The 288,358-nt window shown below is 39.4% G+C and overlaps 2 protein-coding genes and 1 long non-coding RNA gene across 3 annotated transcripts in view; 1 reads left to right on the top strand and 2 right to left on the bottom strand.

Annotated features, from left to right (window-relative positions):
* The window catches only part of LOC127659385 (LON peptidase N-terminal domain and RING finger protein 1-like), a 29,038-nt gene extending 28,495 nt beyond the window's left edge, over positions 1-543 (top strand). The window contains exon 12 of the mRNA XM_052149175.1: positions 1-543. This exon is cut by the window's left edge and continues 2,277 nt beyond it. The gene's annotated coding sequence lies outside the window, so the exon portion shown is untranslated.
* A 1,513-nt stretch (positions 544-2,056) lies between these two features.
* Positions 2,057-5,010, bottom strand: LOC127660040 (uncharacterized). Its single transcript, XR_007972600.1, has 2 exons — positions 4,120-5,010; positions 2,057-2,490 (listed from the first exon to the last, which is right to left on the bottom strand). It is a non-coding gene; the product is annotated as an uncharacterized LOC127660040 (long non-coding RNA).
* A 49,686-nt stretch (positions 5,011-54,696) lies between these two features.
* Positions 54,697-197,415, bottom strand: LOC127659765 (glutamate receptor 1-like). The gene is made up of 16 exons (XM_052149719.1): positions 197,168-197,415; positions 196,872-197,006; positions 164,595-164,834; positions 150,569-150,753; positions 126,336-126,389; positions 118,717-118,875; positions 118,216-118,383; positions 116,792-116,896; positions 116,438-116,548; positions 108,973-109,179; positions 107,760-108,193; positions 77,575-77,773; positions 73,077-73,324; positions 66,227-66,341; positions 62,708-62,842; positions 54,697-58,316 (listed from the first exon to the last, which is right to left on the bottom strand). The coding sequence occupies exons 1-16, from the start codon at positions 197,247-197,249 to the stop codon at positions 58,149-58,151; spliced, it is 2,745 nt and encodes a 914-aa protein (XP_052005679.1). The 5' UTR covers positions 197,250-197,415; the 3' UTR covers positions 54,697-58,148.
* Positions 197,416-288,358: the final 90,943 nt, after the last annotated feature.

The following is a 288,358-nucleotide window of genomic DNA, read 5'->3' as shown; positions in this document are numbered from 1 at the left end:
ATATTTTTCAGCCTTTTGGAAATGTGTATATAAAGGTGGCAAATCTTGTGGTTTTGCTTTAAGATAGCATAACTGTAGTCTTGGAGAGAGAATTTATTCTTAATAATAATCTCATTACAGAGAAAGGTGCTATTGTAGCCCTCAAACAAGTTGTCCAGTCTAAGAAAGAGAGTCTATAAAGAGAGACTTTTGTTAGGTTAATCTATAGATTAGTTGAATCACTAACCCATATTATATAATAATTTTGTTCTGAAAATGCTTAACATTTTTGGAGAATCAAATGTTTTCCGGCCAATGGTAAATAATGGTAAAATGCTTGCACATTTATTAAAAAAAAAAAACAATCATGCATTTTATTTATTTTTCCTTTTTTATTTTGGTCACTAATTCCTCTTAATGCCATGTCTCTATATGTTTGAAATTAAGGCAGCCTTATCTCTAGTGTCTTATCATTTTATATGCCCTGGTGTATACTAGGGGCCTGTATCAGTGGTATATATAATTATTATTATTTATTTATTTTTTTTTTGAGAGAGATATTTGTCCCTGATGACTCTTTATGACATTATAAAATGTTACATTAAAAATAGTTAATTCAAAATGTCTTTTCTTTTCTGTCACCTGAAGATAACAATGCAACCTTTATAATGCGTTTATATTACCAAGCAACCACTAGATGGCGTCATACAATAACTAAATATTTAATAAATGGCCACCAGAATGTCAAACGCTTCAAAGAGTTTAGCATGTATCAAGTACACGTTTAGTTTTCAATAGCATATAATGCACAGTGGAGTCCAAAGGTCAGAGACCATATAAACATTTTGGGATCCTATTTAACCTGGGCATAAAACAAGTTAAAATATAAAACAAACACGATACAGGACGTAAAATAAAAATGGAAATATTTCAGATTATTATTATGCATTACTTTAGGTCACTAATCAAACAAGCAAATTTTTGTCATTGGCCAAAATGTACAAGAAGTCATATTTCCTTTCATCCATCCTATCTCTTCCATGACAAATACTAAGAAATTCTGAAAATCATCTTAATTTTTTGGGATCAACTTTTCACTCAAATTGTTATGCTGATAATATTGTTCGTAACGGTATGCAGGCTGTATTCTGGATGCATTTATAGAATGGTGGCATTGGAGCTTTTTTCTTGTTTTTTAATCCACTGCTTCAAAGCAAACACTCTACATATGCATGAATTATTGACTCTAAAGGTTAAAAATGGCTGCAGCCTGCTAGGTTGTTATTACATTATCATCACTGCTTATGCATTATTAATAATGTATTATACACTTAATGTTGTGCTTAGACAAGTTCATTTGAGGATTCTTTTCATAACTATGATTTCAGCAGTAACTTATTTATCCCATCAACAAGCGAGTCGCACAAGTCTTAGATAAATGCTCTGAAAATGTCATACCCAGCAAACAGGGGACGTCCCCCGGACGTTGTGAACGTCTACTTAGGTCCGCATTTGGTCCGGTTCATAACGTTCGCTGGGGGACGTTCCGAGGACGTCCGCATTTGGTCCGGTTTATAACGTTCGCGGGGGGACGTTCCGTGGACGTCCGCATTTGGTCCGGTTTATAACGTTCGCGGGGGGACTTTCCGTGGACGTCCGCATTTGGTCCGGTTTATAACGTTCGCGGGGGGACGTTTCGTGGACGTCCGCATTTGGTCCGGTTTATAACGTTCGCTGGAGGGCATTCCAAGGACGCCCAATTACCTAGTAATGTTTTTTTTTTTTTTTGACATTACTATGGTTTTAATGCATTAAACCATAGTAATGTAAGGAAAAACATGTCTATTTGTGGAAATGGTTTTACCAATAAAAAAAAAAAGTTATATGTAACAAATCATGTTTCTTAAGAATGGTTTAGAAACTACTCAATATTCTGTAAAACATGGCCTTAATATTGATCCTTTACTGATTGTATTACAATGATCCAACTAAACCTGATTTCACTATTTAAAATGAATAAAAAGATATGATACAATGCAATTGTTTTCATTAAATAATTTCCACCACCATTACTATATGACTTAATTAGGGTCAATTTAATGTGTTGCATAATCTAAATCACAATGCACACAAAATCAGGCAATAGTGCACCACCATTGTGCAGTTATAGATTAACTGATTAAAACAATGACAATAAAAATTAAGAACAATGTTAATGTGTTTTTTTTAATTCAGAATCTTTGCAAATTTCCATCAATGAAGTACTATAAAATAAATAATTGTTGCATATCCACACAAACACATTCAATTAAGAAAAAACAAACTTGAATGTACAACTATAGCCCAAATAGAAAACGTTTATTATTGCTAAGGGTTCAAAATGTAAGCAAAGCGAATGAAAACAGAAATGCAGAATGACAGGTCCTGAATCAGATGCAAGCAATGACTTCCAAACAGCAAGTGCAGGAGAGGCGACCAAAAAGGATGGGAACAAGTCCAATGCTGAAATTGCTGGAAAAGAAAAATGAAAAAGATACAGGTAAGACATGCATCCTCATGTAAACTTCGGCAATTTCACATTCTACACACCCATCATTTCAATTGACAAACTGTTGGTCAGGCTGCAAAGTAAGGTATTTTTTGTCCCAAAATAAAAATAATATGAATAACAGTTCATGCATAATGGATGGGTGGAAATACATGATTCTCATTTAAAAAAAAAATCTGAATAATATGAGAGCCCAAATATATATATATATAAAAAACAGGAATACAAGCTTGATAAAAAATAAATAAATGTGACTGTTCATTTGAAACATTTTGTAAAAGGTATAAACTACAAAAAGAATATTGTCACTACAGACAAAAATTGTTCTCATGTACTTCAAAAAAAATTTCAACACTTTTCTGTGATGTCAAACACCAAAAATACTGCTGTAAAAGTGTCCTTAAAGAACAGTTGACCAAATAATGAATTATTGCTCATTGTAGGTGAAAAAGACGTACAGTAAAATTTATTAAAAATGCATTCAAGTATATTTGTATTGTACTAAAAACATACTCAAGTACATTTTAATAGTACGTCTTTTTCACCTGGCCACATTGGTCTGACCTGCATTGTGTGAATACAAATAATATCTCAGATCTGTATAGGTCCAAAGTGAACAGATTTTACAATGAAACAATCTATATTTATGTATGATTTAGCACCATATCAGCAGCAATGGGTATATATATACCCATTATACTGGGACGATACGCCTATCTCCCTATTTGATACTATTACGATGGCGATACAATATGTATTGCGTTTTTTTTTTAAGAATTGCGATTCTACAAGACTGTATAAGTAACATTTACAAAAACAATTCATCACAACTTTCTGACTTATTTCAGAAGCATCATACAGTACTACATTCTCTTGAATAAATAATTCAATAACAAAAACATTTTTTAACAGTCACTTGTCACCACGTAGTAACGAAACAATGTAATTGATAATTTTTATTTTTTTTTACATTATTTTAAGCGCCAAGTTTCTATCAAGAGCTGATTTCTATGATAATTTGAACTATTGGATCATCACAGTGAAGTGCACTTTGGGTGAGAGCACAAAATCTGCAGGAATGAGTAAAATTTTGCTCAATACGCGCAATCCCTCGCCAGAATTCAAGCCCTGTACCACCAACAACATTAATCCGGAGCAAATTAAATGAGTGAGTAAAGGGTTGGTGTGTCAACTTCATGGTCGGAGAGATTAAAGAGCGAGAACACGCAGCTGGTATCGTTTGTATCTTTTCTGCCAGAGAGTTTCAGATATTTCAGTATCAATATGTATCGAAAAATCAATATTACTGCCAACACTAGATTGCACTTAGTTTTATTATTTCAGATGCCTTTTTAAAACACTACCATTGAAAAATGTAAGGTATATAAAATTCAACCTGCCAAAGCGGTGTTAATGTCAAGCCCTGGTGTTAAAACAAATGCTAAGATTTTTAATAAATTCATGTTTCAGTATTGAACACCCCATTTCCATTTGTTTTACACAGATACATAATACCCTTGCAGCCCTAATATGTTATTAAAATAGTAAGAAAGCAAACGTTTCAGGTAGTGGTGTCATTTGAATTTGCTTACCTAAAGCATCCTCCTCCAGGAAGTAAACTATGACACCAGGGACTGGAACACAGAAACAAATTAGATTAATAGGCATTAATTGTTAGGTTAAGTGTAAATGCTCTCTTGTACCACAATCCTCCATTATTATTACAATAGTCATCTGTGGGTTTACAAAAAGGTTGAGTCTGGAATAAAAAGCAACAAACTTCCCTTTAATAGGGAAAGAAGAAGAAGAAGAAAAAAAAAAAAAACACTAGCACTGATGAATTGTCACAATTAAAATTCAGCCAAACCAAAAGCTATGTCCTGACCTATAGCTTTGACTAAGAGAGGGGATAAAATACATTTGAATACACAAATTTGAATGCACCTCGCGAGAGATACTTATAACTGACATAACGGAATTAACGTTTGTTGGTGAAAGACAGTGGTGGATATAGACGAGCTCCTATTGATTTTCGTATTTTTTCATAAATTGCGTGTATTTTGTAGTTAATTGTTAGATAAGTTAGTTGATTCATTTAGATTTCATCATAGGTTAAGTTATAGTTATCATATATAGTATTTATATTAGTTATAGTGTACAGTTTGATAATTAGATAGGTAGTTTTCGTAGCTTAATTGACGTTAGTTAAGTTGTGTGTATATATATGCTGTTCATACGTGTTTGTGAATAGGATTAGTTAGTTTATACGAGGTTTATAGCTATAAGTTACTTATTTGTTTGATTTTTCATATCGTATTCGCGTTCATATCATAGGTAACGTTACATTAGTTATCATATTTTAGTGGATTTTAGCTTTCATAGTACGTCGCAGGTCCATTACACCACTTTCTTCGCGAAACCAGTGGAAATAAAGTTAAATTTGAGGTAAGTAACTTACGTGTATTAATATATATTAACCGTACATACATATAAGATCAAATAAATGAAGCCTAGGTGAGCAGGATAACAGAAAACTTCTGCATTGTAACATTGAATCTTTTTGATTGATGTGGTTACAGTTCAATCTGCTTCAACACTCCAACCACAGTCCAGTTCTACAAGCCAGCAGATTCAAGGTACGAAGAAAGACTTTATACACATATATACAGATGACCTGGATAGATATGTACAGGCATTGTGATTCTAACAGTCATACTTTCTTTAATATGAATCAGCTCTGTTTAATCTGTCTTTTTGACATTTGCTATAATATATATATATATATAATATTTTGAAGGGCATAGGCCTTTTTTGTTGCATTGATTACAATAGTGTTATTTGAAGCATTTATTACATAAATGTTAAAATTGATAGATTTTAATTATACTGTAATGCTGAATGGCTATAATTACTAAAATTGAGAAAAAAATCAGAGAGAGAGAGAGAGACAATGTTTTCACAATGTTTTCACAGATATCTCTCAGCTATTTGATGGCTTGGAGAGAAGAATACTGCTGAAACTTGACCAAATCCATGCCGATATTAAAACAGCTATTGGACTGCAGTCTGTGAACCAGCAAAGCACCTCTGCCTTGGACCTATTCGAGGTGCTAGAGGAGCCTTGCAAGTCAGTGGAGGAATTGGAAGAGCTGTGCGAAAAGCTGAAAGCTGTTGAGTTTCACAAGAAGATTGTATGTGCTGAAACAAATGCTGTTTTATGTTATGCTGCAATTTCTTGGCACTGTTCTTTGATAACTGATTGTTGTTGTTTGTATGTAGATTCGATATCTTTGTCTTCAGAGTGCAGGCAGTTTGGGGATGGCATTAGAAGAATGCTAAAAAAATCGGAGAGAATTCCCTTTGGGCTGAATACAGCTACAAAGGGAGAAAAGGAAAACGGGCATTTCAGCAACTGCTGATCAATGATGCGATCATACGTAAGTTCAAAACATTACTCAAGAGATCCTGTCTCCAAGATTGCAAAAAGCGCAAGTTGAATGTGATAGATTCATTCTCTTTGATTGAAATATTCATTCAAACTTAGCATATAAATATATAAGTGGAAAATGATCTGTTATGAGAACATGATGGATTTTTAGTACTATCGAGAATAATACTTTCTACATGTGTCTGTGATCTAGTTATACTTACTGTGAACTATAACTTGAAGGTGCCTGCAGTAAGGTGTATCCACACCACAAGACCCAGAGTGTGGAAGACATGATAGCCGTGACCCTTAAGCATGCTCCACATCGTGAGAAAGCAAAGAAAAATGTTCAGGTAAGAGGATTTTGTCCAAAAACTCACAATATAAGTAGGCTTACTTTTAAAAGAGTATTAACACTGGAGAGTACGTAGATGTGAATTTGAGAACTTGTACAATAAATATTCATACTTGTACGTGAACATTTACACTCACAGCTCCAATGTGAAAACCTGTCAAATTAAAATCTGAAGTTGAATGTTGAAATTTGCACTCGCAGACAAAAGACAAAAAAAATATATATATTCTGAATTTGAAGCTGCAGACAAGTAGTCACAAATGTGAAAAATGCCATTCACAGAAATACAATGACAGTCACAAACTTGTAATATATATATTTGCCTTTAATCGCAGTACAACCTCAATTAGGCACTTCTCAAATCTGTCACTACAATTTCAAATTTCGTTGCAAAACTAACTTGTGCACTTGCAACTCAGTGGCGGTGAGAGAGAAAGGGAGACGCTCTGAGATGCTAACATGGCTTAATGCATTAGACTGATATATAAAGAAATAAATGATATTATCAAACTCAGTAAACACCATACTAATAATGCATTCTACAGAAAAGCAGATGAGCACAGAATATGACGAAAGAAAGCAAATTTGTGTTCAGTGCAAATAAACCTGCTGCCTTTGTTTTATTAATAATGTATAACGAATTGTGTGGTTTTTTTTAATAACTGTTGGTCTATTAAGCGTTTTCAATGGGAGGGAGATGCTTAACGTACAATTAAACACATTGCTTTGAACACCCTGCCACCCCTTCTCTCTCACCGCCCCTGAGTTGCAAGTGTAAATGTTCACGTAATATGATTATTTTTTGTACAAGTTCTCAAATTCACATCTACGTGCTCTAGGGTGTTGATACTTTTTTACCTTCATAGAGTAGTGAGTAATGAATGCGAGAGTGGTGATTAGGTAAAGTGAAAGGCATCTATATATAATACTTACGAGCCATAATGGCCATGGTTGGTTATGATGTTTTTGGTATCTCTTCAACCAATGGAGGACAGCATTCCCACCTGTGGAAACAAAAGTCTAAATTAGTGAGAAGTAAAAGACTGATAAATGATAGAGAGGTATGGGCAACATATTCATAGACAGTATATTCTGATTTACAGGATAACAAAAGCAGATATCCATAAATCCCTCTGTAATTATTTCTCCATCTAATATGTGAACACAGTGAAAAACAAGGTTAAGCGTCAGTAATTAGCCAGCATAAGCCGCAAAATTAAATTAAAATTGGATATTTGTGATAAATAAACTGTATTATTAAATAATATATAAAATATATTGTTTCTGTTTTATAAATTTTTACCAGTGCTAATTGGCTTTATGCACAGCTGCACTAATTCCTGAACTTCAGCCAGCTCCTTTGTTTCCTGTCTGCCATTATTGGACAAACTGATTAATCCAGGTGTGTCTGATTATTGTTGTTGTGACTACTGAGGTCAGGCACACCTGGATTAATCAGTTTGTCCAATAATGGCAGACAGGAAACAAAGGAGCTAGCTGAAGTTCAGGAAGTAGTGCAGCTGTGCATAAAGCCAATTTAAACAAAATTAATTAATTTAAATGGATGAATAAACAAACATGTTGCACAATTGTTATTTTATTTATTTGTCTTTATTTATTATATTTGCAATGAACGATTAGTTTACCTTTACATCATTAAAAATGGGTGTCTCAACTGTACCACATATGGGTACAGTTGAGACAAAGTTGAGACAAAAAGCACCTTATTTTTATGAGCTAATTGTGGAAAATATAAACTACTCATGGGTATTATTGATTGATAATATCTTAGTCTACAAGCTAATGAAATGTCATGTGGCATGTCATGTGGAAATTCACTTCTTTTCAGTATCTATTTTTGTGTGAAATATCAAAACGAAAAAAGTGTCTCAACTATACTCACTCTACCCTACAATAGCCAATCAGAAAATAGCACTATTGTATCTGGGTAAGATTCAAGATAAATCATGATCGCCTGTTTTAATGTTATAAAAACAACTTGTTTGACACAAAAAATGACAACTTGACTGATGTTAGACAATGTTTCCCAGATAATTAGCATCAGTTTTTCATGAGTGTCTGTAACTTAGACAACAGTTTTACAGCCTGTTCACTGACAACACCTGCTTAGAACAAGTAGTAGTAGGCCTAGTTATATTTTCGTTATCACACGATGACTGACATATTGTCACATTATAAACATCTCTCTCTCCAAATAGGCTTAAAATAATAACTTTTAAAATCATGTCATATTTTATAATTATATCCTGGCCATGGATGCATTAATCATTGCATCTGTCTTTCAAAGATGTCAGGTAAAAAGCAGGGGGGGTTTTGGTGAATTAAATTCAGCAATTTTGGTGAATAATAAGCAAATATCACCGATTCAGCCTATATAATTATGTAACAGACTAACATGACATCAACACCAGTTTACTTTTATAATGTACTTCCTAAATGATACTTGAATAACGCACTTACCAATTAGCAATGACGGTGCAGCCTGCAGTCTTCCACTCTTGTCAGCGGGATTATGGGGTGGCGCAGCAGCTCGCAGGGGGAGGGGGTCGAAGTACTTTTATTGTACTTGACCGACCGGACGAGTAACTTAATTTTAGTGACAAAAAAACAATAACCAGGGAAGCACCGAAACGTAAGAATGATTGTGATTTTATTACATTCAATGTAACGTTAAACAGCGGTTGATAATGGGTGTATTTCTGGTAACAATGTCGCGTTGAGGCTTAGATACATTCGTGGAGAAATAAAAACAAATGAGTGAAACAGCACACAAAACTCACAGAAGAAATGCACTGAGGTAAAAAATCAAACGTTAGTGGTGTTATGTTAAACAATCATATGTTATAAATAAAACAACAAAGGGAGCTTTTTTGCTAAATATTAATATCACGATTGAAAATGTTACATTGAATTTATAGTTCATTAATCAAGTAGCGTAGTTAATATGTATTATTAAGCTATTTACATTTTAGACACAAACAATATCAACTGTTTATGTTCTATTTTGCCGACGAAAATAGTTCCAACAGCAGCGCAGTTACTGAACGATTCAGCGTTTTGAAGGAATCTTTTGTATGAATGACTCAATTATGACTCACTAATTAAGACGGTCACATGCCGCCACCTATTGGCGGTTTAGTTTCATGTTCAAGCATTGCATTTTTTATTTGTATATTCAAACATTTATTTAAAACATCAATCTCATAACATTATTTATTGCAGTTGTAATTTTGCAGTGCGAATTATTTAATGTAATGGGTAACAGCCCTCTTATTATTATAACTGAATTTATTGATCAAATGTAACAATTTGACATGAAAGATGATACATACATTTAATAACGTAAAGTTGTCTTAATAAAAATAAATAACACACTGGGGTAAATATCACAAATATGAAGATTTAAGCGTGTCAAATCTGAAAATATTGCTTCAGAATAAATATATTTACACCACCAAATCCCCCACTCCGTACAGTAGGCTGCAGTAGGCTACAATATTTATTTTTATTGGTAGCCTACAATCCGTGCCGCGAGATGTTTTAAAAGGTGGTGGGGACAATATCAACCCTGGCAAAAGTTTATTTTACTAAAAACATACTCAAGTACATTTTTAATACATTTAGTATATGTCTACGTCTTTTTCACCTGCATGGGTGCTCCAAAAGTGTTTGAGCAAGATGATTCGGTGAATTGCCATGTGTCTAATCAAATATAATGTTTGCATATTTAAGCATGTCTTGCTACTTGACAAATATAGACCTGTTGTCATTGTTAATATGATATATGAAAAAATAAGTTAAAATTGTATGATCTTTAAGCATTTTTGAAGATGACTTATTTTTGTGTGTGTAGCCTATCATAGCCTAAAAAAGCGCGTATAGGCTTTATACTAAAAAGGTGTGTATCGGCAAGTAAAAGGTCATTTATGTGTATAAAGAGCACGCAGAATGAATGCATGAATTTGTACTCAGTACCAGGAGACTTCCCGAATTCATACATCTCTATGATGCTGTGCTTGTGTCGTGTGTGTATGCAAACAGACAGTGGGTACGATGCGGTAACACTTTATTTTACAGTGTCCTTGTTACATGTAGCCTACTTACAATAGCATAATTATGCATAATTACATGCAACTAACCCTCAACCAAACCCTAATCCTACCCTAACTCTATAGTAAGTAGCCTACATGTATAATATTACTTAAATATATAATTACGCTGTCAATGACACCGTAAAACAAAGTATAACCGCACAATGTGTTCTTGAATAAAATCACTTCTAGCCTAGGGCACAATGATCCTCTGTAGCCCATTTAAAAATATTTAAATTATAGAAAACTAGCTGTATTTAAGATAAAACCTAAAGGTTTACATTTTGTTACTTTGTTTTAGGTTCCAAGGGTGGAATCAGATGTGGAGGAGTAACGCTTCAACATGGAAACTTGGCAACTCCACGCAAACACACACACACGTTTTTGTTTATGAAAATAAAAGTATTTTTGTGTCCTGATATTCGGAATTTGTGTGTTTTTCCTTGTTGTGTGTTTGTTCCTTGGTTGTTCAATTTTGTGTTATCAGACTAATGCTACACTATAAAAGGGTGTTAAGATGTTAAAAGGACTTCTAGTGAAGTTCCGTAAAGGTCCCCGAAAGTTTTCTAAACGTCCCGTGAATGTCCCTCGGGACGTCGCGCGAACGTCCCCGCGAAGTCCTGCGAACGTCCCGCTGACGTCCCCGCAACGTCCTGCGAACGTCCCGCTAACGTCCCCCACGACGTCCTGCGAACGTTTAAAGAACCCTACACGAAGACGTTCAGGGAACGTTCGCAGTGGACGTTCAGGGGACGTTCTGGGGACGTTTTTTTGTTAGCTGGGTAGTGACTTTAAGCATAAAAAGCTTAATTGAGACATTTACATTTTTAAAATGCAGCATTCCTGCACAATGTCAAAAAGAGACTGCATCTGAGCACGTCGTTGTGATGCAGCTCAAACTGAACATCAAAGCCCTTTACAAACACAGGCAGAAGAGCAGCACAGTAAGCTAAATTGATCCATCACCTGGCTTCAGCTCCTCTGTCTATGACTTTCTGAGTGAGGATGACAGCCATTTTGTAGTTAATAAGTCATAACAAAGAACCTGCTGCTATAACGAAAATGTGTGTGTGTTTGGCGGTAACACGGATAGGACATCAGAGTGTGCTGATGAAATTCGCATGATGTGATGAGCAGACAATTGGAGCGGTGTGTCAAAATGGTAGCAATTAGTTTGGGATAAAATCAATGTAATTTCCACACTGCCAGTCAAAGATGGAAGGTTTTGAAGAGATGATGGAGGGGCACTCTGCGGCCAGCGGGGAGTATGCCAGTCCCTGCCTGTCAAACAAACGCCCCCTTGTTGCCATAGAAACCAATCCCTGATAGGTAAGAGGCAAAATAATACTTTTAACGGTAGCCTACTCTTGGTCATTTTTGTAGTATTCGTCTGGCCATGTGATATCAAAATATTGGCACCTATGAGGTGGCCTGCTCCATTTAAATAAAATATTTTATTGAGGTGGGGAGAGTACAATTCATAAGTAGTAATGTAAAAAACTACTCGAGTAAGAAAGGATCCAATTTAAAGAATGATCAAGTAGTGAGTAACTAGTTACTTCCACATAAAATATAATGGATGATTATGCCCCAATATTCCATTGCATAATACATATTCAACATGTATTGCAGAATAATAATAACCATAGGCCTACTACTAATACTAATATTAATTATTATTACTATTGGAAATTGTTATCATACTGTTTCAAACCATAGGCTATTACATTCTTTAATCTAATACAATCAAGGAAACAGAACGTTATATTGTCACTATTTACTGTCACCTCATGTTTTTTTCCTCCATATTTGAAAAGGGAATGGTGACTGAGAATGTCAGGCTCTAACATTGTTTAATAATTTTTTTTTGGATTCCACAAAGTCACATGGGGTTGGAACAACATGAGGGTGGGAAATTATGACAGACACATTCATTTATGGTTGAACAATCACTTTAAGGACACATGTCAGATTTGGACGAAGCCGTACATTATAAGAGAAGTTTGGAAATCAGTTTCTTCTAATTATTATGGTGAAAAACGTCCCACAGTCCCAATTATGTTATATGCTGAATAAAACGAAACAAGGTCATGCTTTATTTAAGGCGGTTTTACATGGGACGCTGTCACTGCGCGTTCCCTATTAATTTTCAATATGAGAAACGGGACAGGCGGCAGTCGAAGTGGCGCCGCTTTCCAAGCTCATTCCTGACAATCCTCCCGCTTTGATGAGCACGACTGAATGCGGTGCATACAGCACAAGATAAAAGTATCCTACTTTATCTATCCGCGGCCGCCGCTTGTCACTGACCAATCAGAGCTGAATTTATTCACAACCAATCAAACGACATTTAACTTTAATATTGTTACACAATAACACAAAATGGAGAAGAATAAGTCGTTTGGATGGCTGCGTCGTCTGGAGGTCGCATTTGTCGGCCGCATACGTCATCGAGGCTGACTCGTTTCAGAAAAGCGACCTGCTTTCAGGGGAATTCGGAGGATGCATCCTCCGTGGGTACTCACAATCCACAATTCTTTGCTTCAACGAAAATGTAAAAAATTTAAAAATGACGCCAATTTGCCCGTAAATATGATGTTCAAACGCAAGGACTCTTAATTCCCAAGAGTATATAATAGCCTATGTATAATTATATTAATATATAATTCTAAAAGTACAACCGTAAAATCTATTTTCTTTTCACTTTACATCATTATAACTCGCCTAAAATGTACCTAATACATTCCCTTCTAAAGGGACTTTGTTTCCTTCTCACTCAGAGCGCTCGCGCTTGTTAAAGACAGTTAACATGCTGTCATAGCAACCAAGTTATGTTCCGTTTCCGTTTGTTTAAACGAGGCTTGTTTAAAGGAGGACACTCGGTAGGCCTATACTGCAGTCTTCAAAGGACGCGTCCTACCTCCAGCCTTCGAAACGTATCGGTTACCTAACGTAACCTCGGTTCTCTCTAGATGAGGGAACGAGTATTGCGTAAGCTAGCTTACGCTACGGGAAAGATTCATCTTTTCTGAGATATTGAAGCCAAAAAATTATCCTTAATTTTTGTATCCATTGTCAACGCAGTGCGGCAGCTGCAGACCTTGAGCGAGCTAGCTACGAGCTCATAGGTTGCTCTGCGGCAACTGCTGCAGCCTATAGACGAGCTTGGGCGAACTCGCATCCAATGAGAGAGCGTCCGCGCTCACTGCATCAAAGCCCGCCAAAATGGGCGTGACTAGAGTGCATATAAGCGTAGTTCGTAGGCTGGAACCCTGGTTTTCATTGACTGAAGCGAAAAGTCGCTGCGTGGCGTGAGCACGGCCGGTTACGCAATACTCGTTCCTCATCTAGAGAGAACCGAGGTTACGTTAGGTAACCGATACGTTCTCTTACGAGAGGTTCTCTCAGTATTGCGTAAGCTAGCTTACGCTACGGGAACCCATTGTCAACGCCGTCGCGCCAAGCATCCACTGTATGAGCCCCAGGGAATTAAGGGGGACCCGGGAGCCCTTATGAGTGGGGAAATAATATTTGGCCAGCAAGAATGCGGGTCATTGATTGTGTAATACATAAGCACATAGTAGGACGGGAGCGACAGAGCGGCGGTGCCGGTCTGTGTGGAATGTGTCCCATCAGTGCAGCTCACCAGGGAGCTGTAGCCTATTAAACCGCTAGTAGTTTTGCCTGCAGAGCGGGCACTTCCATATTGTAAAATCTGACAAAGGTGGAGGGGAAGTCCATCCCGCTGCCAGACATATGTCGTGAATGGAAATTCCGCTGGACCATGCCCACGAGGATGCCATGCCTCTAGTGGAGTGAGCCCTAATACCCAACGGGCATGGCAGGTCTTTTGACGCGTATGCAGCAGCAATAGCGTCCACTATCCATCTAGATAGTGTCTGTTTCGAGGCGCGAGACCTTTGGTGCGCCCTCGAACGAAACGAAAAGCTGCTCGAGCGTCTGAAGCAGCGGAGCGCGCAGTATACAATCTCAGTGCTCTGACCGGGCAAAGGAGATTGGCGTCGCGTCGCTATCCGGTGCTGGCAGCGCCGATAGGAAATGACCTGTGCTCTGAAAGGAGTACCGATCACCTTGGGAACATAGCCGTGTCTAGGCTTTAAAATGACCTTGGAGTCACTTGGTCCAAACTCAAGACACGCAGCGCTGACAGACAGCGCGTGAAGGTCTCCCACACGCTTGACTGATGACAGGGCAGTCAGAAAAGCGGTTTTGAGTGAAAGGTATTTCAAATCCACGGATTGAAGTGGTTCGAAGGGGGCTTTCATAGTTTCGAGAACTATAGAAAGATCCCAGATAGGAACCGATGGGAGTGCGGGGGTTCATCCTTCTAGCTCCCTGAGGAAGCGGATGACCAGCTCGTTTTTACCCCATGACTGGCCGTGCAGGGGTTCAGCGAACGCCGCAACGGCCGCCACATACACTTTGAGCGTGGACGGGATCTGCCCTTATCCAGCAGCTCTTGTAGAAATACTGAGCAGCGACGACACCCCACATGTCCGTGGGTCCAGGTCTCTGTCGGTGCACCATTTTGAGAACACAGACCATTTTGACGCATAGAGTCTTCTCGTGGAAGGGGCTCTAGCGTGTATGATGGTGTTTATTACTCCTTCTGGCAGAGCGACGGGTAGTCGCTGATCACCCACGCATGCAGCCCAGCTCTGGGTGGGGATGCCAGATTGTGCCGCGAGCTTGAGAGAGGAGATCTGCTCTCACTGGGATGGGCCACGGCGCTGTCAGTGACAGCTGCGTAAGCTCCGGGAACCATGTCTGATTCTCCCAACGCGGGCTATGAGGAGCACCGAGTGACGCGTTTCCTGATCCTCTGCATTACCTGTGGCAATAGCGAGACGGGAGGGAAGGCGTAAGCGGGCATCTGGGCCAGTCCTGGGCCAGCGGCGTCCTCGCTTCGAGAAAAATATTGGGCAGTGAGAGTTCTCTTTGGACGCTAAAGAGGTCTATCTCTGCTCTGCCGAATAGGTGCCATAACGTCTGGAATGTTTGAGCGTGCAGGGACCATTCCCCTGGGGAATATTGTCTCTGGACAGTCTGTCCGGGCCGTCGTTCAGGTGGCCTGGCACGTCGCGTCGCCCTCAGCGAGCGCAGGTGGCACTGGGACCAACTCAGTATGCGTTTTGTCAGATGGAAGAGGTTCCTGGATCTGACACCGCCCTGACGGTTTAGGTAGGATACCACAGATCTGTTGTCCGAACGGACCAGGACGTGGTGACCCTGAATGACCGGGAGAAAGCGCCGCAGCGCACTCGACCGCTATCATTTCCAGACAATTTATGTGAAGGAGCTTTTCCTGAACTGACCATAGGCCGAAAACCGGAGAGCCCTCGCGAGACCGCGCTCCAACCCGTGTTGGACGCGTCTGTCGAGATGACTTTTCGGCGAGATACAGCTCCCATTGTCACTCCCTGCTGATACCATTCGGCCACTGTCCAGGGCTGCAGAGCTGATATGCAGGTCTGAGTCACCTTGATGGGCTGGCGGCCTGTGGCCCAAGCCCGGCGAGACGCCGGGTGTTTAGCCAATGCTGAAGCGGCGCATGTGCAGTAAACCCAGCTGAAGTACTGCTGCGGCTGAGGCCATGTAACCTAGCACTCTCTGGAATTTCTTCAGAGGCGTGAGGCTGTTCATCTGAAAAGATCGCGACTAGTCGCTGAACACGGCGTCTGCGCTGTGTAGATAAGCGAGCCGTCATTGCCACGGAGTCTAGTTCTATTCCCAGGAAGGAAATGGTCTGACTGGGCTGTAGTGAGCTCTTGGTCCAATTGACTGCAAGACCCAAACTGTTCAGATGGCTGAGGAGAACTGCTCTGTGAGACAGAAGCTCCATATGTGACTGAGCCATAATCAGCCAGTCGTCCAAATAGTTCAGAATTCGCAAACCCTAACTCCGCGAGGAGTGCGGCGCCGCATCCATGCACTTCGTGAAAGTACGGGGTGCTAAGGACAGGCCGAACGGAAGGACGGTGTATTGATAAACCTGGCCGTCGGCGAATCTCAAGAATGGCCTGTGACGGGGATTTATCTGAATCTGAAAGTATGCATCTTTCAGATCGAGAGAAATAAACCAGTCCCCTGGCGCACATGCACGAGGAGTTTCCTGATTGTAAGCATTTTGAGCGGTCTTTTGCAAGCACCTTGTTCAAAACCCTGAGATCTAATATGGGTCTGAGGCCGCCGTCTTTCTTGGGAACAAGAAAATAACGGCTGTAAAGCCCGACTCAGCTCAGAGAGGGTGGCACTTTTCTATGGCCCTTTTGCACAGAAGGCTTGCTATTTCTGAACGAAGCATGCAGGCTGCTTCCGTGTTCACAGTGGTTTCGAGCAGCTCTGAAGCGAGGGGCGGCGATCGAACTGTAGCAAATAGCCCTGTTGTATTGTGCTTAACACCCACTTGGATATCCCTGGAATAGCTTCCACGCTTTGAAGCGTAACGCTAGAGGGTGAATGGCCAATTCGCTCTGATTGTCGCACACAGAGCTGAACAAAATGTGTGAGCGCGTTTAGTGTGTTCATGCATGATTGCTCGCAGACAGCATGAACAGGCTGTTTTGTGAGTGACTTCCGATTGGAATGAATGGGGAAAGAGTCACATCTGTTACGTGATCGCTAAGCATAGTCATGGGCACGGGACTTACACACAGAGGAATGGTTGCTGGCCGTGTAACAGAGCGGGCAGAGAATGGGCGCTGCGACGCATTTGTGGGCGCATTTATTGACTCTAGCGCTCGAGCGGTTCAGTAACCGCTTTATGTGAGCGTGCTCTGATGGGGACACGAGACGTGCAGTGCTTGTGTGCAGAAGTGAACACTGGATTGTGGGCACATTTTCTACACATAGGGCTGGTCGTGTGACAGAGCGGGCAAAGAATGGGCGCACGACGCATTTGTGGGCGCCTTCATTGACTCTGACGCTTCGAGCGGTTCAGTAACCGCTTTATGAGAGCGTGCTCTGATAGGGGCACGGGATGTGTTATGCTTGTGTGTAGGGGCGAACACTGGGTTGTGGGCACTTTTTCTACACATAAGACATGTTTGCTCTTTACAAGATTTATTTGGGTCGCCGTGAAACGGCGCTTGAGTGCAGAGCAAGCGGGCAGTGTCACCGGCTTGTTGGCTGCTAAATTCACCACTGTAGTAGCCTGAGAGAAGGGGACTGACAGGGGTAAAGCTTTGACAGTGGTCCGGCCGCGGCGGACTGAGCCGTCGTTTGTTCAACACAGTTAGGAAGACTTCGGCTGCTCGGGTTTCAGCATTACCTTAGATCGAGGCCCGCGGGGTGACGGTCTGCGGCGGCTGTCTGAGCCTGATCGAGGGCGGCCGCCCTGTCGACGCTGAGAAGTCTGAGATTGTTGAACTGGGCGCTGTGAAGAGGCTCGTGCAGGAGGCTGATCACGTGAGCGGCCTGCAGAGGAGCTAGCGCGACGCGGCAGGAAGAGGTTCATGGCTTGGGTGGCTTTCTGGACTTCTGAGAAGCGGTCAACAATGCCACTCACCGCGGAGCCGAAGAGACCGGTTGGAGAGAGCGGTGCGTTGAGGAACGTGGAGCGCTCTGCTTCTCCCATGTCGGCTAGTGTTAGCCATAAGTGTCTCTCGGTCACAGTCAGCGAGGCCATGCACTTCCCTAGAGCTTGGGCTGCAGCTTTGGTAGCCGAAGGGCGAGGTCTGTCGGCCAGTAGATCAGTAACAGCCTCTGGGTGCCTGCCTTTCTCATCCCACTCCCGAAGAAGGTCTGCTTGTAGGATCTGTAAAACGGCCATTGAGTGCAGAGCAGATGCGGCTTGGCCGGCGGCGGAATAGGCGCGGCCAACATAGGCGAAGTCGCTCTGCAGGCCTTAGACGGGAGCACAGGCTTGGAACGCCATCTCGCGGAGGGCGGACAAAGGTGTGCTGCTACCGAGTCCTCGACCGGGGGATGGAGGAGTAGCCTCTCTCAGTGGCGCCGTCCACCGACGCGAGAGAGGTGGAGACGTGTGAACGGGTCCTGGCTGAAAAAGGAGCGTTCCACGACTTTGCAAGCTCCGTATGTAATTCCGGCAGGAAGGGAGCGGCCCGGCCGCGGGTGTAGAGCGGCGATGGCTTTGAAGAAAGCAGCCGTCGAGTCTGTTGGGTGCCTGCTCAGGGGCGGTGACCACTCGAGCCCGAGGCGGTCGACGGCCTGTGTGAGGAGGCGTGTTAACTCCCCTTCGACTCGGCGCGGGTCCTGCTGGATTCCTGGGCTGAGGAGGAGGCTTGGGAGCCTGTCCACTCCTCGCTGTCCGAAGCCATGATGGAACAGCGGCCCTTATCCTCCGCCAGTCATCCGAGATGGCAGCAGTGCGGCCGCCGGCGGCAACTCGCTGGCCCCGAGGGGCGGGAGGGTGAAAGCGATGCTCGAGGGAGAGGCTCCGGCGAGGCAGTCGCTTCAACCACAGTTTCCGGCAGCCTTTGTGAGCGGCGCTTCTTCCTGCGCGGCTGAGGGTAAGGCGGCGTGGCGGTTTCTGCTTTGATCGGCCGAGTCGAGCCCGCAGGGTCGACATCGGTAGCTCCTCGCAGAAATCGCGATCCGCCCTCAGTGAGGGCGAGCTCTGCGTGCCCCAGTCCCAGGCAGAGAGCGCAGATGATGTGGCGGTCTCCTGTGCTGAGAAGGGCGCGACATGAGGCGCAAGTGGAGCGAGGCATCTTGAAAAAGACGCTCAGTACTCTTTTGTGAATAGTTCGTGAGAACTAGCTTGCTGAATAAAAGGATACGTCGTCGGATGGCGTAGCTTCGCAGGATGGCTGAAGGTGGCTGAGGCGGCGGCTTCTTCTAGCGCTGTCCACGCTTGCTAGATGCCCCTCAAACGGCGACGCGGCTTCCAGGTCAGCGATCGCGGAGAGCTTCGCTGAAGAGATGAAAATCAGGGTTCCAGCCTCACTACGCTATAGCACGCCCATTTTGGCGGGCTTTGATGCAGTGAGCGCGCGGACGCCTCTCATTGGATGCGAGTTCGCCCAAGCTCGTCTATAGGCTGCAGCAGTTGCCGCAGAGCAACCTATGAGCTCGCTAGCTAGCTCGCTCAAGGTCTGCAGCTGCCGCACTGCGTTGACAATGGATACAAAAATTAAGGATAATTTTTTGGCTTCAATATCTCAGAAAAGATGAAGCTTTCCCGTAGCGTAAGCTAGCTTACGCAATACGAGAGAACCTCTCGTAAGAGAACGAGACACAGCTGTTGATGAATTATCTGAGCTATATAACGTTATAACTATACAACGTTCTTTGAGCGAGTATAGAGTCATAAATAGGAAAACAACCTAATGGAAAGCTGCGTGTGGACGAGTCGGTGTTTCTTTAGTCATTAAAGAAAATGCAGGACTCACCAAACGTGGTGGCAAGACGCCATCAATATTTACAATTACATTGTTTAGCCTTGATTTTATAATTTTACATGAATATAAAAATAGCATATTACAATATTTGCAAAACGTTTTATGAAAAAGTTGTAACATTTTATTTAAGTGCAATCACGTATATGAAAACTAATACAATATTTACAGTAATCGCATTATAGATGCAGTTGGCCTATCTGAGCTGAAGCAGCAGAGAGCATTATTGCACTTCTACTGGCGCATTTCGCACCGCTTCTCGTGTGAATGGAAAACACCTGTACAATCGAGATGCGGCAAGGTCGCAAGCAAAGTCTGCCGCCCACCGCTTCCTACTGTCACCATTTTAAAAGTCCTGTCGCTTTTTAAAGTCCTGTATGGATACTTAGGTCAGTGTAGTTACAGTATTTTCAGTGTCGAAAGAATTTAGATAATAAGTTCTGTACACTAAGGGAAAACTGCAACTTATCTCTTTATTTGGAAGCGTGTTTGGAAGTTTAAAGGTGCTGTATGTAAGATTCAGAAACACTTGCGTGGCAGGGCGGGGCCAGGTCGTGATTATACACACCCGGTCCCTTATCAGGCTAATCAAGCCTCCTAGAGGGATAAAGGCTGACTGTGGAAGATGGTGCGGGAGAGAGAGAGAGATCGTTTACGGGCATGTCCGTCGTTTGAGTTTGTGTCTTTTGTTTAAGTTGATCATTAAAATATTATTTATATTATCAAGCCGGTTCTCGCCCCCTCCTTTCTCTTAAATCCCTTTACACCTTGTTATTAATGACACCTGTGGCCGTTAAGTGAACTGCAGCCAGCTACCTATTGCACGTGCAGAGGCACGAGTGAGCTAGCATCCAAAACAATGAGGTAACGTACAAAGAGACTGAATGTGATTCACTAGCATCATGCTGACTGATGAAGTAGCATAATTAAAATTACACAATTATGATTGTTTTACTACAAACTTTGAGACTAAACTAAAATGACTTATCAGCTAAAATAGCATACTGATAAACACATACAGCTACATACTACCAAACAATACCAGACAGTTTACTGTTGCACTGCACTGTTATGTTGCACTGTTGTATGTTTTGTATGTCGTATGTTGTACTGCGATCAAGAAACCAGCGTATTTGCTGAACTTTAACCTGTATACCTGACTTTTAGTATAAAGAGAAGATCATTGTAAAAGTGAAGTAAAAGTACCGGTACATATTTTTCATTAGACATTTACTAGATAGAGTGAAAAGTTCCCACTTTTACTGTAAATAGAGTCATAAAAGTAAATTTTTCTAAAAATTACTCAAGTAAATGTAATGGAGTAAATGTAGCACATTACTACCCACCTCTGCATGGGAGTCATCACCTCAACATATTTTTCTTTTTTTGTGTACATTTTTTTTTTAATGAGGTAGAAGCGACTGAGTGCACCTTTAGTAAAAAATTATTTCATCAAATTGTGCCCAAAACTCTTGTTTGTTTACAGTCTCTGAGCCACAGTGTCAAATGCAAATACTTCAGAGAGATAAATGGAGAATGTGTGAAGAGAAGTTACCAAATATGTCTATTTTTCTCCCTCTCTTGGTTCTCTTTGTAGGGATTATAGAGCTTCTAAAGGGAGGCAGAGCTGGGACTGATAAAGCAGCCTTGTTTCACACCGACCTAATCCCCCTTTGTCAACACAGATAAACTTTCAAATGGCGTGTGCAAAAGAGTAGAGGTAAACATTATCAGAGCCAGGTACTTCAGTCTCAAGGTGCGTGCAGTAATAAGACAAACGCAAACAGCAAGCCTCCGCGGAGAGGGAGATTACTGTGAGAGGCAGCTGGTTTTGTCCCCTTGCTGAGGCGGCAAGAGAAGACACTATAATCCCTAACCTTTCAAGCCTCCTGTGCCGTGAAGAGCTGATACAATTGAAAAAATAAATAAAAAGTTACTGAAGAAACTTATGTTCTTCCTAACATTAATTCAAATGTCAGGTTATTGCAGCTGTTAAATTGGGCTGTAATAGTCCGGAACAGCATTCTGGCACCTTCGATTTAAAAAAAATGGGAGCTTGTTTGTCAATCCATTCCATTTCTTGAATGCTCCAGTCTAGATTTGTATGATCCATTTCACACATTCCGTGTCCATTGAGCGAGTGTGCTTGCTCTAAACACCTTTCAAGTGCATTATATTTGCTGTGTTCGAATATGCTTCCCAACTATATAGTATGCCAAAAACTGTATGGCAATGGAGTAGTATGTCCGAATCCTCAGTATTCATAAAACAGTATGCAAGAAATACCCAGATGACCTACTATTTCTGGTGAGATTCTTAAGTGTGCATCAGCACTACAATTTACTATCCAATAATCCCACAGGAGCTGATAAGATGTCACATTCAAATGCTGGATTTGAAAGAAATGACAGTTTTCAACTGTAAGTGCTGTTTATAGCAAGAAAGTTGTTCCTTGTTCTTAATGCTGTTTGTTTAACAAAAACAATTTAAATAATTTTTGCGGGTGTTGTTATTATGTCATATTTTTGGGTCACGGAACAATGCACATGTTCATAGTGAACATTCTGGTTTTCAAACAGGGACTTCGTTTACTTGGTAACAAAAGTAACAAAAGTTGGTTAGAAATTGCAAAAAAAAAAAAAGAAGAAAAAAAAAACTGCTAAAAATGTAAAGTAAGTTCTAAATGGTTTAGTATTATTTGTTTGCAGATGCCACTTGTTTTCCTATTTTTATCTAACACAAATTAATGTATACAGGTGAAACTCGAAAAATTAGAATATCGTGCAAAAGTTCATTAATTTCAGTAATTCAACTTAAAAGGTGAAACTAATATATTATATAGACTCATTACAAGCAAAGTATGATATTTCAAGCCTTTATTTGATATAATTTTGATGATTATGGCTTACAGCTTATGACAAACCCCAAATTCAGAATCTCAGAAAATTAGAATATTACATGAAATCAATAAAAAAAAGGATTTTAAATACAGAAATGTCGGCCCTCTGAAAAGTATAATCATGCATATGTACTCAGTACTTGGTTTGGGCCCTTTTGCATTAATTACTGCCTCAATGCGGCGTGGCATGGATGCTATCAGCCTGTGGCACTGCTGAGGTGTTATGGAAGACCAAGATGCTTCAATAGCGGCCTTCAGCTCTTCTGCATTGTTTGGTCTCATGTCTCTCATCTTTCTCTTAGCAATGCCCCATAGATTCTCTATGGGGTTCAGGTCAGGCGAGTTTGCTGGCCAATCAAGCACAGTAATACCATGGTCATTGAACCAGGTTTTGGTACTTTTGGCAGTGTGGGCAGGTGCCAAGTCCTGCTGGAAAATGAAGTCAGCATCTCCATAAAGCTTCTGCTGAAGGAAGCATGAAGTGCTCTAAAATGTCCCGGTAGACGGCTGCGTTGACTCTGGACTTAATAAAGCACAGTGGACCAACACCAGCCGATGACATGGCTCCCCAAACCAACACAGACTGTGGAAACTTCACACTGGACTTCAAGCATCTTGGATTGTGTGCCTCTCCATTCTTCCTCCAGACTCTGGGACCTTGGTTTCCAAATGAGATGCAAAATTTGCTCTCATCAGAAAAGAGGACTTTGGACCACTGAGCAACAGACAGTTCTTTTTTTCTTTAGCCCAGGTAAGACGTTTAACATTTGAAGCCCATGTCCAGGACCCGTCTGTGTGTGGTGGCTCTTGATGCAGTAACTCCAGCCTCAGTCCACTCCTTGTGAAGCTCCCCACACATTTGAATGGCCTTTTCCTGACAATCCTCTCCAGGCTACGGTCATCCCTGCTGCTTGTGCACCTTTTTCTTCCACACTTTTCCCTTCCACTTAACTTTCTATTAATGTGCTTTGATACAGCACTTTGAGAACATCCAACTTCTTTTGCAATTACCTTTTGAGGCTTTCCCTCCTTGTGGAGGGTGTCAATGATGGTTTTCTGCACAACTGTCAGGTCAGCAGTCTTCCCCATGATTGTGAACTCAACTGAACCAGACTGTGAGACCATTTAAAGGCTCAGGAACCCTTTGCAGGTGTTTAGCTGATTAGAGTGTGACACTTTGAGCCTACAATACTGAACCTTTTCACAATATTCTAATTTTCTGAGATTCTGAATTTGGGGTTTTCATAAGCTGGAAGCCATAATCATCAAAATTATATCAAATAAAGGCTTGAAATATCTTACTTTGCTTGTAATGAGTCTATATAATATATTAGTTTCACCTTTTAAGTTGAATTACTGAAATTAATGAACTTTTGCACGATATTCTAATTTTTCGAGTTTCACCTGTACATTTCAAGTGTGTAAGTGCATGTAATCAGTGGCGGTTCTAGCTTGTATGGCGTCCTACACCCCCCCCCCCCCCCAAAAGTACCATTCTGCACGAACTAATTTGGAACAACACAAATTATCAAAACATTTACTACTATATACATATTCAAATATATAAAAAAATAAGACTCATAAATATCAAAAAGTAGTAGCAAAGACAAATGGAAACAAATAGTAGTATATAGATAAAAATAAAAAAGAGAATCAAATTATTACACTGTTGCCCTATTGCTGACAAAAAACACACAAATAAAACTAAATTGCACAAATCCTATATCACACAAAGACACAAATAGAATAACACACTTATAAAGAAGAGAACCCGATTTTTCCTAAACTGGGCACCTGATGGCTTAGACCTTTTCTTATCCATTTATGTTGATTTGGCTCTCGAGCATCAATAATAACCACTGTCAACCAATCAAGACTAAACCAATTCACCTTGAGGGTGTGCAGACTGTCTGGTTTTATATTATTCTTGTCGATTTCACACAAACCAGAAAAAAATGCAACAATATGTCTGTGAATCTATATTTTGACAGTATTATGAATGAATTGTGTTTTATTTTGTAACGTTTTGTAGTGTGACTTATTTCCATTAGTACTGTACAAAGTTAGAGGTGCGCTATTTGATAGATTCCCCGGCTCCACCTACCTCAGGCTTCCAGTGGTTAGACTTGAACTACCCTCACCCCCCTCCCCATCTCGTACTTCTGAGTGGGAGAACTTCCCAGGTAGTAGCCTGCCTAGATCACAAAAAAAATATTGAATCAGGGTGCCCACTCCGACAAGGTTAATTGACCCACAGTCCCACATGGTGACATGATATCATTGACCTGACTTGCAAATGAGTGATAGAAAACTGATTGCACAAATGTCACCATTCCAAATAGTTTTTGTGCGGGTGCCCCGTGCCGCCCCCGACATTGCCGGCAAGATGCCGCCCTGGTCGCTTGCCCATGTCTTCTATACCTAAATCCCCTAGTGCATGTAATTTCAATCTAGCTATCAAAATGTTCAGGAAGGCCTTGACTGTGTCACTCTAGTTTGCACAAAATCACAAGTTCAGAGTCAAAGAAAAATATTTTGGAGAGTCCTTGACCAGCCTCTTCATGAGAGTAAAAGGTGACCTAGTAAGAGCAAGTAAAATGTGTCATCATTTAAATGAACTCTTGCACGACATGAAATAGAACAAGAAAAATAGCAAAGTAATGCTTCCCCCAGACAAGACATGACACCTGATCTTGATGAATAAAGCTCTTGCACTGTCATGGTGTCTGCTTGCACAAGTACTAAGTGTGAGGAACCAGAAAAACAATAATAATATATTTTAAAAAAGAATAATGGAGATACCTTTTCCTGGTTTATGTAGGGCCAATCAGGAGGAATATTTATTTAGGCAGGTATTTAAGTGAACGTGGCTGGATTACTTCATGTGCAGCTTTTATTCTCTACAAACCTGCAAAGATCAACAGTTTCTAATCTTTTTTTATAGCCTGTGCATTGAGTTTCAGAAAAGAGACCTGAAATCAGCCGGTAACAGAAGAAATAGTCTGGCTGTCATATAAGACTCTCAATGAAAGGCCAACTGCTGAGTTATGAGTTCATGTCATTATTACATATTATTTGGGGTTATTCTTTGTTTCCTCATTTAGGGTTACTGTAATATAATGCTAAATGAACCATAGGATTGTACTGGATTATTGGAAATAAGTGATGGAAAGTAGGCTAGTGTTATTGCATTATTCTCAATTAAACTCAACAGAAAATTACATTCAAGAATCAGGACATGCTATTGTTTAAATTCTTAGGTGGAACAGTGAAATGTATGTTATTTTGTATCTCTCACTCTCCTCCCTTAGCAATTTTTTTCCAACTTTAGAGGTGTTTTTGTACTGTGTTATCAATCGATGGCATATATAAGCACTATAACACTACAAATGGATTTAGATACACACTTTATCAGATCAGCGATTTAACTAATAACAGTGACTTGAAGATACTTGGACTTTTTGTTCTACAACATAAATTACACAAAGTCATGACCCAAACTTGAATTTTTAAGTCGCTGTGTTTTTTAAACTTGTTCTTATCAAGTTGCTAGATAAGGACAACAATGGTTTTCCATTTTGTCAGAGACAAACTCACATGCTTGTGGTAGTTGTGGTCTATATTTAGCAACTTGTTAGTAGCATACATTTTTTTACAAACATGGTGGCTTCAAATTTCACGTATATGGTATGAATTTGTGTAATTTATGTAGTAGAGCAAAATGTCCAAGTAATGTTTACCAGAGTTCTTATTTTGCTCATAAATAATAATAATAAAATATTATAAAAACCCAGAGGGAATACAGAATGAATTAGCCTTCCGTTTCACCTACAAATTGGCGTTACGGCTGAATAGCTTTGTTAATGAAATCCTTTATAATCCCTTAACAAAGGGAACATACATGTAAAGCATTAACCATGTAACAAGTATACTTCTTTGTTCTACACTTTGGACACACATGTAGAACAGTGTATGAGCAAACTGTTTCTAATGTTGGTAGTGGAAAAAATCCAGACTGCTGTGACACACTTGGCAGTGGATCAGCAGAGAGGCTGATGAACACTTGCATTTGGCCGAGAGCCAGAGTGGTCTTTTTGCTCCGACTGATGAAAACATGGTTGTCTATTCTCATCAATGTCCCAGTAAGCTTCCAATATTCTTTTGACTAAGCATCGTCATAGAGACAGACACACCAGCAGCCAGTGGATTTAATTGTGAGGGGACACAGTCACTTATCAGATTGCTCTCATCAGTCAAACTCGTTTGCTTTGTTTGTGCCAGAATTTGAAAAGCTATCTAAAATTAAGTAAACATACAAAACAAAAAAGAAAGAAAAAAAGGGCAGCATGTAAAATGTATGAGATCTGAATAGACAAAGAAATCCAATCATGCTCTCTGATATCACAAGAGAGATACAGAATTTGTTTGTATTATCGTGATCTGATTAGGAAAACTAGTAGTTAATAGACATAAAAATTATACCAACTGATCTCAGTTCAGAAGACTCTATGCTGTCTGTAAAGGGTTTAACTTTCGATGCACAAAGTCATGTGACAAAACAACATGGTGCTGACCACAGCAGAGTTAGTCTTTGGGAGAAACACCAACAAACTTACATCTGGCAAGAAACCTGATTAAGTTTTTACATTAACACCTATTTGAGTCAGAAGATTAGAGTCTCTAGTTTAATATATTATGCCATTTGAATTTCTTTTGCGATATATTGCGAAACGTAGTGCTGATTAACACAATTATACTAATGTGCACTTTAGCACATTTCTTCCTTAGAAATCACATTGAGAATCAATGGGTTCATCCAAAAACTAAAAGAAGTTGCTTTCAGAGACTGTATACATAGTTAGGATGAAAATCAGGTGCATTTCAAACTGTTCTGAATTCATTGCTGGCAGACAACACACTGGAGGTTAAGTCATTCCCTTAATAGGGAGCAAGGGAGCATGCTAAATCAGCTAAGTGCATTCAATCCAACTTCCCATTTAAAGTTCAGTTTCAGACTGTAGATGATGTTTGGACCACTCAACATGTTTTGCAGACATGGGACAATGGTAATCAGTACATAGAGTTAGAATTTGTATTGTAACATTTTATTTTAACATGGTTGGCAGTGACTGGAAGATACTGGCCATTACTTTGAATCAGAAATAATTATGCAAAATATTCTGATGTAATGTCTGTAACGTCTCAAAAACATCAATGTATGGCTGATATACAGCACCGGGCGCTCCGCTCCCTCCACCACCTGCGAGAGTACGGCTCCCAGCCCTTTGTCTGAAGCATCCGTCTGCAACAAGAAAGGGAGAGAGAAGTCAGGTGCATGTAAAAGCGGCCCCCCACAAAGTGCAGCTTTAACCTGCATGAACACCTGTTGGCACTGGTCCGACCACTGGACCGGGTCTGGAGTCCCCTTTTTAGTGAGGTCAGTCAGCGGGCAGGTGATGTCCGAATAATTAGGCACAAACCTCCTATAATAACCAGCCAGCCCCAGGAACTGCCTCACCCCCTTTTTGGTCTTGGGTCTCGGGCAGGTCGCAATCACCGCAGTCTTGTCAATTTTGGGACGCACCTGGCCGTGGCCCAAGTAGAACCCCAGATACCGTACCTCCACACACCCAATCGCACACTTCTTGGGGTTTGCCGTGAGCCCCGCCCCCGCCGCAGCGACCTCAGAACCACCCTCAGATATTGCATGTGCCGCTGCCAATCGTTACTATAAATGATGATATCATCTAAATAGGCAGCGGCATAAGCCGAATGCGGCCGGAGGATACGGTCCATGAGACGCTGAAACGTGGCCCGGGCCCCAAACAAACCGAACGGAAGTGTCACAAATTGGTGTAATCCGAACGCCGTGGAGAAGTTTTCTCACAGGACATTGGTGTCAAGGGGATCTGCCAATAACCCTTTGTCAAATCCAAGGTCGAATAAAACCAAGCAGTACCTAACCGATTGAGCAACTCATCCGGGGGCATCGGGTATGCGCCAAATTTAGACACCGCGTTGACTTTTCTATAATCCACACAGAACCGTACAGACCCGTCACACTTGGGAACAAGAACAACCGGGCTGGACCAATCACTGTGGGATTCCTCTATTATCCCCATATCAAGCATCGCATCCAATTCTTCCCGAACTATTTTCTTTTTGTGTTCGGGCAGGCGATAGGGGTGGCTACGTACCACCACCCCCGGCTCAGTCTCGATGTGGTGTTGGATGACGTTCGTACGACCCGGTAGAGGGGGAAACACATTTGCAAACTCCTTTTGCAACTCGACAACCTCTGCGAGTTGATACGGTGAGAGGTGGTCTCCACAAGTGACCGGGGTGTTATGATTGTGGTTTGTATTCACCTCCAGCCCGAGCTCCGCCCTCTCCGGAACTACCGTAGCCAACGTCACAGGGACCGCTTCCCTCCACAATTCCAGGAGGTTGAGGTGATATATTTGACGCGTGCCCCCTCTATCGATTCGCTTAACCTCATAATCGAGATCCCCCATCAATCAGATGTGACCTCAAAGGGTCCTTGCCACTTGGCGAGTAATTTAGAACTCAATGTTGGGAGCAATACAAGTACCTTATCTCCCGGTGCAAATTCCCGCAGTCGAGTTCCCCTGTTATACAGCCGGCTCTGTCGCTCTTGAGCTTTAAGCAAATTCTCCTGTGTTAATTGCCCCAGTGTGTGGAGTTTTGCTCGAAGATCAAGAACGTACTGAATTTCATTCTTGCTATTTGAAGATCCCTCCTCCCAAGCTTCACGGATGACGTCAACACTCCGTGCGGGCGCCGCCCATACAGCAGCTCGAACGGGGAAAACCCTGTGGAGGCTTGTGGGACCTCTCGTACTGCGAATAACAGGGGGTCGAGACACTTATGCCAATTTCTAGCATCTTCATGCATGAACTTACGAATCATATTCTTAAGGGTTTTGTTAAATCGCTCTACCAGGCCATCTATCTGTGGATGGTAAACGCTGGTACGAATAGATTTGACACCCAATAGTCCATAAAGCTTGTGTAGTGTACGTGACATAAAGGTTGTGCCCTGATCTGAGGATTTCTTTCAGAATCCCCACCTGGGAGATTATTTTGAAGAGTGTGTCCACAACACTATGTGCAGAGATGTTGCTCAGAGGCACTGCTTCCGGATATCACGTTGCATAATCCACTAGGACTAATGCAAAGCGATGTCCGCGTGCTGACCGCTCTAATGGCCCGATTAGGTCCATGCCAATCCTCTCAAAGGGGACCTCGATTAGCAGAAGAGAGCGCAATGGCACTTTTGGGGTGGCCGGCAGATTCACCCGTTGACATTCACAGCATGCCGCACACCACCTGTGGACATCGCCGCCGGCCACCTTAGGATGAATTAAAATGACTGCAAAATAGTGAAAATTAAAACTTTTAAATATATACTTTTTTTCTTATATAGAAATGTAAAAATCGAAAACATCCATTGACATCCATTTTATGTCCACAACACACAGCTGTATCTTCTCCATAGCTATGTTACAGTCATGAAGCATGACATTTCAGTCAAACTGTGAGGAGAGACCTGTATGATCTACTGCTCCTCTGCATTACTCCACTGAGGTTTAGCTTCTCAAAACACACTGTGAAGAGGATTCTGTGCACACTACTGGGAGGTGGCAACCAACCATGTGAGGCTTTACTGTGTGAACAGATCCATAAATAATGCATACACTGACATCTGAGGAAATGTGTCTCTCATCTTGCATGAACAAATGAACAAAATCTCTTTTAATACAGAAGGACATAATTGTGTGCAAGATTTTTTGCAGAGACACATGAATACATTCTGAGCTTAAATGCAAATGTAAGTGCATGTTTTGTAAGTGTACATGAGTGTTATGTGTATGCATATTTCAGCAAGCTTAGAGATAATTTTTTCAGCCTGCTTTTCTCAACTGCAAAGCAATTGAATGATGTGTCTTCCAGACACTGTACATCCCATGCTGTGCATGCCTGAATTTAAACCCCATTGGCTGCTTACATGTGCTGAAATGTTTATCTACTGCTGTGGACTCCTGTCTCTAGTGGCAAATCTGCACAGGCAGCCTATAGCCCTGCAGCAATAACAGATTGAAGATGTAATTTAGTAACAAAGGGGACTTATATATTTGTAAATCACACAGAGTGACAGCTGCCTTCACTGAGTTTGGCTTGTGCTCTCAAATTATTAACATAAATTTCCCCTTAATGCAACGTTTGGCTTCGCTTCACTCAGTGAATTAATCATTGATCGCTAAAGTTAGTGAACACTCCAAGAAACTAAACAAAGCTTTATCTTGCTCTTTAGTGGAGCTATAAAACTGCAAAAGCCTTGTCCCTTGTTGGTGCTCTATATTCGTGACAAACTTTATGAGTATATCTGGTGGGGAAAACAGCTCCAAGCTATGTTTGACAGATGTGTCTGCTCTGTGTTGTGGCTCAAGCACTGCAGCCAAAGCAGGTTAAGAGGTGTTTTATCAAACCACATAGGTGCACAAACAGTAATATTGACATTGGGCAATTTTTTGCCAAAACACCTCTTTGGCTCCTAGACCAGAGTCTTTTTGGAAATCATTTGACCATTTGGGTCCTTTACCTGTTGCTATACAGTGCAAATTAATTTTCTTAAAACATTATCCACATTTTATAATGTTATTATGAAAACATGAAAATGTTCTTCCTAGAAACTTAAATTGCAAACTTGTTTGTCAGTTTCACTCTCAGAAAATTTAAAGAAATAGTTGAAAAGACATGTGAACAATATTGAACTAAGAACTCTGAACCAGGCTTATTATTGTTAATGAAAACTAAACTAACACAATTTTCATTAACTAAATTAAAATAAGATACAAATATTAGATAAAAAGGAAAACTAAACTTAAACAAAAACCTTGCCTTGACAACTAACTAAAATAATAAAAAAAAATACACAAAAACTATATTTAGTTTTTGCATATTTAATTGTTGTTAATTATTTTTCACACAAAATTATTTGAATATTAAACTAATATGAGTTATATGAATATAATGTTCATTTATCAGAGTAATATGAACTTATCTGCAGTTTGAACAGTCAGATCTAGCACAAGAACAATCGTTGTGTTTTCAAAACGCACAAGCTGTGCTTAACGGGGTATACTGTCATGATGGCGGTTGGCAGAAAGCAAATGAATGCTTTGAAATGGGAGTACCTTGAATACGACACAATGACTCTAAAAAGCAAATGCATCATTGTGTTACACAATACTATCTCTGGCACCACAATAAAAATAAAATACAAAAATAAGATAAAATAAAAAAAAATATTTTGGTATGTTTAACAGTACCACCAGAACTAAAGTGTGCAATAAATTAAGTTTTATTCCATTTGCTCTCAGTCAGCTGAAGTACTTCATACATTAGTCAATCCCTATAGATAAAATTACTAAAACTACAACTGAAATAGAAATAAATAATAACTAAATAGAAATCTTTTTACTGAATAATAAAATATAAAATAAGAAAAAAATAAGAAAACTAAAACTGAAATTCAAATGAAAATTTAAATAATATAAAAATAAAAACGAAATAAAAAAAATAAATACTAAAATAACACTGCTGTGCCATCACATGTGTCAGAGTAGTATTGCCAAATTTTCATGGCAAGGTGTAAAATGCTAGAATAATTGGGATACGTGCTATAAAAGCATGTTGTTGTTGTTGTTTTTTACTTACATTTTTGTGTTCAATTTACGTAAATACATTATCACTGCATTCTTATGTATTGTTATGTCCCAGGACGTATTTTTGTTTTATTTTTTATTACATCTGTGAATGTTCTATTTTGTTCTTTCTAACCGCTAGAGGCAGTGCTTCACAGTGGATATTATCTCTCTTCACATATGCACAAGTTGAGTCTAAAATCAACAAAGTCATTGGTGACCCAGGATGAAACGGGGTCCTCCCCTATTTAACCCCGTGACGTCCTGCTGACTGTCTCTATAATCTTCTCACGAATGCACACGTGCAAGTATTGCAGGTCATAAAAAAATTATAATAATAAAATAAATAAAACATTTCATACTAGAACTTAGGAATCCATCCTTCACAGCTTCGCAACAAAACATTTTGTTGGAGTCTCACGGTGATCATGTCCTCCAGAGGCTGCGGTGGATCTGAATTCAATCTGAATTCCATCTCATTCATGGTTTGATATAGATGATTACCGGTGAATTCAAGTGAGACTATTACGAAGGAAATTACGGAAGCTATCTACGGAAAACAACAGCTCTTCTGGTGATGCTGTTTACATATTTACTCTCTGTTCGTGCTTGTTCTCCCGGCATTGTAATGTACTTAACAGTGAGAGTATGTTCACTCTGTGGAACTGCCATACAGTGGTCGCTAATAGCTAACTTGCAAACTGCAGATCAATCAGATGTAGGCAATGCTGCTATGAGTGTTTGCGCACCATATAGCGGTCCATCTGCTGAGCCATACTCAATTAGTGGTTTGGGTAAGTAGCATATTAAAGTTGGCTAGAGCACTTTAAGATTGAATTATTTCAGTTATAATCACTGCTGTTTGGTTAGCATTACACAGTCTGCCATATACAGTATATATATATATATATATATATATATATATATATATATATATATATATATATATAAGAAGAAAATAATAATAATAATAATAATAATAATAATATATATATATATATATATATATATATATATATATATACACATACAGATCTGGAAACAATTAATAGACCACTGCAAAATTATCAGTTCCTCTGGATTTACTATTTATAGGTATGTGTTTGAGTAAAATGAAAAAATTTGTTTTATTCTATAAACTACTGACAACATTTCTCCCAAATATTGTCATTTAGAGCATTTATTTGTCGAAAATGAAAACTGGTTAAAATAACCAAAAATACGTAATGTTTTCAGACCTTGTATAATACACTTGTATATATATATATATATATATATATATATATATATATATATATATATATATATATATATATATATTTTAAACTAAACAATACTAATGTTTTAACTTAGGAAGAGTTCAGAAATCAGTATTAGGTGGAATAACCCTGATTTTAAATCACATCTTTCATGTGTCTTGGCATGCTCATTACCAGTCTTTCACATTGCTGTTGGGTGACTTTATGCCATTCCTGGCACAAAAATTTAATCAGCTTGGGTTTCCTTGATGGCCATCTTCCTCTTGATCACATTCCAGAGGTTTTCAATGGGATTCAGGTCTGGAGATTGGGCTGGTCATGACATGATCTTGATCCGGTGGTCTTCCATCCAGACCTTGATTGACCTGGCTGTGTGGCATGGAGCATTGTCTTGCTGGAAAAAACAATCTTCAGAGTTGGGGAACATTATAAGAGCAGAAGGAAGCAAGTTTTCTTCCAGGATAACATTGTACGTGGCTTGATTCATGCGTCCTTCACAAATGTGAATCTGCCCTATTCCAGCCTTGGTGAAGCACCCCCAGACCATCACCGATCCTCCACCAAATTTCACAGTGGGTGAGAGACACTGTGACTTGAAGGCCTCTCCAGGTCTCCATCTAACCATTAGTTGACCTGGTGGAGGATCGGTGTTGATCTGGGGGTGCTTGTTTCAGATGGCTTGGTTTCAGACACCTAAAGCTGACCCGCTTATTGCCTCCTTTGTTTTTTTTTCCGGAAGAGACCTTGGGACCTAATGCTAGTTGCCTGTGGCCTCAATGTCATATTATTGATGATCTCCTCATTCAGGCTTATTCAGGCGCATTGGAAATTCGCTCTCCAATCTCATAATGTCAATGTCTCAGTCCCTTCAGCTCTTGGATGGTGATCCTTCAGCCCAAAGCCTAAGCGATGCTTCACTACAGGCATTTGCTTTTATATCAAGAGAGCTGGGCAGACTCATGCAAACACTCACTCAGGCACACATTGAAGTTTGGCTGGCTCAATCACTGCTGTCTGAAGCCTGTAGGAGAACACTTCTGGACCTTTTGGTAGTTCCGGGTCAGCTCTTTGGTCCAGCGGCACAGCAGACACTGGAACACAGTGTCCAAGTAAACCAGACCAGACAACAGTTTTCTGACCTCAGGAGAGTTCCATCTCGCTTTCAGTATCGGCAGCCCCCAGTGGGGTGTGACATGGCTCACTCTCAGTCATTATCGCACACAGACACTGCTCACAGGAACCAATCACATTAATTAGAGCAATCTGTTCAGCGTCCCGGGCTCAGGGACAACAACCATTTCAGGCACCAATGGGTAGAATGGCTGTCCAGCAGCTCCCCAGGGGTGCTAAAGGCCAGGGCCGCAGAACATGAAAGTCTGGAAAAGGCCGGCAGACGTTTTTCACATCAACAGCTCAGTTACTGGCGGGAAACCACCTCAGACGCTAGAGTTATAGCAATGCTCTCTCGTGGGTACAAGCTTCAGTTCCAGCAATGGCACCCTGCTTTCAATGGGTTCAAGATGATTACAGCTACAGACCCCAATATTTCACTTGCTCTAGCACAAGATATAACGGTGCTCTTGGAAAAGAGTGCCATCGAACCAGTAAAAGTGGTCAGCATGGCTCAGTGGGTTCTATTCTGTGTATTTCCTTATTTAAGAAAAAGACGGTGGTGTACAATGCTTACTCTATATTTGAGGCATCATTCTCGCACAGCCAATGTTCTCCAGGCAGTCAGATGGCAGATGTGGTTCACCACAGATGTATAGCTGCAGCTTTGTCTCCAATCCAGGACAGTTGGTACAAGTGCTCCCGTAACTGGATGACTGGCTCCTCTGTGCTCCATATCAGGAGCAAGCAATGCAGGTAACAACCATGCTACTTTCCCATGTTACCCAATTGGGCTTCATGGTAAATACCAGCAGGTGCCGTCTAACTGCAAGTCAGTCTGTTGAGTTTATAGGTATCAGTCTGGACTCTCAGCTGATGAAAGCCTCACCATCGTTGCAGTGGGTGGACAGTATCCTGCTCTTCCTCCAATTATTTGAGAGACAGATCAGGCTCCCATTCAGGTTGTTCCTCATACTCTTGGGTGTGTTGTCGGCAGTAGCTGCTGTAGTTCCCCTGGGGCTCTTTCATTGCCCCTTTCCAGGTCTGGGTGAACAGTCTCCAGCTGAACCCAAAGGCTCACAGGAACAAGATGATAAAGTTTACAGAGAGGTGCCTCCTGACCCTAAGGCCATTGAGGAGGTCATACCTGACCAAAGAGATTACTCTGGGCATGATTTCCTCTCGCCGGCAGGTAGTTTAGACCGTTGCGTCACTTGCAGGCTAGGGGGTGGTCTGGCAGTACAGAACAGTCATTGGACAACAAGCATCTGAAAGTATAAATACTCTATAGCTACGAACAGTGCTAATAGCTCTGAACCACTTTTGGCCAGTCTTGAAAGGCAGGCATGTCCTTATCAGGTCAGACAACAAATCAGTGTTCTATCACATCAACCATCAGGGGGGCAACAGGTCCAGCCAATCCCTACGGGTGTCAGAGAAACTTCTGACATGGGCCTTCACTCGGTTTGCGAGCATCAGATCTATTCACCTCCCAGGTGTGTCGAATGTGGTGGAAGATTTTTTTGTCATGCCACAAACCCCCCTCTGGGGACTGGAGACTCAACCTGGAGGTGATAGAGATGGTTTGGCAAGGTGAAGGTTGTATCAGCATCCTTAACCCACTGCCCCCTCTGGTTCTCCCTGATGGAGGAATCCAGCCCTCTGGGTCAGGATGCGTTAGCACATGCCTTTCCCAAAGTGTGTCGGCCCACCGGTAAAATGCCTGGTATGCCAGATTAACAGTCCAGCCCTGTTTTAGGAGTAAGCATGGCCTCCTCGTAACCTTATTGTTATGAATCATCCACTGCTTATGCTTCACGCTAGTGACCGATCTGAAATGTTTGCCAACTGAACAATTACCACTTGATCACTCTGTCTTGAACCAATACGCAAACATCATTGCATTTGGTATTCTTTCTTTCTTTCTTTCTTTCTAATTTATTTATTTAAGTTTTAAGTATGGGTTTTTAAAAACCTTTAGTCAGTAGGAAAGTATACTGTATAGAGAGGGGGAAATGGTTTTGGTAAATACCACAGGCCTAATTTAAATCTGCATCCCCAGGAGCACTGCAGCTCCAATGTGTCTACAGCATGTGCACTAACCAATGTGTTAGCTCTGATAAAGTTTTTCTCTTTATAGGTTTGAATGATTTTTTTTTTTATTTTAGTAAAAAGTGTGTTGGTGTGTGTCTCTAGATTTATGACTCTACAAGGTGTGTTGACTGCATGATCACCAGGATCAGTTTTATCTCTGAGGCTATATGAAGCTTTTGAGGTGTTAAGGTTTAAACCTGACAGCTAGACATGCAGACATATGGCCTTGCTTGAGCTCAACCATTTTTAATCACCATAAGCACAAGTGACAGATTACTTTTATACCCTATTATACATTTTAATTTTATACTTGTAATCAATGCAAAGGCTACCTAATTATGCCATTAAAGCAATATAGATATACTGTATTTAGATAACTAGATATGCGTATAAATAAATAGTCATAATTTTTTCTGTTCATGTCATGGAAAAAATAGAAAACAAAACAAACAATCAGAAAAAACAAAATGGCAGGATCCAGAAATGTCAATTTTCCCAATTTCAAAAGAAAACTAGCAGGTTTATTAGAGCTGGTGGCCTGTGATTGCCTTTTAATGAGATAATGACTGGGAAAGAGAGATAAGGAAAGTTCAGACTAAGAGGGCCTTGGTGGGATTAGAATAATCATCAAAAATGCCATGTCTTTAAAAAATCCACAATAGGACATGACAGCCCTGCACACTTCCCCTCTTTGCAGCCAGCTTATTTGCATTCCAGTGCAATGGTCCAGTGAATGCTTGTGAATATAAAATGTGTTCACTCTTTAAAGACCCACCAGGCCATAGATTGAGGTGGCAAAAAGGAAAATTGTTCCTGCAAGGAGAGCAGGCGAGAGAGAAAAGAAACTCAATTTAAATGTCACAACTGCTTGACAAGTTTATCAGATTAGCCATGATCCTTATTTAATACACCTTTGTGATGTGTTGATTTAATGGCTCCCTTTTGTAGAATGCTTCCTTAAATTACAAAAAACTGGCATGTTAAATGACCTCTAGATTTCAACATGCTTTTTACACAATACAGAAAAAGAATTCATAATTTTAAGTCATCATAATGATTTTAACATAGTACTGTAACAGTACACTTTATCGGTTTCATGGAATAAGTCAGTCTTGCATGTTTCCAATTTAAGTAATTTTTCATGTTAGCCTACTGTTTGCTGAGGGCAATAACACCTTTGGTGGACGTCTGCCAGCTCAAAAATCAAGTCTGAATATACCATAATAAAAGGGGGGTGTCTGCTAACTGCCATTCTGTGGGTGGGCTGACAAAAATCTAGTATTTGTACACAGCCCTGTCTCTGTAAATGGGACAAAAACAAAGTGGAACAGACCGATCCACACAACACAACTCCAGCCAATCAGCAATAGGGGTGGTTCTTGCGTGTGTACAGGATGGGGGACAGGGGGGCAGAGCGAGAGGAGAAGAGCAATGTTAAATCTGGCTTATGCAAAGTTTCTAAACTCCAAGGAGGACAAATGGCTGAGAAACAGCCCAAGAGAAAAAGGTCAGAATAATATAAACTAAAAAAGAAGGATAATGATAAGTCGAGGGCTAGCAGACACGTCAACATCGGCGAGGCTTTCCAGTGGTGGAGAGACCTCGGAGAGGTATAAGGCTTGAAGACGGATGCAGAAGTTGCTCTTAGGTAACATGAATTTTGCTATTTTTCACAGAACCCATATATGCTATTGTTGTGATGTTATTTAATCTGTTGAGATTTAGTAGCAGTAGAGTTGTGAGTGTCTGGAGCTGGTGAGCGTTCAACCATCGTGGGTGCATGAATTTGGGGGCGGAGGTTCCAAAGAAGCACTGAAGGGAGGGGTGTATTTGCTTTGGCAGTTGAGTTTGTCACTGCCTCGTGCTGCCTCCCGCAAGATGCCACCCTGGGCGGCTGCCCATGTCGCCCATGCCTAAATCCGCCACAGGCTAGACAGAGATATGATTCATACAGTGGTCAGTTTTCTGTAAAATGCTTATGGTATCACTAATTATACATATAAAGTTTTATTTTACATCAAGGCTATTTAACACATCCAGAAATTATTTTTGTTAATATTATTATTAATTATATTGTGGAGTTAGCTGGGATAGGCTCCAGCCCCCCGCGACCCTGTACACAGGATAAGCGGTTGACGATGGATGGATGGATGGATATTGTGGAGTTCATTTCTGTGCAAGTTTTTGGCTCAAGCATCCACCACTAACTCTGCAAAATCTGCACAACGGACAACACGAAACAAATAATGTAGTTTGCGATTGTATGTAATTGGAACTATATCAGATTGGAGGGGAATTTAAATGAAGGAATGTCAAGATATGAAAGGTGGCAAAAATTACAGAACGCTCCTACGTTAGCTTTGTTGATTATAAACAGAAACAATATAGTTTTATTGCATCGCTCACTTTTGGAGACATGGTATAATGCAATTTGTATGTCAAATTAACAGATTTAGACAGGTTTATACATCTGTAACATCTTAAGTTCAGTAACTTTGTGACAAAGCACTTCCTCATTGCGCATGTGTAAACTTCTGACACTAAAGAAAGCTGCACGAGAGAGAGAGGGAGAGAGAGAGCAAATTGACTTATGCACCTTTTGGAATTACTGTTTGATACAAAAACAAGTTTATTGATTTGATTTGTTCAAGTGTATCTTTTGGTTTACTAATTCGCAGCTGCAGTGTAAAGTGAATAAAAGTACACAGGAATTTCCAGCATAATGAACATGGAACTTGCAGGAATGATTAAAGTTGTGCGCAATACCTGCAATTCTGCACCAAATTTCAGGCCCTGCAAACCGTATTACATAAAAATATGAATGTTACTCTGGTCCCCCTCCTTTATGATTTAATTATATAAAAAATCTTTAGCCTACTTTGCAATCTGCTAAATGAATGCAATGAAAAGATGTGTTAGTTGCATTTTCTTTTCTCTGGTATTTCATAAACGTTATCCAGACTCCAGTGGATTAATTACAGTCTTCTGAAGTGAACTGCAAGGTGAGTGCAAGAAATAGATCAAAATGTACAACATTTGTACTAAAAATCTTATCTTATCTTATCTTATCTAAATCTAATCTTATACTAAAAAACAAGGGTGGAGTTCAAACTGCCTCTGGTGTGACAAGTACATAAGCCTCTTCTATTTATAGATTTTATATGTAGATACCTTATTAGCAGCTGTTCCTATGGACCGCAATACTGCTTCCACACAGAAGTATTTTATGCAGCGGTCAGAGCAAGGATCTCTTTCTGAGGCATCTCCTCCATTTATTTGCATTCAGATCATTACAAACAGCTCTCCTTGTTGACCATTCCAAGATGGCGCCACAGTTGACTTATCCAGACCAGCCAGTCTTGTAGTATGTATGAATATCTATTATATATAGCGCTTCTATAATTTTCATATTTCGCACATCAGTTCTCGTGTGAACTTGCCAATGTGCTTCACGGAAGAGGCTGCGTGACATCGTCCCTTGTGAAGTTTTAGTAATTTTTTTTTTATAAAGATTTATCTATTCCTTACACACACCTAGCGTTTAGATTCAGAAGACAATAATTAATCCACTGGAGTCGTAAGCATTACTTTTATGATGGCTATATGTGCTTTTTGGAGTTTCAAAAATTTGGCACCCTTTCACATGCATTTTATAGACCTACAGAGCTGAAATGTACTTCTAAAAGTATTTGTTTGTGTTCTGCTGAAGAAAGACAGTCATTCACATCTAAGATGGCATGTGGGTGAGTAAATGATGAGAGAATTTTCATTTTGGGGTGAACTATTTCTTTAATCCAAGTACAGCATGCTTCTGTTTTTATGTGAATGCTAGCTTTAGGAGGTCTGGAAATACCTGCATTTGTGTAACTTGAGTCTGAAAGACTATAAATTCATCTTTCATGGGTCTAATCTCCTGAAGAGAAGTCCAGTATTGAAATAGTAGTTGTAGTGCACAAATGGCGACCGCCTGTGTTCATGCACATGGTCAAATGGAGTATACTTTGAAACGCTACAGCATTCGACTGTACCCATACACTGGCGTAAACGTAAAAAACTAAGTAGACTTTGGACTCTAGCAGAAGTGCTTTAAACAAACTCAAGCCCTCATAAAAAACAATCTGCATTCAAGTGAGAGGCATTTCAAGCTGTTCTTTTCTTGTGATGTCCCTGGTCGGGTTTGTAACAGGCCAGAGGTCAGGTTGGGCTGTCCGGCTTGGCTCTTCCTCACTGCCCTCTCGACAGTGACAAGCAAGACTTTAGTGTGACTCCTTAATCCCTTCATCCATCATCCCGTCTCACTCCATGCATGCCGCCATACATCTCTCCGCTCTCTGCATTGCTCATTTAACTTCACCATCCATCTTACCCCTGGTGACTTTCTACATCTATACACAACATGAGCACTGGCCAAGAAACCCTGTCCTATTCAGCCATAGTGGATGTGCTCAGAAAGAGAGACAGAGGGGTGAGCATTCATTTTAACTTTTGATTTTCAGCAGGCTGTTTATCCATTCATGTCCCTGGCAGAGAGGAGATTTGGATGAGATCAAAGGATGTGCATTAACATGGCTGGGATGAAACAGTGAAGAGTGTCTTTGTAGGACAGAACTGAAATCATGAGCGCATTAACGTAACTCGTACGCATCGCCCGTGGCAGTGCAGGAGAGTGGAAGCAGGGGATCTATCTCTGTCATTGAGCTGATGAGCCTGCGTGATTAACCGGTCACTCCTCTTCTCACAGACCTTAGAATAGTGGGAGCTGTTGATGAGCCAACAGAAAAAAATGCTCTTTGCTCTCTCCCCCTCTTTTACTTTCACAGGTTTATGCAAGCATGTGCGCTCTCTCTCTCTCTCTCTCTCGTGTGCACGCTTTTTCGGTTTAACACTCCCACTCCTCTGCCCTGAAACAAATTCACTGAAACACACTCACTTCTTACAGAAAGCCCTTGTCAAAAAATGTTTTGCTATTGAAATTTCTATATTTTGGCACCAATCCCAAATTATCCTAATGGGATCAAACAAGAATCCTCTAATCAATGAAATTTTTGTAATGTTACTTTTAATTATTTTAATCAGATTACATTTACTGACTTTCAGTTAAAATAAGTACTTGGTGATTTCAGACTGAACTACAGTCAGGTCCATAAATATTGGGACATCAACACAATTCTAATCTTTTTGGCTCTATACACCACCACAATGGATTTGAAATGAAACGAACAAGATGTGCTTTAACTGCAGACTTTCAGCTTTAATTTGAGGGTATTTACATCCAAATCAGGTGAATGGTGTAGGAATTACAACAGTTTGTATATGTGCCTCCCTCTTTTTAAGGGACCAAATGTAATGGGACAATTGGCTGCTCAGCTGTTCCATGGCCAGGTGTGTGTTATTCCCTCATTATCCCATTTACAAGGAGCAGATAAAATGTCCAGAGTTCATTTCAAGTGTGCTATTTGCATTTGGAATCTGTTGCTGTCAACCTCAATATGAGATCCAAAGAGCTGTCACTATCAGTGAAGCAAGCCATCATTAGGCTGAAAAATCAAAACAAACCCATCAGAGAGATAGCAAAAACATTAGGTGTGGCCAAATCAACTGTTTGGAACATTCTTAAAAAGAAAGAATGCGCCGGTGAGCTCAGCAACACCAAAAGACCCGGAAGACCATGGAAAACAACTGTGGTGGATGACCCTGGTGAAGAAAACACCCTTCACAACAGTTGGCCAGATCAAGAACACTCTCCAGGAGGTAGGTGTATGTGTGTCAAAGTCAACAATAAAGAGAAGACTTCACCAGAGTGAATATAGAGGGTTCACCACAAGATGTAAACCATTGGTGAGCCTCAAAAACAGGAAGGCCAGATTAGAGTTTGCCAAACAACATCTAAAAAAGCCTTCACAGTTCTGGAACAACATCCTATGGACAGATGAGACGAAGATCAGAGTGATGGGAAGAGTAGAGTATGGAAAAGGAAAAGAACTGCTCATGATCCAAAGCATACCACCTCATCAGTGAAGCATGGTGGTGGTAGTGTCATGGCGTGGGCATGTATAGCTGCCAATGGAACTGGTTCCCTTGTATTTATTGATGATGTGACTGCTGACAAAAGCAGCAGGATGAATTCTGAAGTGTTTCGGGCAATATTAACTGCTCATATTCAGCCAAATGCTTCAGAACTCATTGGACGGCGCTTCACAGTACAGATGGACAATGACCTGAAGCATACTGCGAAAGCAACCAAAGAGTTTTTTAAGGGAAAGAAGTGGAATGTTATGCAATGGCCAAGTCAATCACCTGACTTGAATCCGATTGAGCATGCATTTCACTTGCTGAAGACAAAACTGAAGGGATAATGCCCCAAGAACAAGCAGGAACTGAAGACAGTTGCAGTAGAGGCCTGGCAGAGCATCACCAGGGATGAAACCCAGCGTCTGGTGATGTCTATTCATTCCAGACTTCAGGCTGTAATTGACTACAAAGGATTTGCAACCAAGTATTAAAAAGTGAAAGTTTGATTTATGATTGTTAATCTGTCCCATTACTTTTGGTCCCTTAAAAAGTGGGAGGCACATATACAAACTGTTGTAATTCCTACACCGTTCACCTGATTTGGATGTAAATACCCTCAAATTAAAGCTGAAAGTCTGCAGATAAAGCACATCTTGTTTGTTTCTTTTCAAATCCATTGTGGTAGTGTATAGAGCCAAAATGATTAGAATTGTGTCAATGTCCCAATATTTATGGACCTGACTGTATAATAGTGGGGCCACACTTACATTACCTTAGTATTGCAGAGGCTATGAGCTCTACAATATAAAAGGGAGGTGACTTACCATGTTTCATGTATGTTTGCTTCTTCAAAGCACATACAGTACATCTGTCCAGGTGCCCTGAGCTGTTCCATCTTAATCACAACGATGGGAGGGCAGTGTCAGATAAAATATCATCCCTCCTTACGGTTCATGATTGATATCAGCCTGGAAGCTATGATGTGGAGGCATAGGATGGCATTTCACTTAAGATATCCTTTGCTTTTATTTTTCATTGTATATCATTATGGGTAACATCTGCATGCCAAGTGAGTGTTTTCTTGAAAATCTGATACCGGATGATCTGAGACCCTCAGATAAAAGCAGCCATGACGAAGTGGGCTATGACACATGTGCAGCTGAAAGGAAGAAAGAATGATGGGGAATAATGCAATTCACAGGGAGGAGTGTACAAAAGAATGGCAAAAAGTGTGGGATTGAGGCATACAGTGGTAGGTGTTATGGATTCTCTCATGCTGTCTCACACACCCACACTATGTCTTCATTATGTATGCTGTTCAGGCCCACACAATCAAACACATTAAATGCTATAGTGTGAGCAGTCAAACAGCACAGGCTATTGGGAGGCATACTGCTCATTTAGATTGCCTTTAAAAGTTTTTCTTTCATACTTTGCAGGGGTTAAGCCTAAATGCGTTTATGGTCTTTTCGATAAGATGTCAATTTTTGTGATGTGAAAAAAGGCAGGTTATTATTGCAGGGTGCAGGGGACTCTGTTAAAGAGTCAATTCAGGGCAGTCACAGAAGGGGTATGCTGTTGCAAGTTTTATTCTAACGATAACTACCAATATGTCATGCAGAGGTGGGTAGATTAGCCAAAAACTTTACTCAAGTAAAAGTACAATTACATAAAACAGAATTACTCAAGTAGAAGTAAAAGTAATCATGTTAAAACTTACTCGAGTAAGAGTAAGAAAGTATCCATTTAAAAGAATACTCAAGTAGTGAGTATCTAGTTACTTTCATATATAACAATGTATGTTTACTCTCCTATATTCTAGTACATGTTACACATTTAACATGCATTACAGAATGATTAATAATAATATTTATATTATTGTTAATAATGGAAATTGTCATCATTCACCACCATGTTTTTCCAAACTGACTTCTTTCTCTTATCCATCAAATTAAAGGATAGATCATGCTCTAATTTTCTCATCCTCATGCCATCCTAGAATTATATGACTTTCTTCTGCTGAACACAAATAAAGATTTTTAGAAGAATATTTCAGCTCTGTTGGTCTATACAAGGCAAGCGAATGGTGACCAGAACTTTGAAGCTCCAAAAAGCACATAGAAGCAGCATAAAAGTAATTCATATGACTCCAGTGATTTTCACAAGCAATATAATAGGTGTGGGTGATAAACAGATAAATATATAAATTTATAGCATGAAGTTCTTTGAATCACCGAAAACACAAGAAGAATGTGAAAGTGGAGATTTATTGTAAAAACAGCATGTAAACATTGATCTGTTTCTCACCCACACTTATCAGATCCCTTCTGAAGACATAGATTGAACCAGTGTTATTTTAATTCCTTTAATGCTGCCTTTATGTGCTTCCTGAGCTTCAAAGTTTTGGTACCAATTCACTTGCATTCTCATATAAACTAACAGAGCTGAGATATTCTTCTAAAAATCTTTGTGAAGAAAAAAACACATCTGGGATGGCATGAGGGTGAGTAAATGATGCGATGATTTTCAATTGTGGAAATATTATTCCTATAAGGAGATGTTAGACAGAATGCTAACCTTAATCAGCATTTACTTTCACTGCATGTTTTTTCCCCTTCCATATTTTGAAAGGGAATGGTGACTGAGACTGTCAGTCCCTAACATTCTGTCTAACACCTTTCGGATTCCACAGGATATAGAAAGTATCACAGGGTTGGAAGAACATGACGGCAGGGAAGTTATATAATAGTAATTAAAGGCTGAACTATCACTTTAAGGACGCTTGTCCGATTTGGTCGAATCTGTCAATTAGAAGAGAAGTTTGGAAACCTTTTTCTATGAATTATTATGGTGAAAAACATGAACAATGTCCCACAGTCCCAAGTTATATGTAAATGTTAATTATACACTGAAGTAAGATCATGCTTTTATTCATGTCTTCTGTTATTATTTCACAACTTTTTACATCCTGCGTGAATTTAGTTCAGTGCCGGTCAAGCATTGTCAGTGTTGAAAGAATTTAGATAATTAGTTCTGTACACTGAGGTTAAATTGCACCTTATCTCTGTGTTTGGGAGCGTGCTGTCCATAAGACAAAGCCACCCACATCTGTAAAATGCTGTGTATTCGCCAACCTTGCACATGTAAAAATTTTCACAATCGTGATCGGCAGGGCAAAACATTTGCCCTTTATACAGTAGGCACTGATATGTTGCAGTGCTGATATAAAAATGCTTAGTAACTGAGGTCATAAGAGCCCATAATTACAGATTCCACATTGCCCACACTGTCGCAATCTCTAAAATGTACCTCACAGTTTTTTCTTAAATTGGAGCTGCATTTGTAATCTTGAAATATACCTTTGTCTTGGTGTAAAATTAAGGCATTGTGTGGAGTGAAGAAACGTAACCTTCGTTCCCTGATGGAGGTCTCTCTTGAGCGCCGAATATACCTCTGATCTATGAAAAAAGGCCAGAATTTGCATGTCCCGCCCCCGGACATATGGGTATAAAGGCAGGGAAATGCATCTGTTTCATTCAGGATTTTTCTGAGGAGCCGGAAATGGTCCAGCCACAACAGTGACTCGGCTCAGCAACGTGGCCGGGAGGACACAACGTCTCATTCCCTCCATCAGGGAACGGAGTTTACATACGTAACCTAGATGTTCCCTGTCTGTCACTCACTTCGACATTGTGTCAAAGAAGCGACACTAGGGGTCCAATTTAAATCATGCCACGCTCTGAGCCGTGTACTGCTGACACAGGAGCGGGCAGGTATTTGATGTGCCAAAACGACCAGCTGTATCAGACTGCACGTGGGAAGAGGGTCTTACCCAGTTTCCTATTTTTTCAGGGGGAAAAGACCCTTCGGAGACCACACCTGCCCAGAGAGGTGGAGGTAAAAGTAGCGATATACACCACATGGGCTTTTAGGTCACATGTGGGAAGTGGCGCGGTGGTAGATCCCGCCTCTTTGGAGGAAGGAGTTGCTACAGACACGGCGACCAGGGGGCAGTGGGAACTGCCCAAGGGAGATGCGGGTCCGCTCATTAGGGGACCGGACCGTGGAAATACACACAGGGGGAAGTCCACGTAGGAGCCCTAACCTGTGGAGCACCTATTCCAGTGCAGGGTAGATTGAGTACCCGCAGTGGATAGGGTTGGCGAATTCCTCAGCTGAATTGCGAAACCCGAGGGCTAGGGAGGAGTCATCCAGGGAGCTAAGTGAGTGGGATCTCCTGGGAGAAAAAGCACAGGGGAAAGGGCGCTAGGTGCAAAAGAGTGCCTTGGCCTGGTGGACTTGCAGGAGGGCCATGGCATGCAGGGCGGAAGCGGCATGTCCGGCGGTGCTGTAGGCTTTGGCCGTCAGTGACGACGTTGTCCTACAGCCCTTGGAGAGGAGTACAGGCAACCCCGCCAGGTGGTAGGGTTTTCGGGGCATAGGTGGAGCGCAACAGCCCTATCCACCTGAGGAATTGCCGTGTACCCGTGGGCCGCTCCGCCGTCGAGGTGTAGCGAGAGCGGATGAGTGAATGGCTTTATGACGTGTGTGAACGGTGCGGAACCCCCAGGAACCAGTCATCCAACCGCGATGGCTGAGGGGAGGATGGAGGGTTCCAGTCCAGCCCCACGCTGGCAGTGGCCCGGGCAAGCATATCAGACATCTGCACCTCAGCCTGGGCGCGCAGGCCCGAAGGCGGCAGCCCAGGGGAGTCCTCAGCGTCAGATGCCGCGCTCTCCGATGCAGCGGCGAGTACATCCACCTTGAGCTCTAGAGGATAGGCAGGCTGGCTGTGAGGCGAGCCGCTGTTGCCTCGAGCACGGACGGGAGTCAACGAGCATGCTGGGGGGCGGGTGGTCCGAGGGGGCATACCCGGCGGAGCTGCACCCGCTGCATCCCCAGATCGCCTCCGTGGCCAGCCACACCTTCCTCAATCCCATGGGAAGAAGGAGCAATGCAGGGGGACGAGCCGCGGCCACAACGTTGCCATGGTCATGCTCTCGCAGTGAGAACATGAACCATCCACAAATGCAGCCTCGGTGTGATCGCAACCCAGACAGACGAGACAACGCCTGTGGCCGTCTGAAGCGGAGAGCACTCTACCACATCCAGGAACTACACAGGAGCGGAAGGGCATCTTTACAAAGACGCGTCCTGAAAAGGACGTTCAACGCCAGCTGCGTATTGCTCTTTTAGAGAAAATAACTCTTTTAGAGAAATCACTCTTTTATGGAACTCTTTTTAAGTTTCTTTGCGCTGTCAAAGCGCCCAGGGGCAAACTGCACTGCCGTGCAGAGAATGGAGAAAGCCGCTGTAATGCGCCGTAGAATCCAACAGCAGGCAAAGCGTCAGAGGAAACAGGAACAGGTGTGTGACTTGCAGCTGACTGCAACACAACCATCAGCTCTGAAGAAAATTTCAGAATGAACTCGACGTATTTGCCCGCATTTATACCCATATGTCCGGGGGCGGGGTTTACAAATACCCATTGGCCTTTTTTCATAGATCAGAAGCATATTCGGAGCTCAAGAGAGACCCCTAGTGTTGCTTCTTCGACACAACGCCGAAGTGAGCGACAGACTGGGAAAGGGTCGTTTTGGGCTCACCTATATGTTTGAATCAAATATTCAAGCCATATATTAGTGAAATCAAATAATCAAAACACACTGTGTCCCGTGGCTATTTTTTTTTTTTTTATTTTGAACTTGAGCATTAAGTCGAAATTATGAAAAACAAGTAATTATTTGTTTTTTAATATTGGTTTTGTAAATGAAATAAATTGTTTTTATTTTTAATTGAATTGAGCCTATGCTGCTCACAATACTTCAAACATTGCACATTCTGACCGTTCTAGTACTGTGCATTTTTGTTTTTACAGTGAATGTGAGTATTATTGCATGTATATATTGTGGTGTATAACTTACATTTTTATAGTGTTGGCATGGCCATTAACAAGGAAAAATGGCATTTTATGTCAAAAAGGTTGTGGACCCATGATTACATGGAACGAGTCAAACCAAACTTTAACTCTCAACACAGTGAAAGGATCTCAGGGCTAAATTCTTTGCAATATACTACTGAATCATTAGTGAGGCAAATCTGAACATTTAACACCCAGTGGCTAATACAATTTTTAATTCGGAGCACAACATTTTGTCGCATATGCAAGTGATTTATTCACATTGTAGAGGGTTGCTTATAATAAAAAAAGATTGGTCTTGGAATTTAAGAACCAGTATCAAGATTGTTCAAAGGATGATTGCGATTAACCAGAAAATCTTTTTTTTTTTACTCTGTGAAACTGCACCAGAGTAATGGCATAAGAGTAACATTTTGGTTATACAGGATAGAAGTTAGACTAATGTTTCCTTAAGAGTGTGTTGGCCAGTTTGTATTTTCTAAAATATTTGGTGCAGATGGAGGTGTGCTGAAAACAACTGCAAAAACAAGGATGCCTGCCAGCAGAATGGAGTTAGAATTGTTTCTAATTCAGAGACAAATGGAAAGAGATTCACAAATAGAAAGTTGGTTCACTAATAAATTGAATGAGATCCACAAATAAATGTAAGGACTTTCTCAAAAATGCAAACATTTCTTGCACAAGAGCTGCGGGCAATCCACAAATAGGTGGACTCCACCCATTGTCTACCTTCACTTTAGACATAAGTAATATTCTTTGAGTATTAAGAAAGTTAAGGAAGTTAACATTTGTCATCAACCAAGGGCCACCATCTTGATTGTTTTGGTTGGATAGATCACATGACAACAAATACATCATCAATTTCAGATATATCCATTTTCACAGTCCACACTACAAAGTGAAAACAGTGTTTTCAAATTTATCCACTTTGGAGTGCGTTTTCAAAAAGCTCAGTTTTCGTGGATAAAAACGGTGTCTAAGTGTGGACAGAAGGCCAAATGGAGAGAAAAAGATGCACTTTCAAACGAAAATGTATTAGTGTGGAAAAGGCCTTCGGAAAACACAGTATACAAATGAGTCAACACAGTAGTAATTGTACTCACTGAGAAGTTACGTCCCACGATTTGACTGCAAATGCTATATTCAAAAACACTGGAAAAGCCCACTGATAATATAAGGGTCATGTCATCACAGACATGATTTTCTAGTTAATTAGCGGGAAACGGCACAATGCAGGGCAGTTCTACATGTTGCTTGTGTTTTTAAATCCCTGATGCATCCGTGTGTATCCCGCAGCAGCTGCCACAGATGATGAATATAAAAACAAATAATAATCATTTATATTTGCTTGAGCGGCAGACACGCTGGTCTGCAATCAGTCTAAAATCTTTAAATACCAACCAAAGAAAATTTAATTGAGCTCTTCTTTAACCGTTAAAACATAGAGCATAATAATTTTGAGTTATACATTTAACAGAATTATCCTTCAACAGTGTCAGAGATATAGGATAAAAAAAAGATGTGTATAAGTTACTCGATAGTTTAGATAAAAATAAAATAAACATTTAAAATAAAAATAAAATTTACCAACTAAATTCTTCTCGAAACATGAAATTTAGCTTCATACACAAACTTAAACTTGAATAATACATTTATTTTATAGTATACTATAAATTAATTATAAACAAATCATTTCACTGCCCAAAATATCCTAATATTTTATTGTGCATGGTTGAATGTTGTGAATGGTGGACAAATGCTGTAAAAGAATGTATATTAAGCAGCTCGTTCAATGCTTTGAAAATAGTCAATCATAATAAATAGGTGTTGTTTATCTGTTTAGAGTAGCTGTCTTCTTTAGCAATAACGCTTTATCTCCCGACTATTTAAAAAGTTAAACAGTTAATTCATCAAGCTATTGTGGACCAGTTCAAGCTGACAACACTGCGTGGACCACAAGAGACAACAGAAGCCGACATGTGTAGATACATTACACCTAAAAAGACTTAATATCCAATATTAATACTATTTTTATGTATTTTTATTTCAATAGGCTGTTTTAAGTAAACTGTGAGAGACATGATGAGTGTGACTTGACTCAATGAAGTTCTTGATTTTAAGTTTTTAACCACAATGAATACGCAATGAAAGCACCGTCTTGTTTGTACAAACGCCACATGCAATTTTACCAGTTGTCAGGTCCCCTGTCATGTGAAACTGCCTTGTTTAGTTACTATTACATTGTATACATACACGTCTTTATGTTTTCGTCATGCCAGCCACCTCTATAGTTGATGTTATACAGTAGTCTCTGTAGTACATTCAAGTGTATTGCTTGACTGATGAGTATGCCTGTGTGTGTGTTTGTTTTAACAGTGAAACAACTCTGGCTATGTCTACGACTTTAGGGGCTAATACAACTGCATGCAGACAATGATGTTCATTAGTTTCTGTTTTGTTATTTATTTAATTATTATTATTTTTTTCATTGCATCACAAATGTCATGGACTTGGCTGGACTCAAAGTCCCAAAGGCTCGAGTCTGAGTCAAGTCCGAGTAAAAATGCATTCGAGTCTGTGACAAGTCCAAGTCCATTAAAATTGGACTTGTGACTCGAGTCCAAACTCAAATACCCCAACTCTCTCTCTCTCTCAGATATATATATCTGAGAGATCTTAAGATGGTTATTTCTATCTTCAGCTTTACTGTGTCAATAGGAAATATAAATGTTAGACTCCCAAATATTACATTTGCAAATACAAAAGATTAGAATAGACGAACAGGGAGCCCTGCAACAGATGTCTTGGCCAACACATAGCCCCCCACTGAACTTGCCTGAAATGTTTCTTATGATTTTTTAAATATTTTGATCTGAAGGTGTATGCTTAAATGTTTAAAATTAGTTTTGTGGACAAAAATATAATTGTGCCACCATATTAATTTATTTAATAATAAAAAAAATAAATAATAAAAATAAAATAAAGTTTAGAATATGATATATATATATATATATTTATTAAAGGAGATATTCAGTCACAACCAAGTTCTTTCTATGATGTTGTTTAAACCTGTGAGGAATTAGATTGCATCTAAGAGTCATCTGACAGATGGCCACAAATGAATCTGCTGAAAAGAAAATGCTAAAACTTTAAAATATCGTTGCATTTCCAAATTATGTATTTTTCCCCTCAAAGAAATGCAGGATCAAACACTGTTGATCATTGAAGTTTCATGGTTCAGCATTTTGTTAACATCTCCTTAATTAGAACCATGGGGCATTCCAATTAACTCCTTCCGTTGTTTCTCCAGGGTAACTTAAAGTGACTTCGATTGAAGAATGAATAATTCCTAAAATGAATGGTTCTGAGGCAACATGTACTTACTGGTTAAATGCCAGTGATTATGTGTAGGATGCACCTGTAGCAAATTAAACACTCTACAATGAGTCAAGCTCTAGAGATCTATTGTTGGAAATTCTCATTAATGTTTCAGAGATGGCCTCTTTTCAAGAAATTGAAATTCAATTTCAATTCACCCTGTTTTTGTTTGCCTTGTGTATACAAGTCTGTACAAAAGCAAAAGTATTTGTTACAAATAATTATGGCTAAAATATATTTCCCTTTAACTATTAAAAAGCTATGACCAAGCTCTTGATGACTGGTTAGAAAAGTTTTATTTTTGTTTGTTTTATTCATTATTTTTCCAATACATTTTATTCAACCACATCTCTCTTTTGTGATCAACAGAAAAAAAATATTAAAATAAAAACAAACAAACAAATGTCCCAAATTAATCAAGACTGTGGAATAGTCAAGAAGCTGAATACGTAGAATACATTTTGCATTAAAATACCCTGAAATAAGTATTGTTCAACATTGTTATAGCAGAAAAACAAAGAACCAGATTTCTCTCCATTAACTAATGGAAATCAACATCCTTATCAGTGTGATTATTCATGTACCATTGCCTCAGCAAACTATATGTGCAAAACACTAGTTTAATCAACCTCTTCAAAATCTCACAGTGGTATAAATGTCAAATGTCTCACTTCAGCTTTACAAATCTTTACTGCTTATAAAATACTGCTCTCATATGAGTCCGTAAAGGACCGCAGTGTTCTGTGCTTAATAAAATACGTCAATAAACTGGAGAAGAAGAAAAAATGCCAGAGAAATGTAAGCTGTGCGATGGCCACATAGTATGCCATGATTTGCGGAACAATGACAGTGTGCAGGGAAAAGCTGAATAGACAGAGCGGTTTATGTGGAGCTGGAAGCCATGTTCTGAAAGCCTACAGTTATAAAGCCTGGAGATCTGAAAGGTCAGCTCAGCATCAGTAGCAGATCAATGATATCTCTTCTAACATCATCTAATGAGGAACTATGTCACAGTGTGTACAGTATACAGGGCAGAACGGCCTATTGATGTTTCACCAATATTTAAATGGAAATCTATGGCAGATACCAGTACCATTCAAATATGTGGCACAAAAATCAATGATGATTTATATATGATGATTGGTCAAGATCTTAAATGGGTGGGAATTTTCAATAAACAGCCAATATCTGAAACAGTGTTCCCTGTCAAAAATCTACACTTTGATGCTGCGCTGACTTAGTGCTTTGGGAACAACTTTAGGTGTGACCAGCTGTGAATATGTGTGCAACACGTCAATGAAAGTGACCAGAATTTATAGCCTCTGCTGGTGACATCATTGGATGCACCTGTAGCAGGGCTATAAATAGATGCGTCACAGGTGCATCATCAGATCTTTTGTCTTCAGATCACTCTGTGTGTGTGTGCTTCATGAGCCTGTCAGAAACTTTCTACTTTCTCTGTCTTTTAGTTTTTCAGGCAGTGTGCAGAAACCTCTCTTTTCTCCAAAAAAAAGAAAATGACTGAAAGACAGAGTAAGCGGTGTGTGTTCCCTTGTTTACGCTCTGTGGCTGAGAGGGACACACATCAGTTTTGTTTTGTATGTTTGGGGGAAGAGCATGCTGCTCTTGCATTGGGGTGGGGCGGGTGCGATCAGTCAAAATGCTTCGCACTTGTCTTGCTGACTTACGAGAGTCAGTGCCCACACTTCCACTGTGGATCTCCCAATCACTTTCTCGCCTGTACATTCGGTCACTCTCGAAGCCTTCTGCTCCCTGCCATTTACAACGCTGGAGCAGACTTTGTTCAGTCTATGCCCTTCAGACTTATTTCCACTGCACTAGCCAGTGGCGTAAGTCAGGGCAACTATTCGTTTGCCATGGGGGCCGCAACAGGGGGGCGGCCACCACCAAGCAGACTTGCCCTGGCCTACGAGGCACGTGGTCCAGCTTCGCCAGTAGGTATCAGGGCTCACTCTACCAGAGAGGTCGCCTCCTCTAAAGCTGTGGCTAGAGGTGTCCCTCTGCAGCATGTTTGTGATGCGGCAGGCTGGTCCTCTACGCACACATTCATAAGATTTTATAGTTTGGATGTTCATGCCACTCCGGGCTCTTATGTCCTTGAGTCAACATCACAAGCTCATGTCTGAGACCTCTCACGCTCTTGTGAGCACAACTACACAACCGTAAGGTGTCCAGAAATCCACAGTGTGGCTAAACCAGCGCAGCATCAAAGTGTAGCTTTTTGACAGGGAATGTCTCGGGTTACTTAACTGTAAACCCTGTTCCCTGACAAAAGCAGAACAAGATGCTGCGCTTCATTGCCGCACTGGGATGCCCCAGGACTGCTCTTCAGACAAAATACCTGACGATGCACCTGTGACACATCTATTTATAGCCCTGCTACAGGTGCATCCAATGATGTCACCAGCAGAGGGTATAAATTCAGGTAAATTTCATTGACATGTTGCACACATATTCGCAGCTGGTCACACCTTAAGTTGTTCCCAAAGCGCTAAGTCAGCGCAGCATCTCGTTCCGCTTTTATCAGGGAACAGGGGATACATTTAAGTAACCAGAGACGATATGCGTGATTGACAGCGAATGAAATGTAAACGTGTAGCTGTCAAGCGAGGTGTGTTCTGTGGCACGGAGATGCACGTGTAGTTATTTGTAAATTAAAATAACACATTTAATTTAGCATTAATAATGTGAATATTTAATAATTATTATATAAATATTTTGCCTATTTTGTAGCAGCTTTGAGCTGGGTTTTGTTTTAAGGACTATTACTGTTTGAGTAGCAATCTGATCAACTTTTGGGAGCTACACAGTAATTGCTTCCCTTCCAGCCGCCATCATCCATAACATTGACAAAATAAACTTTCAGCAGATATCCACATTCAAAATTTAAAGTCTTTCTCTTCCGGGAAAAAGTAATAAAAATACTAACAACTACGCACTAATCAGATTTTTGTTTAATCAAATGCTCTCTAGAAATGTCCCTCCCTCTACACCACCTACAACCAATTACCAAGTAGCTAATCATGGTTCATGGCTGTGACAAAAAAATTCAAAAATTCCTGTTTCAAAAGGAAATACATCAACACTTGAAGGAAAACTGTGCTCATCAAGCCACATGGGGTCTTTAATAAACAAACACAAAAAAGGCAGGTGATGTGTACAAACTGAGTTACGGCTACTGAAATTCTGTAGAACTCTGTGGAGATTCAAGAAGGATAAAGCTGCAAAAAGGGGTGTGAGCTCAAAACCACCAACAGAGGTACACAGATCCCCATCTAACCTTTTTCTTTGCCCTAACCATGTGTGGAATTGTCGCCCCCTTTTGAAGTTGACAATAACCTTCTACTGGAATAACTTTGTCCCTTCTGGAGCTAACCCACCCTGTTATGGAGTTTCTGTCCCAATTTAAAAATCTACGGGCTGCAGCAAAACCTACTTGGGATAACCTGGGTGCAGGATAGGGTTCCATGTGAATGAATCATCAACAAAGTATTTTATAAAAACATGACAGGGACATTTCAGTGGGCACCATGCAAGAATATCTTCTCAGAATGTACTCTCAATGGCTTCACTTTAGTGTTGTGTGTTGGGGACAAACTAGCTCATTAAAGTACATTTAACTTCAGGTGCCTATAAAAATTTTACTGAGGCTAAATATAATGAGTCCTTCCTGCTAAGGCTCCCAATGAAGTGGCGATCAACAGGTGGCAGCTCATTCTCGAGTCCAATTTCAGATGAGGTATGGTGCCCGAAAGAGGCGTAGCAGCTATGCAAGGTCTTTGAGGTGGGAAATCACAGAGCAATGTAATCAACAAGTCCAGTTCAGCTAGTTCTACTGATCGACAACAAAATCAAATTCACCCCTTACTCGTTTTCAGATTTACATTGGAATATTTACACTATTGACAGATTGTTGAATGTGCTGATATGTTTCTTGACATATTCAATATACAGTACACTGAACAGCCATAACATTAGAACCACTGACAGGTGAAGTGAACAATGGCACCTGTCAAGGGGTGGGATATATTAGGAAGCAAGTGAACAGTCAGTTCTTGAATTTCACGTGTTGAACGCAGGAACATTTAGCAAGTGTAAAGAGTGACCTTGACAAGGGCTAAATTGTGATTGCTAGAAAACTGGGTCAGAGCATCTCCAAAACGGCAGGTCTTGTGGAGTGTTCATGGTATACAGAAGATAGTACGTACCGAAAGTGGTCCAAGGAAGGACAACTGGTGAACCAGCAATAGGGTCATGGGCGCCCAAGGCTCACTGAAGTGCATGGGGAGCGAAGGCTAGCCCGTCTGGTCCTATCCCGAAGAAGAGCTACGGTAGCACAAATTAATGAAAAACGTAATGCTAGCCATGATAGAAAGGTGTCAAAACACACAGTGCAACTTGCTGCGTATGGGGCTGCATAGCCGCAGACCGGTCAGAGCGCCTATACTGACCCGTCCACCACCAAAAGCGCCTACAATGGACACGTGAGCATCAGAACTGGACCATGGAGCAATGGAAGAAGGTGGCCTGGTATGATAAATCACATTTTCTTCTAGACCATGTGGATGGGCAGGTGTGTGTGCGTCATTCATGTGGATTTTACTTTGACACGTACCACCTACCTACAGATTGTGGCAGACTACGTAAACCCCTTCATGGCAACGGTATTCCCTGATGGCTGTGGCCTCTTTCAGCAGGATAATGCGCCCTGCCACACTGCAAAAATTGTTCAGAAATGGTTTGAGGAACATGACAAAGAGTTCAAGGTGTTGACTTGACCTCCAAATTCCCCAGATCTCAAACCGATCGAAAATGTATGGGATGTGCTGGACCAACAAGTCTGATCCATGGAGGCCCCACATCTGCTGCTAATGTCTTGGTGCCAGATACCACAGGAGACCTTCAGAGGTCTTGTGGAGTCCATGCCTCGACAGGTAAGAGCTGTTTTTGGCGGCGCGAGAAAGACCTACATAATATTAGGCAGGTGTTTATAATGTTGTGGCTGATCGGTGTAATGAGTGATAGATGTAAAAGCTGAAGTATGTAATGTAATGCTTTCTGAATGCGCCTCCTAATCTGCAGTTGTTCAAACAACCAGATAGCCTCACCCCCAACTCACGCCATTAGTTGAGTAACGTTGTTGGGGTAGGTCACTCAAAACAAACACACCAATTTTGATAGTGCCACAGAGATACAGTGTTTACAGTTTTCGAGAATATTAACCTATGAATGGCTTACTTGTATTTGTCCCTGCATATAAAGTTGGGATAGAAGAAAGTTTTTAAACACTGAAAAAGTTACATACTTCAGCTTGAAGGGTGAAGAGAAAGGAGCAATGTTGTCTTTCGGTATGGGGCACTGGATCCATATAAATTAATATGAGCTTAGCCATTATTGAAGGCTTATTAGATTACTCAAACTCTTTTCCAGCAAGAAAGGAAAATGAACTGTAATTTTTATAGACCATTTCTGTGCAAAAACATACCTGTTATCTAATTCTTGAAAAGAAAGTCAAGTTAGAGACAACATTGCTGAACACTGATATGAACAAAAATATTGCACAATCAGACAGAAGTAAACAGGTTTATAATATTGGCACAGCGCAAGTGTCAAATCAGACACAAGACATGTCTTTTTTGTTTTTTAAATTCATGACATAAACGAACACTTGTATTTACCCCCCCCAAAAAAAAGTCCCACAGGCTTGTTATTGCAGCACATTTTTTTCCTTTTTTTAAATGTTTTTTTTTTTTCTGTTTTTTTCTATAGAAAAGAGTTTTATTGGTGGCTGTTCACTGAGCAGAGTCGTAAAGAGTGCATTTTGGCAGTACGGCGTGTCTGTTTAGGGCAGACAGACACAAGGGCAGACTGCAGGTGAACGGGAGGTCCGTGCGTTACATGTGATTCGTGGTGCTCCATCAGGCTGGTCACATGCCAGAGGCTCCCAGGCCCATGCTGGCTGCGTGGCTCATACATGGCAACGTCTGCACAGCTTTGGGGTAGTCATGAGTGATGACCCGACCGTTCTCTCCGCCACTACCATTACCACTCATCCTGGTCAGTGTGGAGCAGTGCATGGCATCGTTGATGGTTTGCTGGGATGGAGACACAACAGCATTAGCCAGAATATGGAAATATGCAAAGGACAGTTTGAAAGATGCCCCATTATTAGTAGGAGACAGTAAAAGATGATTTAAGCATTTTGTTTTGTCATGTGATGGCTGGACAATTAGTTAGACAACATTTCTGAGGTTACTTGTTGCGGAAGCTATGTCAAATGAACTAATCTACAAGCCTGCACCTTTTGTTTATTTTGTGAACACACCTTTTATGTTTCCTCACTGCAACTGATAAGTTCAGTGACCACGTTTACATGCACTTAAGAAAGCGGCGCTTTGAAATCATGTACACGAGAAAGCCATTTTCCTTATGCTGATTAAGACATTAAGAGAAAACGATTTAACACACACAGGTTTTTCCCGGAGAACGTGGCTTATTTGGCCAAGAAAATGCATCAGCTGCATTCTCACAGGTTTTTGAAGAGTGCATGTGCATAGAACAGACCGGATAACTAACGTCATAGGATGGAGCCATACATCATATCAAAAAGTCAACATAGCGGAAAGAATTCAACATTTCCAGAAGAACAGTGGGAAATGGTAAAAGCACATACACTGTAAAATATACCCATTTATACACAACAAATTAATATATCAACTACTGTCCCTCTCATCCACGTATATGTGCTCAAATACATTGGGGGAATCCCAGAGTTTCCGCTGAATGTCACGATGGAAAGTTAAGGAAACAAACACAGCATTAACTCTGAAATATCTGGAAATAAAGCGAAGCAACAGAGAATACAATAGCGAAGTCTTACTCTGATTATTTACACAAGTGTTGTGGTGAAACTGCGTTACTGTGGAGAACACTGCTTACTGACTGAGCCCCATATTTACGGGAGTAAAGAGAAAGCCATCAACACACTGCAAGTTAAAAGGAATACCACTTTCCAGCTTTAAGCAGCTTTCTCATAAAAAACAGCTTTCTGGTTTCCATGTAAACAAAGTCAGTGTCTCTGGGGGGAGACATCACCATTAGCAACATTTTATATGTTCATTTTAAATGTAATTTAAATTTAAGAATTAAATCATATATATAAATATATACACACACACATAAAAATGCAGTAAAACTTAACAATAAAGTTTTATTTGTTAACATTAGTAAATGCATTAGCAATCATGAACTAACAATGAACAATTATATTCCACAGCATTTTTTGCTTAATTTATCTATATTTTTTATTAATAATTGTTTATTGTTAGTTCATGTTAATGAATGTTGTTAACTAATGTTAACAGATACAACATTATTGTAAAACATATTCTAAAGCTGATATTTTAAACACTGATTATTAATACCATCATACCAATAACAAATACAGGTTTATGGATAATTCAAATAAATTACTATGAAATGTAATATTTAAAACTACTCTTACAGTAGTTATATGAACTTATTTGCATTTCATTCCATTTGATTGAACTTCCTTAATTCAAATTTGAATAAAAATGTTGCATCCTGTTTGCTACCTCAATTCAAATCCACCTCAAATCCAGCAACTGAATTTGAATATAACAGCATTCTCAATTCAATTCTGAATGGTGTACAACCCTGAACATTTTTGGACCCAATAAAATACTAAGCATACTGCTATATTAATGAACAATTAACCCACATCACAACAGTATTATCTCACAATTTAATAACACATTATTCCAATGGAAACCCAGCCAATTCCATGTTGCACTAACCATCATTTTATGGAGCACTTCTGTTATAAAAATGTTTAATGTTTGAACGAGTGTGGGCTAATGCTGTGTTGTGTTGACAACTTTTAATTGCTTCCATAATGCCGCTGTGATGCATCCCCCCCAGACCACCATATTTATTACTTAAAAACAAAGCTGACACTGCATCTTTGACATGTGTGGACAATAAACAGCTTTGATAGACGTGAAACACAAGCTTAATTTACTACAGCCATGTAGAACCCCAGAGAGAAATGTCATTGGTTTATTGCTGCCATTGTGAAGAGCGCCTCACTATTGTATTCACAGCCAGTGGGCTTGAAACCTGGCCTAATGATGCGTCCCTTTAAATCGTATTTTTCCAATCTAGGAATGATCTTGTTGCACTACACTTCAGTGCATTGGGGGATGAGATTATAAGCCTGATGCAGACTAATTAGTTTGCCCGTAATGGCTTAGAGTCCTGCTCTCTTAATATGACAAATGGACAGCTGTGAAATGTGACTCCTGTCAATTGAATTAACAAAGCACATCAATATTAATCTGTGCTATTATACATGAGTGTGTTATACACTGCTAAACTTGTTATAAAACTTGCTTTGGGTAACTGCCTGTGATAAAGATACTGATCACAAAATCACTCTGAGGTATCTGTATATACACCGGGTGATGTTCACTGGGGGCCACCTCTCGGGGGTGTAGTTTTGCAATGGCGTTCCTTTGATTTGTCAGTCTGGCCTGCATTTGAAGATTGCATATTAAAGGAATAAGATACAGTATACTATGACCTTATAGATACTTTTAATTAAAAACACATTAGCAAAAGTGCATTAAGTAAGAGCTGATGCTGGTCTGATTTTATGAAGCAGATGAGCTGACTGATATATTTTCATCAGTCTAGATGGACTATTTTTGGAGTCATGGTTGAAAACAGAGACATGCAGTGTCTCCAGAGAACACTTGCTCACTTACTCTTCATGAATGAACAGACACCATGTGTATAAATAGCTCTGGTCTATGGACAGAGCAGCGAGCAGACAATGAGCGTCTGAGAAGGGCAGAAGAAGAGTGACAAAGATAGAAAATATCAAATGAATTAAAGCAATTCTGCCATGCAAAGGCAAATTGCAGTATAATGAAATGAGTTATGACCGAAATAGGGTCTCTTAGGGCATTTTCAGACCTGTAGCTCATTTGATTTGTTCTGAAATGGGCTAAAATTGTTACAATGATGGCTGACGCCATCCTACCTGTGTTCTGCCACTATCTGAGAGAAGCGTCCATACTATAATTCCCTCAGGAATTATACAACAACTCCTATTTTAAACATGTAACTATATCTAAAATAGTCACCAAAAGGCTATATACATGCTTTGATGATGAATTACAGTGAAGTGCTGACATACAGATGTCTTCTTCAAAGATTCTTCAGGTATGTTTATGGTTTTTATTGAGATATTGTTTGGTTTGTTGGTCCGTTGGGTCGGATTTCATTCTCACCATAAGCGAAACATTTATGGGTTTGTTTGCAATCGGTCCAAGGGCACCTCATCTAGGTGGACTCAGACTGATTGTTTTGGTGCAGATCCGAGTGCGATTGCTGTGTTCTTATACTTTATATCTAAACAAACCAAACTAAGGGAGAAAACGCACCAGGTTCTGAAAGAAATGCTCCACGCGAGTCAGGTGTGAAAACGCCCTTAAACTACGATCTGTGCTGTGACAGACGTGTTTGGCTCAAGTTTGCTCATGATCAGAGTGACAATTGCAGAACAATTGCAAAATCAACACTAAAACCAAGTTATTTTCAAGCTTCTTTTCTCAGTTTCAGAGTTGGTGTAGTTACTGCATTTCAACTTTGTAGGGCAGAATAATTAACCAAAAATTTTAACTTATGTCATTATTTACTCACCCTCATGCTTCTTTTTATTTTCTGTGGAACAAAAAATTAGGAATTTCCTTCTTTACTTTTCAAAACAATAACAGCTGATAACGACCAAATGTGTCAAGGTCCAGAAAGGACATAAAAGCACCATGAGAATATGACTTGAGCACTATATTCTAAGTCTTCTGAAGCTACACATTAACTTTGTGTGAAGAACAGCCTGAAATTGGCTGATAATCTCCCTCAGTGAGCTCATGAATTGGTTCTTTTAAATATTAACTCCAGTTATAGAGTTCAACTCATTGACTTGTAGAAAACTGGAGCTTGAAATAACGCACGTCACTATGAACTAAAGTTATATGGAAGAGAGATTCTTGAAGATCCTTTAAAATTGTTCTTTTGTGTTCCACTGAAAAATACGACAATAGGTATTTGGAACGATATGAGGGTGAGTAAATCATGACAAATTTTTTTTTTTAACTAGCCGTTTAAAATAAGAGACACAAAAAGAAGAAGACGTGAGGAGAAAGAAATTATATAAACAGGAAAGATTGATCGCTGAGAGTGGGCAGCAGAAGCCTTGAGTTTGGGGTGACGGTAAGATGGGGGCGGGTTAGGCTGCTATACGGGTGGGATGTGGCCATGTTCTCCGCAGTTCTCAAGGTTCCTACCCAAGAGTGCTTTATATCTTAACAGTGTCGGCACCGTACAGGCCATAACTCTGCAGCTCAGTGTAGCTGCTGTCTAAGGCAGTGCAGTGAAAGGCCTGAGTGGCCCGTGCAGACACCTTCATTCTGTGGGACTCTGTTCTGGACTTGTAGCAGAACTCCACCAGGGCCACCAGCATGGCTAGACCCAGACCACCGATCAGAATATAGAAGACCCCAGCCACATTGCTGAGGCTAAGAGCACTCGTCTTGTCCTGTGGGAGGAGATGGAAACATTATGAGAGTATTGCACAAAATACAAAGTAAACATCATGACTAAAGTGACAAACACACACTGACAGTTAGACAAAAACAGTACAAACATCACATACCCATACGCTTATTCAGACATTCAAGATACACTTTCATATTAATTTAAGATTCAACACATTCATCTAATAGACAGAAAGACACAATACGACATTAATTTAGCTAATCATAAATAAACAATATTGATTCAAATAAAAGCTTAACTGTGTTGTTTTTCTTTTTCAAGTATGACATCTGAGTATAAAATGTCATGACTATGTAAGTAACTATCTTTAGTGTATATTTTGGTCAAAAAATTTCATGATTTTGTCTGCTGATATTCATTAAGCAATTATAATAATCATAATAAAAATATACTTTGGTTGTCATGCAATTACCTATGTTGGTAACTTATAGTGTATACCTTTAACGTACAGTATTTTAAAATGTGACATAATTGATCAAATGTTCAGTCCTTTAAAATTAGGAACATGCATTCATGCACTGACATGGGCAGAAAATTTGTATTCACCTTCTACTCCACTCTAATTGACTAACCCACTACTTTACATCTGCACTAAATCACAAACCAATAAAACATATACATACAGTGTCACAACTGCAGTCAAAAATCAGTATTAGTGGTTAACACCTATGCAGACTAGTCTATGAATCTAAAGGGAGATTTAGATCTATGGTTGTTCAACAACAAAGATGCTATCTTTCCTTCTTAATGACACTAACAATCTAGTGCTTTTTCTACTTAACAGATTCTGCTTTAAAGTGTAATAGTTAATTAAGGCAAGACGATACTTGACTTGATTGGTGTTGGGGTCTCTGTCTGCCATGCAAGTGAGTTTGGTGTGTTGGGGATGTGGGGGCCAGGGCCTAAAACAGCACAGTCAGCTGTCCACTGGGTTTTTATCAAAATACATGCACACTTAAAGAGCAGAGGGGTGGGAGAAAACAGAGGTTCAGGACCAAGAGGAGGGCTGGTTTCTTATTGATGGTCTGAACAATATGACCGTCAGTCTCTCTCCAGAGTTCCATTTGAAACAGCAGGCTATTTTGGACAGTGTAAGTGCATCATACAGTGAGTCATCTGGTAATTCAGGAAGTTAAAAATAAAAAAATTAGGAATTCATTATAAACAAAATGCATATAAATTAAAATCATGCATATATTACCTACTGCAAACATCCTTTTATACTCTGCATCTCAGTCGAGCATGTTCTGTTGAGGTTGAATGTGCATTCTTAATATTTCATATAAAAGAAATCAATCTATCTATCTATCTATCTATCTATCTATCTATCTATCTATCTATCTATCTATCTATCTATCTATCTATCTATCTATCTATCTATCTATCTATCTATCTATCTATCATTCTTTGCCGGTTACTTCAAGAATGAATGATTGATTTTTTCTTTCATTTTCTTCAATTTTACTTTTTCTAAATTGTGGCTTTAGAAATTATTTTTTTAAATAATTGACATCACCAATTTTCTATTTTTCAATTTAAAGTGTCTTAGAATTTGTGCTGTGGGCTGTACTATTTGCACTGAATGTGGGTTAGGTAACGGACTGCTTATTACTACATGGACATTTAGGAGTTTCAAATTCTAGTAGGGGTCACAACTTAATTCATTTTAATATTAATAATATGTTTTAAAGGCCTTCATATGGAGCATATATTTGCAATTTACCAGGTCTATTTCTCCTTGTATAAAATTCACTGGAAGATATCTGGAAATCTGAATTCCGAAAATTATTCGCAAGTAATGCCTTATTAAGGCATTAATACAGTAGAATAGATCCATTCCAATACATTTATTTAGCCTATTTTTTTGGAATGATAGCACATGCCAGTTTTCTGCCAATTCTGTAATTCGCCCTCTCTAATAGCAAGTAAATTACAGAAAAATGTATGAATGTATAGATCTATAAGAATAGAATAGTGTAATTCCTTGGAGTGAGAGTGAATGAGGAGGGCAACATTCAGAGCTGTTCAATGCAATAGCAGCTGGCACTCACCCAGCCACCAATGAGCTAAAGTTTCCTTCCAGTTAGAAATTAATATCATACAAGGATAAATGGACCTAGTACCTAGTAGAGTTCACCATTGTTTATCGCTAGTGTCCTATGCTTTTTAAATAAACTTAGAGAAAAAAGTGATACAAAAGTGATCTGTCAGTGCCAGCTTCTGTCAGCCAGTGAGAGATCAAACTATGAAGGTAAAATAGGGCCTAAATGATTTGCATGCACAGAGTAAGATTTGAAAAATTGTAACTCAAATTGCAAACTTAAAAATAAATTGTATGCACACAGAAGGTTTTGTGAAGGTGTAAATCAAGTTGCAAGTGTAAGAAAAAAATATTAGCAATACTTTAATGCTTTGCAAAAGTGTAATTCATGTGTTGTGAATCTGTAATATCTATATTATTAGGAAAAGTCATGAATCAACCTGAACCTTAAACATTAAGTACGTTTTCTGAGCTATTGAAATTAACTTGCGGTCATCTACCAAACAGAACATGAGGGTTAATGTAAACTGCCAGCCCATTTGAAAGAAATGTTACCCTGGAGAGAGATTAAGTGCTGGCCATGTTGATGTTGACTGAACCTACTGGAAGGGTTCTGGGGAGACTGAACTGAAGGGAACAAAGCTGGACCAACTGTGTGAACTGACCTTTCTTCCGGAGTCCTTGCTTCCACACTCCCCCTTATCGTACCACCATTTGTTTTTCAGTTTGTCTAAGAAGGCTTGCTCATTGAGCTTCAACACCGCTAGGTTAACTGGGATTCTTCAACCAGGGAAATAACATAAATAACATTATCTATGTTATTTTATGTTATTCAGTACACATTACACACATACCCATCAATATCAACTGTTCTGTGTTTCTTTGCTTTTAATTGACTGCACACACACATATCAGAAACATGTTGATAATTCATTGTCAAAGTGATATGGATTAATACTCCATCTAGCGATGCTTCCTTGCTCCCTGCTGCGAGATGTGTATTATATATCACTTTGGGTAACCAGCAGGCTGCAAACACTCCTCTGAGAATAATGCGAATAAGTTAGCTATTATTGACTGGTTGCCATGGTGAAAAGATCTGGCAGCATAATTTGACTCTAAAATAGAACAAAACTCTTTATAAGAAACTGAATTTAAATTAGATTGTCTTTGGTTGAGAAGCCAGTTGTATTTTGTTTGAGACCAACTAGATTTGGTCTAAGTTTTGTCTAGAGTGTTTGGTCAGCGCAAGTTGCCGGTAACCCCCCCCCCCCCCATTGTAGTTGTGGTTTTACCCGCTGGATTTGTCACATTGAGGCTGACCTTGGAATCACCTCCTCCGCTGCCACACTCTCCCTTGTCGTACCACCATTTGTTTTTCAATTTGTCCAACAGGCCTTGTTCATTCAGTTTTAACACTGCCAGGTTTACTGGGTTTCTTGAAACGATAACAAAATAATACATTGGTCAGTGTTAGCTCAGATAAACCATTTCAGACACAGCGTTATGGGACATCAGACTCAGACTTCAACTGGCTTAAACACAACACCCACTGCTCTTTTGTATGTAGATTGGAATGTAAAATGAATGGCACAGTGGTTTCACCATGAGTCTGCATTGCATATAAAGTATGTTAATATGAGTTTGAATGGAGAACAATAGTTTTGTTAGTGGCCTTTGTGAAATACAGGTTTTATAAAGCCAAGAGGAAGACCATTTCAGATATAGGAGGAGATAAGAGTAAAGGGGCTGTTCACACAGGGGACATTCTTGCATTAAAAAAAGCTACACATAGTGCTTCCATACAACATTTCTAATGAAAACACTCCAAATTCACAGTATATAAATATGCTTGCCCAGATTCATCTGTTTGGTCCATTGTTTTAACACTGACATTGATCTGCAGAGATACATGTCAAAATTAACTTGAACTTTACACGGTCTCTTACATGGCAATCATGGTGCAAGACAGTAAAAAAACATCTTAAACATGTCCATCTTATTCATGTGCACATAGATCAGCAATTACAAAAAATCCTGTGTAAATGCCACAAGATGTCCTCAGATGTGCTTACGGACTCCTTTGGCCCTTCCCTTTTGGGAAATTGTAATAAAGTGATTCTGAAACAACAGACTGAATATATTAGACATGCCTAGACATTTGGTAACTTTTACTTTAGGTGAATTCTTTCATCTGTCTAATTCTAAATTCAAATCCTTTCTCCATCCTCTCTCCTCCACCCTTTACAGTAGAGGCAAAACATGACTGACATCAGAAACCACATCTAAGCTTCTCTCTTTTCATCTCCTCCTCAATCTTCTGGTCCTGCAGACTCCGTACAGATCACAGACACAAACATCCTCACGACCCATGCAATCGGCAAGCCGATCAGCATTGCAAGAAAATGTCGTCTGAAACTCTGCATGTGTAGGGGTGAATCTCTGGCTTGATAAAACCCAGGAATTCTTTCTAATCCCAGAAGTACCAGACAGAAAGAAATCAGAGAGTGTGTCTCAGGAATGAGAAACAAACACCATCATTCAGTTTGATGAGTGTTTCTTCTGGAGTTGGCAGTGCATTTGGTGAGATGATTTTATTGACTAAACTCTGAGAATTGGCACAGATAAAAGGGAACACACATCAGCTTTTAGGGCTGTCGCATCCTGACTACAAAACAAACAGATTTAAGGTATCAGTCTAAGATAAAACAAGACAAATATGGAACAGCTGTCGAAATGCACAAAAACATTTGATTATTTCGTAAATCTGTAAATTAACCTATACGTCACAGTTCAAAGCCTTAATTACAATCCTCTTAATTTCTAAAACAGGCAAGAGTGGAAAATGATTAGCAAAACATAATTTAATGTCACCTTTTATATCATTTGGATTTATCCAAAGGATGAGATTATTAGATTATTAGCAGTTTTATAGTTTTTCTTTTTTTTCATCCTGCTTGCATGTGATGGTGACTGAGTATTTAAACGACCAGTCACGGTTCATTTTGTTGTTACATGCCATCATGTTACTACAATAATAGTCCGGTGTGCAACACAGTCTCATTGAAATTGTCCGCATATCAGAGCTGCGGCAGACGCATTTGAGCTCATAATGTTAAAGTGCTCGCCAGTTCTTTCACCCTCTCTCTCCTCAACAGTTCCTGTAACTTTTAACTGTCTTGTCTAATGATAAAAAGGCAAATATCAGTGAAAGTAATATTATATACAATTTGTAAATATGTGCATATCTCATTTAAACAGATAAAGAAACCCAGTGTTTCCTACAGGATTGTGTGAGACTGTGGTTGGTGGACCTCAGACCATCTAAGGGGTTTGGAGGCATGCTCTCACGTAAGAAACGTTTGTACATTTTAAAGTTAAATGCATCAATCTGGTGCAATTTGAGAGCAAAATTAAGAGGTAAGAACTATGAAGAACTTTGTGCTCTTGTAAACAATTTTGTGCTCTAGTAGTAATTTAATCAAACACATTGTTTGTATTGATATGAATGGTGATGACACGCCAATAAAGTCACACCCACAAAGCATGGTAAACAAGATGGATGACTGACTGGGAGTGAGAGATGCTTTGCTGAAGCAACGGTGCAAAACACAACGTTAGAGATCTTTCATATTATTATATATGTAAAAATATTTTCAGTTCATTATGAAATTGTGGCAGAATGCCAATGGGAAATTAATGGGATTAATGGGTAATTAATGGGAAACACTGAAACCTCACACAACTTGAGCAGATCCAGCATTCTGTGGAGCGCTCTTTTATTCACCTCTAAAGAATGTATTCTATCAGCCTCTCCCCAGTAGGGCTGTCAAATACCATTTTTAATATTCATAAAATGTAAGAAAAAAAAAGCACATTCAAATGCTAAAACTGTGCATTTAATTTTTGGATGTGTGCCAAGAACTAACGATGACTTAAGATGGATCACATTCTTGCACAAAAAAAGGCAAGACACAGTGCAACAAATACAGTATAATAGAATGCAAGTGTCTCAAGGTGCTTTTTAAAGTTATTTTTAATAAGACACATCATCTAAAAAACAGCGCTCCTGCATGAGATGCTGAATAAACAAAATGAAGCAAAGACTTAGCACATAGAAAAACTAATGGATGGTTGCAAAAGTGTTTAGTGTGAACAGCCCCTTACAGTTGGTGAAGGTACTTGACCATTATGTCTTGCTCTCTTATAAGCATTTCTCAGATTAAGCAATGATATTTTTAAACACTTTGTCAGGAAAGATGTTCAACTTGGAAAAATGTGTCTCGAGATTCTCGTGTTCGGTTCCATTCTGTAGTGTTCTGTCTCATTGAACAGCCCCTGGCCTGTGCTCATAGTCTGAAGCCTCGTACACACATGCAGCGACTTTATTACTTGATGTCTCTAGTTTCTAGAGTCTTTGTACTCCGAAGTCGCAAGTGGGCATTTCTACTGCTGTCGCTCTAATGTTATTTTTGGACTGCAAGTCTGGCCATTTCTTTTGAAAACATGATCATAGATTAGGCATTTTGCTAGTAAAACTACAATTTCATTCTAATTTAACAAGAAATCTGTTTTCTTGTCTCTAGAAATGCACATTCTGCAGGGAAGAGTGTTCAATGTTTATTTTAATATACCTCTTGGCTCTAAATGTAAAAGTTTTGTAAGCATTAATAAAAAAATTATTATCCCCAAAAACATTTTGAATGTAACAGAATTCTGATTAACCATGATTAAAACTGTAACTGTAGTGGAATACATTTATTAATATTTTGTATTTTAAATATGTAATCCCGTTACATGTATTCTGTTACTCCCCAACCCTGTTTACTATATACTGTATGCACAATTGTTTTGATTCTGTATTTTTTGCGAAAATGCCGTTGCTAACTTGGACATGCCATCCATGGTTGCTGGACTACGGTGTGTACTGTTATTTCCTTCTTCATAATATGTAAAAAAAAAAAAGTATGTGCAAATAAATGACAAAGGTTTTACGACTAAACAGAAATCTGAAGAAACTGCTATCTACCATTTAAAATACAATATAATTTTTTTATATTCTTTTTGCGAAGTTAAAGGTTTGTGTGAACTTTTATAATTGTATTTATTTTTTAATTTTTTTAGCTATATTAAATTGTGTGATAGTCACATATTCCCTGTTGTCTTTTGTTTTTGTGCTTTTAGGTTGAAGTTCTTGTTTAGTTCCTGTTTCCTGTTAGGTTTGTGTAGTTCTTTGTAGTTTCATTTATATTAATATGTGACAGATATATCTGCATTGTATCAGCCTATCTGCCACCCTGCTCTCTGGATATCAGCATTGGCCATTAAAAAACCCATATCGGTCAACCACAAATTTTGACATGTACATACTGTATATTCAATGTTTTGTCCCTTCTGCTCATCTTATTTGTATATTGCTGTTACCCTACATAAAGGATACGACTCCCATTTTTATTTTGCTTGTTTTGATGTCCACTTCTTTTTCCTTAACATATCGGATGCATATCGAATTTAGAACCACATTTAAAAGTTGCCCATATAGGATGCCAAAATATGCAATTTCATATGTGTATTTTTGTTTACACACAGCAAGATCCAATCTATGCCAGATATTTATGAAAAAGTCGTAACTGGTTGACAGTGTAAATGCAGCCATAGACTCCAGCAATGATAGATGAGACATGCTGATTATGGTATTATGTTACATTTAGACAACTGTTCCACATGGTTAGGTACAGCAAATTACAACACAATGTAGATATTTATATAACACTCTTAATGTCTACTGATTTTCATAGAGAGTGCAAAACCTCTCATTGTTTTTCACGTCTTATAATATCCTAGGTCAAGCTGCAGACGCCCATAGCAGTCTGTTAAAGAGGTCATATCATTTACTTTTTATTATTCAATTTTGTCCCATCAGGAACACTTATAATGTTAATCAAGATTTTTTATTTTTATTTTATTAAAATTCTCTGACTCTTAAAACTAAACGGGACATTTAAATGCCCTCTTCGCATCTGAAATAAGCATGAACACAATCCTGCGCTCTCACAAGAGCTACAGGTTTGCTGCAGAGTTGATTTAGTTTGTGCTGCCTCATCCTTCAGTAACAGCCTGTTTGAAAAGCTTGCTTAACATTGCGATAAGGAACTTAAAATTAAACTTCAGCCACTCTTTCCAACGTTGGGATACATGTAGCCAGGAACAGCACAAGTATGTTTTAATAGTATGTACAATTCTTAAAAGATCAAGGAACATATGATACCTCATGATATGACTCCTTTAAATCTCTATTACATGTTAACAGGTGCCAGTAAAGGAGTTGCTCTCTCTCAAAATCAGAAGGCAATAAGGGGCCCAGAACAGCCGGTAATGCAACAGACAGAGTAACACATTTGTGAATAAATTTCGAAGTCTCTTTCCTTTCGCTGTCACAGTAATGGCTGCCTAGTATCAAATTCAATTTGAGTCCTGCCTTAGGTGGCAAGATGGAAGTCAATCATTTACATCTTGTATCCACTGTGTCCCTCCCATTCCACACTCCCCGTGTTCGCTTTGCTAAAAGGTGACCCAAAAATGAGTGTACAATTGCTATGAGGTCGTTTCTCCAAGGAGCTTATCTTATTAGACGGTGATGGAGTTATTGAGGTTATTTCAACAGCTCCAAATTGCCCTTGTAAGGCCCTTTGCAATAAATGTTATACCATGTGGGCCATGGCTTATTAGTCAGATGGGTACATTCGAGCACAATAAATGTTAAATTAATGATGGTATCATACAATTGAAATAACTTTTCAACTTATATTGCACAGATAATAAAAGAAATGGTAACACTTCACAATAAGGTTCCATTCGTTAACATTAGTTATTGCATTAGGGACAAACAATGAACAATATTCTTTTTGCAGCATATATTAATCTTAGTTAATGTTAGTTAATACAAATACAATTGTTCATTGTTAGTTCACAGTGCATTAACTATTGTTAAATAATAAAAATTTTGAGTAAAAAATGTATTACTATGTTGTAACTAACATTAACCAAGATGAGTCACTACTGTAAAAGTCTTGTTAGTTCATGTTAACTAATGTTGGTAACTAATGTAATCAAACAGAACTTTCTTGTAAAGTTTTAGAAGAAACAGGTTAATGTAGACATTCATCTTAGAAGTCGCTTGCATAAGAATAACAACTGATTGCCCAATTTATTTAATGGAAAAGTAACACTAAATTTATAATGAAGGAGGAGAGAATCTGAAATTAGAATCCAGTAAACCTATAGCTTCAAAAAGCCTGGAGTGAAAAATGTCTGGGCTGTCTCAATGGGCTCTGCTTAGCAGCACGACTATTTAATGAAATGACAGAGAACACACACATTTCATAAAGAGCTTCTGAAGAGTATGCATCATTTTCTGCCCTTTCTTATGCAAGCACTTCTAGTGGAGTGTGCTAAAAACCCCTTCACGTAACATGAGGTACATAGGATCTTGAGCAGCTCCACACATGTGAGTACACCCACACACCAGCATGTTCTGTTTTAATAGAGGCTGCCTAATACATTTCCCCTCTCACTTCTTTCAAATTATGTATTAATATAATATTAAATATTAATATAAAAAATTTAATTAAAATATTCTTTCAAAAGAGATTCAGTTTCTCTTTGGTAGAGTTTTTCTTTTCATCTTAAAGGTGAAGTTTGTAATTTATGCACCACTGGCATCACCAAATAGAATTACAAATAATTACTGTTTTAACAGGTTTCCTGAATACTCATTGTCTGCTAGTGAACAAACAGATAGTTCCAGCCCAAATTTATGTCATTGGTTGAACCCATGTAGCTATGTTGGGCTGGCCGGAATGCTCAAACAATGGTGCCACAGAGTAACCAAATTTAAAATTTTCGGGGGAAATCAACCAACCAATCTACTTTTAGATGTCTTTACATATTAAACTGGAACTTAAAAAAGTATATTAATATTATACAAATTCCACACTTCATCTATAACTAGTAGATGTACATTTACACTGTATTCTAGTCTTCCAAAGTGAGCAAAACCCCCCCATAGTAATGTATACAGCCTCTACTACAACTGTACCATCTAGTGAAGTTATTCTCAAAGTAAGCAGTGCTAAATTTATAAGGGTAGTGTATAGTGGACAGTTAGCTTTACCTGAGAGCAGATCCTTTAGGTGTTGCAATGCCGTAGCCTTTAGAATCCAGGTTCCCTCCGACCTTCATAGTGTCACAGGGTTTGCGCTGCTCGATGTACTCGTTCATAGTGGACTCCAGCAGGTATGCGTACTTCCCCTTGGATTTTCTTACACGTACAACTCCTTCATCTGTGGTTTTCACAAACACTGAGGGATCTGCTAACTTCATGTAGGACCACATCTTCTCAAATACTGCAATCTTTGACCTCTAAAAGAGAATAAACATTTGTCAGACATCTAATATACCTATGTCTCAGTAGATGGCATATTTAAAATGACGCCAAAAAAAAATAAAACAATAGGTTGTTATGGACAGAAGTACAGTCCATGCAATAAGTTTAACTTTTAAGTACCTGGGTGAAATTAAATGGACAAAACACAGAAAATACATCTTTCCACAAGTTTTAAATTGACATAAACTCAGTAAAATATGAGCTGTGGTCTTAAAATCTTAAGCTGTGAAAGACCTTTATACGTAAATGAAGTGTGTCATTTCTGCACCACTAGCGCCACCAAATGGAATTGAAAAATTATGACATCATGGTGTGGGAAGACAGGACCCAAGAGCAGAGGGAAAGTTCAATCAATTGGATTTATTAAACAAACAGAAAAGCTCTTTCTTCAAACTTAAAGTTAAGCCCAGGTGACAGTTTCCCCCGAAAACGAGGAATCCTCCTCACAGGGAACTGGGCAAATGATCACCGGCAAATGTGGCGGCCAACGAGAGGGTAACCACACCTCTGCAGACAGGCACACGAGCAAGCTCAGACTATACAAAAAGCAAAGGTTAGACAAGACAGCTAATACCACAGTCACAGTACCACCACAATACACCACAGTAGACAGTAAACAGTCACAGTGACAGTAAACAATGATTCGACCTCGGACATGACACACACAGGCGATTAAATAATAGAAACAAACACGAGGCAGGTGTTGCTTGCAGCTGAAGGTTGTTATGATCAGCGTTCCCAAACTAATGATCAGGTTTCCCATGGAAACACTGATTCAGCATGCCAGCGACACCTTAGACATATAAGAGCAAAACATAAACACGCTTTGACAAAACAGACAAGGGGCGATGATGCCACGGCCCTCCACAGGCCAACACGCAACCTGGCATGGTACCATGACATGACATCATCAAAGGGGACACGGCAGCAAATTGCGCACATCGATAACCCACTGCCAGACCCATGATACACAAGACAGACAGGGGACGATGATGTCATGGTCCAATTCAGACAAAACCCAACCTGACCTGTTGACACAACAATGACATCAACGGAGAGCACATGGCGGCGACGAGCGCACGGCGGTCCAAACCACTGGACCCATGCGTTCACACAAATGGGGAACACAAAACACAAAGGCAGCACGATACTGCCACGGTCCCATCAGGTAGAACCTAAACCTGACAAGGTGACAGAACCGTGACTGATGACTGCTTCCAAACAAGTTGCAGAATAGTCCTCCCATCTTCCATTGGTTGGAAAACAGATAGCCCCACCCATAACTCTCTCCATTGGTTAAGCCAATTTTGCTTTTTCAGGGTGATCGGGCTGATCGAACAATCAGAGAACATTTTTCATAGCACCAAAGAGCCCTATTTTAAGAGCGCTAAGAAATTCAAGTGCTACTTCATTCTGATGTCCATTTGACTTCTCAATGAAAAAGGTTTTGTTGTGTGAAACTGAGATGTCACACTGCAAATAATGTTATGTGACCTGTATAATAGACAACGATGATGTCGTACTAATGTCCTGTACTGTATGTTTATTTTGTTAATGTACTGTATCTTTGATGATATGTCATATTAATGTACTGTGTATATGTTTTAGTTATTGTATATTTGGAAGGTGGTGACTGTAATCTCGACGCAAAGCACATTTCTGAGGAACCGGACAATAAAAGTTGTATTATTATGTTGCAGAATGCACAGATCTTTATTAATTGGTGTGCAATTCCACTCATTGCCATAACCTGTGTCTCTGCTAATAAGGTTAATGCAAAGGCAATATAAGCACACCACAAGTTGTTGCTTGGGTGCGTTGCTGGTGGCTGGTACCCATCAGTCACTCCTGGCATTCCCCCAGTGTGGGCTATTGGCGTTGTGCAGCCTTAGATTTCATTTGCTTTTTTCCTTTGCAGTGAGTTGTGGTATGTGTGTGCGCATGTGAATTGTGCTGTGAATTCGTAATACCCTTGCATGTCCACAAATGTAGCTTGTATTTTGCAGCTGGAGTTGCACGACAGTGTTCAATAATATGCAGCCCATTGGCTTGTGTAGTTCCAGAACCGTGTGTGTGTAGGTCTGAGGGGCAGGTCTGTCTGCCCATCTCCTCTATCGAATGGTGTGAGTGCCCCCAAGGAAATGTAAACCCAGGCTGCGCTGCTGTTTTGTCTTACTTTTTTGGGGGGAATATAATTGTTTAAATATAATTGCTAGTTGGTAATCTTGGTATATGTGGACCTTTGTTGGCTCATTTGAGAATTTCATTTTGTGGAGTCACTGATGGTGAAAATGTTAAAACAGTCCTCATATGCTGTCATATTGTTGAACTTTTTTATCTATTTTAATATTTATCTATTTACAATGCTGTGTGTTTGCCCCAGGGTGGCTGGTCCAGGAGTGTTTTGCCCTATTCACTGTTTGCTGAGATCATTGAAGTACAGGTTTATCACTTTGTGCAGTGGGAGCGCTAGTGTGTGGGTATAGTGAGTGGAATTCTTTTTGGGGTTATTATTTTCCCAGTGCAATTTTGCCTCCCTGAAAGTCAGCCCCAGGTCTCTCGGTTTAAAAAAACAACAAAAAAAAAAGCAGCTATTCTGCTCAAATGTCTAGGTAATTAAAAGGTATTGGATGTTTTGCATTAGTGACTCATCTTTAGTTTTTTGTAATAAAAATATATTTTTAATGTGCAAAACAGTCTCAGTCTTCACGGGGTAGAATGAACCTGTGTTCTTTCTGAATGGTTCCCTCTTAGATAAGATGAAGTCCTTGGGTGAGAGTTCTAAGGTGGCGTAGTCCTTCATCCAAACTTATTTGACAACAATTTCCATTTAACCTCTACTTCACTTTGCCACAATCTTTATTATTTCATACAAGCAAATTCAATGGGCATGGAGTTTTGGTATTTTCATGCATGCATGCTCTAAGTCTAGGCACTAGTGGGTTTGGGCGCAAAGAGCTAATGGGCTGGGTCAAAAGCAGTTTAATTCTGAGGTTCTTCTCCGGCCCTGTCTGCATTCTATTATATAGTCCATTTCCTGTCAAGCACCAGCAGCATAAACACGCTCTTTTAGATGCATGGAAAATTTGGTTTTCGTCAGGATTTGGATTTACGCTCCATTAAATTATAGGGAATGTAAGTACTATTAATCATATTCATCTACTGACACACAGATCATGGATAGTATTAACTGTGGTTGTATCAGCACTTATAGCAGTCGATTGTAATTTTGAAAAATTACATTCATTTATGGAAACATGAAAAAATTAAACCAATAATATTTCTAAATTCAAATTACACTTCAAACTAAATTAAAATATAATCAAAATAATGATCATACCAAATCCAAACATTTTACTTTCTCCAATTTCTTCCAAGGGCCCCTTTAGCAGTGTCTTAAAAATCACTATGACAACAGGTGAGAAAATACCAATATAAATTAGATCATAAATACAATTGTAAAAATAAACATAATAATAATGATAATCTAAAAATTAACCATGACTTTAAGATAATTTAACAAAAATCTCAAAAATATTTGTTTTATAAAACGGCAACGAAAGTGATCGTCATGGACATAACTTGATGTTCCACAATATTTTCAGAGTTTGGACATGAACTTTATTACCACTTGCTGGTGGAATCTCCAAACTGCAAATGCAGGAACTGAATTTAAATTTTGCGCTAAAAACAGACATATTTTTGAAATTTCCAAAATTACCTATGTCTCAGGAAAATATCAAACTGCGCTTTGCCCCACTTCACTAACATACAGTTCGCCCACAGTTTGCATGCACACACACACACACACACACACACACACAGAAAGCGTCATGGTCAGTTGTGCTTTGCACTGGAAATGAAAATTGCACTTAGAATTAGAAGCACTCTCACTAAAATCGGATAAGACGTTGCGCACAGTTGTACACATAGTACTGCGCTTTGCACACTTATGTAAATAGAACCCACAATATTTTTACTTTTCTAGGGAATCACCCTACACATGGCTAAATATAGCGGTACCTGCATATTCAGCTGGTATAAGAGAAAGTATTTTAACATTTATACTGTCTAAAGCTGAATTGTCTGACTTTTACAGAGTAATTTACTCTGACTTGGGTGTATATTAGTTAATAATTAAGCACCATATAGAGTCAATAAGGCTAAATATAAACATATCTTGAAATGGAAACTTTTGTTTCTCTTCATTCATGCCTCGTCTCACCCTGAAGAACTCTTTGGTGGAGCCAGCGTCTAGAGTTCCATAAGCAATCTCAGTCTGTTTGGCCAAATCCTCAGCGCTCTCAATGGGCGACACCATCCTCTCTACAGTGAGAAAAGCTGCGAGGTTGGCTGTGTATGAGGAGATGATGATTAGGGTGAAGAACCACCACACACCACCCACGATTCGACCAGAGAGAGACCTGTGGAAACATAAAAACATATATTAATGTTCCCCACATACATGTACATAAATACAATATACTGTATGCTCAGGCAGGGTGATCTCATTGGTATCTGTGGCAGACCTCTGTCTTCCCTACTAAGGAGGAAGCGGGAACCGGAGTGAACAATCAAAAATACTTTAATAACGCAAACATAAAACTGCTTTTCAGCATAACAAAACACGTGCACACACACAAACACAGCTCCGTGTGTTTCTCTCTCTCTCTAACTGGCATCCCTGTCTCATTAGGTCTCTCCCGCTGACTGAGGCATCTCAGCACCAGGCGTCCATCGTCACGGCCCAACCATGCCCTCCTCCCCGTTACAGTATCATAGGTGTCAAATTGGATTGAATACACATTTAATTAATCTAATGTATTATTAATAAAAAATAAAAAAATATTCAATATTCTATAAGCCTCAAAATATTCTTAAAGTTTAATGTATGTCTGTAAAGTTGTTCATACTTAAAAGTGTTTATACTTTAGAAGCTGTCAATACGTTGGTGTTGTATCCAAACTATCTGCTAAAACCACACTTTTTTGTACAAATACCTAAGAATACTAATGAGATCTTGTTGGCTCAGGAGCTAAATATTTAAAATATATGCTTAAAGATTCAAGAAAAACTAATGAAGATCTCCATATACAACCTGACATGCTCAAATGGAGATCCATTATTACAACTTTATCTAGTGTACCTGCTTAAAACATTCAAGTCTCACTTGGTGGAGCATTGAACATTTTTCACATGTTAACCACATTATAGATCCTGGTTTGTGTTTAGCAAGCACACGCTTACAGTGTTTGGAGGTCTAGTCTGTTTGATACAGTACACAGCTCTCTGTATCCAAACACTCTAAACACTTAATGAAATGTGCTGAGACAAGATAAGCACCATCACAATGCAACTCACAAGCAGCGCATTAATCTCACATTTCGAAAGTTGCCAGTATGTTTAATGAATATATACATATTAATTGCCTGGGATTAATGGTGATGAGAATACTCAACCACCATTGTAATTGCACTTAAAAAAAAAAAGAAAAAGATTTGTCTAAATCTCCAAGGATGTGTATCTCTCTCTCGCTTAAGTGAGTCTAAGCAGTACACAATGAGGAGGAGCGTTTGCAAAAGTTTCCGGGGATGGTGTTTGTTTGAAATGTGTGGTGGAACTGGCAGAGCAGCTTTGATAAAGCACATAAACAAAAACAAACACGCAGCTTAATCATTTAAGCTGTGAGGGAGGCAAATAGGATGTGATGAAAGGCTGACAGGTTGAAACAAACAGAAATATAAAAGGTGAGAACTTGTGAAGTCTTTGAATGTACAGAGATTATCATAGGAAAAAAAACATATATTTAAGAGAAAATGCTTAACGAATATTTGATTTTATTCTTCAAAGGTTGCACTGATATATCTCCAGTCACAAATTACATTTTCACAAGGTTAAAAAGAAAGGGAAACATATTTTCACCCTTGGTCAAATCCTGGCCTGAACATCATGTGACAAGAATATTTTTCATACAAAATAAGGTTGCATACGTTAACATTAGTTAACGCAATATTTAAAGGGATAGTTAACTCAAAAAAGAAATTCGGTTTTTGTTTAATCACCTTTTTGTTTTATATTGTTTATTGTTGTGGCAGGGAGGAGGGCGGGGCCGGGTCGTGATCCTACACACCTGGTCCCGTATTAGGCTAATTAAGCCTCCGAGGGATAAAGGTCGACTGTAGAGGATCGTGCAGGAGAGAGAGAGAGATCGTTTTCGGACATGTCCGTCATGTGTGTGTTTATGTTGTCTTTTAAGTTTATCATTAAACCATTATTTATATCGTCAAGCCGACTCTCGCCTCCTCCTTCCCAGGTTTCGGCACCAGTGTAAAGTGATTGTGGCAGGGTGGAGGGCGGGGCCGGGTCGTGATCATACACACCCGGTCCCGTATTAGGCTAATTAAGCCTCCGAGGGATAAAGGTCGACTGCAGAGGATCGTGTGGGAGAGAGAGATCGTTTACAGCATGTCCGTCATGTGTGTGTTTATGTTGTCTTTTAAGTTTATCATTAAACTATTATTTATATTGAAAAGCCGGTTCTCGCCTCCTCCTTTCCATTGATCCCTTTACGCTGGTGCCGAAGCCCGGGAAGGAGGAGGGATACGCCGTAGTAGAGTTCTCGCCACTACCGTCCACCCCAACGGAGCAGCCGCGGCCATCACGAGGGGAGAAGTGGCTCCTAACCGACCGCCTGGAGCGGTCAGGGCCGCTGCCAGGGGCGGAGGAGTTCCCTACCAGCCATTGAAACGCGGCGGGGTTTAAGACCGCCGACCGCGAGCGGGGAGGGGCTCACTGCCGACTGCCTGGAGTGAGAGAACCGCTGCCAGGGGAGGGGGAGACCCCTTCTGTTCCCAGAGAACGCGGCGGGGCGTTCCGTCCGCCAGGGGCTGGAGGACTGCCTCTGATCCGCCCGGAGAGGCACGGCTGTCGTCCGATAGAGGGTGGAGGAGTGGCCGAGGAACAAGCTGTGGCGTATCGGAGAACTGGCGAGTAAGAGTTTTTTTTTTCATCTCTCTCTCCTCTCTCTCTCTCACTGTCGCTCTGCGTTGGCCTTTTCCCTCGGAGGCTTAATTAGCCTAATACAGGACCGGGTGTGTAGGATCACGACCCGGCCCAGCACTCCGCCCTGCCACAATTGTCATTCCAAAACGTGGGCTACATGAAAGGAATGAAACTAAGTACTGAGGTCCCTGTAACAACATAAAAGTATAAAAAAATTAAAAAAAAATTATAATTAAGCAGAGCAGATATAAGTACTATAAATAAACAATAAAACAACACAACCATAGAATCTTTATTGAAACCATATTTATTAAAGTAATGGAGTTAGTGTGCCAGGTGAGGTCGTTATTAATGTGTATCCTCAGGTATTTGAAGCTGGGGACGACCTCAACTGCTGTTCCTCCGATGTAAAGAGGGGAAAGAAAGGCTCCTGAAATCCACAATCATTTCCTTTGTTTTCTTCACATTGATGCAGAGGTTGTTGGCTCTGCACCAAGTCTCTAGTTGTTCCACCTCTAGCCTGTACTCTGTCTCATTGTTGCGGGAAATTAGTCTTATCACTGCTGTATCATCTGCATACTTAACAATGTGGGTGCTCGGGAATGTAGCTGAGCAGTCGTAGGTCAGCAGAGAATACAGCAGGGGGCTCAGGACACATCCCTGAGGAGAGCCAGAGTTAAGAATGATGGGAGAGGAAGTGGTGTCGTGGATTCTGACAGTCTGTCTCCTATTTGTGAAAAAGTCCAGTACCCAGTTACATAATGATGCACTCAGCTCAAGTGTCTCTAGCTTATGTATCAATTAGTTGTTCCAGTCCCTTATGACTTTCTCTCATCTGTGGAACACAAAAGGAGATGTTAGGCAAAGTATGTCAGCCTCGATCACCATTCACTTTCATTGCATCTTTTTTATCCATATATTGAAAGTGAATGGTGACGGAGACTGAACATACTGCCTAAAATCTACTTTTGTGTTCAATGACACAACATGAGGATGAGCAAAGGATGACTTAATAGGTCTCATCCATCCCATGCTGTGAGACATTCCGATGGAAAGTGCTGGAAGCGCTTACCAGCCTTTCATAATAAACATCTGGAAAAAGTACATTATTTTTTAGAAATTAATTCAGAGATGGTATCATCTCTGTAATAACTAGAAAAAGGCAACCAATAATTTAAAATGTCTTAAAGACCTATAGATTTATTATAGAATTGTTGTTTATAATGTGTACAAATGCTTATTTAACAGAACTTTTAAATACAGCAAGCTGTATGCGGCACTACTGTGGTTTAAAATGTGCTTTTGTTGTTGTTCATGGTAGATCCTTAAATTGAGAAAATATAAAAATCTTTCATTCAGACTGACATTTTTTTATTTTTCTGTCCGGTGAATGGGATGCTCCACACAGTATCTTTCCTCAGCCATAAGGCCTCTTAAAATATCTGTCTATATGTCTAAATAATATATTTAAATGCACTCAAATACAAATACTGGACTGCTCTTTCAGCTTCAAAACCAATTTTCTTATACTATTTCTTTCTTTTAACTATTGCTGCCAATTTGGAAATTTACAACAAGAAAGAAGTTCCAGAAAATGCACCTTGCTTTCATAGCAGTACAAACCATATTGGGAACTAAAATCATGTAAATTATGACTGTCTGGACATTTGCTGGGAAGGAAATGCTCTGAAGACTGGACCTCTTGAAACCTTAATTAAATACCTCTGGAATATACTGTATCAAGCTACAGAATGATCCATGTACAATGATATTTACAGAGTACCCTAAGATGCTTTAAAGAATACCATGGTTTTAGCATGGTATCAATTATTTTTATTAATTAACATTAATAAATGCTGTAATAAATATATTTTTCTTTGTTATGATACCTAATGCATTAACAAATGTAAATGAATTGACTCTTATTGTAAAGTGTTACCAATTAAAATTAAACAAGCTAAATAAATGCTGTAAACATGTTTTGTCCAAACCACACTTATTGTACAGTATAGAAATGTTTTGTACAATGTTACCACCATCTGTTTCTGCTAGTCCTTGTGGATAATCCTGTGACCTAAATACAGCTCAGACAATCATATGAGATCAGTTAAGGGTATCTGAGGGGGTCCGAGGCAGGTCTACCTGCAGGACAACACAGCATAAACAAAAAGCATGGCTGCTCTACCTTGAGTTGCTGGCAGCCTGGTTGCTTAATCCCTTTCTATTTACTCTACCTTGATGGAGCATGGCCAGGAAAGCCAACAGGTCTATTCAGATTAATTGAAAAACCTGTTATGGTTGAGAAACTCATTCATGTTTACAGTGTCACCCCACTGGGTGAAATGCACCTTTGTACAAATCTTTGTTAAAGCTTTGTAAGCACCTTTAAGGATGGCAGGATGGTTTTATACACAGCAGCATTATAAACTAATGATCCTGGTAAATCAATATTAAGTGTGACCACAGCTACACCATAAAAATGATTCACAACGGGACTTGCGGAGGTATGTTAAATTAGTACTAAACTTATCTGATGAAGATGCTGATTATGTGTCTTGTCTACTATTTTTGCAGTGTCATAATTCATAGTAACTAATTGCCCTTAAAATAAAAAATATATTTAATAATCTACAAGATGGCCTCCAAACAACAAGATAATAAAGTGTGACAGCACACTAAAGAATAATCTGAGAAATGCAGACCTCTTTGTGGAAGACTATATTACGCTGTGCAGACTCTACCCTGGGCGCTTCGACAGCTCTTCTCTTATAAAAGAGTTGATTTCTCTGAAAGAGTTTATTTCTGGTAAAAGAGCAACATACACAAGCAAGCGTTGAACGTCCTTTTCAGGACGCGTCTTTTTAAAGATGCCCTTCCACCGCTGTGTAGTTCCTGGGTGCGGTCGATTTCTCTCCACTTCTGAAAGCCACTTCAGCCACCCCCTGCGTCGTTCCTTCTTCTCACAGGATTGAGGACGACCCGGCTGGCGTTGAAGGCGATTTGGAGATGACGACGGGCTCGGTTTCGCTGGGTAAAACCGCACTAACCACCCGCTCCCCGGCACGCTTGCTTGCTTCCATACGAGCTCGGGATAAGTGCGGCTCGCTTCGCGGCCAGCCGGCATTCTCCTTTGAGCCCCTGGAATCGGATGACGATTTCGCCGCTGCATCGGATAGCGTCACATCAGCGTCTGATGCTGATGACTCGCCTGGGCTGCCACCTTCGGGTCCGCTCGCCCAGTCTGCTTTCCCTGGCCACCGTGAGCGCAAGGTGGACTGGAAACCTCTGCCCCCCCTTCATGGCTACTTGATCGGTTCCGCAGGCCAGGGCGCCGCTCATAGCCATAAGGGTGACCATCTATGTAACTTAATCATCTAGAGAAACAAGGGCAGATCTGTCCAAACACACACTCACCACCGGAAAACACATTCCAAATGAGAGATAAAGAACCTTCACCCTGGAAACCCACGAAAAGCTAAGCTACACTTTATCCTGTACAATAACCAATCTGACACTTCAAATTAGACATTTCCTGGAGAACGCCTGACCGTCATATGCTAAAACTCACTCAAGACAAAAAGAGCCCGATGACTTGAAGAAAGCAAGCTTTCTTTGAATGGATTCCTTGGTAATATCTTGAGCAGAATAAACTAATGCTTATAAATTAAACTGTACAAATTAATTTTTCAAGTGTGTACAAGTATATCTCATGACATCTCATCTTAATCTAGGAACTTTGACACAAATGCAAAACTTACTGTAATGTAACTTTATCCTGCAACTAATCTGCCAAAGTGCCTAGAACGTTCATTCGAGGTTTAACCTGATCATAAATCCTGACAATTATGTTTTTCATAATTGTATAATTTGTGCTTAAATTGTTTTTATGCATTATAACTGAATTATAACTGTAATTTAATGAGAATGTACAAGTGTTTGGTATGTAATTGATTGTATCATAAATTCCAGAATGATGGTGTGAAGAATTATTGGATTATTTGCAATTATAGTTTTCTCAGGAAATTCATGATTAAAATGTTCAATTTTGGTGCAGGAGACTAACAAACCTTGGATCAAAGGCAATAAATTAATTATCTTAAGGGGAGGACACCACATCTTGACCATGTGCCTCTGAAAATCCACCACTGATTGGCTTAGAGCCTCTTTGGGGTCTGAAAAAACTGAATGGGTTAAAAAGGTAAGCTTGGACAACCCCCAGTTGAGTCCTGAGAGTCCTGGGAGTTCGAGTTCTGAGTTCTTCGGCTTCTCCGTGCTCCACTTCCTCTTCAGCTCCATGCTCTTTCCCTTGTGGCTTGCAGCCTCAGCCCAGCCCCTCAAATTCCATACCATGTAGAAGTCCAAGAAGGCTCAAAGTAAAGCTCAGAGGAGACCTTCTCTTCTCTGCACAACACCACACACATTTCTCATCATCCATCGACACATCAGACATCCACGATCTATCAGAGGTCCAAAACATTGATGGAACAAACTTTCTACAAATAGCCAAAGAACCAAGCAATGAAAGGAAACACAACGACACGCAAGTAAATCTCCAGACTTTTGCTGAAAGTGCTGGTGCATTATTTAAATACTTTGGATAATCCAATTTCAAATCGATTTAGACTCAAAGAAGGATCAGTTATTTTAAGGCATCGTCTACACACTACATAAAGTTCCTTTTCTCTGTAAAGATCATTCCCTCAAAATCACTCTGTTCACTTTAATCTCCAGCCTGTTTCATGTTTGTATGTGTTATATTAGTTTTATGTTGATATTAGCAATAAAGTCTTTCTTTGTATTCAAAGATAATTTGACTGGTATATTTTGATAAAAAATCTCGTCACTTGATTTTTCCAAAGATCTGGCTCTCAAAGCTTTACCTAAAATATGTGTGATAATATTTTCAATAAGCCATGAGAATAATATTTCTCCAATAAGTGAATTAATCATAGTTCCCTTATTAAAGCTAATTCCTTACAGTAGAAATTGTGAGCAGATACAACAAGACATTGTATTCTGATTTTAATGGTGGAGATTGTATTCAGACAAATAATCGAATTATGTGTCATTTACCTTTCTTAAAATGGTTGTCAAATACTGCCAATTCCATTATAAATATACATGCTGTTCCCTACATTATAATATTGGAGGCACGCGGCACTTTAATCCATACTGTGAACATCTACAGTAACCAAAATTCCTACAAGACTTAGATTATATATGTGCATTACCCTCATGTCGTCAGTATTGGTTTCCATGTAAGCTCAGGGTGAGTGCAAAAGATTTTTAGCTGTTATTTAAAAAAAAAAAATAATAATCCACATTCATTCATATTGTTCATTTAATTATTTTGCCCCCAAAAGAAAAGCATAGTTTGTTAAAGTTATCTTTTTTAGAAACTGTTCTTGAAAATGTTTCACGTACATGACATACTTGTTATTTTTAACTTACATTTTCATTTAAGAATAATCATTATTCATTTTTTTTGTGAGTTACTCAAAAGTACTCGACTACAAAATCACTTGAAAATGGCCATCTTTAGCTGAAAGGAGTAATTGTATTTAAAATATAATTTTTTCAAAGAAAATGTCAACTTATGACTAACTTTCTCCTGTAAGGATATTTGGTAGTGTTAATGTACATGTATGGGTTAAAATGCCCGTGTACCTTCACCATTATATAAGGAATTTATAATGGAATTAGCCACCTATGAAACTATTATAAGAAAGATAATTGAAAAATAATAAGATGATTGTTCGGAATAAAATTCTCCACCATTACAATCGTAACACACCGGCTCGTTGTATGCGCTCACAAATTCTATTGTAAGGAATTCGCTTTAATAAGGGAATTATGATTAATTCACTTATTGGAGTAATATTATTCTCATGGCTTACTGAAAATAATATCAAAAATATTTTAGATACGAGCTTTGAAGCTAGATATTTTCAAATAAAGTGACAATATTATTTATCAAAATATACCACAGTCAAATTATCTTTGAATACAAACAAGACTTTATTGCTAATCTAAACATAAAAAGGAATCTAATATATACAAACATGAAACAGGTTGGTGAGTAAAGTGAACAGACTAGCTTGAATGGAAATTATCTATGCAGAGAAAATGTACTTTATAGAGTCTGTGAACAATGTCTTGAGAACCATTGATACTTAATTCAGTCTAACTCAAATTGCAATCGGGTTACTCAAATTATATTCGAGAGACAACAGCACTTTCAACAAAGTCTGGAGATGAACTTGCGTTTCCTCACATTGCTTGGTTCTTTGGCTCTTTGTAGAAACTTCTGGATGTTCCGTCGATGTTTTGCACCTCAGTTAAGATCATGGATGTCTGTTGCTGGGATAATGATTCGAGCTTTGAAGCGAGGCCTTCAAGACTCACGACACCCGTCGTGTGTGTGTGTGTGTGTGTGTCATAGCGCAGAGAAGAGAAGGCTTCCTGAACTTCTACACTGCGCAGAACTTGAGGAGCGCCGGGGCAAGGCTGCAAGCCATGAGGGCAAGAGCGCAGAGGATGCAGAGCTGCAGAGGAAGAGAAGAGAAGAAGAGAGGAAGCTCCTCCTTGTAGGAACGTTTTGAAATTAAATTGTCCGCACCCCAAAGGTGTCCAGAGCCAATCAGAAGTGAATTTTCGGAGTCACATGGTCAACTCTTTACTTCCTTTTAAAAATAGATTTTTTTTCCTTAGTGTAAAGGACTCTTAAAACTTCCTGCTTGAAAAATTACATGTTTTAACCACACATTTCATATCTTGGAAACAAATTAGTGTATCAAAAATGAATTAGCATAAACATTCCTGAATTGCCGAAAGAATCTCAACAATAGTAAACATGAGAATAATAATAATAATTGCAATGATAATAATATTCATGATAAGTGATTACAAGAGTAATAAGAATAAATAATTTGGTTAAAACAAGGACAACTTCAGATGAGGTAATATAACCATCTCCAAGGTAGATATGCATATGAGAAAGACTAGAAGAATGTTAGTTCCATGTATTTTAGAAGGTAACATTTTTGTAAATCCAGTCTTGGAAGTGAGATCTGAAGCTGTAACATTTTTGTAAATCCAGTCTTGGAATGTCACAGCTTCAGATCTCACTCTCTTGAGTGTAACTTCGAGAAGAAAGGGATGGGACCACCCTTCCTTTGTTCTTAAACTGAGACCTCCAAATAGGATGCCAGAATAAAGTTATAATGGTTAATAATTTTTTTTACAACATGGATAATACATTTCATGTTATGAAAAACATGATTGTCAGGGTATAGTATCAGGTTAAACCTTGAATGTCCTGCTTAAGAGAACTTCAACAGTTCAGATCCAGTAAGTCTGTTCAATCTCTATGTCTTGAACAATGACGATAGTCATATGAATAGTATTAACATGAGTGTTTTTGGGAATGTGATCTTGGACACGTCTTCTTTTTCGCTTTATTGACCAGATGTTGTTCATATAATTTAGCTGGGCCATGCCAAGTTTTATGGCTTTGAGGAATTCCAGGGTTAAAAGGATGGGGTTTCCTGGATTCAAGTCATTTTGCATAACAATTGCATTCTTTTCTGAACCAAATATACTACACTACTGAGAAATAGTCATTGTAGTCACAAAATATTTGCTTGAGTATCTCTAAAACCCACTTAAAGTAGTGACCTGCTTCATCATTTTGAGTAACATTTACCCAGAAACACATTTGAGTTTTATACAATATAGTAATAAGGAAAGTCTAAGCTTTCTAATGATTATTATTTCATGAATTATTATTTCCATGTCTCCAAAACATTGTCAAGATGTAATAATGTAAACGTTGGCTGATATAATCATTTAAATGCTTTCCTTTTACTTAAAATGTCCTTAAAACTCTCTGGAACAAAAGTGACTCAAAATGACTGAGCAGGTCACATTTGTTTTAGATCAATAAAAATAACATTTTAGTTCCTTGGAAGTCTTGATATCTGCTTCATTATGATGTACAGTAGATTCATACACAAAACACTGCCTGTTTAGTCATTGACTGACTGGGCAGTGAGGCAGCAGCTGCCTTAGGTTTCGAACATAGCTGCAATGTTTGTCCATTCATCTGCACCTAAAATCACACATCTCTTTGGTCTGATACCGTAAACTGTCAGATATTGGTTTTACATACATTCATGACACTCGTTCACAGCGCATCTGGCATTGCTATAGTCATAACATCACCGGTTTGTGAATTTTTTCTTTTTTTTTTTATCAAACTCTGAAAATATCATACCACAGGCAAAATGTGCAAAAGAGGCTTGGGCAGCAGAAATTTAAAGCTGGAGGTGGGAATTGTGGCTCATGCTCTGATGTTGTTTGACAGCTTTTGCTGGGCACCATTTGAACAGGGCAAAGCTGACACACTGATCTCATTTCTGTTCACACTTCAAAATCTGTCTGTGTCTAAATCCATGCTGCTGCTCACTCTTTCTCACAAGGTCAGTATTTACGTTCTGCATGTACGGAATGAGATGATTATGCAAATGGTGTTTACAGCAAATGACTGCATTTAAATAACAGAAAAATGCAGAAATGTAGACATTTCGCTAATATCTCTATAACATGCACATTTCTCAAGTGTAGCACATGCATGTAACTAGGACATGTTGCATTTTTTTTTGGCAAGTTTAATGTAATAAATCTTACCGATCCTGAGACACATTTTTATAAAATACACTTGCAGTCTCTTATTAATACTGATGTGCAAGTGTCTTATGGAATCCATTGCTATCCTCATGTGTTATCTAAATTACAGCCATAATCCTTTTTATCCACTGCTGTGATAACACTACTGAAGGTGGCCCAGATATCTGCCACTTTTGGCCCTCCATCCAACACACACACACACGCCCACACGTGCACACACACACACACACACACACACACACTACATATACTCTTTCCTGTACAGGGCCAGCATTAGACTTAATAGTGTCCATAAAATGCTAAAAGATGACAACCAATCATTGTAATGAAAGCAATTTACTATATAAATTAGGACTTCACATTAAGAGTGAGGTACTGGATGCACTAATAGGGTACATAAACAGGGTATACACACACACGAACACATAAGCTGATGGTGGCACTTAGTCAGCAGTGCTTTTATACTGTGAGCTGTGCCACTCCAGCAGAAACACCATGTCTTTCTGCGTTGCCATGGCAGCACTCTCTCGTCTCCAAATGAGCGATTGAGATGGGTTTTGTCATCAAGCAGCTCTCTTTCAACACTGAACTGACTGAACCCAGTCCACTACCCGCATGCATCTGTACAGCACGCAGAAGCACACTGTTTGTCCACCAAGTGTTTTCCCTTCCCATCTGTATCTGGCACTGAATATCTGTACCTCTAAATTTCAGCCCTTTATCTGAACTGTCTCAACCCATCACTGTCACTCTCTGACTCTACAGACTTCACATACATAAATATCCCAAAAAATATGGCACAGCCTTTCAACAAAATATTTTGGTAACACTTTCTATGAAGCTTGTATATAATGCATTATAAAAGCACTTTTTGTGCATTATAATACATGCATAACAGTGGCGGCTGCTGGTCTTTCAAAGAGGGGAAGCTCATTTTCGGCCTACATTGTAAACTTATTTACCCTATTTTTTGCACTAAATCAATCTTAGGTGTTGATCTGCCCTGCTGTTTAATTCTAATTTTTTCCTCGTAAGGAAGACTTTCAAATGGCTCGCCAAAATCAGGTCGACAATATTAGCACCGTCTGCCATCGTGCGCAGTTTCACACGTACGACGCTAGCCTAGCCTACTGTATGAACGAACGAACGAACGAACGAACGAGCGAACGAGCGAACGCTCTAAAACAAAATATATTAAACTTGGTAAAACTGAAACAAGGAATGTGGTGTATAATTGTGTGAAATGTATTATGCAAATTGACTAGCAATTTCAGCCAAACAAATATAAAGAAATAGGTTGCAGCAGTTTGTCTTTCGACTACACTTGAGAAATCCGCGATGGGACTGAGCTTGAAATAGCTTCAGTGACTTCTTATAGTACAGATTCACTGTCAATCAAAAGGAGATGCAGTCTTTCGACAGATCCTCCAATCATCACGCGAAGCCCGGAGTCGGGCCAGCCCACTCCTCAATCACCCCCAGAGACGCTGAGCGTCCGTGGGCGGGACATAATCGCAGCATTTATCCAATGACCGTCTATTTTCGGAGCACTGAAAAAAACTGTTCAGAGCAGCCCCATTGAAGTCAATGGACGCTTCGGCTTCAACAGGGAAATGCACTGGCGCTACTGGGAATGTATGAGAAGTAAATCGAGTCAGCCGACCTGCTATATGTAATGTAGCTGATTCTGAACGAACTCGTCTTCGAGATGAACGTGTTCTAACGCATTTTTAGTCAATAAATTGTTTACACAATAGTACATATTTGACCATTATTTTTTTGACATTATAGGGGATGCTGAGCTTCCCTTGCAGTCTTAAAGAAATCCCCACTGATGCATAAAGAACATTATGTAATAACTTTAAAGTTGTATCATCTAGTTAATAATTGCAACTACAGTTATACTTACCTATTCATACTTTTAGATATTATGCTATTATATTACATTTTTCAATGGCCGGTGCAGATACTTATATCTAGAGAGCAGGATAGCCGATGACTATTATAAATGCCAATAAACTTAATACAATTTAATATTTAGCATATTAGATGTACATAGCATTTCTAAAGTGAAACAAACACTTATTTAATGGAATATTTACTCAAATTTGCATAAACATGTAAAGAAAAACCTTGAAAACAGAAAGAGTTGATTACACTGTGTAACACAATTTTTGTTCCTGGATAGTTAGTGTTGTTTCCTAATTGCTTATGCCTCAAAAGAATAGAAAATGGCTTTTATTCCCCATAAACTTTGCTTTTGTGACCAGGACAGTTATATTTTGAAATGTACCAAGTTACTTTTTAAATAATTTAGGCAAATGGCATGGGCAGTATAATAGGAAGTAAATAGCTTGCATTACCTCCCATAACACATCACTTACAAACCACAAATAATTATGTAACTAATTTTAAAGCAACATAAAGTCTGGATTTACTAAGCTTGAGGGGGAAATAAAGGTTATAGGGAAAAAGGCAAATCTAAATATATAAAACTAGTCATACTAATTTGGCTCATATATTTTCTGTAATCAGGATATCAAGGATTATCATTTCAATATTTGAAACAACAAAAAAACTAAAAACAAAACAAACAAACAAACAAACAAACGAAGTTAAAAGAGCCAGAATACAGGATGGATTTCACATTTACATTCAGTAAGTAATGCTGCTTTAGTGAAAAGGAATGAGTTGATGTTAGCAAGAGTGCCTAGCTAAATGTCTAGACACTGGACACTGACTCAGGCAGTATCTGTAAATAACTAATAAATGCTATACTCCACAGTGACATGTAGAGAACTGCAAAACAAAGTCTAAGTGGAGTCCTCAAGAGACTGCTCCACTGAAGATAATTAAAAAGAAAACTGTTGCTGCTTTTGTTCCCATGTTCATTTTCTCTTGTTAGGAGGCTTGTTGCACGAAAGCAATAAAAAACAATTTTTTTTTACTTCTCACAAAAACATCACTGACTCTATCTTTTACATTTCTTTATTTATGGATCTTTAACCCTTGTGCATTGTTCAAATTCACTACCCTTTCGTTATGTTCGTGGCTGAAAACAGCCACTACATTAAACTGCTGTAAAAATGGATCAGATAAATATTTCTTTCAAATTTTTTTGCATAAATCTATTAATCAACCTCAGTCCTGTTGAAAACTACTAAATGTTTAAAAAAAAAAAAACAATCTGGATTTTAACTCTTTAATTGCCAAATTCATAAATGATGTCACTGATTTGGGAAAAAAAACATACAAAATGACGTATTTTCAATATAAAATGTGATTGTGGACTGGATTTTTTTTTACCTTTTATCACAGTCTTGGTTTCGATGCATTGTTAGTTTTTGTGCAGCATCAGATTTTAACTTTTTCTCCCTCATTTACTGTTCGTGGCTGTTTTTGCCCCATTGACTTCCATTATAACCACATTTTTTGATTGCAAAGCCATGACACCATATAATCATGCATTTTTGATTGTTTGTGGTTTTCCCTGTTGGGAAGAGGTAAAATTTGTAATTTTTACTGTTGATAACCACGTGGCACCATTAACCCTTTAGATAGGCCTGTGCAAAAAAAAGCTTAGTTTCTGGCTTTTACATGGAGTTATATGGAGTATAATAGCATATTAAAGTGTGTGTGTGGGTGTGTGTGTGTGTGTGTGTGTGTGAGAGAGAGAGAGAGAGAGAGAGTGTGAGAACTCACCTTGTTGCGTCTGAGAAAATCAATACATGCACCTCAGCTCTCACAACTACATGGAGTAAACAAAAACAAAGTGCCTTTTGATGGTGAGAAATGCAGAGTAATCAAAAACAAAGCAAGTGGATTTAAACACTTGCATGCAAGCCTGCTGGTCATTTGATGGTGAGAAGAGCAGCAAGCAACATGAGAAAGGGCTTGACTTGTAGTGAAGTTTTAGAGATGATAATGCAGCCTGACCCCTCCAGCGAGCTGCAGGATGTATTGTCTTCTCCCTCTGACACCACAGACTCAGCAGAGTCAGATCCTGATTTGGATGTGGCACCCTCATCATCCTCTCTAGCTTCCACTGAAGGCGAGGAGGATTCGGAGGATCCTGGATCTGGGTGGATTGGAAGAAACGGCGAAGTGTGGTTTTCCACCAACGCGGCGACAACTCCCTTTCTTCAGCCTGCCAGAGGCGTGACTCCAGGGCCGATGCGCTATGCCATCGCAAGGGTCCAGAACATGGATTCTGTGTTTAATCTGTTTCTCACAGAGGAGATGATTGACCTCATTGTCAGCAAAGCAGTGGTGACAGAGGGACCAAAAAAGAAGCCAGAGATAATCGCAGATTACAACCGCTGCAAGGGAGGTGTCGACAATCTAGACAAGATATGTGCCATTACACATTTGTTACTACATGCATCCTATTCCTGTTAATTTTTACTTGAATTCATGTGCTTGTTAGAGATAAATTTAGGAGATACTGTTTGTGTTTTGACAATGTTTGCATGATTATTCTCATTGTCATGTGCAGCTTCAAAAATACTTATTATGAAATCTGTACTTATTCTTTTCTTGTTCTTTTATTTTTGTAGGTTGTCGGCACCTACATCTGCAGAAGGAGGACCAATCGGTGTCCACAGACGTTATTTTTTAATATGATGGACGTCTCGGCATATAATGTATATGTCATCTTCACAGCTGTGGATCCCTCCTGGAACCAGGCAAAGCGGTTTCGGAGAAGGCTTTTCCTAGATTTCCTAGAAATTGTTCATAAATCTGATGCAGATGCTGAGTAGATTTTTCCCTTTCTCATGTTGCTTGCTGCACTTCTCACCATCAAATGACCAGCAGGCTTGCATGCAAGTGTTTAAATCCACTTGCTTTGATTACTCTGCATTTCTCACCATCAAAAGGCACTTTGTTTTTGTTTACTCCATGTAGTTGTGAGAGCTGAGGTGCATGTTTTGATTTTCTCAGACGCAACAAGGTGAGTTCTCACACTCTCTCTCTCTCTCTCTCACACACACACACACACACACACACACCAACACACACACACCAACACACACACACCAACACACACACACACACACACACACACACACACACACACACACACACACACATTAATATGCTATTATACTCCATATAACTCCATGTAAAAGCCAGAAACTAAGCTTTTTTTTGCACAGGCCTATCTAAATGGTTAATGGTGCCACGTGGTTATCAACAGTAAAAATTACAAATTTTACCTCTTCCCAACAGGGAAAACCACAAACAATCAAAAATGCATGACTATATGGTGTCATGGCTTTGCAATCAAAAAATGTGGATATAATGGAAGTCAATGGGGCAAAAACAGCCACGAACAGTAAATGAGGGAGAAAAAGTTAAAATCTGATGCTGCACAAAAACTAACAATGCATCGAAACCAATGTTGTTTCTAATCTTTGACATGTCCAAGACTGTGATAAAAGGTAAAAAAAAAATCCAGTCCACAATCACATTTTATATTGAAAATAAGTCATTCTGTGTGTTTTTTTCCCCAAATCAGTGACATCATTTATGAATTTGGCAATTAAAGAGTTAAAATCCTGCATTTTTTTTTAAACATTTAGTAGTTTTGAACAGGACTGAGGTTGATTAATAGATTTATGCAAAAAAATGTGAAAAAAATATTTATCTGATCCATTTTTACAGCAGTTTAACGTAGTGGCTGTTTTCAGCCACGAACATAACGAAAGGGTAGTGAATTTGCCCACAGTGTACTGTTGAGTTTTTGAAAATTTTCAAAGCATTTTCCTAAAATATGTGTGAAAATAAGATTTGTCACCAAAAATCATTCCATTTGCTGAAACAAGGAGAAAGTTATGGCCAAATTACGACTCAACAACACCCCCCAGTGGCTGAAAACATCCCGAACAGCACACAAGGGTTAAAGGAGCTCTTTTTCAATTCAAGCATGCAATAAAATTAACTGAACAGAGCAAAAGAATGAAAGAAAGAAATGTGAAAGACATTTAAATGAAACATAAAACAAAATTAAAAAATCAAGCGTTGTAACCGCCTCAGTACAACTAATAAAACTACATAATGAATTTAGAAAATAAGTCTACTTTATATTGCCAAGCATATCTAATTGTAGTCATTAAAATGTTGGAAAAATATCATTATTACAACCTGAATAAAAATAGATGAGAGCTAACTAGTAATACCAATTGACATTTAAAAAATACGTCCAGGCATGAAAGCCAGAGATTGAAACATTTAATGCTCAAGCAAGCCTAATTTTAAATACAGCATGACTGTTTTGTGAAATGTCTCCCGAACAGATATTCAAAAATATTTTTTTTTCACATGAATCTAACTATAATACCTGGAAAAATCTATCTAATAATATTTGTTATTTAAATGTTGCTTGCAATAAATGTGGTTTCATCAGGGTACACTCAAGTCCATTCAAGTCGAATGTGGGATGTTCCTATTTGATATCTCCGACCATAAATGCATTCCATTCCCCAATATTCTGAACTGCAATGCTCCCGTTAGCTTCGCAGGGGTTTGACTCTCATTAGAGATGCCGCCAAGCAACCCAGATCAAAAACTATTTTGAATGGCACGCAGCACTTCTTTTCAAAACTTGTTCCAACACTGAATGCTCAAGCAGCCTAATTTACACATAGAAATCTCCTGATGTTGCTATAACAATGCAAAAAGCACTTAACAATTTACTTGAAGCGAAAATCAGTCCTCCTTTCCTGATTAATAAATTAAGCAATCACATAGTCATGCAGAACATCTCGTGTTTTTAAAGGATCTCTTTCTCTCTCTCTCTCACTGATGTTCTGAGTTGGCCTTTTCCCTCTCGTTTAAATTTTACTGTGTTTTTTTGAGGGGTACTACACGGTTACCCCTCTATTTAAATTATTTCTATTTCCCTCCCCCTTGTCCCCTCCCTTGTCCAGGTAGATGGGGATAACCTGCTGGCAGACCAGGCTTAAAGCATGCCCTCCCCCAGAGAAAGGGGGTAGGTCAGGCCGGGGGCTCCCCAGCCTGAGAGAACGACGGAGGAATGTGGCAGGGTGGAGGGTGGGGCCGGGTCGTGATTATACACACCCGGTCCCTTATCAGGCTAATTAAGCCTCTGAGAGGGATAAAGGCCGATGGCAGACGGTGGTGCGAGGAGAGAGAGAGATGGTTTACGGACATGTCCATCATGTGTGTGTTTGTCTTTTGCTTCAGTTTTATATTAAACTATTATTTATATTGTCAAGCCGGTTCTCACCTCCTCCTTTCCATTGAACTACGTTACAGACATATATTATTTACTCTTGTCACTGGTTGATATGTTGTGCATATGTATCTTTCATAGACATTACACATTTTATGTTCAGTAACAAGTACTGTATGTCTTTTTGTGGTTTGACAGCTTGAATGAAAGACCTATTCAATGCCACAAACAGGAAAACTGCATAATAAATGCCACCATGTCTATTCCTTCAGTTGGTGCAGTTACATCAGTTTAATACACTAACCTTCAAACTCTTCACTTTGTTCATTCTTGAAGAAGTACAAAACTTGTTCATTCCGTGACTGGCTTCAGTAAATGTTATGTCGCCCCCTTGTGGTCTACCAAGCTATTAAGTCAGCCTACATTTATTGAAATGCAACTAGCAATGAATTAAAAGCACACACATTAGGCTTCTAAATTAAATGTCGGCTGATGTTCATATATCGATGCCACAAAATATTTTAGATAAAACAACGTGCCAATCAAAAAATCGATACACAGATATTTTTAGGACATACCTACACTTTATAAATAATTTTTCCAAAATAGAATATACCAGGACATTTTTGAGGGTTTTCCCCAAACTAAGTATATATGTTGAAAGCGACATATGTCAATTGAACACACAAAAACACCAAACCACCTAAAAAGAGAGTAATTTTGAACCCTCTACAAAGTTAATCACTGTAGCAGATGTGCTGTGGGCTGAAAGAGTGTGGTTACGTGTGCATTAAGGTAATGACAGTGGATGACTTCTGATGTGCCATTGTGGGCAGGGCACTGGTAGATATGGAAATGACCCTTCTTCTGTGAGAGCCATTCAGTATAACAGTCATGACATGCTCCATCAACCACTCAACAACTTCAGAAGTTCTGCTCTCAGCACACATTACCCGAATCCACTCACTTTGTGACTCAGGGATTGGGACAGTGTTAAATAAACACGGGCAAGACTAAATTAAAAAGAGGTGAAGGAGGAAGAGGCCAAAGGAGCAAACCAAGCATGAACAGGAAAAACTAGGTGTGCGCTGGAAGATGTGCACACATGTCATAGAATTCTGTGGACAATGCAGGCTTCCAGTCAGGTACTGACTCTATGAATCCGTGGAGTGACAGGAAAGATTTAGAAAAGTATAAAATACCATGAGTGTTTTAGGAACCACTGCACATACAGTATATTACAGTAATTAATGCATTGAGTGGTAGCCGGTTCTCGCCTCCTCCTTGCCCATCCTTTAACTGTTTTACATTGGTGCCGAAAGCCGGGAAGGAGGAGGGATGGCCGTCGCAGAGTCCTCGACACTGCCATCCACCCAGGGGAGCGCCGCTGCCATCTGCCGGGTGACGGAGTAGCCCGACCGCCCGGATGCGGGGTACTGGCGTCGTCCGCGGGGCAAGTGGGGACTGGATACCCCTACCGCCTGGAGCGAGGGAGCCGCTGCCGGGGGCGGAGGAGTGCCCTGCCATCCCCAGAGACGCGGAGGGGTTGAGGGAAGACCGCCGTCCGCGAGGGGAGGAGGGAAGAAACTCTCCGACCGCCCGGAGCGGTAGAGCCGCTGCCAGGGGCGGAGGAGTGTCCCCATTTGCCGCCAGAAAAGCGGAGGCGCGTTCTGCCCGCTGGGGGTCAACGGTTTCACTCCGGTTCGCCCGGGGGTGGAGCGGCTGTCGTCCGCCTGAGTGTGGAGGAGTATTTGAGGACCACGCGACGGTACATCAGAGAACCGTTGAGTGAGCTTTTTCTCTCTCTCTCCTCTCTCTCTCCCTTTCGCACCATGTTGACCTTTTCCCTCGCCTATTTTGTTGTTGTTTTTCCCCTCCTGTCTCCTCCCAGGGCGAGGAAGGCGGGGATGACCACGCGAGATGCGAGATACACCCCGCCCCAGGGATGGGGGGGTGTACGTCATGCCGGTGGCACCCCGGCCTGAGATAACGCCGGGAGGAATGTGGAGCGGAGGGGGGCGGGGCTGGGTCGGAATATCACGCGCCCGGTCCCCAATCGGCCTGATGAGGTGCGCGAGGGATAAAGGCGGCCGGTGACGATTGTTCGAGAGAGAGAATTACGGGCATGTCCGCATGTGTGGTTGTTTATGATGTGTTTTTGAGTTTTCATTAAATTATTATTTATGTTGACAAGCCGGTTCTCGCCTCCTCCTTGCCCATCCTTTAACTGTTTTACATCTTCCTATATTTTTTTATGTTGACATCAAAGGTTGTGCATCAAATCAAACTCTAATTACATAAACAGGTTGCATGAAATTCCCGCATCCTCAAAAACCATAATATTATGTAATACAGTTCAATATTTTAGTATATTTATGTTTACCTTTGTGTGATAAACTATTTTTTGTTCTGTGTTGGGCTGGCCCTTTATGCCCAATGCCAAATCTGAGTGTGTAAGAGTATGTATCTGTAGGTTCTTGTTTCTGTTAATAATACTTTGAAAGCTTGATTTAAAGATCATCTAATATACATAAAATTATAAATATATCTAATATACCATACGTGAGACAATATGAGCAGGGAAGGGAAGAGAAGAGATAAGAGATGTAGAGAAGGATAAAGGAAAGTGTAAGATATGAGATTCTAGGCCCACCTGTGTGAGAAGATAAACTTATCTTCAGTGGCTTGCATAATTTATGCCTGATGGGGGGGTTTGAGTGACAGCCCTGACATTTGAGCAGGATTTCTCTAAAGAATAAACAGCACATGAATCCATAGTCTGTTACCATAGAATGGCGATACCACTCACAAAATCAGCCTATTAGTTTTCATTAGGTGGGAGGTGTGAGTGTGTAAATTTACGTGAAGATGATCACAGAAGGATGGGGCTCTAACTGCCCATGATTACAGAAGAATAATGGAAGTCATTAATACAGCTGCTGTTCCCTCTCTCTCCCCAGCACATTCTCTCTCCTTGTTACTATTTAAATGTAATCACACAGACAAAATGTTGAATATCCAGACTCAGTTAAGAAAAATCATGTTTGGTCAAACAGTGGCATATCTATGATGAAGTGTTCGAGACAGTGTAACATGTTCGTCCGTAAAGCGGACATGCTATCCACAACCTGTCCTCAACTTGTTTATAGAACTTCAGTGACATGGAGAGAGAAGGTATAATCACTACAAGATCGTCGATTCCACTCTACAGAGCGTGAGTCATGGCGAGACATGACAGGGAGAAATGACACAGTCTAATTAAGATCCTCTGAAGCCCCATCACAGGAGACTTCCACAGGAAACCAGCGCGCTGCTCTCCCTCACACTGCTGACATTTCAGCAACACTGCTGAGACAGAACAATCAATTCATACAGCAGATCACAGACTCTTCCAGGGACAGAGACATGCACTGTCTGTCTGTTCAGTTACACTGGACTACACCTAAATATGGGCACATAAATGTCAAGTTACTATTTAAAAAACAAATCCTAAACTAAACGGTGAAACTGAACTTATGATTTGCTTATCACATTTAAAATTCATAATGACTCCCTGCCAACATACTCATTTGTAATTTGTTTATGGTAGTGATTTGCTCTACAAAAAAAAAACAAGAATGAAGATGTTGATGGAATGACATCACACATTCCAAATGGCAAAAAAATAACACAACATATACAGTATATAATAATAATATATATATGTCATGGATGCAAATAAAAAGATAAGATAATTCATGAAAATAAATTATAATTCAAGCATCACTGTAAAACATCTTATGTAACACTTGACTTTGAAACAAGATGCAAAACAGTAATAGATTAGAAACATGACCGTATGAGCCATGTTTGAAGCCATGATAAAATAGATGATATACTGTATGTTGCACAAATGTGCTGATCAGTTGAATTCTATATTAATGCACAAAGTTGCAACATTGTTTGGCAATCTTAAACAGGGTTTAAAAAAAGGTGGGGGGTTGCGTCCAATTTTAGACCTTTGAGGCTTGAATCGCTCAATCAGGGCTTTCAAGTTCAAGATGCTAACTGTCAAGACAGTCGTGTCTCAAATCCAACATCACGATTGGTTGGTCACAATCAATCTCATGGACGCATATTTTCATATAGAAATTCTGCCACAACACAGGAAGTTCCTGAGGTTCGTTTTCGGGGGCGAAGCTTTTCAATATCGGGTTCTTCCATTCGGCCTAGCCCTATAACCCCGCACATTCACAAAATGCATGGATGCAGCACTGGCTCCTTTGTGACTCTGGAGCATCCGCATTCTGAATTACATAGACAACAGGCTGATACTAGCACAGTCACAAGAATTGGCAGTTCAGCACAGGGATATCGTCTTAGCACATCTGGTTTCTCTGGTTCTGAGACTCAACGTCAAAAAGAGCATTCTCTCTCCCACTCAGGAAATTACCTATCTGGGCGTTGTATGGAATTCGATAATGATGCGTAGACATTTGTCTCCCGCTCGAATCGTGTCCATTAAGGACACCCTGAGCAAAGTCAGGCTAGGCCAAGGTTGCACTGTTCATCAGTATCAACGAATACTAGGTCTCATGGCATCTGCGTCCTCGGTGATCCCTTTGGGCCTTCTGCACATGAGACCGTTTAAGTTGTGGCTCAAAGCCAGGGGATTTCATTCAAGGGCCAGTCCCCTAAGGCAGATAAGGGTTACGTGCCACACGCTTCGTACCCTTTCTATGTGGTTCAGACCCCGGTTCCTCATTTTGGGTCCCACTCTAGGTGCGTCTTGTCGTCACAAATTGTAACGACAGACGCCTCCCCGACGGGCTGGGGTGGAATGGGAGGGTCATCAGCTCGATTGGCACATCAACTGCCTCGAGTTGATGGTGGCATTTCTGGCTCTGAAATACTTCCTCCAGTATTTGAGAGGCTGCCATGTCCTGGTGGACAACCCAGCAGTAGTCTCTTACATAAACTATCAAGGAGGTCTACGGTCACGTTTTTTTTTTTGCATGTTTATTAGGTGCTACTAGCTACAAATAAAAAAATGGAAATGGAAAATGCAAACAGCAGTCACGCTCGGTTCTAATCAAGGGATAAGTACATTTTTTAATGTATACATTTTTGTTGTTGTTGTTGTTGTGGTAATTAACAAGCAGGCACAAATGCTGTCAATTGAGCTTAACTTCTATCGAACCCTGAACATTCCTTTAAATGTGTTGACCAGTCCGTTTCATATGACTTGTATCTGTATGCAAATGTTCAGTCCTACAGGTATGGATAATGTCAGGTGCCTGGACTCAGCCGTTGACATTTCTCTCTCTGTGAGGCATACTGTCGCTAGCCCCCTCTGTGCCCTTAAACCCACAGCCATTGACCTCATGTTGCCAAATTCACCCCCATTAATTATGTGATTAATTGGTGACCTTTGAGAGTCCAGCAACTGTGTGTGAGAGAGAGAGAGAGAGAGAGAGAGAGAGAGAGCTGCTTCATCTCTGCCCCTGTGCACCAGAACTGAGTGGAAGATCCAATACAGCACTCAAGGAAATGCTTTTCAAAGAGGTTCTGTCTCCCTCCCATTAGGCACAGTGGCATTAGGCTTCTGTGTCCAGTCCAAGTGGAAGTACAGCTCTATGTGATCTTAAGAAATGCTGCCATATACCACAAACCAGAAGTGCAAATGAGGAATTACCCAACTTCAAACACAAATCATTAAGCTGCCAAGAGCCAAATATCAGCAGCACCTTTGAGAAATAACAGCACCCCAATCATTTAAGAAAGATTTGAACAGCATCAAAATGCAATTTATATGATGAACAACTATGAACCGTTGTGTAGTTTGCAAGTGAAATTGGAACATAAATGAGACATGAAGAGATCATCATCAATGTTTGCACTGTCAAAAATGTTGAAAAAGCAGAAAAGATTTTACTTTATTATTCCAGTAAAGCAGCTTAAAACCATTAGCAACGAAGGCCGCACGATTTGGACAAAAAGTCAAATTGCGATTATTTAGCGATTGTGATTTGAACTATGATTATTGTACCCTTCAGGTGGAGTCGGAAATAGTTCAGAGCACATGAAAGACCCCACAAAGTCGTATTAATGTGAGGGAAACTCGGAATTCCAGATGATACAAGAGTTGGGAAGTTGGAAGGGGCATGTCAACATGAAAGATGATAGAAAGTAATGATTTTGCAAAATTATTTCAAATTCTGTAATTTATTTCAATAATATTAATTTGTTTTATATGACAGTCAACTAATGACTCACACTTCGCAGTTTGTTTTAAGCAAATTAATTATTAATATGTTAGATATCATGCATTAATAAATCATGTTGTTCATAAGTGGTGCAGGTTTATTCACTAATGTTTATTCAACATTACAACAGAATAAACTGCTTTTGCCATCGTTCATTTCGTAATCGATTACATTTGGCTTCTGACATATTTTGTTTCCCACTTGAATGCATGGCATGTCATTGTAACGAATTGCCAACTCGGATGTACGAGCTTCCCAGGTTCACTTGAAGGCAGCATAAGATGAGATAATGTTTTTCACATGTTCAACTCCCAAAAGGCCACTTGATTCCACTTAAAAACTAAAAACAAACTGAGAACTTTATTTAAATTCACCCACAAATAAATAAATATACAAACAGTGAAACAAAGAAAATACACTGTCTTCTTCATATTCAAATTCTACCCATTCACCGTTTATCTGTTTTTTTCCATTTTGTGATAGGGTCTCAGCCCACTCATCATCATCATTCATTTTTATAACCCAGTTAACAGGAATATTAGGGATGTCCAATCAGGATTTAGCATCTGATACCAATCTCCAATTTTCTTTTCATTGCCCGATGCTGATCAATGAATGTTTTATCAGCAGCTCTGTCAAACTGATTATTTGTAAGCTTCTTGCTCAATGTCACTGTTAACTGAATTTCCCTGTTGGTAGTACTATAGTTGTTGCCTAGTTTTTGCTGTCAAAAAGACTGTTGGTTGGTTGGTTGAATAATTAAATAAACACAAAATCTAAAATTTTCCTCTTTACTCTAGGACTAAGGGTATAAAAACTATCCTCTACTGCAGGGGTACTACTGATCTACTTTTAAATGACCAACTCAATAAGATCTACCAACTAAAAAACACAGTTTCATTTAAAATAAGAAAATGCTTGTTGGGACTACTGCATGTATCCCTACATGGAATTCATCTTCTAATTAATAAAAAAAATATATAACAATGTTCAATGTTGATATGTTTTAACACTAAACCCAAAACACCTACAGCACAATAGATTACAATAGCCAGGGCATTTACCTTATTCTGATGATGAGTAAATATTGACCAGGCGAGGTTTTGTTTATTCAGTTGCCATGACAACTAGGTTTGCGCATACACGCCTTCCAAGGACTGCTGAGAACAGAGCGCGAAATTGCGATGCTACTGCCCGGATTAGACAAAACTGTCTGATTCCATTCAGTTTTGCCTAATCCGGGCAGTAGCATCGCAATTTCGAGAGCAAGTCAGACAGAAACTAAAAGAAGGAAAGACATTCTAATTATTTTTATTACAATTTAACGAAAGTACATTGAAATTTTGTGCAATCTACCAGCATTGCCTTTGCGATCGACTGGTAGATCGCAATCAATGTATTGGGCACCCCTGCTCTACTGTATATATTGGCAATTTTCCACTGCACGTTACGGTTTGACTCGTCTCAACTCTACTCGCTTGACTTTTCTGAGCTTGCTTTTACACTGCAGTTTGCCTCATCAGCATGGGTGGGATTATAGGCTGAGATGGGTGGGATTATAGGGCTCGGTTTCACCAGGTAAATCCGTACGAACCACCTGCCCCCCAGCATGCTCGTCATAGTTGCACTGCCTCTACTGCTGTGACATCAACTTTAACGCGACACAAAACAATAAACAATAACACGACCGCTAGCTGTTAGCTACTAGCTCATTGTGCTGTATAAAGCAGTTGTTGCATGGTGATTTTACACAAGTGTAACAGTTAAATTGCCCTGGTTGTTTTAGAAGCAAGCTTTCCAGTAGCTGGTCAACTAAATAAGCTTTCAAGTAGAGTATAGAGTTAACATGCCATCCTCCATCGTGGACTCCAGTCGTGGCAGAGCTCAGGGCCATTTGGTCGAACCACTTCCACTTTTAAGAGTGCATGTATTTGGACTCTACGGTGCTACTGTTAATGCGGTTTGCTCAGCAATCATTTAATAAACAGTTTTGAATTATACTCTATTTTGTATTCCGTGTTATTATTATGATACCTGTGTCTGGAGGAGATTAAGATGCTGCTAAGGCAGATGATAATAAAAAATGCTTCACACAGGTCGCGCCTGTTAGTGTAAATAAAGCACTTAGCGCACATTAGCAAACAAGAGTGAACTTTTTATACCATCACTGTCTGAGATCCAATAACAAATGCGGAGGTGACGCATCTAATTTCAGAGAATTTAACCGCTTCCCCAGAGGATGTGCATTCTCCGATTGGATACACAAATGGAATCTTTAGGACAGCCAACATTCAAATAATTTTACTTTTGCAACGGTTTGTGATAGAAGCACAAAATGTGATTCCCCATCTGTTGCTCACTTTGACATTGTGTCGAATGAAGCGACTTTCTTGAAGACCTCGGTTACCTCTGAACTTGAGAAAAGGCTAATGAGAATTTGGCAGTTGTGCGATCAGCGAGCTGAGATCACTTATGTTCCACTCACCTCTGTAGAGCCACTTCAGCACAATGCTCCTTCCTACAGGATTAGGGCCAGCGCGGCTGCTGATGAATGCGATTTGGGGAGTACAGCGGGCTCGGTTTCACAGAGTAAATCCCCACGAACAACCTGCCCCCCAGCATGCTCGTTTGCTTCCGTCTGGGCTCGAGGTGAGAGCGGCTCGCCACACGGCCAGTCTGTTTACTCCCTCGGACCCCGTGAGCTGGATAATGATTTCGCTGCTGCATCGGAGAGTGTCACAGCGGCGTCTGAAGCTGATGACTCAATTGGACTTCCACCTTCAGGTCTGCTCGTCCAGTCTGAGCCTGATGTGCAGATGTCCGCTATGCTTGCCCTATCCCCACAAGTTCCTTTCTTCACGGAGGTGCATGACAAGTTGACGAAGCTTTAGAGGGCACCTTTTAATGCCCGAAACCGGCTTCATCGCTCCTCCGCTCTCACTACCCTCGATGGCGGAGCGGCCTCAAGCTGTCTCCGCCCTGCATGCCATGGCCCCCCTGCAAATCCACCAGGCCAAGGCACTTAAAGATATGCTCTCGGGTAGTCCCGATGTGCTGCAGGAACTGTGCCCGACGACAGATCGTAGCCCCCGGGTCACGAAGGTCAAAGTGCCAGCACTCGGACGGGCGACGCCCACACTTGTGGTCCAGGAAAGACATCTGTGGCTAAACCTGGTTGAGATGTGGGACCCCGACAAAGGCTGCTTTCTCAACACCCCCGTCTCCCAGTTCGGCTTATTCAGTGACACCGTTGAAGACTTTACCCAGCTGTCTTCGGCAACGAGGAAGCAGACAGAGGCCATCTCCCACATCATGCCTCACCACCGTTCCAGCACGAGCCGTGCTCCGTCTGCTCGCCGAGGGCGTCCCCCTGCGGCTTCTAAACAACAGGCAGCTCCACTTCAACGTGGGCCCAGCTTTCAGCCCCAGCGTAGAGCTCCCCGCAGGAAGCCAACGCCCCCATCTCACGAACCACTACTGGGACCCAGAAGCCTCCCAGTGAGCCTACTTGCATAGGTGCTGTGCAAGGTCAGAGAGGACAAGGAACAAGTCACTCTGGTGGCCCCCTATTGGCCCACACAGACTTGGTTCTTTGATCTCATGCTCCTCACGACAGCCCCTCCCTGGTAAATTCCCCTCAGGAAGGACCTTCATTCTCAGGGCTGGAACACCCTCTGGCATCCACGCCCAGACCTCTGGAACCTCCACGTCTGGCCCCTGGATCGGGATATGGAAGATCTAAGTGGCCTACCACCTGCTGTCGTAGACACGATCAACCAAGCCAGAGCTCCCTCTACCAGGCAACTTTATGCCCTGAACTGAGCTTGTTCGCGAATTGGTATTCTTCCCGATCCGAAGACACGCAGAGATGCACAGTCGGGACAGCCATATCGGCTCACCATGATGCAGTGTACGGTAAGTCCCTAGGAAAGCATGATTTGATCATCTGGTTCCTTAGAGGTGCCCGGAGGCTGAACCCTCCGAGCCCATGCCTGTCCCCTCATGGGATCTCTCCGTGGTCCTTTCAGGCCTTCAGAGACCCCCCTTTAAGCCCCTAGAATCAGTCAAGCTCAGAGCCCTCTCCTTGAAGATGGCCCTCCTGATCATGCTCTCTTCCATCAAGAGGGCTGGGGACCTGCAAGCATTCTCTGTCAGTGACACTTGCCTGGAGTTCGGTCCGGCAGACACCCATGTTGTCCTAAAACCGCAATCGGGCTATGTGCCCAAGGTTTCCATGACCCCCTTCAGGGACCAGGTAGTGAACCTGCAGCTGCCCCAGGAAGAGGCAGTGGACTGGCAATGACTTACGCTCAACTTGGATGTTTACGTGGATTTATACAGTTAATCCGACTGAAGTAGCTGCGATAGTTTCCAGTACCACCACGAGGGTGCGGAATATATGCATAAATATTGCTTATGACATGCGGGACAAAGCACACTGATATATTGCTGCACTGATTTAAAAATGTACACTTAAAAACTGATGTCATAAGAGCCCAGTTACAGAATCAACCTGAAAATTACCATCTCATTACACAGAAAAGCCCACATTAGAATTAAAGCCAAAACTTACCTCAGCGTGCTGCCTGAAGTTGGAGCTGTGAACTTTAATCTTGAAATATCAGCTTGTCTTGGTTTTAAATTAAGGCATTGCATGACGGAACAATTTTTTCACTGTGTGGAGCGAAGGAAGTGTTTCACTTAGAAGAGTTTGATGCTACTGTACTGATGACTTGAGTGACAGCCTGTGAAAGCGTCTCATCGCGCGCAGCTGTGAACTTCTGCTCTCGTAAAAGTCCCATTCAATACTCTCTCAATAAATTACACATTCATTCAAATTAAACCCAGTAATGTAACAACAATAATGCCACACATTGTAAAGAAGTAAAAGTAAAAACAATCATTAGAAATTTACTTGAGTGAGAGTAAAATGTACCCACTTTTAAACCTACTCTAAAAGTAAAGTTTTCCCCAAAATGTTACTGAAGTAAATGTTACTCAAGTAAATGTAATGATATTACTCACCTCTGTAAATGCTAGAGCACAAGGATGAGTCATCAATATATCTATTTTTCTGGGAGAGATATTTTAAATGCATAGGTTGTATCTTCTTAAAGTTCATGTTAACTTTTACAGTAAGTGTACAGTAACATGTAGAAAGTTAACTGACATGAACTAAAAGCAATAGAACTTAAATTTTTATTTCATGGGGTCTTCAAAATAATAATTTTAACCCTTGCATGCCCATTCCAAATTTCTAAAACCCAACTGCCATCTCACCTGGGGGAAATATCACAGCCCTGCTGCATGAATGCTCCCAGTGAGAACCAGAGGCTGTTGAAGATGCCAAACTCATTGGTCTGCTCCTGACTCTGCTGGTTCTGGTTCTGTTGGCCCTGGCCCAGTTGTCCTGATGATGAGGAGGGCTGGTTAGGGTTCTGCTCAACTCCTTCCTCATAGTCATCTGCATGCCACTCGTATGGACTGAAGCGGCTAACTAGGAAAAGCACAACGCTCACGCCGATGTAGGCAAACACAATACACATCCAGATTTCATAGGCCAGAGGGTCCAGGAAGGAAAAAACACCAGGCTTGGACTTGGTGGGCTTTTTGATCATGATGGAGATGCCGAGGCTCATAAAGGGCTTGGAGAAATCAATCACTTCCTCTCTGACCAAGGTGATGGTTAGTGGGGCGACTGCTACATCAGCTTTCTGGAGGGAAAGATTTGATGTTGTAGCAATTAATACTAAATATACATAGTTAAATGTGTAATTTAATTATACATGAATCAGCAACATGCAGTATCTAAAAGAAGTCAACCTGACACCTGGATATGCAGAAAATAAGTATGCCTGACAACATATACCTAATGACCTTTACCACAAATGCTTTCCTTATGCACATCTTAACAAAGGCTATGTGTAATCTGCAATCTAATACTGTGTATGTGGACAAAGGAAATGGTCTTGAGAGGGTAAGTTTGTTTTTGTGGTATAGTAAATACAGAGCCGACCTGCTACATTTACATTTACATTTATGCATTTGGCAGACGCTTTTATTCAAAGCGACTTACAGTGCAATTATTACAGGGACAATTCCCCTGGAGCAACCTGGAGTTAAGTGTCTTGCTCAAGGACACAATGGTGGTGGCCATGGGGATCGAACCAGCAACATTCTGATTACCAGTTATGTGCTTTAGCCCACTACACCACCATCACTTCTACTTGCATTATTATTGAGGTGATTATTAAACCTCCATCAATCTGAATGAGTTTTGATTTTCTCAGAACATGAATGATTAGATTTCTCAGTACTACTCTAAGTTTAAACAAGCCAATATATTTCTGTATGATAGCAAATGAAAATCTGTTTTGTTCTTTAGCATTTCCCTTACATTAATGCATGTATATTCAGGTCAGGATATTATAATGTAATAAAAACAATATATATATACATATATATATATATATATTTATTATGTAGCACTTACACCATAGACAAGCTCTCCCACCATTCCATTCCACATTTTGGTCTCAGGATCTCTGGCTCCATATTTCCCATCAGCCACTATCTTCAGTATGTATTGGTATCCCACATGTTTGGCTATCTCTGCTGCCAATTCCACACAGTAACCTTCATACTTTTCATTTCCATTTAAATTTTCATGGTTCTTCTTCAGCATAACATATGGAGATTCCTAACCAAGACACACAGGAGGACACATTTCAGCTAATAAAATAGTCAGAAACCACTTACGAAGATGCTTATATTTAGCATTTTTCTAATTTAATACACGTTTTAATCCAAACATTATTATCTGATGTAGAATTTCTTAGTATTTGGTAAAAGAAATCTTATCTTCACATTTCTATACATTATTTTTATTATTATACTACACTTTTCTGTTTATTTCCAGGTTTAAATAATAATAAAAAAAAAATATTCAGATTTTCCATTTGGTCTCAGAGTTTTGGACGCCACTTATGGGAAACACACCTGAAATATCATACAAGATATGAAACATGGTGTTCGCTTTAAGAATTGTGGAAAGGTACCTAAAGCATATTTCAAGACATTGAGAGCAGATGAAGAAATAGGGATTTGTTACTTAGAACATGGTGAATTTGACAGGTTTATTTTCAGATGGCTTTTCTTGCTAATCACAGACAGACAGGCAATCAGTTGGGTAGAATGTGTAGGATGCTTCTATTCGTGGAAAGCCTATAACCTTCGACCACACTATTGACTTCCTACCATGCTACTGACCTTCTACCATTCTATATTCAATCACGTTCATTATGATCGCAAAATTCTGGCCTCTTAATAGTTCCTAGAATATCAAAATCCACAAAAGGTGGAAGATCCTTTTTCTATTGGCTCCTAAACTATGAAATAGTCTCCCTAACACTGTTCGGGATGCAGACACCCTCATTCAGTTTAAGTCTAGACTAAAGAATCATCTATTTAGCCAGACATACACCTAATTTATCCTTCAACTCACAATTAGGCTGCTTTAGTTAGGTCTGCCTGAACCTTGGATTTAGGAGAGACCTCACCGAAATGACCTTGAACTGCTATGCACCTGACTGATCGCTGCCTGCATCACCTTTGTTTATTGATGGACTGCACTCTTAAAATGGAATACGTAGACTATCAATTAATTGCCAAAAAAAGCCTTCATCAGCCATCTAACAAAGGATAATGCATCTATGTGAACTTCTGCAGTTAATCCAGGATGAACTTCAAAGACATTAATCATTAATCTTACAGTTCATACAAAATATTTGTTTAAACACTGACCCTTAACACTTACTTAGTATACATATTTTAAACCATGACTTGCACTGCACATAAATAACTGATATTCGCAGTATACTCATGCTGTTTAGCCAGAGGGGAACTGGCCCCCACTGTGAACCTGTTTTTTCTCAAGGTTATTTTTCTCCATTAACCAACATTTTATGGAGTTTTGTGTTCCTTGCCACAGTCAGCTTGTTCACTGGGGTACTAAACACAATGAATATTTAGTTATTTATTATTATACACAATTTACAATCATATTTAATCAAATTACACAATGATTACTATCATTGTGACTATCAGATATATTACGGTTTAATTTTCTGTTAAAGCATGATTCCATCCATCTATCTATCTATCTATCTATCTATGAAAACAGCCAATTGTGTAGTATTTTAAAATATACATTATGCTGTTGCATATATATGTGCAAGTATGTGACTTTTATATACTGTATAGGCTTACTTTTTATGTAATAAATTGTAATATATCAGATTTCTAAAAGGGTTTCACCTGTAAGTTATGTCAAATGGAACTTAAAAATATATTTACATTGGACAAAAACCCCCTGAGATGGCACTCTGCCTCCTCTTTCAAAAATCCACCACACGCTACTGATTTGCCTATATAGAGCCATTTCACACTGCAAAGGCGGCACATGAGCCATATCTAATTGCCATTTCTAATTGGTATATGCAGTATACCATAGAGGCATTAAAGGAATAATTTACCCAAAAATAAAATTCTGTCATTATTTACTCACCATTAAATTCATGAACATGAATAGTGACTGAGGCTGCCATTCTGCATAATATATTTGTGTTTCACAATATGAGTTTGGAACAAAATGAAAGTATATAATAACAAAATTACATTTTTTTTTAGTAAACTATTGCTTTAATGTATTGACAGTACAAAGGTTTTCCAAAATAGCTTTTCCAGAAACAAGGCACAAAACGCGTAAAGCCTCATTATTTAAAATTCTTTAGTATAACCAAGAACATTTAACACAGCTGCGGATTGCAATGCACCTTAAAAACACTCCACTGTTGCACCACATATCCTGCAAATATAGACCTACAAGATGGCCAACATCAGATATCCTTCTTTAGAGTACCTGTGGTGATGTAACTATTCCCAGCCTCTCTGATAAACAGTCTCAGTAGGACAAACAGCATAGTTCAAAGCATTTCCTGCAATCCATCCCACTCCCTTGTAAGCGCTTAGCCCCTAATCCACACCACTGATCCATTAACACCTCCTTTCTATCACTCATTCCCCCCACGTTCCTCCATCAGAGGCCAATCCACTCGATCTGCCCTTTCTCTGGCTGGGCAAGAGATGGGCAGTCCACATATCAAAGGTTAATAAATGCCCTCTGAAGCCTAACTTGCAATAGAATTGCTAAAACACGTGCTAAGCCCAAGGATCTGTGCCGAATAAGGGAGGAGAAATGTTAAATTAATCTTTTGTCCAATGCTGCCAATCCAATCTCCGGTAAGTATGAGATAAAAAAAAAAACATGGTTGAAGGAACAGTAATTTCTCATTACAGACAGAACACAGAATAGCCTTTATGGTTTTATCTGCGCAGTAAAGATTTACCAGCGTCATACAGAGAGATCAAATCATGGAGGTGATGCATCAGATGGTGGTGGAAATACATCTAAAAAAGGATAATTGATACAGAAAAAAGCTGAAGATTCTTTTGTATGTGACGGGTGGTGAAGGACAAGTCTCAGTTGCCTCCATTCTGAGAACGGCAATCTTATCACATGGCTCATTGCGCATGACACCGCGGAGACTCCGCAGGTGGAGGCTCATGCTATTCTCAGTGATTCATGCACAACTTACCATGCACCCCTTTGGGAACGAGAACCACTAATCATGACCACGAGGAGGTTAAACCATGTGACTCTACCATCCCTAGCAACCGCACCAATTTGGTTGCTTAGGAGACCTCGGAGTCACTCAGCACGCCCTGGATTCGAACTCGCAACTCCAGGGGTGGCAGTCAGCTTTAATACTCACGGTGTACCCAGGCCCCTCTCTAATGAATCATTCAAATGTATTTGTGAACAGCTTCGACCCATTAACCTATTGATACACACTCCCTTTTTGAGCACAAACCATGAAAATTACATACCTGAACTTAAATGGTTGTATTTACTTGACCCTTTGGAGTATGGACACAGTTGTAGTATCTTTTGAAAGAAAACACTTTGGGCTTTATTTCCCAAGTTTATTTCCCAGAATTAATATATGTTGTTATTTTTTAAAGTTAGAGAAGCTGAAGTTTATAGTAATTAAATATTCTGTGCTGAACATGTTTTTATAATCTAAAAAAATTATAATAAAAGTGCCAAGACAACCCAGAAATACAATGTCTAAAGAAGATATGTTTCAAATTTTAAGATGATCTAACAGAAAATATACCGTTTTACAACATGAATGCTGCTCAGATTTAGGGCCGCAACGACGCGTCGACGTCATCGATTACGTCGACTATGAAAATACGTCGACACGAATGAAATGCGTCGACGCGTCACATGCATTATTTACGTTTAAATATCGAGTAATGGCGGCTTCTGCTCCAGCTCATGGTGAAAATGACAATCTGGCTTTATCACATAAAGCCAGACCACGATCATCCAAAGTATGGGAATACTTTAAACTACAGCCGAACAGAAAGGTGCTTTGTTCACTATGCAAAGCGGAAATGTCATACCATGGCAGCACAACTGCTATGAACGAGCATCTTAAAAGGAAACATCCTGTGACTCTGTGAACTCAAAACGACGAGCCAGCTGGGTAAGTAGTAGGCTTTATTACAGTGAGTTTTTGGAGTTGTTGTTGCGGTCATACCTTCTTTTTTCAGCTATTACAGCTTGTGTGCTAGTTAATAGTGTTAATTGCTAAAGGTGCAGATGTAATTTATTGGCCCATTCGGCGACAATAAAATGGACTTTCATTTATAACTTCAACTTAAATCTGTCAACGAAGCCTTCAGTGCATTTAAATTGCCCGTTTTTAAAAGTTGTGTATGCACATGTAGACCAGAGACATGCACTCCCGCGGGACCCAACACAACAGAGTGCGGCGCGGGATCTGATGGCCGAGTGTGGGCGGTAATGCACTCGTGTGTGTGCTGGTTGCGGGAGAACAAAACGATTCGCAGGACTCCCGCAAAATAGAAATCTATAAATTGAACATCTCAAAACAAATAAATTGTCATTCATCTGTTGCACAAAAGCAACAAGAACAACTAAAACAAAATAGATAGACCCTGGCCTGTAAATCGTTACTATGTATAACATGTTTGCAGCGTTTAACAATGTAGCCAATCACAGACATATGTGTAGATTTCTTGAACGCAATGGCCAATCAGAAGCATTTAAGATGGAATCTCCTCACCGCTCAAAATGGACTTTTTGTTCAGTGCTGAATTCTGCATACTGGCAAATCGATATAATGAAAGATTCATTGTGCAGTCAGTTTCATTGATAATAACAGAGATGTCCGCTTTTTAGGAATTATTAAGGGAGAAATCCGGTCCCGCAGCATGTCTCTAATGTAGACTTTAAAAACAAACAATAACGTTATATTTACATATTAACAGTAGCCTAGGCTGTAATCTAGTGTATTTATTTATTTATTGTTTATTTGAATAGGGACAGATACAAAAAAAAATTCAGAAAATGAATTAATAAAAGTTTGAAATACTAATGTAGAAGTTGTACTTATTATTTATTGGAAAGTTTGCCAATGGATAAATCGGCTAATCCCAAAAATATGCATTAGATTAATCGGAAAAATAATTGTTAGATTAGTCGACTAATCGAAGAAATAATCGATAGATTAATCAACAACAAAAATAATCGTTAGATGCAGCCCTACTCAGATTGCATAGATAGTTGAAGAACGATGACGAAGGTTAATTCTTTCAGGCGAGATCTCATGTAAACAATGGAGAATATATCAATATTTCTCAGATTTATCACTTTTATGTACAAAAAGTGCTAGTGGATGTTTTTCAATGAATGCTTTTCATGGACAATTGACCCAAGTGTGACGAACTGGATTCACCTGGCGATCGCGTTTTCATAACAAAGGTATGAGGTCCGTTTTGATTTTGCATGTTTTCATATGTACTCCTTTCACAAATAACTACATTTCTGTTTCTGGAGCATAGCTATTGTGAAACAGAGATCGGATATCAATGTTGAACCCTTAGACCTTTGAAAAGATGTATAATTTGTAGGGCTGTCGATTTAACGCGTTAATTCAGTGCGATTAATTTGACAAAAAAATAACGTGTTAAAAAAATTTACGGAATTAATCATACCATAATAAGGAAGATTCCTGATAAATGCAAGCCTGTAGTACCACCTGTTTACTCCAGAGGGCAGTAAGTGAAATTTAATCTGTGTGAGCAACACGCAGTTTACACAGTGAAGAAAACACTTCAGTAGGAAGAACCACGCAAACACGCATTACATTCTTGCGGTCAAAACACTTGAAGGAGCGCAAATGCGAACTAAAGGATCTCAAGATGTGTTTAAAGATTGAGTATTAAACTATATTTAACTTGAAACAGTGAACTAAACATTTTATGTTTATGATGCAACACACCCGAGATGCTACACAAGCATGTCTGAAGCAGGTGTAAATTGACGGGCTCTTAAACAAGCCCTCATAATAAATCTCCAACTGATTGACAAATTCACTTGTGAAATGGATTGCTGTGAACTGTATGCCAATGATTGACTTATGTTCAATAATATGGTAGTAAACAATACATTGTATTCTAAAGCTTTCTCTTTTTGTATTGTATTATCAATGATTAACTCTTCTGCCACAAGAACGTAATGCATTTTAATGATCTGAATATAAATATTTTTAAAGTATGTGTATATATATATATATATATATATATATATATATATATATATATATATATATATATACATACACATACTTTAAAAATATTTAAAGATAACTATGTATAATTATATGTTGATATAAATATGTATAATCTTTATATATTGAATTATTGTTATATGAGGGGCTTTCTCAGCAAATATTCCTATATGTGATTAATCAATTAATTAATCAGGACACCATGTAATTAATTCGATTACAAATTTTAATCGATTAACAGCCCTAATAATTTTTAACATTAATTACATTTATAGACAGAAAATTATATATTAAATGTAAGCAGAGTGAAGTCACTACCGTGTGCGGGGGAACTGCGTTTCAACAGGTTAACTCACAATAACCTAAAATAATAAGGATTCACTCACAAGTTAGACTAGGGTTGCCACCCTTCCTGTAAAATACAGGATCGTCCCGTATTTAAAGATCAAATCTATCCGGGATACGATTTGTACCGTATTTAAGATGGTCTGATGGCTTCATGGCAAAATCCTTCAAGATAGTTAACACAGGAAATTCTGCCCACGGTGGATAAGGGAATGTCTGAAAAACATTGTGATAAAATGTGCTAAAACTGTGATAAGGGACCACCGTCTGAAACATCAGACAGCAATCAATCAAAACTCTACAGAAAGTGTCAAGTATTTTACAACTTCAAAAGTGGCAACCATAGACATAACTACTGCGCTCATTAAGATTTAACCAAGAGCAATATTTACAGTAGGTGATGAAATAGGCCTACTTTAGAGCAGAGCATAATTAGAAATTCAATAGAGAAATTTTCATTACCTTTCTTTGACTTTAACATTTCTTCATATCAATGAATTTTCTAGGTGTGGAAAGCACAATTTTAAATTCCTTGATTTCCAGATTGTCCATGGCTGTGGGAAACCTATTATCTGCCCGCTAACTAACAATAACACTGAAAAGTATTTTTGTAGAGAGTACATGAAAAAGAGCCAGCTCATAGTTCACTGGCATTTTTTCTATAGGCTCCTCAGTGGCCTTATAGTCAAAAACATCCAATGGCTGTTAGGTATTGTTTAACAACTGTATCAGGAATACTGAGTATTTGGGTCTCCTACTTATTTGACATACTGCTTTTTGCATTCTATGTAGCATATCAAGGCAGGAATAATGTATCTAATATTCTGTAAAGGTGTTGCAGTTTATCTGGAGCAACCAGTAACCTGGATAAATTATGTAGTGAATACATACCAGAATGGTGGTAAAAATATATGTGCGGTTCTGAAGTCCATAAGTTTCATTACTTCCAGGGATGTAGGCTGCTGTGCTCACATATTTCTCATCCTCATTCCAGTAACCCACCTAAGAAAAGATCAAATCAGGGACAAGTACTTGAGCACCACCAAGATATCTCACAGGAAATGTTACACTATACAGAGCTCATTAATTACATGAGGTCTAATGAGATTGATTGGATTTTGAAGTGAAGACCATAATGGAGCTTCTGAAGCCTGTAAACATTTCATTTAAACTATAAGCAAATAAATGAAATGTATAAGTGCAAAATAGGCTTAATAATCCTTTTTCTGATTTTTAAGTACTTACTTTCTTTGGTCCTGTCGGCCTGAGTTCCATCACACTGACAGTATAGTTTGTCCGTCTTCCTTTCTCGTTAAATTGAATGTGTCCCGTCAAGCCCTCAATCCGAACCTGAGTTAAAATTAGAAGATATCTTTATTCGGACAAAGAAATTAAAAATGTTCTCTCTCTCTCTCTCTCTCTCTCTCTCTCTCTCTCTCTCTCTCTCTCTCTTTCTCTCTTTCTTTCTTTCGCTAAAGTACCCCTCCTTTGACGGGTGTGCGTCTCTCACAGTGCCTCTTCTGTGTGTACAGTATCGAATGTCTCCCAGGCTGCATGATGGAGTTAATTGACCGAGATGAACATCAATCTCCATGGCCCCTTAGCACATGGACCGAATTCCCTTAGTCCAGCACACATCAGACTCTCATCAGACACAGCCTCAGGCAACTGTGAGAGAGAACCTTGCTCTGTGAGAGCGTACAGACTAAGTTTACTACATTGCCTTGGACTTCCTCAGACTTATTTTACGTGAAATGGTGAAATGCATGAGCTTCCTGAGAGAAAATACCAATTTTGTGTAAGGCTTCGTGAACAGAGGGCACATTTGTACAGTTTCCCAATAAATCATATTTGGCTTCTTCTAACAAAATCTGCTCTACTTTGCCTGCCAACTGTCTTTGTGTCTTCATAACACCCGAGGCAAAGAGGCAAACACCTGCCTAAGTGTAACACAATGAAGCCAGTGCTCTTTTCCTCACATATCACTTTGCAAATACAACATGTCATGTGCTGTTATGACACGCATAAATGTTTATTGCCAACTGGCTTAGTTTATTATATCCCATGTCACTTTTGATTGTGATGGTCTCTTTGGTGAATCAATGTGAACTTTACGAGATTGAATAAGTATGCTATTTCCATATTTGGTGTGTTATTCTGGACACTCAAAATAAATTAGAAGCAATCCCAGTATTGCAGATGGGGAAGTTTGTGTTTGCAAACATATTAGCACTGTTCCAAAACCTAGTGAGTTGCCTTGCTCTGCCATCATGGAACCTCACAAGTGACTGATTTTGAATGTGCAACATAGGCAGCAACTTTTCATGCCACTTTTTAAATGATTCACAATTGATTGTAATCCAGTTTTCCAATAGCATGTTGCTAAGCTATAGGTGAGACATTCAAATAAGCATAGAAATACATATCACACACAAATACTCGGTAACGCAATTCATGTTTATCTACACTGAACGATGTATCTTGTCAGCATTAGATGAAATATAAAACTGTGTCCCAAGACAAATACTTTATTGTTTATTGTAAGTAGTGTGGTTAGTTAATGGTAAATGTGGCAAACACTACAATAGGTTTGGAACAGAGCAAATGTGTTATTTAAAAAATGTATTCGTGCAAGTGTGTCCATGAGCAATCCTTCCAGGGTTAGATACCTGCTGAAGTGCTCTCTGAATATCGATGCCTTGGCCCCAAGGTGCTGGTGGGTTGGCCAGGCATTCTCCAGCATTTCCACGACGAGAAATATCTATCCTCTGCCGGCGGAGGTTCTGGAAGGCTGTGGACATGACTTTGACCCCATCATAGGTGAGAGCTCCAGTATACTGCACCAAGAACGCGAAGAGAATGCAGAGAGAAAAATGAGAAGTGTACTTTGCTATAATATTTATTTTGCATTAGAATCTTGTGCGTCTAAATGGCATTCTCATAAGCCAACTAAATGGAGTATCTCAGACAGAGCTTTTTGTATATTAGATTTTGAGGTAATGCAACTGTGCTCTCACCAGATGTTACAGTGATTCGTTATACAGCTGCCTAATTGCAGTTTTTAGGGTTTTTTAAATTCTTCATCTCTTTTCAGGTTAAGGATCAGTTCTTCATATTGTAAATTATTTAAATGTAGTAGGGGAATGGCTGTAGCCCATTTATTGCCTCACCTTCAGTCCTCGTTTGGGAACTTTGGCATCTTTGTTGTCAAATTCCATCCACTGCTGCACAATCCTACTGACGTTTGGGTCTGCATAGTTCACCAACTGGAAGCCTGTTACATTAGCCTCACCCTTTTTAAACTCTGTCAGGTTTACGTCCAGAAACCCCTAGAGGAAAATGAAGAGATAAGAATCCAATTTCAACCAAATATAAATCAAATTACACTACACGGCCAAAAGTAAGTGTACACCTGTACACAACACCCATATATGCCTGATGAACATTTAATTTCAAAACCATGAGAATTTACAAAGAGTTGATCCTCCCATTGCTGCTATAACAGCTTTCCACTAGATGCTCAGTTACTTGAGGTCAGGCCACCGATGTTGCGCAATGGACCTGACTCACAGCCAGCATTCCAATTCATCCCAATGGGGTTAAAGGGGTTAAATTCTGGATTTTGCGACTGAAAACATTGGGATTAAATGGCTGTTGACTAGTTTTTATGCACTGGCTAGTAATGGGTATAGATTAAATCACCAAACCTGTTAATTAGAAGTGGGAGTTCAAATATTTAATTTGTTTAGCCATTATTGACTAAAATGAAAACAGAAACTCCTCAGAGATAATATACAACTACAATTGTTTATAAAATTCCAACATAAGAGGTTGAATTTGCTGCAGTGGGAGTAATTTTCATATTAATGACAAGGTGCGGTAAGGAGGGCATGAGGCCAGACCTGTGGAGTGCTGTCAAATGTAATGTAGGGTTTAAAACCATAAGGGAAAGAATGGTTGGGTCAATCACTTAATGAAAAAGGCTAATTCTACTCATCCACTGAGGCTGGTTATCCAACAAAGCTCTCTTCTTATACGATGCTGTGCTAGAAAATGCCGGGCTGTGAATGGGAATTTAGAGCAAAAAACAGAGGCACATCTTTAGAGGTTGCCGGAGGTCTGTCTTTGATCCCACTGGCTCTATTTAGTAATACTAGGCTTTTTCCCACAATCCAATCAGCTGAGATAAGCTGCCCCAGAGCATGGCAGCCCACCCATGCTCCACACCTGAGAAAACACTGAATACAATCTAACCTGCACAAGCACGGGCCCTAAATATAGCAGCTTTCTTTGCCTGTTGGGGAATGTGAACGTACAGTACATACACTAACTGAGCACTTTATTAGGAGCACCTGTACACCTTACATTATTCATGCGATTATCTAATCAGCCAATTGTGTGGCAGCAGTGCAATGCATAAAATCATGCAGGTACGGGTCAGGAGCTTTTGTTAATGTTAACATCAACCATCAGTATGGGGAAAAATGATCTCAGTGATTTCAACCATGGCATGATTGTTGGTGCCAGATGGGCTGGTGTGAATATTTCTGTAACTGCTGAACTTCTGGGATTCATCCGCCCAATAGTCTACAGAGTTTAATCAGAATGGTGCCAAAAACAACAAAACATCCAGTGAGTGGCATGGTGGTTCTACGGACAGAAATGCCTTGTTGATAAAAGAGGTCAACGGAGAATGGGCAGAGTGGTTTGAGCTGACAGAAAGGCTACGGTAATTCAGATAACAAATCTGCACAACTATAATGAGCAGAATAGCATCTCAGCATGCACAAGACGTCAAACTTAAAGGCGGAGGGGCTACAACAGCAGAAGTCCATGTCGGTCACTTTATTAGGACCATATTGTTCCTTATAAAGTTCTCAGTTAGTGTAGTTTTGATCAATGATTTCTGCTTGAAGCCCCCTCTTTGTGTGTATCAGCAATACATGTCAGGAAGAGACATAAAGAACTAATCGAACAAAATTTTAGAGAAAAGAAATCAAAAAACCTATGGGACACGATGATGGCAATCACGAATATGACACCGGCTCAAAAACGTATCAGCACTTCAAATGACCTGCAAAGAGCTAAAGAACTGAATGACTTATATCTGAGATTTGAAACTCGGGACTTCTCTTTTGAAGGGAAGAATATTTTAGAGACAATTTTAGTCACAGAGCAGGATGTAAGGTTGGTGGTAGAACCCAAGGTGGTAAGATTGCATTTTAAAACTTATGTACTAAGAAGGCAATGGGACCGGATGGAATATCAGCATTTTTGTTAAAGACATGTGCAGATGAGCTGACACCTGCATGGTTTCCAATCTTCCAAAAATCAGTAGACTCGCATGTCATACCCACTCTGTGGAAGAAATCAGTAATTACACCGGTAGCTAAAAAACCATGCCCAAAGGTGAATAATGATTTTAGGCCTGTGGCGCTAACTTCTATTGTTATGAAATGTTTTGAGAAGATAATGGTGTCATTTCTTAAAAAAGATGTTGGTGCGTTTTTAGATCCGTTTCAGTTTGCTTACAGGCAGGGGCGTGGCACAGATGATGCTATTAGTAGCATTTCACATCTGGTCAGTAAACATCTTGAAGACCCCAAAGCCTATGCACGTATTTTATTTGTTGATTTTAGTTCGGCTTTTAATACTATACAGCCTCACATGCTTATTCAGAAACTGAAACATATGAATGTTAACCATTTTATCCTTAACTGGTATTTTTCATTTTTAACAAACCGTACTCAACAGGTTAAAGTGAATGATGCTCTTGCGGAACCCAGGCCAATCAGCACTGGTGTCCCGCAGGGCTGCGTCAGTTCACCAGCCCTTTTTACATTATATACTAACGATTGCCTCAGACACCATATTGATAATTATATTATACAATTTTCCGATGATACAGCAATCCTTGGCCTCATGCATAAAGATAAAAGTCCAGCTGTGTATCATACAGAAATTGAGGAATTTGTTCTGTGGTGCGATGATAATTATCTTATGCTAAACGTAACTAAGACTGAGGAGATGGTGTTTGACCCAAAAACTATAGGTGACACCAGGCCTGTAGTAATTAATAGTGTACCCATTACTCAGGTTAGCTCTTATAAGTACCTGGGTGTACATATTGATAATACACTGACCTGGAAGGACCATGTAAATACTGTCTGCTCCAGACTCCAGCAGAGGATGCATTTTTTACGAAGACTCAGATTGTATGGAGTAGAACAAAAATGTATGTTGTTATTCTATCACGCAATATTAGAGACTATTTTAAAGTACGGTATTATAAGCTGGTATGGTAACCTGACAGTACAATCAAAATCACAGATCACTCGTCAAGTAAAGACAGCTATGAAGATTATGGGGGTTAAAAACTATCTCCCCCCCAGAAAATCTATGAGCAGTCGGTTATCAGACAGGCACAAAAAATAGTTTCTGACTCGACTCATATCCTCCATCTAGAATTTCAGCTTTTACACTCTGGCAGAAGATTTAGAGTTCCTAAATGTAGGTTAAACCGTTATAAAAATTCTTTCGTACCTTTGTCCATTAAGCTTATTAACGCTAATATGTAGTGTGAGTAATATGTAAATTGTGTATTTTGTAGGCTAGATAGAGTGTGCAACACATAAGTTGTGTATATTAGGGGTGCTAATAGTGTGCAGTATGACAATTGTGTATCATATAGGCCATGTGGAATATATCAGTTGTGTATTTTATGGGGACTATGGAGTGTGCAGTATGCCAATTGCGCATTTTATGGGCCTTGTGCCAATGGAAGGGTTAATGTGTTTACTACTATACATACGTACCTACTAAATGTATATGAGAGAACGTTCGGGAGAAGTATGTGTTGAGGAAATGTTGTGAACTGTCTTTGTGTTGTCTCTGTAAAGCTACGGAATGGACAGTGTCCAAAACAAATTTCCCTTCGGGGACAATAAAGTATATCTTAATCTTAATCTTAATTAAATATAAATGTATGGGTACTGAAGATTTGTTTGTGCTTAGGTAAACAAAAAATATTTAGGGGTGTGTGTGTGTGTGTGCGTGTTTGACTCAGTAGTGAGTGTGATAGCCTTTGTCAGGTTGTTAGTGTGTTGATCTTTGATCTCAAATCCCTTAAAATGCTTGGTCCCCCAAGGACAGTAGCGTGTCACAGTGTTGCTTAGGTACATCTGCTCAATGGGATAAGGAACAAGACGCACTGCACTGCTATCCTGATCTCATGCTTGTGTACAGTACAGTGGCACTGTACAGTACCTCTCTCTAACACACACACACACACACACACACACACACACACACACACACACACACACGAGCAAGAGCTGAAATCCTCTAACAATAAGCCTCCTGCAAATACAGCATCACGGCTATGCTGTAAATATCATGCATGTGTAGTTCATAAATTTAAGGATGGGAAGAGATAATGGACCTATTAAAAATACAGTAGCCATATCACATATTATTTAATACTCTCCCTAATGTAGTCTACTCTTTCAATTGAAATCTCTCTTGAAACGTCAAATATATTATGATGTAATGGTACGGAGGGAACCGCTATCACAATCTGGCCTCAGGGCTAAGGTGTCTCACACACTCACTTTTCACAACCTCTTCGCTCTCTACATTGAGAACGAACAACTCTATTAGACATACGCAGGCTTTATGCATCACTGCACAAACATTGTGCTGTTATTGAGTGCACATCTGGGATGCATGTCATCATGAGCATACAACAGCAAGCTCTGAGACATGGAACAGTTTTGAAGATTACTACCGACTTTTAAACTAATTTGGAAGGAAGAACTCATTTACTAAACAAAAGGGTTTTTATGCAAAACCATACAAAAAGGAAAGAAACAAAGTAAAGTAATTTCTAAAAAAAAAGAAAAAAGCAGCAGCTTTCACTGATTTCAAAAAGCTGGAATCCTTATGAAGAAACATTTGAAAGTTTAATGTCATAAATATACAGTTTGTTGACATGAAATACTTTTGGAAAGTAGACATGACCTGTGATTTAACATACGATACTCTTTCTTTAATTGTAATAATGCATGCAATTTTTATGAACTCATATTAATTGATAGATTTGTACAATTAAAGATTTTATTTATGGACATGTTATGTGTCAACTAGGGCTGCACAATTAAGTGAAAAACATTATTAAGATTACAATTACAGCTGCTGCGATTAATTAAATGTGAAAAGTGTCAATTAATTCATTCAATTGAGATCTTTTCCTGTTGCGTCTAAATGTTCGATTTACAACATATTTTGGTCCGTTGTGTGCATGAATGCAATAGACAATCAGAAAATCTGTTTAAATTTGTCTTTTAGCATATCAGAAACGACAACCTAGTATTCTAGTTTTGTTGTATTGCATACATTCTATGCATAATTTATTCAAAATGCAATTTGAAAAGCTTGTTTTTTATGCAATAAAGCTAATCAGGAACAATTCTCAGCTTGTTTTGGATATGTAGTCTACATAAAGAATGTGGCATGCCTTGCAAGAACTATTTTAATCTAAATAAATAATTGCAATTACAATATCAAGTGAAATAATAATAAATTATGATTTTCAATATACTCGTGCAGCCCTACCAACGACAGCAAACACAAGATGAGAACAAGTTCTTGCGTTCAAAACATGGCTTGATTGAGCGCAAATCCAAACGCAGGGATCTCAAGACATGTTTTTCTAAGTTTCAAACTACATTTAACTTGACACAGTGACTTAAATGCTGTGCTGTTTTTATTAATTAATTTTAATTCAGAGATTTGTACTATAAAAAGAAAATTCTATTTATGTGTCAACTAACCATAAATGCTTTAGGAACATTTATTTACAAGATAATTTTTTCTTGAAGAATTGTAGAAAATATACATTGAAAGCAAACATTTCAGACCTAACGACTATTCTTAGCTATTCAAATAAGTATGGTCAAAACAAAGCATTACAAATGAGAGATTATAGCCAATTACTAACAATGGGCAAACACACAATAATGAAGGATAACAGGATACAATTAACCAGAGTACCAATTAACATTTTGTATACAAATTTGGAACACATGCACTAACCACTAAGCCATGGCTCCAAACGACAGAAATTGAATTTGGGACTGAGTTGCTGGGGAACAGAGATAGGGCAACATTGTAAATAGAGCAGCAGGTGACCAGTCCGCCTGGTTAAACTACTAGGCAACTTCAGTGGTCTGAAGCCAATATACTGTACAGTACAAAGCATGAAGGAAAAAATGGGCAAAGGAACGGGAGTCATTTCAGATGTCTCTGATTGCAATGGCAAGCTGCTTTTTGAAGTACTTCCATTACTGCTGCTCTCTTGTGATCGTCTGTTTCTTCCTTATATTTATTTATTTATCTTTTGTTTTTTGTCAGCACAGTCTTTTGGCATTCACTCTGAAGTCGACTATCTGCTCTCATAGCAACAGTGACATTCTTTCTTTTCTGGAACAAAGAACCACTTATGGTGCCATTCAGTTGTATGTGTCTGATGGATTTTATTAAGTTTTTGACTGATTTTGTCAGTGTCCCACCCTTTCATTTCTCCCTCTCCCTCTGCTCAGCCTGATTATTCAGCACTTCATGCATAGGCAGCCCTCCTACTTTAGTATTCAAGTGAGGGATTTTGACCATACAGTCCTACACAAACTCAATGTTAACACTGTCATTGAATTAAGGAATGTAAAAGTTTGGGTAAAAACACCTGCACTCTCATAAGTTCTCAAGACTCATTAACTGCTGTCAGAATGTGCCATATCAGTAATTTGTATAATGTGTAAAACTGAAGTATGTAATTTCTGTGTCACTAGCATACCCAACAGAATTGCACAAATAACAAGGTTTCCCGAACACTCCCTCCTGTCTGTCTCTGGTTAGATAAATATATAGTTTTGCCTCAAACACACATCAGCTTTAATGTACAAGTTGACAACAAGAACAGCCTTTGTTAGGGTTACATCATTTGATGACTTCCTTTACTACACTATACTTTACTATGCTATGCTATGCTACACTGTGTTACATTATGCTATACCATGTTATACTATAATATAATATACACTATACAATGCAATGGTATATTATACTATGAGGCAAGAAAGGAAGCATGTCTCCTCTCCTCTGCTCTCAAGCAGGTGCCCAAATCTCTCAACTAAGTGGATAGAGTTGTATCTTTTTTCTGCTCCATGTCCATGTAAATGTGGTGCAGTGAGTTGGTGATATCACTATAGAAACTAGCCTTCACCCAAAAGGACGCAGAAGAGAAGCTTATATGGGCATCCACTCATATGCACGACTGAACAGGCACACAATTGCACACACACACACACGTTCGCACGTGCAAACACAGTGTAAATTCCCAATCGTAAGACACAAAGTAATTTGCTACCAATTCTTAACATTTATCAATTATGTAAAAAGTATGCAGTTGCAAATCTTGCTTTATTGTTTTGCAAGCGTTATCATTTGTCTCAATTACATTTAACAAACCAGCCAGGGCTGGTTAAATTTAACATCCTCAGCAGTGCACCATTCACAAGTGCACCACAGCATATTAATGCAGCGATTATTATCATTTCTGTTTAAATCAATTTGGATTTCCATTCTCATACATTCAGCAAACCTAGAGACAGAGACTGCCGAAATCACTTGTAGTTCTTCCCATTCACAGACCTTTTCTCCAGGCAGCATTTATAGAACATTAGTCCATAAGATCTGTCATACTTTTGAGGTGGGTGGTGTGTCTTTAGCTTACCAGGTTTGCTAGGATGTAGTGGTAACTCTTCACGTTCTTACCCTGCTCAACGATCTGGAACAAACATAAGAAAAGAAGAACCAATAAATAACTACAGTAAAAAGTTACAGATGTAAATTTGGTATATATTTTCATAGTTATACTGTAATGCAGAAAATGAGGTGAGGTAACTTGATATAGTTTAGCATTGTATTTCTCATTTGTTTAGTATATTATATTTTATTACATTATATTATATATTATAAACAGATATAACCATAGTAACCATAGGTTCACCATGGTATTTTTCTAGTAAAATCATCATAACCATAAAATTAAACATTGATACTATTAACTAATATTAACAACATGTTACTGTAGTAACACCATGGTTAACACATCAGAACTATATAGTTTCCACCAAAACACATACAGTAAAACCATGGTTAATTTTATCCAGACTAAATCCTTTTCTCAACTCCCCGACCTTCACCGTGACCAAATCACTGTGAAAAATCTATTTTATTTATTACTAGTATATTAAGAGTAGGGACATGGGAAAAAGTATGTCAAGGGGTTGGATTCAAACCCAGATCTCCAGCATGACATCACAAACACATACTGTCATTACAATTAGAGCTACTACAGCTGCACATTGGGGTGCAGTTTGTCATTAAATCCTGTGTTTCCACCAGACTATTGGAGTGCAAATAGTCACTTAGTTATCCAATCTCTTAATCCACTAAATGTCTAACATGTTAACCAGTTTAATATCTCTGCCCCATTGTGAAAAATGTAAATATGCCCACTTTCATTGGATCAGTAGTTGTCTTGAGTTTGGAAAGAGGAGTGGTGTGTGGAGTTAGTGTAAATAGCCTCTGCCAACAAGATGACACTCTGCACATTATATTATATTATATTATATTATATTATATTAAGGTGTACATCCCTATAATGCAGCTTCATAGTAGCCTGCCTGCATGGAAATGTGTTAATGTTTGTTTACGCAGTGCTGTAAAGTCTTACTTTTCAGTGAAATTTTCAAAGATTAATAAAAAGTATTGTAATATTTTCTATATCATTACACAGTTTTTACACAGATCTGCAAAAAAGATGTTATATTTAGTAATCCAAGCATTGCAATAACATTGTGTCAAAAGGTTCACTGGCAATTCCCACCCTTAAAAATATTTTTGATTATAGTGCCGTCTTTCACATCAATCATCAATTAAAGCTGGTTATTAGTGTATGTCTGTGTGTGTTGTTGGCAGGATATTGGCAGACGGAAGGTTGTGGGCCAGAGTGGAGTCTTGCTGAGGTTGGTGAAAAATGTATGTGCTGTGTATGAGCCACAAAGTTATATATAGAGGGAGGATGACAATATCAGATGATATATTAATTTCTTCACTCTATTGTTTTTTACACTTTCACTTAGTTTTCTGTGCTCCCCCTGTGGTAGATAGAATGCATTGCACCAGCTTCTACTTTTCTTTTATGCCGAGTTTACACTACACGATTTTAAGCCTGTTTTTTGTTCGCCGAAAGTTTTGTGGAGATTGCCGACAAAAGCCTGAAATCGTGGGCAAATCGGAGATCGCTCCCATGAACAACGATCGCACAGCATGAACTATCAAAGACGTGATTTGAGAGAAGCATTGACGTGTTGCCGATGTCAGTGAGATATCTAGAATGTTAAATATCTGGACCTGTCTGCGATTCCAAATCGTGCCAATGTAAAATGTGTTTTGACTGAATACAAGTAAAGCGTTGCTCTACAGCTAATGAGAGAACAAGGAACGGGGCACAGGAAGTTTCAGTGGGAGGAGTCCTGATGTACCTGCAACAGAACATCAACTAGCATAGCTGCAGTATCAAGAGTCTCATTGGACCGAAGAAATGGAGGAAAATTCAGTGGAACATTGGCAGGAGCACCAGTTCCTATTTGACGTTTCATCTGAACTGTAGCACAACTGGGTGGAGAAAGAGAAGAGTTGAAGAGAATTGCCAATTCTCTTGGACAGTCAGGTAAGCAAATAGGTCGATTTTTCAGTAGGAGGTACTTTTTCATATTGTAACCAATAAAATATATGAAACCCTATCTATTTTCAAAATGCATGTTATTGATCTTATTGTGAACAATCCTTCCATGCATGTTTTATTTGTATTTTTTTTTTACCTCATAATCTTTCATAAATCAATCTTCCGGTGAAATTAAAGATTCTCTCTGGTGACGTATGCAGGACCTCAATCATTTAGTCCACTTAAACCCTGCCCTTTTCTTATTAATACCACAACCTTGTGTAGAGTTGAACGAAGCATCAATCGCATGTTGATGAAGATGGCAAGGTCTATTTTTGTCTGTTTTCCTTCAAAACTATCGTTCCATATCCCAATGGATTACAGGTTACGGGTCAGCTAGCTTGAATTTACATTTCAAATGAGCAGGAATAATGGCAAATTCGTGGGTGTTTGAGAAATGTCATGCCTGAATTGCTGAGGTGATCACTAATGAATACAATGCTTTGGATGCCTCTGGAGTTTATTTATATTTTTGAATGCTTATCTTGGGATGCACAGCACAAGTAAGTGTTTTTTCCATTTTTTTCAAAATGTTAAAATATGGTTATATTCCAAATATGGTTATATTTCCAATGGCTACAGCCTCTTCGTTAGCAAAGACTGTGTACAAGACAATGTGCTTGTGTGTTTATGTTGTCCTTTTGATCATAAATGTGTGTGTGTCCACTGCAAACTCTCATTCAGATCTGCCTCCATTCTGCTATGCAATGTCCAGGGGTGGAATGAGTATGGAAAAATCATAATCAAGTAGAAGTACTGTTACTTCCGATATTTTTTTTGGTGTGTAGAGCAAAATTAGCTTTCCTAAAAACTACTCAAGTAAGAGTAAAAGAGTAGATAATTTAAAAGTACTCATGAGTAGTGTGTATTGAGTACGGAGTTGCAAAACCTATGACCCATTATAATGAACACTCTATGCCAACTTCTAAAATACATCACTTATCTATGATAAATACTACATGAATCTGATTCCAAAAAATAAAAGGGAGACATGATAACAGAAATGAAAAGATCAAAAGGTTATTTTCAATACACGGATCACCATTTTAAATCATAATGTATGAAACAATACATTAAAATCAGTTTTTGTGTTTGGTCTAAATTTCCCTTAATGCCGACAGCACGTTATTGTTGTGCATAAAACATGTCCTGCACAATAGAGCAGGTAGAGAAGGCATGGGGAAAGTTGTTTGGTAGAGGGGCTACATCACTCTTAAAAAGCAATAATTCACCTAAAAATTTAAATTCTCTCATTTACTCACCCTCATGCCATCCTGGATGTGGATGACTTTTTGCAGAACAAAAATTAAGATTTTTAGAAGAATATCTCAGCTCTTTTGGTCCATACAATGAAAGTGGAGTGGTGGTGGCGTAGTGGGCTAAAGCACTAAACTGGTAAACAGAAGGTTGTCACATGTACACTTCAAGTGAAAATATGCTTTTTGTCCATTCACTTTGGCATTGGCGGAATTAAAAAGTGTATTTCATCATTAGGCATGAACCAATCAATCAAACAGCACCAAACCAACCAGTGGTGCTCTTGCTATCATAATTGATGTAATGAACACCCCTGTTCTAGATGTAGAGCATAGGCTAAATATAGAAAACTACTCAAAAGTTTGATCGAGGACATCTCTCTTTTTTCAGATAAACATCAAGATCATTTTATTGCCCAGCCCTATTGATAACATTGCATTAGTCTCTCACAGCAGCCCAATAATCTAAGTGATAGTTAAATTACAGGCTACATTATAGACACAAAAAAATCGCGTAAACAAATTAGAGGCAGGATTAATGCTGATATCAGGCTTGAGCAATATAAACTCACATGACACGATCAAGCAATTGGCCTTTTTCACTGCAAAAAGCCCTTTCAGGTGCTGCTGTGATGTTCAGCTGTAAACTACGCTTGAGGCATCCTCCACAGTTGGTGCCAGATCTACAGCTGCTGTTCAAGTTTTTTACGTGTGATTTGATGGGAGTCATGAGACTCTCCCTAGCCAATCATGTTGATAGATCAAAATAAAATAAGGACAGGGAAGTAGCGAACACAGACGGGAAAATATTACATAAAAAGTACAGTTACAACAATCAAAATGTACAAGTATAACATTTTGATAATTAGTACAATTCTTGGGAAAAAGTATTTAATTAATATACTTTATATTATATACTTTACTCAGTAATATGAGTATTTGTAATTCATTACTTTACACCCCTGGCAACGCACATATTTTCACAATCCAATCAACAACCAATGGATAAACTCAAATCCACTTATACTGTAATCACTACTGAACAACAATTATGGAAACAATAAAAGACACAATGGCTCTCATTCAGTAACCTTGTGAATGCACATATTTGTGCGTAAAATCTGTGTACAAAAGTTTTCACATAGAAATCCAGATTCATCAATTTATGTTATTCATTCTTTTAAATTTTTTCTACATTTACATAATTTTTAGAAATCGAAGAAATAACTTCGTTATAAATGACTTTAAAATCAGTATGACTCATTGTAGGGTCACTGTGTTTGAGTTACAAAAATTAAACATTAGAGCTCGATCAGTGATAGGTTCTACATAAAAATGAAGAAATTACCATATTCTGGTCCTTAATAACAGGTGTTTATTGTCTTTCAACTGGTTTTGAGAATGGCTTGATGTTGTTTGACTTGGCTCTACTTTACATGTGCTTTTAGGTCAGAACGCATCTTGAGAGAGTGTAAGGTTACATTTGCAGAGAGCGACAAATGGCTGTACAGAAGAGGTTGTGTAGAAAGCCCTTGTATGGTGCTATATTATGCTAATTACTAACTGGGGGCACACACTCCATCATTTAGATTAATCCAGATTCATCAACATTATTATGACGATAAAAACAAATGTATGTGCATTTATGCACCTGTTGTGAATCAATTACTGTACTGTATACACTTAAAGTACACTGTGCAAGTATTAGTGAATGCGACCCAATATAATTACTCTAACAATGGCACAAATTCCTTTAAACATACATCAACCAATACCACCTAAATGGCTAAAATGGCAATAAACTGTAAATGACTAACATCCTGGCTTTTATCTTTGCATTCTCATGAATACATTGAGTTTAGAGTGTTTCAGAGTCAAGATGTCTGTGTTTTCCGAACAAGAAATAGGAGAGCAATGAAGATTTGTGATGTACATTCTCTTTGTGTGGATATAGAGATAAGAAAGCCTTTGCAGGCTCGGAGAGGACAACAGAGGAGGAAAACAATGAGTCATACGCTGACGGGGGAGGAACACATTAACACTCTACTCAGTTCTGTTTGGTAAACTGCATCGACCGAGGGTCAGAGTTTTAACCTGTGTGGACGTCTGTGTGTAGTGTGCAGTGTCAATGGGTGCCAGAGATTTTGACATCATCAAAATATTGTTTTTCCATGGGTTCAACTAAAGAAAATTCTTTGTGTGTTTGCATTTGTGTTGAGTCTCTCTCATACTTTAAGTTGTGAAAGCAGGCATAAGCTTGTGGGCATGACAGATAGTATCATCAGTTATTAATGGTGACACTAGGAAGATTCTCCTCCAGCAGGCCAGCCCAGGGCAAGGAACAATTTTGGAAAGGACACTCTCTTCTTTCTTGCAAATGCTGCATATTGGTAATGTCATGATAAACACTGATGTAGATGGAAGGGATGTCTTGAAAAATATCAGGATCCCATGTTTGTTAGTTCAGAGGCCATCTATATACATTTACAGTACATGCTTCTTAAAGGAATAGTTCACTCAAAAAGGAAAATCTCTCATCATTTACTCACCCTCATGCCATCCCATATGTGCATGACTTTTTTTTTTCTGCAGAACACAAATTAATATTTTCAGAAGAATATTTAAACTTTTTAGGTCCATACAATGCAAGTGAATGGGTGCCAAAATTTTGCTGATCCAAAAAGCACATGAAGGCAGAATAAAAGCATTCATTAAGACTCGAGTGTAGAGGCCGACCGATTGATCGGTCGGCAGATTAATCGGCCGTTTTTTTGCATTTTTTAACATAATCAGCATCGGCCAATATCCAAGTATATCAAGCTGATTATTAGGCAGGCGTATCTGTGGGCAGCCTAGTGTTGTTGTGGAACACGTGTTCGACGCACGCTGCCCCTGGAGTCATTTTCCAGCAGGGTGAGCAGACCTCATCCAGTGCCTAAGGAAGGAGCTAAGTTCCTTGGAGAAAACAGTAAGGATTAAATTTGTATAACTCCTTTATATTTAATAAAAAACTTTTGATATGTTACTGCCAACTTCAAGAAAAAACACGACAAACGCGATAGGCGACATGACGTTCGGCTACTTTGGATATTGATAGCGTAGTTGAAGTTGCATTATCACAGCAGAAGGGTTGCTATCATGTCACAATAAGTAAGCAAGAATCTTTCAATTACAGACAGTGAATCTGAGACTTTTATTTGTTCTGTTTGTGTGTCTTATATTTGAGAGGGTTGTCACTCAATGCAGAGAAATAAGTAATAAAAAAAGATACCAACGCACTATAGGCTATTGAAGGACTGGCTTTGGTAAGCTCGGACGTTATCGGTTCTGCTGTCGGTACTGGAGAAATTAAGAAAATACATTTATTATTGCTATAAAGAGAAAGTTATTTTATCTCGCCAGCCATTTCTATGTATAATAATATGAAACCATTTGTCTGTGATGCAATTTAGCTATTCGCAGTCAGAGAGAGAGAGAGATAGAGAGAGATCTCTCACGCGGTGCCACAGCGAGCACAACACGAGCCCTGCTTAATGAGTGACAGAACTAAACATTCAAACGTAGCCTGGTTTAGATCTGTGATATTAGTCTGATTTTATTTTAGATTTCACCTTCCAAAGATTTTAAAAAGAATATTTATACATAAGCCGCATTCTGTCTAGCACAACTTCCTTCCCTTCACAGCGGTGCACTGCCATTTCTCCCTAAAACTCAAACTTAACGTCAGAATCAGCACAATCGGTGATTGTTGTAAAATGCAGTCTAGCTACTGTTGCTAAATTGCGGGACGCGTTTAATAATAAAAAGAGCGCAAGAGATACCGTTCCCAAGGCGGCGCGCGCTCCGAAACGGACCACAACGAGACAAGCAAATTATAGGCTACTTTGGGTTTCATGAACGATCTACTATACACAAAAATATGTCAAAACGACCGGCTTGGAGATTGGATGTAAATGGAGTCTTAAATGGACGTATTTATGGAAATAGTGTGCATCAGGAGCCTATTAGATCTGAACTCGGTCTTAAAGAGGAAGCAGTCTATTAAACATGCTGACGATTTAGCCATTACCGCGAATCAAACAACAAAAAGCAAAGAGAAAATCACTTACAGCTCTTGAATGAATAACTTCTGCATTAATAAGCATTAATCTATCTATGATAAACTATGCAGTGTTATTTTACAATTGATTACTTTATTAGATTTCTTTTTAGACCACACCTGAACAGTAATGTTAGTAGACCTTCCTGAAATTAAATCACTGTGCCTATATAACATTTATCTTTGTGTAATTGTTTATCTTTTGGTAATCTTTGTTTAATATATATATATATATATATATATATATATATATATATATATATATATAACAAAAAGAACCGTTAAGAATACCGTTAAAGTACCGGATCGATAAGCACTATCGGTAAGATATTAATACCATTAAAATCTTAACGATACCCATCCCTAGTTATGCCTGTGCTTCTCTTGGATGCTCTGAATATTGGATTACATGTGTGGATTGCCCCTTAATTAAAGCTGCATTTGGATCTCAGCCTTCGTGTCTCGGAGCAGTTCGTAACACCTGCTTTGTTTATTTAATATATTTGTTATACATTATTTATAAAATATGTTTTTACATTATACATTTTTAATTTAAGTGTACAAGTGCAGATTGGTCAAGTGTTCAATAAATGTATTTGTTGAGAAATTTTGTCTATCTTGAGTAATTATTTGTGTTACGTTTTATCTTTCAAATAAAAGGTTCAAATAAGAGGTTAAAAACAAGCACATATCTGCCAAATATCGGACAAAATAAATCGGCAGCATTAATCGGTCATCGGCCGACCCGGATTTCAAAAGCTCGGCATCGGCCTGAAAAAAACCATATCGGTCGACCTCTACTCGAGTGGTTAAATGTATATCTTCAGAAGTGATATGTTAGGTGTGGGTGAGAAACAGATAAATATTTAATTCCAATTTTGCTAGAAATTCTTCTCCCTGACCAGTATGGGGCATATGCATGAAGAATGTGAATCACCCAAAACACAAGAAAAATGTGAAAGTGAAATTTAAAGGTGAGATTGACTGAGCAGAGAGAAGAATTTAAAAAAAATGTTTAATAAATGTTTATCTATTTCTTACCCACACCTATCAATATCACTTCTGAAAACATTGATGTGAAAACAATTTGAAGTTGAATGTTGCAATCTGCACTCACAGACAATATTTCAAAGCTTGTGTTCTGAATTTATAATGGCAGACAAGGAGTCACAAATGTGTAAAATGACATTTACATACACTGGCGGCGTTTCCTTGTCAGCGTTACATGACTGACAAGGACACGCATGAGTTTTGTTTTTTTTTGTTTGGGGGAAGAGCACGCTGCTCTCGCGTTGGGGCAGGGTGGGTGCGCGCATTGTGACCTTCTTTCGGTCAGAATGCTTCGCGCTCGCCTTGCTTACTTCCGAGAGCCGGCACCCACACTTCATTCGTGGATCTGGCTGAGGAGCGAGAGACGGGTCCGTCCCTTTCACTCGCTCGCTCTTTCCCCAGATCCGGCTGATCCTTCGCATGATCTTGAAGCGCGCTCCGGCACCTCTTCAGTTCACGAGGGGGACCTCGATTCTCTTGGATCTGCAGATTTCGAGTTACCCACAGCACTCAAATCATGACTCAAAATCCTCTGAAGGGTTACTCGATGTGGTTACTTGTGCAGTGGCCAGACTTCAATTAGACTGGCCACGTGACCAAGAAACCCCCAAACGCTCCAAGTTAGAGGACAGATTTCTGTCTGGTGGCCAAGGGAAGGGAACACCTCATCAGTCCCTTCCCTTCTTTGATGACCTCCACGATGAGCTTGCTCGTTCATGGAGGAAACCTTATACCTCGTGCATTCACGTGCCCTCGACGTCGTTATATTCGACTATCGTGGGTACTGAGGCACGAGGGTATTCAATGATGCTGCCGGTCGAAGACACACTTGCGGGTTATCTCTCGCCGAGTTCGGCATCATCTTTGAAAAAACCTGCTCTCCCCTCTAAGCCATGCAGATCTACCTCCATGCTTGTGGGGAGGGTTTATCAAGCGGCAGGTCAGGCTGGTGCTGCGCTGCACACCATGGCTGTGTTACAGGCATACCAGGCTGACCTGCTAAAAGATCTGAGTGCGGGTGAAACTCTGGACGAAGAAGCTTTTTCAGAACTTCGTCGAACTACACAAGCCGTCAGCCCGTGCCATTGGCCAGTCTATGTCCGCTTTAGTCAGTATGGAGAGGCATTTATGGCTTAACCTTTCAGGCATCAGAGATAAAAACGGAGTTGTCTTACTCGATGCCCCGGTTTCGCCTTCTGGTCTCTTCGGAGACACCATGAATACGGTTATCTCCTATTTCTGGCCCTGAAATACTTCCTCCGACATCTGAGAGGCTGCCATGTCCTTGTGCGGGTGGACAACACAGCAGCAGTCTCCTACATAAACCATCAAGGAGGTCTACGTTCTCACCACCTGAATTTTCTGGCACGTCGGATTCTCCTTTGGGCCCAGGGCAAGCTCCTGTCACTCAGGGCAGTTTATATCCCTGGACGCCTAAATGTGGGAGCAGATTTTCTGTCCAGACAAAACATACAGAGGGGGCGAGTGGAAACTCCACCCCGAGGTAGTACAACAAATTTGGGAGAGATGTTACAGAGCAGAAGTGGACCTCTTCGCCTCTCAAGAGACTGCGCAATGTCCCCTCTACTTCTCTCTGAGTCACCCAGCCCCCCTTTTTTGGAATTTTGGAAACTTCATGTTTGGCATCTGAAGGGTACCAACTGAGGGACACAGGGCTGTCGCCTGAGGTTATTGAGATCATTCTTAGTGATAGGGCTCCCTCCACCAGAAGAATCTACACCAATAAATGGGGTGTCTTCGAAAAGTGGTGCAGTTTACATGGTGCAGATCCAGTTAACTGCCAAATTGTTTCAGTTCTGGACTTTCTGCAGGAAAAACTGTCAGCAGGCATATGCCCTGCTACTCTCAGGGTTTATACGGCCGCTATTTCGGCTTGCCACGCCTTGATGGACGGGGTGCCTTTGGTGTCCTCTACTCGCTCGCTTCATTCGTGGAGCCAGGCGACTGAGGCCTCCTGTTAGGACCAGAACTCCCTCATGGGACTTAGCAATAGTCCTGGAGGGTCTGGTTGAGACCCCCTTTGAACCTCTAGAGTCAGCGTCTGACAGACTTCTGAATCTCAAGATGGTTTTTCTTAAGGCGATTACCTCTCTTAAGAGGATCGTGGATCTACAGGCTCTGTCTGTTTTGCCGGCCTGTTTAGAATTTGCCCCAGGTATGGCCAAAGCTATTCTGCATCCTCATCCAGACTACCTTCCTAAGGTGCCCTTTTCGACACTACGTCCTGTCACTCTGGAAGCCTTCTGCTCCCTGTCGTTTTTAACGCCGGAGCAGGAAAGAATTCACGGACTCTGCCCAGTCCGTGCCCTTCAGACTTATGTCCACCGCACTAGCCAGTGGCGTAAGTCAGGGCAATTAGTTGTCTGCTATGGGGGCCGCAACAGTGGGGCGGCCACTACCAAGCAGACTATGTCACACAGGGTGAGGAATGCTATTGCCCTGGCCTATGAGGCGTGCAGTCAAGCTTCACCAGTAGGTGTCAGGGCTCACTCCACCAGAGGGGTCGCCTCCTCTAAAGCCTTGGCTAGAGGGGTCCCTCTGCAGCAGGTTTGTGATGCGGCAGGCTGGTCCTCTCCGCACACATTCATCAGATTTTATAGTTTGGATGTTCATGCTACTCCAGGCTCTTATGTCCTTGAGTCGACATCTCAAGCTTATGCCTGAACAAGTTTGTGACACGGCAGGCTGGTCCTCTCCGTGTACATTCATCAGTTTTTATGGCAGGCTCATGCCTGAACGAGTTCATGATGCGGCAGGCTGGTCTTCTCCGCACGCGTTCATTGAACTTTATGAGTTAGATGTTTCTGCTACTCCGGACTCTTACGTCCTTGAGTCGACATCTCAAGCTCATGTCTGAACAAGTTTGTGATGCGGCAGGCTGGTCCTCTCCGCACACATTCGTAAAATGTTATGGTTTAGATGTTTATGCTACTCCGGGCTCTTACGTCCTTGATTCGACATCTCAAGCTAATGTCTGAGACCTCTCGCGTTTTTGTGAGCACACTTCACAACCGTAGGGGTCCGGACAGCCCCAGTGCGGCGGCGTGGGTATTGCGTTCCCAAAAGTGCTTAGCAAAAGCGCAGCATCATAGTGAAGCTTTTTGTAAATGGAATGTCTCGGGTTACATGTGTAACCCTTGTTCCCTGAAAAAAGCAGAACGAGATGCTGCACTTCTTTGCCGCACTGGGATGTCCCAGGACTGCTCTTCAGAAAAAGATATCTGACGACACGCTGGTGACACCTCTATTTTATAGCCTGGCCACAGGTGCATCTAATGATCATCACCAGCTGAGGCTATAAATTCCGGTCAATGTTCATTGACATGTTACACACATATTCACAGCTGGTCTCAATGCAGGATTGTTCCAAAAATCGCTTAGCAAAAGCGTAGCATCTCGTTCTGCTTTTATCAGGGAACAAGGGTTACACATGTAACCAGAGACGATTTTGCACTTATGGAAAGAAATTGGTACTTTTATTCACCAAAGAGGCATTCAGCTGATCACAATGTTCACAATAACCAACATAATTCACTATTCTTTTAGCTGAAGCAAGTTCATTGATGATGATCAATATTTAAGGGAAAATACAGTCAGCCAGTCATTATCTTAAAATAAACCTCATTCAGTGTGATGATAAAAGACAGCTTTGCATTGGGGCCCTGATCACCTTATCATGGTTTATTTCGGCTAACTTCGTCCCTTAATTATTGTTCATCGTAAAACTTGCTTCAGCTAAAATAATAATTAATTATGTTGGTTAATTAGACATCAAATTAATGGAAAACTACCTATACAATGCTTGAATGCCTGGTAAAACTTTACATTTTCGAGTGGAAAGTATTCTTCATCAATAATATACATTAGTATATAATTGAAGGAAAACTTATTGATAAGTTTAGGAGTTTACAAAACTTTATTATTTTAATACTATTTAATTAATTATTTAAAAAAATAACCTCAGATTGTTAGATCCCTCCATCAGCAAGACCGGCTCTGCTTTGCCCTTACAAACATTCATTTTTTATTTTCTTTCTTTTTTTTATTGAAGAAAAAATATTACAATGAAAAAGTGATCAATGCAGACATGCATAATTGCAGCAAAATAATTTACATTATTTTTCTAAAAATCTTTATTGTGTTCTGCTGAAGAAAGTAAGTCATGGACTTCTGGTATAGCCATGAAAGAGTGAGGCATCAGGAAGAGGGGCTCCTGACTGAACCCTTTAAAATGAAACTTTTTATGCGGCACTTAAAGTCAATTACAATAGATATATTCATCTAGAATATCACTGGTTATATTATGAGCAACTCTAAGCAGAAACAAGCCCACGCTTCAGCTCCTCCGACAACGAGGTCCACCACTAGCATTACTAGCAGCCATGGCTGCAACTCCTAACACTGACAAACAGGCTGTGACCGAGGGCCTGGAAACCGTCTCAATGGACCAACTGGTTTCTGAACCAACTAAACAACAAATCAATATCAGAGATTATATTTCTGCTCTGATTCAGGAGTCTATCGGTCCATTGCAAAGCTTGGTGAACGCAAAGCTGTTTGGCTGTAATGGAATCCCAGGTCGGGGACAATTCTGAAAAATTGGTAGAGGCCGAAAACACAATCAAAAGCTACAAAAGCAGAACACGACTATTCTGGATCACGTTGAGGATTTGAATGTCCCAGAGGGTAGCGAAAGTGGGCAAGATGAAATCCTGCTAGAGATGACGGGCCCAGATGTTTTAAACAAGCCGGCAACATTCGAGAGGGCTCACCATATGGCCATAACAGCACCTTTGTGGAGTGTTTCCACCGATTTCAATACAAGGAGCGAGTGTTACGATGGGCAAGACGCCATGAGATGAAATACAAGGGAAGTACAGTCAGAATTTATCCAGATCTCAGCGCTGCCCTGTCAAGGAAATGTGCTTCATACAATGGCATTAAACAGTCATTTTACCAGAAGGGCATACAATTTCAGCTGCTTTACGCAGCTCACTTGAGAGTAATCTACAAAGAATCTTTCATATTTAATACACCAGAGGAGGTGAAGAAATTCTATGACCAACGTTTCAATGCTTAAGATGGTCACTAAATGGAGGATGCTGCACTTTTCTTAAGTTGGCAGATTTGAAGATATGGATACTTTTCAAATATCTTTATTTTATTTTTTATTTTTTTTTTGGCAATAAACACGTTTAACTGCCTCAAACCTTTAAACACTGATGACTTAATGACATACAATAAGACTTTGTTGTGCAAAGATAATTTTATGTACAGCTACTTTGAGGTGCACTGATAGCATCTTTCGGAGTCGATGAACCCCCCGGAGGTAGAAATGGCATTAAGTCAGTAAAGGGGCAACTGGGGGTATGTTAATGGGGGCCTGCAATTTGTCTCAGTTCTCAGGACAAATATAGTATATGTTCTGATTATGTGGGAACATTGGGAAAGTATCTGTCAGTGTGTGTTTATTTTCTCTATTATTATTATTATTTACCCAAAATGTGGTCCTACTCTTTATCACTTACCACTATGCACATGCAACGACTTGTACAAAGTGTTATAACAGATTCTAGAAGACAGTATTGATTAATCAATGAGTGATGCATATAGGAACGAAGGAAGGTCCAAAATTCATTTCACTAGCTGGAATGATAAAGGCATGAATGGACCAAATAAAAGAGCTTGTGTTCTTGCTCATCTGAAAAGACTGAATACTGATATTGTGTTCCTGCAGGAAACACACTTACAAGTAGCTGATCATACAAGCCTTAGGAAACCCTGGGTTGCCTTAGTATGTGTCTATGCACCTAACTGGGAGGACGCCAACTTCATACACAAAATTATTTCACTTCTCAACCTGAATTCGTACCGTCTAATATTTGGTGGGGACTTACATACATTTTGTCGTTAACCCAGTCTTAGATTGTTCAAACCCAAAAACTTCAACACTTAGTACAAAATGTCCCAAGCTCTCTCTACTTTTATGATGCAAGTTTGCTGCCTTGACCTGCTGAGATTTTCATTCCCACAAAAGAAAGATTTTTCTTGTTTTTTGTCATGTCATAATTTTTTATTGATAAGAAACTACTCCCTGCAGTGGAGAAGACCCAATATTCTACAATCATAATATCAGACATGCTCCGTTACTTCTTGATTTATGAGACAGGGCATGGAGCATGGGAACAGGGCAAAGCCAATGGATACTGGAGCACTGAGAGGCTCGAGTGGTGGAACCGATGGGGCTGAGGACCAAGGCGGAGCTGTAGGGATGGAGGTCCCTGGTGGAGCAGAGGTGGGCCTGGACCATGGAGCAGAGGCAGGCCTGAACTGAGGAGCAGAGGCAGGCCAATGACATAGCATGGAGCAGTCTGGGGCTTGGCTTTGACATGGCATAGAGCAGTCTGGGGATTGGCTGTGACATGGCATGGAGCAGACTGAGGTTCGGCTGTGACATGGCATGGAACAGGCTGAGGTTCGGCTGTGACATGGCATGAAGCAGGCTGAGGCATGGCTGTGACATGGCATGGAGCAGGCTGAGGCATGGCTGTGACATGGCATGGAACAGGCTGAGGTGTGGTTGTGACATGGAGCACGCTGAGGCATGGCTGTGACATGGCATATAGAGCAGGCTGAAGCATTGCTGTGACATGACATAAAAGAAAGCTGTACGTGGCTGTGACATGTGCATGGAGCGTGCTGAGGCATGGTTGTGGCATGGCATGGAGCATAAAAGAGCATGGCAAGAGCAGGCTGAGGCGTGGCTATGACATGGCATGGAGCAGGCTGAGGCATGACATGGCATGCAGCAGACTCAGGCATGGCTGTGACATGGCATGGAGAAGGCTCAGGCGTGGCGGTGACATGGCATGGAGCAGACTCAGGCGTGGCGGTGACATGGCATGGAGCAGACTCAGGCGTGGCGGTGACATGGCATGGAGCAGACTCAGGCGTGGCGGTGACATGGCATGGAGCAGACTCAGGCGTGACATGACATGGCATGGAGCAGACTCTGGAGTGGCGGTGACATGGCATGGAACAGGCGGCCTGGAGCTGACTATGACATGGCGGTGACATGGCCTGGAGCTGACTATGACATGGCGGTGACATGGCCTGGAGCTGACTATGACATGGCGGTGACATGGCCTGGAGCTGACTATGACATGGCGGTGACATGGCCTGGAGCTGACTATGACATGGCGGTGACATGGCCTGGAGCTGACTATGACATGGCAGTGACATGGCCTGGAGCTGACTATGACATGGCGGTGACATGGCCTGGAGCTGACTCTGGCGTGGCAGCCAAGATGTGGGGCAAAGTCATGGAAGGCAGAACCGTGGTAGGCTCGAAACTAAGAGTCCTGGATGACTGGGAAAAGACCTCTGTGTTTGTGAACATGGGCAGAGACTTGGAAACAAAAGTCTTTCTCTTCCTCCTCCTCTAGGAGTCCGAAGTTGGTAGCGCAGGCTCTGGGACGGACGAGGCTGGCAACGCTGGCTCTGGGACGGACGAGATTGACAATGCTGGCACTGGGACGGATGAAGCTTCCAGCTCGTTGGCCGTGGCAGGCATGGGTGTTGACTCGTTGGCCATGGCAGGTGTGGGCATTGACTCATGGGCTGTAGCAGGTGTGGGCATTGACTTGCTGGCCTTGGCTGGCGTGGGCGTTGTAGAGTATCCAGGTCAGGTTTGGGGAATGTACAATTAATTTTAAATGATCGTAATCAATGATTAATCATACGGTTTGAACCAGATAACAATACATACAAAAACGCCCCAAAAAGGCCTTATATAGTCCAAGAGTCTGCTTCAAATATATATAGATAATTAAACACAACGAATTATAATTAATTAGGAACAAACATTATACGCAGACAGGCTATATTAATTTTAATAACACCTTAATGGAATTGACCCGTAGGCTTCCGCAATCAGTCAGTTCGTCCAGCGAACTGCTTTGCTAAATACTCCTGATCAATTCTCTTGAAGGTTTATTCTTAGTTATAAGCCTACTCATCAAAGCACGTTAACTTACTTTGATAATATCAGCTCGTAGCTTTAGATCGCACATTAAAGAGGCTTTGTTTTATGACCAACAAACACAGTAAATCAAGCGTATAATTGATTTTAATACAAGACACTAGGATATACCACTACACTTGACAACACAAACATCTAACATAGAATAAACATAAAATACACAAAACAAACACAGTAAGGGAAAGTAAAGAATTATTAGAGGTATGGCAAACTTATTTCAACAATTAACCCTTTGGAGCCAGCGAGGAAATTACACACTGTGATGCATTTGAATTTCAATGGAATAATACTTGCACAATGGACCTATGTGTGGCTGAGCAAGGCTGCGTGGATGTCGCGTCTCCGTGGCGTCCTTGAGATGGGCTTTCCTGTCGGTGTTTCCAGAACGTGGATTGTTCGCGGAAAGATCGAGGCGTCTTAAGAGTAGCTGTTGAATAGTTGACGAGTGTTCTGGAGAGTTGCAGAAGATCGGGGGAAGAAGGCAGAAATGTAAGATGGCTTGAAGAGATCCAGAAGAAGTCCAAGGGGAAGACGTAAGAGCGGAAGTGGGGGCAGCAAAAGAGAGTTGAAGTAAGAGCGTTGAAGAGAGCGAAGGGCCGGTGTGGATGCAATTTATAACCTTAGAAAACGTGTCCCACCTCTCATTGGCTCGACCAATAAGAAGGGTGGAAGTTCCAGGCGGGAATTTGGTTTATTGCTCTTTCTTCTAAGGGTGCTCATTGCGTGTGCACCCTGAAGGGGTGGTAGCCGATGAAGAAACTAGGAAATATTCTTCTAATACTAATATGTTGTTGTTATCGACATATCATGTACACAGTCAATTTGATCTTCAAAATACCAAGTTATAGAGACCAAATGTGCCACACATATGATTTCGGTTAACCATAGTATGCAAAGTCTGAAACATTAACCCATTAGAGTTTGCAAGGAAACATAAACCAAACAACATCAAGGAAAATCATGAGATGGAACATTAGATACATGTCAATACATTTATCACATGGATATATATATAGAATATATAGGATTAAAAGGGGTTCATTTCTCCTCAGTAAGAATTAAGTGAGAGTCAGCACTCTCTGAACATTCCTTTGGAGGTCGTAAAAGTCTCCTTTATTTTGGACGCGAGATAATTCCTTTGTCCCGTCAAGGCTCATTTGAAGAATTTATGACTCGGGGTCAGGACTTTGGTTTGACTCACTCAAAAGATGGTAAAAACATAGCAGAGTGCAATTCTAAGGTGATCTTATATTTATATTCAGCTAGGACAAATCGTAAGGTTTAATTTGATACCAAGAAACGTGTATTCGGTACACTTAAAAGTGGATATACACTCTTAGGCTATTAAATATAAGGCCTCAGAGTTTTACTACACAACTAAACAGTCCTACTAGTTTGATATCACATCAGATCTACACAAGTACAGGGATTAAACGTATTTCCTTAAAAATAAACATTTCTGGGTTTAACATGAAAGACACAACTTTTTGTCAACTTTTTCACGTGCCTGGCTCACATGGTACAGCACGGGTTTGGAGTGTAGATTTGAGTCACATGGAAAAGGGGGTTTGTCAATAGCGCGTTATACTTCCCAGACTAGCTGGCGCCATTCCAGTGGTTAGAGGAGTTTTAACAGTGGGTTCTTTTTATTCCGAAATCGATGAGTTAATTATTCCCATTCATACGCTACAGCGTTCACTAATTGGCCATGGCAGGCATAGGTGTTGGGTCATTGGCTGTGGCAGGTGTGGCCGTTTTCTCGTCGACCATGATGTGGGGCGCTGGCTCAGCGGCCACGACTTGAAACGGCTCGGCGGCTCCTACCGCTCCTACTATACAAAATCCAGACTTTCCAAATTTACCCTAATGTAGATGATGTGTGTGACTGATGTAAGTGTGATAAGGCTGGCTTTGTTCACATGTTCTGGTCCAGTCAAAAGTAGAGAGATTACTGAGTATTCATATTTAAAACACTAAATTATGCTATCAATTTAGATTTAAAACCTAGTATTGAAATAGCCTTTTGTTTTTGTCCCAGAGACTGGACTATCATTGACAAGTAATAGGAAAAGTGTTATTTAATTTGCCTCTCTGCAAGCAAGAAGAAGAATACTGTGGAGTGGAAGTCATCAAAACCGCCTAAGGCTTCAGTGTGGATATGTGATCTAATATCACATTCGAAATTAGAGAAAATTAAATACTTAATGAAAGGAACAACCCAAAGCTTTTACAGGGTTTGGAATCCCATGAATATACACTTTGAGAGGATTAAGACTATCCCTCCTGATTGAGTAATATAATCAAATGTTTGGAGGGATTCATTTTTGGTTTTTAAAAAGCGAGATCACCTGCATTACTGTTGGCTTCATATTAACATAACACTATATGAGCAAAACGAAACAATGATTAGAATAAATGGGATGTAACTGTGTTTCCAGGATAGGGATCTCATGTTCATGTTCATTTGGCAGTGTGTATAAATTTGGTAATTTAATTTATCCTATCGTTGTTATTATTATTATTTGTATGATAATGTTAAGTGTTCCTTTTTTATAAATTTGTATTAATTTAATGAGTGATACCTGGTGGTTCCCTTGCATAGTGGCACAAAGTCTTTTTCACGATCATTCACTTTCTCTGTTCTGATGTTGTGGAATGAGCTTCCAGCTCCACACAATCTGAAACCATCTCAACATTAAAGAACCAACAGATAGTTCCAGTCATCGAATCTGATTGGACGAGAGACGTTCCATGAGCACTGATGATGTGACAGCATCAGCACTCAGACGCTTCACTGTTTGTATCACTCTACTTGTGTTCGTGCTCTAAACTAAAGTGTAAGTGTAGTGCATATATGTTAGGAGTTACTGTCTTTATTTTTTTAATTACATATTTTAGCCAGCAGGTGGTGGCAAAAGATAATTTTTGTGTGTAATATGAGCCAGTTGATGTAAATTGAATCCGTTAGTCATTGTTTACATAGAACAGCGCATTGTGAGTTTCCACATTGGATACATACTGTTTAAAATGGCAGAGGACATCGCAGTTTCTATAGTGAATGACATTTGCACTCGACCCTAGATCAGAGGAATACCCTGCTCGAATGTCTATATTACACTGAGAAAACTGTCTTTCAGAAAGCTATAAGCATCTCTGATTGGGTGTGGCAACAGGTGATCGCACACACTCCATCTCTCTCTCTCACTCTCTCTCTCTCTCTCTCTCTCTCTCTCTCTCTCTCACTCACACACACACACACACAGACAAACACACACATCCATCTGTCTGTCCTTGTTTATCCAATGACTTGTTAGAAACAGCACAAGTCGTGATACTATTTCTGAGGTGAACTTTTTGAATTACTAATGGAGGCTTTGACCATCATTTGTTTTGAACCAGCAACGGCAGATTCTGATCGGTCGCGTAATAAAGTAGTTCCATGCAAAAATTAGTTTCTATGACCGTACTCAGTTTTTCCTAATTTTTTTAAATGTACTTGTTCATTAAACTGTTGTATATAAGCAATATCACATTCACAATCGTGCTATATGGCCCTACATCAGCACTGCTGTAATTACCTACAGCACTCGGCCTGCAGCCGAATCACAGCAGTGCTGATGTAGGGCCATATCGCACTTCTGCTCGTGTGATATTGCATATATATATATATATATATATATATATATATATATATATAAGTATTTAAGTGCATTTAGTGTGGATTGGTCACTTTCTTATATGTTTGCTTTATACTACTCCAGCTACTTTGAGAACTTGGCAATGTGATACTGCAGATATTGTTGACTTTTGTATGACATATTGCTTGCTACTGTATGTTCCTCATTTGTAAGTCGCTTTGGATAAATGTGTCTGCTAAATGACAATGTAAATGGGTAAAATGTTGACAAAATAAATGTATTTTTAGCAGATATAGGCAGGTAAATCATAGTAAGGTGTGAAATAACTAAAGGCTATTTAACTATAACTATTGTCTATTTATAAAAAAGAACAATCGCTTGCAAACTCTGTCTTTTCAAATCTTCCGGTTTCAATGGGAAATATTTAAATGTAAAGAGAATTGGATGTCATCGGGTCTTAATCATGTGCGAACTTGCACCACATGCGTGGACATTGCATTTTGGCTTTGCTATATGCGACGCATCATTTAAATGAATAAAAACCATCTGAAGACTGTTCACAAGACTCTAGACTGTCAAAGGGTTAACGTCTGTTGCACAGAGTCACATGAAACAACAGCATGCCATCGATTTTCAAAAGGAGACATTTTTTTTTTGTTATTTTGTACAACTTTCAACTCTAACACATCTTTGTGTCATTTAGATTAATTTTAAAATATATGTTATGTTAATTTTTTTTTCATCTCTGTGCAATACAATTCTATTCAGTAACATCAGTTAATGCATTCCTATATATTAACTAAATGGTTTTTTTTTACATTGAGAATAAATGTGTTTCATCCAAAAGATGAAAAGTGTTGCTTTCAGAGGCTTTATATTGAGTTAGGATTGAGTTGCATTTCAAACTATTCTGAGACCAGTGAAGCCAGACAGCACACTGAAGGTTAAATAACTTACTAAATATGGAGCAAGGAAGCATCTTATAGCTTTCTATGCAGCTAAGTGCATTCAATCCTAAAATCCAAACAACATTTCAGTTTCAGTCTGCAGATGATGTTTGGACAACTCAACATGTTTGGCAGACAGTGGTAATCAGTACATATATTAAATATTTTATAATGCTACATATTATGTTAACATGATTGGCAGTGATTTGATGGTTATTGCCATTACTTATAATCAGAAATATTTATTCATCTTTACAGAAAATCCGCTGCAATGTCTAAAAAACATGAAGAACCAACACTCCTGGAAATGTCTTGTGACGTTGTGTCAGTGAGGGGTCGCTCCTGCAGAGCCCAGACATCTCTGATCTTGAGAAAAGGCCAATGAGAATTGATGTGTGGAATTTGCATGCCACTCCCCGGACATACGGGTATAAAAGGAGTGACATGCTTTCAGCTGGTTAGTTCAGTGTTGTGGCCTGGGGGGGAGGGGAGGGGGGTGGGGTGGGGGGTTTAGGTGGAATACACACACGGTCTTACCGGTTAGGAGCGGAAGCACATCGTGTGGAGCGGCGTCATGTAAGATCCTACCCAAGGGGGGAGGAGTTACTACAAACACGGCGACCAGGGGCAGGAGGCCCTCTGTCCAAGGAAGACACGGTTTACCGGTAGGGAAACCACTTTGCAGGATATACATCACACAGGGTTGCCCAAGGGGACAACCAGCACATGTGGAGCACTTACCTCAGTATGGGGGCCTAGTGACGCCCGTACCGGGGTGGCAGTGAGCCTCTCCAAAGACTCGATGGCCGCTAGGCTAGGGAGGAAGAACATCCAGGGTTCACACTTCCTGCGAACGCAACTGGGGAAAGAGCGCACGTCTTCACCTCAAGGGAGGGGAAAGGCGCTATGCACATGCGATACACCCGGAGGGCGAAGACGGTTGCCGAGCGAAGCTCCTACATTAGACCTGTGTCAGGACTACCCTTGTGTAGTTCTCTAAGTGCCTTGGCTTGGTGCACCTGCAGGAGTGCCATGGCATGCAAGGCAGAGGCGGCATGCCGAGTGGCGCTGCAGACTTTAGCCGTCAGAGACAATGTCAGCCTACAGGCCCTGGATGGGAGCCTCGGGCGGTTCCGCCAGGTGGAGGTGTTTTGCGGGCATAAGTGCACCGCGACCGCTTGGTCCACCTGGGGAATCGCCGCTTAGCCCCTTGCCGCCCCACCGTCGAGTGTAGTAAGAATGGAGGAGCTCACAGATCGCGTGCGGGCAGTAAAATGTGCCTGCCACGGGCTCGTGAGCTCCAATCGTCGAGCCGCGAGGGTTCGGGGGGAGGCGGAGGATTCCATTCCAGCTCGACACTCGTGGCTGCCCGGGCAAGCATGGCTGTCAGCTCCGCGTCAGCCTGGGACTGAGCCACCGCACTCAAGGGTGGGAGTCCAGCCCTAGTGTTAGCCGAGTCCTCAGCGTCAGACATGTCGAACCCGCTCTCCGATGCCGCCATCGTCAGAATTGCTCCGAACGAGATCGCGGGTCCGTCGTGAAGCGAACCGACAATCCCGCTCCAGTGCTCGGTTGGAGCATACGAGCGTGACGGGGAGTGGGAGGTCAGTGGGGTTATACCCGGTGAAGAGGCTACCACTGAGGTCCCCATATCACCCCCATATATACATGTATGTATATGGGAATATAAATATATATAAACAAAGTTATTCACTCCGTGAGCTCTTTTTCTGCTGCTGAAGCGCCCAGGGGTGTGTGCTAAGCACAACGTAGTGTGTGAGGGGGAGAACCAACAGTTTGGAGAGCTGAATGAGACGGCAGAGGAATTCAGCTCTGTGACTGCTCTCTCGGCTCCTAAGAAGAAATCTGATGTGGATGTGCAGTGTCACTCCTTTTATACCGTATGTCCGGGGGAGTGGCATGCAAATTCCACACGCCAATTCTCATTGGCCTTTTCTCAAGATCAGAGATGTCTGGGCTCCGCAGGAGCGACCCCTAGTGTCAACTCATCGTCGAGTGAGTGACAGACAGAGAACATAATAAACTATTTGATGAAATAAAAAAATCTGACTTTCTATAGCTTAGTGTTATTTAAATTTCACAACGTAGTCTCACTGTCCACATATGTGGACATAAATTTTTAGGAAAACGATTAGCTCTAGATTATAATTATTTTTTTTGTGCTTGTCTATTAGGTGCTACTAGTTCCAAATCAAGGGAAATGGAAAATGGAAACATGCACACAGCAGTCCCGCGGGGGTCTCAGGGTTTAAAAATAACCTTTCTGAGGCAGTTTTCCTTAACTAAACATGTCCATGTAACATCTCACATAACAAGAGAGTAATTGAAACATGCAGAGTTTTTCCTCATTTAAAAGGTCTGATCACAGGTGGTAATAAAATATGTGTATCAATGTGGGGGAAATTATTTCAATGTTGTTTTACAGCTTGACCGTTGGACACAATTGTGATGGATGATTGCTTTCAGATAGAATTTTTTTCTAGACAAGCTGTGCAAAGTACCGTAAATTGATGCAACAACCTTAACTGTGGGCACCATGCAATCAATAACACAACATGACCAATCTAGGGTCTTCCGTTTAAACCATATTATACAGGAAAATCAAGAAAGAAAAGAAGAAAAACAGAAAAGACATGATCTCATTAATTACAGTTGCAGAATGCTTATTTCTTCTCCAGGCAGTGGGAAAAGGTAACAGAGAAAGTGATGCGTCACAATGGCGCTGCTCACAACACCAAATGTCAAGCCAGGGTAATTTATCTGCTCTGAGTTCTGTGAGAGAAAAAATTTGCCATCTTGGGGCCTGTTGCACAAGGCCACTCCAGCTGATATGGGTTGCCACAGGCATCGTCTCAGTACTCGAATTCTGAATTGCATTTTAAGTTGAGTCATCTGGGCCTGACTGTGTTTACCAGTATATTTTCATAATGGCATGGTTATTTACAGATTAAAAGATTAAAAGTATTAGCTGTTTGCCTTGGCATGTTTAAAGAACAGAATATGCTTAAATCTGACATAAAATTTGGAATCCAAAATTCCATTTGGAGCATTTTACAGCTTGCAATTAAAATGGCTGAAATTAGAATGTCAAGAGCAAATTACCTTTTTCAGGATGGAGGTAAGCCTTTCCAGCTCACAGTCGATGATGATCTGGCCCTGCTTCCCTTTGTCAAGGTCCTGGAACACTTTGAGGAAGGAAGCCTCTGTCATTGTCTCCACATTCACAGAGGTCACCCGCCAGTTACGCTCTGCTGCTGTATCCAGAACCTTCTGCAGAACTGACAGTCCTAGAATACAAATGCGAACAGCAAAGATCCCTTTAGAGCATTGTTCCTCAACTCTGTACCTAAAGGCTCCCAACAGTACACATTTTGGATGTCTCCAAACCATAATCATCTCATGGTTCTGTTCAGACAATTTGGAACTCTCTCACTTCATACTCAAATATAACCACTGGAATGTGATCTAAGTCGGATATCTGAATTGTGAGTTCGAGGCTGATCTATCAACACTGACTTAATTGGAATAAGAACATGCAATTTACTTGTTAAGTCATGTCTTCATCTCATGGTGTGTACACTTGACCATAAAATATGATTGAATGGCAGGCTTTGAGGTCAAGAGGGGGGAATTTCGACTCGGGTATTCCCACCTCCAAAAAGAGCATTTGAGCAAAGCGTTAAATGTGATAATTCCATCTGAGCATAGAGCGCATTTTGAAGATTCCACTCCACTCTCTCAAGCCGCTCAGTGCCGCTCGCTTAACCCAGAATGCGCATCATGATATGCTGTTTGAGAATCTGTGAAATAAGGCCTGAGGTTATGGAGCTCAAACATTGTTTTAGTGAAGTTGCAAACCTAAATAAATGCACAGTATAAATCAAAGAATTATCTTTGAGAATTAGCAAAGATTCCTTTTTTAATTTTACGCGTCACATTGCCAGAAAGTACGAGCATGTGCTACGCTAACATGGTAGTGCAGCCAAAGTAGTGCAAAAGTTAGAGCACCCTCAATCGATTATATAAGCTTAATAATACTGTATATTGGCAAAGCATTTTCCTTGAATCCAGGTGAACACACACAAAAATCCCTGCATCAAAACCAATAAACATGTATGATCTTGCAGATCAGTGTGCCCTAATTTGCAGGCGAAGCATTCTGTTTTTATGCCTCTATTGTACTATTGAGCATTTGATTAGTAAATGTTTCCGCTCTCGCAAAGATAATTTCATAGCAGAATTATCACACTTAATCGACCACCTGTTGCTTTTGATATCTTATATTTGGGATAAAATGGCATATAACTGCCGGTCAGTTTCCCAAAGCCATATCCACACCAAATGTAAAAAAAACGCACTCTAGATTAGTGGTTGCAAAAGACTTTTCTTAAATGATAACTTACAATTCGTATTTGTTTTGGGATCATTAAACATGATTTGATCTAATATATATATATATATATATATATATATATATATATATATATATATATATATATATATATTATATATATATATATATATATATATATATTGGACAAAATCCAATTTTATGCAGGACACATATTGTTTTATTTGTTAAATCCATAACCTTACTGTTTGATGCATATAAAGTCCAGATTCACTTTATGCTGCTTTAAAAATATTAAGGAAAAACAAAGGGGGCACATGATATTTACTAATATAATAATTATTATATAAATAACTACAGTCCTTTAGATTGCATATGATTCATACAAAGCCTATAAAATTGAAGGGAATATTAATTTAAAAAAAACAACGACTTGCCTAATTAACAACACTCGCCTAATTAACCTAATTAATCCCCCAAGCCTTTAAGTTGCACTTCAAACTGAGGATTAGTATCTTGCAAAACAACAAGTGAAGTAATATAAAACTGTCATCATGGCAAAGACAAAATAAATTTGTTTAGACTTATTAATGCTCACAAAGCAGGAGATGGATATACATGTTTATCAAAGCGTTTTCAGGTGTCAAGAACTGCAGTGAGAAGTATGATCAAGAAGTTTGAAGAGACCCACACAGTGGAGAACAAGACTGACAGAGGCAGTAAGCAAAAGATTTCAAAAACTTTGGAAAGAAACCTGGTGATAGAGGTTTCTAAAGACCCAAGATCATCTGCCAAGACACTAGTGAATGATTTAGCCAAGTCTGGGATTGATGTCTCAACAAAGACTGTCACTAGAGCCCTGCACAGGCATGGACTGCGAGGTTTCAGAACCAGAAAAACTCACTTCTGAAGAAGAGACACCTCCAAGCTAGACTGAAGTTTGCCAAGGACAACCTAGAGAAAAATTATGCATACTGGAAACGTGTCCTTTGGTCAGATGAGACAAAACTAGAGCTCTATGGCAATAGAGATGTTGCCCATGTTTGGAGAAAGAAGGGAGAGGCACTCAACCCAAAGAACACCGTTCCCACAGTGAAACATGGTGCATGGAGTATAATGCTGTGTGGATGTTTCAGTGTGTCTGGAACAGGAATCTCTTCAGGGTCGAAAGAATCATGAAAAAAGAAGACTACAAGAAGATTTTGAAAGACAACCTCAGGCAATCTGCAACAAAACTTGGTTTGGGTCGACATTTCATCTTCCAGCATGATAACGACTCAAAGCATACCTCTATTTTGGTTAAGAACTAGCAAAATGAGTAAACGAGCAAACTGAACGTCCTTGACTGGCCTGCACAAAGCCCAGACTTGAATCCCATAGAAATATGGAAAAAATGCCTAAAACTTGTTGAGAACTACAACAAATGACTAAAGGCTGTTATCAAGCAAAAGGGATACACTATTGACTATTAACAGTATTGGGCTAATAATTTTGACCTGTCGATTTTTGTATTCTTGTTCATAATTTTGTTTCTATTTGTATTATAAACATTATAAGTTGCCTAAATAAACTATTATGTTTAGAAATGCTATGTTGAAAAAAATCTTTGCTCCATTAAACAGCACTTAAAATAATTAAATATTTCATAGGGTGCTAATCATTTTGTCTTCAACTGTATGAGTTTCTGTGCCAACACACATATGTTTTAGCACTTGTAGAGGCATGTTTGATGACATGTTTAAAGTAAATAAAGGTAATTTAGAACTGAACTGTGACAGGGCGGAGGGCGGGGCCGGGTCGTGATTATACACACCCGGTCCCTTATCAAGCTAATTAAGCATCCGAGAGGTGCGACGAGAGAAAGAGATCGTTTACGGACATGTCCGTCGTGTGTGCTTTTCATTTCATAAGTTTATCATAAGTTTATCATTAAAATATTATTTATATTGCCAAGCCGGTTCTCGCCTCCTCCTTTCCATTGAACTGCTTTACATTAACATTTGTAAGGCATTATTTGAAGATGTTCAATGACATATGTGCTAACAGAGAAATATTTGACTGATTACAAATGATAAGGAAGGTTTTGTAAACCCGATTATCTAACAGCCGTTGTAAACCAGTCCAAAATAAACTGCAAGAACTGACAAACTAAAACACAACAATACAATCACATAATTTCAGATGTGTACATTACTACGCATTTGATAATTTAATAATGTTGGCCTATAGTCTATATTTCATCCAGAGGGGCACCTCAGCCTGTGTGGGCAAAGGGGCAGTTGCTCGGGGCTCTGTAGCGACCCCCTGTGTACGTGCTTGGAACCAATGAGTGGTACTTGAGTGGAGCCGTCTGTTTGGGCCGTGAGCTTTTGAGTGGAGCGCACACGCATGTGTCACACCGCTCCGCTCACATGCTCTGCTTCCAAATTTGTCTGAAACATGGCATGAGTATAAGACATGAAATTAGTGTCAGATAAGGGAGACATCCAAAATTTGCACTGTTCCAAGAACCAGGGATGGGAAGCTTTACATGAATATTGGTAAATGTACCATTTCAAGCCACTTCTGACATATTTGAGTAAATGTAATGCATATCAATAGAAGAGTAATAAGGACACGCTGCTTTGCACAAGCCAGTTCATGAAGACTTAACAAAATTCTAAAAGGAGCCCGGCAATGTTGAGGACTATGGAATTGACCATTTGTTATCTCCAGACACCTCTGACTATCTGAATGTCTCATTATTGGCTGTGAATTCATAAAAACTGGCCTGAAAGACATAGAATAGTGAAGAGAAAGAGAGTCGGCCACACTGCTTACAGACAGGAAATGGGCTTCGATTAGTTCCTTTCCTCCTGACTAATCAGGGATCTCCCAACACATGCATAAAAATCCCTCCAAATAAAAAACAATGCTCTCAGTAGCCATCACAATTTCTGTGGGCAAAACATGACTTAATATTGAAATAAATTTGCATTGCTTGAATGTTTGCTGCTGCTGATGCAACTTACAGTGTAATTTGATGTCACTTTGCTCTTTTATCCTGGATATTGCAGTAGCAAAATTAGATTTGAAATGTTTATCATATCACAATTCATAGCGCAATTGCAATATTTGTCAAAAAATTGCAATACGCTGTTTTTGACTAAATCATGCAGCTCTAATACACAGCACGAACTAACACAGTCTTACACATAAAACCAACCTCAACTCTCACACAAGAACCAAACAGTTCTGAAGGATCATATAACCTATGATGTGATGACATTTTAGAGCACAAGCAAACATGATTGCACTTATATGTTGCCAGTGAGAACTGCTTAAGCTTCTTGAGTTCTCAGCACTTCAGCACCATGGCCAGCTCCTCCAAACTCATCAAAACCACTCAAAACACTCGACTGCATGCTTTCATGCCAATCTATTCTTTTTGCTGTGTGAGTGCACAATTTAGTCCAAGTTTATCCAGTGACTTCAAAAACTCAAAACCCTTTTTTTATCTGAGTCAACATTCCAGCTCATAAACTGACTATGGAAGTCTATTGCCTATTCTGCCAACAGATCCAATACACACCAGCAAGCTCAACAAAGAGATATAAATAATTCCCCTGTGAGCATTTATATGGAGAATTGTTTATGAAAAAAACAGGTTTTTTATGCTTTGAATGGCACCCAAAAATTAAAAGACTGTACATGAAATTTACAGCCTTTGTTTAATGCAGTACCACACAGCTATTGCATAAGCCATAATTACAAGAAGAGTAACAACACAGAAGCATGCTTTGTAATTGATGGAACCACTGGATCTTACAGCAGGGATAACAGGAATAAATATTTCATTTATGGGGTGGGATAGACCACAAAATGATCAACAACTGCTGGTGCTTTGCCAGAACCACATTTTGTGAAAATTGACTAAATTCAAGTTGAATTAAGCAGTCCAACTAGACATAAAATTGAAAATTAATGATTAACGTAAAAATAAATAAATAAATACATTTGCAACTCCATTTTGTTAGGCAAACTCTATTTCAAAGGTAGATATTAAAAAGATAAAATATTTTTTGCTAAAGTGAGCTTGGTATTGCAATTACAATTTCATATTGTTGCATCCCAATTGAATGTAGTCTGTTTGGTCAAAGTACAGTGACTTATGAGAATGTGTAAATAATTACTATTGAGAATTAAAGCATCTATATGGTCAAATTTGTGCTTTTTATAAGTCACCATTATGATGGTTAATATTCCCTTGTATTATGTAATGGGTCATTGACAAATAAGGTTTTTCTGAGGTAAAAAAAAAAAAAAAGAGAAATCTTTTAAAAATCCAGTTTAATATACATGGGTCAAGTTCGTACAAATGTAATCTGTGTTTCCAATTTGGTTTAATATATTTAAAAAAAACACAAAGGATTTTCTACCCCCAAAAATATCTTTAATACTTTGAAAAATGTGGTGTAATCATCAATATATTAAAATTATTTTCTTGCACCTTGACAGTGTACCTTGACAGTTGACAACTTGACAGTTGACCCTTCATTTAAAAAATAAAACAAAAAAATGAAAACATTTTCAAAGCATTTTTTTTGTCAAGAATATCAATACATTTTTTGATGTCCACTTTTTGTCCACATAACATGGACAAAATGTGCCTTTTCGTAAAAATGTCAAAATACTAAATACTATAAACTTCATCCAAAAATCCTCTTTGTTTTATGTTTTTTGTCAACATAAGCAACAAAATGGTTAACTACTTGTTGGTTACACCATATGACTTTGATTTGGTGGATAAAAGTTTTTTAAATATTAATAAAAATTTCATCAATGGCAATTTTTAAAGACAAATATTCAAAAAAGAAAATTCTAGCATTTATTTTTTCAAGAATTTCAGATTTTAATGAGACTTTGATTATTATTTTACTGTCACTGGATGGTTACACCATATTATTATTTTTTTACTTTGAACTTGGACTAATTGAAATCATGTTTATCATAGAAGAGGTTAGTAATTTAAATTAAAAAGTTAGTAAATAGGAATTAATTAGGTAATTGTTTCATGTGAATTGCTTTTTTGTGTATTTTTTTTAAATAATTTAATGGATCTGGGAAAAAAAAGGGCGTTAAGTCCTTGACACTAATATTGTGTGCTTATTCAAACACGAAGCCCCAATCTTGAGGCCATGGAACTGGAACAAGTGGGGATAATGCCTCGTGACCAGAAATTGCAAGCCTCGAACAGCTCTGCTGATGTCTCCATCTGACCCTTGTAATGTTTGGAAAAAAACACATTAAAATTGTTCTGAAATTACACTGTATAAAATGACGCGAGTCGCTTTTTAAATTCCATCCTATTTGCCACTCAAAAGGAAGAAATAATAATGATCCTCGCTTCGATGTGAGTCACTGGTACAACACGGGCCAGATGAGAACAGACTCGATGGAGCAGTTTTATGGAGCCTGTGATGTAGCTCGCTAGAGGCAACACTTAAAGGAAAAGTTCATCCAAAAAATTTACATTTGCTGAAAATTTACCCCTTATGCCATCCAAGATGAGTTTCTTTCTTCATCAAAACAGAATTTAATATTTTTAGGATTTCATTTCAGGCCTCCTCCTTTAAACAATGCAAGTGAATGTACTCGACAGCCCAAAATGCATATTTAGGGTGCATCAAAATAAACCACACGACACCAGTCGACAAATAATGTTTTTCTGAACCCAAATGATTGATTATTTTTAGAAACAAAACAATACTTCTATACTTTTTAACTACAAATGTTCGCTTTTGTACATCTCTGTGACACGTGCTCATGAGAGGGATGACGAAAGCTTGTTTGTAATGTCAAGTGTGGAGGAGGCATTGTTTACAAGTGAAGGAGCGCTGTACAAATGTTTAATTGTCTTTGCTGTAGATTTGTATTTGTATAAGTGTATTGTTCAAAATGGTTGTTTGGTGTGTGTATCCTGGATGCTTCAACCTTCAAAAACCCCAAAGAAAATGCATGCCAGGAAAAATATGAACTTTTCATCGATTGCGTATACATGATCATGAGCGATTGAAGCTCTGGCTTATCACGCTGAACCTGGATATCAGTACACCCCTACATATTCTAAAATATTGGAGGGTGTACAGTGAACATTTTAACTCATTCCTCTCATGAGCGCACGTCACAGAGATGTACGGAATCTAACATTTGTAGTTAAAATAATACTGTAATATAAGTATTGTTTTGCTTTAAAAATAATCAATCATTTGGGTTCAGAAGAACTTTATTTGTCAGCTGGAGTCATGTGGTTTATTTTGATGCACCCTAAATATGCAGTTTGGCCCATAAAAAAAGAAAAGAAAAGTACATTCACTTGAACTGTTTAAAGAAGGAGGCCTGAAATGAAATCCTAAAAATCTAAAATTCTGTTTTGATGAAGAAAGAAACTCAGATACATCTAGGATAGCCTGAGGCTGAGTAAATTATCAGCACATTTTAATTTTTGGGTGAACTATTACTTTAAGCGCCACCAGCCAATAAATTGGCTTGATTATACAAGGGCATCAAACCACATGGCACTCAGGGTGTGTCCCAATGTGGTTACGCAGCTCGAGTTCCTATGAAAGGGAACTGATATGCCTGAATAAAATGAGAAAAGACCCATACGGTCATATAGTTATGTCACATGAAACAAGTCAATACATTGTTCAAAACAAATGCATAAAATCGAAAATATATTACGATAACATAAAAAGGCAGTGGAACTATTTATTAAAACATTGTGAGTTGAGTCAGCTTTACATTTTTAACAATGAGAATTTCAATAATAATAAATGTGTGAATTGACAGGAGAGGCGAAAGGTATTGATTTCCTTCTCTGCTTCTATCTGCCTCTGTTTTGAACACTTGCCCTTTAACCCCTCTGCATCTGAGCCAGTGTTACTTCCTGCTTGACTCAGTATGATACTCAGAACAGCTGGACCACTTCAAGACTGCAGGGTGATTTGAAATTAAGGAGCTCATATTCTCAGCAGGCTGAACAAATGGCTCCCGGTGCACATGGAGAACAGGGCCAGCAGGGGAAGATGTCCCTTCTTAGCCTCATTTTCATTCATCTGGGGTGGTATGATGCCAATGGAGTACTACGCTAGCACGGAAAACAGCACACTGCAGCGGAAACAATGTCACACATTAGAGAGGAAGATTTTATATGCATATGAAGCTAACAGCAATCTATAGCTGTGGATGGGTTCACATACAGGCTACAAACAGTCTTCTACGTATTTCTTTAAAAAGCTAGCAATAACCCCATAGATAGTGCAGTGCTGTATCTAGGCAACAAGAAGTTGGTGATATGGATTCCTGCAGTTTGGTTCCTCTCAGTCACAGAGTTAATGATCCTACATTTTTAACCCAGAGCACTTACACAAAATAAAACCATTGCTGAGACACCTGCAATGTGAATACAAGCGTGCATCAAACCTATTGTGTGCATGGACCAATTGCAGAACTGACAGCGACAATGAAAAATAAGAGCAAGAAACAGAGAGAGGTAAAAAAAAATAAGGGAAAGCTGGCGGTAAGAGAGTACGGAGTGGAAGCAGATATGCGTGGATTCACCTGGAGAGATTTTAGTTGTTTTTTTAAAGTCCATGCAGCTGTGTTCTCTCATGCTCTAAAATCACTCTGTTACTGCTCTATCACAAGCATAACACACATTGTAATGGCCCATAATGCTATTGCATATCAGCAAGAATTCAGTTTGTACTGAAGTATTAAATTAATAACACTCTGTGTTGTTACTAGCAGTCATAATGTCCTAGAGATTAAATAGTGAAATATCATCAGAAACAACAATGGTAATATATCTTGCTCTCCTCTTCCAAAAGAGTATTCTATTCCATGAGTTTTTAAACTTTTTGATACCAACAACTCCTAGATATGATGATCCCCTTGCAGGGACCCCCCTCGTAAAATATAATGACCTATACACTCACTGAGCACTTTATTACGAACACTGTTGTAGCCCATCCGCCTCAATGTTTTACATGTTTTGTATTCTGAGATGCTATCTCTAGATGTTCACTACAATTGTACAGAGTTTTTTCTGAGTTACCGTAGACTTTCTGTCAGCTCAAACCAGTGTGGCGGGACAAGGGTGGAGGGGAGAACTATTACTTTAAGATCGTAAGACTGTGGTTTTTGTAGTCCTAACGAAGTGACTGATGGGTAGTGAAGTCCGGGAAAAAGCATGGTCGTAGTGTGGTTCGGTAAAAATATGGGAGAGCCATAGAGTTGTTTTTGTTACATTCTTTTGAACCACCCGGGAATTTATGTTCACTGCAATACAGAAGATTTATTGTATGGAAATAAAGTGCCATGTTTGGGATAATCCTGTTACACACGCACAGCTGCTGAGATCGCTGCTGGGGTAAAAGGTAACACTCTGGCCATTCTCCTTTGACCTCTCTCATCAACAAGGCATTTTCGTCCACAGAACTGCTGCTCACTGGATTTTTTTTTTGTTTTTGGCACCATTCTGATTAAACTCTAAAGACTGTTGTGGGTGAAAACCCAGGAGATTAGCAATTACAGACATACCAAGGTCAAAATCACTGAGATAAAAAAGTTTTCCACATTCTGATGGTTGATGCAAATATTAAATGAAGATCCTGACCCATACAGTATCTGAATGATTTTATGCAATGCACTGCTGCCACATGATATGCTGATTAGATAATCATATGAATAAGTAGGTGTACAGGTGTTCCTAATAAACTGCTCAGTGTATATCATGCTTGAAAAGTTTTAAACATTAACATGGACAAAAAGGGTATGATATAGTTTCTAGGGCAATGTTTGTCTTGACAAGCTGAGATTTCTGAGATGTACACAATAAATGAAGACAACAATGTGGCCATCTGATTTAAACTTTAGCTCACACCATGCACATTTTCATTCATAAAGTTTACACTTTCGTCATTTTAAGTTCACAGACTTATCATTGTGTTGTGGAGTGGTGGTGGCATATTGTTCTAAAGCGCAGAAGGTTGCCGGTTCGATCCCCACAGCCACCACCATTGTGTCCCTGTAATAATTGCACTGTAAGTTGCTTTGGATAAAATTGTCTGCCAAATGCATAAATGTAAATGTAAATGTTGTAAAGTTCTATGTTTATTTAAAATATCACATTATCCTTGTGCTTGTTGAACAATTAGTCTAACAAATGTGTTTTTCTAAGCCATGCAGATAAAACGGAGACTGTAGCGAGGCCATACGATTTAAACTAGAAATCACACGTGCACATTTTTATTCATAAAGTTTATGAAGTTCCCTCTCGAGGGACTCGAGTTGTGTAATCACTATGGGGACACATCCTGAGTGTCACGTGGTCTGAAGCCCTTATACAATCATGGCAATTTATTGGCTGATGGCGCTTAGTAATGGCACCAGGGAGCTATGTCACAAGCTCCATAAAGGTGCTCGCTTCATGCCATCGCATCAGATTTTCTGTTGTTCTGTTTCTCACGTTGAAGCGAGGTTTCTTTGTTCTCACTTTGGAGTGGAGAGCATGGTAAGGATGTCGTTTTTACAGCATCAATTTCAGACCAATTTAATATAGAACCTTTTAACTAAACGTTAATTGGGTCCGACAGGGACAGTGCATGGTAAAAGCATGTGATCAAAGCATGCGAAAGATTTACCATGCACGTCTTGAGCGGTCACTATAAAAAAAAAAAAGCTATATAGCGAATTTGTTGTCGGAAGCTGAGGAACAAATTTGCCCCTTGTCCATATTGTGTTTTTCTGTGCCATTCTGGGAGAATGCACATTGGCAATGGACGAGCACTTTCAGCCTTTCTCTATCTCCCCTCCCCATTCAAAGTGCACTGCTCGTGGCGGAGGGGATCATGCAGGAACTGGTGAACCCGGCCGCAGAGCAAGGGGCCTGAAATAAGATAATATTCCCCAGCGGAGTGATGGTGAACCAACGTGCGGTGTGCTTCATCTGTGCCATTATTTTTTTGGGATTCTATCAGGAGATGCAAGGTATTTTAACTTGTTTTTCTTTTAATCTTTCGCCTATTTGCAGAGACACACACCGTTATCTCTGCTCGATTCTTCAGTCTAGTGTTTGATCTACTTTTGCTGTTCAACCAAGTGCATTGTGTAAAGAAATACTTTGAGCTAATATGGGCTCTGTTTGGAATGTTCCTCATGAGTTGGTCAATTCGATGCTTTTGTTTCCGTGAGGATGTTTTACACTGTCTGGGTACTACACATTGTTCTCCCATTAAATGCTGGGACTGGTTTAGATCTAACCTGTTTTTTTTTTAAACTAATTTAGCTCAGTTTCCTTCGTAAATTACTCTCACAAACGAGCATTGAATATTTTCAGCTCGAGTTTTGTCTCTGCCTCATGACTAAGAGTCTCGGGGCACACGTAATATAACTCAATGTACAATAAAAATAGATCTATACATGTGCTTACCGCTTGCTGTGTATCGAAGATGAGCCCCCATTCAGTGAGCAAAATTGGACTGTATATATGTATCCGTTTCTCTCCTGTCTGCCCTTTGGTCAATATCAGAATTAGTTTGCGCTTGTACGCACTTCAAACATCCGACAACCAGAATATGGTTCAGTATTCCAGCTTGCCGGGGGAAAAAAAAAACCTTGCTTCCCGAATTCAGCATCTGTCTCCATGACCAAAAATTTTGAGATATGCGTAACAGAATTTGATGTTCATCAAGGCACAAGTACACGCAAAAGGCACACAGTGAACATAAGCACCACATGTTGTCCCCCCCAAAAGAATGCAGGGGCCATTGTGCAAGCCTACTTGTTTCTAAATTCCCCTCATGCTTGCCTTCTTCCCTTTTTCTATGCTAGGGACGATGATTTATTTGGCATCCAAATACATTCAGCATGTCCGACCTTTATAATTGCCTGATCTAATTTGGTGTCCATGACCAATGTTTTGAGACATGCATAACAGAATTTGATGTGCACAAAACAAACATTTCCCCAATGTGCAAAGTTTTATTCTATCAGTGTCCCTGCTGAAAAGGCATCTCGTTGCATTCATTTTTCATGCCTGAATATAATAAATGCAAAGAATTATCAAATCCTCCTCAACCAGCCTCTGGTATTAGGGAGCGAAGATCCCTTCTACTGTGCCGCTGTTTCTGGGGCAGCCTCCAAAAATATGTAAAGCGTGCCATTTATTGGTTACAAGTTGCGTTGCAGACAAAGGCCATGCATTAATCCCTCTGCCTGCCCATCTGTCGGCTTTGGCAGCAGCTGAAGGGCATTTCGAATTGGGTACTTGGAATGTTAAAGCACGGCAGGTTGATTCCCATTCTGGGTTTGAGATGCTTGAATTCCAAGCTAATAAAATGTCAATTCAGAATAATAATGCAATACTGATTTCTGACAATAGATTTGAAGGATGCTTATTTCCATATTCAGATTGTGCCGAAGCACAGGTGCTTTCTCAGATTTGCTTTCAGTGGCAAAGTGTAACAATTTTGCGTCCTTCTCTTCGGACTTGCACTAGCACCATGCACTTTTGCAAAATGCATGGGTGCGGTTTTGATGCACTTGAGGCTTCAGGGCATCAGCGTTTTGAATTCTCAACGATTGGTTGGTGCTAGCCCACTCAGAGACTCTGGCTGCCTAACATCAAGAGGTCATTTTCAGCAATCTGAGCAATCTAAGGATGTATGTAAACCTAGACAAGAGTGTCCCATTGCCAAGGTAACAGACTCTGTTTCTAGGGGAGGAGCTCACATTCTATAATTTCGCCAGTGTCTAGCAGTGTTCGAAGTGGGACATGTTCTCCTTGCGAGAACATATCACAGGCTTTTGTGGCTCATGACCACTGCTTCCAGTGTCATTCCCCTGGGTATGTTGAATGCAAGACCTTTTCAGTGCTGAATGAACTCCACGAACATGATGATGGAGTCCTACATCAATCGCTAGGGAGGAGTGCGCTCTCATGCCACATTGAGTCTGGCATAGCGCATTCTTCTGTGGGCTCTATGAGCCGTGCATGTGCTGGCCCGTTTGAATTGGGGGGGGGGGGGGTGAATCTCCTGTCCAGACGGGGCTTGATGCCTGGAGAATGGACATTATATCCTCAGATTATAGAAAAATCTGGAGAATATTCGGCAGAGCGGTAGTGGATCTGTTTGCTTCGAGCGAGACATCACACTGTCCCCTCTGGTTTTTCCCCCTTTGCACACGGCACAGCTGGTGCTGACAGGTGTGTAAGACACTACTTGCTAGGGGAGCAGCAGAGAACAGCACAAGCTACCCATGACTTTTCTGAAAGAGACCTGAGAATATCAGGGAATTTTGTCTTCATTCAACCTAAGAAGAGACAGACATTCAACATTCCTATAGTGCTCTGCCTGTAGTCATTTTGGCAGATCTCCATGGAAAAAGATGCACAAATGTGCAGGGAGAGATGCATTCACTAAGATCAGTACACAGAAAGCACATAAACAGCTCTCCCATGAGTCATATCTATATCTGTCATTGCACACTAACATGTTCACAAACAAAATGGGAACAAAAGCTGACTCAATCTGCATACCAGCAATGTGGGGGTAAATATTGGGTCTCAGAGAACCAACCAGCCATATTCAATATATTATTCTAAAGGGCAAATTCACTAAAGTAGTGCCACTTTAGCTTGCGGTATTTCAGTGCTATACCCTGAAATCATCTTTTAACTTAACCATTGAGAGCTAAGAGTTTTTAGCATAGATCATGAAAAGCAGGTCTCACCAGAGTCTGAGCTGTACATGTAGACGAACGTGCTCCACTTGTAGTGTTCAATTATGCCAACTAGGGCGTCCTGCAGTTCGGGTCTCAGCTGGATGACGAACTGATTGGAGTTTTCCATAGGGAAGCTGGGTGTCACAAAGCAGACATGTAGCGCACCGCAGAATGACATCAGCATGTTCACGGTCTTCCTGTCGTATACCCCAATAATGGCATACACTCCTTTTGAGAACTGTGAACAGACTGGAGAAGAAAAGAGAGCATTTATGATTTATAATACAGACATAATTCACATCAAATTGGGTTTCATTCACTAACCATGTGCATGCACGGATTTGTGTGCAAAACCTGAGTGTGAATGTCTGCATGCAGAAATCACGATTAACAAGTTTGCGCTAACATTTTTATAATTTCTTTTGATAAAATTAGGATTAAAACCACATGTACACAAAAAAAAAAAAACAAAAAAAAAAAACAAAAAAAACAGACATGGAATGCATTATATATATATATATATATATATATATATATATATATATATATATATATATATATATATATATATATATATATATAGTGTATATACTTTAATTCAAAGTAAAAAAAAAAATTGTGTGTGTAGTATTATTATGTTTCAACTGTTTTTGGTCATGGCAAATTTGGTTTTTACTCTTGCTGCATTTAGAGAGTGTAAGGATACATCTGCATATTAATGGCTGTAGAGGAGAAGTTGTGTGTAAATCCCTAATGTGGAGATGGCCTGGGTGTGTATTATGCTAATTAGCAACTACAGGCACACGCCCACTCATTTAGAATAACCAGATTCATCATCAACATTAGTACGACAGTAAGAACAAATGCACATCCATACACATCTGTGTATGCAAATACTAATGAAAGAGAACTGATTTCATGAATCATTGCCAAACAATTAGTAATTATTTTGAATACCCATCATTGCACTAGAATCAGTTGAAGGGCGGGGGCGGGGGGTGATCAGTGTTGGGGTTCCTCCTAAAGTCCACAATCATCTCCACTGTTTTGAGCGTGTTCAGCTCCAGGTTGTTTTGACTGCACCAGACAGCCAGCTGTTAAACCTCCCTTCTGTATACAGACTCGTCATCATCTTGGATGAGGCCGATGACAGAGGTGCTGTCTACAAACTTCAGAAGCTTGAGAGAGGGGTCTTTGGCTGTGCAGTCTTTTGTGTACAGGGAGAAATGTAGTAGAGTGAGCACACATCCCTGGGGAGCACCTGTGCTGATTGTACAGGTGCTGGAAGTGAATTTCCCCTGCCTCACTAGCTGTTGACTGTCCTTCAGAAAGCTGGTAATCCACTGACAGATAGATGTGGAAGTTTATGTAATTTAGTTTGGAGAATAGCTGGGATGATGGTGTTGAAAGCTGAACTGAAGTCCACAAAATATCCTTGCATATGTCCCTGGTCTGTCCAGATGTTGCAGGATATGATGCAATCCCATGTTGACTGCATCCTCCACAGACCTGTTTGCTCGATTAGCCAATTGAAAGGGATCTAGAAAGGGTCCAGTGATGTCTTTCAGGTTGGCCAACACCAGTCTCTCAAATGAGTTAATGACCACAGATATCAGGGCGACGGGTCTGTAGTCATTAAGTCCTGTGATTTTGGGTTTCTTTGGGACAGAAATCACAATTGAACGTTTGAAGCAGCATTGCACTTCACACTGCTCCAGTGATCCTTTGAAGATCAGTGTGAAGATGGGGGCCAGCTGGTTAGCACAGTATAAAAGACAAGCAGGTGAAATGCAATCTGGACACTATGCTTTCCTTGTCTTTTGTTTTCTGAAGACACGGCACGCCTCTTCTTCACAGATCTTAAGTGCAGTTTGAGTAGCAGGAGGGGGGAGGACGGGGGTTGCTGGAGGTGTTGGTGTTTGTGTGAAGTGAAGGTCAGAACGAGTGTGGGGTGTGAGATTGGGCCTTTCAAATCTACAGTAGAATACATTCAAATTGTCAGCCAGTTGTTGGTCCCCAATGTTGAGGGCAGGAGTCCTGTTTTCCTGTCAAGTTATTTCATGCCACTCCACACTAATGCAGGGTCATTAGCTGAAAACTTGAAGCAGTATAGAAACAGTATGGTTAGAATTTCTGAGAGTGCAGATAATCAATGCACACAAGGGGCTCACTGACATTTACCAAACAGCGGGATGCTTTTCTATCTCTGCTTCCTTGAATGCTGAATACACAAGCTCCCCCCATCCTCCTCTGTTGGTGGTAAAATGGCCTCCATCTGTTTGGAACCATCTTTCTTTACCGGGTTTCCCTCATTTTAATGCTGTATTATGCTCTGCTGTTGTTATCTTTGCCCAGGTCGAGGTTATTTTTCACTGCAGCTCTGGGCTGCATGATTCAGTGGTGAAACTAAACAGATTGAAGTCGCAGTCTGTTCACTGCCCAAGGCCCAAATCCCAGCAGGGGCTGCCTGAGGGGCACAGAGGGAGCCGGAGCGATAGGCATGGCCATCACCCAAACTGCCTGCCCCACTATGAAACAGCCAAGAAGTGCAGGGTTCAGTTAGCATGTGTGTGTGCATTTGTGTTTGTGACCGCTGGCCCACACATGCCCTGTGACTCATTTCAACATTCAGTAACACCACAAACCCTTTAACTTCAAGTAATATACAGACCAGTGTTTCACAACTGGTGCATCGCATGCCAAAAATCGGCCACAGGTCTGTTCTGATCTGGTCAAAGTCCGCAGAGAAAAAACAATGTTAAATGTAAGTAATATATAATGTAACAAACCAACAAAATGAATAGGCGTAGCAATTTTTAAAAGAATGACAAAACGCTTCCCATATCTTTCATTGCTGACATCAAAGAATGCATGTCCAGTCAAACACAATTGCATTTTGGCACAAATTCATCTGTCACTTGATAGAAGCTAGCCAACTTAGGCAAATGCCAACAGTTGCGTGACATTCCTCATCCTCAAAAAGCATGAACAAAATGTTGATACAGGTTAATTTGCAACAAGGATAAACATGGTTTTGAGGATGTTTTGAACAATTAATTATTGGCTAATTATATAATCAATAGTTACTAGAACATTTTTGGTACTTATGTAAGCAAAACAATTCTTGTACTGTTTGGCCACCAGTAGTGTCCAACCTAAATCCTGCAGGAAAAACCAGTTGAACTGAAGCTGAAGTTTGATATTTTGAAGCAACCCAGAAATATGAAAGAATAACCTACCAAATTAAATCTTATAAAGAGACTGTTGTGTAATATTCCACAAAGACACACTCATTAACACAGTTGTCATTGTACTGTATATAAAAGTCACATGCTTAGTGCTAAGCAATAATGAATATGACATTTCTAACAGATGCTGCGGTGAGTTGTGAGGTAATTTTGGGGGTGTTCTTATCACACAGCTTTGCTTCCTCTGTGACTGATGACTTGCACATTAATTCTGTTTGGGCTGAGCTTTGTGGACCCAGAGAGACAGAGAAAGTGAAAAAAGAAAGGTAGGTGGGGGAATGCATCCCTCTGAGTAAGCCATTACCAAAGACATATGGCACATTGAATCAAGCTTCTCGTAGTACCATATGTTCTTGTCTTGAATGGTTCCACATAGTTTCCTTTTTTTTATTTATACAATGTTAATAACCTGTGCTTATTGAATTACATCACATTATTGAACTTCCTGGCAATCAACATCAGTGGAATTCAATACATTTTATTTGATACAATTTGGAATACGCCTTCATTCTAAATGACTCAGAGGTATGATTAAAGTTTTTGTACACATGGGGCTGTTAAATGCTTGATTCTGATTGGTTCACAAATGTTCTAAGGTGTGCAATTATTTTTCAAGTAAATGCAAGTGTGTAGAACTGCCTACAACATTGGGGGGGGGGTGTTTACAGTGTGAAGAAATTACATGTTTACTTTGATACAATTCTGTGGGGGGGGAAGGGGGTACCTTTTTCGCTCTCAAAACAAAGTCTCTCGAGAGCAAAGTCAGCACACCCTTGTGATATAAGCAAAATAATTGACTCCGGCCCATTGAATTATTGAAAAATCATGCACGGTCACTAATAATAATAATAACGGTCACTCCGCTGCATTACCGCCTCAGGTGTGCATTATTTTTCAATGATTCAACGGTCCATCGTCAATAATTCCTTACTTACAGCATTATATTAGCACAGCTTATAATGTTTTTTTCAATTAAAAAAACTAAACAAAAATGGTGAAAGGGAATAATTTGAAAACAGCAATGCTTTATGATCTGGAATGTTGGACAAATGATGAATAAATTAACCAATGGGCTTAGAGAACATCTGAAAGAGTCAGAATAGATTAAATGTCCACTCATGATTGTATTACTTAAACTGACACAAGATCAGATTCAAGTTTCAAAATATAAATTAAGTTTGAGTTGAACCATTCAGTATGTTTTAGACACATTGAGCCATGATGTACATGAAAATGATGCGAGTTTAAATCTGGCATTTAGATCTTTCAGAACAAGAATTACCACCAAACTAGAGACTCTGATGTACTTATCCTCTTGTTTAGTTTTACATCTGGGCCTTCCACCTCTCTTTCTGTCCTCGTTAGAGACAGTTTTAATTTGTCTTTGAAGACTATACTGTACACATTTGTATTAAATCTTCAGTTTTTTGGCAATTACAAGCATTGTATAGCCTTCATTCCTCAAAACAATGATTGACTGACGAGTTTCTAAAGAAAGTTTCTTTTTTTTCTTTTTCTAGTACCAAATTAGCAATTTAGCATGTTTACTCAAGGATAAGTAGTTGGAGTGATGGCTGCTGGAAATGGAGCCTGTCTAGATTCTATAAAAAAAATATTTTTTTCCAAATAGTGATGGTGCTGTTTTTTACATCAGTAATGTCCTGACTATACTTTGTGATCAGTTGAATGCCACCTTGGTGAATTTAAGTAATAATTTCCTTCCGAAACAGCAAACACTGCACATTATTCCAAACTTTTGTCCGCCTATGTATTTTAAGCTAGTACTGTCGTTATTGATTTGATCAGGTCATTCACAGTTTGTCGAGTTATTATTCTTCTTGGAGCTGGTAAGTTTGGTTCATGGCTTAGAATTATTTACCTTTAAATCCTTATGGAGAAAATATCTGGGAAAAATACTTCTGGAATAAAGACCACTCAATAAGTGAACAGTCACATTTTTGCTCTATACTTCTTCAATTAAAAGTGTTAAAAAGGCGAAAAAGAAAATGTTATAAATCTCTTGCAAGTTATTATAAGTAATGACAATAATTTCAATATCCATCTCAAATACACATTAGCTTGACTGATCTGAGCAAAGCTAATCAGAGGCAAAATAGTCAAATGAAAAACAAATAGTTTTCAATCAGTAACTCAATTAATGCCGCCACTTCCCAGAAGTGTAATAATCTGGAAGCAGTTTGGAAGTGTGCGTCTCTATCTCTCTTTTGCTCACATCTGCTCTGCTGTTCTGAAATGTTCCTCCTGACAGGGAGCACATGTTCAGGTCACCAGGCCCTCTAATGACAGGAACACACTAGCCACCTGCAGTGGTTTGTGTAAGTCTGAGTGGAGATGTAAAAAGTGATGCGGCCACCTTTGGCACACCTGTGCTCCCCAGCCCTGCTAAAGATCCTGGTAACATCTGTCCTTTCTGGCATGATCTTGCAACCAGATCTCAATGGGTCTGCTCAGCCCAACCAAACAAGTTATTAAAGTGGTGATGACTGATGAATTTGTGGTAGTGAATGTTCAGTTTGTTTGTGTTCATAACACTCATTGATGGTGTGCGAGAGTCTAATGCTTTTTTAATTAAAGCAGTAGAGGGGTTATTACTTAAGACAAAGACTTAAGAAAAACACTTTTTTGTTTGCTATACCATAATTCCCATAAAAATCAATTTTATTTGACATTTGTTCATATTTAAATAGTTCACCTAAAAAAATTAAGAAGAAAATTCTGTCATAATTTACTCAACCTCATCACGCACCATTGACTTCAATCATGTCAAATGGCATTGGTTCTAATGTGTCTCATAACTAATTGCAAAGTGCCAAGTTTCAATATACGGAGGTGCAAAATAGATTTAGAATAGACATATTCTTTACACAAAGCTATCATATGTATTCAGAAGACTTGGAATATAGTGCATTAGTCATGCAGACTACTTTATTTGTCTTTTTATGAGCTTGACAGCACCTGGTCACCATTCATTTCCATTAAAAGCTAAAGAGCAGCATGAACATTCTGTAAAAATCCCCTTTTGTATAACATGAAAGGAAGAAATTCTTGCAGGTTTGGAATGATACAAAGGTGAAAAATATAAAATGCTTTGGAGCTGGGATGCAGGGCTGGCTTTCCTGCCTCTCTGTTTGTGCTCAGCCTAAATTACATCTGTTCCACCTAAAATGTGTGAGGCCAGTCTATTCAAATTACATTGTGTCTGAGACATTTCTTGCCAGGTAGTGCTGTGGAGTAAACCTGCTTTAAACTGAAGACTGAGAGTAGTCTTAGGTAGGACTCCCTCAGGAGAATTCCACAGACTAAATAGCCATTTCCTTTTCAATCTGTTTCACTCACTTATTCTCTCTCTCTCTCTCTCTCTCTCTCTCTCTCTCTCTCTCTCTCTCTAACCACCACCCCCTCAAATCGTGAGCAAAGACCCTGTGCATTATTTGGTGTCTGTGAGCTGCTTTTGGTGCATGTTGATGACTGATAACATGTCTGTGTATGGACATTATTTGAACAACTGCACAATGCAATGGTCTTTAAAGGACAAACAAGCTCCACCTCTTTTTTTTCCACCTGCTCTGCTTTAATGATATTTTCTGCTCTGTCCTTTAGCCTACAGTCTTCTCTACAAACACACACACACACACACACACACACACACACACACACACACACACACACACACGCACACACACACACACAATCGAGAGTGGCCTTTACACCTTGGGTGTGCATTGTTTTTCAATAATTCAACAGGCCTGAGTCTATTTTTCCGCTTATACCACGGCTACCACACCTTAAGACATCGTTCAGGGTTTTAAATATGGCTTCCAAAAATAATAAAATTCCTCGATTCCGAGGTGTTGGGAATAGAGAATCGACTCGAAATGTTGGTATCGACTTCAAAGCTGGAGTGGATTCATTTCAGGGAAACCGGTTGGTATTTTTAGACTATGTTTATTTCCTCAACCACTGAACTACTACACATTTCAGAAGCCAAACAGCCTTAAACTACTTTCAAAAGAATTATAAAATGGCTGCATCTTAAAGATCATCAACCTGACTGAGTATTTTGTAGCCTGTCAGCAAATATAAATCCATTTGATCATCTGTATTCCCAATCATACAAGCCCTTCAACATATCTGCTTTCCAGACCGGTATTGTTTGCTGGAATTTTTTACCTTGGACTAAAATCAAGTAACATGACAAATTTGAGACACTAAATTGGCAAACAATAACAACTTCCCCGATATTACAACACAAGTCTGTAACAAGGAGATGGCAGAGTAGAGTTAGCTTCCCAGATAACCTCAATACAATGTTATATTAAAGTTTAAATGATCAATGTGTTGCACTTATAAAAGTGAGAATGTAACACTTCTCTTCTTGTTCTGGAAATTTTAACAGTGTTTTAAAACCTTATACACATAATTTTATTTTTTTAAGTAGCCTACATTTTACACAATTTTACATAAAAATTATTTTATAAATACATTACAAAAGGTTAAATACATGTTATAAAATCAATATTTGTATAAACTGTACAAATAAACCAGTACAACAACCTGGATTTTTAAATAAAACTGAAGTGTATTGTTTGGACATTTTATTCAGTGTACAAAAGGTCAGTCATTCTAATATAAACCTATTTCTAAACAAAAACACATGAGTGGTAACAGACAATTTCACTGTAGGGTAAATAGTGCTTTTAAAGAGCACCTATTATGTTTTTTCAAATATTACCTTTCATGTAGTATGTTATATAGCTGTTTGTGAATGTAAAAAAGTCTGCAAAGTTTCAAAAATCAAAGTGCATGACAAATGGAGTTATTGACTCCCAAAAGAAAGAACCGATTCTGAACACCTGAAACGAGACATTAGTAATTCCAGACTTCCTGTACTAACCTATGTAATTTGGTAACAACAAAACCTGCCTCTGGTCTTCATTGGCTGCTCACGAACAGCTTTGACCCACCATCAAGCACTACACTATGCGGTAGACCAATCACAACAGACTGGGACATCTGACCAATCAGAGCAGAGTAGGCTTTCTGAAAGCAGGAGTTTAGTATGAATGCTTTAGAACAGATCATTGAATGAGTCATTTTTGACACTGGGAAAAGAAGGTAATGCTGCAATTTAAATGATGAGAAAATGAATGTGTTTTTTGACCTTGGATGCATGTAAATCTATTGTATGAGACCTTTAAAACAAAATTAGGCATGTTTAAAAACCATAATAGGTGCTCTATAAGACTGTTTGAGGTAGTTCTTCAAAATGCAGGCTCATCTACTCAAACTTCCCAAAATGTAGCTCATGAGATTGAAGAATTAAGCTTTGTTGTGTATGTGTATATAGGCCTTGATTTAATTTTAGAATGGACCTATTAATAGTAAATGTCATTCATGCTATTATAAATTGTGCCAAGAATCCTTAGTAGTGAGCTGTTTATTATGAGATTTAAATTTACCTCCTGGTTTTTTTCAGAATCTAAAAATTTACTCGGAATTGATTCCCAAATTTCTGGAATTGAACAGCCCTAGTTTTATCTCAAGATATTTTCAGGTTTTCATTTCTAAAATGCTCTTGTGGGTGAAACTACTTTCTTCCACCACAAATTCATGCTATGATACAACCCAAGCCTTCATTGCTAGTTCGACAATATCACTTTAGAAAAAGCAACAGATTAATAGGAGTAATAAGGGTTTGTGTGTGTGTGTGTGTGTGTGTGTGTGTGTGTGTGTGTGTGTGTGTGTGTGTGTGTGTGTGTGTGTGTGTGGGCATGTTTATGTGGTTTACGAGGACAATTTTTTAGGTTGCAAACTGGTAATTACAAGGGTATTATGCTATAAATGTGGTTTATGAGGACATTTCTAGTGTCCCCATAATTTAAATAGCTTAAAAAACATTAAACAATGTTTTATTGAAAATGTAAAAAAGCAGAAAGTTTTTTGTGAGGGATAGGTTTAGGGGTTGTGTTAGGTTTAGAGGATAGAATGTATAATTTGTACTGTATAAAAATCATTATGTCTATGGAAAGTCCTCATAATGATAGGTAGACCAATATCTTAAAGTAACAAGGCATTTGTGTGTGTGTGCCTGCGAGCGAGTGAGGGACAAATGGTGAGTGATCGCATGTGGGACATGCTTTACATGTTTGCTGCAGCTCTCGTCAGAAGTAAAATCGCTTCAAAATCGCCAAGATGTAAGTTCTACAACTTCTCAGCAGTAGCGAGTTTTGCCATTTTTGTTTATAGCTCCTCCAATGTAAACCTTAACAACTGTTTTCAACCCCACTGAGATGCAGCACTGACAAGACGGCTCTGTTTATCACTAGCGAGTAAGTGTTTGTGGAATTCATATAATGTATGTGTGTCCACGTGTGCCTCAAGATATTTCAGATAATATAGAAACTGTTGTATTGATCATGTGTATCTAGCTTTGATACAGCGCAAACCTTCGTTCTAAAGTAACATTTTTGAACTAGCAAAGGAGGATTGCGATGCTTTACTGGAGCACTTAGTAAAGTAACAAGGCATTTGTGTTGGTGCATTTGTGTGTGTGTGCCCGTGAGCGAGTGAGGGACAAATGGTGAGTGATCGCATGTGGGACATGCTTTACATGTTTGCTGCAGCTCTCATCAGAAGCAATATCGCTTCAAAATCGCCAAGATGTAAGTTTAAGCATACTTCTCTGTAGCAGCGTGATCGTGTCTCCATTCTTGTATATATCTATTTCTGTTGTTAAACAACTTTTTACAGCGCATGTATGTGTCAGTGTTGTTGTGGGTGCAAGCTAAAGAGAGATGGAGAGAGGGAGCACAAGGGCACTTTTCAACAGAAACTGAAAGAAATTCTGGATATAATAGACATTGTTTGTCATTCTTATCCGATATACTTAACCACTGTCTTTGTTTAAATTGGTTATTTTGTTGTGGTAGCCTGTAGGGCTCTTTGAAATAACTGAAATAATTTGGGGAAGTGATATGGAACCATTATGCGGTCAAGACCTGAAACTGCTTCATAGCCGTGCATTTACTTGAAAAATAATTGCACACCTTAGAATGTCCATCAACCAATCAGAAGGAAGCATTCAATAGACCCATGGTATAAGTAGCAATAATCACTCCTGTATCCTACTGTAGAAATTCAACCTTTACAAATATGTGCATGGCACAACAACTGAAGCCAGGGACAAGACTTTTCTTTAAATGCAATATAACACAGGCAAATGTACTGTTGTACTGAATTACAGTAGCACCAGGGGTGGATCTATACACCATAAGTATCCAAATGTATAAATTATAAATGTAAGTATATTATAGTTGACGTTGACATTGTGTAGGTGTTATTTACGCTGAACTGCCTGAACTCTCACCGAACGCACAAATGAATAAACTGACAGATCGCCTGATTGATTACAGTACCGGCCTTTGTGTATTTGCTACTGAAGCCCATGCACAGTGTTTGGGATCTTGGGGAGTTTTTTATGGCTTAATTCCTCAGCAACCACAACAATGACAACATGGACAAATACATGGAAAAAAAAGAGGTAAAAGATGAATCTCTCAGTAGTTTTTTAATCTACACTGAATGATTATTTGATACATCACTGTCAGCTATGGTATGAGATGAGTGAGACATGTCCTCACCACTTCTTGAAATAGCTTTTGTTAACTATGCGTATATTCCACATAAACATCTCCAGTTCTTGAGGAGTTTCTATTTTCTCTATGTGTTTTTTGACTAGCAATCTGGCACTGGAATGTGTTATTATGAATGTTCTGATAAGCATTCATTATGGCTGTAATCAGTGTCTTTTAGTGTCAGCAGCTCGCGATCTTTTCCGGTGGAACAGAAAAGAAAAATACTGTATGTACCCCATTGTAATGGGGTACATACAGTGTGTGTATGTAGCGTCTGTGTGTTGTCTTTTTCTCTTTCTCTACCTCTCTCTTAACTACTCTCAGTTGTGGGGTAACCAGGTGATGATTGTTGATGGGGTGGACTGGCACGCAGTTTGTTTCCTTTCTATGTGAGACTGGGGTGTGAGTGGAGATGGGTGTTCATAATTTTTTCTGTGTTTCCACTGCAGGAGTGGAGAGTTTGTGGTTGTCTCTGTCTGTACTGCGGAGTTTGTTTTTTTTTCATATACAGAACTGAGTCTGACAATAAATGTGTCTGTGTTTTCGCTACTCTCGTCACCCGCATCTTTTATTGCATTTTATTTTTAAAGTGTAACAACCATCCACTGACGTACAGAAGCAATCTTGGTTTATTTAAATAAAAAGTTATATTTGGGCAAATTAGAACCCAGAACCTCTAAAAACTAGAGTCAAAAAGTTACCACTAGACCAATCAGTCATGTTCTTAAAGAGCTGATCTATTTTTTTCATCTACTGACTAACAAAATCCCAAGACTGAAAGTGGCAGATGTAGAAATAAAATGACTAATTATGTGAAATATATATCTGAGTGCTTGAATTGGTCATTAAGTATGACTGTTTATCAAACAGGTGATTTAAAATAATAATAATTAACATAATTAATTAATGAATGAGTTTCGCAGAACTGTCCCCTTAATACCTGTTCAACCACCGGCAGCATTGTTGCTTGGTGCTGCTAGATCTATGTCCCAAGTAGGCGTTCCTACTGCTGACCCCACTCTAGCATTATTGGTGGACTGCACAACTGGCCATTAGGGTTGGGCGATGTCCCCTAAATTGGCAGTTGACGATGTTGACAGTAAAACATTGCGATGGACGATGATATCGTCGGTGGGGCGGGGTGGGGGGATTATATCATTTCATATAATTTTCAAAAATTATAATTTCGTTATTTTACTAACCCAACTAATGACTCGTCGGCGCTTTATCAGTAGGTTGCACGACACGTGAAGCATTTTTTTTTTAGCTTTCACTTAAGAAAAGTTGTGCACTTTTTATTTTAATATATCTCTTTACATAAATACTATTTTCCACTTAAAAACTATAATTTCGTTATTTTACTCACTGATGAGCAAAAGGTCGAGGCAGAAATGACCATGTACCTGCAGGAAATGGCCATTGATGGGGAAGAGGACCCGCTGACTTGGTGGAAAACGAACGACAAAAGGTTTCCGTTCATGGCAAGATTAGCACGGAAATATCTGTGCATATGTGCTACCAGTACTCCATCAGAGCGGGTCTTCAGCACAGCGGGTAGTGTAGTTACTCCAATCCGCAGCTTATTAAAACCAGATAAAGTGAATATGTTGGTATTTCTGGCCAGAAACATCGAAATTTAAACATGGTCTATGGTGAAAGATATTAGACTTCTTTACGCATTTTTCGCCATCCGTTGCGGAGCTATTCGATTTTGCATATTATTTTTTAAATGTTCATTTGTGTAGTTCATATGACCACTTTACAATATTTCAATAACATCATTTATTTTGTAGCCTGTGCTGAAGTTAATTGTGCTGCTTATTATAAGTGAAATGTTAATGCCGAGTTTCGGTCTGAGTGTTGTACCCGTTTTCTTGTTCTTTATTTGTTGTTCTTCTATGTTTTAATAAATGTGTGTTATTCATATTCACCTTGTTTCTTTCATTTGATTTGACATTATGGATTTATGGCCAAGGAAATTTTTCTTTAAAAGTATTAACCAGACAAAAGTTATTTGACGTTCGCTGGTCTGGGTTTATCTTAAACTGCCGCTTCAGTGTATACAAGAGCTATGTGACAATGAGCAAGATTTTCTGAGACACTACAACTACTAATAATTAATTAATAAAGGCTATTTTCTTGTAGCCTACAACATAAAATATTTTAATCTAAATGTACAGTGTAAGACATGTAAAAAAAAGACAAGAAGCTAACAATTTCAAGATCAATATTTGTGTAGCCTGCCTGACACGGTATTTTCACAGACTAACACGTCACGTCTCTGGCATATACTACAGTATTTAAAATAGCATATATGCATTAGTTATATTCTCAATTTAATTTACAGAGCAATCCCTGCAAAGTTTTTAGGTTAACTATAGAAGAGACTAGGATTAGTGAGTCACACTAGCAAGACTCGCAAAAGGGGGCGTGGCATCACGATGGTGGCTCTACATCGTGATGTTGGTCAGCCATCACGATGGACGATGATATCGTCCATCGGCACAACCCTACTGGCCATAGTAGCTTTTGAAATGCTGATTACAGATGATACTGCCGATAAAACTTTGAAAAATATATAATTCTAATTTGACAAGGAATCAGTTCTCTTGCCTCTAAAAATTAACATTCTCAAGGGGAGCACATTTGATATAATCTGTAGCAGTGCTTAATGCACCATATCAACTCAGAATGCAGACACAGTTTTCAACTCATCATTTTATTAGCCCATATCCCACCCGTATTGCAGTCACATATCTAAATATAATAAGCATGAAACAAAATAATAAGCGTGAAACAAAAAATAACAAGCACACAAATAAATCAAAAGCACAGATCAAAATAATAAGCACAGATCAAAAAATAACAAGCATGTATCAAAGATATATAAACACATTTAAAATATGCTGCAAAAAAAAAATAAAAAATAAAAAATTCAAGCAAAGTCAACAGAATTGCAAACAAAATCAAGTTTTCCTTGGCTATATATGTCTTTTGTGCTCTGACAATTTTGCTTTTATTTTTTATTTTATTTTTTGTATGCTTATGCTGTATTTTTCTTTGCTTTTGTTTCCAAGTTCTGCACTTGGTTTTCCAAAACTTGTGAGTAGAGTTTCATGTAAATCAGGGGGCATTTTGTGTCCCTATTGGTCCACAAGTTCTTGATTGACAGCTCCTCTTCTAGCCAATCATTCGAAGAGGGGAGGTGACGTCACTCCAATGCGACTCCGATGATTGTACAATTGAGTGTACAATTTTTTTTAAATATGAGCAAAATTATTAGAGAGCAAAAAAAAACATTAATATAACCAAAGAAATCTTGATTTTGTTTGCAATTCTGATTATCTGTTGTTTTTTGAAGCAAATTTGAAATGTGCTTATATATTTTTTTATTTATGCTTGTTATTTTTTGAACTGTACTTATTATTTTGATCTGCGCTTTTTATTTATTTTTGTACTTATTCTTTTTTTATTTGTGCTTATTTTTTGATTCACGCTTATTATTTTGATTGGTTTTCCAAAACCAATCAAAAAAATATATATCTTTGATACATGCTTGTTATTTTTTGAACTGTGCTTATTATTTTGATCTGCGCTTTTTATTTATTTTTGTACTTATTATTTTTTTATTTGTGCTTATTTTTTGATTCACACTTATTATTTTGATTCACAATTATTATTTTGGGATCTGTGACCGCAATACATTTGGAAGGATTTTGATTCCATACATATCCATGTATGTGGTTACAGATAAATTATATAGAACAATGAAATTGCTCACAGAAACTTTGAACTTCTCTGTCTTGCCTGCAATTGTCTCAAGTGTATCTTCACTCACATTGCTAGTCACTCATGAATGTCGCTCATCATTTGCATAAATTTGACATTTTCTCAACTTCTCGTCACTCGCCATTGCAATCTCTGTCGCCAACAGCCGCGGCAGCTTGTGTTGCTGGAAGTTGCTGAGCTCTCATTGAAAATGAATGGGATCATGTTGCTATGTTGCACATTGCCGCATGGCGGCGTGAACAGGGATTTACAGTAATATTTTCAGTACAGTTTATATTTATTTAGGCCTAAATTTGTGTTAATGTTCGCATTCCAATGGCTTATTCCAGCTGTTACAAATGTGACAGGCCTACAGGTCTTTATTAGCAGAATAACATGGGATATGCATGTACTCTCCATCCATGGGTACACTTAACAAAATTATGGAAGGCCTGCATAAGGTGGTAACATTTAGTCCAGATACCCAGTTTTATATGTCAAGCTAAAGAACGTTTAGAATGTATTGATGTGTTTAATAGACAATATGTTGGTGCTCTGGAGATAGAAATGTTGTTAATAATTTTTTTTGTTTTGCATAAAAATAAAAAAAACATGTATTTTTTAACATTGACAAATCAGTGGCAAAATGGTTACTATGTGGTTAAATTCATGGACATTTGTACTTTTATATTGACTACAATTTATGAACTAGTACTTGTATTTGCAATGAAGCTTGGTACCTTAATCCATAAGATAAGAACTATGCATGGGCACAAACTTTGTTGTTGCGGCCCTCATAGTCTGCATGCTGCCCCCTTGCCACCCCATAAAAAAAAATGTATACAGCAGTTTTATTAGCTAGAAGATAATACTGAGTACCTTTTACATTTAAAACACACGATTGCCAGAACGTATTTTTTATATTTACTCTGATAATTAAAGTATTTCCAAACGAACCCAAAGCAAAACAGTTAGGTTGCTAATGCCCTGTAATATTGCCATTCAATAAAAAATGGCTGATGGCATACAAATGTTAAATTATTTTTAGGGACATATATGGCTTCATCATTGAGACAGAAATTAAATAAATAAAATACGGAATTATCTGTACCTCTCCACATTTACATGATCCAAAGTTTAATTTGTTAATCATTGCAGTAGAATAATTTCTATTTTGTATTTACAAAACAATACACATGTCACAAAATCTTGATTATTGATCAGAATGTTATTTTATCAATATATTTTTGAGGCATCAATATATTAACATTTGCATTTAAATTAGAAGCCTAATTTGAGTTCCTTCCAATTCTCTCAGTTGGGCATCTGTTAAATGTCTTGCATAATATCATTGGGAGACCAAAAGAGGGTAATATAACATGAACTGAAGCAGGTCGCAAAGCACAGGTATCACAACATAGGACTGGTATTTTAGAGCTCCTAGCACAAGACGTACACAGTAAAGTTATGAATGATTTTTGTACTTCAAGAATGAACAAAGAGACATTGATAAGTTTGCAGGTTAGTGTATGAAACTGGTGTAACTGCACAAACCCAAACTATTAGAAATTATTATTCAATTTATCAGTATGTATTTTTGGAGAGGTTTCATTCGAGCTGCCAAACCACAAAAAGAAACTTGTAACTAAAAAAAATATTGTGTAGGCTATATGAAAGATTCATATGCACATTATATCATCCACTGATGGTTGAGTAAAAAATATGGTCCTTTGATAATGATTTGGGTAAAATTTTATGGAAAACAATGCAAATTACCCTCAGTGGTGCTGCAGATATTTGAGCAGCGTCTAGAGACGGCAAGACCGTGCTGTGAATGTCCCTTTAGGAAAATATTTTTTTAGAATTTTAGAATGCACCATGTCGTATGCCAAATATGTTTGAAAACACAGACTACTGTGCAACTGAAAAAATCCTTATACAATATATATTGCTAATAATCTGGAAAATCTCAAGCCTACAAAAAAGGATCCTGCTAAATCTTTTAACTGTGGATAATAGCTGTTATGCTCTAAACATGTCCCAGACAAGTCTTCTCAGGGCAGAAACGGCAGTTATTATTGCTGCAACAGGAGAGCAAACCAATTTAGTGAAAGCCAGAGGCTACCTCAGAAAAATGCTCCTTTTTCTATTACCCCAACTCAACAAATAGCCTGAGTACTGCATATAATTTTATACATCATGTCTGCTGCAATAAAAGTGAATAACATATTGGCAGATTAAGCTTCTATGTGATGTTTGTGTCATTTCATGGAAAAACTAAATTGTGCTGTCTGGTGGCTGATATTAAGAGTTACTAATGTGTCCCTAATGCATTATTTTAAAGCTATACAAACACAGTTGAACTGCTGAACTTTTAAATTGATATACTATAAAACTAGGGATGGGTCATGATAGTAACTAATCGACCAATTGTCCATCAAATCGAATCAAGAAATATACACAGCCCTAACTATTTTATCAAAAATGTATTGTTGAGGCACTTGCATTCTGTTCCATTCCACTGTACTCCATCTAACTATTTTAAAATGGAAGAAACTTTTATATCTTTTTATTTTATTTTATATTTTATCCTCTTTTCTCCCAATTTGAAATGCCCAATTCCCACTACTTAGTAGGTCCTTGTGCTGGTGTGGTTACTCACCTCAATCCAGGTGGCAGAGGACAAGTCTCAGTTGCCTCTGCTTCTGAGACCATCAATCTTATCACGTGGCTCGTTGTGCATGAAACCACAGAGTCTCTGCATGTTGAGGCTCATGCTATTCTCTGCGTTCCACGCACAACTTGCCATGCGCCCCATTGAGAGCGAGAACCACTAATCGCGATCACGAGGAGGTTACCCCATGTGACTCTACCCTCCATAGCAACTGGGCCAATTTGGTTGCTTAGGAGTCATTCAGCACACCCCGGATTCATACTCACAACTCCAGGGGTGGTAGTCAGGGTCAATACTCGCTGAGCTACCCAGGCCCAGAAACTTTCATATCTTGATACTTTTATGCTTTTGTTTCTTTACAAGTATATTAATCAAACTCCATCAAGTAAATACAGCATATATTTGGATTTAGCTGTGTTTAAAATAGCATGATGGTACACAGTGGTGGAAATGGCAGAGATTCAATGGGGGGAGTCTAGTTGGGGGGCTTTGTTTACAAAGGATGCATTAAATTGATTGAAAATAAATGAAAAATTACATTAAAGGTATTTATGCAATGTTACAATTGACTATTTCTTTAAAAAAAAACAAATTTTCTTCAAACTTTGTTCATCCAAGAATCCTTTACTTGGAGCAACGCAAGTGTTCGCATACAATGCATCCGGAAAGTATTCACAGCGCTTCAATTTTTCCACATTTTGTTATGTTACAGCCTTATTCCAAAATTGATTATATTCATTATTTTCCTAAAATTTTTACAAACAATACCCCATAATGACAATGTGAAAGAAGTTTGTTTGAAATCTTTGCAAATTTATTAAAAAAAAAACAAAACAACTAAAAAAAATCACATGTACATAAGTATTCACAGGCTTTGCCATGACACTCAAAATTGAGCTCAGGTTCATGCTGTTCCCACTGATAATCCTTGAGATGTTTCTACAACTTGATTGGAGTCCACCTGCAGTAAAGTCAGTTGACTGGACATGATTTGGGAAGGTACACACCTGTCTATATACGGTCCCACAGTTAACAGTGCATGTCAGAGCACAGACCAAGCCATTTCCAATTCCAAGGAATTGTCTGTGAACCTCCAAGGCAGGATTGTATCGAGGCACAGATCTGGGGAAGGGTACAGAAACATTTCTGCAGCATTGAAGGTCCCAATGAGCACAGTGGCCTCCATCATCCGTAAACGGAAGAAGTTTGGAACCACCGGGACACTTCCTAGTGCTGGCCGCCCGGCCAAACTGAGCGATCAGGGGAGAAGGGCCTTAGTCAGGGAGGTGACCATGAACCCGATGGTCACTCTGACAGAGCTCCAGCATTTCTCTGTGGAGAGAGGAGAACCTTCCAGAAGCACAACCATCTCTGCAGCACTCCACCAATCAGGCCTATATGGTATAGTGGCCACACTGAAGCCACTCCTCAGTAAAAGGCACATGACAGCCCGCCTGGAGTTTGCCAAAAGGCACCTGAAGCACTCTCAGACCACGAGAAACAAAATTCTCTGGTCTGATGAAACACAGATTGATCTCTTTGGCCTGAATGTCAAGCATCATGTCTGGAGGAAACCAGGCACCACTCATCACCTGGCCAATACCATCCCTACAGTGAAGCGTGGTGGTGGCAGCATCATGCTGTGGGGATGTTTTTCAGTGGCAGGAACTGGGAGACTAGTCAGGATCGAGGGAAAGATGAATGTAGCAATGTTCAGAGACATCCTTGATGAAAACCTGCTCCAGAGCGCTCTGGAACACAGACTGGGGTGAAGGTTCATCTTCCAACATGACAAAGACCCCAAGCACACACCCAAGATAACAAATGAGTGGCTATGGGAGAACTATTTCACATTGTCATTATGGGGTATTGTTTGTAGATTTTTTAGGAAAATAATTAATTTAATACATTTTGGAATAAGGCTGTAACATAACAAAATGTGGAAAAAGTGAAGCGCTGTGAATACTTTCCGGATGCACTGTACATTGTTAATGAAAGTTTGCTAGTTTAGGACCTGTGAGGAGTCTGTTTCTCAAATTAGAGACGCTGATGTACTTGTATTCTTGTTGTTGTGCATCTGGGTTGTCCACTTCTCTCACTGTCCTGGTTAGATGAACTTAGTTTTATTCTTTCAAAACAGAAGTGCATGGAACCTTTATCTCTCAAAAGAAAAATAGATTGATGAAATTGATGATAAATATGTTTCATTTTTGGTTATTTTTAAAACTAAATTTGTCTTGCAATTGTAAAGTAACATTTGTACTCAATACTTCAGATGGAAAAAGACACTATATTGCCATTTTCACACCTCAAGTAGCACAACCATGTTAACAATTCTAACGAAAATAAATGTTACTTTAGTATTAAATACATAACATATAAATACAAATAAAACATTTTATATTATTTCTTAAAGATTATGTGACATATTATATTCTTAGTAGACTGGAGTAATGGCAGCTGAAAATTGAGCTTTGCCATCATGTATAATAAAGTAATTTTATTATAAATAAAAACAAAACACACTTATAGATTATATCTCTGTAATCTATAAAAGCATTACACTTGAGAAATTACTGAACATTTTTCTTATTGTTCTTAAAAATAGCCAAATTTACTGGATATTTCCCTTCATTTTAATGAATGGGAATTTGCTTTCAGTCACATTAAACCAAGCCCCCATTATTGCGCTTGTGTATGTGCCAAGACTGCAGAACAGACAATATCGAAGAATACCAATACAAATGGCTCAGTTTTTTTGTGTGCATTAAATTACACATATATTGATGTACTTGTGGATGGTATTGTGAGCAAAGAAACCAGTATATTTGTGCATTCTTCTGATGCATAGATTTTTAAATTGAGTGTGTGTGCATCTGTGGATCGGTTGCCCGTGGCTTCGTGTGTGCATCTGACGATCTGTTGTGTGAATGTGTTCTAGTCACTTGCATAGTCAACATTGCACAACCACAGACTCAGAAGTTCCCACGCATTTCTGTGCGGAACCCGCAAATCTTTCGTTGGCTATTTCGTATTTAGTGGAGAAAAGATAGAAATACTCTTTGTTCCCCTAACAAATGTAGCCAGTTCAAAAAGGAATTCCGTTCCCCCTCGAATTTCACTCCGGGAACTCCATCCCCTGTCAATTTCCAGCCCTGACGGTACCCCAAGCAATGCCTCTCGCTGTGCTGATTGCTTATAATGCTAATGATATACAGAGCTATGGGGCCTTGATACTGAAGGACACAAATTGCTCTCGGTGTAGCAGAAGTGATCTGGTGTTGGGTGGGCGGAAGCCCACAGGTGCAGAGAATACTTGTCTGGCCAAATGAGGGTTCACTCCTTCAGAATGAGTCATGCTCATAACCTGAGTATAGAAGTGCAAAATGGACAAAAATAGAAGAGGTAATTGAAGCTTCCTCAATGGAAAATGTGGGCATACATGCTGGCTGGCTTGATTGTGTGCTCACACCAGCATGTGTCCATCCAAACCTATCCACACACACTGGAAAACTCAAACTCATTCACTCATGTGCTTTATGTGATTTAGCTTAATGTGATTTAAACAGTACAATTAAAACATGTTCATGTATCAACATTTTATACAAGCCAACCATACGCTTAATCCTAAAACTGCACCCATACAGTTAAAGGGCATTGATTGGTTAATATAAATTGTTTTGGTTTTTTTTGGTCTTTTTATTTTAGAAGGTTTATAACAATAAATGGATGTTGCACCACTCTCACAACCCCTGAACCAGAATCAAAACTACATAACCCACATCTGTCTATCCCCTCAACCAACATAAGCCTGATAAAACAGTAGATACAAAACCATACCAAATTAAAATCATGAAAACCGGAATATCACTAAATAAAGCAAATAAAGCAAATCAACTAAATAAACAAAGATAAATGAAAACGTAACCTAAAATATGCTCCATGTGATAAACTCTAAATTAATAGAATTTATTCTAACCAAAAATATTATCTGAATGAACTTAAATGCACTCAGCAATTAAAGTAATTTTATAACGGTTAGCTCAAGAAGAAAAAGCCATATACTTACTAATAAATATCATTGCATACTAATGAAGTATCTATGTGCTTTCCCAAATTTTTCAATTAAAAGGTGCACATAAATGGGCAAATTTAAACACCTTGTTTTAAAACAGTGATTGATTTATTGATAGGTGAGAAGGTGGTCATTCACACGGTTGTCTGAGATGCATGAGCATTTACACTACAAACATGTATAATATGTGTATGTCACACATGTTTCTGACTACTTCAAATATGGCTTGAGTGATCGTATCCAAAAGGTTTTCAATCTTAATTTAATCTTGTTTACACCAAATTACAGTTAATTTGGCATCAGACCACACAGATGGATCTTAAAAGCACAGGTTTTTTTTTATATTAATATAAACGGGGTAAATGTTTTCAATTATATAGTAGGAGTAGTCTAGTTGATATGAATGTTGTTCCAGGAACAACAAAGGAAGCTGCCATCTTGATTGTTTTGGGTTGAATGGATCTCATGACTGCATCAAGTGGCAACAAATACATCATTATCTCAGTTTTACCTAGACACACTAAAACAAGGTGACAGCATTTTTACATTCGAAAAGCTCAGTTTTTGCTGTCTCAGTGTGGACGAAAGCCGAAAATGTAGAGAATAAAATGCATTTTTAAACAAAATTGTATTAGTGGTATTACATGGCCTTAGCATAGAACACTCTTCCTCTTGTTTACATGGATATTAAACTCAAGGCAAGGACCAGAGCCATAAGTAGGCCAACCGAGTGTAAGGGCAGGGTGACCAGAAAACTTGACACTGAGGTCTTGGTGTGTGAGGACAAATAAGACAATCACACAGGTATGTGTCCTCAGCGAGACAGAGAAAGGACGAAGCACCATCCTTGCACTAACACAGATTTGTTTATGCACTGCTTCGTTTAATCTGCAAGAGACAATAGATGCAGAAGTCGGCTGAAATTAGGGTTAAAACTGGCCTCCTTCTTTCTCTCTCACTCTAGCATGAATGAACAATGATGACTTAATGCCTAATTAAGCTGGTAACCCAGAAAGCCAGACCACCATCTACTCCATTCACAAGGCATGCTTACCCTGCTCTCTACCTAGAGTCTGCCCTCTCTCTCACACTCTCTTTAACAAACACACCTGAGTAGCGATGGGAATCATAAATAATGTATTTATTGTAGTTCTGATTCCATGTGGAGCTTCCAGTTCCTTAATAATTCTATTAACAATTCTTTAAGAACTTTTGAGGAAGGACTTGCAAAAGACAGATGTGTTGTCTATTCATTTTAGTTTCTCAACAGACATTTTTTCCTCTCTCATCAAATTAAATTCAGATTGCAAGCTCACAACACTAATAAACATACTTTCTTTTGCTGCAAATTCCACTGAATTGCTGTGCGAGAAACACTTTCAGAGTATTTTTGTGTTCTGTCCGCATCGGTGGAAGAAAGCAGACATTCAAGAATCATTGAAGGATCCGAATGACATGGAAATCATTTGATCAACACTGAATAGGAATTCTTTTTTGATTCCCAACCTTTCACCTTAGCCATTTATCACAAGCTGGAGTTTCCCCTACACCATACCATGATTACGTTTCCATATGCATTTAAATCTTCAGAGATTTTAATAAAACATTATCTATGGTGATGTCAGCCAAGACATCAGAATGCACCCTCATTAAGACAGGAAGTTCAAGCTCTTTGAGGCAAACTCCTAATGAAGCATAATTGGACTGATTCCACAATTTAACATGGCACTATAAGATTGTATAAGGACTTTGGAGTCTTAAGAACAAGATAATGTCGAGAAGATTGTCTCATGTTGTCTGGTTCTTGTATTTGTTATTTCCACTTCAGTAATAAAAGGATTCCCTTAGTGTTTACCACTTTTATGTTCTTTGTTGTAGTTTTACAGAAATGTTGTTGTAACGCAGTTGTCGTGTTTTTGAGGAAGAGAGGACAGATGGAGCAGACATGACAGTCTCTATGTCTCTCATTAATGTAAATGAATGAATGAATGTTATTTTTATATAGCGCTGACACTACACTCAAAGCTATTTACATATAGAACAGGGGACTCTCCTTATTCACAAGTGTGCAGGGCACTGTAAAGGACTGTGCGAGATGAGGGAGTCTCATTTCATCTCTCAGACTGAACATGACAGCTCCTGTCTTATCCCTTTTTAAGCAAAAGTACTATATGTCCCTCGCTAGATCCTTTCCCTTAACCCTCAAAAACACCTACAGCTGCAGAAGACCAGAGATCCAAAACCAATTTATACAAATTCACCATACATCCACACATCAGAATAAATCTACTTTCTATTAATGTTATGCCATGGACTGTTATGTTTGCTTTAGGACAGTTATTCTCTAAATCTAAATATTTTAGGGGCTCTAAAATATTGATATGATAGTATAATGTAACTAAACTACTTTTTATATAAATAATGAAAACTATTGCAGCTAAACATGCATGCTAAACATGCATGATAATTCCACAGATCGCCAATTTATGACGTTGACAAAGATGTCCCTGCAGTGACTTATTTGTTGCGAGACTATCCTTTTCTTTACCCCAAAAAGATCTCAAAATAATAAATCACAAGATTAATAATGGTTAATTATCAATTGAAACCCCTAATATTTTTATTATAGGCTATATATAATTATAGGTTTTACAAATCATTCCAAGTACACCTGGATGTGAATCACTGGTTTAGGGAACCCCATTCGGATGTTCCTGTGCTCCTGATGATTTGATCATGGTGTGGAGGCCCTCTATAAAACCTTCTGCTTTGGAACCAGTTTAAAGCAGTTACAGTGATGGCTGAGGGAGATCCCTTCCCCCTCAGTCTAGTGTTACACAATAATACAAAGCCTGGTAACCCCCACACACAAAAATCACACAATCCAGGAGAGATAACTATCTAACTACATCATGCTGCCTGTATGCATTTCTCTGTGACTAGGAGACATGCAGAAAGATGTGGTGCAGAGGGTTATTATTTTCAGGGCGAAGCTCTGAAAGACATTTCAGGCTCTTAGACAGAAAGCGCTGCTGTTTTCTAAGATACTCCGATACATGTTTACAGCCCTTCTCCCAAGAGCAATCAAATCAGATTTGAAGGTGTAGACTACATATTGTGAAACACCTAATAAATTGAAACACACAAGCACACACACACGCACACACACTTCACTTCAACAGTAGCAGAGCAGTGAGAAACAGATGTTTAATTTAGAGCATTGCATTAAGGGACTTTACTAAGTGCCAATCAAATTATTTTAACAGTAAATACACAGTTCTATGCCTTTAAGTGTACTAATATTCCTCTGGCCTGAGGAGTTTCTTTCTATGAGGTCAGAAAGATCCTCTGGATCTTTAAGTGGGCTTCATTGAGTCTGAGCATCTTGTATTGATTGTGGAGCCTTTGCATGGGGGGCAGCTATTGATCAGCTCTAATTCTGTTCACGGATCAAATAAAGTATTCCACCATTAGCTGTGTGGACTTCAACTGTCAGTGAGATGGTTTTGGGTCATTAAATAAATTGCATTCCACCTTAACACAGGAAATATTTTTTAAATTGCTAGTGAATTGAAATTGTGTTTATTCCGGGAGACAGTGAAAGAATAGAACTCTGTATAGTGGTCATGTTTATCAATGTATGAATCACCAATTGTAGTTAACTGTTTACCATGAGACTGTATAATAATATGCTCTCTCTATATACACGGATCAGCCACAACATTAAAACCACCTGCCTAATATTGTGTAGGTCCCCCTCATGCTGCCAAACAGCACCAACCCGCATCTCAGAAGAGTATTCTGATATAATATTCTTCTCACCACAATTGTACAGAGCGGTTATCAGAGTTACCAAAGACTTTGTCAGTTCGAACTAGTCTGGCCATTCTCTGTTGACCTCCCTCATCAACAAGGCGTTTCCAGGGGCCTGGGTAGCTCAGCGTGTATTGATGCTGACTATCACCCCTGGAGTCACAAGTTCGAATCCAGGGCCTGCTGAGTGAATCCAGCCAGGTCTCCTCAGCAACCAAATTGGCCCGGTTCCTAGGGATGGTAGAGTCACATGGGGTAACCTCCTCGAGGTCGCTATAAGGTGTGGTTCTCTCTCTCGGTGGGGCATGTGGTGAGTTGTGTGTAGATATTGCGGAGAATAGTGTGAAGCCTCCACAAGCGCTATATCCCTGTGGTAACGCGCTCAACAAGCCACGTGATAAGGTGCATGGATTGATGATCTCAGAGGCGGAAGCAACTGAGAGTCACTACAAAGCAAGAATCGTATTAGACATGAGACCTCAGCACCATATTCACCCCATCAAAATGGGACTGCTGAGAGAAATTGGAGAACCCTGTTTGATATGGCAAGATGTATGCTCCTAGAGAACAATCTACCTAAGATGTTGTGGACCTATGCTGAAATGATTGCTGCAGTAATTCGCAACAGGTGCTACAATGGTAGAATATGGCAAACCCCATACTATGCACTGACAGGGAGAAAACCTGATCTTTCTAAAATGAGGGTATTTGGTTCAGTACAATATGCATATAAACATGACAAAAAGAAATTGGATGCACAATATGAAAAAGGAATCTTTGTAGGGTATGACAAAAACAGCCCTGCATACCTGGTCTATTATCCAGACACAGGGAAATTTCTCAAGCACAGACTTGTGAGATTTGTAACAAAGTGTGTTACCGAACACCAGACACAGACTGACATTACAATGCCAGATGATGATTTTCATGGTGAAAGATATGTATCCTCCCAGTCAAAAGAGCATGTGACTGATCGGACCTCGGAAAAGACTAAAACTGAGACTAGAAATCAGGGTAATGCCCAGACAGAGGGAGGTACATCACAGTACACATTTCCCTAAGAGAAATAGGAGAGCTCCCCAGAATTTGACAGATTATGTTTCTGATGTTGAATGTGATGACCAGTTTCTAACCAATGTTGACTACTGTTACAAAGTATGTGACATACCGCAAACATTCAAGGATGCTATGAGTTCAAGTGAAACACAGATGTAGGCTAAGGCCATGAAAGAGGAAATGGATTCCCTTAAGGAAAATTATATATTTACCCTAACTATGCTACTAGAGGGTAAACATGCAGTGGGGGGGTAGATGGGTCTATGCTGTCAAAAAAATAATGCAGATGAGACTGAGACATACAAGTCCAGATATGTAGCAAAAGGCTATAGCCAAATGATGGGTGTAGATTACAAAGAGACTTTCTCCCCAACAGTAGATAGCACGTTAGTACGAGCCTTGATGACAATATGAACTTGATCTCCACCAGATGGATGTAAAAACTGCCTATTTAGATGCTCCAGTTGACTGTGAGATTTACATGGAATAGCCAGATGTGAAGTCTGACATAGGTGAAAAACTAGTCAGTTAACCGAACAAGTCACTGAATGGTTTAAAACAGTCAGATAGAAACTGGAACAAAATGTTACATGACTACCTCAGTGAGAATGATTTTGTTCAGAATTCAGCTGATCACTGTGTGTACAGTAAACAAACTGAAAAAGATAGAGTGATTGTAATAATCTGGGTTGATGATGTGATTATTGCTGCCAGTAACAATGCTTTACTGAATTACGTGAAAAAGATGCTGATGGCAAGATTCAAAATGAAAGATCTGGGAAAACCCAAATATTTCCTAGGAATTGATTTTCATCTAAATGAAGGAGTCATAAAAATGAACCAGAAAAGGTACATTTCAAAAGGTACTAGAGAGATTCAATATGTCAGGCTGTAAACCCAGGTTGATACCATGTGAACAAAAGCTAGATTACAATAGTGATGGTGATCCTATTAATCCTAAAAGGTACTGTGAGGCTGTAGGTACTCCGATCTATCTGATGACATGTACTAGACCTGATCTAAGTTGGGTTGTAAGCAAACTATCTCAATACTTGTCAAAACCAAATGAACAACACTGGGCTACAGTTATACATGTGATGAGGTATTTAAAAGGTACAACTGATCATGAACTATGTTACAGGAAAAGTGATGGAAAACTTAATCTTGTAGCATATAGCGATGCTGATTGTGTGTCAGATCTAAATGACAGGTGGAGTATGACAGGATACTGTTTTAGCCTTACTAAAAATGGTCCTCTGATTTCCTGGAAATCAAAGAAACAGTCCACAGTTCCTTTGTCTACATGTGAAGCAGAGTATATGGCACTGGCTGCAACCACACAGGAAAGCATGTATCTTGTACAGTTGTTGAACGACATGGAAAATGATGTCTATATGTGCCAGTACAAATCTTTGAGGATAACCAAGGTGCCATTGCTCTATCAAATAACACAGTGTGTTGTCAAAGATATAAATATGTTGATATAAGATATAATTTCATTCAATCAGTACTCAATGATGGCAAAGTGACAATTGAGTATTGTCCCACTGAAGAAATGGTGGCTGATGTCATGACTAAACCAGTGACCATGTTAAAATTCCAGTTTCATGTTTGGTATTTAAATCACAAAAATGCAAACTGTATTAATTTGTTATGTTGTTATAATGGTATACAGTATTGTAAAGTATGACAGCAAGTGAGGGTGTTAACATCTGTAACAGGTGTGCCCACATTCTGTCACGTCATGTGTATGTGGCCGTCTTCAATAAATGGAAATATAAATAAAAAGGTTCCGGATCCAGTTCAACAAAATATTGAGTTGTAAGCATGTTTTTTTGCCTCCGTATGAGTTAATAAAATGTACTGGTTATCATATTCGGAAATGGCTGCACCAACATGAGTTATCAGAGGCCAGACAACTACTACCACAGGTACTAACTAAAGACTACAGCAGCAAAAAGCATCAAGCGCTGCTTTGAACTCCACATGAAAAGCACTTGCAAACAAAAACATCTCATTCTGCATTTTGGTAATAGTTATGACTTGGCATGCTTCTGTGGTAATTAAAATGTGCCTTACATAGGCTGAAAAATACTTGATTTCTATCACATGTCCCATCTGGGCTTGTTTTGTACATCAAATAGAGTTAAGAGGATCTTTCTCCATCATGCTTCAGTGTAATGACTCTGGGCAGACACATGGACACATTACAAAGGTTCTGCCCTTCCAACAAGTGTTTATGCTGGTTTATTCTGCATTAACTAGAAATACGTTAATCGTGATTAAGAAAAATTAACACATTAAATTTTTTTAAATTAATCACATACATTAGCGTATTAATTCGGACAGTTCTAATATAAAAATAATTGTTTTCTACAATTCAATATTCCAGAATGTTGGGGACTTCCCCACTTGAGCTCTGTAAACATAAAGATAGTAAATGACCAGATGACCGGTGGTAGATGACCAGCTTAACTTCACTGCCTACATCTCATCAAAGTTTCACAATCATTAACTTTTTCTGTTTCTCTGTGGTGAAATGAGATGTAATCTGTTGAAAGATTTTCAACATTCAAGAACCAGCTGAAAGCACATCTGTTCCACAAGCACTTAACCAATCTCCACAAAATGCACTTAATATTTAACAAAATAAAAAAAATTAAATCAATTTCTTCTATGCTAGCTTCTATACTACTCCAGTGCACTTTGTGCATTTGGCAGTGTGATACTACAGATATTGTTGAGTTTTCTCTGACAAATTGCTTGCTTTGTCTTGGATAAAGGTGTCTGCTAAATGACTAAATGTAAAGAGCTGAACTTCAAATGACACTCAAACGCATCCTACTTATACATGAGATCAATCATTATATCCAAAACTTATATCTATTGTTACAACTTACAACTGCACAGACAATGAAACAAATGAAGAGGCGAATTTAAACTAAGTTCAGTGCTGGTCAAAATGCATAACTTGCATTGTGAATACACAGTTTTCATAAAAATGCCCAACACTAAATTGCACTGCAATATCCTAAATTGGGTAAAACAGGGAAAATGTATAAGTCTCTAAAGCATGAAGAATTCAGAACTCGAATAGTATCTTATACTTCAATATTAATTTTATGCTATTATTTTAGAAGCTTAATATTTTCAAAACAAGGGCAGTTGTATTTTGTTGTATCTTTTATATGATTGATACATGTTTAAATTAATTATGTTTATAACTTTTGAATATTTTATCAAATTTGGTCTGTTACAGTGATACATTTTTTTTTTCTTCATTTTGCACATTATCAACTAAAATTGTATTTTCGTTGATTAATTTTATATACAATTTAAGTCAGAGTAAAATTGACTATAATTAATGAATATGACGTTACCATATATTGACTAAATTAAGAGGACATTTTCATTAGAAGACTAAAACCATGACTAAAACAAACGAACAAAAAAACCCTGTAAAAATGAACACTGGGCAGGACAGTCGTCATTTACTTCCAACGAAAAAAGTCGCAATGAAAGTAAATGATGATTGAGGCTAACATTTTGCCTAACATCCATGAAATAAAGTCACGTGAGTTTGGAACAACATGAGGGTGAGTAAACAATGACATAATTTCTATTTTTGGGTGAACTATGACTGTGTATGTAAGTGTGCTCCCATTTCTTATGCTTTCCAATTATCAACAAAAATGTGCTATCCTACTGTATGTGCCACACCACTTCCTATTAAATCAACCTTCACACCAGAACATTTGCTGCATTTCTCTGTGTAATCAACCCTCTCTGGTATACCCCAGCAGGTGCTGATGAGGATGGTTTGCTCTAAGAATTTACCCCACACAGAGGGGGAGCAGCTGAGGGAAACTTTCCTCAGGCACCTCCGGACACAAGAATCCATTCAGCATTAAACAGAATCAGGGCCTTAACAGCAATCCTCTCACAACGCACAGTGCAAGAGCTGCCCATTCACCACCAAACAAATCAGAATAGGAGAGAAGAGCAATACAAGAGGCCTTCGATTATCCAGGACAAACAGCTGCCGCCTTTAAATATGACTGAGTTTTGTAATGGGTCATTGAATAAGACATTTTTTATCTCCAGAAGAAAGGGAAAGATTGAGAAAAATGGCAAGCCCATTACAGGTTAATGAGCATGTGGAATTTTCCAGCTGAGAGAGCACCCTGAGATTCATAGAGGAATTGTTAGCATACTACTGAGATACTGTCTCTTCTCTAAAATAAAAATCCCACATCAAATCCCCAGCTCTGACAGAATCAGTGCATGCTGTTTAATTATACCGTTGGGAGACTTCTACATTAATGGTTGAATCTGCATCATAATGTTAGTTATTAAAGCTATTGTGCAATTGTTTTCATTACATTGCCTAAGGTCTGGAGAGTAGGTATATGGCTGTGATGGACGATCATTCTGTCCTGACACACCACTGAATGCTTTAAAGGAGGATGAGGTGGGAGGGTCTATGCATAGCTCAAAATTCACATCATGAGAAGAAATATTGGTAGCCCGGGGTAAAAAGAATGTTTAGATTTAAAATGCATTTCTTTGATGTGCTCTCAGTAGTATTAAGGAACAAAGACTATTTAAAACATGCTACTGAGCTGAAAGACATCTTGCTGATTTTCATACTCAAGTGTCTGGTTTGCGTCATATTTTGAAATATTATTTGATGCTTTTTATGGTGACCCAGTTAATAGAAAAAAAAACTGAGTTACAGAAAGAGTCACAGAGAGAAAAGGAGAGAAATGTCACATACAAACCAAAACCAATCTCCTATTCTACAGTATATCCTAACAATACTCATATTGTTTTAGACGTGCATTAGTCTACAGGTAAATGGCTTATTACAGGTAAAAAAAATATGAATTGACAAATTAATTGCCAATCTATTGCTCATTGCTAATCTTTTTTTCTTCAACAGTGCTTTGCGCCCTTGGTTTTAAAATGGATGGATGCTGCCAACTTGCGCGTTCAAGTGTTTGCGCTTTGAGACTCAAAAAATTAAAAAAATTAAAATCTACTGTAACCGTGACTGACAAGCCCGAAAAGACCAGAAAACACTGCACCGCAATATATTATATTAATTCATAATGATTATCACAATGCACATTAGACCTTTTTCACAGACTATGATGACGCGTTTCCGCATTATTTAGCAGCGTAAATATCGAAAACAAATTAAATAGACAAATTTATAACATTATGCTTTGTGTAATATTACCCTGGCATTACTAATTACCACAGCTGCGAGGCGGTTTCGATTAGCCTACAGCTGCTGAAAGAGTGACAGTAAATTTGACATATTCTCCCATTTTACGGTCTTAATCCACCGCTCGCTTATTTTATTCCTCTTCTGCAAGTCATTGGTGGATTTTATTATTTTGGTCTTGGAGCACACGAATAAGTGAAAATTAAAATTGTTGTGGTCTCCCACCCACCGCTGTCGAAGTTTTACCCTGCGATCGTTTACTTCCGCGTTCCAAAACCCACAGTGTGAAAAAGGTCTAGATATGGAATGCAACAGTTCCACGATGTAACAGCGCTGAATCGCGCGCATCCATTGTGACGCATAATTTAGCGTAATTTTACGCATAGTTCAGAATTGAACGAAAACGGACGTACAAAATGGTCTGTGCCTGTTAAAGCTTAATAATTAGGTGAATTACCACGCATCAACGACATTCAAATATAATATAGCCTACGCAGTCGCTGTCACTTGTAGAGAAAAACGATGGTTTATTTGGTCAGACTGACCAGGCTTTGTTCACTTTGTTTAGCCTACCTCCGGTGAACCACTTTAGATATGTGTGAATATATTGTAATAAAGTGTAATTTCATGTCTGTTGTTCTCGTTTTTATAATAAAAAAGGGTCGACATTTAACATCAATCGACAAAATATATATTTATTTTTTTCTGGCCGAGGTATGCGCAACAGGGAGACAGAAACTTTCACACTCACACTTCTTTGTACTCACAAGCATATGTCATGGAGAAGCTATTCCCCATTTTGACCATATCCACTTGAGGTACCAATTTGGGGATTTCCTGGTGTTGCGAGAGAGCGAAACGAAACACCTCATATTCATGCGATTCGGTTGGGAATAACCCTCCTGTGGGAAAAGACAAATCCCACAATACATTAAACAACCCAATGAGTTTACTGGCAAAACAAGTAAAAATAACGAAGGCAATAATTAGTCGTATAAATTTGAGTCTTTTTTCATAACGCACCATTACAGATATCTTCCTTTACTTTTTGTCATTTACTCACCTATGTTGATATTACTTGGGAAACTGGAACCGAAGCACAATCCCAGAAAACTGGTGCAGAGCAGTGCGAGGCTTCGTTGCATATTTCCTTTTGCATTGGCGAAGAAAAACAAAGCCAAATCCAAGCATGGGTATGCGCGTGGTTTAGAATATCTCCTCTCTCTTCTGCTGGATGCTCTCACACTATCAGTAGTACATCGGCAAGTGAGCGGCGTGGATTACAAGTGCACCTCTTTGCGTGTGCTGATGTCTTCGCTCGCGCTGTGTCCTTGTGTGTTGCGTTCGGAGCTGTTCCTTCTGCACGAGCGCCACTTCCTCTGGGAATCGGCGGCGCGCGAGAGCGAGTGAGGGACTCCGTTACAACAATATTCCACTCCAGCGCAACACTTTGTTCGAATGGAATTTTTTCTTAGGTTAAAAATTAAGCAATAACTTAAATAGGGCCATATTGCGTTCTTTACTCGTGTTCTGATAGCAATGTGCGTATAGTTACGCATGCCACTGTCTATTTGGAGTGGGCTAGATGACTAATACGTAAACAATCATGGAGAGGTTATGGTAGAACTTTACCGAAAAAAACCGACAGGGTCATCTATTTATCATGATTTTATATTGTCATAGGCCTAATACATAGATGTCAGACAATATGTTGTCAGAAAATCTCATGTTAGAACATCTGCAGACTACATAAACAGTGTCTGCCTTAAACGATGTTGCAATGAAACAATATGACAAACAGGCTATACTAGGCTACTGTCTGTAAGGTACAGTTAATGTGGAAATAATTTATATCACGTCTGAGGACAGAATGTAAAATTATGACAATATGAAGTTTCTCTGGAATACACTACTTCAAGGAATATATGTTGGCTTCAAAACAAGTCAAGCACAATTGACAGCATTTGAGGAACAATGTTTATTATCACAAAAAAATATTTTGACATGTCCCTCAAATTCTTAAAAAAAAATTATAAAAGTGAAAATCTGGTTACACTGATAAATTTACAATGGAGGTGAATGGGGCCAATCCATAAATGTCAATTTTTATCTAATTTTTAAGAAAATGAGAAATTAGTCAAACATAATTTTTGTGGTAACAATAAGTCACAAATGCTCTTGATTGAGATTAACTTGTATTGAACCAGAATATTCTTTAACAGAAAGCTTGTTGTGTTAGTGATATCATATATCAAGACTGAAATGCATTCTTTGTATGAAAATATTTTTGTTTACCTTTATCATGAAGTGTATGTTGCATCTTTTGATGGATTCTTAGGTGTTCAAACATCAAAACACCCAGTAATTAATGCACTATTCAGGCCCACTTTAATACAAATATCTTCCTAGGTTGGCACAACAATTTGAATAGTTTGTAACTTGCACTATTTGATGACTAAACCAGCCTCAGGCACTAAAACCATCATTTACGATGTTGCTGGGCAATCTTTACCTCTTAGAGCTACACAGCCAGCTTCACAGCCACATTGAGCTGGAGAGAGCAGTGAGAAGATTAGAGCTCTCAGGCTGATTCAGAACAACTGTGGGTTATTTATAATCCACTGCACTTTCAGTGTGATAGAGATTACCTGCTGGCAAACACTGCTGAAACAACATGCCAGTCACTGTCACAGCATCACAATAATAATTGTCAAACACGATCTATTTAAGATGCTCATACTCTGTATGGATCTAAGCATTACACATTGTGCTTCTAGATTAAGTTACAAAAGTTATAAAAAAGTTAAGTTATACAATGTCTGAGGGTGCAGAATAATTACAGTAATAAGTAACACTGCCATATGTATTTTGTGGTTGCATTATACTAAATACTTGAATCTATCTTGTTTGTGACACAGTTATGAACTGGTGGCCAGTGATTCTTGCTGAGCAAATGCAACAAAAGCTAACATAAATCCCACCATAATTTTTGCAGTGATCATATCTCTCCATCAGGTGCTCGACAGCATGGCTCAACACTCTTTTCATTCCAGGTGTGCTTAAATGCTACCCACATTACATTGTAAAGTCTTTGTGAAGTTCCCTACTTGTTTATGAAAAAGGGTAGTAAATCCTGCCTTTTTCACAATTAGGATTAAGGATAAGCTCATTTATCAGACCCAGGCAATTTCTCTCCTCAGGATAATGAATAAAATGCCTTTTCCTGTTTAATATTGTCTCATGCAAACAGAGGACCTGATTAGCATATTATCACTGACAAAAAAAAATTAGGCGATTAAATGGTTGTGGGGTGAAAAACAAGAGCGTTCTTCTCCTGTCTTCAATTTAAGCAACCTAAAATGTACAGTGCACAGATGATATCTGTGATAGCTGTACAGAGTGATAGATATCTGTGGCACCTTTGAAAATGGAGAAATCCTGTGACACTGTCAATAGCACAGCAGAAAATTAATGAGAAGGCTTGAGAATTTACCATCTTGCAAAGTGTGAAAGAGAAGGTATTATTTATTCTGAACTAAGTTCACGAGGAAAGCACACATATAAATGAGCTGAGATGAAACATATGGGCCACAATCAGCCACACCAGTTTCTTACCATGAAGCTCAATTACTCATTTGAAAGTGAGAAGGTGAGGAGGCCTTTCTCATTAAGCCTGTATCATATTCAACCCAAAAGACCTCTATTAGACATCAAGGCACAAGGAGTAAGTAGTTAGAGGCTTGGTAAATGAGTTGCACATATTATGTAAGATGTTTTGATGATTGCACACACTGCTAGTTCTCTCTGTATAAGAGGCATGCTGTGGCTGTACACTCTTGTCTATTGCCCACATAATTACCCTTTTGCATGATGGTGTCTGCTGTCAAACAACTAAAATGTTTAATACCAGCATATGGATCTTCTATGTGCACAAGATAGGATACTGTTTCTTAGAATAAACTTTATTTTACATATTTTCTTCCAGGCAATAATATTGCATCTGATTTCATAGGAAGATGCTATGAAATAAGTGCTATGCCCATACCATTAATCACATAATAACTCCCAGCTGGACAGATGAAGTGACTTTATGTACTGCTCAATTTAATTAACGTGGTTCATGGGTACATATACTGTACATATACTGTATAATGTGTAGGCATTATAATGCCAGCACTGTTTTACTTCGGTGAAAGGGCAGTTGCGATCACTATGTTCCAATCCATTCTAAAGCCATGTGCACACTAATTGAGTGAAAACTAAACTTCTGGCTCCTAACCTCATTATTTTACAAAGTAAACAGAAATAGAGAGAAAGTAATTTTTTAAATCTGCATGTACGTTGGAAGAATGTGGCATTACATTTGGGATGAGAGGCTTAAAGCAATGTCTATGCATTTTCAACAGAAAACGCGTTAGTATGGATGTGGCCTATATCTGACAGAATTTACATATCATATATGCAGCTGATTGTCTCAAAAAGTTGAGACAAATAATTGCACATCTGGAAGAGAAATATCATAACTAACAACAGACATTGTAGTTATTGTCGACACTCAATGAACAACAATGTATCATCAAATTAACCAACTGGTTCTGGTAAGAAACTTGTGACTATTACTTAAATTTCATATTTGTTGACAGCATATTTTCCCATAATTGTTTGTTGACTAATGGCTAAGCAGGCAGCCCTAAATGGACATGTTGTGTTAGTTTTGTGTTGTTACAGACGTGGACCAAGATCTCAATGCTAATGATCAATATGAACCAGGGAAGCATGTTTAACTTCAACTCTATGTCTTAATTGTGATTATTGATGTACAACTTAATTAGTCTTTTGATCAATTGTGGTTGTTTTTTTTTTTTCTTCAGGATAAAAGAGGAGAGAACTTTATGGAACAACTGGTTCTAAATATGTTGAGTTGGGCAGTCAGAGATTTTTGCTTTATGACAGGTTTGCATAAATTCTTATTATCATAATGTTTTTTTGACTGAATTAATCATCATACTTGTTTGACTGGAGACAATTACCTTATCTGGTGGAGATTATTTTTGTATAATTGTATATCAGAAGCCTTTGTTTGTGTGTGTGGCTCATAATATCTTTTTTCTGTTTATGTATATTCTGAGGGCCTATAGGGACAAATTATGCAGTATAGAACTAATATTGACACCAATTGATGGTAATGTTGAAAACAAGTGAGTAAAAAAAAAAAAGTGTGCTTGGTATTAGACCTGGGTCCCTCATCTGCCTCTCTCTTTCTCTCTTTTCCATGTTCCCTGTATAATTGTATTTCCATTATACTGCCTGCTGCTGGATGTAGGGCTTTCAGAACATTACCACGGTAATACTGATTGATGGAGTCGATACCTCGCAAGGTTCCAGAACATTGAACACCCCCTCATACAGACATGACAAATTTCGAGGTAACAAATTATAATCACTTGACTTATGATGAATTCCCTTAGGGAAAATATAAATATTGAGAATACTTTGCCAGCCGTACAACCATTCATTTGGTACGCTCATGTAGGAATCAGAGTTCAGAAAATAAAAGATGAAGAGGCGGAAACTCTCGCTCATGAGGAGATATTGTCAACCATGCATCAAATGAAAGAGAGAGATCCTTCACTGTTGTATTTGACAGGCTACTGTAGATACATACTGATGAGAGGCTATTACTTCTGAATTATGTCTAATCTTTGATCCACATTTAAAAATGTAATTGAAATACATCTGCTACAGCCATTATATAACAGAGGAATTTTCACTGTTGCTAATAGGAGGGGCTGTAAACTAGAAAATGTATGTGATCTGCTACAGAGATGTGAGGGTTAAATAAAGGCAGTTAGACATGCTGGGATCCACATGTGCTTAGAAGACAAGCATTAAAAATCAATAATAAAATAATAATAATAATTAACAGCTGACAGCAATAGCTGGGTTTTGCTAAATGGGATTGGACTTGGTTGCAAAGCAGTCATAAGACAAATAATGAATGCCAATCACCTCAACTGCCAATCATTTGCTCTTTTATGCTCAAAAGGTTAAATTCGAAATAGATGGAACCAATATATTAGCAGACAGGTACTGGATACCACAATGCAAACAGGCATGAGAGGCCTTGCTATATCATGAATATAGTCACACTGTTTTAGGCACGACATACAGTCTTTTATAAAATAGTTTCTACGTAAACAGATTTGCATTTCTTGAAGGAAATAACAGTGCTTTGTAGGCAGCATGGTCCAGTAGTAGCACAAATGGAAGTGCATGAGGCTAGCAATACTAAGGACATGGTTTTGATTTCCAGGGAAAGCTTGGACTGATAAATGGATTACATGGATGTGGATAAAAGTGTCTGCCAAATACATACATTTTGCATCACTTTCAATTAATATTTGCTAAGAACTATTCTAAGAATCAAAGAATCGGCTTGTTTTAGGAAAAGTTAGGTTTTAGGCTTTGGTTATGTATAAATAATTTGAGTTATCAGAGCCATTGTCATGACACTGATTGACTCGCTTTAAATTGAAAGACAATACCAATCACAACTCATTATGCAAATAGATGAAAAAAGAAGTGTTGCACAGAGATATACACAGAAATTAGTCATTTTACATCATAGCTGTTACTTTATCCCATATTTTTGCATGATTAAAACACTAAAATGTCCAATCAGCATTTAAATCCAGAACTGTCCATTTTATCAAATGTAATTGAGAGGTGCCAAATAGGTACCATACTTTATGGTAGAAGACCAAAGTCAAAGAAAATGACTTTGTGTGGGTTCCTGAAAAACAAACAGAAAAACAGAGGAACACAACAAGGTCATGAGTTAAAAAAAAAAAAAAACTTTTCATGTGGCAAACTACATAGCAGCCACTCCTGATTTCAATTGCCTTTGTGAATCTCATTTGTCCTTTCTAGTGACTGAGAAAGCAATACCATCACTTCTTAAACCCTGATTGTAATATAAGAGTCTCCGTGGCAACAGGCGAGAATGCTGGAAGGCATCTGAGGTAAACAATGCCACTTTCTTAGCACTGATGGATTTGTTTATGCTGTGCTAGCACCTTCGCAGCCACCTGAGCACGCGGCTCGCTTTGTGGAGATGTTGGGCCCTCATATATTTATCTAGAGAAATAACTGGCGGAGAAATCAATTAGTGCTTGTCTTTGTGAGTGTCTCACGCATGCCATGGCCAAGCAGGACACTTTCTGTTCATTAAATCAGTTCTCCTAATGATCTCAATCGTTCGGCTGTCTGATGCAATCGCCTTCATGCCCAGCAAAGATTGAGTGACAGGATGAAGGAATCGGGAAAATGAGAGAGAGAGAGACAGTATTACCAAATACTGATTGGCATGATGGTTGGAGCTCTTTGCCCTGACATCACAATGCATTGAGCGGTCATATACATCAAAATCTCTGCACATAAACTTAAAACTTAAGCGATTTTTCAGGAATACCATGTAAAAAAATGTTCCTAATACCTTATATATATTACTGAAACAGATGTCCTAAGAAATCAAACGTCTCTTTGAAAGCCCTAGGCTCTGTAATCATAAAAAAAAAAAAAATGTACAGAGGTTTGTGCTGCTTTTTGCCAGAAAACTAGCCAATCAGAAACCCTTTCTGCCAATTAATCATATTATAATAATCACACTGTGAATTCGGCAAAAGCAGGCAGAATGTTTTGCTGCAGGAAATTGAAGGAGTGCAATCACTGGCTGAAGCCGGAAGCATTGTTTATGGTATGGGCACCTGTGAGCTCCAGTGACTAGGAGAAATGTCCAGACAGTGGCACCAAAAGTGAGTTGTATTATTAGGGACAAATTATATTATACAGAAAACAGGAATACATATTTTTTTAACTAAACTCCCTAACCCTAAACCTAACCGTCAGTGGAGACCAGTACCCTTATTATGCTATTAGTAGACCCTTTTGAAAAAATCTTTTCATGCTTGAATTCATGCAAAAATAGATGATGGGGGTTGCCCCTTGTCAGTAATTGGGCCGAATGGTGTTGATTTCAGGATATATGAACTTTCGGAAACAACATGTTGATTTACAGTGTAATTTTGCACGTTCAGGTTTTCTGACAGCAGATTTCATGGCATGTTGTTGGAGAGAGGGCATTTAATTGTGGCAGTCTAAATTAGTGACTTAATCTGGCAGACATTAGCAAAACAACAAACGTAGGCCTATAGAGCACCCTTAATGTATGGTTCCTGTGTGGGTGTTTTCTGGAAACCAAGATTACGTAGGTGTTTTATATTCACTAAGGCTTTACAATGTGTAACAGTGTTCATAATGGAGCCAAGTTAAAATAGTGATTTCCAAATTTAAATGGAGTGTGAATTCGAAACAGGGATCTCCCTGTTCACAACCACTCCTATTACTTTTAATGTGTTTAAATATACAGCATATCTTAAAAGAAAGATACAATGCGAAAGCTTACCATTTGCCATATCATCTGAGACTCAAACATTAAGACTCAAACAATGTAGATTTAGCCGATGTTCTTTCCGTCCCCAACAGGAGTATGGCCTACATTCTTTATGAGGTTGGAATGAAAAAAAAAAAAAACAGTCACAAGAGGGTCCTGAAATAGTTTGCAGTGCCTATTACAGCACATATTAGCTTGGAAGTCATTAAAATAATTAAACTTGAAAATGAGTGTACATTAGAGGTATAAGGAGACACTGTATCTTGTTTGTTAATGAAGTATATTAAATGCTTTCTTTGTGGCCTGAGTGACCTTTGAGTGTAATGTGTTTATTTTCTTACATAAAAGGAATATTCCGGGCTCAGTACAAGTTAAACTCGACAGCATTTGTGACAGAATATAGATTACCAAACAATGTATTTTGATTTTCTTTTCTTTAAAAAAACACTAAAATCTTGGTTACAGTGAGACACTTATAATGGAAGTGAATGGGACCAATCCGTAAATGTTAAATACTTACTATTTCAAAAGTATAACCACAATACATAAACAATATGCATGTTAACACAATTTTAGAGAAACAGAATCACTTATTAACCTTTTCTATGTAAAGTTATAGCCAATTTTACAAATTCATTGTCATGGCGATGTAGTCAACAAATCCTAAAACCCTAAAACTACTGTAAAAATTACAATTTAAACAACATTACAGCTCAAATAATACATGAGTTTTAGCAGAATAATTCTGGTAAGTGTTTTTATCAAATTATAAAGCCAAAATTGGCCCCATTCATTTCCATTGTAAGTGGCACACTGTAACCTATATTTTTTTCTTTTTTTAAAAGAAAAGGAGGGACGAGTTGAATACATTTTTTGTGGTGATCTTAACTTGTATTGGACAGGGGAAATTCTTATAAGGAATGCACAATAGGGTTTGATTATTGTTTTGTTCAATATTGTTGAATGTCATTGATCTTGCAAAGTTATCATCCCAATTACTGGGGGTCATTACAATTATGTGAGTTATACTGTAGCTCTGTAGAAGCTGTGATACAGCTAATTTAGCACAGAAACTTTGAAACATCCTTTTGACAGACGGTGCACTTTGCAGAAAGTAATTTAAAGTGTGCATCTGAAAATTTCTCCACTTTAAAGTTTGTAATAGAGCCCCTGTAATAGCTTTAAAACAAGGGCTCAGTGTCTGTGTACTACTAAAGGTCAACATTCAAAGATCCCATTCCTAGCTCCTCACAGGGCTACATCACAGTGTAGATATTAAAGTAAAAAAAGACATTTCCTCAAGCTCAAAACATCTTTGATTTTTATTAAACTGCATAGTTCCTGTCAGCGAACCTTTTACCCGACAATGTAACAGTCATACATATAGTGTAAAACGTGGTGCTGTCAGGCACTGGAGTTGATGGAGAGAGACCTGCATTGCTTGTTCAACATGGCAGACAAGTGTATAGATGAATGAGAGGAAGCGGGCCACCCCAGAAGAATGTCAGAAGAGAGAGTCGTCAGTGTCACTCCGCAGAGAGAGCACGGCTTGCATTCCTGGCACACACTCCAATCCCTGCTGAATAAATACTGAAAGAAACAAAGAACCCTTTCTCGTTGTACACATACAGTATCATTTAGTCAGGTGTATGTCACCACCTCACTCTATGTGAGGGACTGGGAGGATAATGATTGTGATGCAATTGCTCTACCTTCATATTAGGGGTCCTACATACTACAGAAAGAGTTGACAAAGTGTTTGATGCATAACATTTGTTTTGAGGGCTTGGAAAGAGCCAGCTCAGTTTTAAACTAAGGAATACAGCAAGCTGGATTTCCAAAAGCACAACTGGGACTGCCTCTCTGTAATGCTCATTGGTAAGTGGATGCCTATATCAAGAGTTCAATGCAGCCATGCTAAGTAACTCCAGCCAGGTCTCATAAGCAGCCAAATTGGCCCGGTTGCTAGGAAGGGTACAGTCACATGGGGTAACCTCCTTGTGGTCACTATTAGGGGTTCTCACTCTCAATGGGATGCATGGTAAGTTGTAGCATTAGCCTCCATATGCTGTGAGTCTCCGCGGTGTCATGCACAGCGAGCCATGTGATAAGATGCACAGATTGACTTTCTCAGAAGCGGAGGCAACTGAGACTTGTCCCACCATGAGGACCTACTAAATAGTGGGAATTGGGCATTCCAAATTGTGAGAAAAGGGGATGAAAAAAAAAAAGAGTTCAATGCAGCAAAAAATGTAAATGTTCTCAATGTTGTTATGGTCTCATTATGAAGTGTCACTTTTGCAAAGTAAGGTGTTTTCCCTGTATGTCCTCTAACAGTTAAAGGATGGGCAAGGAAGAGGCTGTCAATGAAAAGTTTAATGATAAAAATGAACTTAAAACAACATAAAACATAAGGAAACACATGCAGTGCGGCCACGTGCATCTCTCTCTTTCTCTAGAACTGGCATCTCCGGTCCCCTTTATCTCGCTATCCCGCTGATTATCTGATTCAGCGCTGGACGTGCATCCTCACGACCCGGCCATGCCCTCCTCCTTGTCACACTCCTTGCCCCCCCCCCCCCACCCCACCTCGGGAGATGAGACGCTGCTCTTCCGGCCGTTCTGTAAGCCGGTGGTCCACCCCGCCTCCTGGGAACCTGGGGGAGAGACAAGGGGAGGTGTTGGGATAGGGAAAAGGCGAGCGGGAGACAGAGAATGAGAAGAGAAAGAGAGAAAACGTGCTTGCCGGTCCCCGGACACGCTGCAACTCTCAACTGCTCAAAAGGCTTTGATAAAAATCATGTCAAAGTATTTTAGATGCCTTGTCTATGACGGTATGCTCAGTGCATCTGCGGTTGAAAAAATATAAAGTAGTTTAATTGTAGCAAGCTACTTTTGGCATGCAGCTTGTAGTGTAACTTGCTACTGTCTCTGTGTAGCATTTAGCTTAGCTTAACAAATTTTAATGTTGAGTATTTTGTAGCTTAGCTTGCTAAATATTTTGAGTAGCTTCCTAACACTGTATCTTGGACGTTAGTGTGAAATTTCATTTTTTAAGTCATCTACTGTGATGCAGAGCAACAGTTTGAAGTTGGGTTTTGTGTTCTATTTCGCATATGTAACTTTAACTTTAACTTGTTACTTCCTGAAATTGTACTAAACTGTCCACTATATATATATATATATATATATATATATATATATATATATATATATATATATACTGTATATTTCTAGATTTTTCTATATTGACATTGTACTGTTGCTAATATCCCTAATAAAGTCCCTAATATTGCTGATGAAGTGAAGCTAAATGTCAATACATTTATAGCAGCTTGCCTGAATAATAACATATACAGTTGAATAGCACAGACTTTTGAGGGTTACTGCCACAGTAACACAAGAACACACATTAAGCATCTTCAAATGGACCACGCTTTAGGAATGCATTGGCCAAGCACTCACATCCGTGCATGCATTCTTGAGTAAAGAATGTTTCTCGCCTTCATTTTCTCTGAAGCAGTGTAAACTCTCATGTTAAGGCACCCTTTATGGTCCCTATTTTGTTTGACCAAATCTCTCTGCTCATGAAATAAAAATGTGGTCATGCTGAACCTGAAATATTGATACCACGTTTTTTGATCTTAAGTATCTCACTAGCCAAATTTTCCAATGATTTTCAGGTGTTAGCTTCAATAACACAATACCCAGCCAGTCAGAGTGAGACAGAGCTCACATTGGCGTTTCTTAGCAGGAGGTGCTAATCACTTGTCTGTCGGTACTCCCTGCTGGGTTAAGGGCTTAAAGAACTGAAAAAACACATACGTCTTGCTTGAAATTATCACTGGTTGTGGGTGGGACAGTAACATGTCACCAAGGCAGTGACAAAAGTGTACACTTCATGTATAAAATAGTTTTTGTGGTCATAATTTACTCACAGTTATGTTTCCCAAACCCGTATGACTTTCTTCCTTAGAACACAAAATATCAAACACAAAAAAGTAATATGGGTTTGGGAAAACATGAGGGTGAGTAAATGGTTAGATATGTTGGGGTGACCAATCCCTTTAAAAATAGATATGGAACAGACCCATCAACGTTTTCTCTGAGCCTCAGTGTTGTGCATTGCCAAGGCTGGGTGCAGTATCTCAGCTCACAAGGACAGACAAAAAAGATCAGTCTCCCCACGGATTAGCCCTTTCTCCTCTATTTCTGCCTCCTCTTTCTATCATCACTTCCAGCACCATACCACTTTCTTCTCTCTCTTCTGCTTCTGAGTTCAGACTGGGTTGTACTGCCCAGGCCTAGGTGAGAGTGAAGACGCAACTATGGCAACAGAAATGAGTACCGTTCAAAAGGCTTTTCTGTCTCTACTGTCTGCAGAGGGTAAGGCAGCCGTCAGACTGAGGAAACAAACCCCTTTCAGTTTATACTACAAATATAGTCTGTAACAAGACTGTCTCTCCTTTTACTCCTTCCATCAATGGCTGTGGCTTTCAAATCTCTTATGGAGCACTAACGCCTGGGAGCTGCCTCACTCCTTTGTTGCCAGTCCAATTAGTGAGGATCCCAGTGGCTCTTGGTCCCTAGTGACCAGAGGTGAAAAAAAATCTAGTGTTTCATGGCCTGGTAATGGTAGAGCTCAAGCTAAGTGTCTAGTGGTCAGACCTCAGGAAAGGCCAGGGTGAGACAAAGCAGTGCTGTGGGAGCACTCAAGGGGTGGAGAGTGGTGACAGTACTTTCATTAGCACTGGAAACACAAATAAATGTGAGGGACCCTTTGAAGATGCAACTCTGCTCCGTATCCATGGACAAGCAAGGAGGTTAGGGTTTTAAAGGGAATATAGTGAGACAATTAAGTCAGACAATGAAAAATTAAACCGCATATGTTCTGCATGCTTTTTGCAACATCAGACAGATCTATAATTTTGTGTAAGGCACAAAAGAACCATAAAACAAACAAAGCATTTACGAAAGGGATATTGTAAAGACAGATGATCATTATTGCAAAGTAAGAGGGGAAAACATAAAAAGCAGAGGGGTCTTACATCATCCCGAAGTGCATAGTTTATTTTGCCATAATGACTGACTGACTGACTGTACATTATCCCAGCTATAACACAGCTATTTTCCAAGTCAATAAATAAATGAACATGTAATATTGATTGGAGTTTAAAGTATTTTATTATGTTAGAAGAAAGAGACTGAGGAGTGAAATGAGAGACATGATACTAGCAAAGTGCAGGAGATTGTTTGCTATGGACAACGGTCAAATATACAGTTTATTGGTCATTATACAAATATATTTGACAACAGAAAGCTGAATATAACCAATCAGAATCAGAATATTTTTTTATTGGAGGTATTAGACTTGGCAGTTTGCTAAAGAAGGACATCCATTAGGAAATATAACAAAGCAAAACAAAAGTACAAATCATAAGTACAAAACACAATACAATAACTACACATATGTGCAAATAAAGAGTGAAAGAAACATAGAAATGTATGTTGTGTGTGTGGGCAAAAAGCATCAGTTCAAATGTACAGATAGTTGTTTATGAAAAAAATAGTGTTCTTAGAACTTTAGGAAGGACAAAGCTCTAGGGCAGAAACTGTTCTTTTGGCTTGATGTTTTAGTTTTAATGGTTCTGTATCTCATTCCTGATGGAAGAGTGGGCAGTATGTGAAGAGTAGTCGATTATTTTAGTTGCTCTATTTGTGCAATTAGAATCAAGTATTCCACAAAAATGTGTAATCAAGCATTGTATACAACATGTATCTGTAAAAACAATGTATATCTGGCGCATCTTTCTTTTCAACAATTCATCCTTATTATACTCAGATCCACCTTTTTTTTTCATAATAAGGTTCAAATGGATCATCTTCAAGCCCCTCAATTGTGGAAAGCAAGCCAAAAATATTTTACCATTTTTTATATTGCTCTATTAGATATAAATGCGATGACTATTTTGGGAATGTCATTTGCATCAATGACTAATTAGGTGGCTAATCAATAGAGTGGGGAAAATGCCTTATAGCAGGTAATTAAATGCATATTACATTGACTGTTAGAAAGGTTAATGGACTTCATTTAATGTCTTATGAATAATCACATAGCCCAACTTCCTGAGTGTAATTTGAAATGACTGCTCTAGGATAGACACGTCCATTCAGGGGTGATATACAGTAAAGTACCTGACAAACTGTGACAGAACATTTATCAGAAATCACAAAAGGGTTAGAGAAACATTGATTTGTGCAAGATTTATTTAAAATGATTTGTACTGTTCAATATATCTTTAAAATATCTCCCTTCCTGAGGTATCTGAGAGAGACACATTTGTTAACCAAACAGGGATTGGTTTTTAAAATGGTATAGAATCTCCATTAGGCTGTACCACAAGTACAAATACCATACTCATGCAATGGAGGACTGGCACACCTGCACATCTAGATCAAGCAAAAAATGCCAGAAACAGGCTTTTAAACTGCATTTGAGTTAAACAATCTGCATATGTTAAAATCATCTAGCCATTTCTGGCATGGGATTCACATTTGAGGGTAAACTATGCTTTGAAAAAACATTGATGATTCTAGACACCGAAGTCCCCCTAAAAAATTTTATTTTCTTGATCTCTTTTAAAAGCAGCTATAGAGTATTTCACTCTTAAGGGCCCTTTCCATTCTTTTCAAAAATGTTATTCTTTTCAAGTCAAGTCAAAGTTTTTTTTTAATATAACAAATTTAACAGCAACAGATGTTGACTCAAAATGATGCACAATCAAAAATAAAAAAATAAAAGTTAAAGATAATTGTACCAAGAACAACCATTAAAACCTCAATTTTTTTCAAAAGCCAAAGAATATAGATGGACCTTTAGGCTTGATTTAAACATTTGAATAGAGGGAGAAGACCTAATGTGAAGAAGAAAACGTATCGGTTACCTGGCGTAACCTCGGTTCTCTCTAGATGAGGGAACGAGTATTGCGTAAGCTAGCTTACGCTACGGGAAAGATTCATCTTTTCTGAGATATTGAAGCCAAAAAATTATCCTTAATTTTTGTATCCATTGTCAACACAGTGCGGCAGCTGCAGACCTTGAGCGGGCTAGCTAGCGAGCTCATAGGTTGCTCTGTGGCAACTGCTGCAGCCTATAGACGAGCTTGGGCGAACTCGCATCCAATGAGAGGCGTCCGCGCGCTCACTGCATCAAAGCCCGCCAAAATGGGCGTGACTAGAGTGCATATAAGCGTAGTTCGTAGGCTGGAACCCTGGTTTTCATTGACTGAAGCGAAAAGTCAGCGCGTGGCGCGAGCACGGCCGGCTACGCAATACTCGTTCCCTCATCTAGAGAGAACCGAGGTTACACCAGGTAACCGATACGTTCTCTTCACGAGAGGTTCTCTCGTGATTGCGTAAGCTAGCTTACGCTTACGGGAACCCATTGTCAACGCCGTGCGTGCCAAGCATCCACTCTATGAGCCCCAGGGAATTAAGGGGGACCCGGGGAGCCCTTATGAGTGGGGAAATAATATTTGGCCGGCAAGAATGCGGGTCATTGATTGTGTAATACATAAGCACATAGTGGGAAGGGAACGACAGAGCGGCGGAGCCTGTCTGTGTGGAATGTGTCCCATCAGTGCAGCTCACCAGGGGAGCTGTAGCGTATTAAACCGCTAGTAGTTTTGCCTGCAGAGCGGGCACTTCCATATTGTAAAATCTGACAAAGGTGGAGGGGAAGTCCATCCGCTGCCACACATATGTCGTGAATGGAAATCCCGCTGGACCATGCCCACAAGGATGCCATGCCTCTAGTGGAGTGAGCCCTAATGCCCAACGGGCATGGCAGGTCTTTTGACGCGTATGCAGCAGCGATAGCGTCCACTATCCATCTAGATAGTGTCTGTTTTGAGGCGGCGAGACCTTTGGTGCGCCCTCGAATGAAACGAATGCTGCTCGGAGCGTCTGAAAGCAGCGGAGCGTAGTATACAATCTCAGTGCTCTGACCGGGCAAAGGAGATTAGCGTCGCGTTCAGCTATCGGATGCTGGCAGCGCCGATAGGGAAATGACCTGTGCTCTGAAAGGAGTACCGATCACCTTGGGAACATAGCCGTGTCTAGGCTTTAAAATGACCTTGGAGTCACTTGGTCCAAACTCAAGACACGCAGCTGACAGACAGCGTGGAAGGTCTCCACACGTTTGACTGATGATAGGGCAGTCAGAAAAACGGTTTTGAGTGAAAGGTATTGCAAATCCACGGATTGAAGTGGTTCGAAAGGGGGCTTTCATAGTTTCGAGAACTATAGAAAGATCCCAGATAGGAACCGATGGGGGCGCGGGGTTCATCCTTCTAGCTCCCTGAGGAAGCGGATGACCAGCTCGTTTTACCCATGACTGGCCGTGCAGGGGTTCAGCTGAACGCCACAACGGCCGCCACATACACTTTGAGCATGGATGGGGATCTGCCCTTATCCAGCAGCTCTTGTAGAAATACGAGCAGCGACGACACCCCACATGTCCGCGGGTCCAGGTCTCGGTCGGTGCACCATTTTGAGAACACAGACCATTTTGACGCATAGAGTCTTCTCGTGGAAGGGGCTCTAGCGTGTATGATGGTGTTTATTACTCCTTCTGGCAGAGCGACGGGTAGTCGTTGATCACCCACGCATGCAGCGCCCTGGGTGGGGATGCCAGATTGTGCCGCGAGCTTGAGAGAGGAGATCTGCTCTCACTGGGATGGGCCACGGCTGTCAGTGACAGCTGCGTAAGCTCCGGGAACCATGTCTGATTCTCCCAACGCGGGGCTATGAGGAGCACCGAGTGGCGCGTTCCCTGATCCTCTGCATTACCTGTGGCAATAGCGAGGCGGGAGGGAAGGCGTAAGCGGGCGTCTGGGCCAGTCCTGGGCCAGTGCGTCCCTGCTTTCGAGAAAAATATTGGGCAGTGAGAGTTCTCTTTGGACGCAAAGAGGTCTATCTCTGCTCTGCCGAATAGGTGCCATAGCGTCTGGACTGTTTGAGCGTGCAGGGACCATTCCCCTGGGGAATATTGTCTCTGGACAGTCTTTCCGGGCCGTCGTTCAGGTGGCCTGGCACGTGCGTCGCCCTCAGCGAGCGCAGGTGGCACTGGGACCAACTCAGTATGCGTTTTGTCAGATGGAAGAGGTTCCTGGATCTGACACCGCCCTGACGGTTTAGGTAGGATACCACAGATCTGTTGTCCGAGCGGACCAGGGCGTGGTGACCCTGAATGACCGGGAGAAGCGCGCGGCGTACTCGACCGCTATCATTTCCAGACAATTTATGTGAAGGAGCTTTTCCTGAACTGACCAGAGGCCGAAAACCGGAGAGCACTCGCGGACCGCGCCCCAACCCGTGTTGGACGCGTCTGTCGAGATGACTTTCGGCGAGATACAGCTCCCATTGTCACTCCCGCTGATACCATTCGGCCACTGTCCAGGGCTGCAGAGCTGATATACAGGTCTGAGTCACCTTGATGGGCTGGCGGCCTGTGGCCCAAGCCCGGCGAGACGCACGGGTGTTTAGCCAATGCTGAAGCGGCGCATGTGCAGTAAACCCAGCTGAAGTACTGCTGCGGCCGAGGCCATGTAACCTAGCACTCTCTGGAATTTCTTCAGAGGCGTGAGGCTGTTCATCTGAAAAGATCGCGGCTAGTCAGCTGAACACGGCGTCGCGCTGTGTAGATAAGCGAGCCGTCATTCTACTCAAGAGCTTTGTGGCAGTGACAGAGAAAGCTTGATTTATACCTAGAGCAGAGAACAGTTAAAAAGAGTGATAGCTTGACCTAAGCAACCAAGCAGAATATGGCTGCAGAAGGTCAGATATATATTAGGAACAAGTCCGGGCAGGGCCTTAAAAACAAAGAGCAGAATGTTCAAATCAATACTAAATATTAAAGTTCGCTGCCCTTTTCTGCATATCGCGCCAGCGTTTTGTGGTCCGTTCTGCATAATGCGGAGGCTCCTTTTGGCTTACCGTGGCCAATTCAGCCCTTTTCACGGTTCTCCCCATTACCAGTCCGCCCCTGATCGGCCCCAAAGTGCATCGACCCACCGGGAAAATGCCCTGTATGCCAGATTACCAGCCCTGTATGTATTAATCAATCATGTCCCTGGTCCGAAATAAGGAATTTACTATCAATTGTGCAATTCAAGCTTGAAGTATCACCTGCTTTCAGCAGGGGGCAGACTGCAAAACTAAAAAGCAACAAGCAGCTGAATAGACAACAAACAACACACAGGCTTGCTTGACACTAGCGACAGCCCAAGATGAGATGCTTTCAAACACAGCTGGATGGAGCACATTTCTGAATCCAGGGATCTCTTTTTAATGTTCCAAACTATGTTAAACTTGACACAGTGACCTTAAAACACTGTGTTTATGATGTGGCGCAACGAAAGTGAGACACTCCAGAACAGTTTGTCTGAAGTTTGTCCTTAGAAAAGCCCTTATAATGAATCTTTATTGAACAGATTGACAAATGTAATTGCAAAATAGATTGATATGAACTGTAGGCCAATGATTGGCTTATTTTGAATAATATGGAAATAAACAAAACAGTATATTGCCCTTTTAAGCCAATTTTTGTATTGTCTTATCAATACTTTACTCGTCTGCCACAATAATGTAATTCATTTTTATTATCTGAATTATTCTATTTATGATATATATTCTATTTATAATAATTTCAATGTAGCTATGATTATTTAATCATTATATATTGAATTATTGTTAATTGAGGGCATTTCTCAGCTAGTATTTATATATGCAAATAATTGCGATTATACCACAGGGCTGTTGAATGCTTGATTCTGATTGGTTGAAGGACATTCTAAGGTGTGAATTTATTTGTCAGTAAATGCATGGCTATGTAGTTCTAGGCCTTGACAGCATAACGGTTCCAAATCACATCAGCAATTTTCTTCAGAGCCTAACAGGCTACCACAGAGAAATTACCAAAACAACCAAAACAAACAAACAAAAAAAACATATACATTGGTTAAGTAAAACTGATAAGAATGACAATTTTTTTTATAATAGCCAATATTTATTTTAATATCTCTGAATAGCACCCTTGCGCTCTCTCTCTCTCTCTCTCTCTCTCTCTCTCTCTCTCTCTCTCTCCATATTACAACCTCGGGTTGTGCATTATTTTTCAATAATACATTGGCCCTTCTTCAATTATTCCTTCTTTAATTAATCGGCATATCATGTGTCATTTCTATTCACTGCCACCACGTTTTTTAAAAATGCTTAATTATGTACAGCTTTCCTATGCAGTTATATTGAACCTTATTTCCTCTCATTTGTAAATATGCTGTCCATTTTTACAAATGAGCATACCATTTGCTTTTTTTTTTTCAATGAAAACTCCTTTCTGTGGTGAGTTATGATCTCTCTTTACTATTCTTGCTTGGTGAAGGTCCTATATGTTTCTGGCCCGTAGAGGACCTACTAATTGCTGCAACATAAATGTATCCTTTGATCAGGTGTAGGCAACAAACAAAGAACAATGCAGTGATTTGTTAGGACACTGCTCTCATGTGCTGGTGAATGCACTTCATGTGAGAGTGAGTGGGAGAGAAAGACACCACCACTGACAAAAGACAAGCAGAGGAAGATATTGATGGTTTCATGTTCCTCATCTTCCTTTAACTCCGAACATCCATGCAGCACATTATGCGCAGAAACAACCAATTCTTATTGAATCTTCTATTTGTTTCACTCTCTCAAACTCTCTACTACTGGCACAGTATGAACCTGAAATCATGAAATCAGACATGAAGTTCTGCACACAGTATTCTGTGGATATCTGAGCAAAGAGGTGTACATTGATGAGATGCATGCTCTTTTAAGTCTCACTACATGCATGTTTTGACTAACATCTCACACTTACACAATTGCTCATTCATCCTATAAAGGGCTATTAGAGGTTTTTGTTTTGTTTTGGCATAGATATGGTACTGGGGCTAATAGAGATTGACCTCTAAGTGAACAGCCGAAGAGATGGAAGAAAAGCTGGTGCTTTTTCTGAAACTTTAGAAAATACAGTTTAACTTGATTGGTTTTGAAAGATGAGCGGACATGGAGCTTCAAACTGACATTTGTTCACATTTGGGACTCAAGTAGTGGAAGGTGGGCAACATGAGAGTCCACAGGATCAGACCCACAAGGTCCTCCCTAAAGCATTTCTTCATGGCCCTAGTAAAGCCCGGAGACATTATGCAAATATAATAATAAAAATATGCCACACATCAGAGATGAGCACTGCTCTCTTCCACCCTCCCCGTGATGCCGTAGATCTGATGATGGGGAAAACTGTAAAGCAGAATCAAATGTAGGAAGCACGTGAATGTTTAAAATCTTAATGCAGAGAAAGAGAGATAGATATATAGAGAGAGAGACACAGTCGACAACTCTGATGGAATTTCAAGGTCCATTCTAAAATGATGGCTCTTTGAACTCTTTTTCGCCAATCATATTTAATTGCATTTATTGCTGTTTCTATGGAAACGGCAGAACATTTTGAAGCCATTACAGATTTTTTCTGCAGCCTAAGGGAGAAAGAAATGAAGTCATGTCATTGACGTTAATAAACTATAAATGCTCCATGTATAAACATAGATAACTTTGGATGCAAAGCTTTAGAGATAACCTAATAACACTGGCCTTTAGGACAAATTTGTTTCATACAGCCCCTCAACTTTTGATTTAAAAATATTATAAGTGTGAATTGATTGCTAATTTTTTTTTGTCCTTATATGGTTAAATAGCTGACTATTAGTTTACATCAAGGCTAGCTCGTAATGTTTCTGGTCTCCTAACGGGAATGCTACTGTACCTGACAACAAAAAAGTTAAAGGAATGTTCCGGATTCAATACAAGTTAAGTCATGACGACTTTCTGAAATATTTTGTATGTTAATGTGGGTATGGCATTGATAGGATATTGGTCTTGGCAGACTAATTGGTCTGCAGCAGAGCAAGTATGGAGACTTGCTACTGTTAGAACATACACAGATAAACTGAATTAATTATTTGGAAATGCTGCTGCACATTAGACATAAATACAATTCCTCCAACAAAGTCAGCAAGCTGCACAAACACATAGCACAATCCCCCAGACAAGCAGATCTTCCACTAAGACTTGTGTACTTCTGCTGCGCTGAAGAACAATGTGCACCTAGTTTATTCTAGCTAGATGTGCCTTGGTCTGCTGGCCAAATGGCATAAAGCTAATGAACTAAATATCTGTGTTCCTAGGCCTGCTTGCCTGAATGGCTTGAACAGCTATTGATCTGACTCATAATGTGCACCTGGACCTGGAAATCCCAGAAATTATTTAACTACTTAGCCTAGCTAGATAGAGATATATTTAAACTAATGACCTAAGATAGCTATGCGTACCTGTGCCTGATTTGGCTATGGCTTACCTTGATAAAGGCAAGCTTCTATGTATCATGGCCAAAAGCAGACTTTACTGTGCAAGCCCCAAAAAAGCCCCAGCAACCACCTGAGCAAATTGCATTTTCAGAGAAAACTCTTAAGAGTCATTAATCCATTAAACATGCTGAACTGTGTGCTAGGTATGAGGGAGAGGTGAGTCTGTCAATGCATTAATAATTGTATAACTGAGCCAATAACTTTATATTTTTCTGTTTAAAAACTATGGTTGTAAAAACACTTGTATTTGTTGCAACTGTTGAGCTGGCCTCAGATGGAGAACACTTTCAGGCTAGTGTCCCACAGGTAATTTGAAATTTAGACACTTGCCTCATAGCAATGCAGACAAGACATAAACGACAGGAATGACTAATACATTTGATAACAGGAGGTGAATTACACAAACAATCACAGAAGTACATGGAACACATTACCCGCTATGCTCATATGCATAATCAGACCATGAGACCTGAGCGTATGGCCACTAACTGTTAAACATAAGAAAAGCTACAAACACAAAACACTTGATGGTAGATCTGGAAATATATCTGCATAATTGCCTTAATTAGCCAAAGATCTGGAGCTGCAAAACTACCTCTTTAATTCTCTTATTCCACCAATATTTCACATAATCTGCAACAGCAAAAATGGAGTTGAAACAGATGGGTTGATTCTTAGAGCTGCTTGCTGGCACAACAGGAGCACACTCCACACTTATTGCTTTTCCTCTTCCTCACCACAAGCATTTTATTGTTATTGCCTAGAATCTTGCCATCCTCCGATACCCCTCTCAGTCATTCCAAAGGCTGGGGGGGGGGATAAAAATGAAACATATCTATTCACGAGAACATATCGATGTGAGAAGAATGAGAAGGAATGTTAGTACCCACAGAGGAGGAGAGTACAGTCAATCTATGATTACCTTGGTAATGACATCCAAAAGAACCAAAGAGATTGTTCCTTCAATTACCCACTAAAGCCTTGAGCAATTGCATCTCAATCCTTTTCTTAGCTTGGCTGGTTTAATAGGAGCATTACACAGCATATGGAAGAACAATACGGCAGTAATGAGATCCAGAACCGCATCTATTAAACCCACCATATTCAGGCTCGATTAATTAATCGTTTTTTTGATTGAAGTGATAGGGTTGATGAGGTGTTTTCGAAGAACACCACCTGTGTGAAAGTGAGAACAATGCAGCAGAAGCTAACAATAGTTTCACATTTTCCCCCAGTGAATATAGGGTAGATTAACATGCATTCAGAGACATTGGCAATCTGCAGGCAGCTTCTAAAGATTCATACTGATGCATTATGCATGGCACGCTGAATCATTTGAGATATGACAGTGAGTAATGTGGTGAAAATGTTGTGATGGAACACAGGTCATGCTTAAGATATGCTTTTTAATCATTTATTCCAGGTTATTTTTCTAATAGCCTTGTTCTGTGATGATCAGTCCAAGGCCCAACTTTACACAAATATCAGTAAACTGCAGATAAACTGACATAACATCTGTGTGGAGCACAATTCAAGTTGACAGACAGACAAAAGGATTTTGAAAGAAATTATGCCAAAGGATCTAATTTTCTGACATAAAGAATGCAGGAACTGTTGCTTGGGATAAAAAAAGCAGACTTTGTTTTCATGCTTTCTAACATAGAGGCATTTTACACTGCCATGTACAGGTGAAACTCGAAAAATTTGAATATTGTGCAAAAGTTCATTAATTTCAGTAATTCAACTTAAAAGGTGAAACTAATATATTATATAGACTCATTACAAGCAAAGTAAGATATTTCAAGCCTTTATTTGATATAATTTTGATGATTATGGCTTACAGCTTATGAAAACCCCAAATTCAGAATCTCAGAAAATTAGAATATTGTGAAAAGGTTCAGTATTGTAGGCTCAAAGTGTCACACTCTAATCAGCTAAACACCTGCAAAGGGTTCCTGAGCCTTTAAATGGTCTCTCAGTCTGGTTCAGTTGAATTCACAATCATGGGGAAGACTGCTGACCTGACAGTTGTGCAGAAAACCATCATTGACACCCTCCACAAGGAGGGAAAGCCTCAAAAGGTAATTGCAAAAGAAGTTGGATGTTCTCAAAGTGCTGTATCAAAGCACATTAATAGAAAGTTAAGTGGAAGGGAAAAGTGTGGAAGAAAAAGGTGCACAAGCAGCAGGGATTACCGTAGCCTGGAGAGGATTGTCAGGAAAAGGCCATTCAAATATGTGGGGGAGCTTCACAAGGAGTGGACTGAGGCTGGAGTTACTGCATCAAGAGCCACCACACACAGACGGGTCCTGGACATGGGCTTCAAATGTCAAACGTCTTACCTGGGCTAAAGAAAAAAAGAACTGGTCTGTTGCTCAGTGGTCCAAAGTCCTCTTTTCTGATGAGAGCAAATTTTGCATCTCATTTGGAAACCAAGGTCCCAGAGTCTGGAGGAAGAATGGAGAGGCACACAATCCAAGATGCTTGAAGTCCAGTGTGAAGTTTCCACAGTCTGTGTTGGTTTGGGGAGCCATGTCATCGGCTGGTGTTGGTCCACTGTGCTTTATTAAGTCCAGAGTCAATGCAGCCATCTAACGGGACATTTTAGAGCACTTCATGCTTCCTTCAGCAGACAAGCTTTATGGAGATGCTGACTTCATTTTCCAGCAGGACTTGGCACCTGCCCACACTGCCAAAAGTACCAAAACCTGGTTCAATGACCATGGTATTACTGTGCTTGATTGGCCAGCAAACTCGCCTGACCTGAACCCCAAAGAGAATCTATGGGGCATTGCCAAGAGAAAGATGAGAGGCATGAGACCAAACAATGCAGAAGAGCTGAAGGCCGCTATTGAAGCATCTTGGTCTTCCATAACACCTCAGCAGTGCCACAGGCTGATAGCATCCATGCCACGCCGCATTGAGGCAGTAATTAATGCAAAAGGGTCCCAAACCAAGTACTGAGTACATATGCATGATTATACTTTTCAGAGGGCCGACATTTCTGTATTTAAAATCCTTTTTTTTTTATTGATTTCATGTAATATTCTAATTTTCTGAGATTCTGAATTTGGGGTTTTCATAAGCTGTAAGTCATAATCATCAAAAGTATATCAAATAAAGGCTTGAAATATCTTACTTTGCTTTTAATGAGTCTATAATATATTAGTTTCACCTTTTAAGTTGAATTACTGAAATTAATGAACTTTTGCACGATATTCTAATTTTTCGAGTTTCACCTGTATGTCAGTGCATGAGAAGCCATAGCAGAATCAGTCTAATGTTTACCTATAAAGAGTGTGCACTGTTTGACTATGCAAGTGTGATCAAATGAGTTGTAGATTACAGGCAGTTCACATCAGGGATGAACAGCATACCAGCTTTAAGATGACACGTGTCCCTATGCCAGCTACATGGTGTCTCCTCTTACACTTGCACATACATGTGCCGCCATAAACGTTATCATATATGTAAAAGCAGTGGTTCTCAACTGGTGGGTCACAAACCAAAAATATGTTGCATGTCTGTTCATCAAGCTACATGCACATATTAAAATGCAACTAACTGTATAATCATGCATGGTTAGGATAGCAAAATAGGGACTAAGATAGGGAGGAGAAAATTCTGCCCAAGATAATTATTAGTTTTATATAACATTATATACATTTTATTAACTTCCAGAGTTTGATTTAAAACACATTTTTGTTTATGTTTGTACAATTCCAAATTTGGTACTGTGTTTTATCACCACTTTATGTCCAATGTAAAATCTAGGTCCTCAAGCAAAACTAGTGGGGAACCACATTGTTTGAGTATTAAGCAGGTCAGTGCTCCACACCGTACACCTCTGTGGCAGTGCTGGAGAGAAAATGATGTGTTGTGACTGTCTCTGTAACAGTTTCTTGCACTTCAAGCATAGTTGAGAAGAAACCAAATTTCAAACAGCATGCTCCATGGGGCTCTTAAACTTATCACTTGTCATCAGTATCCTTTGAAATACATTCTGCCACCTAGTATCAGGCCAGTATCAATCAATTCTGCTTTTGAAAAGTGTAATACATTTAAAATAGTCACAAGTGCTTACTGAAGTTATATATACTGGTAATAGTGTAATCATATCTGGGCTTTGAAAATTATGTAGTGTGAGTTCTATATTCTCAGGGAGCATTATAAACATGCTTTGCACTCTGTTCCTGAAGATAACGGTGTAAGATATTCAGAGGAAACAATTACATAACATTGATGCATTTGGCAGATGCTTTTATCCAAAGCAACATAATTCATTCAAGGTTTAGATTTTCTGTTTGAGTGTTCCCTGGGAATCAAACCCATGACTTTAGTGTTGCTAGCGCCATGCACTACCAGTGGAGCTACAGGAATCAATATATTGTATCTGTACACCCCATACAACAAATTACCCATGGGTGAGGAAAGCCAATAAAAACAGCTCTGTTTGAGTGGCAATTTTATTGGACATACATACATAAAAATTTTATAAAGATTTTTTTTTTTACTAAGTTTAAACCCTAACCCAAACCTAATCATGATTTTAATAGGAATATATCTTTTGCATACCACTGCAGAAAGAAAACATCTGGGTTTGAGATGAGACAAGGGAAGCATATTACAGGCCGTTGACATACATCAGTCATTTGTATTGCATAAATAAATATGGAATGAGTAACCACATTTGTTCAATAATGTTAAAATTTGATGCCTGTATTGTATTGATTTGAAGCTCTGTTTGTTGATTGTTTTGTCTCTATGGGAATAAAAGTCATACCTTTTCTTACAAGCCAAATTGTACAATATCTTATGATTTCACCATCTCATACAAATTGTTCTGAGTTGTCATGAGACTGTTGGACATATATTCACTGAACACTTTTTAGGAACACCTGTACACCTACATATTCATGTGAGTTTCTAATCAGCCAATCATGTGGCTGCAGTGCTATGCATAAAACCATGCAGATACAGGTCAAGAGTTTCAGTTCATGTTCCCATCAACCATCAGAATGGGGAAAAAATGTGATCTCAGGGATTTCGACTGTGCCATGATTGTTGGTGCCAGATGGGGTGGTTTAGTTTTTTTCTGTAAATACTGATCTCCTGGGATTTTCTCCCACAACAGTATCTACAGTTTCCCTTCTGTCACTCACTCGACATTGTGACGTTGTGTAGGGGCTTCTGCGGATACCTCTGAATATGAAAAAGGCCAATGCCAAATTGGCGAATAGAATTTGCATGTTACGCCCCCAGACTTATGGGTATAAAAGGCGGGAATCATGCATCTGTTCAGTCAGACGGGTGAACATCCGTAAAGCTGCAGGTAAAGACGGCATTCCGGGCCGTGTAATCAGAACGTGCACGAACCAACTGGCTGGTGTTTTACAGACATTTTCAACCTGTCCCTCTCCTTGTCTGTAGTCCCCACATGCTTCAAAATGTCCACCATTGTGCCTGTACCAAAGCAATCAAAATTCACTTGTTTACATGATTGGCGTCCTTTTGCTCTGACCCCCATCATTAGCAAATGTTTTGAGAGGCTAATCAGAGATTACATCTGCTCTGTGCTGCCCACCTCACTGGACCCATTGCAGTTTGCCTACCGCAACAACCGCTCCACTGATGATACCATTGCATCTACAATAAACACTGCTCTCTCCCACCTGGAAAAAAGGAACACATATGTGAGAAGGCTGTTTGTAGACTACAGCTCAGCATTCAACACCATAGTGCCCTCCTAGCTTGATGTGAAACTCCAGGCTCTGGGCTTAAACAGCTCACTGTGAAGCTGGATCCTGGACTTCCTGTCAGGCAGACATCAGGAGGATAGAATGAGCAGAAACATCTCCTCATTACTGACCCTCAACACTGGAGCCCCACAGGGCTGTGTTCTCAGCCCACTCCTGTATTCCCTGTACACACATGACTGTGTGGCAACATATAGCTCCAATGCCATCATTAAGTTTGCTGACGATACCACAGTGGTAGGTCTGATCACTGACAATGATGAAACAGCCTACAGAGAGGAGGTGCACACTCTGACACGCTGGTGTCAGGAGTACAACCTCTCCCTCAATGTCAGTAAGACCAAGGAGCTTGTAGTGGACTTCAGGAAGAAAGACAGAGGACACAGCCCCATTAATGGGGCTGTGTCACCATTAATGGAGTACTGGTGGAGACAGTCAACAGCTTAAAATTCCTCGGTGTCCACATCACTGAGGAACTCACATGGTCCGTCCACACTGAGGCCGTTGTGAAGAAGGCTCACCAGCGCCTCTTCTTCCTGAGATGGCTGTGGAAGATTGGAATGAACCACCACATCCTCATACGGTTCTACACCAGCACTGTAGAGAGCATCCTGACTGGCTGCATCACCGCCTGGTACGGCAATAGCACCGCCCACAACCGCAAAGCCCTGCAAAGGGTGGTGTGAACTGCCAGACACATCATCAGAGGTGAGCTTCCCTCCCTCCAGGACATATATACAAGGCGGTGTGTGAAAAAAGCTTGGGGGATCATTAGAGACTCCAGCCACCCGAGCCATGGGCTGCTCTCATTGCTACCATCAGGCAGGCGGTATTGAAACCCTCCGTCCTCCCCTCAACCCTCACGGCTAAATGATTGGTTCCTCAGGTCAGGGCCCCCCACCGGTTCCTTTCTTCCTGGAGGTGCACGATTAATTAACAAGGTTGTAGAGGGCACCTTTTACTACCTGGAACCTCCTCTCCACGGGTTCACAGAGGTCCCCCAGTTGGACAAAGCGCAACCACTTGGCGGGATCACTCTGCACTCCCCTCCAAGGCCACGACGTTGTCGCTGATAGCGAAAACCTACAGTGCCACCAGACAGGCCGCCTCCGCCATGCATGCCATGGCCTTCCTGCAAGTTCACCAGGCCAAGGCACTAAAAGATCTGCACTTGGATAGTTCTGATCCTGATGTGCTGCAGGAACTGTGCTCAGCTACCGCCCTCGCCCTCCGGGCCATGAAGGTCACAGCACGGGCACTCGGACAGGCGATGGCAACCCTTGTGGTAAAGGAACGTCATTTATAGCTGAACTTGGTTGAGATGTGGGAAACTGACAAAGCCCGCTTTTTCAACGCCCCCATCTCCCAGCTCGGTCTATTCGGCAACACCGTTGAAGACTTTGTCTCAGCAGTTTTCAGCGGCAAAAAAGCAGATGGAGGCCAACCAACACATCTTCTCTTGCACCGGACTACATCCAGCCGAGCCCCATCTGCTCGCCGAGGGCATCCCCCTGCAGAAGCAAGAAACCAGAAGGTAACTCCACCTCAACCAGGGCCCAGCTCTCAGTCCCAGCATAGAGCTACCAACAGGAAGTGGATGCCCCCTTCTCACAAACCTCTTCAAGGACCCGGAAGGCTCCCAAGCATTCTTGAGACGGACAACCCAAGGGACAAGATGTTCTCACTGGAGCTGGTAGCCAGACCACTCCTTCCCCCGGTGGATTACCGGGAGGAGAATACTTGGTTTCCATATTTTCATTTCCCCCACTCCCTTCGGGCTGCGGTACCCACTTTTTCAAGAAAAGAGTGATTTCCTCATCCCCTGGGTCACCTAGCCGGTCCCTGCAAACGCCGTTCTCACGGCGCCCCAGCAAATAAACCCTTACAGGCAAAGTGGCACTTTGGATGTAGAAACCTCACCTCCACATCTACCACTGTGCAACGTTCACAGCCCTGGCTGGCCGGTTCTGATGAGTCCAGAGGATGCCTCACTAGGACCTCCTCCTCAGTCACTAACCCGCCCCCTACCGGGTACGCGGAGCAAGATAATGCTTTGAGATTTTTCTCAACACACATGCCTCAGGACGCAACTTTGCCTCCTGAAGCAACACTACCTGCTCCCTGCCGCTGCGAAGCCCCACCGGATATGTCAAAAACGATCGTCCCCTAAGAGCTCCTCGCGCAGAGCTTGGACACATGGCTTACGCTTTCCAACCCATCACGCTGGCTGGCCAGGACCATCCGACTCGGCTACTTGATTCAGTTCACCAGGCATCTGCCCCGTTTAAGCGGCAACCACCCCACTTCTGTGCATGGCGAAAAAGCCAGCACCCTACACGCAGAAATCGCTACCCTTTTGAAAAAGGATGCGATAGAGCCTGTCCCTCCAGCCGAGATGGCGAAGGGTTTCTACAGCCCTTCATCGTACCCAAAAAAGGAGGTGGGTTGAGACCAATCTTGGACCTATGAGTTCTCCACCGGGTTCTGCACAAACTCCCATTCAAGATGGTCACATAAAAACACATTTTTTGTGTGCAAAAAACTTGCATACAGCATCAAGATTGGTTTGCAGCAGTACACCTGAAGGACGCATACTTTCACGTCTTAATTTTGCACCAACACCGCCCCTTTCTACGATTTGCGTTCGAGGTCTGGCCATACCAGTACAAGGTCCTCCCCTTCTGCCTGTCCCGGTCCCCTCGCGTCTTCACGAAGGTCTCAGAGGCCGCCCTTGCCCCGCTAAGGGAAGTGGGAATCCGCATACTCAACTACCTCGATGACTGGCTGATCCTAGCTCACTCTCGAGAGGCACTATGCGCTCACAGGGACCAGGTGCTCAGGCATCTCAGCTGTCTAGGGCTTCAGGTCAACTGGGAAAAGAGCAAGCTCTCCCCGGCTCAGAGCATCTCTTTTCTCTGCATGGAGTTAGAATCAGATCATTGAATCAGACAACGATCGCACGCTGTAAGTGCTGATCTGCCTCTCGTTATTCAAAGTAAGTACTGCAGTCCCTCTAAAACAGTTCCGGCTCCTGGGGCATATGGCATGATATGGTATAATGACCACAAAGCTGTATTTTTGACCGTTGCCGCTGTCAGCCAATATCCTACACTACATACGGTATATATTTAAGCAATATCACACGAGCAAGAGTGCGATATGGCCCTATATCAGCACTACTGTGATTCGGCCACATTAGGTAATCACAGCTGTGCTGATTTAGGGCCATATATCACGATTGCAATTGTGATATTGCTTATATACAACAGTTCAATGAACAAGTACATTTAATTTTTTTTGGAAAAATCTAGTACATTCATGAAAAAACGCCTTTGTGTATGGAACTACTTTATTACAGATAAGCTCCTATGCTTGTCACGTCGCTTGTTCCCACCCCTCAAGGGAAAACCTTGCTCGGATGCCAGGAACCTACTAAAAACAATAAGACGTCTTAGTGGGTTGTTGGGGATGGTTATGTGCAGTCTGATGCCCATGCTCCTTTGGCATGCTACAGCTTGCTGCTCCAGCATCAGCAGATCACGTAACACAGTTCAGTGTAGGTGGCGCTATTGAATAGGGACCCCTTATGTCACTAAAATCAACACAACGTTGAGTGAGTGACAGAAGGAGAACATCTAGGTTACTAGTGTAAACCCTGTTCCCTGATGAAGGGAACCAAAAATAATATTGTCAAAAATTCAATATTCAGTAAATGGCTGTTCTGTGAACGGAAATGCCTTATTGATGAGAGAGGTCAACAGAGATTGGCCAGACTGGTTTGAGCTGAAAGAAAGGCAATAACTCAGATAACTACTCTGGAAAATTGTCGTCAGCAGAATAGCATCTCAGAATGCACAACATATCAAATCTTGAGGTGGATGGGTTTCAACAGCAAAAGACCACATTGGGCACTTTATTAGGACCATAGTGTTCCTAATAAAGTGCTCAGTGAGTGTACACTATGTATTAAAAAAATAATAATAATAATTTATTTGGGAGAAAGAATTAGATTGTGGCACATAGCAGGCCGGATTTGACCCGGAGTCACATACATGAGTATAGAGCTCAATATGTCTGTGCCACTGTTCCCTTTTATGTGTAGATGCAGACATTAAGGCTCTTTCTCTTCCTCAGTAAGATGTGTCTATATCAGCACTCAGTCAGTCAGTCAATCGGTGAGTTGCAGACTCAGATAAGACCCTGTTTAAATTTCCCATAAAGCGGCTGCAGCTCGGCAGCCAGGAGCACAATGCCTTATCAAGGTCAGGAGTGCATAGAGCAAATCTTACAAGCTTTCATCAGTATTTTATCACATACATAGCAGTTGAAAACAGCAGGTATGTTCACTTGCTTACAAATAAACACTCTTTGGCTTGTTTCAGAAGCAATCAGTGGTGCACAGGTGCAATATATTCACAATTCCCTGGATGGCATTTCATGATCAAAAAAAACACAAAACAGTTTATCTCTATAAAACACATCTCATCTAAAAGAAAACATTATAGCTACTAAAATTTGATGTAATGTCTCACAAATTATGTTTTTAAATGGAAACCCAAATGCATGAAAACCAAGTTTTTGCTTTCCTTCATTAGATATTCTCCTCCATATACAAATATATCACATAAGAAAATCCCTTAAATATGTAGATAAAATGTTAATTAAATTTAGTAAAAATTGAAAAGAAGTCCTGACAGTCTTCACTTCATTTTCATCTCTCTAGAATACTTGATTTTGATTGGTCAGCTGTGACATTCTGCTGTCAAATATTTTTGTATAATGACCACTAAGCTGTATTTTTGACCGTTGCCCCTGTCAGCCAATATCCTACACTACATACTGTATATATTTAAGCAATATCACACGAGCAAGAGTGCGATATGGCCCTATATCAGCACTGCTGTGATTCGGCCGCATTAGGTAATCACATCTGTGCTGATTTAGGGCCATATATCACGATTGCAAGTGTGATATTGCTTATATACAACAGTTCAATGAACAAGTACATTTTAAAAACAATTTGTGCGATCATCTGTTGCCACACCCATGCAGAGATGCAGCAGGGTTATTTCTCCCTATTTTGTGGTAGCCGGTGCACAAGAATCGATCACTATAGAAACTGCAATATCCTCTGCTGTTTTAAACAGCACCCATTGTGTAATTAATCCGTCTGTTGTGTCTCTCAGCTGTGATGAGCTGTAATGCTGAAGTTATTCGTTTAAAGCCATTAAAAGATATTTTCTAGCTTCATTAGTGTAGTGTAGTAAGTGTAGTAAGCGATCACGAAGAGCTGTTGTATGTAAACGGCTGATGTGGATTCACTTCACGTCACCTGACTGGCTCATATTACACAAAAAATGATCTTTTGCTACCTCCTGCTGGCTAACATATGTAATGTAAAAAAAAAAAAATACAAACCATAGCTCTTAACAGATCTGCATTGCTCTTACACTTTAGTTTAGAATGAGTCGAACACAACCTGAGTGATACACACACAGTGAAGCGTCAGAGTGCTGATGGTGTCAGACCATCAGAGCTTATGGAAATTCTCTCGTCCAATCAGATTTGAGGACCGGAACTAACTATTGTATATAAATATATATATGTATGTCAATACAATTTTATAAAATATTATGTGAGATGGATAAATAACTGTATTTAAAACATAATAAATTATAGCTATATCACACTTATACACTGTGCTGTAAACAGTGTACCAAACACGGTATGGATTTAGGAGTGGCTAGGTCTTAAGAGACTGTAGACTGTAAGTCATGTTTGATGAAACCTGAGTGGCTAGTTTACTGTAAGCTGCTGTATTTCCAAGTGTTGACAGCTGTCAGGACAGCACAGTGAAAATCAAGAGGGTCACTGATGACGAGGCTTTAAAAGCTCCAATAAATCAGGCCTGGATGTGATGGCTTGTCTGGCACCGTGCTGCCGCAGGGGGTTGGGTGTGTGGGAGGGGGGCAATGAATGTGTCTTCTCTGGAATGCATAACCTGAATTATCCACAGCCTAAAGCTTTTCTAGAAAGCAAGAAAATAAAAAAGAAAGGTCTAGATGACACTTGCTGCCATTATAACGGTCTTCTCCAGTTTCCCAGGTTGTAAAAATAAAATTAATAAGATCTAGTAGAAATACACAGAAAGTAAGAAATAAAGCCTCTCTGTCTATGGTTGTAGTAATTGCCATGTTGGCAGGGCTTGCGTAGCAGCTTTCGCTGTGTTATGATTAACCAAATGCTTAGACTGTTGACCCAGCACAGAAATGCTGTAATGAGCAGAGGGCAGTGATAATTTGGGATGTTTCTTTTAATTAGACTCTAAATCGCTTTTTATGATGCTTTACTGATTATGCCACTGCCCTCCCAGCAGCTAAACACTTTGCAGTGCTAAATGCTGAGATGATACAGCGAATTCGTTTTTTAGTCATTTTTTGCAACAAAACTGTGATAGAATGTAGTTTTGTAATGTTGGCAGAACTACTGATTTGCCACACTTGTATGTGCTTGGGAAATTGCTGTTATGCAGTACCTTCTGAGCTCTACACCATTTAAAAAAATGTATATGCATGTATTGTACTTATAATCACAGAATGAAACTATGCCTGTTAACAGACAACAGATGGTTTTGTCACTGCTTGATAAAGACAGCACAGTGTATGGGTACATTTTTGCGAAATGTTGAGCAAGTCCATATTAAGCGCTTTAAATTTGAACCATTACAATGTAAAACTTTCTGTAACTGGTGGTTTCCTAACCATAGGATTGTCTTTTTTTATTTTATAGATCTCTACCAGAACATGCAAGTGTGACCAACTCAAGAGGTGAACTGTCATTTTGTTAAAAATACTTTAAAAAGGAGATCATTTTCGATTTGTATTGTGATTTCAGGGATCCATCCCACTGGCGGTATGAGTTGTTTGCTCTGAAAACAGCAAAGGCTATGCCTGCCTTAAAGATATTGGATTATGTGAGTTTTAATTAGCCATTTTATTTTTATCTCTTTCTTATTTATATACAATTTTGCCCAGTCATAAAATAAATAAATAAAATCCTATCTCACATTTTCTTTTTCACATTGTGAAGGGGTCAGTTACATTGTCCACATATACTGAATCACTGACTCTGAATAATTGTGTATTTTTATTCAGAGAGACACTGTTGGACCCCACAAACTCTTGACCTGCAGAGAGGGTCTGCCACTCAAATACACAGTGAAATTTAGCTTTCATTGCATCTATTTTTTTGTTTCCATGGGACTTTGCTCTTCCTTGAACAGTTTTTTTTTTTCGTTTGGAAGAAAAATGCTCTCTATATAAAATATTAAATAATGTACACATTTCTGTCCCAGCCTTAAAGTGTGGAGCAACGTGGCTCTGCTAATTCATTTGAATGTGCATTTATTGATTCATTATGTATTTATTGTGGTAATATGTATGTATAATGTATATGTAATATTTTCTTAATGAGTGATTTATGCATTTGAAATTATTTAATCACAATAATTTATTAACGTATTCAGCTAACAATTACTGTAAAAGCATTATTTTACTACAATATTTCATTTAAATAGAAAATAAAAGTACTTAATTGACACATGCCTTACTTTTATTCATGTAATTGTTTGTTTGTGTTTCTATTTAAAATAAAACCATAATTGAGGCTATAATGATTTATAAGAGCAGAAATATAGAGGATCAAAAAGGTTCTTTGCTATTGAGGTTCTAAATAGCACTTTCAAAGGAAGGTTCTTTATGGAACCTTAAAAAAAGGGTTATATTCAGCGCCAACATTGTTACAAGCTGAATAATCCTTACTTGGTACTATTTAGAACCTTTTTTCTTTAGAGTGTGGGTTTGGCGAAATTACACACACAAAGTGCGAATGGGCTAGATCATGTGCAATTAATTTTGAGGTACTTCTCTGATTATTCCACCGTCTGCTCCCTATTTATACAGTCCATTCCCTGTCAAAGCGACAGCACATTTTACAAGTTGGTAGTGTAAATGGACTGTATGCAATGAATTAAAAGGATAGAAATATGGGAATAGCTCTTTTGTGCATTAAAGGAATAGTTCACCCAAAATTAAAATTCTCTCATCATTCACTTATTCTGATGCCATCCCAGATGTGTATGACTTTCTTTCTTCAGCAGAACACAAAGAGAGATTTTTAGAAGAAGCTAGAGCTCTGTTAGGTCCTTATTATGGATGTACACAAGTTCCAGCATTTTGACAGTCCAAAAGTCATATTTAGGCAGCAATAAAGTTATCCGCATGACTCCATTCGATCAAGCAAATCGTTAATTTGTGTAAAAAATTAAACGATAATTATAAAGTTAATAACTTTTAAAAAGCGCCTCCTGCCAGCAACTGACATGAAGTGTGACATAAGCACTTTGGCGAGTTCACTTATTTGAATGAACGTCACTCCAGAGTTCAGCCATTTCAAACAGCATCAGAGCCCTGGATGGAATCACCAATTTAAAGTAAAACATTTTTAAATTATTGACTTGTTTCTTACATAAACCTATCGATTCATTTCAGAGGACATTCATTGATCGACTGGAGTCGTGTGGATTAATTTATTTGCTGCCAAAATGTGACTTTTGGACTGCCAAATGTACTTCCATTAGTTAATTTGTGTTCTGCTGAAGAAAGACAGTCATACTCATCTGGGATGGCATCAGGGTAAGTACATTTTAATTTAAATTTTTGGGTAAACCATCCCTTTTACTGCATCCTTGTTGAATGCCAGACATTGTTCTTTGACATGCTCCTTTTATACGCATGGAAATGTGGTTATCGTCAGGATTTGTGGGCTGTTAAATTATAGAGAATCTAAGTATTATTAATCATTTTCATCTACTGACACACAAATCATGGCTAGTATTAACAGTGTTTGTATCGGCACACACTTCACTTTCGATTTTGATTTAAAAAAATATATAATTTATTGAAACATTAAAAAAATTCAACTAAAATATTTCTAAATAAAACTTACACTTAAAAACAAATGAAAATATAATCAAAATAACAAAGTGGTCAAAAAAAATCCCCTTTTGCAGTGACTTAAAAATCACTCCATGACAACAGGTGGAAAAATATCAATACAAATTAGATCATAAATACAATAAAAAATATAAACATAACAATACTTTAAAAATAAACCATGACCTATAGAAATTTATCTAATAACATTTTGCTTCATAAAACGTATATTTGATGAATATTTGATGAACATATTTTGATGTTTCACTATATTTTCAGAATCTGGAAATTAACTTTATCCCATCTTCTAGTATAATCTCCAAACTGCAAATGTGGGGGATAAGAACTGCTTTTGAAAATTAGTGCAGATAGTGCAAACACACCTTTGAACTGGCAAGAATATTACACTTAGAATTAGCACTCTGAATGAAAATTGGATAAGAGGTTGTGCACGGTCTGAGTGCATAGCTTTGCACACTCACGAAATTGGAGCCCTTAAACTTTTCGCAGTAAGGGGTTGAGAGGTAAATTATATAAGGGTGTCAACTTGAAGGCAATTTTTATATTTATTTTTGATATTTTAATAATATCATACCGATGTATATAATTGTATCTAACACAATGGAATATTTTTAGTGTGAGACAAACTAACAAACATCTCAAAACATCACAAAATTCTTAAAACGCATTGCTAATAATTACTGAATTTTTTCAACCAACCAAAAATTATGTAATTTTCTTGACCATAAAAGAATAGAAAATGAAATTGAGGACATATTAAAAACCTATAAAATGCTTACCAATTAAAACATTCCCTTGAACATATTTTCTTTTTTCTCTTAGTTTGAAACCTTCTGAGTAGTGAAAGGAACAAATATAATAAGTGTGTTAGAAACATGACAAAAATGGAAGCATCCAAATAAAGAAAAGGAAAAAAAAGTTCTACAGTAATACTCCTTCAAAACTACTTAAGTCAGGATAAGCTTTCTTTTTCAAATATATCCAAATAATTATCAATTAGCATTGAATTACAATCCTCCAGTACTCTGTGGAGTGTAAACGAGGCTCAGACAGAAAAGTGTGGTGTGTAAAGGCCTGCGCTCTGTAGTTTGATGGATTCTGGAGGGTTCACAGGTTCAGTGGAATGGGCCTTATCACAGTCTGCCAGCTGGACCAGGAAGAAATTACTCAATTTAATATCCATCTCAGCTGCGTGGTAATAGGCTCTTTGCTGTCATGGGCACACCATCCCCCCACTCATTAACCCCTTGCAGTCTTTGTCTTTTGAGAGAGTTTGAGTTCTTTATATTCTTACGAGACTCCATTCCACCTTCATCACACCTATTCACATTCATTTGCTGGCAGCCGAATAGAACGTTGTCTTCATTGTGGGAGAGAAAGAAGCAGGGGAAAACATTTGGCACATCACAATTTGTGTTGTTCTTCTACTGTGGAACAAATAAGCTATTGTGCTAATGGTGTTAGAGTAACAAAAAAAATGTTCTATCTCTTCCACCTTCTGCTTTGTTTAAGAACATAATTTTGTAACAGACAATAAAAATGGATAATTTTTCTAGATTTTGAACCCCACACAGATTTGAAAGCATTTCACAGCTGCGTTAATTTTGTATAATGTATAATGTGAGTAGGACAGGTCAAAGCTGTTTACAAAAGCATACAAGTATTACCTAAATTAATCTTAGTCCTCATCAGACAGGATGCAATCTAAAAATCAGAGCACTACTAATGTAGTGAATAATTTGGGGAAATATCATTGAGGCCATCAATGGCATTCTCCTCTATGTTTTTGTATTTAGAGGCCCCAAGACAGCACCCCCATTAATCACAGACAGTTTTCCATCTGCTCTTTTTGTATTCAAGGTTCCCATTTGAACAAATGATTCAAACTGATTAGTTTGCTTATCCAATCATCATACATTTCAGATGATATATCAGGCTATAAAAGAATCAACAAAACCTCTCTCTCTCTCTCTCTCTCCCTTTCTGTTTCTCACCATTAGGTACTCATTTGAGACAGTTTCAATTATGACTAATTTATTTGCAGCTCTGTGACTTTCTGAAAGCAAAACAAAACGCAATTAGTTATTAATCAAACACCTATTTTTCCCCTCTGAAAATTTAGGCATGTGATTGAAGCTGTGGTTGAAGCTTTTCAAAAACTTGACACGTTTGTTATCATTTTAAATTATGTTGTTGTTCCAAAAACTCAGAAAGACTCTAAATAGTGTGCTATATAATACTTCTTGACACACATGTATAAATACTACACATAACACAAACATAGCATCTAACAATAATCCACACTGGCCAATTAAATCCCACAATATGTTCCAGACAGATAAAAACTGAAAAAATTGGAGCTAACACGAAGCTTAGTTGACTCCAGTTCACAAAGGTGAAAGTGAAAGCTTGGGATTTGGGACTGGATATGCCTAACATAACCATTACTATAACTAAAAGCATTTCACCATTGGACTGAGCTGACAGGTGTGGGGAGCTACAGCCAGAACGATGGCTAATGTAATTTCATGCTCCGTGGCAAGCTCCATCAAATTCATACATGAGTCCACCTAAAAGAGTGGCCAACAGACAGAGCAGACAGAATGTAAATCATTTCCACATCATATTACTGCCATACTTGCTTTTGGAACACCATGGTCGATCTTAACTTTATCATCCCTTAATGCTATGACCATTCTGTTGTGACATTTATGGTCTGTAATTATTAAAAGCATTAGTTATGTGAAATATTCTATATTATACAACAATAATTTCCAGACCTCCATTGATTGTACAAGTAGCATTCCAAGAGGGCTAATAGCTAGTATAACAGCACTGGAAAGCTTTACTGTTTGTATCAATCTGCCAGATAATGATAGCTTTGCGACACAGAGACTGGTCCTGGTTTGGCTACTATTACAACTGAATTACCTGTTCCAATATTCAGTACAGCATCACTCATCCTCATGTGATATTGATTAATTAATTACTAATCATTGATTGTTTATCAACTGGATAGTACAGCTATTTATAAAGAATACATTGCGACAGTCTACTTTCTCTATCCTTATTTTTTTCAGTTCTGTCTTAAAAAATGATTGAATGCACACATTTAATTTTTCTACTCTCAATGTGCCTGTAAAATTGGATGGTTTATTTTAATGAGTTTTCCAAAGAGTAGGTTCAGTGGGCTCATGAATCTGCCAGAGCAGGCATTATCGTGAAATACCACAACAATAATACATTAAGACTCAGATTAACACACTCCACTCCAAACATGATGTTCCGTCAGTGAACAGCTCTTTCAATTCTAGCCGATGGTGACATGACAAAGGATAGGAGAGGAAAGATTGTTTCCAAAACAAAATCCTTAATTTATGACTACATGCATAAAAACCATGAGAGCTAAACCTAAAAGAGTGCAGTGACACATGCTAAAGTGACTGGAGGTGATTAGGAAGAAGGGAATAAAACACTCTTAGTAGGACTGATGAGAAGACCTTGTTTTTAACATGGATACTCAGAAGCTCAATGAAAAGAAAGGGGAAAGGATGTTGTACACTGAGCATTAGAGAGATGAAGAGAGACAGAAAATGAATAGACATACTAGATTGACAGCACCACACTCATATGCACGTATCTGTATTTCAAAAACATGGGAATTAATAGTGAATTGGTCCTCCCTTTGCTGCTATAAGCCACATTATGTGATTGGCTTGCAGTAGGTAAAAACAAGACACTCTTGCGGCATTTTGTTTGACAGAGGCTATATACTCTATTCCATGACACGTGCCATAATTTAGCCACCTGCTAGCTAGCCCATGTCACTCCAGTTACTCCATGACAACCTGGCTCGCACACAGCAAACATGTTTTCTCGAAGATGGTTGACTTTTTTTTTTTACTGTGTGGAGGAGTGTGGTGTGATGGAGTGCAGAATGTTTAACAAACATTATATAAAGCTTAACAGATCATTAGTTAATGTATATTCAAATAAGAAGAAATATGAGATAAAGCCACACATTTGCTGTTTGTTTTTTTTTTTTGGTATTTATGCATGCTTTTACTATTTACACATCTTTATAAATCATTTATTAATTATTTGTTCATATTTTTGCAGTATCAAAAGCTGAAATTATTCATCCATTTTAAATGTTTATAAAGGTAATTATTTAGTACCTCTATGGGTATTGGACATTGAGCTATTGAAACAAAGTTTGTGTAAATTTAGTTGTATGCTTACAGACATTAATGCTTGATACAGACATTAATAACACATAAGAGGTTTTTGCAGCTTTGTATTGGAGCCTTTATTATTTCTTTCTTTTCTAACTTTAGTTTTGTGAAATATAATATTATAGTTACTTAGCCTGTTTATTTGTTGAAAATCTGTTGAAGTGCTGCACTTTGTTTCTGTATATCCCTCTAAATGGCAATTGATTGGGTCACGTGACCATAACGGAGCCTAATCATACATTATTATCCTTAATACAGACAAGATGACCACTCTTTCAAACATCCGACCAACTATTTCAATTATGAAAACTGGAAATTTTGCACATTCCTAATTTATAGTATACTGTATCCTTCAACAAAGAATATTCCAATTTTCAAGAATGTTAATTTAACAAAGTAATGTTAAACAAAGAACTGTTACCTTATTAATCAAATAATATAAGTGTCTATGCCTTGTGTAAAAGCAAATAACAAGACTTTTACTCTTGTAGGAGTTACCAAATTATCAATTTCAATTGTACTATTTAACACCTGCACCCATCCAATTTGACGGTGAAATGTTGGACGGTCCACCAGTTGGGCGGCGAGGGAGTTCTTAGCCATGGATTTCTTCCCACTGCTCACACTGAACACTTGTCATTGAGCTAGACTTTTCTGCATGCTTCCTCTTTTCTGTGCTGTGGAGGTGAATCATTCACTCTAGCTTGGTCCGAGTGTGTGAAATGGCTGCTTTCATCTATGAAATGCTTTCAAAATCAGAAAAAAAACCCTATTTGATTACAACCGGCAGTTCAGTCGCAAAATGTGTCCAACAAGCATTTGCAAAGGCCAAATTCTCAGTGAAGTACTACACTGCCAACAATGCTAAATATTTGTCCTTCATGGATTCTTTAATTAGAGATTTTAGAATGTTGTCTATGCAAAAAAAGTGACAGCCCGCTCCCAGGTGCAAAATTCAACTGCTGTTGATTAATTGTAAATAACAGTTTCTGTCTATAGGCATTCATTCTGGTCGAAAATGGAAGATCCATAAGACAACATGTGTTTGTAGTCAGAATATGTATTGGTAAATATTTTTCAGGAAAATACATTGAAAGATTAATATTTTTGATTTTTGAAATTGTGATATATGGCAAAATTGAGTCCTGATTTTTTAAATCATTAATCTGTTTGAGATAATAAACTGTTTTTCTCTCCATGCAGGCTGTTCTTGATATTATATGTTGTTGTCCCCACACACAAACACACAAACTTTGTTAGAGTAGCTTAAAATCAAATGTCCATAGAGGCACTAAATAATTATTTGTAAACCTTTATAAAAATTTTAAATGGATGAATAGTTTTAACTTTAGATTGGGAACTGCAAAAATATTAACAAAGATTAATAAATGATGTGTAAATATGTGTACATAATAAAAGCATGCATGCATACATACTGTACCTAGGTTTAAAGATATTTGTAAGCATTCAAATTTACATTAACAAATGATCTGTTAATCAGTCATCAATAAGTGCAAGGCCATATAGGAATGAAAGTATAATAAAATTTATAAGTATTTGAATTTACATGATATAATGCTCAACAGATCATTTGTTAATGCTGGTTAAATTCGGAGTAAACATTAACAAGTGCATTAACTCACTATTTGAATAAACATTAACTAATGATCTGTTAAGCATTATATAATATTTGTTAGTGATTTATTAATGAAATTTGTTATAAAGTGTTACCAAGAATGGCTCTAACACACACACACACACACACACACACACACACACACACACACACACACGTTTGTTTTCCTATCCTTATGAGGACTTTCCATAGACATAATGATTTTTATACCGTGCAAACTATAGATTCTATCCCCTAAACCTAACATAACCCCTAACCCTAATCATCACAGGAAACTTTCTGCATTTTTACATTTTCAATAAAACATTGTTTAGTATGATTTTTAAGCGATTTGAAATATGGGGACACTAGTCTATGTCCTCATAAAGCACATTTATAGCATAATAACCTTGTGATTACCAGTTTATATCTTACAAAATTGTCCTGGTATATCACAAAAATGCGCACACATACACATACACATACACACACACACACACAATTTTATCTCTATTCATACTGACCATAATTACACATGCTGTGCCAGACGAGTTCTTTGTGTCTGTATTTTTTAAACATAGGAAAGTGTTGCATCAAAAATTCTTTGATACCCAGGCACTTAAAAGCTCTGTGATGACGTTCGCTTCTATCCAGCCTCTCAGTCCTGCTCCATCTACTGATGAACTAAAGCACAGCTGTTTGTTCACTATAGTTCAACATCTAAATTGAGGCTCACTGCAGACGCAGATGTAAGATCCACTTTGCTGCATATGTCTGACGTGATTTATGGGCGTCACTTTCGAAATCGCTCTGAGAGCTGCCCTCGCCATCGCTGACACCCACTCCCTGCCTTCTTTACTTCACAATTTGATTTGCTACTTTACAGCTGTGAAAAAATAATCAGATGGATTTGACAGCACCTTGGCAGTGCACTATGCAAACACATTACATGCCTGAGTGTTTTAATACTCTGTTTTCTGGCTGTTGTGGGGTTCAGGATGCATATGTTGGCATGTAGAATCGGTGGGAGTGTGTTTCTTTGTTTATATAAGATCTGCTAAATCTGTATCTGTATTATTCATCTGTCAGTGGGTAGTTGAAATATAGCGGTTGGACATAAACAATCTGATAGTGTTTTGTTGTAAACTGTTTGATGTGAACCATGTAACGTTGTGATGATTTTAAGCTAAATAAAGCAACATCACAAAAGCGAGTGTGCTGTTGTACTGAATATGCTTTATTACTGTATTTGGCGGTAGGTAATAATGGTCGTTAACATAAATTGTGGGTCTAAAATTGCTTTTATTCAACAGTTCAATAATAATAATAATATCAAGTAACCTACATTTTAGACACAACATGTCTAGTTATTTTTCTTTGCTAACAAAATAATTTCATATTATTTTTGCGTTCCCTACAGCAAAAGAAAAAACTATGATATTTCCATGAGGAAAACAAATGAAGAGTGGTGGATTATGGAAGTCAGAATAGAGAAAAATGCCAAATTTGCTGTCACTTCACCTACCATATTTTGAATGTATGGGTGATATACCACAAAGGAATGATACACTACATTTCACACTAGTTAATACGTAGTAAATGTTTGCTAAATTTATACTGCTAAATGAGGTGGAAACACGCCATTACAGTCTGTGAAAAGGGTCTATTTGCATTTGATGTTTCCAGTCACCCTACAAAACTATATGACTGCACACAAAGATCACAAAAACAATCCCCATATTCAGATTGCCTCAGGTACGTTCTTGGAGTTGGGCTCTCCATTTCTTATTTCTTTATGCATATCTTTCCTTTTGTGGTAGGCTAGCAGTTGACCCCACTTCAAGAACAGGATGATCAACCTATTGATTCACATGACAGAAAATAGAATTTGTTTACTAATGCCTGGGAAGTTTCTGCAGCTGTAAATATCATGGAGGTCTTTGTCACAATGTTTGCTTTCATTCTAGCATTCTTTGAATATTTAGGTGCCATTTCTTGACAGTTGTAAGGCACAGTGAAAATAAATAACACTAAAGCATGGAAAGAAACTAATGCACTCATCAAATAGGCAACCATTTTTCATCCTGCTCATGGGAGAGGAGATAAAAAAATGCAATCATTTGTCCATCATTATGATTTATGAAGTGTGGAACAACACCTCCACCCCTTGCTTTCCTTTGAATTTCCAAAATCAATATTTTATTACCAAAGTCTTTTTGAACCAGCAGCAGAGAGGCAGAGCTCAGGGACAAACTTATGAGTAAGAATCTGCAGCGACAATTTCTCAAACAATGTTTGACTTCTGACGCTCAGTAGAGCAGCAATTTTATCTCTCTTACTTCTGTTCAGAATCCACAGAGACAACTTTTGGACTTCATAAACATTCCACCATGTGTTTGTAACCTTCTCAGTATGATCTGCTTCAAACATTGACTAAATCATAAAAAAAAATTCTTTACATTACAGCTTGTTTGATGATAACTTCAGTCAAATAGGACAGATCCATTTTCACTCTGTGTCCATAAAGCTCAGGAAGCAGAAAATTGAGTCAGATGTTTCAAATTAACCAAAGGAATAACTGCCACCTTACCGGCAAATTTTTCAGTACAAGCAATTATACCCTGTAATGCCAACTATCAATGACTACATTTCTATAGACACCAGAAAGCAGCTTATTGCAAGAAAGCAGCATTCCAATTTACACGCGGATCAGTCAGTAAGCAACTTTCTTCACAGCTGTGTCATTTTCCCACGTCACTTGGGTAAATAACAAAGATGGCATCTGAGGAAGATTTCACTATTTGTATTCCCCGTTGCTTCACTTTATTTCCAGATATTGCAGAGTTGTTGCTGTGTTTGTTTTCTTAACTTTCTATCCCAACCTACAGCGGAATTGTGCTGCAATTGAAGGGCTCTTACCAGTGGTGGATGAAGTACACATACCATGTACTTGAGTTAAAGTAAAGATACTCAAGGTAAAATATTACTCAAGTAAAAGTAGAAGTGCTGCATTTAAACATTCACTTGAGTAAAAGTGCAAAAGTATTTGCCTTCAAATGTACTTAAGTATCCAAGTACTGTGATTTTTTTATGGCCATAATGTCCTATTATAATTTGTCACAAGACTCTTGCTTAAGTCAGTCTACATGAAGACTAATGTCACTCTTGGCACACCAATCTATTAATAAAATGACATTAATTAGTCAGATGTATATATTCAAATATATATATATATATATATATTTGAATTGAATAAATTTTTTGTGTGTTTAATTTTGGAGGGAAGGGACTGTTCCCATAAGGTATAATACATTTACAGTATTTACTGTATATATTTTTCTCAGTGTCTATGGTCATAATTATTAACATCCTAATGTTATGATACATTCACATAAACCTGCACAACGCCATTATATATATATATATATATATATATATATATATCACTGTCGTAACCGTCTATGTTCACTAACTCTCATATTTAACGGCTCTGGGGTGCGTTTCCATTACAACGACGTAACTTGCTGCTCCACTACCGTAGTACGATGCACTGTTGAAGAAATCACTTTGCTAGTCACGACTGTTTCCCAAAACCGTATTGTCGCAAATTGGTTGTTCAACCACGTTGGTTAATGATGTCACACATGTGGTGGAGTAAAAACTACTTTTAATGAATCTGTTTGCAATCGAATTAATGCTAGATGTTTTGCTAAAAATTACGGACATGTCATCTGAGGACTATCTCATATTTTTCTCAGTTATTTGCTTTATTTCCAGATTCAATCATAGGCTCATTCTTACGCACTAGAGCACGTTCACACATGCGCACTCTTCAAAAACGGTGCTTTAAATCTATTGACAAATTAAAAGACATAAAGGACATTTGTATGTCTTCTAAATAAAAGATACTGATTTGTACTGAATGTCAACTTGCTTATTTGGCTCAAGATAATAATTTATTAAGCCCACATGTTATAATAACAAGAAACTCTGCTTCTAACCACAGGTCGAGAGCTGTTGTTCCAACCACACAACTCTGCGATGCTGTTTGCGAATGTTCGTTGGAATGATGGTTCCGGGAAACACAGACTCATTGAACTATGATGATAACGACGGAACTTGCGACCATAGTTGGCTAACGATGCTTTTGGGAAACGCACCCCTGGTTCGCGCTTAGTAGATGCCGCCAAGGCAAGTTCAAAACAAAGCGGCAGCTGTACTGTGATTGGTGGCTCGTTTGACCAGTTACGTTTTTATCCACTCATAAATAAAAAGGAACGACTGATTTTGAAAATGTAGTAGAGTAAAAAGTAAGATATTTGACTTTGAAATGTAGTGGAGTTAAAGTAAAAGTCTCCCCAAATTTAAATACTTCAGTAAAGTACAGATACGCAAAAAAGCTACTTAAGTACAGTAACGAATTACATTTACTTCGTTACTGTCCACCACTGGCTCTTACAAGCATAAAATAGACTTGACAAGTGATTGGTCACATGATAGTGATCCCGGTACTACCCATGAGCAAAGATGTCAGCTTCAATTTTGTGCAATTCGGGGAAATGCCAGTACTAGACAAATAGATGCCATTGAAATGAATGGGAATGCCAACGGATAGCTTTCTATTTATTTTAGAGAATTATTTTAGGTATTTTAGAGCTAAAATAGCTCATATTATTCTTTAATCTGTTTATCTCTATTATGTTTGTGCCACACAAAAAGATATTAAAGGTCAAGTGTGTCATTTCTGCACCACAAGCATCACCAAATGGAGTAGACTCTTTTCCCATTTACGGGTTTGGATAGCTGAAGTTAACTAGAGTGGGGTGAACTTCTATAGTGGTCAATGGGAGACCACAGCAAATATTATATTTGCATTCCCATAAAAAAAACCAATAATAAAAACAATGCAGGGGTAATTTAACACAAACATTATGTTATAATTTTACACTAAATAATAATAACAACAAATTAAAATAAAATGTTCTCTCTATTCTTGATTGTATTTCAAACTCCTCCCAGATCTTCCATTGGTCAGTAAAACAGAAAAACCTTTTTTGGTAAATCAACCTGCAAATGGCTTATAATTGTTATCTCTACATATTATACTGAGACAGAAGTTTAATTGAAAAAAAAAAACTCTCAATTTCATTATCACTTATCTAGCTCCAAGAGCAAAAAGACAGTAAACATAAAAATTCAACAAATGTCTAAAATGTGAATTGGCCGTGTGTGTGTTTGAAAAAGATTGATAGGCCTGGATGAGCTTGTCTTGTCCTCACACATGGTGGTCTGGCCCAACAAGCTTTGCAGGACAGTACAGCAGCTTCCTGATTTCAGTTTGCTGAGTGATTATCAGAGCTAGATTTCCCTGCTTCATCATTAACCATGCCAAAGCATCAGCTGTCTTCAGACATTATCACTTCTGAAGCTGCAGGGTGTGAGGCTCTCAGGGCTTCCACTCAACCAGATCTGTGTTTCACAATATGTAGGCATTACTGCTCTACCCTTCCAAGTGCACCTCATTTACTTGCCCTACAGTATTTGTAAGACAGCAAGCGCACAGAAGTGATAGAAATTATGAGTTAAAATGTTGCTCTAACAGTCTGACCTTGTGAAAATGTCTTGATGTGCTATCACAGAAATGGGTCACGTTCCATATTTTTCAGTTTTCAGATGATGTAACTTTTCTGTGACACTGAATAAAGCGTCTATGTGTGTGTGTGTGTGTGTGTGTGTGTGTTGGGGCGGGGGGGGGGGTTCTTCTATGGAGCCAAAAATATATTTCCTCGGGCACAATCCATTCAGGAAACACAATTCTACCAAGGTATTATGAACGTATGGAAATGTGAAGCTAATATTACATTTCCTATTACTCTTACTCTCACATAGTGTAAGAATAATATATAATAATAAAAGACACAGAGAAGAGAAACAAATCAAAAGTACACAAAAGTCTGAGTACCGAAATAGTGGAGGCAAGACAAAGGAGGTCCATTTGGTGTAAACTATGCATTAGTATTTTCATTAATCCCAATGGTAGTTGCTTGACTGTTGAATCAACCCACAGAAGTATGCAACTTGTTTGCTGCCATCCTTGCTCATTGGCACTCAGTTGAGGGCATTTTATTCCTTGTGCAAAACACCTTAGCGGTAAATGCCATGATAACTATCACTCAGGAGCCACAGGGTATAAATACAGCTGGATCTCATTAAATTTATGTGACAATGGCAACATTTCTGCACACCAAAATTTAGTAATTATGGGATCTACTTGTAGGGGCAAACTGCTAATGCTAACCAGCTAAACCAATGCTGGTGCAGGTGCTAGTAAGAAACCAGGGTGAGATGTCTTTAAGACTAGTCAGGATAAAGGCTGGATTGATGAGGCTGCCACAGTCTGTCAGCACTGACAAATTGACATCCCAGGCATGAAGCAAGTGAAACATTAGAGAACAGTGATTTACCAAGCCCTTGTCCATTCACTGCCACCAATGATGCAGACCCTCCAAGAGGGGCACCAACAGTCTCTTTCAATAAATCAAGGGAAATTGATTTAGGCTGGTTTCTGAAATTGACAGGAGATTCATCTTGATGTGGAAGTGAAAAAAAGAATGTAAGATATCATACAAACACAGGGGAAGAGGAAAGGAAAATATCTGTATTTTTATGAGACATTTGAGATACCTTTTATGTGATCTTTTTTGAAGAATTCTAAGGAACGAACCGCACGTTTCAAAAAGTCCAGAAAATCATTCACAGGTGCATAGGCCACAAAAATACAAGTCAATAATCCATATGCAAAAAAGAAGCCTGCACAAAAGTTACAGAAGAAAGACATACATCTCTACATGCAAGATTAGTATAGTTTTACTGAAGGTGAGCAGTGAGCAAATGTTTCGGTCACAGATGACCTTCTTCAGTGTTTGATTACCATACCAAACATGTATGACTTAAAATGGCACCTAAGTCATATGGTAACATGGTCCCATGACACAACATAACAATCAAACTCCCACAATACATACAACACCAATGCACCTTAAACAATATAAAAACTATTTAATACAAATAATTAAGTCCCAAAGACAATATCATAACCTACAATGGTTGTTAAAATAAATAAAAAGCATTTATAATCATTATCCCATAATGTCTATGTCTAACAAGTCAAAGAAAGTAAGATAATTGATTTTCTTCATTAAGCCGTTTTGGTTGTACACAGTCCATATAGTAAATCCACTTAGCTTCACATTGTAAGAGCCTCTTGTCCATGTCACCACCTCTCCTTAGTCGTGGCAGCTTCTGTATACCACAAAACTTTGAATCAGTTAAATTGTGTTTGGCATCAACAAAAGGTCTAGCCACTGGAGAGTGAATATCCGCACATCCTTACAGCACTCCTGTACACACTGATGCAGATTTTCAATTGACGATTGGTCTTACCTATGTGTTGGAGGCCACATGAACATGTAACCAGATAGATGACAAATGTAGATGAGCAAGTGATGGTATCTTTGATTTGGTAAGTCTGCTGTGTTGTACTGCTTTTGGAAAGAGTCTGTTTTAGTAGCATTTTCACATGCTAAACAGATTCTGCATGGGAAAAAATGGCTTAAAATGGCCCCTGTTTGGTATGGTAATCAAGCACTGAGGAAGGTCACCTGTGACCAATGCGTTTTCTCACTGCTCATCTTCAGTAAAACTATACTTATCTTGCATGTTGTGATGTATGTCTTTCTTCTTTAATAGTATGCAGGCTTCTTTTTTTGCATATGGATATTTTGAAAGAACTTATGATGATCATATAATGGCATGGCATGCAGATTCTGCAGTTTCATATTTGTAGACCAAACAGTAGATACAGAGAAATACAAATGCAAGTCTGTGAGGGTGGAATGCCTTCTCTCTGTCCACCTAAACATAGCTTCATCCAGCTTGATGCTACACTGTGCATGGTAATGAGCACCTTGCAAGCAAATCAGCTCTTTCACTAGATGGTTTGTTCTTGCTACAGTGAAAACTGATGGTCTGACTTAAGATGAATTACCCAGCATGTTAGCATTATAAAAAGAAAACAAATGAGAGATTTCTCAATTTATATTAGCAATTTTCCTAATCACTGATTTCTCTTTGACCATCTGAGTAACAAGATTATGTAATTGTTTCTCTACCATGCCCTGTAGACACTGTTGCTCTTTTCCAAAAACCTTGTCAGCCCCCTCCGGAGGCAGAATTGTAAGGAATAATGACCATGCCTGTTCCAAAAGGTGGGTTACTTTATAACTTTATATGTAGGTAACTCCCAAGATACCTTGTTTTGGCCAGATTCTAAGTCAGTATTGTATGCATCCATCACAGAGAAGGCATAATGCATCATGAGCTCATTAGAGTATTGCAGGGGTCAGCAACCAATAGCACGCGTGCCAGCATTGGCACACAGTGGTGTAGTCACTGGCATGCAAGCAACGGCGATAGAGGAGTAGACTATTTTATTAATATAAAATTCCAACCTGCATTACAAACTATATCTTGTTGTAATCCTTCCTCATGATTAGCTTCCCATTCATAATCTGAATGGGAGGCTAAACAAAGAGTTAAAATGTGACGAGACTGCAGTATACCCAACAGACTTGTGTAGCGCGTGCAAGCCATTTGCGAGTCACGAGCTGGCTTCACTTTTGGTTAATCAGTTAAAGTAAACACACCCACATTGCTTCCGTCAGGCTGGGCAGATGACAGCCTACGTTCCGTGTTTCATTTGTTTCTTTTTGCTCTCAGAATAACATGTGATGTAATAAGGAAAACACCACTATTAATCCTTGAAATATCCAACCCAGAATACAGGTACACTGTCCTTAAACAATGGTCAAATTCAAAATTACATTAAAAGAGAAAACATAATCTGATTACCCCTGGAGTATTGCATTGTGCCTCTTGCGTCACCTATATTGAGGTAATTTGCAATTATATAGCATATAAAGTCTATGAGGCTTTCCAAATCAGGCACAGTAAGAGGTTCCATATTGATTAGAATGCTGCCTTAGATAGCTATATAGGCAGGAGGCAGCTCACCAGGTTTTGGAACAGACCCCATAGTCTTAACATGCATTATAGCTCATACCTTAGGTAGAACACATGAAAAAATCTGATCCAATCTGCTGATTTATGTAATGTTTAAAATAATAATAATAAAAACAAAATAAATTAAATAATGGTAACATTTTACAATAAGGTTCCATTCGTTAGCATTAGTTAATGCACTGGTATTGTCACAGAACGCGCTACAACACCTCCCTCTGGCGTCAGTCGATCCCTTTCTCCTGAGTATTAAGACCTCATCTCCTTGCACTCATCACCATCCAGCCCTGCTGAATTCCCTTGTTATCTTCAGCATTATCACCTGTTGCTCCCTATCCTCCCTTTATACTGACTGCTTACTCGTTGTTCGCTGTGAAGTATTGTTTGCCTACCCGTCTCTGCCACACGGAACTCTGTTATCACTGGACCTTCGATCTCTGACCTGGACTGTTTAATGAACTCTCGTAACTTCGCTGCCTGCCCTGACCTTGGCCTGTGTTTCACTTTGCATATTGGATCGCCCCTCTACTAATTCCAGCCTGAGTATTCTGTTTAAGCCTGCCTGAGTTCCCTTCGATTACCAGCTTGAGTTTATGTCACCTTTCCTTGTTTTGTGACCTATGTTAATAAAACTCTGCAAATGGATCTAACTGCTTCAGCCTCTACATCACAGAATACTTCACCATCACAAGATCCAGCAGACTTTCACCGCCTCGCCAACGAGGTTTCCTCTCAAGCATCTGAGCTGGCCACACATCGTCAGCAGTTGGTCAAACTAACCTCTCTCACCGAGGATCTCGTGAGGTCCGTTCAGGCGTTATCCCTGCAGATTGCGGCCGCTGCTCAGGCTCCCGCTGCACCTGCGCCTTCTCAGCCAGTCGTGACTACCTCTTCCAACCATCCCAGATTGTCACTTCCCGAAAAGTACAATGGATCACCCACCATTTGTAAAGGTTTTCTCATGCAATGTGAGATTTATTTCAACCAGTCCCGGGAGCACGTCACCGATGAAAGCCGTATCTCCTTCATATGCTCGCTTCTCACTGGAAAGGCGTTGGAATGGGCAACGGCAATGTGGTCAGGAGGTCAGCTTTCGTATTTTACTTATGATGTCTTTGTTACCCACTTCAGAGAAGTATTTGAACACCCCGCGGGAGGAAAGGAGCCTGGAGAATTACTGCTCGCTCTACGTCAGGGAAGTTCCACCGCAGCAGATCACACTCTCTCCTTCCGAACGCTTGCGGCTCAGACTAACTGGAGGGAGGAACCACTGAAGCTTCCGTATCGCAAGGGATTAAATGCGGATCTTCAGGGAGAGCTGGCGTGTCGTGACGAGGGAAAAACCCTTCATCAAATCATGGATCTCGCCATTCGCCTCGACAATCTGATCCGGGCTCGACGCACACCATTCAGATCCAGTTTGAATAACGAGTCATATACCAGTTCAGAGGCCGAGCCTATGCAGATCGGTTATACTCACATCACCACCGCTGAACGTGAGAGAAGACGACAAAACCATCTGTGTATGTACTGCGGACAAACCGGTCATCTGATGGCTTCCTGTCCTGTAAGACCCGCACCTCGAGATTCTGCTGCGGTGAGTTTTTGTTTACCCTCTACTAATTCACTCGTCATAGAGATTTCATTAAATATCAGTGGGAGAGTTGTTAAATTGAGGGCTTTAATCGACTCGGGTCCTGCTGGGAATTTCATTGACTTAGCCTTTGCCAATACTCATCATCTCTCTCTTCTCCCTTATGGACCCCGTGTGATAGTGGCAGCGTTAGATGGGCAACCCCTGGGGACTGGAGAGGTTCAGTTCACCACGCAATCTCTCACACTCAGCATTGGTTCACAGCACACAGAATCAATTCAGTTTTTTACTATCAATTCGCCTTTTCATCCTGTGATCCTGGGATTTCCCTGGCTGGAGAAACATAACCCACACATTTGCTGGGTAGAGAGGAGGATTATTCAGTGGTCACCTTTCTGTCAGAGAAGTTGCATGGCCGCTGTCCAGGGTTCTGAAAATAACTGCATGTCCCCTGTTCAGAGTCCGGAAACGGGCTCCCTCTCTCCCAAGGATTTATGTCTCCAGGAGTTACCCACAGCTTACCATGATTTAGCCCTGGCATTCAGCGAAAGGGAGGCTTCTCATTTACCACCACATCGGGCGGGTGACTGCGCCATCGAACTTCTGCCAGGGTCCGTGCCACCGCGCGGGAGAGTTTATCTCTATCTCAACCTGAAACTGAGGCCATGAATTCGTACATAGAGGAGCAGCTTGCTAAGGGTTTCATCACCACCTCTACGTCTCCAGCATCTGCCGGTTTCTTCTTCGTCAAAAAGAGGGATGGGGGTCTCCGGCCATGCATTGACTTTCGGGGTCTCAATGAATTAACAGTCAAATACCGCTATCTGCTGCCTCTCGTTCCAGCTGCCCTGGAGATGCTCCGCACTGCCTGATATTTCACCAAACTAGACCTACGAAATGCATATAATTTAATTTGTATTCGGAGGGGTGACGAGTGGAAGACGGCTTTTTCCACAACTTCCAGCCATTATGAATATCGGGTCATGCCATTCGGACTTTCTAACAGTCCTTCCGTGTTTCAAGCCTTTGTCAATGAGATTTTCCGGTACCTGCTCAATCAGAGTGTTATTGTATACATTGATGACATCCTGATTTTCTCCGAAACCCTCGAAGCACACATCTGGGATGTACGTATCGTCCTTCAGCGTCTAATTGAGAACCAATTATATGCCAAAATTCAAAAATGCGAATTTCATCAGACACGAATCGCCTTTCTGGGTTACGTCATCAGTGCTGAGGGAGTGCTTATGGATGACAGCAAAGTCCAAGCGGTTGTTAACTGGCCTCAACCCACATCAGTGAAGTTGTTGCAACGCTTCCTGTGCTTTGCCAATTTTTAACGCAGATTCATTCGTAATTTCAGTATGATTGTGGCTCCGCTCACATCCCTTCTTCAGGGGAGAGGAAGAGGTTTCCGTTGGTCCCCGGAGTGCAGTTCGGCGTTTGAATGGTTGAAAGCAAAATTCACCACAGCCCCCATTCTCCGTCATCCAGATCCCAAAAAGGAGTTCATTGTAGAGGTGGATGCCTCTAACACTGGTGTGGGTGCAATCCTGTCTCAATGCCACGGGAGTCCCGCTAAAATGTATCCATGTGCTTTCCACTCACGTAAGCTCAATGCAGCGGAATGCATCTATGATGTGGGCGATCGGGAACTCTTGGCAATGAAGGCAGCCTTTGGAGAATGGAGACACTGGTTAGAGGGTGCGCTTCAGCCCTTCACAGTTCTTACTGACCACCGAAATCTGGAATACATCAGATCTGCCAAACGTCTGAATGCTCGCCAGGCTCGTTGGTCCCTCTTCTTTTCCAGATTTGATTTTAAAATCCCCTACCGGCCGGGCTCGAAGAACGGAAAGGCAGATGCACTATCTCGTCAATTCGACAGCCTCTGTGAGCCTTCTAAACCAGAATCCATCCTGCCCTCCACTCTCATTGTTGCACCCGTGCAGTGGGACATAATCTCTGAAATCACTGTGTCTCAGCAAGGATATCCAATTCCACTTGAATGCCCCACGGATCGTCTGTATGTCCCCCTCGAACTCCGTAACAGAGTACTCCAGTGGGTTCATTGCACCCCTTGCACTGGGCATCCAGGCATTGCAGCCACCACTCAGTTGGTCTCTAATCGCTTTTGGTGGTCTTCACTTTGATCTGATGTGGTAAAGTTTGTTCATCAATGTACCACTTGTAACACTGTCAAGTCGTCTCACCTGAAACCTGCCGGCCTCTTACAGCCTCTACCAGTACCACAACGTCCCTGGTCCCACATCGCCATAGATTTTATCACGGATCTGCCGCGGTCTCAGGGGTTTACAACTATCCTCTCAGTAGTCGATCGCTTCTTGAAGTCCTGCCATTTCATCCCTTTGGCTGGCCTCCCCACAGCTCTTCAGACCGCAGAGGCGCTCCTTAACCAAGTATTCCGCCTCTTTGGTCTTCCCGAGGACATCATCACTGATCGAGGTCTGCAGTTTACTTCTCGTGTTTGGAGGGAACTCTGCTCCAAGCTCAATATTAACATCAGCCTCACCTCTGGATACCATCCTCAGGCCAACGGGCAGGTTGAACGGCTTAATCAAGACCTCACTCGCTTCCTGCGGACTTATTGCCACCAAAATCAGCAGGACTGGAGCCGCTTTCTGGTCTGGGCAGAGTATGCCCAGAACTCCCTACTTAAACCGGCCACAGGATTGACTCCCTTTCAATGTGTTTTAGGGTTTCAGCCTCCCCTATTCCCGTGGACAGAAGAACCAGCTGACCTCCCAGCAGTGGACACCTGGCTCCGTCGTAGTGAAGCTACCTGGGATACTGCTCATGTCCATTTACAGAGTGCCATCCGACACTATCAGCATTATGCGGATCGGAGAAGGCATGGCGGCCCTCAGTATCGTTCCGGCCAGTGGGTGTGGCTCTCCACCAGAGACTTGCGTCTGAAGCTTCAAAGCAAGAAGCTATCCCCTCGGTTCATTGGACCATTTAAAATTCTGCCCCAAATCTCTCCTGTCTCTTTTCGATTGGCTCTCCCTGCTCATTACAAAATCTCACCCACTTTTCATATGTCTCTTTTCAGACCCGCGGCTACCCCCAGGAGAGAGGAGGTCCAGGAGGAGAGCATCCCCGTGCAGGCTCCCCCCATTGAGGTCGGCGGCGCAGAGGCTTACCGGGTGCGAGAGGTCCTGGACTCCAGACGCCGCAGCGGGTCTCTGCAATATCTTATCGACTGGGAGGGCTACGAACCCGAGGAGCGCTCTTGGGTCAGGGCCCAGGATATCCTGTATCCCGCATTGCTTACCAACTTTCACCGTAACCATCCTGATAGACCTGCTCCCAGACCCCGAGGAAGACCTCGTCGACATCCAGGACCTCGTTTCCGGAGCCGCTCGCAGGGGGGGGCTCTGTCACAGAACGCGCTACAACACCTCCCTCTGGCGTCAGTCGATCCCTTTCTCCTGAGTATTAAGACCTCATCTCCTTGCACTCATCACCATCCAGCCCTGCTGAATTCCCTTGTTATCTTCAGCATTATCGCCTGTTGCTCCCTATTGACTGCTTACTCGTTGTTCGCTGTGAAGTATTGTTTGCCTACCCGTCTGTGCCACACAGAACTTTGTTATCACTGGACCTTCGATCTCTGACCTGGACTGTTTAATGAACTCTCGTAACTTCGCTGCCTGCCCTGACCTTGGCCTGTGTTTCACTTTGCATATTGGATCGCCCCTCTACTAATTCCAGCCTGAGTATTCTGTTTAAACCTGCCTGAGTTCCCTTCGATTACCAGCTTGAGTTTATGTCAGCTTTCCTTGTTTTGTGACCTATGTTAATAAAACTCTGCAAATGGATCTAACTGCTTCAGCCTCTACATCACAGGTATCATGAACAGACAATATATTTTTTACAGCATTTATTAATCTTATTTAATGTTAGTAAATAAAAATACAATTATTCTTTGTTAGTTCATGTTAGTTCATAGTGCATTAACTAATGTTAACTTATACAACTTTTGAGAAAAATGTATTAGTATATGTTTAATATAACATTAATCATGATTAGTAAATGCTGTAAAAGTATTGTTTATTGTTATTTCATGTTAACAAATTAAACCTTATTGTAAAGTGTTACCAAAATAATAACAATACAAACAAATGGAATATGAAATTTGGTCACAGGCACTGCTGATACAGTTCTACTCAGCAGTAATTTAGTTTGTCCTCTGCACTTCAATAACTGTCTGGTTTTGGTGTAGCTACGAAATCAGAAGAATACAAAGGACAGTTCAGACTGCTGAGAGGATTATTGTTTGCACCCTGCCCTCCCTTCAAGAACTGTATACTTCCAGAGTGAGGAAGAAGGCTGGAAAAATCACTCTGGACCCCACTCACCCTGTTTTTGAACTGTTGCCTTCTGGCCGACTATACAGAGCTCTGAGCACCAGAACCGTCAGTCACAGGAACAGTTTTTCCTTCAGGGTATCATCTCATGAACAGTTAAAGCTGCCCCATTGAGCAATAATTATTCACAATTCACAGTTTAGTCTTTTTATATTTATCCAACACATCCTTCCTCTACTGCCATTATATTCCCTTGCACTGTATATAACAGATTTGTAATTGCACTGTGTGTGTGTGTGTATATACATATATATGTATAGTCTTATTGTGTATTCTATATAGACAAATTCCTTGTATGTGTAAGTATACTTGGCAATAAAGCAGATTCTGATTCTGATGTCATGTATGGAAGTCTTGCTGGTTCTTTACCACCAAAGTATCATTCAGCTGCATCACAGCATGGTATAAAAATGTAATGGTCCAAGACAAGCCTACTCCATCTCCTTAAATCAGCAGGAACAATAATAAGACTACCAGCAGAGACAGTCTCCAACAGTGAGCACATTAGAAGCCTGCACCAGCTGGTTTAGAAAATCTCTACAAACCCTTGACAAGCCTCTCTCTCTCTTACCTTCTCAGTCTGTGAAGATGCACTCCATGCAATTTGTTGCCCAGTTCACGTTACTGTCATCTTTTGATACAAAATGTGGGCAAATCTGAAAACAAAGCTAAAGTCCGTATCTGAACTAAACCATCTTCTTTTCTCTTACAGTATGTGATCTCCCAGAGGAAAATGTTATTGCTTGGAGGTTGCTCTTTCATGGCTCATGAGACTTTATGGAGTATTAACTGTCACAATTGTTTAGCTTGAAATTCCCAAAGTGAAATAAAAGTAAGACATAGGCTAATAAAAATAAATAAATGAGACAATTGTTGGCATACAGTAAAAGTAAAGAACTATAAATTGGAAAAATACATTTATATAACTATAAAACTAAAAGCTTATTTCAAAATATCTGGTATTTGAAGAATTTGATGAGAATTAATCAAGTTCATATACTGAAATATCTTGCTCTTGTCTAATCTGAGCACAGTGATTGAGATCTTGTATAAAAATTCAGAGGAGACTCAAGAGATTCTTTTTCTGAGAAAACTTAAAATCAAATCAAATGACTTTATTGTCACACGACCATATGCACAAATGCAGCAGTGGGTGAAAGTCTTGTGTGCAGTTCCGAGCAACATAGCAGTCACGACAATGACGAGACATATACCAATTTACAATAAACATCAAATTTACATAACACAATTTACATATCTAATGTACACATAATAACACAACACAATAATAATATACAGTACAGTAAACAATTCACACCATATAGAATACACATAATATAGAATACATATACAATAAAAAAAAGTATATAAAGTGTATAAACAAATATACAGTAGGTTGTATTGTAAAGCGAATAAAATTTATGACAGTCCAGTGTAAGATTAATAAAGTGCAGTGCTGATGTATATTGATTATGAGAGATCAAGTGTTCAAAAGTCTGATTGCTTGGGGGAAGAAGCTGTCATGTAGTCGGCTGGTGCAGGTCCTGATGCCTGATGGTAGCAGTGAGAGCAGCCCATGGCTCGGGTGGCTGGAGTGTCTGATGCTCCTCTGAGCTTTTTACACACACCGCCTGGTATATATGTCCTGGAGGGAGGACCACCCTTTGCGGCTTTGCGGCTGAGGGCAGTGCTATTGCCATACCAGGCAGTGATGCAGCCAGTCAGGATGCTCTCCACAGTGCTGGTGTAGAACCGTGTGAGGATGTGGTGGTTCATTCCAAACTTACTCAGCCGTTTCATGAAGAAGAGGCACTGGTGAGCCTTCTTCACTATGGTCCAATGTGGACGGACTATGTGAGTTCCTCAGTGATGTGGACACCGAGGAACTTGAAGCTGCTGACTCTCTCCACCGGTGCTCCATTAATGGTGATGTGGCTGTGTTCTTTGTCTTTCCTCCTGAAGTCCACTACAAGCTCCTTGGTCTTACTGACATTGAGGGAGAGGTTGTGCTCCTGACACTAGCATGTCAGAGTGTGCACTTCCTCTCTGTAGGCTGTTTCATCATTGTCAGTGATCAGACCTACCACCGTTGTATCGTCAACAAACTTAATGATGGCATTGGAGCTATGTGTTGCCACACAGTCATGTGTGTACAGGGAATACCAGAGTGGGTTGAGAACACAGCCCTGCAGGCTCCATTGTTGAGGGTCAGTGATGAGGAGATGTTGCTGCCCATTCTAACCACCTGGCGTCTGCCAGTCCAGGATCCAGCTGCACAGCAAGCTGTTTATGCCCAGAGTCCGGAGTTTCTCATCAAGCTTGGAGGGCACCATGGTGTTGAATGCTGAGCTGTAGTCTACAAACAGCATTCTCACATATGTGTCTTTTTTTCCAGGTGGGAGTGAGCAGAGTGTAGTGTAGTTGCAATGGCATCATCAGTGGAGTGGTTGTTGCAGTATGCAAACTGCAATGGGCCCAGTAAGGTGGGCAGCACAGAGCAGATGTAATCTCTGATTAGCCTCTCGAAGCATTTGCTGGAAATTGGAACTTTAATTCACCAAAGTGACATTCAACTGATCACAAAGTATAGTCAGGACAATACTGATGTAAAAAACAGCACCATCACTAGTAGCTGTCAACCAGCAACTCCAGAACCAGATCACAGATGTCTCGAACATCTCGGATCACATCATTTTGATCAAGATCGTCTCTGGTTCAATCACCCTTCGCATCGTTTGCTGCTATGGCCCCAAACTGGTTGCACTGATGAGGACAAGGATGAATTCTGGGGAAGCCTGGATACACACCTGCGCACTGTAGAACCAGACGATTACTTCTTCATCGGTGGAGACCTAAATAGGCACATAGGCTAAGGCAGGCATGGCTACGAGCAAGTACAAGGTGGGTGGGGACATGGTACCCGCATTGATGATGGCTGCTACATCCTGGATTGCAGTGAAGCTCATGACCTCAGTCCACACACACTTGGCCACTTACAACAGTGGCGGAATCGTGACACAGATAGATTACTGGATGCTCCGACGTCGTGACCTGAAACTCGCCCTTGATGCCCAGGTGACTCCATCTGATAACACTGGCCCTCAACACCGGCCACTCATCCTCGACACATGCCTCAACCTACAACAGTGATCTCATTTGCGCAAGACGGGGCCTGAGCGAATCAAGTGGTGAGATCACCACCCAAATCCATACCAATTCCACTGAGATCATTGGAAGGATGAAGCTGGGAAAAAGATTAATCGACAAAGCAGTCTGGTGGTGGACTGAAGAAGGGCAAGTTCAGTCGATCACCATCACTGGTGTCACAGGCTGTCAAGAAGATGAAAAACGGGAAGGCAACTGGACTCTTGCACAACACTTCAACAAGATCATCGCCGATAACAGGCCACCCCAGGTTTGGTCAATCAGCGTCTCTGTGCCAATCTGGAAATGTAAGGGGGATATCAGCGAGTGCACCAATTACCGGCCAATCCGACTTCTATGTCACACGATGAAGATATTCGAGCACGTTCTAGACTGCTGCCTACGCAACATCATCAGCATCACGCCAAACCAATATGCCTTTGGCAAGGGATCCGGTTTCAGAGATGCCATCCACGCTGCCTTCCTGCTCATTGAGAGGCACAGGGAGAAGAACAAACCCACCATATGGCCTTCCTTGATCTGGAGAAAGCCTTTGACAGAGTCCCTCATGGCCTCATATGGCGAGCGCTTTAATCGCACCAAGTCCCAGAGGAATACTTGCAATGGACCCAATTCCTTTACCAAGACACCACAACCAGCGTCCGGTGCACTATGGGAACCTCGCAACCATTTAACATCTGTGTTGGCATACACCAGGGGTCAGCCCTATCATCCCTGCTATTCATCATCTGCATGGACACAGCAATGGCCGACATCCAAAAGAACCACCCATGGACAATGCTGTACGCAGATGATGTCTTCCTCACCAAAGAGACCCGCCAGGAACTCAACGCTGAAGTGCAACAGTGGAATGACCACCTTGGAGAAAGTGGGCTGAAACTCAACTTCGACAAGATGGAGTACATGCAAGGTGGCCCCCAAACCGCTGGCACAGTCACCATCAACGGGAAAGACCTGAAAAAACCAGAACAGTTCAAGTACTTTAGATCCACTCTCTTGGCTGATGGCGATAGCCTCATGGATGCAATAGCAAGATTTAACGCCACCTGTATTAAGTGGCGCAAGGTCACTGGCGTTCTATGCATCCAACGCATGCCCACGCACCTCAAGGCAAAGGTCTACAAGATGGTCATCCGCCCAGTCGCCCTCTATGGATCAGAATGCTGGCCTGAAACCACCAAGCATTAACAGGCCCTCCTCACGATGGAAATGTTCATGCTCAGGTTGACACTTGGACTGACCCGACTGAGCCACATTGTGAATGAGAACATCAGGAAGATCATGGGAGTGGCACTGATCATGGAGAAGATGAGAGAAGCTCACCTCCGATGGTATGGCCATGTGACCCAAAGCGAGGAGGAGTCAGTGGCGAGGAGAGCACTGCGGCTCAGACACGACGGAAAACTACCACACAGGTGACCAAAGAAGATGTGGATGGATCAAATCAAGGAAGATATAAAGCATGTCAATGTCACCCCCAGGGATGCCCAGGATCGGAGAAAGTTGAGAACAGCTTGCCGGAAAGTGGACTCTGCACATATGTGGAAAAAATGCTAGGGAGAAGGAGGTACTAGAAAATCACTTGCCATTATATCAAACACAGTTGAAAGCTATTTGGTTCGTTAAATTAAGCTTGTCTTTGTTTTTGAGTTGCCACAGTATGCAATATAATGGCCTGACCCGTCTTAAAGTCAATATTAGGTCAAAAATGGCAAAAAAGAAACAGCTTTCCTAGAAACTTATCTTTCAATCATTGTTTTGAGGAATGAAGGCTATACAATGCTTGACATTTCATACAAAGGTACACTACAGTCTTCAAAGACAAAGGACAACTGGCTCTAACAAGGTCAGAAAGAGATGTGGAAGGTTAGATGTACAACTAAACAAGAGGATAAGTACATAAAATTCTCTAGATTGAGAAATAGACGCATCACATATCCTCAGTAGTGATGCACCGATCCGATACCTGAATTGGTATCAGCTCCGATACTGATGTTTTTAAACTGAACGGGTATTGGCCCGACGAGCCCAATCCAAATCCGATATTGTGTGTTAGTCATGTTTGTTAATGTCAAGCTAAAAAAATAACCATTAAAACACAATTAAAGTAGTTAATATGACTTGTGCATTTTATGCAAAGTCACTTGAAGACATGCGATAACTCACAATCACAAAAGGCTGTGTTTAATAAGTAAATATCTAAAATGCACACGCAGCTCCAGCGCATTAAATGGTGCTGCTCTATTTACACACACACTGGTGGCTATTTTTAGCCTTCAGGCAGTGAGCAATATATCACAAACAACATCTCAGATGTAGATGCTCAAAAGTTCGGTTCACTTAAAATATGCATTTAGAACAGCATCGGAGGTGTATTTTATTTACAAGAATTTTAATAAGAAGCAAATTAAATTACCGTGAACAAGTCTACAAACAAACACACACAGGACTTCCTGGAGATTTCAGAATGTCAAAATAAAAGTGTGAGTGTTTAAAAGTTAAAGATGTCACAGAGAGACACTTTGTGAGTAAATCCAGTTGAGCAGAGTGGCAAAAAGCAGGTGAATAATATCCAGACAGGGTATAGACACGATGAACAGAACTCACAACAGTCTTATGATACTTTCAGACAATAATGAAGACTCAGGTATGTTTGACATAGTAGAAAGGTATGGAGTATGGAGTATGGAGTATGGAGTATCAGAGATACAATTGATGAGAACAGACAAAGAGTGTGTGTGAAATCTGGGTATATATACAGTCCTTGATTAGCCACTAATGATATACATGTGCGTGTAATCAGAACTCAGGGGAGAGCGAGCACTGACGGCAGTGACGAAGTTAAAGAGAGAGAGAGAGACCGGTGGATCCATGTCAAAAGGCGCACGATTGAGATATATTACTATTATAATAATATATTATTATTATTATTAATATTTAAGTTAAATGGGTTCCATTGTGTCCTTGAGCAAGGCACTTAACTCCAGGTTGCTCCAGGGGGATTGTCCCTGTAATAAGGGCTCTGTAAGTTGCTTTGGATAAAAGCGTCTGCCAAATGCGTAAATGTAAATATAAAATAACCGTGTGAATGAAAAGTGAGCTGATATCTTACAACTAAATTGAACAAAATAGAGACCTGAAATCCAGATATAAGTAAAAAAAAATGCTGCAACATTATCCAGTAAACTAGATAATAATAAAGTGTTTCTTAATAAGCTATACATTTATATTGAAATAATGTGTAGTTAGAGGTTTGTGTTTCTTTACATATTACAGAGCACACTCAATTAGTTCCACACAATAATGTAAAGATATTCTAAACTGATTATGTAAAAAACAACAACACTGGTATCGGATGGGGATCGGTATCGGCCGATACTGAGATTTTCAATATTGGATTCGGATCGAAAGATAAAAAGTTGTATCGGTTGATATTTGGAAAAGAGTATTATGATCTAAACCCCATTGAGCTTTTGTGGGATCAGCTAGACTCTAAGGTGCATGAGAAGTGCCTGAAAAGACAGCCACATCTATGGCAAGTGCTACAGGAAGCGTTGGGTGAAATGTCACCTGAGTATCAGGACAAACTTAAAGCTAGAATGCCAAGTATCTGCAAAGCTGTCATTGCTGCATGTGGAGGATTTGATGAGAATTCTTTGATTCAATTCAAATTGTAATAGTAATTTTTCAAGTTATTAATGTCCTGACTATACATTGTGATCAGTTGAATGCCACTTTGGTGAATGAAGGACCAATTCCTTTCCATAAGTGTAAAAGTATTCCAAACTTTTGGCCGCCAGTGTATATTTCCAAAAAACTGTTATCTATATATACTTCAATTATTTATTTTTCAAGTTTTCAGATTCCTTTGATGTGGCATTGTACATAAGATGTACATTAGGGAATCCTGTGAAAATCTCTTAAAAATACACAAACCATAAAATCAGAATCAGAATGAGCTGTATTGCCAAGTATGCTTACACACACAAGGAATTTGTCATGGTGGCACATGCTTCCAGTGCAAAGAGAATGCAACCATATATACATACATACAAATATATATATTTTTTTTACATATATCCATATAGTGACATACAAATAAGATATAACAGATAAATAAAAAGATAAATATTCAATAGTGCAATAATTTAGTTAGACTATTTTATATACAGACATACAGTAATGTGCAGTTGAGGTATTGTATTGAAGAAGAGGTAGAATATGTTAACAAATATAAATGAAATACAGATATAAGTAGGAAAGGATTGACTGAATATTGCAAATGGTTGTGTTGACAAAAAGAAAATTATTCATGAGGTGGGTGGCCTGAAGGAAAAAACTGTTCCTGTGCCTGGCTGTTCTGGTGCTCAGTGCTCTGTAGCGCTGGCCAGAAGGCAACAGTTTAAAAAGGAAGTGTCCTGGTGAATAGGGTCAAGAGTGATTTTACCAGCACTTTTCGTTACTCTGGATGTGTACAGTTCTAGAAGGGTGGGTAGGGAATCCTCTTAGCAGTCTGAACTGTAAGGCTGGCACCAGGATGTCTATGCCCAAAAGGCACCGTTTCCAGTAAAAGTCAAATAATAAGCCATAAAACTCCCACACAGAAGAGCATCACCACCTGAGACAACACACCCTACTGAGCATGGACAATGCCCCTCACTTCCAGACCTCACCTCAGGTCACTTAGAGTCACCAAATGTAATGATTATCCTGTTCTGTAATGTAAAAGGTTTTCTGATCATACATGTTTGGTACAATTCAAGAGGTCTCAGTGCAACTGGTAAAAAATGGTCTCATACCTTTTCAGCAAAGTCAAATCACAAGTAGGATTTTAGAACTTAGTGAAATACTGTATTCTATCAGGGGCATGCCCCTCCCAGGAACCATATGCTGTATGCATATTAGGTGTATTCTTTGTATATTCTTTGGATAAAGGTTTGAATTTGAGTTATTATTGTCTAAATGGAATTGATGAATGTATTATTTTACATTTGAGTTTATTCTGATTTACTCTGAAATTATTATCTTTAGTAGATTACGTTAAGTCCATGTTTCTGCAAATCTACAACCAGGTTAGTAGCAGACTAAAGCTCAGTTCTGAGTGTAGCATTAGGCACACCATCGGAGACTTTAGAGCTCCGACTAACAAATTGGCATTAGTTCATGTGTACTTAGTGTGTACAGGCTCAATATGGAATTTCTGTTTAGGACAACATGAAGTTGATCAACCAACCTAAATAGGGTGAAGTCTAAACCTCTGGTTATTGTAATATTTTTCTAGCTAAGTGTACAGAGGAAACTATGTCATGATTATATAAAGCTATTTTAACTTGGGTATTGGTCTATCTTTGTAAATCTTAGCGGTCATGACCCTAATGAGTAGAAATAATGTTACTCTGATTAAGTGTCTACTATCTAAGGGGACTAAACAAAATACTTTTAGATGAAAGAGCAAGCATGAGCGGCCATCTAAATAGTATTTACACAATTACCTCTGCCTAATGACCCTGACACTGGCGTGTTTGTGATCATGAGATCCGCGTACACAGCAGGCGCGAGTCTCTCTAAGCGACATAGGAATCCGAATGAACGAGTACAATAATATAAAGAGTTAAATATGATTAACAAACATTAAACCAAATTTAATAATAATAATTTAGATTGGAAAATTTAGATATACTTGGAAACTTTTATAATTGGAGTCAGATAAAACAAACGGGGATCATAAAACAAATAATATAGTAATTTAATCTGAACAAAATATCTTAAACTTAATGTGCATGATAAGACAAAACACGCAGGAGACCTTCAGCCATGCCATTGGATACTGTCCTTGAGCCTTTGGGTGGCCTCCCCTTTACAGAACTTTGTTTTGAAGTAATTTGATGTCTGACTTGGTAAATGAACCAAACTAAACAGTTATAGAAGTGGAGAGAAAATAACTGCATCAGCAGCGTATGTGGCAGCTTGAACTTCCTCAGCTGGCGAAGGAAGTACAACCTCTGCTGGGCCTTTTTCAAAATTGAGTCTATTTGGGTGTTCCACTTCAGGTCCTGTGAGATGGTAGTGCCCAGGACCCGGAATGAATCTGCTGCCACAGTGCTGCTTAGAATGGTGAGCAGATTTAATGTTGGGGTGTTCAGTGAAGTCCACTATCATCTCCAGTGTTCAGCTCCAGGTTATTTTGACTGCACTAGAAGGCCAGCTGTTCAACCTCCCTTCTGTATGCAGACTCATCGTCATCTTGGATGAGGCCAATGTCAGTAATGTCATCTGTGAACTTCAGGAGCTTAACAGAGGATTCCTTGGCAGTGCAGTCATTTGTGTACAGGGAGAAGAGTAAATGGGAGAGTCACATCCCTGGGGGGGTGCCAGTGATGATTGTACATGTGCTGGAGGTGAATTTTCCCATTCTCAATAGTTGCTGCCTGTCTGCTGTCAGAAAGCTGGTGATCCACTGACAGATAGAGTTGGGAACAGAGACATGGGTTAATTTAGTCCATAGGACAGCGGGGTTGATGGTGTTAAAAATCAAACTGAAGTCCACAAATAGGATCCTGGCATATGCCCCTGGCCTGTCTAGATGTTGAAGTATGTAATACAGACCCATATTGACTGTATCATCCACAGACCTGTTAGATCGAACGAGCCCAGTGATGTCCTTCAGGTGGGCTAACATCAGTCTCTCAAATGACTTCATGTCCGCAGATGTCAGAGCAATGGGTCTGTAGTCATTAAGTCCTGTGATTTGGGGTTTCTTTTTTGGACGGAGATGATGGTGGTGTGTTTGAAGCAGCAGGGAACTTCACACTGCTGCTGTGATGTGTTTAAGATCTGCGTGAAGATTGGGGCAAGCTGGTCAGCACAGGATTTAAGATAATTGAGTGAAACACCATCTGGGCCATGTGCATTCCTAATCTTCTATTACTGGAAGACCCGGCACACATCCTCCTAAGTTCAGGTTGATTAGCAGGAGAGCAGAAGAGGGGGGTTGCAGGAGGTGTAACTGTTATGGTGTGTTATGGTGTGATATGAAGGTCAGAGTGGATGTGGGGTGTGAGACTGGGCTTTTCAGCAAGTTGTTGATTCCATACAGAGTTGGGGGATGGTGTCTTGTAGTTGGTAATGCCCTTCAATCCTCTCCACACTGATGCATGGCCCATAGCTGACAACTTGTTTCTCAGCTTTTCAAAATAGCTTCTTTTAGTCACTCTAATCTCCTTTGTCAGTCTGTTTTTGGCCTGATTGTACATGATTTTATCCCCACTTCTGTAAGCATCCTCTTTGAGTCCTGCTGTAAACCATTGTTTGTCATTGTTGTATGTTAAGTACTGTAAGTCCTTATGGGAATGCACATATACTCACAGAAACTGATATACAATGTCACAGTATCTGTGAGGTCATCCAGGTTGGTGGCTCCAGCCTCAAAAACACTCCAATCAGTGCAGTCAAAACAGGCTTGTAGTTTCAGCTCTGCTTCATTTGTCCATCTTTATACAGTCTTTACTACAGGTTTAGCTGATTTTAGTTTCTGCCTGTAGGTCGGAAGAAGATTATCCAGACAGTTATCAGAGAGTCCCAAAGCTCCTCAATGGACAGAGTGATATACATCCTTTATTGTTGTGTAGCAATGATCCAGTGTATTGCTGTCTCTGGTGGGTCATGTAATGTGCTGTCTGTTTTTAGGCAGTTCACGTGTGAGATTTGCCTTGTTAAAATCTCCAAGAATTATAATAAGTGAGTGCGGGTGTTGTTGCTCCATGTCTGTGATGTGATCAGCCAGCTGTTGCAGTGCTGCACTCACACATGCTTGTGAAGGAATATAACACTCACAAAAGTACACAAGGAAAACTCCTGTGGTGAGTAGAAAGGTTTGCAGTTTATGAAAAGTGCCTCTAAATTAGGAAAGCACGTTCCACCTCCTCTCGTTTTCCCCGTTAAATCCATGATGTGATCCGCTCTGAACAGCTGGAAGCCTGGTAGATGTAATGCACTGTCCAGAATAGTTTCACTCAGCTAGGTTTCTGTAAAGCAAAATGCAGTCCTTGTTTTTGCAGGTGAGGAGAAATAATTTGTCAGTTTTGTTAGGAAGAGAGCGGAGATTCGCTAGATGGATGCCACACTGTCGGAGCTTGACCAGCATGCAGGCTCACTTCCCTCACAAGTGTCTTTTAGCGTGCTTGTGCAGCATTGCTGCTCCTCTGACTAAAAAGTCCAACAGAATGTTTGAAAATAAAAAAATGGTGAAAGATTGTCTGGCATGTGCTGCCGAATATTCAGCAGCTTGTCTCTGGTAAAAATGATCAGAAATAAATTACTAAACATGGGACAAACAAACAAAAACTGCAAAAGAGGCAGCCATCAGCGGTGTCATGTCATTTTTAATAGAAAAAGCATTATAAAACAACAGGTATTTACAATTATTTATTTTTCCTTTAATACATTAGTCTTATACACTTATAGGAAGTGATTGACACATATTAGTTAACTTATTATGATGAAGAGCCAAGGTTATGACTAATGCCCATTTTGATGAATGAAGACTGGAAGATGGGGCCACCAATCACACACTGTGTTCCAAATGGCATAAATTATGCCAACACAGGGCACTTCGAAGGAGGACCAATCATGGAAGCCCAGGTTCAGGGTTATTCCTTGCAGGTGTGAATTTAAGCTAACCTCACATCTAAACACCCATTCTGAACTACCTAGGAGACATTGCAGTCAGATAACCTGCATAGAATATAGCCACCTGCTCGCAGAGTGAACTGATTTACCTTAAAGGGACTTTGAGATGACTATGTTATGTTACTCTATGTCAGCTCAACATGTCTGGAGTAATGACATCACTTTTACCCTTTAGTGGGTCTGATGCAGATATGGATCCAAATTCCAAATCTGAGTTACAATAGCTACAGAAAAAATCCCAATGATTTTTTCTGAAAGATTTGTTTCCAACATCAATTGAACAAATTATATCTAGCATTTAACCCACTGTAGAGGCACTTTGCAAGGCAATTTAGCTTGCTGTGTCTCACTCTTTTATTTCCTTTAAATTTCAGGATCAAGATTTCTGTGAGGAGCCACTGAAGTGTGAAGGAGGGTGAGAGACACTACTGGAAAGTAGAGCAATTAGAATATTTGTTATTATAATAACATCAGAATGATGTGGGGGGGTTCTGCCATGGGTCAGCAGCGCTGCAAAAACCCCATGCCAAATGCAAAAGCCCTAGCTTTTGTGTCAGCATGCAAATACTTCTGGTACTCTTGTCCTACATATGGAAGACCATGCTAGATAATATACAAAAATTTCTTTTTTCTAAGTCACTGATGTGTGTTATTTATTGCTTGACCGTGGGGCCTTGTAGCAAAGTGGAATTATACTATGGTCCCTAAGGTTTTTTTTTTCCAGCAAGAATATAAAACATAATACTTATAAATCACAAGCTTAATAAGAAATTAATGTTATTCATAGATATTTGGGTAGTTTACATTAAAGACTTAATGTAGATTTCTATGTCCTGCCATGTGACATGCTGTACTCCTTTCAAAACTATTTTAAACAACATTTTGCTTATATAATTACTGTTATTATTATTATTATTATTATTATTACTATATGCCATTTTTATGACCTCACATCAAATGAGAGACTACATGGTATGTTTGAAATTTTAAATAACAAAATGGTCCTAAGGACAAATTAAAATTAACAAGTGAAGGCAAAAAGGGGATAAAAAATTGTGAAAAGATACACTTTTTCTTTTACATGCATATAAAACTTGGTGTTCATTAAAAAGTCTCATGGACATGTTGTGTGTCAAAAATTTATTAATTCTGTTCATGTTTGGTACAAAATAATCCCTGCAACATTCCGGCAAGGATAAAGTTGTTTTTCTAGAGTACATTCTAGTGCAAAAGTTTCTCTTGCTGTTTTTTACAATTTTACAATGTTTGTGTTATGAAAAGCATCCATGCCATTTTTACAGACTGAAGAAATTATGTGTGTATGTGTTTTGAGCTGTGCCCATTTTATTTGTGTGAGTGAGGGATGTGGCTGAGTCATACAATAGGCTGGCCAGCCTGACATTCTGTGTATTCAGTAATTATATCTATTTCTCATTTTCTAAACTCACTTTTCTATTTTTATTTCTTTCTCTTTCTCTTTCTCCTTCTGCCTAGTGAGTTATTTTCTCTTACAACTCATAATGTCAGCACAACCTGACCTCTGACCTCCACCAATGCATCTTTTTACTATTATTATTATTATTATAAGTCTGGATTCTGTTTGGAAAGTTTAATAGGAATAGTATTATTACAGACTTTGAAAGAAATATGACAGTCAGAGTAATCCAGCACAGAAACCCTCTTTGAATTACAGCTTAAGTGTGTAATTTTGTATGTCTCTGGTGACAATCAAACACCTGCTAAGATAATCGAGAACATCTCAGTTATGTATGCTTGTACATCGTCTTCCGAGCATCGGGCAATGAGATCGGCGATATCAACACAGTAATACAAAACAAAAAAAAACACATGAAGAGTATATATATACTCTTCATGTGTGTTTTGTGTCACATATATATGGCTGATCAGTAACTAAAATTTATCAGGGTTTTTCTATATCTATATCTAATAGACACTAATATCTATAGAACAACTATTATACTGTGAAATTTATTTCTGAGTGTACTTCTTCAAATGGGGCACCCTTTTCATTAAGCCAGGACTAATGGTACTAATCACTTTGTTATTATCCTAATAAGCATTCACTGTACCCATGTACCCATGAAATCCGGTCAGCTAACTGACTTATACTCGCAAACGGGCACACTGGCCATAGGGAGAACTGGGACTTTTCCTGGTGGGCTGTCTGCAAAACTGGGCCGAATGGTCGGCAATAAGCTGAAACGGGCTGCTCCGTTATGCTGAACAGGCCACGACTGGCTGAAGAGGGCTGCAAAATGGCGCAGCGATAGGACAAATGGGGCCACGATATGAAGACAGCAGAAGTGGGGGACTTGTGACTTGCTTGACTATATGAAGAAAATGACTTGACTTTGACTTGTGAACCAGCGAATCGAGACTTGACTTGACTTGAACTGTATGACTCGACAAAGACTTGAATGTTTTTATTATTATTTTCCATAATTTATTATAAAAAGTAATGAAATGTGTTTAAAAGCATATTGCGACATCAATTAATTAATATGCAAAAATGTAAGCCCGGCAGCACCACTGATCTGCATCTGCGCAGTTAACGCTGCGCTCACAACGTTCCAAAATGACAGATGATTGTCAAGTTCCCAAAATAATCTTTTGATATAAAGATTAGGATATATAAGAAATATAAAACTTTGGATATAAAGATTTTGAATTGGATCGTGTGAATAAATATTTTTTTTACCAGATGCACAATGTGCAATGCAAAAATACAACCATCCGATACAACCACCACAACCAAAAGGAAAGTAAATCATTTTGTTGTTATTTCATTATCTAGAAAGATTATTATGTACAATTACTGTTCAAATGTTTGATGGTTGTCAGTAAATTAAAATGATTCACGAATAATCTCATGTTTTGTAGCGCCACAAGTTTGAAATTACCCGACAGTTACACTCTAAATGTGTGTGTGACTTTTCTAAACCTTCTCAACAGTCAACAATATACCATAACAATTTGTTGGCAATATAAAAACATAACAGGCAGATTTGCAGCCACAACACTTTTTTTAAAACATGACAAGTAGTATAAAATATACAGAATGATTGTGACGAAATCCAAGTGCTCTCATAGTGATTATGACGTCCGAAGACTTTAACTAAAGCCCTTGAATGCAATACTTCTATGACTATTTTAAATAAATGTATTTCTGAAGGGAACTGACTGTTTTTTCCGAAAGGTTTCGATGGCATTTTCTTATAATTTTACCTCTGTATAATGCCTAGTAAAGTATTGTTTCTAAGAGCATGGCTGCTATGTGTACAGGCGTTACCAGGGTAACAGCTATATTTCTGCTGCATAAGCACCACCTACTGTCAGAAAGCGAATTAGCATTTTCATTCAGCCCGTCTGCCATTTCTGTAAGATCAATGTCAAAATCTGACCGCATTTTTAAACAGCATACAAGCAGTGTTTTACATTTTAACTGGTTAATTCTAAAAATCTAGAAGTATTCACAGTATTTTTAAATGCTCACGATAAAAATACAGTACATGTTTATTAACACAACTTACTAATATATATATATATATATATATATATATATATATATATATATATATATATATATATATATATATATATATATATATATATTAGAGGTGTGAATCTTCATTGGCCTCAAGATTTGATTCCATTAAGATTCAAATTGTCATGATTCGATTATAAAACGATTCTCCATGCATCACGATGCATCTTGTCACACACATATATACATATATATACACACACACACATACATATATATATATATATATATATATATATATATATATTATATACAGTATCTAACAAAAGTGAGTACACCCCTCACATTTTTGCAAATATTTGATTATATCTTTTCATGTGACAACACTGAAGAAATGACACTTTGCTACAATGTAAAGTAGTGAGTGTACAGCCTGTATAACAGTGTAAATTTGCTGTCCCCTCAAAATAACTCAACACACAGCCATTAATGTCTAAACTGCTGGCAACAAAAGTGAGTAAACCCCTAAGTGAAAATGTCCAAATTGGGCCCAAAATGTCAATATTTTGTGTGGCCACCATTATTTTCCAGCACTGCTTTAAACCTCTTGGGCATGGAGTTCACCAGAGCTTCACAGGTTGCCACTGGAGTCCTCTTCCACTCCTCCATGACGACATCATGGAGCTGGTGGATGTTAGAGACCTTGTGCTCCTCCACCTTCCATTTGAGGATGCCCGACAGATGCTCAATAAGGTTTAGGTCTGGAGATATGCTTGGCCAATCCATCACCTTCACCCTCAGCTTCTATAGCAAGGCAGTGGTAGTCTTGGAGATGTGTTTGGGGTCGTTATCATGCTGGAATACTGCCCTGCAGTCCAGTCTCCGAAGGGAGGGGATCATGCTCTGCTTCAGTATGTCACAGTACATTTTGGCATTCATGGTTCCCTCAATGAACTGTAGCTCCCCAGTGCCGGCAGCACTCATGCAGCCCCAGACCATGACACTCCCACCACCATGCTTGACTGTAGGCAAGACACACTTGTCTTTGTACACCTCACCTGGTTTCCGCCACACACGCTTGACACCATCTGAACCAAATAAGTTTATCTTGGCCTCATCAGACCACAGGACATGGTTCCAGTAATCCATGTCCTTAGTCTGCTTGTCTTCAGAAAACTGTTTGCGGGCTTTCTTTAGAAGAGGCTTCCTTCTGGGACGACAGCCATGCAGACTAATTTGATGCAGTGTGAGGCGTATGGTCTGAGCACTGACAGGCTGACCCCCCACCCCTTCAACCTCTGCAGCAATGCTGGCAGCACTCATACATCTATTTCCCAAAGACAACATCTGGATATGACGCTGAGCATGTGCATTCAACTTCTTTGGTCGATCATGGCGAGGCCTGTTCTGAGTGGAACCTGTCCTGTTAAACCGCTGTATGGTCTTGGCCACCGTGCTGCAGCTCAGTGTCAGGGTCTTGGCAATCTTCTTATAGCCTAGGCCATCTTTATGTAGAGCAACAATTCTTTTTTTCAGATCCTCAGAGAGTTCTTTGCCATGAGGTGCCATGTTGAACTTCCAGTGACCAGTATGAGGGAGTGTGAGAGCGATGACACCAAATTTAACACACCTGCTCTCCATTCACACCTGAGACCCTGTAACACTAATGAGTCACATGACACGGGGGAGGGAAAATGGTTAATTGGGCCCAATTTGGACATTTTCACTTAGGTGTGAGTGTGTACTCATTTTTGTTGCCAGCGGTTTAAACATTAATGGCTGTGTGAGTTATTTTGAGGGGACAGAAAATGTACAGATATACAAGATGTACACTCACTACTTTACATTGTAGCAAAGTGTCATTTCTTCAGTGTTATCACATGAAAATATATAATCAAATATTTACAAAAATGTGAGGGGTGTACTCCCTTTTGTGAGATATTGTGTGTGTGTGTATATATATATATATATATATATATATATATATATATATATAGATATATAGATATATATATATATATATAGTATAATACATTACTGTAATACAATTCATATAAAAACATTATGTAAAGATATAAGTTAATCTTTTCAGAGCAAAAATAAATATTTATTTCAATAATTAACCCCTATTTATTTTAGTAATGTGGCTTAACTCAACTTGACTTGCTTGAGGTGAATCACTGACTTGACTTGCTTGATTTGTCTTCACTGCACTTGAGACTTGAGTCGAGACTTGATTGTTAAGACTTGAGACTGGCTTGTGACTTGAACATGTTTGACTTGCTCCCATCTCTGGAAGACAGGACATGAGAAACATGACAAAGAATGAAAAATAAACTAAATTCATATTTTATTATATGTTCTTTGTAGAGGACATTAGGACTCATTGAGTTTCCTCCGTAACACTTATCAAATATAATTCTTTAAAAAATATTTTTATATTATTTATTTATAATTGTGCAAGCACACTAGCATACCTTATCAGAGCCTGCATTTCATAAACTCATAACTTTCATTAAATCTATATGAACCAAATTTTGCAAATAGTTTTTCAACTACTATGTGTTGTGAAATATATTACAGAATGATTTTTTTATATAATATTTACTTCAAATGTTATTTAAATTTTTTCTACCCAATTTTTGTCAACATGGGCAAAATGGTGTGCAAATCATATACTCTACTTTGGACAGTAACTGCAATTTTCATTAAATTTGTATTTAAGGTTTCCTCGTTGTCACTAAGTGACACCATGTGAGGTAAGCTTCATCATTAGCTATTTTTAAATCTTTTTTAAATTATTTATATTCTGTAGCTTTGAATAGATAATTGAATAGTTTGAAATAGATAAATACATGATTTTGTATTTTAAATGTTTTTATTTATTTTATTATGTTAAATATTTAACTTTAAATCAATCTGTTTTTAAATCACTCATCATTTTGTTTGTTTGATCTGTAAAGCACTATGTGTCAACCACTGTTGTTTTTAAATGTGCTCTATAAATAAATGTTGACTTGACCGACACTAAATTTGTTAAAAAAATAATAATGAAAAAAAAAAAAACAAGGGGAAGAAATCATCACGGCCAAATGCCCAAACATCTGTTATCGTTATCTCTGAAAAGCCCATGATGTCCAATTTAAGATGCATCAGCATGTAAAATTAAGGTGAAATTCACAAAAAAAGCAAATGTCCTCTACAGAGGACAAAAATGAATTGCTGGGTCCCATGAGATCAAATAATGCTAACAAAAGGATGGCATATGTACAAATAGATGTGATCTCTCAGCCCTATCCCACTGGTATGTAATATGTGTGCAGACTACCATGTAGTAATTAGTGCTACAAACAGAAGCTAAATTATTTACGAAAGGCTTGGCAGGTGTATTGGTTTGGCATGAAATCTGTGTTTCTCTGTGCTCTCAAAGGGCTGTAGAAACCAAGGGAGATGGACAGTTTGCTCATTAAGGGCTCCACATTGCTTTAATTCCCTTCAATTACAGAGAGTGGTACCTGCACAGGTGTTGATCTCCAAAGAGACCTGGTCTTCATTCCGGCAGCTCATCATTTGCAAAAGTCTCTGATTGGAGCCTGATGGCGTAATTATGTGCTCCACCATCCCCATTAAGCAAGAGACAAGCTGAAATAATTCAGAGATAAAGAGAAATTGGTAGCAGGCAGAAATATACATTTACATTCTTTTGATCATGCAAGTATTCTACTTATCCAGAAATGCATTGAGATACAGAAGTTAATTAAGAACAAAGGCAAAAAACATAAGCAAAAATATTATGCTACCATCTGCCTAAAAAGATCTCTAATCCTAAAATGAATTTATTTGATATTTCCTTTTCTATCCTACCAGCTCCTGGAAACAAGACATGTTACCCTTTTATACTGTATACGTTCAATTTGGATTAGTGTATTTTTAAATTAAATTCAGAAATTAATAATATACTGTTGGTCTAAGATAAGGACTCACTATATGTCAATCAACATCACTGAACATGAGCACAAATAAAAATCTAGTTAGTGTGCAATCAGTGATTTATGGTGGGCAAATATCCAACATATGGAACACACAAGTCCCAAGTATAATTGTTTATTAAATATTATGGCTAATTTTATTATACTTTCAGCCACTATTAAGACTTTAGTACTTTCAGCTCAAGTGCCTTGAGTAAGGAACTTATCTTAAGGCACTTATCCCAGTTAACTCCAAGGGAATTGTCCCTGCAATAGGCGTACTCTAAATTGTGTCTACTAATGGCCATTTATGACTTTACAAACCACTAACAGAACACCAAAGCCTATATACTCTCCACCATGTGCATGTACATGTAGATCACTTCCTTTGGGTGCTAGACAGCTTCTTTAAGTAATAGGGTCTCAATAATGATATTTTGCTAATGGGGTTTGGAAGTCAGACTGACCTTGCTGAATATTTTACCCTCATGTTAACAAAATTTACATCAAATAGGCTGAACTGAAACAAATGTGCAATAGCTGGATTATAAACATTAACTTTAGATTTCCATTTTCTTTGTAACAGTGGCTGTCAACAGAAAATTACACCTGCCAGAGTACATCTAGAACATTATATAGATAGATGAGTCACAGGGATGTGGGAAACCTGAGGAATTACACAGTGCTTTGGTAAAATCCCTCTTTTATATAATTTGATATAGGGCAAAGGTGTGTATACTCTTTTTATTAATTTACTTATTTACTTAAAGAGGCATTCAGTAGTTTGGGGCTAATTTAAAAAGTTGTGCATATTAACAAATTAATTGTGTTTTTGTGAAGAGTGATCTGAATGGTGTACACTCACATGAGATGAAGACTGTACTCATAATAGTTTTCTATAAAAAGTGTTTTTATTATACATGGTGCGGGTCACCCATTCAATTTGTTTCACCATGTTGAAATAACATAGTCTGCTGTTTTTCACTAAACGTCAAAGAAGTAAATCCTTGCGCTGCCACCAATGTAGATATGCATGTCTATGCTTAGTGCAGTGTTGTTTGGTGATGCAAAGAGTGAAAAAAACTAAAAGAAACATATTTATTATCGTGCTTTAGAAGCGGAGACAACAGGAGATTCAGACAAACCTCTTATTGTATTATAAACCTCCTTGCGCTGTATTATAAAAACATACTATAAGTTTTAGAACTCAAAACGTCCTCATCACTGCAAAAAGAACATTTTGTTGAAACCAAACTGCCAAAACAATCATAACAGTGGGTGTTTACTGTCAAGTCTTAAAAGAGAAGCAGCACCAAATCCAAGTGTTTCTGACAAAGGGTCAGAATGAGGGTGGAAAATGATCATGCTTTACAATTATATGACTGTGCTGATATTTTAAGTGAACCTTAATGTACATAATAAATTATAAAAAAAGGCATGTCAGAACCCTTTAAATAAAATACGATCAAAGAGCTCTTTCATAACAATCTCCTGCTTACTAAATCTACCACGGAATTATCATGTTTTTCTGAACATGTATCATTGTAATAACCTTGTATTCTTTGAAGTATACTGGAATACCATCTGAATACCAAAGCATATGAACATGTTAATCAGTACTAGGGTGTATAACAAATACTATGTTATAATCATCTAAATCTATCACTGTACTGTGCTACTGCCTAGGTTTTAAAGAAAAGCAGCACTTCTAAAGGTAAATGATCTACACTTAAATAGCGCCTTTTTAGCCTTAGCGGTATTCAAAGCACTTTACACTGTCTATTCACACACCAATGATGGCAGAGCTGCCATGCAAGGAGCTAGCCTGCCATTGGGAGCAACTTTGGGTTCAGTGTCTTGCCCAAGGACACTTCGGCATGTGGAGTCGTGTGGGCTGGGAATCAAACCGCCAACCCTGCAATTAGTGGACAACCCGCTCTACCACCTTTAACATGTTTTATGCACAACAATAATGCTCTGTCAGCATTAAGGGCAATTTAGACACTACACATAAACTGATTTTAATGTAATTGTTTCATACATTACGATTTAAAATGGTGATCAGTTTATTGAAAATAACTTTTTAATCTTTAAATTTCTGTTATCAAGTATCCCTTTTATTTTTTGGAATCAGATTCATGTAGTGTTTATCATAGATAAGTGATGTATTTTAGAAGTTGGCATACAGTGTTCATTATAATGGGGCATATGTTTTGCAACTACGTACTCAATACTCACTACTCATGAGTACTTTTAAATGAGCTACTATTTTACTCTTACTTAAGTAGTTTTTAGGACAGCTAATTTTACTCTAATCACACTAAATGTTTTGAGAAGTAACAGTACTTCTACTTGAGTATGATTTTTCAGTACTCTTTCCACCCCAAACCCGGCTCTTAGGTGGAGAACAATGAAAGTGAAAGTGCTCTTAGGTGGAGAATGAGTGACGTCAAACAGAAGGGACGGCTAGCAATGATGAAACAGTGGACGGAGAAGCAATAACGCATATACAGGCAGCTTGTATCAACCATTTATAAACACAAAGGAAAGGACACTGATTGGCTGACAATTAATACTACAAAAATATGACACAGCGCAGTAATGCAGGCAGGTTTAAACTGATCCTACTACACATGCATATCTGAATAAATTAGTAAATGATAAAAGACTTCATGATTCGTCATCTTGTCATAGAAGTTCCTCCAGCAAAGCTGATATTGCACAAATCACTCAAAGTTTTCTTTCTTTTTTTATTTATTTTATTTTAGCCTTTTTATTCAAAGGAGAGTAAACAGAGGACAGGAAATTATGACCAAAGGTAGAGATAAAGGAAGCAGGATCAGGAAAATGCCTCCATTCATATTTAATCTTGCAACACCCATATGAGTGCCACAGACAAAGGTGTCAGAACATACAGTATGTGCTCACTGACAGCTCCCAGACAGAAAGTTGTTTATTCATATTAAGTCGAAATTTCACTAAAATAGTAGTGTATCGGTGTATTTATCTCTTGCCTGTGAATGGTAATGGCGGTATGTTTGCTTGGTAGGGAGGGTCTTTATATAATATTCATGGAACAATAAAAAAATGATTACACAGACTTAAGTCATGTTTTAGAGACATTAAGTTTGTCTTTCTCGCAGGAACACAGGTAAATATTTCATGAACGGTTGAGTAGGATTTCCCCTGTCTAGCTGCATCTAATGGAATACTGTGCATGCAATCAACATTCTTTATTATTATTTTCTCCCCAATTCAGAATGCCCAATTCCCAATGCGCTCTAAGTCCTCATGGTGGTGTAGTGACTCGTAGTGACTCTGTAGTGACTCTTAACTAGAAGTCTTGTCTCTGCACAAAAAAATATCAGTACATCCACTGTATGAAGTTAGGATGTGTATTTATGAACGAAGTAGCCTACTCTAGATTTAAAATCTCCTCGCTCTGCTCCAGTTGTTTTGACATCCCCTGAACACTTTTAAATACTCATGATAACTTTTGGCAACTCTATAACGTGTAACTCTACTTTACTAGCTAATTACACTTTGACATCAACACTATAGATATCTATATAGAAAGTGCTACACCGGAATTTCAAGGACAACATTTTCAAGATGGTTGCGCACTACTTGAACAGCCACGAGACATAAACAATATGTGTGTTAACATGATTTTAGTGTGATAAAATAGCTTGCTAACCTTTTCTATGTAAAGTTATAGACAATTTTACAACTTTGTTGCCATGACGATGTTAAAATAACGATGTAAACAACTTCACAGCTCAAATAATACATTTGAGTTTTAACAGAAGAATTAATGTATGTGCTATAATAAAATTATAAGCTTCACATTTTTTACTTTAACCTTGTGCGACCCCGGGTCCACATGCATGGACTTTGTATTTTGGCTTTGCTATACGCAACACATCATTTAAATGAATAAAAACTGACTGAATTCTGTTCACCATAATGTCATTTAAAGGGTTAAACAGCCGCACTGAGTAACAGCATGCCTTCGATTTCCTTGAAGTGCTCCTATGGATGCAGTGCCAAAAAAGTGCCTCTGGTAAGAAATCTCTTTTTAGTTTTGTTCACTGGAACCTGTTTGTTTGTAAAGAACAGAGTCTTTAGTTTTGTTTGATATGCTGCTTAATTTTTTGCACGTCATCACCCTGATAAACATGCTTGAGTAAATACTTAGTCGCATTTACTCAAAAGTAGAAAAAATGTCTAGGTTACTTGTGTGAGCTAAGATCAGCCAGTCGACAAGGTAGTTTAGTATGCGGATGCCCACTTCCCTTAGCGGGGCAAGGGCGGCCTCTGCGACCTTCGTGAATCAATCAATCAATCAATCAAATTTTATTTGTAGAGCACCTTACAACAGCCAAAATGTGCACAAGGCACTTTCCAGTAAAAACATCAATAGACAACAGTATATAAAAAACATAAGTGTACATAAAAATAGCAATCGAATCAAGTCAGAGGCTACGTGTTAAAAGCTTGTCTAAATAGATGTGTTTTCAACTGTGATTTAAAAACAATCAACATGGTGTTACTTCGTAAGTGTGGTTGAAGTGCGTTCCACAGTTTTGGACCCTGGACGGCAAATGACCGACCTCCAAACTTTTTATATTTAGACTTTGGAATCACCAGAGAGGTGTGTTCAGAGGAGCGCAAGGTTCTGGCTGGTTGGTGGACCGTTAGTAATTCTGTGAGATAGGCCGGGGCCAAACCGTTAATGGCCTTGAACACGAACAGCAGGACCTTATACTCCACCCTAAACCGCACCGGGAGCCAGTGGAGTGAGCGGAGGATCGGGGTGATATGTGAGCATTTGGTGGCATTGCAGAGGAGACGTGCTGCTGCGTTTTGTACCATTTGAAGCCTATTGAGAAGTGATTGATTCAATCCAATGTAGAGGGCATTGCAGTAGTCTATCCTCGAACTGATGAAGGCATGAATGGCTTTTTCAAGGTCAGCTCTGGACAGAAATGGTTTGACCTTACTCAGGAGCTTTAACTGGTAAAAGCTCGCCTTCACAACTGCACTAATCTGTTTATCGTACTGCATACCTTTGTCAAAATTAACACCCAGGTTACGCACATTGGGTGCAAACTGAGGTGTTAGAGGACCAAAACTGAGAGACCTATTGGATGAGTCTGGATTGAACAGAATGTACTCCGTCTTTCCTTCATTCATATGAAGGAAATTCTGGGAAAGCCACTGTTTGATGTCCTGAAGGTAGTTATGCAGAGGATCCAGTGCAGAACGATTGCTCAAAATCACAGGAAGCATAGAAATGGAAATGTACATTGTGATTGGAAATGAGTTTACCAAGTGGCAGTATATACAATGAAAATAGAATCGGACCGAGAATGGATCCTTGAGGCACACCGGAAGACAGAGGGGCAGCTGAGGAGGAAAAGTCATTAAGCATTACTGAAAAGGTTCTGTTAGTGAGGTAAGAAGAGAACCAATTGAGCACCGCGCCCTGCAGACCAACAACATGTTGAAGACGGGAGATAAGAATGGCAGACACAAGGGGACAAGGACAGGCTGTACCTTGTACTGGTACAACCTCGAACGCGAACAGTAGAAAGGGTCAGTGTCAGGGCAAAATTGAGACGTGAACGTATGCGTCATACAGGTGTACCGCTGCGAACCAATCTTGATGCTGGACGCATGTTAGAATGTGTTTTTGCGTGAGCATCTTGAACGGGAGTTTGTGCAGAGCACGGTTGAGAACTCGCAGGTCCAAGATTGATCTCAACCCACCTCCTTTTATGGGTACAATGAAGTAAGGGCTGTAGAAACCCTTCTCCATCTCGGCTGGAGGGACAGGCTTTATCGCATCCTTTTACAAAAGGGTTGCGATTTCCGCACGCAGGGTGCTGGCTTTTTCGCCATGCCAACGGACACGTAGCCAAGTTGGATGGTCTTGGCCAGCCAGCATGACAGGTTGGAAAGCGTATACACATCCAAGCTCTGCGCAAGGGGCACTAAGGGGACGATCGTTTTTACATACCCGGTGGGGCTTCGCAGTGGCGGGGAGCAGGTAGTGTTGCGTCAGGAGACAAAGTTGAGTCTTGAGGCATGTGTGCTGAGGAAAAACTCAAAGCACTTACCTTGCTCCACGTACCTGTTAGGGGGCGGGTTAGTGACTGAGGAGGACGTCGTAGTGAGGCGTCCTCTGGACTCGTCAGAACCGGCCTGGCAGGGTTGTGAACATTGTACAAACGTGGATGTGGAGGTGAAGTTTCTATGTGCAGAGTGCCACTTTGCCTGTAAGGGTTTGATGCCGGGCGCTATGAGAACGGCGTTATGCGGGCACTGGCTAGGTTACCCAGAGGATGAGGAAATCGCTCTTTTATTGAAAAGAGGGTAGGCAAATGAAAATAAGGAAACCAAGGATCCTCCTCCCGGCCCTCCACCGGGGGAAGGAGTTGTCTGGCTACCAGCTCCTGCATGAACGTCTCGTCCCCTGGGTGGTCCATCTCGGGAATGCTTGCGGGTCCTTGAAGAGGTTTGTGAGATGGGGGTTACGCTCTACGCTGGGGCTGAGAGCTGGGTCCTGGTTGAGGCAGAGCTACCTGCTGGTTTCTTCCTGCCACAGGGGGATGCCCTCGGCAAGCAGACTGGGCTCGGCTGGGTGTAGTCCGGTGCTGAGGTAAGATGTGTTGGATGGACTTTTTCCATCCTGAAAACTGCTTTTTCACTGCTGAAAACTGCTGGGCAAAGTCTTCAATGGTGTCGCTGAATAGACCGAGCTGGGAGATGGGGGAGTTGAGAAAGAGGGCTTTGTCCCGCATCTCGACCAAGTTCAGTCATAGATGATGTTCCTGGACTACAAGGGTCTGAGAGGTCTCGGAGGGGAGTACTGTGCGATCCCGCCAGGTGGTCGCGTTTTGCAGTTGCAGGTGCATCGCAACCGCTTTGTCTTGGGGGACCTTGGGGGACCTCCGTGTACCCGTGGACCGCCCGCCCCAACGTCGAGGTCAGTGAGAGAGGACGAGCGATGTGGTCAGATTCGGGCATTAAAAGGTGCTCTCCATGACTTTGTCAGCTCGTCATACACTTCCTGGAAGAAAGGAACGGGGAGGGGTGGGGGGGGTGGGGGGGCTGTGGGTGGCACCCTGACCTGAGGAACCAGTCGTCTAACCGTGAGGGCTGAGAGGGGGACAGGAAATTCTAGTCCAGCCCAACGCTCTCGTGGCCCGGGCAAGCATGCCGGACATCTGTGCTTCGGTCTCAGAGTGGGAGAGCAGACCAAAAGGTGGGAGCCCAGTCGAGTCCTCATAGTCAGACGGCGCGGCATTCTCCGATGTAGCACGATATTGTCATCCAGCTTGAGGGGTCTGAAGGAGACATCGAACTGGCCGTGGGGCGAGCTGGTCTCACATCGAGCCGGATGGAAGCAAATGAGCGTGCAGGGGGACGGGTGGTCCGCGAATATTTACCCGGCAAAACCGTGCACGCCGAACTCCCCAAATAACCTCCATCGCCAGCCGAGTCGGCCTCAATACCGTGGGAAGAAGGTGCGGCGCGGGGGCAGCTGGAGTGGAGTTTCCTTTAAGGAAGGAAAGCCATGACTGCAATGTTGCCATGGTCACGCTCTCGCAATGAGAACATGAACCATTCATAAACGCTGCCTCAGTGTGATCGTAGCACATATGTCCATCAGAAGTGGAGAGATATCAACCGTATCCAGGAACTACACAAAGGCGGAAAGGCATCTTGATAAAGATGCGTCTTTAACCCTCTGGTGTCTGAGGGTGTTTTGACATGCCTTGACATTTGTGCATTTTCCAGTTGCTTAAAAACATATTAATGGCTAAAGTCTGATAACACTGTATTCAGCACAGACTGGGCTACAATAATATGTGAGCAACATGTGTGTACATGTTTGTATTTTTGAGAAAATAATGTTTATGCGTGGTTTTTGAAAAAAACTAATTTTGTCACTGAAATAAGGCCATATAACATTAAACATTTGTCCACAAGACTTTTGAGAACTGGATCTTGTAGTCTACAGTTTTTGCTACAAAATGATGTGAAAATCATCCTGATCACTCATTCATACAAAACAATATAGTCCTTTAACTTACAGAAAAAAATCTGAACTCTTTTTATAATTTAAAAGAACAGTTTTCTATTTAAATATATTGTAAAATGCATTTTGTAATCAAAGCTGAATTTTCAGCATCATTACTGCAGTCTTCAGTGTCACATAATCCTTCATAAATCATTATAAAATATTTAAAGTGCATTTTACTCATTTAACCCTAACACATATTTGCAAGCACAAGCTTTGTTGATGATAAAGAAGCAGCGTAAAAACTTGTTATATATAATCTAAACATTCATATTATTTTTATATCATATTACATATCATATTTATATCTTACAGCATACAATTTAAATGCCTGATTTGGCCGAAACAGCATTTAAATGTAACTAAAACTTGATTATTACGACATATTTCAAATGTCAATACAGTTCCACTAGTAAAATATGCACATGTTTATATAAAATAGCATGTCAGCTAATTAAAACTAAACTTACTCATCTGAAATTGTATCCTCGGCTGGATCAAGTCTCTCTTCAAAATACAAACGTTCATCGGAGTCCCGCTCTTCTTCTGAGGAAAATGTTAACTCTTTCTTACAATCCTGGAGCTTTCTCGCCTGTGTATCGTTGCAAATACGCAGAAAAATGAATGAAATGTGTTTGTTTACATTGTACCTCACAGTCGGGGGCGTGTACATTTGCGTTGTTCGTCTCAGCACATTAGCGTATGAATGGCACGCTTTGCTGGTGGGTTTGATTGCATTACAGATAATTAGATAGACCAGTAAAAACTGTACATCGCTTTGTTTCAAACAGATTGCAATGCAGGAGAATATTTGTTTTAAATTTAAATTTTTTATTTAAAAGTAGACATTTTAAGCTTTCTTTAGACATATGTTTCATGTTTGTAAGATAAATATTCAGAGTTTCAGTTCATTTTAGTGACGTGTTTCTGAAATATGCTCGTGAACACAGAAACTGCTTACAGCTCACCCTTTTTATTTTCTTTATTTTACAAAAGCAAAAGATTTTGTTGTTATTGTGAGTGTACACAAATAAAAGTAGACACTTTATAGTCTCTAATGATGTCTTACACTTATCTGTATACCCAAAAATGACAGTATTTTAAGTTGTTTCTGCTGTAATGACGGAAATATCCAGCAGGACGCGCCGGTGCGTCCGTCGACCCCAGAGGGTTAAAAAGACGTTCAACGCCAATATGTAAACTCTTTTAGAGGAAATATACTCTTTTAGGAAACGCTGTCGAAGCGCCCAGGGTTTTGGACAGCACTGGCGTGCAGAGAAGGGAGAAAGCCGCCGGCAATGCACCGTAGGATCCAACAGCAATGCTCTTAGAGGTGAGTGGAACAGTAGTAAGTGTCTCAGCTCGCTGATTACACAACCGCTCGGATCCGAAGAAAGAATCTGCCTGAAAAGATTTTTAGATTAGATTAGATTAAACTTTATTGCCATTAAGAAAAATACAAGTACAGAGCCAATGAAATGCAGTTAGCATCTAACCAGAAGTAAAAATAGCAGATATATATGTGAGTATATACAATATATATATATATATATATATATATATATATATATATATATATATATATATATATATATATTTATTTATTTTTTGTTCAAAGTTATGAGGTGGAGAATCAGAGACCAGCTCAATGCAAATATCTATGAATAGAGTACAAGGTGCAAATGAAGAAGTATTAAACTGAAGGTGCATTGTACAGAATGAAGTATAAACATGTAAATATGTAAATATATTTATATGGCCGGTGACCATAACAGTGCAAGCGACATCAGGAGTTATGTGCAAAGAAATGTGCAAGGGAATGTGCAAAAAATATAATAATAAAAAATAATAATAATAATAATATTAAAAAATAAATAATAAATATGTAGTCCGAGTGGGATGTAGAGTTTAGCGCCTGAGTTTAGAGATCAGTAGGCTGACAGCTGAGGGAAAGAAACTGTTCCTGAGGCTGCTGGTGCGACAGCGAAGACTTTTATAGCGTCTCCCAGATGGGAGATGAGTAAACAGGCCGTGGTTGGGGTGAGAGGTGTCTTTGATAATGCTTCTCACCCTCCTTAGGCAGCGTTTGTTGTGAATGTCTTTGATGGAGGGTAGATGAACACCAGTGATATATTGGGCAGTTTTTACCACCCGCTGGAGTGCCTTCTGGTCTGAGACAGTGCAGTTGCCATACCACACTGTGATGTAGTTTGTTAGGATACATTCAATAGTGCAGCGGTAAATGTTCAGCAGGATGTGGGGGATGCGGGGGCCGCTGATCAGGCCTGTGGTGTCATCTGCAAACTTGATTATGGAGTTGGAGCCATGGACAGGTATGCAGACGAGGGTGAAGAGGGAGTAGAGGATTGGACTCAGCACACAGCCCTGTGGTGCACCAGTGTTCAAAGTGAGGGTGGAGGACTTGTTGTTGGTGATCATAACAGACTGTGGTCTGTTAGTGAGTAAGTCCAAGGTCCAGTTGCAGAGGGAGGGGATGATGCCAAGATCAGTGAGCTTTGAGATCAGATTGGATGGGATCACAGTAATGAAGGCAGAACTGAAATCACTGAATAGCATCCTGACATACATGTTGTTTTTGTCCAAGTGAGTCAGGGCGGGGTGAAGAGCTTAGGCGATAGCATCCTCAGTTGACCTGTTGGGTTTGTAGGCAAACTGATATGGGTCCAGTGTTGGGGGCAGGCATGTTTTCAAGTGGGAGAGGACCACCCTCTCAAAACACTTTTCTATGATTGGTGTAAGAGCAACGGTGCGGAAGTCATAGAGGGCCACTGCAGCAGCATGTTTTGGTACTGGTACAATGATGGCTGTTTTGAAGCTGGTGGGGACAATGGCCTGGGCCGAGGAGAGGTTGAAAATGTTGGTGAAGACGTCCGCCATGTTTGTTGTCTGTGAGGGCATGGATGCCTGTCCACATACATCAGGGGTTGTTGTTCGTAAAATTGTCCTCAATCCACAGTTTGTAGTTGTGTTTGGCTGCTTTCATTCCCCTCTTCAGATTGGCCATGGATAAAGTGTAGGCTTCCCAGTCGCCAGATCTGAAAGAAGCATCACGTGCCTTCAGCAGGAGTTGAACTTCCTTGTTCATCCAGGGTTTCTGATTGGGGTGTGTTTTAATTGATTTATGTGTGTACGAACATATGTACGACAAATATACGATCCCCGCCTTTTGTACCAGTATGTCCGGGGCGGGACATACAAATTCTGTTCACCAATTTGGCATTGGCCTTTTTTCATATTCAGAGGTATTCGAAGCTCCCGAAAGAAGCCCCTTGTGTCACTTCAATCGACACAGAGTCGAGTGAGTGACAGAAGGGGAACATGTTTGTTATTTTGAATAACTTTGAACCCTGACACATCTGTGGGTCATTTAGCTTAATTTTAGTGTTCATTTTGTTAAGTAAATTCATTTTAACATTGCAAATAAATGGGTTTATCCAAAAGCTGAAACAATTTGCTTTCAGAGGCTTTAAATGGAGTTAGGATGACAATAAGGTGCTTTTCAAACTGTTCTGAGACCAGTGAAGACAGTACACGGTTAAGTAATTCACTAAATAGGGAGCCAGGGAGCATCATATATCTTTTTTAAGCAGCTAAGTGCATTAAATCCTAAAATCCAACCAAAGGTTCAGTTTCAGATGATGTTTGGACCACTCAACATGTTTGGCAGACATGGGACAATGGTAATCGGTTAAAATTATACCGCATCCAGGAACTACACAAAGGCGGAAAGTCATCTTGTAAAATAAATGCGTCTTTAAAAAGATGTTTAACGCCATTGTGTAAACTCTTTTAGAGGAAATATACTCTTTTAGGAAATGCTGTCGAAGTGCCCAGGGGCATGGATGTAGTTCCTGGATGAATACAGAATTTTATAACGCTACATTTTATTATAACATGGATGGCATTGATTGGATGATGCTGGACATTACTTTGAATAAGATTATTTATTCAACTTTACAGAAAATCAGAACCTCTCAAAACCATGAATAACAAACTCTCTTGAAAGACAATTTGATGAAAAAAATCTGACTTTCTATAGCTGTGTTATTTAAAATTTCAAAACGTAGTCTCACTGTCCACATATGTGGGTATTAATGTTTAGAAAATCTATTTGCTGTAGATTTTTTTTTTATTATTATTATTATTAGGTGCTACTAGTTACAATTCAGAAAGGGAACTGGAAAATGCACACAGCAGTCACGCGGCAGTCTTAGGAGGTTAAACCCTCCAAAAATTTGCCCCATACACGTCCATTGTATGTGCCTCACTGTAACATTGATTTTGTATTATTTAATTTTTTTATAGAAGTCAAAATGTATGTTTGTTATAATTCACATTATGCCACAAATGCTGTTGATTGAGCTTAACTTGTACTGAACTTTGCATTCCTTTAAACAATAAACTGTGCATAAGCAATATTTCAGTCAAAGTTCAATAAAATAAGTTATGAAAATGTGATTGTTGTCACCCCCACCTCCCAAGTCTAAGAGAGATAAATGTTCATTTCACTATGCCCCAAAGCTATGATCCAAAATTAATTGTCCTTTAACATTGGAGAGAGTGTTCTCCTGAGACAGCCTGAATAACTGAGGACAAATGAGGTCACAATGAAAATCTCAGAATAGGTATTCCCACTGTACAGAATTACACAGAATTTAAGTGTACATACAGTGCGTGATTTACCCATGCAGTAGGATTTGTTGATCTTTGGAAGGCTACAAGAGACTCTAAAACATACAAAATGATCTTAGTCCACACTGATTTTTTTTTTTTTTTAACCTAAACATATTTGTGTGGTAATGTCTAAATAGCTGCAATTACCCCAATCTAAAATGTTGTTTGGCATCACTGGATAAACCTGAATACATTAGGTTACATCAACAATACTAATTTTAAGGGTTAGATCAGGTAGAAATAGCTCCTTAAGGTAACAATTGCAGGTTACCACTTTTCAAAGTACAAATTTTTTTTTATAAAATAAACTGTATAATTATCTACTATTCTAAATTATGTGATAGTGATAAAAGACAGAGTAATATGATTTGCATTCACGACTGCATTTCTAGAAAAGTAAAATATAAAACCCATCAAGGTCCCTGGCCAAAGTAGTTGATAAAGTTAAACCTTAAGAAGAATGACAAGTAAGGCTCATTTGATTGATTTTCCCTCCCTCTAGCCCTTCATCTTGATTTCAAAAGAGATTAGTCCAGCAGAGTCCAGCAGTAGGGTAATTCACAGAGGGATACAGATACCTCAATTTCACAACATTGACATTATTTTGCTCTGTGATAATTAGGTAATGATTACTATTAGTTTTTGTTTTTCACAGTTAATGGGATAACATCTCCTCTTATACCATTTCAAGGAGACAGCAGTGGATTTGCACTCAGATTATATAACGTACAGTTATTTGAGCTTTTACAGTGCAGATTGACCTCATCTAGCCTAACTGTAATAAGTGAATTCTTGCAAATGGTAATAATGAGGTATTACTTGATCAAGACCTTATAAATACTTTTGTTGGTGAAATACTGTATGGTTGATTCAGTAATGTTTGGACAAGCAGAAAAAGATAAATCTTGTATTTTCATTCAACATAGTATAATTTTCTATGTGCCAACAGCAAATAAATTCACTAGGGTTGGGAACTGAGAACCAGTTCTTGTTCAGAACCGGTTCCATACTTCAGAAAATACCGTAATCGTATGATTTCGTGACTAGGTTCCATTAACAGTTCTCCTGCGTGCAATTTTCCTCTGTTGCATATAGAACATCATCCTCAAATACTCTGACAATGTTTCCAGCAGTGCATCTCTGCAGCAGCGCTGCTCTCTACATCGTTAAACACACAGTTCTAACAGTGTATTTATCTCCCAATCGAATGAGTCTTGAGCCGGCTCTTTTTACAGTGTAAAACATATGCGCTTACGGTACAGTTTGATTCCCGAAATAATTATTCAAAGGAGCTGGTTCTTTTGAATCAACAGTGCAAAACATATGGTGCTTCCAGTATACAAGTAATCTTATACTGATGTGCAAGTTATGAATGTCCAACTTGAAATTAAATAAGTCTCACAAGCCTGAAATACAACATTAGGCTACAAAACACAGTCTAAACTGTCTCTGGAACTGTTACTGGTTATTTAATGATGACCTGTGTCTCTATTAAATCAAGCAGTGCAGTTACTGACTGGTTGTTCATATGACAATGTATAATTAAAGTTGTAATAAGTGCAATTTTATTTGAAATATGCCATCACATTTCGTGTTGGTTTCAATTTCATAATTTAAAATTATTGGACTGTATTTGTCATATTCCCTGTTGTCTTTTGTTTTTGTGCTTTTATGTTGGAATTCTTTAGTTTCCTGTTTCCTGTGTTAGTTTTGTAGTCCTTGTAGTTGTATTTCTGGATTGATTCTCCCTGATTTTTTTCTAATTCCCTGATTGTTTCCCGAGGTGTTCCTTGTTTTCCCTGTTTCCTTTGTCAGTTTTTGTATCATTTGTCTATGCTGGGTTCCCTGTGTTCTTCTTTTCCTTTTATTCTGAGATGGCGTGTTTATTTTTCAGTTTAATAAAGCTGTGTGTAGATCCTCATTCCTTGCCTGCCTCGTCACAGAAAAACTGACCTAATAATGGATCTAGAAGCTGTCTGAATTCTCACACCTTTTACAAGAATTGTATTAAATGTATTTCTGATTTGTTATATCTGCTCTGTACAAATCTGAAATTACATCATTATTTCGTAACAGACAGCAGAGGTTAGTAAATGAAATAAGAATTGCATTTCTAAATTCTTAAAAGTATTAAAAGAATTACTGGAAAGGTTAAGGAACCGGAATCATAAAATTCCTTTAGATTCTGAGCCCTATAATCAGGGCCGTCATGCATCTAACCATTGGGGGCTTGGTTGACATGAAAAAGCACTCTAAAGTAATATTAGTTCTTTAATAAAATAAAAATGAAATAAAAACTTTTTCAAGAAAAGAGGTGTACCCTTGTGTAAACGCCATGTCACAGGCACGGCCGAGTCCGCAGCACGCCATGTCACAGGCACGGCCGTGTCCGCAGCATGCCATGTCACAGCCACGTCCGAATCAGTTCCACACAATGTCACATGACCATAGAGGTCATCTCCGAGTCTCTGCCCATGTTCACGACCGTGGAGGTCGTCTCCGAGTCTCTGGCCATGTACACGACCGCGGAGGTCGTTTCCGAGTCT

Source organism: Xyrauchen texanus, chromosome 19, assembly GCF_025860055.1.
Source record: "Xyrauchen texanus isolate HMW12.3.18 chromosome 19, RBS_HiC_50CHRs, whole genome shotgun sequence".
NCBI classification, from domain to species: domain Eukaryota; kingdom Metazoa; phylum Chordata; class Actinopteri; order Cypriniformes; family Catostomidae; genus Xyrauchen; species Xyrauchen texanus.
The sequence above is the reverse complement of the archived record's forward strand: the minus strand, read 5'-3'. Positions and strand labels throughout refer to the sequence as shown.

Bases quoted from the DNA above. Each gene is read 5' to 3' on its own strand.
- LOC127659765 (XM_052149719.1), bottom strand. From the start codon at position 197,249: ATGCAACGAAGCCTCGCACTGCTCTGCACCAGTTTTCTGGGATTGTGC. The intron at 150,754-164,594 runs GTGAGACCTGCT...TTTGTATTCTAG, and splicing joins CATGTACAGCTCAGACTCTG to GACTGTCAGTTCTGCAGAAG. The intron at 77,774-107,759 runs GTGAGATGGCAG...ATGTTTCCACAG, and splicing joins GGCTGTGATATTTCCCCCAG to GTCTCTCTCTGGTCGAATCG.